Source organism: Argopecten irradians, chromosome 6 (assembly GCF_041381155.1).
Source record: "Argopecten irradians isolate NY chromosome 6, Ai_NY, whole genome shotgun sequence".
NCBI lineage: Eukaryota > Metazoa > Mollusca > Bivalvia > Pectinida > Pectinidae > Argopecten > Argopecten irradians.
This window is the reverse complement of record NC_091139.1, coordinates 40954990-41232309: the sequence shown is the minus strand read 5'-3', so window position 1 is coordinate 41232309 and position 277320 is coordinate 40954990. Positions and strand designations below refer to the sequence as shown.

General features: G+C 36.9%; 7 protein-coding genes and 2 long non-coding RNA genes across 12 annotated transcripts; 7 read left to right on the top strand and 2 right to left on the bottom strand.

Moving 5' to 3' along the window:
- Window positions 1–13798: 13798 nt before the first annotated feature.
- LOC138325905 (G-protein coupled receptor 157-like) lies at window positions 13799–23800 on the top strand. The gene is made up of 5 exons (XM_069271913.1): window positions 13799–13914; window positions 17301–17828; window positions 21999–22210; window positions 22667–22846; window positions 22975–23800. Exons 2-5 carry the CDS (start codon window positions 17405–17407, stop codon window positions 23209–23211), a joined length of 1053 nt encoding a protein of 350 aa, XP_069128014.1. The 5' UTR covers window positions 13799–13914; window positions 17301–17404; the 3' UTR covers window positions 23212–23800.
- Window positions 23801–39034: 15234 nt separating this feature from the next.
- LOC138326519 (ATP-dependent DNA helicase PIF1-like) lies at window positions 39035–66568 on the bottom strand. The gene is made up of 11 exons (XM_069272617.1): window positions 66434–66568; window positions 65163–65895; window positions 64706–64795; window positions 46923–46989; window positions 46399–46513; window positions 45966–46072; window positions 45094–45233; window positions 44041–44147; window positions 42988–43075; window positions 42055–42200; window positions 39035–41546 (listed from the first exon to the last, which is right to left on the bottom strand). The coding sequence occupies exons 2-11, from the start codon at window positions 65884–65886 to the stop codon at window positions 41331–41333; spliced, it is 1800 nt and encodes a 599-aa protein (XP_069128718.1). The 5' UTR covers window positions 65887–65895; window positions 66434–66568; the 3' UTR covers window positions 39035–41330.
- LOC138325904 (tetratricopeptide repeat protein 33-like) lies at window positions 66544–79123 on the top strand. Its single transcript, XM_069271912.1, has 5 exons — window positions 66544–66608; window positions 73252–73472; window positions 74288–74369; window positions 75355–75486; window positions 76453–79123. The coding sequence occupies exons 1-5, from the start codon at window positions 66555–66557 to the stop codon at window positions 76789–76791; spliced, it is 828 nt and encodes a 275-aa protein (XP_069128013.1). The 5' UTR covers window positions 66544–66554; the 3' UTR covers window positions 76792–79123.
- Window positions 79124–80460: 1337 nt separating this feature from the next.
- Window positions 80461–114659, top strand: LOC138325902 (trimeric intracellular cation channel type 1B.1-like). Its single transcript, XM_069271911.1, has 5 exons — window positions 80461–80684; window positions 91619–91772; window positions 107662–107846; window positions 108463–108550; window positions 109458–114659. The coding sequence occupies exons 1-5, from the start codon at window positions 80555–80557 to the stop codon at window positions 109759–109761; spliced, it is 861 nt and encodes a 286-aa protein (XP_069128012.1). The 5' UTR covers window positions 80461–80554; the 3' UTR covers window positions 109762–114659.
- Window positions 114660–120760: 6101 nt separating this feature from the next.
- Window positions 120761–138523, top strand: LOC138326518 (protein O-linked-mannose beta-1,2-N-acetylglucosaminyltransferase 1-like). The gene is made up of 5 exons (XM_069272616.1): window positions 120761–120989; window positions 125053–125209; window positions 125641–125734; window positions 127842–127895; window positions 138321–138523. The coding sequence occupies exons 2-5, from the start codon at window positions 125084–125086 to the stop codon at window positions 138521–138523; spliced, it is 477 nt and encodes a 158-aa protein (XP_069128717.1). The 5' UTR covers window positions 120761–120989; window positions 125053–125083.
- Window positions 138524–142029: 3506 nt separating this feature from the next.
- On the top strand, window positions 142030–144037 carry LOC138325901 (uncharacterized). The gene is made up of 4 exons (XR_011208837.1): window positions 142030–142218; window positions 142707–142767; window positions 143014–143416; window positions 143479–144037. It is a non-coding gene; the product is annotated as an uncharacterized lncRNA (long non-coding RNA).
- Window positions 144038–144511: 474 nt separating this feature from the next.
- LOC138325900 (protein O-linked-mannose beta-1,2-N-acetylglucosaminyltransferase 1-like) lies at window positions 144512–174360 on the top strand. 4 transcript variants are annotated; one of them, XM_069271910.1, is made up of 20 exons: window positions 144512–144782; window positions 144908–145420; window positions 145540–145576; window positions 146307–146391; window positions 146758–148003; window positions 148564–148684; window positions 149169–149267; window positions 150192–150319; window positions 151442–151512; window positions 151870–151945; window positions 156786–156911; window positions 159250–159308; window positions 159871–159943; window positions 162111–162239; window positions 163481–163671; window positions 163962–164070; window positions 164349–164420; window positions 164882–164923; window positions 170689–170756; window positions 171883–174360. In XM_069271910.1, the coding sequence occupies exons 5-20, from the start codon at window positions 147857–147859 to the stop codon at window positions 171941–171943; spliced, it is 1572 nt and encodes a 523-aa protein (XP_069128011.1). In that variant the 5' UTR covers window positions 144512–144782; window positions 144908–145420; window positions 145540–145576; window positions 146307–146391; window positions 146758–147856; the 3' UTR covers window positions 171944–174360. The 4 variants fall into 4 exon arrangements, with proteins under 4 accessions (XP_069128011.1, XP_069128008.1, XP_069128010.1 ...); XM_069271907.1 differs by lacking the exon at window positions 145540–145576 and having other exon boundaries at window positions 146026–148003; XM_069271909.1 differs by lacking the exons at window positions 144512–144782; window positions 144908–145420; window positions 145540–145576 and adding an exon at window positions 146002–146208 and having other exon boundaries at window positions 146331–148003.
- A 52175-nt stretch (window positions 174361–226535) lies between these two features.
- Window positions 226536–229185, top strand: LOC138325899 (uncharacterized). The gene has a single exon (XM_069271906.1). It carries the CDS (start codon window positions 226636–226638, stop codon window positions 228403–228405), a length of 1770 nt encoding a protein of 589 aa, XP_069128007.1. The 5' UTR covers window positions 226536–226635; the 3' UTR covers window positions 228406–229185.
- Window positions 229186–253274: 24089 nt separating this feature from the next.
- Window positions 253275–255349, bottom strand: LOC138325898 (uncharacterized). Its single transcript, XR_011208836.1, has 3 exons — window positions 255225–255349; window positions 254711–254923; window positions 253275–254370 (listed from the first exon to the last, which is right to left on the bottom strand). It is a non-coding gene; the product is annotated as an uncharacterized lncRNA (long non-coding RNA).
- Between the last annotated feature and the right edge of the window lie 21971 nt (window positions 255350–277320).

Below are 277320 nucleotides of genomic sequence, written 5' to 3'. Positions count from 1 at the left end.
CTACACTTACTACATCATCTAGACAAGCCTACACTTACTACATCATCTAGACAAGCCTACACTTACTACATCATCTAGACAAGCCTACACTTACTACATCATCTAGACAAGCCTACACTTACTCTACATACACAATCATCTAGACAAGCCTACACTTACTACATCATCTAGACAAGCCTACACTTACTACATCATCTAGACAAGCCTACTACACATTCTAGACAAGCCTATACTTACTACATCATCTAGACAAGCCTACACTTACTACATCATCTAGACAAGCCTACACTTACTACATCATCTAGACAAGCCTACACTTACTACATCATCTAGACAAGCCTTACTTACTACATCATCTAGACAAGCCTACACTTACTACATCATCTAGACAAGCCTAACTTACTACATCATCTAGACAAGCCTATACTTACTACATCATCTAGACAAGCCTATACTTACTACATCATCTAGACAAGCCTATACTTACTACATCATCTAGACAAGCCTACACTTACTACATCATCTAGACAAGCCTATACTTACTACATCATCTAGACAAGCCTATTACTACATCATCTAGACAAGCCTATACTTACTACATCATCTAGACAAGCCTACACTTACTACATCATCTAGACAAGCCTATACTTACTACATCATCTAGACAAGCCTATACTTACTACATCATCTAGACAAGCCTACACTTACTACATCATCTAGACAAGCCTACACTTACTACATCATCTAGACAAGCCTACACTTACTACATCATCTAGACAAGCCTACACTTACTACATCATCTAGACAAGCCTATACTTACTACATCATCTAGACAAGCCTATACTTACTACATCATCTAGACAAGCCTTTACTTACTACATCATCTAGACAAGCCTATACTTACTACATCATCTAGACAAGCCTATACTTACTACATCATCTAGACAAGCCTACACTTACTACATCATCTAGACAAGCCTATTACTTACTACATCATCTAGACAAGCCTATACTTACTACATCATCTAGACAAGCCTACACTTACTACATCATCTAGACAAGCCTATACTTACTACATCATCTAGACAAGCCTACACTTACTACATCATCTAGACAAGCCTATACTTACTACATCATCTAGACAAGCCTACACTTACTACATCATCTAGACAAGCCTATACTTACTACATCATCTAGACAAGCCTAAACTTACTACATCATCTAGACAAGCCTATACTTACTACATCATCTAGACAAGCCTATACTTACTACATCATCTAGACAAGCCTACACTTACTACATCATCTAGACAAGCCTTTACTTACTACATCATCTAGACAAGCCTTTACTTACTACATCATCTAGACAAGCCTATACTTACTACATCATCTAGACAAGCCTACACTTACTACATCATCTAGACAAGCCTACACTTACTACATCATCTAGACAAGCCTACACTTACTACATCATCTAGACAAGCCTACACTTACTACATCATCTAGACAAGCCTACACTTACTACATCATCTAGACAAGCCTATACTTACTACATCATCTAGACAAGCCTATACTTACTACATCATCTAGACAAGCCTACACTTACTACATCATCTAGACAAGCCTACACTTACTACATCATCTAGACAAGCCTATACTTACTACATCATCTAGACAAGCCTACACTTACTACATCATCTAGACAAGCCTACACTTACTACATCATCTAGACAAGCCTATACTTACTACATCATCTAGACAAGCCTATACTTACTACATCATCTAGACAAGCCTACACTTACTACATCATCTAGACAAGCCTTTACTTACTACATCATCTAGACAAGCCTATACTTACTACATCATCTAGACAAGCCTACACTTACTACATCATCTAGACAAGCCTACACTTACTACATCATCTAGACAAGCCTACACTTACTACATCATCTAGACAAGCCTTTACTTACTACATCATCTAGACAAGCCTATACTTACTACATCATCTAGACAAGCCTATACTTACTACATCATCTAGACAAGCCTACACTTACTACATCATCTAGACAAGCCTATACTTACTACATCATCTAGACAAGCCTACACTTACTACATCATCTAGACAAGCCTACACTTACTACATCATCTAGACAAGCCTATACTTACTACATCATCTAGACAAGCCTACACTTACTACATCATCTAGACAAGCCTACACTTACTACATCATCTAGACAAGCCTATACTTACTACATCATCTAGACAAGCCTATACTTACTACATCATCTAGACAAGCCTATACTTACTACATCATCTAGACAAGCCTATACTTACTACATCATCTAGACAAGCCTATACTTACTACATCATCTAGACAAGCCTATACTTACTACATCATCTAGACAAGCCTACACTTACTACATCATCTAGACAAGCCTACACTTACTACATCATCTAGACAAGCCTATACTTACTACATCATCTAGACAAGCCTACACTTACTACATCATCTAGACAAGCCTACACTTACTACATCATCTAGACAAGCCTATACTTACTACATCATCTAGACAAGCCTAACTTACTACATCATCTAGACAAGCCTATACTTACTACATCATCTAGACAAGCCTACACTTACTACATCATCTAGACAAGCCTACTACTTACTACATCATCTAGACAAGCCTACACTTACTACATCATCTAGACAAGCCTACACTTACTACATCATCTAGACAAGCCTACACTTACTACATCATCTAGACAAGCCTACACTTACTACATCATCTAGACAAGCCTACACTTACTACATCATCTAGACAAGCCTACACTTACTACATCATCTAGACAAGCCTACACTTACTACATCATCTAGACAAGCCTACACTTACTACATCATCTAGACAAGCCTACACTTACTACATCATCTAGACAAGCCTCTTACTACTCAGACAAGCCTACACTTACTACATCATCTAGACAAGCCTACACTTACTACATCATCTAGACAAGCCTATACTTACTACATCATCTAGACAAGCCTACACTTACTACATCATCTAGACAAGCCTTTACTTACTACATCATCTAGACAAGCCTTTACTTACTACATCATCTAGACAAGCCTACACTTACTACATCATCTAGACAAGCCTATACTTACTACATCATCTAGACAAGCCTATACTTACTACATCATCTAGACAAGCCTACACACTTCATCTAACAAGCCTACACTTACACATCTAGACAAGCCTATTACTTACTACATCATCTAGACAAGCCTATACTTACTACATCATCTAGACAAGCCTATACTTACTACATCATCTAGACAAGCCTTTACTTACTACATCATCTAGACAAGCCTACACTTACTACATCATCTAGACAAGCCTATACTTACTACATCATCTAGACAAGCCTATACTTACTACATCATCTAGACAAGCCTACACTTACTACATCATCTAGACAAGCCTACACTTACTACATCATCTAGACAAGCCTACACTTACTACATCATCTAGACAAGCCTACACTTACTACATCATCTAGACAAGCCTATTACTTACTACATCATCTAGACAAGCCTACACTTACTACATCATCTAGACAAGCCTATACTTACTACATCATCTAGACAAGCCTATACTTACTACATCATCTAGACAAGCCTATACTTACTACATCATCTAGACAAGCCTATACTTACTACATCATCTAGACAAGCCTATACTTACTACATCATCTAGACAAGCCTATACTTACTACATCATCTAGACAAGCCTACACTTACTACATCATCTAGACAAGCCTATACTTACTACATCATCTAGACAAGCCTACACTTACTACATCATCTAGACAAGCCTATACTTACTACATCATCTAGACAAGCCTATACTTACTACATTCTATCATCTAGACAAGCCTACAAGCCTACACTTACTACATCATCTAGACAAGCCTTTACTTACTACATCATCTAGACAAGCCTTTACTTACTACATCATCTAGACAAGCCTATACTTACTACATCATCTAGACAAGCCTACACTTACTACATCATCTAGACAAGCCTATACTTACTACATCATCTAGACAAGCCTTACACTTACTACATCATCTAGACAAGCCTACACTTACTACATCATCTAGACAAGCCTTACTACTACATCATCTAGACAAGCCTACACTTACTACATCATCTAGACAAGCCTATACTTACTACATCATCTAGACAAACCTACACTTACTACATCATCTAGACAAGCCTTTACTTACTACATCATCTAGACAAGCCTACACTTACTACATCATCTAGACAAGGCCTATACTTACTACATCATCTAGACAAGCCTACTTACTACATCTCTAGACAAGCCTTACTTACTACATCATCTAGACAAGCCTATACTTACTACATCATCTAGACAAGCCTATACTTACTACATCATCTAGACAAGCCTACACTTACTACAACATCTAGACAAGCCTTTAACATCACAACTAGACAAGCCTATATTACTACATCATCTTAGACAAGCCTTTACACTTACTACATCATCTAGACAAGCCCAATCTTACAACATCATCTAGACAAGCCTATACTTACTACATCATCTAGAACAAGCCTATACCTTACCATCAAAGCCTTACTTACTACATCATCTAGACAAGCCTACACTTACACATCATCTAGACATACACTTACTACATCATCTAAGACAAGCCTAACAACACTACAAACATCATCTAGATCCACATCTAGACACACACCTAACACCTCATCTAGACAAGCCTCACACTTACTACATCATCTAGACAAGCCTATACATCCTACATACAACAAGCCTCCCAAAACATACAGACATCCACACACACAACACCTATATACCGCAGCCTCCCAAAACATACAGACATCCACACACACAACACCTATATACCGCAGCCTCCCAAAACATACAGACATCCACACACACAACACCTATATACCGCAGCCTCCCAAAACATACAGACATCCTGATCCACACACAACACCTATATACCGCAGCCTCCCAAAACAAACATACACATCCACACACAACAACACCTATATACCGCAGCTCCCCCCAAAACACATACAGACATCCACACACACAACACCTATATACCGCAGCCTCCCAAAACATACAGACATCCACACACACAACACCTATATACCGCAGCCTCCCAAAACATACATGCATTCTGATCCACACACACACACACACAACACCTATATACCGCAGCCTCCCAAAACATATCATCGACATCCACACACACAACACCTATATACCGCAGCCTCCCAAAACATACAGACATCCACACACACAACACCTATATACCGCAGCCTCCCAAAACATACAGACATCCACACACAACACCTATATACCGCAGCCTCCCAAAACATACAGACATCCACACACAACACCTATATACCGCAGCCTCCCAAAACATACAGACATCCACACACACAACACCTATATACCGCAGCCTCCCAAAACATACAGACATCCACACACACAACACCTATATACCACAGCCTCCCAAAACATACAGACATCCACACACACAACACCTATATACCGCAGCCTCCCAAAACATACAGACATCCACACACACAACACCTATATACCGCAGCCTCCCAAAACATACAGACATCCACACACACAACACCTATATACCGCAGCCTCCCAAAACATACAGACATCCACACACACAACACCTATATACCGCAGCCTCCCAAAACATACAGACATCCACACACACAACACCTATATACCGCAGCCTCCCAAAACATACAGACATCCATCACACACAACACACACAACACCTAATATACCGCAGCCTCCCAAAACATACAGACATCCACACACACAACACCTATATACCGCAGCCTCCCAAAACATACAGACATCAACACACACACAACACCTATATACCGCAGCCTCCCAAAACATACAGACATCCACACACACAACACCTATATACCGCAGCCTCCCAAAACATACAGACATCCACACACACAACACCTATATACCGCAGCCTCCCAAAACATACAGACATCCACACACACAACACCTATATACCGCAGCCTCCCAAAACATACAGACATCCACACACACAACACCTATATACCGCAGCCTCCCAAAACATACATCAGACATCCACACACACAACCACCTATATACCGCAGCCTCCCAAAACATACAGACATCCACACACACAACACCTATATACCGCAGCCTCCCAAAACATACAGACATCCACACACACAACACCTATATACCGCAGCCTCCCAAAACATACAGACATCCACACACACAACACCTATATACCGCAGCCTCCCAAAACATACAGACATCCTGATCACACACACAACACCTATATACCGCAGCCTCCCAAAACATACAGACATCCACACACACAACACCTATATACCGCAGCCCTCCCAAAACATACAGACATCCACACACACAACACATATATACCACAGCCTCCCAAAACATACAGACATCAACACACACAACACCTATATACCGCAGCCTCCCAAAACATACATGCATTCTGATCCACACACACAACACCTATATACCGCAGCCTCCAAAAACAAATCGACATCCACACACACAACACCTATATACCGCAGCCTCCCAAAACATACAGACATATATACACACACAACACCTATATACCGCAGCCTCCCAAATCATACAGACATCCACACACACAACACCTATATACCGCAGCCTCCCAAAACATACAGACATCCACACACACAACACCTATATACCGCAGCCTCCCAAAACATACAGACATCCACACACACAACACCTATATACCGCAGCCTCCCAAAACATACATGCATTCTGATCCACACACAACACCTATATACCGCAGCCTCCCAAAACATACAGACATCCACACACACAACACCTATATACCGCAGCCTCCCAAAACATACAGACATATATACACACACAACACCTAATATACCGCAGCCTCCCAAAACATACAGACATCCAACACACAACACCTATATACCGCAGCCTCCCAAAACATACAGACATCCACACACACACACCTATATACCGCAGCCTCCCAAAACATACAGACATCATACACACACACACAACACCTATATACCGCAGCCTCCCAAAACATACAGACATCCACACACACAACACCTATATACCGCAGCCTCCCAAAACATACAGACATCCACACACACAACACCTATATACCGCAGCCTCCCAAAACATACAGACATCCACACACACAACACCTATATACCGCAGCCTCCCAAAACATACAGACATCCACACACACAACACCTATATACCGCAGCCTCCCAAAACATACAGACATCCACACACACAACACCTATATACCGCAGCCTCCCAAAACATACAGACATCCACACACACTACATCCACACACAACACACCTACATACCGCAGCCTCCCAAAACATACAGACATCCACACACACAACACCTATATACCGCAGCCTCCCAAAACATACAGACATCCACACACACAACACATATATACCACAGCCTCCCAAAACATACAGACATCAACACACACAACACCTATATACCGCAGCCTCCCAAAACATACATCACAGACATCCACACACACAACACCTATATACCGCAGCCTCCCAAAACATACAGACACATCACACACACACACACCTCTATATACCGCAGCCTCCCAAAACATACAGACATATACCACACACACAACACCTATATACCGCAGCCTCCCAAAACATACAGACATCCACACACACAACACCTATATACCGCAGCCTCCCAAAACATACATGCATTCTGAATCCACACACAAACACCTATATACCGCAGCTCCCAAAACATACAGACATCCACACACACAAACACCTATATACCGCAGCCTCCCAAAACATACAGACATCCACACACACACAACACCTATATACCACAGCCTCCCAAAAACATACAGACATCCACACACACAACACCTATATACCGCAGCCTCCCAAAACATACAGACATCCACACACACAACACCTATATACCGCAGCCTCCCAAAACATACAGACATCCTGATCCACACACAAACACCTATATACCGCAGCCTCCCAAAACATACAGACATCCACACACACAACACCTATATACCGCAGCCTCCCAAAACATACAGACATCCACACACACAAACACTATATACCGCAGCCTCCCAAAACATACAGACATCCACACACAAAACAATATACCGCAGCCTCCCAAAACATACATACATCCACACACACAACACCTATATACCGCAGCCTCCCAAAACATACAGACATCCACACACACAACACCTATATACCGCAGCCTCCCAAAACATACAGACATCCACACACACAAACACCTATATACCGCAGCCTCCCAAAACATACAGACATCCACACACACAACACCTATATACCGCAGCCTCCCAAAACATACATGCATTCTGATCCACACACACAACACCTATATACCGCAGCCTCCAAAAACAAATCGACATCCACACACACAACACCTATATACCGCAGCCTCCCAAAACATACAGACATATATACACACACAACACCTATATACCGCAGCCTCCCAAATCATACAGACATCCACACACACAACACCTATATACCGCAGCCTCCCCAAAACATACAGACATCCACACACAACAACACTATATACCGCAGCCTCAAAACATACAGACATCACACACACAACACCTATATACCGCAGCCTCCCAAAACATACAGACATCCACACACACAACACCTATATACCGCAGCCTCCCAAAACATACAGACATCCACACACACACTATATACCTCCAACAGCCTCCCAAAACAATACAGCACATCCATCCACACACACAACACTATATACCGCAGCCTCCCAAAACATACAGACATATACACACACACAACACCTATATACCGCAGCCTCCCAAAACATACAGACATCCATCACACACAACACCTATATACCGCAGCCTCCCAAAACATACAGACATCCACACACACAACACCTATATACCGCAGCCTCCCAAAACATACAGACATCCACACACACAACACCTATATACCGCAGCCTCCCAAAAATACAGACATCCACACACACACAACACCTATATACCGCAGCCTCCCAAAACATACAGACATATATCCACACACACTCACCTATATACCGCAGCCTCCCAAAACATACGACATCCACACACACAACACCTATATACCGCAGCCTCCCAAAACATACAGACACACACAACACCTATATACCGCAGCCTCCCAAAACATACAGACATCCACACACACAACACCTATATACCGCAGCCTCCCAAAACATACAGACATCCACACACACAACACCTATATACCGCAGCCTCCCAAAACATACAGACATCCACACACACAACACCTATATACCGCAGCCTCCCAAAACATACAGACATCCACACACACAACACCTATATACCGCAGCCTCCCAAAACATACAGACATCCACACACACAACACCTATATACCGCAGCCTCCCAAAACATACAGACATCCACACACACAACACCTATATACCGCAGCCTCCAAAAACATACAGACATCCACACACAACAACACCTATATACCGCAGCCTCCCAAAACATACAGACATCCACACACACAACACCTATATACCGCAGCCTCCCAAAACATACATGCATTCTGATCCACACACACAACACCTATATACCGCAGCCTCCAAAAACAAATCGACATCCACACACACAACACCTATATACCGCAGCCTCCCAAAACATACAGACATCCACACACACAACACCTATATACCGCAGCCTCCCAAAACATACAGACATCCACACACACAACACCTATATACCGCAGCCTCCCAAAACATACAGACATCCACACACACAACACCTATATACCGCAGCCTCCCAAAACATACAGACATCCACACACACAACACCTATATACCGCAGCCTCCCAAAACATACAGACATCCACACACACAACACCTATATACCGCAGCCTCCCAAAACATACATGCATTCATCCACACACACAACACCTATATACCGCAGCCTCCCAAAACATACATGCATTCTGATCCACACACACAACACCTATATACCGCAGCCTCCAAAAACAAATCGACATCCACACACACAACACCTATATACCGCAGCCTCCCAAATCATACAGACATCCACACACACAACACATATATACCACAGCCTCCCAAAACATACAGACATCCTGATCCACACACAACACCTATATACCGCAGCCTCCCAAAACATACAGACATCCACACACACAACACCTATATACCGCAGCCTCCCAAAACATACAGACATCCACACACACAACACCTATATACCGCAGCCTCCCAAAACATACAGACATCCACACACACAACACCTATATACCGCAGCCTCCCAAAACATACAGACATCCACACACACAACACATATATACCACAGCCTCCCAAAACATACAGACATCAACACACACAACACCTATATACCGCAGCCTCCCAAAACATACATGCATTCTGATCCACACACACAACACCTATATACCGCAGCCTCCAAAAACAAATCGACATCCACACACACAACACCTATATACCGCAGCCTCCCAAAACATACAGACATCCACACACACAACACCTATATACCGCAGCCTCCCAAAACATACAGACATATATACACACACAACACCTATATACCGCAGCCTCCCAAAACATACAGACATCCACACACACAACACCTATATACCGCAGCCTCCCAAAACATACAGACATCCACACACACAACACCTATATACCGCAGCCTCCCAAAACATACAGACATCCACACACACAACACCTATATACCGCAGCCTCCCAAAACATACAGACATCCACACACACAACACCTATTACAAACCACAGCCTCCCAAAAACATACAGACATCCAAAACACACATACACATATATACCCAGCCTCCCAAAACATACAGACATCACACACACAACACCTATATACCGCAGCCTCCCAAAACATACAGACATCCACACACACAACACCTATATACCGCAGCCTCCCAAAAACAGAACATATATACCGCAGCTCCCAAACATACAGACATCCACACACACAACACATATATACCGCAGCCTCCCAAAACATACAGACATCCACACACACAACACCTATATACCGCAGCCTCCCAAAACATACATGACATTCTGATCCACACACACAACACCTATATACCGCAGCCTCCAAAAACAAAATACGACATCCACACACACAACAACACTATATACCGCAGCCTCCCAAAACATACAGACATATATACACCACACAACACCTATATACCGCAGCCTCCCAAAACATACAGACATATACACACACAACACCTATATACCGCAGCCTCCAAAAACATACAGACATCCATCCACACACAACACCTATATACCGCAGCCTCCCAAAACATACAGACATCCACACACACAACACCTATATATACCGCAGCCTCCAAAACATACAGACATATATCCACACACACACACCTATATACCGCAGCCTCAAAAACATACAGACATCCACACACACAACACCTATATACCGCAGCCTCCCAAAACATACAATCTGATCCACACACACAACACCTATATACCGCAGCCTCCCAAAACATACAGACATCCACACACACAACACCTATATACCGCAGCCTCCCAAAACATACAGCATTCATCCACACACACAACACCAGCCTCCAAATATACCATCAGCCTCCACCTAATACCAGCAACATACAGACATCCACACACACACACACACCTATATACCGCAGCCTCCCAAAACATACAGACATCCACACACACAACACCTATATACCGCAGCCTCCCAAAACATACAGACATCCACACACACAACACCTATATACCGCAGCCTCCCAAAACATACAGACATCCACACACACAACACCTATATACCGCAGCCTCCCAAAACATACAGACATCCACACACACAACACCTATATACCGCAGCCTCCAAAACATACAGACATCCACACACACACACACCTATATACCGCAGCCTCCCAAAACATACAGACATCCACACACACAACAACATATATAACCGCAGCCTCCCAAAACATACAGACATCCATCACACACACAACACTATATACCGCAGCCTCCCAAAACATACAGACATCCTGATCCACACACACAACACCTATATACCGCAGCCTCCCAAAACATACAGACATCACACACACAACACATATATACCGCAGCCTCCCAAAACATACAGACATCCATCCACACACACACAACACCTATATACCGCAGCCTCCCAAAAAACATACAGACATCCACACACACAACACCTATATACCACAGCCTCCCAAAACATACAGACATCCACACACACAACACCTATATACCGCAGCCTCCCAAAACATACATACATCCACACACAACACATATAACGCAGCACATACATCCACACACAACACCTATATACCGCAGCCTCCCAAAACATACAGACATCCACACACACAACACCTATATACCGCAGCCTCCCAAAACATACAGACATTCTGATCCACACACACAACACCTATATACCGCAGCCTCCCAAAACATACAGACATCCACACACACAACACCTATATACCGCAGCCTCCCAAAACATACAGACATCCAAACACAACATATATATACCGCAGCCTCCCAAAACATACAGACATCCACACACACACAACACAACACATATATACCACAGCCTCCCAAAACATACAGACATCCTGATCCACACACAACACCTACATACCGCAGCCTCCCAAAACATATCGACATCCACACACACAAACATATATACCGCAGCCTCCCAAAACATACAGACAACCACACACACAACATCTATATACCGCAGCCTCCCAAAACATACAGACAACCACACATACAACACCAATACATCCTGATCCACACACAACACCTATATACCGCAGCCTCCAAAAACATACAGACATCCACACACACAACACCTATATACCACAGCCTCCCAAAACATACAGACATCCACACACACAACACCTATATACCGCAGCCTCCCAAAACATACAGACAACCACACACACAACACCTATATACCGCAGCCTCCCAAAACATACAGACAACCACACACACAACACCTATATACCGCAGCCTCCCAAAACATACAGACAACCACACACACAACACCTATATACCGCAGCCTCCCAAAACATACAGACAACCACACACACAACACCTATATACCGCAGCCTCCCAAAACATACAGACAACCACACACACAACACCTATATACCGCAGCCTCCCAAAACATACCGACATCCACACACACAACACACTGCATACTTAACTTATAACACAAATAACAACCAATCAATACTCGGAACCTTAGTTGTTGATAGGATAAAAATCAACGCAGTTCAGTCTCCTCCACTGTACATGTACAGACCATAATTAAACGAGTGAAACAAAATTAGGTCAGTGATAATTACTGATAATTTCCACACGCATCATACACACTAATATTCAGTCAGCGTCCATTAGATGTCACCTAGAGTGACATAATCATTGAATATAGGTATGTTACCAGTTATATACAATTATACATACATATGTCATTACAGTCATAGTTTGTTTACAAGATAAAACTATAGGTAATCTCTGCACCAGGATTCAGAGTGATATATCTGAAGCCAAAGTTCGACTCACGACAATCCCCTTCTTTATCTGTCAGCGTTAACAATACTTTACAACATGGCGACTGATCAAACGACTCTGCTCTCTTACAGACCAACAGACGTGATGGATGGCATGGTGAGTTTTTTTTCTCATTTTACACGTGTAACATCAAAATACATGTTAACATAAATCTCTGAAACATATTTCCCAACTAAAGGTGAAAAAATAGCGTGTCGGTGCAAAGTATAAAATATCTCGTTGGAGCTAGATTTGGATAGTGTTTCTGTGCATTTATTAATACATTAAACAATTTGATTTAAAACATATTTTATTGCCAAATGTGCAATAGTATTGGGCACCAGTTGCACTACTTATTACATAAGAAGTGAATGCACATATTCGCATACTATGCGATTGAAATAAATGTTTATTTTGTCCACCCGTAGGTCAAGAACACCCGCGTGTCTAAACAGGAATAAACGTAGATACTGATAATATCTAATCAGTACGCTTTATTTTAACGGTGAAGTGATAATTGTCAAAAGATACGAATGTTACTGTACCAGGGCCCAGTTGTTCAAAAAGTGATTAGGCTAGTCAAAAACGACAATCTTCAAATTCAGACAAAATATTATCTGGTAAAACTTATTTTACAAAACGTTATAAGATTCGTAGGAATTCAATTCTATACATGTATAAGAGCTGATTTTAGAGAAGATGTAAATATTATGATAAATTTTGCAGCAAATGAGAAATGAATATAAAAAAAAATATCATCCTTTGAACAACCGGGCCCAGAGTGCTTTCTCGTTATTAATTAAGGTAGCTCCATACTCTTGGGAAACCCCATGACATTTTTTTCTATTAGGTCTTATTTTCTTGCATTTTTCATGCAGATTCAAATCTCTATAGCAAAATGGGTCTTCTCGAACTACTTTTTGAGATATCTGAGCTTTAAATTACCATCCGTACAGATTTGCTGGCCGAAAATAGAAAAATTCATTAAAATATGTTTTCTGTAATATTAGGATGAATTTAGTCTCAATCCTGTTCAATTGTCGTCCTTAATTTCAAACGATAGAAAAATATACAAAACCATTGTATTTTTACAAATGTTAACTAGTTTTCGTTTGTTCCGAGGACCGTCTCCATTCGTAATTATCATGTTTTTGCCATATTTTCGCCTATAAAAATCAATGAATAGGCAAAAAAGGAAATGAAAATCCATGTTAATTTCACAATAAATATTTGTATATGATATGCCGAAGGTTATAAGGGCGCAGTCTTTCGTGAAACCCAATCTTTTCAGAATCCAATCCTACACACTGACAGCTTCAGTTTGCGGCCGCCATTTTTTTTATACCTATGTGGAAGTGAATCATGGGTAATCACCATGGATATGATGCTTTGAAGTAAGCTCATTATAAAATCGAGCAGTTCAAACGCTCTCATGATCTGACAAACTTAATCTTCATCAGACAGAAGCTCAGGCTATCGCTCTTTATTTGTAAGCTTTCAAGTGATTTAGACTAATTTCCAATATAATCAGCTGACCAAAAACAGAATATCTGTTACAGAAATAAAATGTCTTCCTTCTCTAATTGAGGTTTCCTTCTCAAATGGGGTTTCAGGGACAAGGATAGAGTGTGAATATATGAATGAAAAATAAACAGAACATTAGGCTCCGTTATTTCCATATATTGCACTTTATTACATTGCATAATTCATGATTACTAAAACATCTGACTGCACCCTTTAGGTCCTTACCTTCAATCATATTACATTTTTCAAATATCATATAAAAACATGGGGTTCTCGATTAATTTTTCACAATTTTGTAAGCTTGAAGTTTGTAACTCACAACGTTAACCCTACCCCCATTTCATCCAGGACTGAGATGGGTCATATTTGACTAGTTTTTGAAAATCATGCCACAAAAAAAAAAAAACATCCCACATCAGTTCATATGATTTTGTGATATCGTAACTTATGTCTGTTTTATTTTTTATAATTTTCTCCAAATTTTGTGTTTAAAGGAAATCCGTAGGCGATTTTTAAGAATTCCGGAATTTCGGGTCCCCTCTTATCATTTAAAGCGACGAACGTTGCATCCGGTGTTTGATAGTATTCCCCAAACTCTCGTTGCCCTGTACGTTCAGGGCGGCGAGAGTCTGGTGAATGCGAGACTAGGGCCGTTTTCGAGTATGCGGTTTGACTGGTTGGACCTATTTGTTCGTTTTTATTTTGTTTTCTGTCGAGCCTTGACAAAGCCCTCACAGGCCTGTATCATCAACTGCAGGTCCGTCTGGATTTATACTTAAAATAATTACTTTTACAAACGGTTGAACCAGTTGTTCCGAATAAACGAAAACGGCCTAGGTATTTGAAAATCCATTCCCATTTACGACAGGACCACAAAAACCTCAGATATAGCATCTAATATTCACTTTTTTGCTTTTATTTGATTTAATTCATGATTTTAAATAATCAATATGATATTAAGACAATTTTTACCTATTGAAAAAAATTCCAAGTGGAATGTCGTAGCGTATCGGAAATCTAGACTGGATTGCCTGTCGTAGTTTTTCTACTCTCCGCTAGGCTTCGCTCCGAAAATATAGTATTTATGAGCGCAGCCTAGCGGAGAGAATTGGTACTAAGACAGGTAATCCAGTCTAATCGGAAACCATTCTGGAATTCAAAGCAACCTCGGCAGCTTCCGGTTTAGCGTCATCTGAACTGGCGCGTTTTTCAAAAGTATGGACCTACCTTAAGTTGTTATACAACCAATATATTGTGGAGATATGTGTAAAAATAGTTCAGTTAACAAAACTATAAGGAAAGAAACCTTTCTTTATATAAGGTCAAACAAAAAAATATATGTTTATGGTTACCCGACCTAACCTAGTTTTCTACGAAAAAACATTAAAAATCGCGTTTTCGATCTCAGACTCCGGTTCCAGCCATTATTTTAGAGTGAAAGACATTAAAAAAAAGAAATAACATTCCGACCTATCGACCCTATTTTTTTTGCCAAATGTAACCCTAAACAGACATATTATTTTTTAGCCTAAAGGATATTGAATAAAGAAAATTACTCGAAAACTGCGAATCAGTAACCACAGTTTAGAAATCGAAGCGGGTAGGGTAAGAGATTCCCCGTCCTCTGCGCTTAGGCAAATTTTGTAACGACATTAAGGATGAAACCCACTTCATTTTTTAGTATCTGTTACAGGATTTAAGCATCCTTATCAAAGTCCTTTGCCCCTGCGGATAGGTGTTGATTGCTACGCATGTTTGCGTGCGTAACGTCATACATGTATATTTCATAGAAAACGACGTGAGTTTTGCTCACAAATAATGACGTCACAATGTTTGCCTACCGACGAAGGGAGATAGCTCTATACATAATATGTAAAGAGGAAATTTGAAGCTTTGTATTTTTAAGTTTCTGTATTTTGTATGTGTATGTTATTATCAAATAGACAATGGAATATATATTGCTTCCCATTTTGTTTCAGGTGTCTGCCTAACACAGAATCTCTAAATAATTCATCGGATATCTCAGTTGAAGTGGGGAAACCGTCCATATCTACATCCGGGATTTACATACAAACTTTACATCATGATTGAAATCAACAACATCACAGCATACTTCACTCTAAATAATACGTATATTGCCGTGGGTCTGCTGACGTCATGCATGTCCCTGTGCGGCTGCGCATTAATTCTCGGAACCTATATTGGCTTTAAAAGTTTACGTGCCACAGGCAGACAAATCCTTGTTTATATAACTCTGTGTAATATTGGAGTTTGTGTTGGACATATAATAGGCGCCGCAACTATAATTGGATACGACGAAAAAACAGCATTTGTCTCTTATACTTCATGTGCTGTTTCAAGTGCATTCACCATCTGTTTCCGCATTGGAAGTTATCTTTGGACATGCGCATTGGGTCTCTTCCTGTGCATTAGCATGTCATGGAAACGCATGCTGTTTGGGAAAGCAATGATGGGACCATTTCACCTAGTTTGTTGGAGTATACCAAGTATGATTACCTAACAAAATAAAGGTTACCTTCCCAGAGTCGACCAAATGTCACTCCTCCTCCTCCCCTGCAGATGCCGCTAGATGGTCAGTAGTTCCTGAATGCAAAATTAGCAGTTGACCTATATCAATAATCTTCAATGTAGACCAAGCATCTCTTGCATGCGCAGTTCCTTACTTGTGTGACTCCACAGACTGTACGGCGTCATAGTTCAATATAACACGGCTATAACCACAGGTTTACGACGCGCGCAAAAAAAAATAAAAAAAAAATACTAAAAATACTGAAAGGTTGTTTACTTAGCCCTGTATCCCATTTCCAGAAAATGGGGTAATTAATTTTAAAATGCTCTGAACACCACAAAAATCAGCCGATCTGAATATTTTTTTAGCTTACACCGAAGACAATTCATAACTGGTCACTATGGTATATGATATGATGGGATTATGGGCGAATTTTATTTCATATCGAAAGTTGAATTACGAGGATTCGTGTAAAAATCGTTAGTCGGAAAAGTACACGCTACATCCCCAGGTCACGATTCCCTAATAAGCACAGACCGAATAAAATCGCCATCTATTCAACGAATGCATCCCTGAAGTGCAGATCCTCAATATAAACTCACTTACTTATAAAATTGCACTTAAGTATCCCTTAGCGATCCCCACGCTCCATTTATTGTCATGCAAAACAGATGATCACCGATCTCGGCCATTTTTGTCTGTCGTCTCCGATTTGATACAAGCTCTCTGATTGACTACTGGGAGTGAGTGGACCAATCAGATAGCTTATAACAAATCGGAGACGACAGAGACAACACCATTTTCTGTCTAAAAGTCTTTTGAGCTACAATATCGCAGCTAACTCCGTATACACGCATTTTAGACATGTTATAGGAACCTTGATTTGGAATGAAAATAACTATATGTATATAAACACGAATTGGTTGCAAGCCTGTTCGTCATAAATGTGTTTTACTGTAGTCGCCATGCTGCTGTGAGAAGTCGTTATGAGTAATAGATTACTTTCTATAGCCGCACGATAGACTCGGACACATCCCAAACCTCAATAAACCCCTTCTCTTTTAATAACCACAATAACCCTGCATGCCTTCACATCACCTCAACAACCATCATAACCCATCATACATCCACATCATATCAACACACATCATAACCCTTCATACCTTCACATCTCCTCATAACCCTGTATACCTTCACATCTCCTCAACAACCACAATAACCCTGTATACCTTCACATCACCTCAACAACCACAATAACCCTGTATACCTTCACATCACCTCAACAACCACAATAACCCTGTATACCTTCACATCACCTCAACAACCACCATAACCCTGCATACCTTCACATCTCAACAACCACATAACCCTTATACCTTCACATCACCTCAAAACCACAATAACCCTGTATACCTTCACATCACCCAACAACCACAATAACCCTGTATACCTCACATCAACAACCACAATAACCCTGTATACCTTCACATCCCCACCTCAACAACCACAATAACCTGTATACCTTCACATCACCTCAACAACCACAATAACCCTGTATACCTTCACATCACCTCAACAACCACAATAACCCTGTATACCTTCACATCACTCAACAACCACATAACCCTGATACCTTCACATCACCTCAACAACCACAATAACCCATCATACCTTCACATCACCTCAACAACCACAATAACCCTGCATACCTTCACATCACCTCAACAACCACCATAACCCATCATACATCCACATCATATCAACACACATCATAACCCTGCATACCTTCACATCACCTCAAAAACCACAATAACCCTGTATACCTTCACATCACCTCAACAACCACCATAACCCTGCATACCTTCACATCACCTCAACAACAACAATAACCCATCACATCACCTCAACAACCACAATAACCCTGTATACCTTCACATCACCTCAACAACCACAATAACCCTGTATACCTTCACATCACCTCAACAACCACAATAACCCTGTATACCTTCACATCACCTCAACAACCACAATAACCCTGTATACCTTCACATCACCTCAACAACCACCATAACCCATCATACATCCACATCATATCAACACACATCATAACCCTGCATACCTTCACATCACCTCAAAAACCACAATAACCCTGTATACCTTCATCATCACCACTAACAACAACCTCACACCACCATAACCCTCATACATCCACATCATATCAACACACATCTCATACCTTCACATCACCTCAAAACAAATAACCCTGTATACCTTCACATCACCTACAACAACCACATAACCCTGTATACCTTCACATCACTCAACACCACATACCCAACTCACATCATCAACACACATAACCTGATACCTTCACATCACCTCAACAACCACAATAACCCTGTATACCTTCACATCACCTCAACAACCACATAACCCTCATACTTCACATCACTCAACAATAACCCTCATACTCAATCATCAACACATCATAACCCTGCATACCTTCACATCACCTCACAACCACAATAACCTGTATACCTTCACATCACCTCAACAACCACAATAACCCTGTATACCTTCACATCACCTCACAACACAATAACCCTGTATACCTTCACATCACCTCAACAACCACAATAACCCTGTATACCTTCACATCACTCAACAACCACAATAACCCTGTATACCTTCACATCACCTCAACAACCACAATAACCCTGTATACCTTCACATCACCTCAACAACCATAATAACCCTGTATACCTTCACATCACCTCAACAACCACAATAACCCTGTATACCTTCACATCATCTCAACAACCACAATAACCCTGTATACCTTCACATCAACTCAACAACCACAATAACCCTATATACCTTCACATCACCTCAACAACCACAATAACCCTGCATACCTTCACATCATCTCAACATCCACAATAACCCTTCATACCTTCACATCACCTCAACAACCACAATAACCCTGTGTACCTTCACATCACCCCTTCACATCACCTCAATAAACCAAATTACCTCGAAATACGTAGCCACTTCGATGTTAGCGCAAATAGCACACACTCCTAATCCCTAAAAATTAACTCGCATATCTTCAAACAAAAATAACAAATGTTCACAACTTCGAACTACCATATTTAACCTGCACGCACAACAAACCTGCACGCTTTCACGTAACAGCAAGCATAATGAGAATTGCTGACATTTCACCCATGAAGAAACAAAGACAAATATAGCGCTTGCAAGGTCAGTAAACGTAACATTGAGACACAACTTCAACAGCTAAGGGTATTCAGCCCGATACTTTCGACGAAACCTTTGGCGGGTCTTGGGTTGAAATTGAATTTCCCGCACTGTGCCACCTGCTGGATCATCTTCCATTTACGTAAGAGGTAACCGATTGAATAGTTCGTATGATGAAACTATTGTTTGAGAAAATATCGACGGCCTTTGAAAAAAATGTTGTGATAAGCATCTTTGTGGGATATTTGTTTATCGGTTCGGAACACCAGTTTCTGTGTTTCGTTCTCAATTGTGTCTAATTTTGTCACGACATCAAAGTCTATCTTTGCATAATTTGCCTACCTTTGTGAAACAGAAACCAAACACGCTTTTACGTTACATATCTGTTTGATGAGCAACATATCAAAGAACTTAATTTACCTGGTCTAAAACATTATATAACCCTTCTTGACTTATCTGGAAGCTGCTGTTGACAGAAATGGCATGTCTAAATGGTTACTGCCATCACTTCGGATCATTAAGTCTTGGCGTGTGATCCGCCAAGGGTTTAGGAAGAGTATCGTACTGAAAACCATGGTATTGGCTAGTGAGGTCGATTACGCCGATCACCAACAAGTTAAAATCTGTCAAGTTCTTTTGATTATCTACATCCACGATGAAATAAAGCCGTGAGAGCACTGACAATGTGTTTTATAGTAGCAATGCCATTGAACTTGACCCGACCACCTTCACTTGCAATACGAACTATAGTTCTTTGAGTTTGTACTCTCATCATCATGCCTGGACTTGCCAAGGAAGTAACATAGGCTATGGTAATGTAACAATGTTGGCAGTTAAAGTGAGACTAGATCGTACTTTATATAAATATTCTGTTTAATTTGAATTGCAGTTGGTATAACCATAGCGGTATTGGTATCGGACGTAGTGGGATTCGATTCACAACCTCTGACCAACCAGAACCGTCCTCCTTGGTGCTGGATCGACCGCCAAGCACCAAAGTATGTCACGTGGGCGTTTATTACGGGACCGGGATGGCAGATGGGCGCCATAGTGGTGTGTGCCTGCTGTTATACCGTTCTACAGTGGCATTCTATATTCAAGGTATTTAGTCAGTGGTCACTGAGATATGAACTTTCAGTCACAAAACTGATCACCGAAGGTAGCAGACATTGGTAAGATATGTTAAGTAACCTCAGAAGACACTGAATTCACTCTCATGGACCACGAAGGTAACAGACATTGGTAAGATATGTTAAGTAACCTCAGTAGACACTGAATTCACCTCATGGACCACATTTATGTACACAATATAAAAGCTATATCAGGTTTCAAGAATTAAAAGAATAGTTGTTGTGTTTGATCTTTTTCTGATGCAACAAGGCAAAAAGAAGGGATGAAGGAACAAAAATATTTTCACACCATACTTTTTAGAAAATCAGTCGAAATATAACTTCTATTACTGACAAGTCTTTGCTATACCAAAACTTTTAAAATCCATTAAAGAAATCAAATACTCCCATTGTTGATGGTTTGTTGATGGCCTTGTTTTGGTCACAGAAGCCGCCTCTTGCTGAGGATGTCGGAGAATCCACAGAGAACTTGTACAGTTTACTCACGTCAAACAACTCTCGCCTTCGTCAAATCCTCGTCATTTTCATTCTTCTCCAAGTATGGGGCACATGGAGCTTTCTGGTGTCACTACACAGTCCCAGCCCTATCTGGCTTGTCATTCTACAGGTAACAACACCTTTATACACTTCTGGTGTTTTCACATGGTCCTACGAGACATACAAATTAAGCACTGACTAAATATATATTGTCTCCCGGAATGCTTCATCGACACTAATGCGTTTGTTCTTTTCCAGGAAATCGGCAATCATAGCCAGGGACTAGCTAATGCAATAATCTTCTGTCTATATACCACGGGCGTCAGGACGAAACTGGCGCCAAAATTCCGGGCTTGTTGTTGTTGCTGCTGCAGACGTTGCCCATTCACCTGTAAGAAGGGGGCTATGAGAATCCCCGTAGAGATGTCAGCCTTGGGTCCCCAGGGACCAGAGGGGGAGGGACTGATGAGGAGCACAGCAGATGATGAAATATAATAACGGTTTTGTAATAAATTCAGTGGAAAACGAAAATGAAAACACGAGGAGTAATAGAATCGAAATATCATAACAAAATTACTCGCTGTACAATTGGAGGATGAGATAAATCTGTTGATTTTTAAATATGCATTGCACACAATGTACATTGAAATTGGTAGTTACAATTCTGTGTTCTTGTTAAATATACTAACTTAAGCAATATCGTGTTTAATATCTGACATGTTTTGATAAAGTTTGTTATGTGAGTAGATTCAGTATAATTCACCATTATCGTCTGCCATGGTCAATGAAACCGTTGGCCCTTCCCTTGTTAGAAATACAAATTTTACATACCAACATGTCCCAACTTTTAAGCATTGGTGCTGTTTTAACTTTGTTATCATGAACAATGAACTGAGGAAAAGAATGACATATGGCACCGTTGTTTGTTTGCTGTTTTTGAACACAAATCTATACCAATATGGCAGAGATTATCATTTGCATTATTGCTGATAGTTCATTGGGATATATTAATAAATATAGAAGCATCGATAGGAAAATGAAATAAAATATTTTGTCGTTTTTGCATGCGAAATTTACTACCCAACGACCTGACTTTGTTTGTTATCGAGACAAGATGACAACACCATTTTATCATCAAAACAAAGTACGGAAATTAGATAACTACAATAAGACGTCAATGTTTAATGTTTACTTCTGAAGTTCAAAAGTAGTCAGTCAAGTTATCTTGTACATCATGGACTACATATCGTTGTAACAATTACGAACAAAGTTTTAGTGTAATCAAAATATATAACATAACTTGATAAAGGTAATACATGTACATGGGAATAGAAGGACGGTTAATTAATAAGTCTTATAATACAAGGGAATATGAGAGTGGCTAATAAGTCTTATATTGTACAATATGGAGATCTAGATTGTTAAATAAATAATAACATTTAGACAAAAAGTACACCAAAGTTTATGTTTTACACATCAAAATAATTATGCGTAAGTAAAATTGAACAAGTTACACAACAGTGAAATATTCTAAAGTAAAGTGCATGAGCTTTCCCGCGCAAAAACATTCGAACCATCCATATTCAATGTACCTAACAAATCCATCAATGAATCAGAATTTATTTTCCTAGTCTCTAAGTTCACAGTAACCTGTTTACCAGGAGGTGGCGGAACAATGGAGTTAGCTCCCCTTCCCTGCACCAGTAATACCACCTCTTCGTCTGTTCCACTTCGCAGAACTTGTTGGCATCTCGCCAACTTTGCAGTTTTACCATCATGCAGATATTGTGATAGTCCATTCCTATTTTGATTAATGATATCTTCGTTTTTCTTCTCCATCTCGTCACAGACCTTTAGGAGTTGTCCTACCATTTTGTCAACATCTCTCTTCAAAGCTCTGGTCTGACGTTTGATATCCATACGTGTTGTTTCAAATCGTCTGCCATTTTCATCGATCTGTGTATCGATGTTATGAAACTCGCCTTTGAGTTTTAAAAAGTCGGTTGATGAGAGATTTTTCAAGCGTTGTGTGATTTTGAGTTTCTGTTCCGGAATATACTCCGACAAGCTTTTCGTGTCGTGCCCATTATGTTCTTCATCCACACATTTCCTACAGAGTAGAGCATTTTCACATTCGATACAGACGTACACAAACACCATCCTGTGATGAATTGCACAACTGTTCACTGCAGTTTGTCCTGAAGTCATCATGCTACTGGTCGTCGACAAGTGAAAGTAATATTCTATAAGCTATAGCTAGATATTCACTTTATATATGCCTGGGAAGTCGGGAATACCCAAATTACGGCAGTTTCCTATACATTGGATTTTCCTTTTCACCACGACCAGAAATACATCCGGATTTTACTGGATTACCAATATCGATGGGCGTGTCCTATTATGTAAATGAGGTTCGATGATTGGCTAGAATTGGTAATAATAATTTTCTCTTCACGAGCCGTGTTGAAAATGTCGGAACACACCATCAAATATATTGCCTAACAGAGACATTTTGTTAGAATAATGTGAATCAATATAGATCTATAGAGCACAGTAAAGTCGTCTTGTAATGAAAGTTTCCAGTTCGTTGTGTATGTGCGTCTTTCCGTGACATTGTTTACAGACGTATGGATGTTTGTGTATAAGTTATATGTTTATATCCATTCGTAAGGTCTGATTATTTATAAGTAACAGTGTATTTTACTTGATTTTTGTTAACCTTGAATATTGTGTATCTAGATCTCCAAGTGATACAATCGATGACTATAGCCGGTCTGGTACTACGTACAACACAAGGTAAAAGTCGGATTGGACGCATTTGACACATCCATGGAAATTTGACTCGTGGTTTAAAAAAACAAGTATCGTCTCAGATTATTCTGAATGTATCATTAACCCCATTATATCAGCTACAATGTAGAAAGAAGTAACTATACAGTAGTTAACATATTTATTATTTGTCAACATTAAACAACATAAATAGTGATTAAATAAACAATGGGTAATTAGGCTTATTATCTTATTAACGGCAATGCAAATAGACGAAGAAAAATAATAGTAATTCTTGGCCTGCAAGTAAAGAGTTTCTACTGCTCTTATAGAATAGTATAATAATAATAGACTTTATTTTCATTCGATTGTACATTGAGTCAAAGACTCTTCTCACATGTGGTCGAACATATAAAATGTACAGTGTTTACAGTATAGTTAATAAACAAACAGTCATAATATCACCTACTAGAGAAATAAAAAAATGCCATAAATGTACACATAAAAGTCATGGAAACATACTCTCATGTTGCAATTAAATTCACAGGAGACCAGTTCAATGAAAATGGATGTTGTCATACTTTTTTTTGTATTTGGTGGATGGACTGATGAATATACCCAACAGTCTGGCTCCCTGTGATTAAATTATTATAATAAGTCGTATTGGGCTGTCTAAACGATAGCAGGCGTCTTCTGGTCATCCACTGTTGGGAAATCAAATCAATTAGTTTACCACAACGATGGATCTCCCCTACCATCAACCGGTGATGTAGCGGACACAAAATAATCAGTTGTGAGGTAAAGAGTTTTGTGTGATCTTATTATTAGGCATATGTGCCTTTCTAAATAATCGCGTGCGTAGTTTCTAAATGATCACGTCCGTAGTTTCTAAATGATCATGTGCGTAGTTTCTAAATGATCACGTGCGTAGTTTCGCGATCGAATGTTAGGGAACCAAAGTTCACATGAAAACTCCATCAGAAATATATAATATAATTAATATGACATTGCTCAATACCATCAACAGGTATAAACCTAAAACTGACATCTGAGGTCGCATGCGCCTTTCTAATCGATATATATTTCCTTGCCATCCACGGTAAGGGAACCAAATTGTTGTTTTAAAGAATGGTGATAGCTGGTCCTGGAATTGAAGTTCACATTGGTCAGTGTGCCACGAGTAGGCGGGAGGATAGAGTTAGCTCCCCTACCCTCAGCCAGTGATATAACCTCCGTCTGTTCCATTGGTCATTATTCTTTGACATCTAACCAACTTATCCCTATTGTCTTCTCCGACATATTATGATAGTTCCGTCCTGTAAGTACTCAGAATCCCCACATTTTTCATCTCCATATCATCATTGACTTTGTGACATTTCGATGCCGCATTGTCCACCGCTGTCTTTAACGCCTTTCCCTGCCGTTTGATACTGCAGCGTAACAAATCAAATTGTGTTTTGTTTTCATCCAGTTGTGTATCGAGGTCTTGTAACTTTCTTGTGAGCTTTGTAAAGTCAGTTTTAGAGAGATTGTCCATGCAATGTTCTATTTTCTTTTTCTGTTTTGGAATATACTGCAACAGGAGTTTAACTTTGTGTCCAGTATGTCCGTGGGCAACACATATCGGGCAAATTAACTTCTTTTCACATTCGGTACAAACATAGACGAATTCTGATCCGGGTTCAAATTTGCATCCAGATGCCATCTCCTTCGGTCTTTAAAACGTCATCAAGATTATACTTGCTGTTCTAGTGTACGTTCCGTTTAAAAGCCGGGAATTCCAGTATGGCGTGTTTCAAGCCGTTCGTTTAAATGATTCATGTATATCTTACTCACCCATGCGTCGACTCATAAACACTCTAACAGCTTTAGTTATTGATACAGGTGTTTACAAGGTAGCCCACTTGTTTTACTTCTACACTGCTGTCTTATGCAGGTGAAATTTTAGTGTCTTATTGATTGAACACAAATTGATGGAATCTTCCATTTTAAACTGAGACATCGTTACTTAATTACTTTACCCTAAACAAGTATTAATTTGATTGAAATACAGATCAACATTAGCCCTACATTAGTATATAATACGTAGTGTATAATTGTGATCTGTATTTTAAACAGGCTGAGTAAGTATTGATGTTTGGAAGCGTAGTGTTTGTATATCGATGTACGGGTGAGTAAACAGAGAATTATTATTCACGGCTCCGCGGATACATTACAGCTGGGTCTGATGTCATTTATATTTAAAATGGAAAAGCTTGGAACTACGCCATACTGGAAATTTCCAGCTATAAGGGGACTTAAAACAGAAAGTACCAGTGTAAACCAAGCATTCGCTTTTATCGTTTTAGAAGACCGAAGGAGATGGCGTCTGGATGTCAATTTCATTCCGGGTTGGAATTCGTCTTTATCTGTACCCAATGTGAAAATACCTTAATTTGTTTGAAATGCATTGCCAACAAACACAATGGACATCCAGTGAAACTTCTGTCGGATTATATTCCAGAACAGAAAAAGGAACTACAGCGATGTGTGGATATTCTGCGTGAAACTGACTTTACAAAGTTGACTGGAACACTACAGAACTTCGATACACAAATTCGTGAAAACAGCAGACGCTTTGAGACGTTACGCGAGAGCATCAAACGACAGGGGATAACGTTGAAGGCAGCCATAGACAAAGCCGCCATGAATTTTCACAAAGTTAATGACAACATGGAGATGAAAAATGTGGGAATTCTCAGTACTTATAGGACTGAACTTTCAAAATATGGCAGTGAAGACAAGAGGGATAAGTTGGCTAGATGTCAAAGAATAGTAACCAATGGAACAGACGAGGAGGTTATGTTACTGGCTGAGGGTAGGGGAGCTAACTCCATCGAACCACCGACTCCTGGGAAACTGACCAAGGTGATTTTCAAGCCCACGACATATCATGGTTCTTTAAAATGGCAATTCGGTTCGCTAAAAGTGGATGGAAAGATACATGACATAGTTTAGAAAGGCACATATGCCCGTTATAAGATGATACAACACTCACAACTGACTATGTACATGTATTTTGTTTCCGTGTTTTTATTCCGTCGACTCGTTGTACAATGACTAAGTGTTTCCGCAACAGTAGATGGTCAGAAGAACACCAAAAACTCTTTACTCTCTTCATCTATTTGCATTGTCGCTAATTTGATATTAATAATCAGCTTAATTAATCATTGTTTATTGAAGTAACTATGTACACGTGTCACAATATATGGTGTTTAATACTTAAAACAAATAAGTTAAACATTTTAGATTGTGTTCTTTTTACATTATAACTGGTAATGACGATTAATTCACTACAATGTGCGTCATAAGTGGAGTTGGTTTATTTCAACTAGAATCATATTATTTGGTTAAGAATCCTGGTGATTTATATAATATCTATATTCAATATCATTGTCTTAAAAAATCGATCAAAAATTAAAGACATGACCAGGTTGCTAATCTGATTATCAAATTATATGGCTAAAATCATAAAAGAATATGGTCAGATTATTTCAAAGGAAAGATATATTTTCACATTTATTGGAGTTATACTCAGTAAACCAAAAAACGAAATGAATAAGCAATGCTATATAAACATGTCGCTAATCTGCGATACAAAGAGTAGAATTAAGGAAATCACTTTGGGCCAATTTACGGCCACCCAGTAATAGGTAAAATATTTTGCATAAAGATACCTCGGGGTCAGCTGCATATTGTATGTTATTCCGAACATCCGATATTTTCTGGGCTCATGGTAATTTCAGACGTCAAATATAACAAGATGAAAATTGATGTTTTCATTGTTTAAGTCCCAAATAAGAATAATTGCAGTTTTTGCCTGCTAATGATAGGGTTGTGAATGTCACTTCAGGAAACAAATGAAATATTCAAAATGTAGGTCAGACTGACCTAGTGAAGTATTTTCTGGTGGGTCTATCGAAACATAAAGTTGAGTAGGGTATCGATATTTGTTTCACGGACCGCTTATCGACACCCTTCGATAGAACCACCAGAAAAATACTTTAATCCTTATATTTACAGTATTAACTATTATTTTCATAGCTCAATACTTGTCCCATTTAGTGTTTATGACATTGATAAGATTAAAATTGAATTATATCGTTTGGCTCCGACAGGCATCTGGAACAGCCACTCGAAATGACGGAAATTCCCCTTTGTCTTGTTATGTCCCGTATTTCTCTTTACTTTGGGGTAGATCGATTATATTTAAAGTGACTAGCTAAGATGTCTGAAATACACTTTTTGTTGGCAAACTGTAAAGATCTGAGGGGAAAAAGTAATACGAACAGATGTTTGTTCTTACCTTTGATCGACAAATTGTACAGTGCTCAACATTACCTGATTACAGGACATTCGTTTTACTAAGGAACAAGAACACATTATTAGAAACAAGTGGGACTTTCAATGTTTTTAACTCTTCCAAATCGAATACACGAGAGGTTGTATTATTCTTATTGAAAATAATTTTGAATTCAGAGTGTTTAAAGAAAAGAAAGACAATTCAGGCAACTTTTTGGTTTTATATGTTGAAATAGAAACTTTCAGAATTGCTATTTTTTAGATTAATATCTATGGTCCAAACAAGGATAGTCCTGAATTTTATGATATTTTAATTGAAACAATGGAAGAATTTGAAAATAAACACCTTCAATAATTTAGCTATGTGAAGAAGAAAAATAAAAATATGTATCATATAATAACAATTACAACTGCAGTTTGTTTAAACAATAAGAATTGAAAATTGATAAGGTATAGACAGACAATCAGGTGCTTTAGATTACATTATCCAAAAGTTATAGTCTTCAAAAGTTACTGCTAACGAGAAAACTGGTGTGCAATTTTCCTACGTTGAAACTGTGGTAAATACATGTATATAAATATTCATCAACTACCGGTATTTAATAGTAACTTTCTTTTAACCGTTGCCTGAATTATATATTATCAACAATATCATAAAGTTTTTACATTGGTACTACATGTACAATCCAATGCAGTCATTTTGAACAGATAGCCAGCGATAAAAATCAGGTTTTAAATATTTTACCATTAAATCGGAATATATTCTAACAAAACAAAATAGACGTCATCCTTAACTTTATAACTTTATCACAAAAAGTATTTAACATTTGGGGTCTAGGAATACCGTTGTATACCAGTTTCAACGTTTAACGAATGAGCATTTAATCTGTACTTACCGTAGATATCATTCATTTAATCTGTACTTACCGTAGATATCATTCATTTAATCTGTACTTACCGTAGATATCATTCATTTTATTTTGAAAGTTTATATCTTACTGAGAGTCCTGTTTAATGAAGTTATCAATGAAACACTCTACAGGAATTATAAAATAGTTTTCATTTCTTCGATAAAAGTATATCGAAGAACATCGTTTATATAATAACAAAACTATTTTTTAATTTGGAACATTCTGTGTATACCATCAATATATGCAAATTAGTTGTCTGATACGTATGAATATTCGCAAAATTGACAAAACCAATGTTTTCTTTAAGAAAATAATAATATCACACAGTCAACCGATTGTTTTGGATCAGGCCAGCTATATATATGTTACTCCTACCCCCTAAGTTTTAATGCAGATATCTCGTGTTTTTTGGTTTTTTTTTACAATTTTTGGCAGATTCAACTCTTTGCAGAAGTTTTGATGACTAATTTTCTAAAATTTTGCAGTTAAAAAAAGGTTTCGGTTCTAGAACCATCTTTAAAATAGGGGGTCAGAGTGCTTGATTTTTGTCCCGATACAAAATATGTTATTTTGCAGTATTTCATGCTAAAAAACTAATAGGTTTTAATTCAAACTTGGAATGCTCATCATTTTCGTCACAAGTTCACAGTGAACCTAAAAAAGATTTACAGCAAAAATTAACTTGATATAGATCTAGTTTAACATGTCGCACCGGAGAGCTAAGCAAAAATATTGAAAGTAAAAAGGGTGGATTTTCACCTCTCTACTAAGTGTACGAAGCATTTGAAGTTTTTGACATATTTTCTATATTGCAACTTGCTACAAATTGAGAAAATTAGTTTTTGAAAATCACAAAGTTTTTGCAATCAATGATAAAACGAGACTTCAACGAGACTGAACCTCACCAGAGCAGATCCATAAACAATACATACAAAAGCATATACCATATACAAAGACATAATGTGTAAGATGTATGTACATGTCTGGCATACCGAAATAAATTAATGAAGATGTACCTTTCATTTTAAATACATAATACATAAATTATTCAAGATATTTCTTAAACATTATTTAGCGACTTTTTTTTCTTTTCTTTTTAAATATTATGCGATTGCAATTTGATTCTTGCTATATATTATCGAAATTTCATACTGAAATTGTCTAAGACAAAAATAATCCTTTGCAGAATATATTTTTATTTTCTTGTGTAAAACTACATCCATGGTAATTTAAAGTATTGACATTTTAAATGTTAGAGAGGTCAAAAACTAATTCAACTTCGATTTTGTTAGTCCAGTCGTCATTCATAGATAATTGTTCCTCCGCACACGAGTTCCTTCGATTTTAGCCAGTAATTCATAAATACACAAAAATAATCACCACATTTGTAAAAATCAATGTTTTCAGCCTCTTTGAAGACTCACATCACTCCTTCAAAGTGTCTTCAAAGAGGCTGAAAACATTCCAGAGAAGATCCTTAAAAGAAAAATATTGATTTTTACAAATGCGGTGATTATTTTTGTGAAAAGGATATTTCGTTCACTCCCAGCGAGCTTAACATCAATATTCACCATTACATATAAAGAAGACAACCATGTTTATTTACACCACGAAGATTAATCTATGGCTACTAGAACTGGTCCACTAATAGCAAGCCAATTTTAACATTGACTGAAGGAGCTAGGTATATCGCGTATTTAATAGCATTGTATAAAATCTTTATAGAAGATATATTATCTATATGACAAGCAGTACCCACGGGTCACAAAAACCTAGGGTCTAGTATACCTATTCTTCATATCCACTTAGAAAGTCTTACAATATTATTTGAGATATCTCATATCGTATTCGTATATATATGCATACGATATGGCTCCTTGAATAAATGTCATGTTGGCTTGCCATGAAAACCTGTAATGAATTTTCATGAGAGGTTGCCTTGGTATGATTGATATCCATTTCAATGATCCGGATCATTCCCATGTCGGAGGATTCGGACCAAAATATATCATTTGATAAGCTGTCATTTAAACTCGTTAAATTTAAAATGAACTTTACAGTGTCACTTTCAGTTTGCGTAGGATTGTAATTAAAAAGTATGAAAAACTTTTTACTTCAGAAAAGTTATGATTACATCTATAAAAAAAACTTCACCATTTAAGTCTAATTATATCAACATTTTCTTTTTGTTTGACTGCTGACCTTATTTGGATAATATTTTCAATATTTCTTTGCTTTAGAAGGTACCTGTCAAAAGTGACTATTGTCTAATTACAGACAAGGCAACAACAAATGGTCCTTGGTCAAATACCTAAACTTACTGCGTCCCTATACAATCTCACCATTCATACTATCATTGTGATGTATGTAATGGAAACAAAAATCTTATGTTTTCGACTGTACAACATTGCACGTGGCTCTAATACCTGTGTTACAACCCTTACTAAGGGAAGCGTGTTTGGCCTCGTCCATCGTTAGATCAACTTGTTTGTTTGATTATATTAACGTCCTATAAATAGCCAGGGTCATGTAAACTATCACTGTAATTCATTTTTTTCTCTGTTTGCACTTTGTTCCAACTAAATAACCCCGATGTTTTAAAAATAGCGGTAATTGTAAGCTAATGAGAGATAATATGAAATTTTCCATATCATAGTATGAATTATATCGAAACTGGTTGATTTTCGATTGAACTTAAAATTTCACTTTTGGTTACATCAAACAAAGAACTGTGCCCGCTTTTCAATCACATTTAATTATATCAACATTACCTTTTGTTTGACTGCTTTCCTTATTTGGGTAATATTTTCAATGTCTCTGTGCTTTATGATCCCTGGTAACGTAAAATTCCTCGTATGAGACTTTTAGCTCGGCGACGTTCAGTTTGCAAAACGTTTCTGATTGATCGACCAATCAGGGAACAGTATCGGCATGAGTGTAACACTTTAAACCATTTAAGTTACTTAAAAATAAAAATCCTTTATATTTTTGTGTTCTATTTAAATGTAACTTAGAATCAAGCATTTCAAAAAATACTTTAAACAATAATACTTTCATCCTTACAATTCGATAGCAAATCGGTCGCCATATGTTCCTCATCTGCTCCACATGTCTTTATGCCTAGTAATGCTCCCAAAGAAACGTTTAGTTTATGTTCATTTTAACCAGTGCTACACAGGAAAAATAATTGTCAGGTCAAATTCACTGAAGAGAGGTAGAACTGAAGCTCGCCTCTAACTTACCCGAAACTGTAATTATCAAATTACATATGCTAAATTACTATTACTATTTTCTTGCTCGTCCATTCTTTTCTCGCAAGCTCTTCAACGCATATTACACTTACCTGTACGGTCCTTAAGCCGAGGTCGATCTGGGCACTTTCGACGTCCTGTCCTTAAACTTGAAAGGACCGCAGTTCGCTTCTCGTCCATCCCTTGCCCCAGAGAAAACGTCGATCCTATTGGGCAAGGCACATAGATTGCTTCTCGTCCAACCCTTGCCCCACAGGAGTTGATCCTACCGGACAACATCCACAGCTCGCTTCTCGTCCACCCCTTGCCCCACAGGAATCGATCCTACCGGACAACATCCACAGATCGCTTTTCGTCCCTTCCTTGCACCGTTGAGTCAATCCTACTGGGCAAGGTCCACAGACCGCTTGTCGCCCATCCCTTTTCCCACAGGAGTCAATTATAATGGGCAAGGTCAGCTTGATCGCCGTCCATCCCTTGTCCCATAGGAGTCAATCATACCGGGCAAGGTCACAGATCGCTTCTCGTTCATTCCTTGCCCAACAGGAGTCAATGTTTTCGGACAAGATCCACCGACCGCTTGTCCCATATGCAATCCTACATGGAAAGGTCCACAGTCGCTTCTCGTTCATTCCTTGCCCAATATAGGAGTCAATCCTACCGGGCAAGGTCCACAGCTTGCTTGCCGTCCATCCCTTGCCCCACAGGAGTCAATCAAACCGGGCAAGGTCCACAGCTCGCTTGCCGTCCATCCCTTGCCCCACAGGAGTCAATCAAACCGGGCAAGGTCCACAGCTTGCTTGCCGTCAATCCCTTTCCCCATAGGTGTCGATCCTAACGGGCAAGGTCCACAGATCGCTTATTGTTCATCCCTTGCCCCACAAGAGTCAATGCTACTGGACAAGGTCCACAGATCACTTGTCGCACATCCCTTGGACCACGGGAGTCAGTCTTACTGGGCAAGGTTCAAAGATCACTTGTCGCACATCCCTTGGCCCACGGGAGTCAGTCCTACTGGGCAAGGTCCCAAGATCGCTTCTCGTCCATCCCTCTTCCCAATGGAGTCGATCCTACTTGTCAACGTCCACAGATCGTTTCTCATCCATCCCTTGCCCCACCAGAGTTGATCCTACCGGGCAAGGTCCACAGATCGTTTCTCATCCATCCCTTGCCCCACCAGAGTTGATCCTACCGGGCAAGGTCCACAGATCGTTTCTCATCCATCCCTTGCCCCACCAGAGTTGATCCTACCGGGCAAGGTCCACAGATCGTTTCTCATCCATCCCTTGCCCCACCAGAGTTGATCCTACCGGGCAAGGTCCACAGATCGTTTCTCGTCCATCCCTTGCCCCACCGGAGTTGATCCTACCGGGCAAGGTCCACAACTTGCTTGTTGTTCATCCCTTGCTCCACATGAGTCAATAATACCGGGCAAGGTCCACAGCTTGCTTGTCGGCCATCCCTTGCTCCACATGAGTCAATCAAACCCGGCAAGGTCCATAGCTTGCTTGTCGTCCATTCCTTTCTCAACAGGAGTCAATCAAACCGGGCAAGGTCCACAGCTTGCTTGTCGTCCATCCCTTGTCCCACATGAGTCAATCAAACCGGGCAAGGTCCACAGCTTGCTTGCCGTCCATCTTTTGTCCCACAGGAGTCAATCAAACCGGGCAAGGTCCACAGCTTGCTTGTCGTCCATCCCTTGTCCCACAGGAGTCAATCAAACCGGGCAAGGTCCACAGCTTGCTTGCCGTCCATCCCTTGTCCCACAGGAGTCAATCAAAGCGGGCAAGGTCCACAGCTTGCTCGCCGTCCATCCCTTGTCCCACAGGAGTCAATCAAACCGGGCAAGGTCCACAGCTTGCTTGTCGTCGATCCCTTGTCCCACAGGAGTCAATCAAACCGGGCAAGGTCCACAGCTTGCTTGTCGTCGATCCCTTGTCCCACAGGAGTCAATCAAACCGGGCAAGGTCCACAGCTTGCTTGTCGTCGATCCCTTGTCCCACAGGAGTCAATCAAACCGGACAAGGTCCATAGCTTGCTTGTCGTCCATCCCTTGTCCCACAGGAGTCAATCAAACCGGACAAGGTCCATAGCTTGCTTGATGTCCATTCCTTTCACAACAGGAGTCAATCAAACCGGACAAGGTCCACAGCTTGCTTGTCGTCCATCCCTTGTCCCACAGGAGTCAATCAAACCGGGCAAGGTCCACAGCTTGCTTGCCGTCCATCCCTTGTCCCACAGGAGTCAATCAAACCGGGCAAGGTCCACAGCTTGCTCACCGTCCATCCCTTGTCCCACAGGAGTCAATTAAACCAGGCAATGTTCATAGCTTGCTTGTCGTCCATTCCTTTCTCAACAGGAGTCAATAAAACTGGGCAAGGTCCACAGCTTGCTTGTCGTCCATTCCTTGTCCCACAGGAGTCAATTAAACCGGGCAAGGTTCATAGCTTGCTTGCCGTCCATCCCTTGTCCCACAGGAGTCAATTAAACCGGGCAATGTTCATAGCTTGCTTGTCGTCCATTCCTTTCTCAACAGGAGTCAATAAAACCGGGCAAGGTCCACAGCTTGCTTGTCGTCCATTCCTTGTCCCACAGGAGTCAATTAAACCGGGCAAGGTTCATAGCTTGCTTGTCGTCCATTCCTTTCTCAACAGGAGTCAATAAAACCGGGCAAGGTCCACAGCTTGCTTGTCGTCCATCCCTTGTCCCACAGGAGTCAATCAAACCGGGCAAGGTCCACAGCTTGCTTGTCGTCCATTCCTTGTCCCACAGGAGTCAATTAAACCGGGCAAGGTCCACAGCTTGCTTGTCGTCCATTCCTTGTCCCACAGGAGTCAATTAAACCGGGCAAGGTTCATAGCTTGCTTGTCGTCCATTCCTTTCTCAACAGGAGTCAATAAAACCGGGCAAGGTCCACAGCTTGCTTGTCGTCCATCCCTTGTCCCACAGGAGTCAATCAAACCGGGCAAGGTCCACAGCTTGCTTGTCGTCCATTCCTTGCACAACAGGAGTGGTGTTCTCTCTTTGGATGATCAGAGGCGTAACGTCAAAGTCTCGTTTTCGTTACACCTCTGTGTCCCGTGGGGAAACCAGGATGGTATGATTATTTATGGCTATTATGATAAAATCTTGCTTTAAAATTTACTCCGTGATGTTAAACGAGTTTGTGTGACACACATGTATTTAGTGACAAAGCCAAGTTTCTAATCTGCGATCCGAGTTTTAGGATCAAAATTCAACATGTCATACTCAATTTTAGTTACCTAAATCATCACATGATTTGTTTGGTGATGATTCCTATTTGAAGAATAGAGTATCTAGCACTACTACTAAGAAAATGATATAAGACTTTAAAAACATGTTAAGGACCGATTACAATAAAATAACTTACTTACTTGTTTCACGGAGATTTGATAACGCGGTTAAGAGTCATATGGACCATTTTGGTTTATACGGTTTAACTTGTTGGATCTACAGTATAGTCTTTTGTTTTTGAAATAATAACAGACATTTTAGACAGACAAATATTGTTTTCAGACAAGCCTTAACAAAGCCCTTATAGCCTGTAGGCCCGTTAGGGTTTATACTTCAAATAATTACTAGTACATGTAGATATACAAACGGTCCAACCGTATTATTAAACGACAGACAAGCCTTAAAAAGCCCTCAAAGCCTGTAGGCCCGTTAGGGTTTATACTTCAATTAATTACTAGTAGTTTTACTAATAGTCCAACCGTATTATAAACTTAAAACGACCAAGGTTTCCTGCTCGTATGTTACACACTTATTTACTTATTTTTTCAGCAAAATCAATTTTTACGATTTCCTTTTCCCGCCAAAAACTACAAATTAAATGGTTGGTTTCTAGTTTTTATCTAAAATTCAAATATTTTTATTAGATTTAAAACATCAAAATTTTTAGTACACAAACTCACCCCTGCACATCTTATAAGTTGATTTACAGTTTTTATATAAAATTTAAATATTTTTGTTAGATTTTAAACATCAAAAACATTTTTTTTTGTTCACAAACTTACCCCTGCACCTCCGTATTGTGGACATTTTTGCCCAGTGATCTGATCATCAAAAATCCTTGAGCATTCTGAATGGTATCAAAATAGGACGCCGGAATTTCAACTTTTTCTGTCTGTCAAAACTTCTCGACAGCCACTCAACGAAACAGCCCAGAGAGGAGAGGTAAACATTTACTGTCTCTGGCTTCGTGGTTTGTGATTGGAGAGGGTAGGAAGGCATTGATGGCAGTCAGTATGGAGAGAGGAACATTTCGTCTTTTACACTCCAGCCTGTCGCCTGGTCATTGATTCTTTCACTGGAAACAAGGAAACCCATGATGTCTTCTAAACCACTATCACAAGTGCACTAAACTGTGAGCGGATGGAGCGTGGTGTTTGATATACTCTCTGGATACTTCTGTGAGACTACAGTATTACAAGGAGACAAAATTTATCTATACTGTAGTCTTTCCAAAAATATTCATTGACATCTCCCAAACACACTACTCGTCACGTTATATTTTGCGAAGGCTTGTTCCTGGCCGGACCATATGAAACCAAAATCATCAACGGTCAACCTGACTGGTCACCCCAGTTGCCATGTTAGCATCGTCTTCCTTGTGGACGTGATGGCTGAGTGGATACAGCTCCTGACTGGACACACCAACTAACTAGGTATACGTTCCTGGATGATGATGAAGCGAAGTTGGATGACACATATATAAGTATAAGTACATGTATACATTGGTCTATTACAAAGTAAATTGCAGATTTGTTGGGTATCATGGTACAGTATCATGATGGTACAGTATCATGGTACAGTATCATGGTACAAAAATCTATGCAGATTGGTTATTTTCGTTGTTGTATTCCACATGGTAATGTATGTTTCGTTGTTGTATTCCACATGGTAATGTATGATGTTACAATTTTGATTGATATTGTTGTTCTCATCACAATATTTCAACTACATGTATAAGTACATATATAATTGTACCGACAAAACAACCATTAACATAGAGTCAATTGAAAGTATAATTTTATTTCTTAAAACTTTAAAAACAAAAAATACTGGCCAGTTGCAAAATAAAAACTTTCTTAGAATTCAACTAAAATTCCATCTGAAGAAAAAAGATTATTTGCTAATATGGTTTTGATTTCAATACATTTTGCTGAACATCTTTGGGACAACTGAACTATCATTACATCATAAAACAATAATTTTGGGACAACTTTCAACTATTTATCATTATAAAACAATTTCATCAAGAAGAGAACAATTTTTTTTCGTAAACCAAGAAAATGAACCTGTAGACTTTCTTACTAAGAGAGGACAAGAAATGAATGAGGAACTTACACTATTTGTATGACGCACCATTTTGACATACAGTATTACTATAAAAACAAGCATACCTCCTAAAGTTTGTAGAGGCAATGGACTTACATAGATACAATAATTTAACAAGTCACAAGATCACCCAAGGCTTATAATATGACAAGAAATAGAGACATTATCTTGTGACAATAAATAATACCAGGTATTCAAATGTAATTTTGAAATTTCACTTCTGTGATATTTAGAAGTGTTCCCCTTCAGAACCATTTTTAGGCATCCTGGATGCTAAATACAGCAGATAATGTTAGTGTAGCACACATATGTACCCCATCTTCCCACAGACACACACAATCAAACACACGCACACACACACTCACTCACTCACTCACTCACTCACTCACTAAAATCTTCATCTCAAGAGAATAAATTAACTTTCATAATTACATGCCAGACAATTTTAAATACATAGTTGCATATAATTTTTGCATGATGATATTTTTGGGAGTTCACAGAATTTTGTTGGATTCATGAAATTTAATCCACTAAATAATCAGTGACTGTAAAATTTTTAAAATGACTTTAAGCCTGATAACAAAATTGGTAAAAAAATTTTTTTTTTTTAAATTTTGATGAGAAGTTGTGAAATGGACTCGTGAAAATAACGCATGTACATTTTTCTTTCTTTTGTAAATATAAAAACAAACAATTGGACTGAGTATTACTGTGAGACAGAGGCCAGTAAGTCGAATATGTAATGTAAATACAACAGTTGGTAACATTTACAATACAGACGTAATCAATCATTGTTTATCACAGTTCACGATACTACGGAAGTAATAAGAAAAACAAAAACATTTAAATAAACATGATGTAAAGATGTAAAAATTAATTGTGTCATACCTAATATGGTAGCTGCCTCATTGAAACAAAAACATGATGATATTATGGACTTTGGTTATGGAATCATGATTTGGAGATACAACTCTATAACAGGGATCAGTTTCATCTGAATTTAGCTTTATAAGGAATTCCTTAAAGTGAACAGTAGGGCAAGGATGACTAAAGTCGGTAAAAATGGTGTGAATGTATCCAGTATAATTTTTTATGGAATAGAAAAATAAACTTTCTCGTCAGAATCTGTCTGCGTTAGTAGAAATTAATTTAAAGTATAGGAATCCTAAAATGTCCTCCCGGCTGACTATGTCTGTGGTTACATTTCCACGCAGCCTCGCTTTCAATGCTTTCAACTTTTCTTTATTTCGATGGTCAGAACTGGGAAACGTAAGCAGAACTTGACCGTCGTATTAATACGTGAGAACTTTTGGAAGGCCAATGAACGCATTTAGACTGGTTTTCTTTGCCCGACTATTCACTTTAACTTAAAATTCTCCATTGGATACAAAGTCATACAGAAGTTATGGATAGCTCCTTATCTTAAGATTTCCCATAATTTTGTATCAAATGCTTTTTTGTGGAGGATCTTAAGTTAAAGAATAATGATGAATTTGGGTCCAGGTATGATTTTCTCCATATTTTAGAGTCATGTAACAAATGGATATCTATATAATATGTCGATGTAATGATTGACGGCAATGTGACAACGTCCTTATCTTAAGCTGAAATCTCAAGTACACAATAGTTCAGTATTCAACATTTACTACATATCTATTACGGCAGTTTCCCCTCCAGTTATGACTTTGAGGGTTGTATGATGTCCAATGCCTTCAAAGTGTCCTATACTAAACGTAGGGTCCAATCAATGAACAAAATACAGGTATAATTTGCAACAGTTTACAACCGCACATTTTGAATATCAGCAACTATACAGTATGATATGACATGATGAATTTGACTGACAGCAAGGTTATCATGTGATCATCATCAGAACAGGTATTGCACTTTTTGATATGTTACATTAGAGTTATCTGCCCTTACTGGCAGGCCATACAGATCACATTACTAGGAAAAACACAGACTAGTGTGATGACAAACATCAGGAGTACTCGTCCATGCTGGTCTGTAACATCCGTCTCGTTAGGTCTAGTTTGTGGTAGAACTTCAGAACATCGGGGTTAGCACGTACACATGCTCGGTCAAAGTCAAGTACTCTCAATCCTTCTAAACTCTTGGCACGGGACAATGCTACATAGGCCTGGCCTGATTCAAACACTTTGGAGACTGTGATCTCTACACAATCTAACGTCATTCCCTGTGAAATAAATGATGGAAAAACTTGTATATTGTATAACATAAAATGTTCCTTATGTAGAAATTTATGGATTTCTTTGTTTCTGTGAACTGACAAATGTAAAAACATCAAACTTTGTTTTTACATTATTGTCACTATTCAGAATCCAAGTGAAGTGTACTGAAGAAGTAATATAACAATCTTCTCAAACAAAACAACATAACAAGTTACTGACTCAGCTTATCAATGTTAAAATGAGACAGCAAAAATTTGATGTTGCTGAGGTCTAATGCAGAAATTAGGTCAAAGGGACCTAATCTTTGTATATGAGGCTACCTCACCTAGGTACATGAACCCATGGCCCAGGTATATAATCTTTTGGCAAAAAGTCAGATATATAGAGGAAGGGTGGTCAGATACAAAACCACAGTCATCTCTGATTGTGAAAGGCATTTAATATTTCATATATTGTGCAATGATTTTAAGAACAATGATTATCATAGTTTCTAAAACTATTTTTGAGACTCACCTGACTTTTGTGTATGGAGATAGCCCAGGCCAGCTTTAGTGGAATCTGTTTCCTGGTGAGGTACACCGCCCCAGCGGCCTTAAATGTCCACCGCGCTGGTTTGATAACCTCCTCCAGTCCAGACAGAAACTTCACAATGGGGAGACCTAGAAAATATTATGTACAAATTTTACCTTAAACCGAGAACACCAATCTAATCAGGAAAGTGACCCCTTTACCTATCCCGTTAGGTTGTCAACAGGATATATAGAGAAGTGTTATTTGGATACCTGATAATACTAGATGATGTAGCTTGTTTCACAAATCTGGGAAACACACATCCAGTTTAACCTTATTTTGGTCTGTAATGCTCATTGATAATTAAAGGAAATACATTGTAGTTAGAAATAATGGTACATGAAACAAGATACCATTACACACCCTCTTCAATATGTATTTTTTTTAAAGAACAAAATAAGTTTTTAATAAAGTGTTGTTCAAGTGATTAAAGTACCTGTCAGTCCACCATTAGCTCAACTCTCAACACAAAACCATGTGTTATACTGGCCATACAATCAAAATACATTGTATACTATAGTTACCTTCACTGGTCATACAATCAAAATACATTGTATACTACAGTTACCTTCACTGGTCATACAATCAAAATACATTGTATACTATAGTTACCTTCACTGGTCATACAATCAAAATACATTGTATACTATAGTTACCTTCACTGGTCATACAATCAAAATACATTGTATACTATAGTTACCTTCACTGGTCATACAATCAAAATACATTGTATACTATAGTTACCTTCACTGGTCATACAATCAAAATACATTGTATACTATAGTTACCTTCACTGGTCATACAATCAAAATACCTTGTATACTATAGTTACCTTCACTGGTCATACAATCAAAATACCTTGTATACTATAGTTACCTTCACTTCCCTTTTCAAATCCAGTGATCAATCCTCTGGCCCCATTGACTAAGCCTCGATGTACCTCTAAGTTCTTAGCTAGCATTACCTGTGTAAAATAAAATTGTGGTGTCTTTACATGGCAATATAGGTCATACAAACAAATACAGGAGCCTCATCATCACCAGTCTAAAATTACCAGCTGTAGTACTATTAATTAGGAGCTTCATCATCACCAATCTAAAATTACCAGCTGTAGTACTATTAATTAGGAGCCTCATCATCACCAATCTAAAATTACCAGCTGTAGTACTATTAATTAGGAGTCTCATCATCACCAATCTAAAATTACCAGCTGTAGTACTATTAATTAGGAGCCTCATCATCACCAATCTAAAATTACCAGCTGTAGTACTATTAATTAGGAGCCTCATCATCACCAATCTAAAATTACCAGCTGTAGTACTATTAATTAGGAGCCTCATCATCACCAATCTAAAATTACCAGCTGTAGTACTATTAATTAGGAGCTTCATCATCACCAATCTAAAATTACCAGCTGTAGTACTATTAATTAGGAGCCTCATCATCACCAATCTAAAATTACCAGCTGTAGTACTATTAATTAGGAGCCTCATCATCACCAATCTAAAATTACCAGCTGTAGTACTATTAATTAGGAGCCTCATCATCACCAATCTAAAATTACCAGCTGTAGTACTATTAATTAGGAGTCTCATCATCACCAATCTAAAATTACTAGCTGTAGTAATATTTAGAGATCCACTTTCAAAGTCATTGGAATTCTAATAAATTGACAGTACCAGACCCACTTACATTGAATTCAAGGTTATAACATAGTAATTTTCATTCCTGTCAAAGTCATTGTAAGATGTTTGTAGCATGTGTGTAACAAACTATGCTTATAATAAAGTGATTTCAATAGTCCCCAGTGGTTCATTATAACTGGGCTTTAGTATATTTTTTCTCAGAGAGTGGAAAAACATTTAATGGTCTAAAATTCTTTTTTTCTACTAAAGATAAATCAATTCCAGCTGAAGTAGCTTGTTATACCTGTGTGCCTACTCTGAGCTCCAGTTTGTGTGGTACAGGACAGAGGCCATCAATCTGTTTGGAATATGATGTGTCATTATCTGTTGACAGGAATATCTTGGGTGTGGCTGAAAAACAAAAATTATGGGTATCTGACTGTATAACCAATGAAAGGTCTTACCACAATGAAAGGTCTTACCACAATGAAAGGTCTTACCACAATGAAAGGTCTTACCACAATGAAAGGTCTTACCACAATGAAAGGTCTTACCACAATGAAAGGTCTTACCACAATGAAAGGTCTTACCACAATGAAAGGTCTTACCACAATGTTGTCTTGATCACCAATTACCATCAGTGTCTTATCAGATAGGAAACCAATTTTTGATGATTGATCATATGAGGTAGCGTATTAGACCCTATAAGCGCCCCCCTCCTCCTTTTTGAGGCCTCAATATCAATTGCCTGGGCATATATAAAGACCAAAACTACACAAAACTGTATAGGTTTCCAATCATTTTTTCTTATTAAGTACCTTTTCATTTTTTTAACTGGACGGTTATTGGGTCGAATATGGTATCAACATCGATGATAATTTTTAACAATAGTGCCAGTTACATTCTACTTTCATTTTCACTTAGAGAGTACAGGAGTTTATGTCATTATTACTATTCAGCTATAACCTTACTTTTGTAAAGAGTTTTATTAATGCTTCCCTTATTGGATATGTTTTCTCCCTTGATGTGTTAGTTGCTGATGCTATAGTCATTGTATTAGAGACTGGTCAGTTGGACATATAAGTATTAGGGTTTGCTCCAAAGTTGAAATTTTATTATCGGTAGTTATATCAATTAAATGTCATGTCATTGTTAAAAAAATAGAATCAGTAGTTTATAACCAATTATATCCAATCATCAATGTTGAAATCTTAACCAATTCCCAACATTTAATTGAAAACCCCAACAAATTAACTGCCATTCATGTAATTTCACGATTTAATGCAGCTTTTGAGTTAATCTGCCCGAACACAGCTTTGAAAAAGTACCAAATGAATATTTATAATTAAAACTTTACCATTAAGTTTGCTCATCTGATACTTATTGATCTCGTCCACATCCTCTTTATGGGTACATAGTCTTGTTGCCAGGATACCATTTTTCTGAATATTGTGTTTGGATGTGGCTCGAAGTGTTGTTTCAACAAAGTCAGGACATCTGTTTAAAAGAAAAGATAGACTTCAATCTGTAACAGTTCGGAGTTGGTGATTGAGCTTTATATTTTCCATTTACTTTTAATATCTAAATGTTATAGCTACATATTCCAGGCATGAGACACCAAAGATGAAATAGCTGGATTTAAAAAGTAACAAAATAAAACCCCCATGATGCTCAGAGGGCCTGTATTAATTACTCACCTTGTTTAATTCAGTAATCGAGAATTAAGTATTCTGAGAAAAAAATAAATGAACATGGCGATGGTGGTTTAGAAAGTGAGCTACACAATGTTTAAATGGAGTTTTTACATAGTACGGGACATGACACCTCCAAAGGAGATTGTTGGTGAACACAGTTATGGGTAATGTGTACCACTACAAACGTAGATTTTGTGATTTTGGTTTGGTTATTGAGGTACCCTTTAGAGTTGAGACAACATTTAGAGTGAACAGGGAAATGTCTACCTAGACAATTTTTCGTAAAATTTCTTGATTCATCAGGCCATAACTTGGTTAATACTTGACCAATTTTGTTCATCAAGCACTTATTGGAAAATAAATCATTTCTCTTTAAGGCAAGATATGCGTCATTGGTGTATAGAGCCTGTTTCTTGAAAAAAATCATGGATTCTAAAAAATGGTCTGTTTTTCTCTACCGTTGAGTATAAATTATATGATGTACTACAAGAAATGTATATTAGATATCTTTTACACAGACAAATATGAGACTTACCTCCCGAGTCTGACATTCTGTAGGATACTAATGAAGTGATTGTCTGATTGTCGTTTCACCTCCGTCAACTCCATGTTTAGCTGGACACACTTTGACCAAGATTTCGCCTGTAAGATGTTAGCAGTATAAACAATCAAGATTTCTTTTTAAAATGATACTAAATTCATGTACTACAATCCACAAAGGAACAAGTTGGATTTTGAATAAGAACAACTTTAATATAAAGTTCTCTTTTGATGGTAAACATCATTATCCAGTTGAAACTCATTATCGGTTTTTAGCTGCCAAACTTGACACTAAACATTGAAGCTAACTTATTACACATGACAGGCTGTGATAACTTGAGTTTAACCACAATCTGGCTTACATGATATAGAAATTGGACTAGTTAATTCTGCCTGATTTTGAGTTTAGGTAAATCTGTACATAATACCTGGAAACAAAACTTCCTTCTGTCCGTCCCCTTGGTAACTGGTGGCAATTGTAGGAAATCTCCACATAGAATCAACTGTATTCCTCCAAAGGGGAGATCATTCTGCTTCACCACTCTGTCAAACAAAAGATGTACATGTACATGCTTAAAGAAAAAATGTACAATAGCCTAAACATCAGACATATTGATAAAAAATTGTTTTTCAGACAAAATGTAGAAATAGAAAGCCATTATTGCCTAGTATCAATGATGGTAATTTAGAAATGAGTAGACTTTTTAAAAGCTTTACAGATCTAGAGGGAATTATGATTGGGACAGTGTTAAGATATGACAATACATTAACAAATTCTTTGAAATGCTTAAGGGCTTTAGTGGTATAAAATAACTGAAAACAAATGTATGGTGGCATATTCAGTGTGTTCCCGCTACGCCTACATTCTATAACAATAGGTAAAAAGATCAAAGAAAGTGTAATTATAGTCTGTTTCATACAAGTTTCTGATACATGTACTTCGTCTACTTACCTGGAGTTTACCATGCGTGCATGTCGAATAATAGTAGTCAGTAGTTTAATAGAAATTATAGTAATAATTATAGTAGTTTACTAAATAATTCATCAATATTACATGTACATTATAGAATAGTCCTCGTGATGAAATATCATATTATAAAACATTTATTATGATTAATACATTAATGAAAAAAAAATGTTGAAAATTTCCTGCAAAAGTGTGTTGTAAAATGCACATTCTTACGGCATCACAATCTTCTTCATGAAAATATGTGATTTGTTATATCATATTCTCAAGAATTAAACCTGCAGTATGTACACCATTGAATGAAATATCACCTATAACACTCTCTAAGTCACATCATATACCATACCAGTTTGTATATGATGATTTGGAAAGAAGTTAAACTTACAAAAATATGCATGTAAGTAGGAAATATCATGTTGTATGCGTTCGATGTCAAGGTTTGTCATACCTATTTTTGCTGATTACATGATAGATGGTATTTTGCTAATTCCCTTATATTAGTCGCTGCCATAGGTTTCACATCATTTTTATTTTCTTATCTTTTTTTTTTTTTTTTTTACAAAATTAATGTTAGTTCTCCTTGTGAATGTATTTGCCGTCTATTTTATCAGAAAGTAGACATTTCATAAAAATCCGTATATTTTGTCATGGGTTGTATTACGTATGAACTTAATTAAGGACTACATGTATGGTTTTTGCCCTTTTTGTTTCACGAATACGTCATATTTCAAATTCCTAATTAAGGTTGAAATTCAAACATCGAGTACAAATTCCTTGATGCAATTAGATATAACGGTTGTATAGCATTGCGGCTGCAGTTTTTATGGTAACCATGCATCCTAATATGATATATATACATGTAAGTTACTTAAAAACAGAAACTGGAAATTTTGTCAATTATTTGATATGCTAAATATAGAAAACATAGTGCGCATCATTAAACAAAACTTATATTTATCTTATAAAGATGTAACTTAAGTGCCTGTATTTTTCAGTAAAATATTACATGTATGTACATGTGCATGTATTTAAAGCGAATAGTCGGGCAAGTGACTGTAAAATCGGTAAAAATGGTATTAATATATCCGGTATAATTTCTTATGAATTAGAAAAATAAAAACTTTCCGTCAAAATCGCTGTACATGGGAAGAAAATAATAATATCTATGGGAATCCTAAAAGTCCTCCCGACCGGCTATGAGTGCAGTTCAACCTTAACGCATGCGCAACACCCACCACTCTCCGTAGTAAACAAAACATGGCTACCGTAGTTTTGAACCAAAATGTTTCCGCAAAAACAACCAACTGACTCACCTAAAATGCGAAAGGAAAGGCAATGGATCAGCAACAATCCCAACAACTGACTCGGTAAACATTACAACGCATGGACAGTGTTAATACAACTTGTTATAGTGAAGAGAACAGTTCAAACGAGCACGCGGCTCCGGACCGCTACTGTACGTACCTAGGCCTACTACCCGGTACTCCCTGCTCAGCTGATAGTGAGTGAGTCTTCGTATTTTGATCATTATGTAAATAGTCCCTAGCAGTATTTTTTCATAAATGAGTGGTCACATATGGTCACATGTTTCATACCTGTTCCCCAATCGCGTAAAACGTAACCCTGGGGTAAAAAGCGGTTCTTTAGTGGGGCCTCTTTAGGGGTAATGAATGCCCTGTATATTTATAAAATGTACCGTTGTAATGCATGTACAGTTAGAATGTAACCGCTAGTGCATTATCAAGCTAAGATTTGTTTCAATTAATCTATAATATTATGCTACCGGTCAATTCATACAGTTCTGATGTATATATTTATAGATTTTTAATTTGTAAATTTTTGTTCTGTACATGTTCTGGTAGTGTTATACACATACATTGTATATAGGATTTACATTGTAGGTTAATTGGTAAAATTGTATTGTATATGTTCTGATATACACATATACATATGTACATGTAGGTTTTAGCTTGTTCTTTAGATATATTTGGAGGACACATACAGTATTATTTCTGGTCATAATAATAAATAGTGTTTGTACATGTGTATATGACAAACTTTACAGAGTTGAAATGTACTGCAGCCATGTATCATTTATAATTATTCTAAATTTTTGTTGGAACTATAGATAATGAATTTTGTATATTTTTTGAAACAATATTTGATTCTATCAAATGCATCAGTGAAACATTCACAACTTATAAAATGTTTTCTCTAAAATAAAAAAAAACCTGTAGAATGAACCTACATTTATTCATTTATATATATTTGAAATTGATCATTTCAATTTTTGTCACATTCAACAGATATAAAAAATTGTTGGTTCTTTTTTTCAGGCACCATGCATGCATAGTGACATGAATACATAAAGTTCATCCCTTGGACCTGTATACAAGTGTATGTATACATATACATACAATTAGCATCATATGAAGACTGAAGAATGTTGATTTGAGTGCTCTTGAAAGTAAACCTTTCCAATATTGACCTAGAATATCATGAACAGAACATTTAAACAGTATTAATTTATTAAATGTTCCTTTCAACTGTAATCATTAAATAAAATTATGATGCAATACTTTTTCATTGTTTAACTTTGTAGAAATATTTGTTTATATTAGTCCTCTAGATCCAGTGATTATAATTCTTGCATCCATATGCCTGCCCATTTGTTTGTCAGGGCTTGTGAGATAGCTTTTCAATTTACTTTTAAAATATAAGGATTTTTTTTTTACATATAGCAATATAGATACCATTGTCTTAGGATTTCTAAATTCTACTTTACAAGAGAGTAGACTCAACATATAAATAAAACCATAAAACTAGCAAGTTATCTGAAATGTTAAAAATCTTTTTGTCTGAACCAAATTTCACATTTATTGTCTATGTGTAACTTGTACATAGACCATTTATGTATTAATACTGTAGTAACGGTGATTACAAACACATAGTACTACATACTAAGTACTATGTACATCTGTCTTTGATTTGAGTTCTAAACAAAAAAGTGGTACCTATTGGGAAGTTGTGACTTGGGCAAAGGGTGAAATACAGAAGAAATAGCTACACATGGAAAAAAGAAAGATATACAGTACCATATGGATTCAAGTTGCTCCAAAAATCAATGAGACTAAATAACCAAAAAAAAAAGCCATGTAAACCCCAAATATGCAATGGCCAGATCAATGATAAAGCACCCTTCCACTTCCAGTTATCTGTAGCTATTCTATATTTCAACCCCCCACTCAAGTTACAACTTCCCAACCTCATGATTCTTCTGTCTTTTAGCCCCCCACCCCCCAACACACACATACCTGATTGATTGTCATGTTATTTCAGGTTCCTATTCAGGTATTATTCCTAAAAACCAAAAAGGGTATACACACTGTGTACTCTCAAAGGAGGGGAACCACTTCATTCAAAAATGGAATTTACAATTTCATCTTAATTTTGAAATTTTCAATTTAATTATTAATTACTGGACTATTAAAACAGTATAGAACCCCTCGGCTACAGACAAAGTACTGTGGTACACATTTCTCTTAATTAATTACTTTTCTTCAACTCAATCATCTTTTTCTCCAGAGCACAAAAAAGAACAGGAAACAACAGAAAAGGAAAGTAACATACATGTAGGCCTATATGTTTTCTGGAAATATATATGATGTGTTAATTCTCACAGCATAGGCCTACATGAATGTAAAGAATTAAATATTATCAATGTTTGAGAGAATTTCCTAGTTGTAATTCTATAGCAGCTACATGGAATGTACGTTTACATATATACATTGTACGATACATATACATCATAAAAGTTTTTTTCCTTCCAGCTGGACATTCATGTCATCTCTCTCCAGAACTCAAATATTGTTTACAAAAAAAACAACAACCAGAGACATAGATAATTTAATTAAATCTCTGCAAAAAACTACACGAATAATTGAACACATATATTGTACTTGTAAAATATCTATGTATGAGCTAATTTATTTTCACATCTTTGACAGCTACATGCATGGACGTTCTATGGAACGTTTTCGTGTGGTTTTAAATGGGAAATTATGTTACGATTATTTGTATTTAACCTTCATGATTCGGTTGATGTAAAATACGACGAATGCGATGCTGCAATAATTGCCCCTTGCCGGGGCCCCATCTCTGCATCGGCAAAATATTTGTGTCGATTTCCATGTACAAGATGCTTTTATCGAAAAATGATTACAAAGCATTGTCATTAATGTAAGAATAATTCATTTGCATCAAATGTATCATCTCAAAACAACAATTTGCATACCGCATTAGAGGTTTATCACACGAAACGAAACCGACACGACTGAGAAACACATGTCCATGTTGACATTTCCACGCAGCCTCGTTTTCAAAGAGTATGGCGAATTTATATTTAGAACTGTGCTAAATTTACACGGGACTTCCCCAAAATTTCAATGGTCAAAACTGGACACCGTAAGCAGAACTTGACCACCATTATGGTATACAATGACTTTTGGAAGGCCAAAGAACGCATTTAGACTGGTTTCCTTTGCCCGACTATTCACTTTAAAGCGAATAGTCGGGCAAGTGACTGTAAAATCGGTAAAAATGGTATTAATATATCCGGTATAATTTCTTATGAATTAGAAAAATAAAACTTTCCGTCAAAATCGCTGTACATGCAAAGAAAATAATAATATGTATGGGAATCCTAAAAGTCCTCCCGACCGGCTATGAGTGCAGTTCAACCTTAACGCATGCGCAACACCCACCACTCTCCGTAGTAAACAAAACATGGCTACCGTAGTTTTGAACCAAAATGTTTCCGCAAAAACAACCAACTGACTCACCTAAAATGCGAAAGGAAAGGCAATGGATCAGCAACAATCCCAACAACTGACTCGGTAAACATTACAACGCATGGACAGTGTTAATACAACTTGTTATAGTGAAGAGAACAGTTCAAACGAGCACGCGGCTCCGGACCGCTACTGTACGTACCTAGGCCTACTACCCGGTACTCCCTGCTCAGCTGATAGTGAGTGAGTCTTCGTATTTTGATCATTATGTAAATAGTCCCTAGCAGTATTTTTTCATAAATGAGTGGTCACATATGGTCACATGTTTCATACCTGTTCCCCAATCGCGTAAAACGTAACCCTGGGGTAAAAAGCGGTTCTTTAGTGGGGCCTCTTTAGGGGTAATGAATGCCCTGTATATTTATAAAATGTACCGTTGTAATGCATGTACAGTTAGAATGTAACCGCTAGTGCATTATCAAGCTAAGATTTGTTTCAATTAATCTATAATATTATGCTACCGGTCAATTCATACAGTTCTGATGTATATATTTATAGATTTTTAATTTGTAAATTTTTGTTCTGTACATGTTCTGGTAGTGTTATACACATACATTGTATATAGGATTTACATTGTAGGTTAATTGGTAAAATTGTATTGTATATGTTCTGATATACACATATACATATGTACATGTAGGTTTTAGCTTGTTCTTTAGATATATTTGGAGGACACATACAGTATTATTTCTGGTCATAATAATAAATAGTGTTTGTACATGTGTATATGACAAACTTTACAGAGTTGAAATGTACTGCAGCCATGTATCATTTATAATTATTCTAAATTTTTGTTGGAACTATAGATAATGAATTTTGTATATTTTTTGAAACAATATTTGATTCTATCAAATGCATCAGTGAAACATTCACAACTTATAAAATGTTTTCTCTAAAATAAAAAAAAAAACCTGTAGAATGAACCTACATTTATTCATTTATATATATTTGAAATTGATCATTTCAATTTTTGTCACATTCAACAGATATAAAAAATTGTTGGTTCTTTTTTTTCAGGCACCATGCATGCATAGTGACATGAATACATAAAGTTCATCCCTTGGACCTGTATACAAGTGTATGTATACATATACATACAATTAGCATCATATGAAGACTGAAGAATGTTGATTTGAGTGCTCTTGAAAGTAAACCTTTCCAATATTGACCTAGAAGATCATGAACAGAACATTTAAACAGTATTAATTTATTAAATGTTCCTTTCAACTGTAATCATTAAATAAAATTATGATGCAATACTTTTTCATTGTTTAACTTTGTAGAAATATTTGTTTATATTAGTCCTCTAGATCCAGTGATTATAATTCTTGCATCCATATGCCTGCCCATTTGTTTGTCAGGGCTTGTGAGATAGCTTTTCAATTACTTTTAAAATATAAGGATTTTTTTTTACATATAGCAATATAGATACCATTGTCTTAGGATTTCTAAATTCTACTTTACAAGAGAGTAGACTCAACATATAAATAAAACCATAAAACTAGCATGTTATCTGAAATGTTAAAAATCTTTTTGTCTGAACCAAATTTCACATTTATTGTCTATGTGTAACTTGTACATAGACCATTTATGTATTAATACTGTAGTAACGGTGATTACAAACACATAGACTAAAATGTAGTATGTAGTACTATGTACATCTGTCTTTGATTTGAGTTCTAAACAAAAAAGTGGTACCTATTGGGAAGTTGTGACTTGGGCAAAGGGTGAAATACAGAAGAAATAGCTACACATGGAAAAAAGAAAGATATACAGTACCATATGGATTCAAGTTGCTCCAAAATCAATGAGACTAAATAACCAAAAAAAAAAGCCATGTAAACCCCAAATATGCAATGGCCAGATCAATGATAAAGCACCCTTCCACTTCCAGTTATCTGTAGCTATTCTATATTTCAACCCCCCACTCAAGTTACAACTTCCCAACCTCATGATTCTTCTGTCTTTTAGCCCCCCACCCCCCAACACACACATACCTGATTGATTGTCATGTTATTTCAGGTTCCTATTCAGGTATTATTCCTAAAAACCAAAAAGGGTATACACACTGTGTACTCTCAAAGGAGGGGAACCACTTCATTCAAAAATGGAATTTACAATTTCATCTTAATTTTGAAATTTTCAATTTAATTATTAATTACTGGACTATTAAAACAGTATAGAACCCCTCGGCTACAGACAAAGTACTGTGGTACACATTTCTCTTAATTAATTACTTTTCTTCAACTCAATCATCTTTTTCTCCAGAGCACAAAAAAGAACAGGAAACAACAGAAAAGGAAAGTAACATACATGTAGGCCTATATGTTTTCTGGAAATATATATGATGTGTTAATTCTCACAGCATAGGCCTACATGAATGTAAAGAATTAAATATTATCAATGTTTGAGAGAATTTCCTAGTTGTAATTCTATAGCAGCTACATGGAATGTACGTTTACATATATACATTGTACGATACATATACATCATAAAAGTTTTTTTCCTTCCAGCTGGACATTCATGTCATCTCTCTCCAGAACTCAAATATTGTTTACAAAAAAAAAACAACCAGAGACATAGATAATTTAATTAAATCTCTGCAAAAAACTACACGAATAATTGAACACATATATTGTACTTGTAAAATATCTATGTATGAGCTAATTTATTTTCACATCTTTGACAGCTACATGCATGGACGTTCTATGGAACGTTTTCGTGTGGTTTTAAATGGGAAATTATGTTACGATTATTTGTATTTAACCTTCATGATTCGGTTGATGTAAAATACGACGAATGCGATGCTGCAATAATTGCCCCTTGCCGGGGCCCCATCTCTGCATCGGCAAAATATTTGTGTCGATTTCCATGTACAAGATGCTTTTATCGAAAAATGATTACAAAGCATTGTCATTAATGTAAGAATAATTCATTTGCATCAAATGTATCATCTCAAAACAACAATTTGCATACCGCATTAGAGGTTTATCACACGAAACGAAACCGACACGACTGAGAAACACATGTCCATGTTGACATTTCCACGCAGCCTCGTTTTCAAAGAGTTTGGCGAATTTATATTTAGAACTGTGGCTAAATTTACACGGGGCTTCCCCAAAATTTCAATGGTCAAAACTGGACACCGTAAGCAGAACTTGACCACCATTATGGTATACAATGACTTTTGGAAGGCCAAAGAACGCATTTAGACTGGTTTCCTTTGCCCGACTATTCACTTTAAAGCGAATAGTCGGGCAAGTGACTGTAAAATCGGTAAAAATGGTATTAATATATCCGGTATAATTTCTTATGAATTAGAAAAATAAAACTTTCCGTCAAAATCGCTGTACATGGGAAGAAAAAATAATAATATCTATGGGAATCCTAAAAGTCCTCCCCGACCGGCTATGAGTTGCAGTTCAACCTTAACGCATGCGCAACACCCACCACTCTCCGTAGTAAACAAAACATGGCTACCGTAGTTTTGAACCAAAATGTTTTCCGCAAAAACAACCAACTGACTCACCTAAAATGCGAAAGGAAAGGCAATGGATCAGCAACAATCCCAACAACTGACTCGGTAAACATTACAACGCATGGACAGTGTTAATACAACTTGTTATAGTGAAGAGAACAGTTCAAACGAGCACGCGGCTCCGGACCGCTACTGTACGTACCTAGGCCTACTACCCGGTACTCCCTGCTCTAGCTGATAGTGAGTGAGTCTTCGTATTTTGATCATTATGTAAATAGTCCCTAGCAGTATTTTTTCATAAATGAGTGGTCACATATGGTCACATGTTTCATACCTGTTCCCCAATCGCGTAAAACGTAACCCTGGGGTAAAAAGCGGTTCTTTAGTGGGGCCTCTTAGGGGTAATGAATGCCCTGTATATTTATAAAATGTACCGTTGTAATGCATGTACAGTTAGAATGTAACCGCTAGTGCATTATCAAGCTAAGATTTGTTTCAATTAATCTATAATATTATGCTACCGGTCAATTCATACAGTTCTGATGTATATATTTATAGATTTTTAATTTGTAAATTTTTGTTCTGTACATGTTCTGGTAGTGTTATACACATACATTGTATATAGGATTTACATTGTAGGTTAATTGGTAAAATTGTATTGTATATGTTCTGATATACACATATACATATGTACATGTAGGTTTTAGCTTGTTCTTTAGCTATATTTGGAGGACACATAACAGTAATATTTCTGGTCATAATAATGAAATTCGTGTCTTGTAACATGTGTTTATGACAACTGTTATCAGGAGTTGATAATGTACAGCCGCCATGTCATCATTTATAATTATTCTACATTTTTGTTGGAAATAACTATAGATAAATGAATTTTTGTATATTTTTTTGGAAACAATATGTGAATCTCTCTCAAAAGCGATCAGTGAAACATTCACAAACTTATAAAATTGTTTAATCAAAAATAAATAAAAAAACTGTAGAATGAACCTACATTTATTCATATTATATATATTTGAAAATTGATCGATTTCAATTGTTGTCACTTCAACAGATATCAAAAACATGTGTTCGGTTCTTTATTTCCAGGCAACATGCATGGCATAGTGGACATGAATTAGCATAAAGTTCCATCTCTTGGACCTGTATACAAGTGTATGTATACATATACATACAATTAGCGTCATATGACAGACTGAAGAATGTTGATTTGAGTGCTCTTGAAAGTAAACCTTTCCAATATTGACCTAGAAGATCATGAACAGAACATTTAAACAGTATTAATTTATTAAATGTTCCTTTCAACTGTAATCATTAAATAAAATTATGATGCAATACTTTTTCATTGTTTAACTTTGTAGAAATATTTGTTTATATTAGTCCTCTAGATCCAGTGATTATAATTCTTGCATCCATATGCCTGCCCATTTGTTTGTCAGGGCTTGTGAGATAGCTTTTCAATTACTTTTAAAATATAAGGATTTTTTTTTACATATAGCAATATAGATACCATTGTCTTAGGATTTCTAAATTCTACTTTACAAGAGAGTAGACTCAACATATAAATAAAACCATAAAACTAGCAAGTTATCTGAAATGTTAAAAATCTTTTTGTCTGAACCAAATTTCACATTTCATTGACGCTATGTGTAAACTGTACATAGACCATTTATGTAACTTAATACTGTAGTAACGGTGATTACAAACACATAGACTAAAATGTAGTATGTAGTACTATGTACATCTGTCTTTGATTTGAGTTCTAAACAAAAAAAGTGGTACCTATTTGGAAGTTGTGACTTGGGGCAAAAGGGTGAAATACAGAAGAAATAGTACACATGGAAAAAAAGAAAGATTATTACAGTACCATATGGATTCAAAGTTGCTCCAAATACAATGAGACTAAATAACAAAAAAATAAAGCCATGTAAACCCCAAATATGCAATGGCCAGATCAATGATAAAGCACCCTTCCCCTTCCAGTTAATCTGTAGCTATTCCTATAACCTATACCTGTCATATGGAACATATCATGTGGGGATTAACAGACGTCCCGAACCTATACCTGTCATATGGAACATATCATGTGGGGATTAACAGACGTCCCGAACCTATACCTGTCATATGGAACATATCATGTGGGATTAACAGACGTCCCGAACCTATACCTGTCATATGGAACATATCATGTGGGGATTAACAGACGTCCCGAACCTATACCTGTCATATGGAACATATCATGTGGGGATTAACAGACGTCCCGAACCTATACCTGTCATATGGAACATATCATGTGGGGATTAACAGACGTCCCGAACCTATACCTGTCATATGGAACATATCATGTGGGGATTAACAGACGTCCCGAACCTATACCTGTCATATGGAACATATCATGTGGGGATTAACAGACGTCCCGAACCTATACCTGTCATATGGAACATATCATGTGGGGATTAACAGACGTCCCGAACCTATACCTGTCATATGGAACATATCATGTGGGGATTAACAGACGTCCCGAACCTATACCTGTCATATGGAACATATCATGTGGGGATTAACAGACGTCCCGAACCTATACCTGTCATATGGAACATATCATGTGGGGATTAACAGATCGTCCCGAACCTATACCTGTCATATGGAACATATCATGTGGGGATTAACAGACGTCCGAACCTATACCTGTCATATGGAACATATCACGTGGGGATTAACAGACGTCCCGAACCTATACCTGTCATATGGAACATATCATGTGGGGATTAACAGACGTCCCGAACCTATACCTGTCATATGGAACATATCATGTGGGGATTAACAGATCGTCCTGAACCTATACCTGTCATATGGAACATATCATGTGGGGATTAACAGATGTCCCGAACCTATACCTGTCACATGGAACATATCACGTGGGGATTAACAGTCGTCAGGAACCTATACCTGTCACATGGAACATATCACGTGGGGATTAACAGTCGTCTGGAACCTATACCTGTCATATGGAACATATCATGTGGGGATTAAAAGACATCCCGAACCTAAACCTGTCATATGGAACATATCATGTTGGGATTAACAGTCGTCCAGAACCTATACTTGTCATGTGGAACATATCATGTGGGGATTAACAGACATCCAGAACCTATACCTGTCATATGGAACATATCATGTGGGGATTAACAGTCGTCCAGAACCTATACCTGTCATGTGGAACATATCACATGGGGATTAACAGTCGTCCAGAACCTATACCTGTCATGTGGAACATATCATGTGGGGATTAACAGTCGTCCAGAACCTATACCTGTCATGTGGAACATATCACATGGGGATTAACAGACATCCCGAACCTATACCTGTCATATGGAACATATCATGTGGGGATTAACAGTCGTCCAGAACCTATACTTGTCATGTGGAACATATCATGTGGGGATTAACAGTCGTCCAGAACCTATACCTGTCATGTGGAACATATCACTGGGGATTAACAGACATCCCGAACCTATACCTGTCATATGGAACATATCATGTGGGGATTAACAGTCGTCCAGAACCTATACCTGTCATGTGGAACATATCACATGGGGATTAACAGACATCCCGAACCTATACCTGTCATATGGAACATATCATGTGGGGATTAACAGACGTCCCGAACCTATACCTGTCATATGAAACATATCACATGGGGATTAACAGTCGTCCAGAACCTATACCTGTCATATGGAACATATCATGTGGGGATTAACAGACGTCCCGAACCTATACCTGTCATATGGAACATATCACATGGGGATTAACAGTCGTCCAGAACCTATACCTGTCATGTGGAACATATCACATGGGGATTAACAGACGTCCCGAACCTATACCTGTCATGTGGAACAGAACATATCATGTGGGAATTAACAGACGTCCCGAACCTATACCTGTCATATGGAACATATCACATGGGGATTTACAGACGTCCAGAACCTATACCTGTCATGTGGAACATATCATGTGGGGATTAACAGACGTCCCGAACCTATACCTGTCATATGGAACATATCATGTGGGGATTAACAGACGTCCCGAACCTATACCTGTCATATGGAACATATCATGTGGGGATTAACAAACGTCCCGAACCTATACCTGTCATATGGAACATATCATGTGGGGATTAACAGACGTCCCGAACCTATACCTGTCATATGGAACATATCATGTGGGGATTAACAGACGTCCCGAACCTATACCTGTCATATGGAACATATCATGTGGGGATTAACAGACGTCCCGAACCTATACCTGTCATATGGAACATATCATGTGGGGATTAACAGTCGTCCCCGAACCTATACCTGTCATATGGAACATATCATGTGGGGATTAACAGACGTCCCGAACCTATACCTGTCATATGGAACATATCATGTGGGGATTAACAGACGTCCCGAACCTATACCTGTCATATGGAACATATCATGTGGGGATTAACAGACGTCCCGAACCTATACCTGTCACATGGAACATATCATGTGGGGATTAACAGACGTCCCGAACCTATACCTGTCATATGGAACATATCATGTGGGGATTAACAGACGTCCCGAACCTATACCTGTCATATGGAACATATCATGTGGGGATTAACAGACGTCCCGAACCTATACCTGTCATATGGAACATATCATGTGGGGATTAACAGACGTCCTGAACCTATACCTGTCATATGGAACATATCACGTGGGGATTAACAGACGTCCTGAACCTATACCTGTCATATGGAACATATCATGTGGGGATTAACAGACGTCCCGAACCTATACCTGTCATATGGAACATATCATGTGGGGATTAACAGACGTCCAGAACCTATACCTGTCATATGGAACATATCATGTGGGGATTAACAGATGTCCCGAACCTATACCTGTCATATGGAACATATCATGTGGGGATTAACAGACGTCCCGAACCTATACCTGTCATATGGAACATATCATGTGGGGATTAACAGACGTCCAGAACCTATACCTGTCATATGGAACATATCATGTGGGGATTAACAGACGTCCCGAACCTATACCTGTCATATGGAACATATCATGTGGGGATTAACAGACGTCCCGAACCTATACCTGTCATATGGAACATATCATGTGGGGATTAACAGACGTCCCGAACCTATACCTGTCATATGGAACATATCATGTGGGGATTAACAGACGTCCCGAACCTATACCTGTCATATGGAACATATCATGTGGGGATTAACAGACGTCCCGAACCTATACCTGTCATATGGAACATATCATGTGGGGATTAACAGACGTCCCGAACCTATACCTGTCATATGGAACATATCATGTGGGGATTAACAGACGTCCCGAACCTATACCTGTCATATGGAACATATCATGTGGGGATTAACAGATGTCCCACACCTATACCTGTCATATGGAACATATCATGTGGGGATTAACAGATGTCCCGAACCTATACCTGTCAAGTGGAACATAACATGTGGGGATTAACAGACGTCCCGAACCTATACCTGTCAAGTGGAACATATCATGTGGGGATTAACAGACGTCCCGAACCTATACCTGTCATATGGAACATATCATGTGGGGATTAACAGACGTCCCGAACCTATACCTGTCATATGGAACATATCATGTGGGGATTAACAGATGTCCCGAACCTATACCTGTCATATGGAACATATCATGTGGGGATTAACAGATGTCCAGAACCTATACCTGTCATATGGAACATATCATGTGGGGATTAACAGACGTCCCGAACCTATACCTGTCATATGGAACATATCATGTGGGGATTAACAGACATCCCGAACCTATACCTGTCATATGGAACATATCATGTGGGGATTAACAGACGTCCCACACCTATACCTGTCATATGGAACATATCATGTGGGGATTAACAGACGTCCCGAACCTATACCTGTCATATGGAACATATCATGTGGGGATTAACAGACGTCCCGAACCTATACCTGTCATATGGAACATATCATGTGGGGATTAACAGACGTCCCGAACCTATACCTGTCATATGGAACATATCATGTGGGGATTAACAGACGTCCCGAACCTATACCTGTCATATGGAACATATCATGTGGGGATTAACAGACGTCCCGAACCTATACCTGTCATATGGAACATATCATGTGGGGATTAACAGACGTCCCGAACCTATACCTGTCATATGGAACATATCATGTGGGGATTAACAGACGTCCCGAACCTATACCTGTCATATGGAACATATCATGTGGGGATTAACAGACGTCCCGAACCTATACCTGTCATATGGAACATATCATGTGGGGATTAACAGACGTCCCGAACCTATACCTGTCATATGGAACATATCATGTGGGGATTAACAGACGTCCCGAACCTATACCTGTCATATGGAACATATCATGTGGGGATTAACAGACGTCCCGAACCTATACCTGTCATATGGAACATATCATGTGGGGATTAACAGACGTCCAGAACCTATACCTGTCATATGGAACATATCATGTGGGGATTAACAGACGTCCCGAACCTATACCTGTCATATGGAACATATCATGTGGGGATTAACAGACTCCCAGAACCTATACCTGTCATATGGAACATATCATGTGGGGATTAACAGACGTCCCGAACCTATACCTGTCATATGGAACATATCATGTGGGGATTAACAGACGTCCAGAACCTATACCTGTCATATGGAACATATCATGTGGGGATTAACAGACTCCCGAACCTATACCTGTCATATGGAACATATCATTGGGGATTAACAGACGTCCCGAACCTATACCTGTCATATGGAACATATCATGTGGGGATTAACAGACGTCCCGAACCTATACCTGTCATATGGAACATATCATGTGGGGATTAACAGACGTCCAGAACCTATACCTGTCATATGGAACATATCATGTGGGGATTAACAGACGTCCAGAACCTATACCTGTCATATGGAACATATCATGTGGGGATTAACAGACGTCCAGAACCTATACCTGTCATATGGAACATATCATGTGGGGATTAACAGACGTCCAGAACCTATACCTGTCATATGGAACATATCATGTGGGGATTAACAGACGTCCCGAACCTATACCTGTCATATGGAACATATCATGTGGGGATTAACAGACGTCCCGAACCTATACCTGTCATATGGAACATATCATGTGGGGATTAACAGACGTCCCGAACCTATACCTGTCATATGGAACATATCATGTGGGGATTAACAGACGTCCAAACCTATACCTGTCATATGGAACATATCATGTGGGGATTAACAGACGTCCAGAACCTATACCTGTCATATGGAACATATCATGTGGGGATTAACAGACGTCCAGAACCTATACCTGTCATATGGAACATATCATGTGGGGATTAACAGACGTCCAGAACCTATACCTGTCATATGGAACATATCATGTGGGGATTAACAGACGTCCAGAACCTATACCTGTCATATGGAACATATCATGTGGGGATTAACTGATGTCCAGAACCTTTACCTGTCATATGGAACAGATCATGTGGGGATTAACAGTTGTCCAGAACCTTTACCTGTCATATGGAACATATCATTTGGGGATTAACAGACGTCCGGAACCTATACCTGTCATATGGAACATATCACGTGGGGATTAACAGACGTCCAGAACCTATACCTGTCATATGGAACATATCATGTGGGGATTAACAGATGTCCCGAACCTATACCTGTCATATGAAACATATCATGTGGGGATTAAAAGACATCCCGAACCTATACCTGTCATATGGAACATATCATGTGGGGATTAACAGACGTCCTGAACCTATACCTGTCATATGAAACATATCGTGTGGGGATTAAAAGACATCCCGAACCTATACCTGTCATATGGAACATATCATGTGGGGATTAACAGACGTCCGAACCTATACCTGTCAATGACATATGGGGAAACATATCATGTGTGGGATTAAAAGACATCCCGAACCTATACCTGTCATATGGAACATATCATGTGGGGATTAACAGACGTCCAGAACCTATACCTGTCATATGGAACATATCATGTGGGGATTAACTGATGTCCAGAACCTTTACCTGTCATATGGAACATATCATGTGGGGATTAAAAGACATCCAGAACCTATACCTGTCATATGGAACATATCGTGTGGGGATTAACAGATTTCCAGAACCTATACCTGTCACATGGAACATATTACGTGGGGATTAACAGTCGTCCAGAACCTATACCTGTCATATGGAACATAACATGTGGGGATTAACAGACGTCCGGAACCTATACCTGTCATATGGAACATATCATGTGGGGATTAACATATGTCCAGAACCTATACCTGTCATAGGACATATCATATCGAACATATCACATGGGGATTAACAGACATCCAGAACCTATACCTGTCATATGAAACATAACATGTGGGGATTAACAGACGTCCCGAACCTATACCTGTCATATGGAACATATCACGTGGGGATTAACAGACATCCAGAACCTATACCTGTCATATGGAACGTATCATGTGGGGATTAACAGATGTCCAGAACTTTTACCTGTCACATTGAACATATCATGTGGGGATTAACAGACGTCCAGAACCTATACCTGTCATATGGAACATATCATGTGGGGATTAACAGACGTCCTGAACCTATACCTGTCATATGGAACATATCATGTGGGGATTAACAAACGTCCCGAACCTATACCTGTCATATGGAACATATCATGTGGGGATTAACAGACGTCCAAAACCTATACCTGTCATATGGAACATATCATGTGGGGATTAACAGATGTCCAGAACCTATACCTGTCATATGGAACGTATCATGTGGGGATTTACAGTCGTCCAGAACCTTTACCTGTCATATGGAAAGTATCATGTGGCGATTAACAGATGTCAAGACCCTATACCTGTCATATGGAACATATCATGTGGGGATTAACAGACGTCCAGAAGCTATACCTGTCATATGGAACATATCACGTGGGGATTAACTGATGTCCAGAACCTTTACCTGTCATATGGAACAGATCAATAGGGACTAACAGATATTGTTATGGCTATAAACTACCTTTATATATCTGTAACCACTGCATTGAAGGCAGTTGATAACTTTACAATGTCAACGGGTTTAACATCAGTTACATGTATATATACATCAATACATGTATATCCTAAAGGTAATTATTTACTAATTAATAATCCATGATATGTCAAAGAAATGGTATTGTAATTATCTTTTTGTCATAATATCATATGCAGTTAACAAATACAGAGTTAAATTATCGGTATACCACTGTCATTTAAACAAAGCAATTTTCATTTTCTTACCAGCGAAGGAATGCAGAGTTATCCCCCCTATGTGGCAGGCAGCCACTCCGGTACTGGCGGTTGCATATGTATGCTGGGGAGGCAGGGCACCTGTTAATGAGATTAAATCAGTTCTAAATTAATCATTTGGGTTTTTGTCTGTAGCAAAAATAAATTCAATCTAGATACAAATGTTCAGAATATTAAAAGAACAGTGTTATTATTTTCATTTAACAAGACTTTTTTTGCAAAATGTATCCCAATTAAGCAGATAAGGTTTTGATTTGATTTCAATTCTCTAATTAAATGCTGAACGCAATGTAGAAAAAACAATAAGATTAAGATCAATCACATTTTACTGATAATCCTTCATAGTACAAAACAATAAGATTAATTAATATTTAATACAATGATTGTTTTTACTGACTATCTTTCGTAGTAAAAACAATAAGACTTAATACATTATTGATTTTTTTACCGATAATCCTTCGTAATAAAAATGATTTGCCAGTGCCAGCACTTCCTGTGAAGAAAACATTCTTCCTGCTGATGATCGCATCAAGTACCGAGGTCTGTCCCTTGTTCAGCTTGACCGGATTCAGCACAGGTTTAAATGGACTACAAGTGGTGGTTACAGTAGCAGACATTAATTTACGAGCCATTTTGACGCCTTGAGGTGGAACATTTTCTTTTTCATCATTTTCTCTTTTTCGTTTTCCTTTTCCTTTTGGTGTGAAAATATCCAAGTTATTTTCAGTCTTCTTTGCCCTCATTTCATGGACAGTCTGAAGATCCTTCAACGTAAGAGGACTTATGTCCTCAAAAGATCTCGGCAGATCAGATAACAAACGCTTCCTATCATGGACAGGTTTCTTTTGTTTCTGACATTCAAGTTTAGTGTGCATGGTTTTGAGAAACATGATGAGTTTATCTGGTGGACAATTTGATAATAAAAATTGAATCTTCTTGTCTGGAATTTTAATGGTTGCCTTTCCATCTTTGACAAACTTTTTGTGAATTGTTAATTCTTTCAATGCATACTTCACATCTCTTTTAGCAAAGTCTAGTTTAAGCACAACATCTCTGAATTCATTCCGTCCGAGTGTGAGTGTCATGTTTTTATGCTGTGTGCGTTTCTGTACATCACCAGCTGGTCCGATATTCTCCATCCATACTGTACACTGGAGTGTGTTCAGCTCCATCCTATTACACTGAAGAATAAAATGTCTCAAATCACCACATTATAAACTATTTTTATACATTAATTTATAGAAATATTTTAATATTTATCAGTTTATATCTGAAAAAAACCTAACTGTAATGTCTTGATTCATTGACATTTTTATAGTCTTATTCTGAAACATATTGTAAGGTGTAGGTTTTGTCAAGTATAAGACCATGGCCACCATCTTAGATCTGAAATGAGTTACGCTTAGCAGATCACATGCAGTTATGAACACTTTTATGAGTATTACTCTGACAATGTTAGAGGTAAGCAAGATAAGAATATTTGTATTGAATAATGACTCATCGTATTATGTTGAAATATGATTCCATTATTGAAAGAAAAATGCGATTGTTTACAAAATATTTGGTCTGCTACCGAGAAGAAATCTGCCTCTAGCAGCTAATCTAACGGCACCATGTGTTTACAAATAAGTCTACACGAATAAATCATACTTTAAATATTAGCATGCAATCAGTGTATGGTCAAATATAAATAATCCAGGTAAAGCAAATAGGGGGTACCTGTCGATCAGCTGATGCGACGTCTTGTCAACTTTGAAATTTAGTACCAGATCGATAACGAGGCTCGACTCTTCACCATCCAACGAAAATCGTCCTTACTTTCATTAACCAATGGAAATAGATGTTACATTATTTAGAACTGTCATGGCCGCCGATAGCTGAAAAAAATCCAAAGGTAGGTTTGGAAATATTGAAATTCTGTTAAAAATAATTAATAGTTCGGATTAAAGACTAATGGGAGTCAGATAAATATAAAGCAGTAGCTTATTAGTTTTATATTGCATGAATGACACCTTACATGCTTTCAAAGACGGATAATCGCCTTCTTTTATGTTATCTCAGGCCAAACAACGATAATTTTGTGAAGGCTATTAGCTGATGATAAAGTCCCTTAGTTTATTCTATATGAGGTTTTGGTTTAAAATTAAATTCGAAAAGTAATAAATAATATACAATTGTTGTTTCATTGACATTCATACCAAATCCAAGATGGCAGTCACAGGGACCTGGCACGACTTTTTTTAAACTAACAGTATACATGTATATATATTATAGTATCAAGGGTATGAACTCGGCGGTCGAGAAAAAAGGACCTATTTTTTTTAAAACCATGATTATTTTAATAAATGGGTTCTATACAACATTGACTGATATCTTACCCTAAAGAAAAATAATTTATCTTTCCATTGAGTGCTTGATGAACAAAATTGGCCAAGTATTGACGAAGTTATGGCTTGATGAATCGGGAAATTTACGAAAAATATGCTAGGTAGACATTTCCCTGTCCGGTCGAAATGTCGTCTCGGCTCTAATGGGTACCTCAAAAACCAAGCCAAAATCACAAAATCTACGCTTGTGGCGCTAAACACTACCCATAACTGTGTTCATCCACAATCTCCTTTGGAGGTGTCATGGCCCGTACTCTGCTGAAACTCCATTTAAACATCGTGTAGCTCACGTACTTTAACCGTCACCGCCATGTTCATTTTTCTCTCGGAACGCTTCTCGACTTTACATATCGTGACTACATTATGCAAATTATGTTATGTTGTGCTTGTCGGTAAACTCGAGAAGCGTTCCGAAGAACAAATGAACATGGCGGTGACGGTTAAAGTAAGTGAGCTACACGATGTTTAAATGGAGTTTCAACAAAGTACGGGCCATGACACCTCCAAAGGAGATTATGGATGAACACAGTTATGGGTAGTGTTTAGCGCCACAAGCGTAGATTTTGTGATTTTGGCTTGGTTTTTGAGGTACCCATTAGAGCCGAGACGACATTTCGACCGGACAGGGAAATGTCTACCTAGCATATTTTTCGTAAATTTCCCGATTCATCAAGCCATAACATCGTCAATACTTGGCCAATTTTGTTCATCAAGCACTCAATGGAAAGATAAATTATTTCTCTTTAAAATAAGTTATCCGTCAATGTTGTATAGAACCCATTTATTAAAATAATCACGGTTTGAAAAAAATAGGTCCGTTTTTCTCGACCACCGAGTTCATACCCTTGATACTATAATATATGTATGTATACCATTGGTTAAAAAAATTTCGTGCCAGGTCCCTGTGGTCACAGCCGCCATCTTGAAAACACATTTGAACTTCTTATCAAGTTCTACACGTGTGACTAAGCTGAAACTTGCATGTGTAACGACTTGTTTCGCTACGACCGCAGTCATTAGCGTAGAGTAAGAATGATACAATTAATTTGTTTTGCTCTGGGTTCGACTGCCGCGTTAGCTTGCAGATTCCTATGTCTCGCTACAATATTCAAAGGTACTAGTGAGTATGGACAATGGACGACATCAAATTCATTTAACAGTTTATTAATATTTAACATGTGTAAAGGTGACAACAAGAAAATACCCGCGTGGCTCAGTGGGAAGTACTGTGAAATGGACAGTTTTGCTGCTAATATTCTCATGTTTTCGCTATCAGAATTAACTCCTACCCATCAATGAAAGACCAAGCACGTGGCGCTACACACCGGGCCGATTATCGATAGTTTAACCTCCAATTTCACAAACACCGTTCTCCAGCGAAGATTCTCAAAATATCTCCTTAACGGTTAACCCCGAAATTCAACACAGGAGGCTCCCACTCTTTTCCAGCCTATCAACGGCTCTCAACACAAGTAAGAATGATACAATTAATTTGTTTTGCTCTGGGTTCGACTGCCGCGTTAGCTTGCAGATTCCTATGTCTCGCTACAATATTCAAAGGTACTTGTGAGTATGGACAATGGACGACATCAAATTCATTTAACAGTTTATTAATATTTAACATGTGTAAAGGTGACAACAAGAAAATACCCGAGTGGCTCAGTGGGAAGTACTGTGAAATGGACAGTTTTGCTGCTAATATTCTCACGTTTTCGCTATCAGAATTAACTCCTACCCATCAATGAAAGACCGAGCACGTGGCACTACACACCGGGCCGATTATCGATAGTTTAACCTCCAATTTCACAAACACCGTTCTCCAGCGAAGATTCTCAAAATATCTCCTTAACGGTTAACCCCGAAATTCAACACAGGAGGCTCCCACTCTTTTCCAGCCTATCAACGGCTCTCAACACAAGAGTGAAGACTTTTACTTACTATCGAAACCCGTCTAAAAGCGAGACATGCCAAATCCAACATTGCACAATTTCACAAGTATTTCAAACTCAAAAATATAGCAAAAATATCGACGGACAGCAAAAAATACACACACAGTAATGTTAATGCATTTCCATACTATACGATAACAGCAAATTAGGGAAAGGATGGGCGACAAATATATAAAAATTACATAGGTTTCAAAAACACAACGCTCACCTCTCAAGGCCCGGTAGAAAACTGAAAGCCTCGGCACAGTCCCGAGATCTCGTGCACAGCGAATTCCCGCCAAAGTCCCGGTTAATATAATTTCCTGAAAATATAGCAACGAAGCGCACCACAGCTTCGTTACACATGTAATGATCTTGACATGGTCCCAACCAAGTGTTGTTATTTTTCGGGTCGGTCCGAAATCCAACATGGTCACCACAGCATCCATCTTGAAAACACATTTTGAACTTTTTCTGAAGTTCTACAAGTGGGATTCAGCTGAAACTTGCATGAAATGATCCTGACATGGTCCCAACCAAGTGTTGTTATTTTTTGGGTCGATCTGAAATCCAAGATGGCCACCACAGCCGCCATATTGAAAAAAACATTTTGAACATCTTCACAAGTTCTGCCGGGGTGATTTGGCTGAAACTTGCCTGAAATGATACTGACATGATCCTGACAAAGAATTTTTATTTTTGGATCTATCTGCAATCCAAGATAGCTGCCAGAGCCGCCATCTTGAAACACATTTTGAACTTCTTCTGAAGTTCTACCGGGCTGGTTTGGCTGAAACTTGCTTAAAATGATCCTGACAGGGTCCTGACAAATACTTGGAACAGCCATGGGTGGCTCCCACATATGCTAATCTTGTTATGAGATTTCTAGAACATAAACTTAACAACTTACTAGAAACACAGAACCATGAATTCAGCATTTACAGACAGAACAACTGGAAAAGATACCTAGATACTTCTTTATCAGCTGGACAAGGTCAAAAGAAAACCTTTTAACATTTCACGATACAATGAATAACCTCAACCAATGTATCAAATTCACCATGGAATACAGCGAGATGGAACTAGCATTTCTCGATGTACTAGTACAAACACAATGAATAAGGATAACAACGGGCGTATACTTTAAAACTATGGATACCCATCAATACCTAGATTTCTACTTCTGTCATCCATCGCATACGAAACAAAATATCACGTTCTGTCATGCCAGACAAATTTGTGCGATAGTAGTAGAAAGTGAAAAACAGGAAAAGAGACTGAATGAGCACTACTTATTTCTATTGAAACAACACTATCCACAGAAGCTGATTCATAAAGGCATAGACTGGGTCAAGGAGATTCCAATAGAAGAACGAAGACATGTGAAAGACGAAACCATAAATAAGAATACTATTCCGTTTGTCTTTACACATAATCCTAACCATACCAACATAGTTCAAGCAGCACAGGATCTTACCCCGATTTTATACGGAAGTCACTCGTTAAACCAGAGGAAATACTGCAGAGTAAGAGACAGTTACACTGAAAAACGGAAAATCATCAAGGCGAATAATAACCTAAACTGCAAGAGTACAAATCTTATATATTGTATAACTTGTCCAATTTGGAAAGAAAATTATATCGGCCAAATGGGAAATTCTCTTGAAGAACGGGTTCGTGTCCATAAACAACAGATACAAAAAAAATTCCGCTTAGTGAACATTTAGATGTATGCGTGAACGGAACTTTTAGAATATTCCCTTTTCACAAGATGCCGGGTCCCAGCAATATAAAACGCAAAAGCAAGGAAGACATGTTTATAAAACTTTTTGAACTCGCATTAAACCATAAATAAGTGTATGACGCTATAATATAAACAATATATTTAACATCATCTTATTACGTCCCTTGCTATATTATCTCCTCTCTTACTATTATGACGTCAAGTTACAGTAACTATGATATGAGGTCATAATACAATAAGCAGCTAGGACGCCTGGAAGATACCCAGGAGGGCTGAAAACATTGGCGGCAAAATAATTTTGTTGTGAAGGTTTTTTTCTTGATAAAATATATAATAATTGTGCAAAGAACATTTTTATGAGCATTCAAGAAGTTTGTCTAATGGTTGTGTGTCTAAGTGTCACACTCCTCGTTGCGGGACTTGTAAGTACATTGTAGAAGGAAGTGAAATAACATTAAAAACTGGTTTTACTTTCAAAGTAAAAAATAATATGAAATGTAGATCTAGTAACGTAATATATGTAATGATTTGTGGTAAACGGGTACAGAGTTATGTACAAGAATGATAGTGCACAGATCTAGCAGCAAATACGGACTGATCATTTACGATTTTTACCTGTAAGTAAACATATACATGAATGTTCTAAAGGAGAGTTCAAAATTTTCCCTTTATATCAGATGAATGATGCGGATGTTGTCATACGCAAGGCTAAGGAATCTGAATTAATCAGACTAACCAAACCTAGTTTGAACAGTGCTCATTCAAACTATTGCTGAACTACTTTTATTGTATGTACATGATAGTTGGATGTTGACTTCATGGTACTTTTTTTCGGAAGTATTATGATATGTGTAGACGTAGCTCAATCGGTTAATGGCACTGTCTTTTGCTTAGCACAATTTTTTTGGCGTGTTCGAATCCTGCTGAGCACAGGAAATATTTTTTATATTTTCATGTTTTGTCTTTTATATAATCCGACATTGTATTCTTTGTATTTTTCCTTATTGATTGCTTATATCTTGTCTCTTAGCAAATGACATCATGAACTATGACGTCATAATACGTCTTCAATAAACAGTCTGAAGAGCTCTCTTAAATGGGGCGCTCACTAGTCAGTTGTTATTGTTTTTATTTCTTATATATATATATAAACCAATGGAAACTTATATACCCCAATATCTAATTACAGTCAAACCTGTCTATAACGACCACTGAAGGAGAGACAGAAAAACAGTCACTATAGACAGGCAGTCGTTATATACAGGCGGTCGTTAGAGCAGGTTTGACTGTATGTCATTAACCTTAAAGTGATTACATACAGTACACTTTTAGAACACAATATTTACCTGTTCTTGCGATAGTCTTTTGTCCGTCGTTGTGCAACGTCCGTCATGTGACATCCGTTAACATGTCCTTGTGAACATTATAACTTGAGTAAATATAAACTGAGCTTAATGAAACTTTTTTTGTAGACTAACATTGGAAAGATCTCTGACAAGTTGGAAAATCAGGTTTATTCAATAGTAATTTAGGGAGTTATTGCCCTTTGCAATAATAACTATTATTGGACCTTTTGAACACGATAATTTTAGTAAATATGAACCAAGCTTAATAAAAATATGTTTGTAGACTAAGATTGGAAAGATCTCAGAGGATTTCGAAAATCAGCGTGACTGAGTGATGCGACTTTAATATACGAAGTTATTGCCCATTACACAAATAATTATTATTGGATATTGTGAACATGATATCTTGAGTAAATACGCACTCAGCTTCATGAAATTTTGCATTTAGACTAAGATTGAAAAGATTTCGTAGGAGTTCGAAAATCTGCCTGATTTGATTGTAAGTTACGGAGTTATTGCCCTTTACAATAATAATAATTGAACCTTGTGAACACAATAATTTAAGTAAATATGAACCAAGCTTAATGAAATTTTGTATTTAAACTAACATTGGACATATCTTGCACAAGTTCGAAAATGAGCTTGATTCAACAGTTATATATGGAGTTATTGCCCTTTGCACTAATAATTATGATTGGACCTTGTGAATACAATAATTTGAGTAAATATGTACCCAGCTTAATTTATACCTTGTATGTAGACTAACATTGGCAAGATATCGGATGAGTTCGAAAATCAGCTTGATTCGACTATTACTTAATTACGGAGTTATTGATTGCCCATTGCGATAATAATTATTGAACCTTGTGAACAAGATAATGTGATTGAATATGCACCAATCTTAATGAAACTTAGTATGTAGACCTATTAAATCTATGTTCCTATTTTATGAATAAAGACATCAGTTGGCTAGTAAATGACAATTTTTAACAAATAACAGGTGACCGTTAAGGCCAAAGGGCTTCTTGTTTATAATTGATTTCTTAAACGTTTCCCTAACAGGAAATGAGAGAATATGTTTCTTAGAGCCTCCAGATTTATCCTTTGGTTGTGATGTTTTGTATAATTCCAGAAGATGACTGCATTTGGATGGAAGCGGAAGGCTGGAGAAAAGGTTACTAAGGAAGCTTCATTAGCCTTTGAAAGTAATTCAAAAGAAGAAGAAAATCCTGAAAATCTTGATGTAGATTGGTTAACATTAGTTCCCCCAAGGAAAATCATTTGCTTGGAAGATGCCATTGCAAAGAGCAATAGGTTGAAACAAGAAGGAACAGTCCTTGCAGATTCTGAGAGGTACAATTTTCCTTCCACCATAACAACACTAAATGTCACCATTTCATGTACTGCCATTTAGAAAGACCTGATATGATGCAGTTACCATTGAAAGCTCTTGATCAACTTTTTTTATCATTTACATTTTATTGATTTTCATCAAAACATGACATTACAAACATAAAAGACAATACACAATTTATCATTTCATAGTTGCATGATTTAGTGTTACCACTTAAGGTGCACACTGACTCACTAAAGATATGATGTAGATGACAAGACAATCTTTACTATGGAAGCTTGAAACATCTGTGGTATTAAAAAGCATGTAATTATAAAAGGTGTATTATTCTAAATTATGAATGCATGGTATGTTGTCATTTATCACTCTACCACCTTTTGATGAAGATACCACATTACAAGATTAAGCCAATCAAAAAACTATAAGCAAAAAAGCAATTTTGACACCAAAAATGTACAGATAAATATTGTTTAATTTTGAAACCCGAACTCAAGGTGCACGAGGGTATGTATATATATGTTCATATATTTATATGGAGGCTGCTCTTGATCAACTTGGTGAAGAAAAGTTGGATGTATGTATTGTATGTATCTTACACACCCATTGATTTTAATTATGTTTTTTGTTCTTTGCTAAATCATTTGCCCAAATGCCTGTTTACATGTGAGCATATGATCTTGAGTAATTAGTTTCTAGTAACATGCTGCTATGAAGGGCAACATCAGTTTGATACAACTTGTTATTGTATTTTGACTGCTTTTTAGCATACCTGGTATAGTTAAAGTAAACTAACTTTTATTAATATCTAATCTAGATACTGGGAAGCTATAAGAAAATGGGATGAAGCCATAAAACTGACTCCAACAGATGAAACACTGTATGAAATGAAATCACAGGTAATGTTTTAGGTACATGACTGTTATGAGGTACATTGTATGTGTTCAGGTGAATTGCCTGGTATCCCTACATGTCTGACTGTGAAGTTCATTCACATGATTAAGTTATTTTTTCTTAAAGATGCTCCACTGCTGACAAATGGTATTTTTTCACTATCTCAAACAGGAGCAGACGGTTAAGCATTTTTCTTCGGTTACAAAAGTTACTTACTTTACACCATTACCACCATTGAAAAGTTTGAGCTTCTAACTTTACTTAAAGTTTAAAATATAAAACATGATTAATTGCATCCCAAAAAAAATTCGCTAGCACTATATCCTACATGTAATGAAGTACTGATTGCGCATGGTTAGAAAATATTGAGGACCTTTGCCCCCCCATTACGTTTCATCTTCCTACGCCACTGACTAACTTACCAGTAAAATCATTGGCTAGAAAATTTTTTATATATTATGTTATAAATAAATAATTTTGATTTTCCAAACAGATTCACAACACTTAGTTTTTCCTCTTACTGTGACTCTATAGGCTTCCATTCCTTTTACAGCAATGTAAAGATGTATATTTCAGTAACATTTTCTTCAGTTTGGTTTGGTTAGCTTAACATCCTATTAACAGCCAGGGTCATTTAAGGATGTACCAGGTTTGTGAGGAAAGCCGAGTACTTGGAGAGAAAATACCGACCAATGGTCAGTACCTGGCAACTACTCCACATGGGATACAAACTCGCGACCCAGAGGTGGAGTGCTTGTGGTAATATGTCAGGTCACCTTGCCGAATTGGTCATTGCGGCCCCCATTTCAGACTGGAGAGTATGGTTTATGTAAACATTTTCACTGCTTGTGTAACAATATCTTTATATAAAAGATGTATACATTGTCTATACATGAAACATTTGGTGACAAACTGTGTATAAAAAGCTTTTGGTGTGCTTGCTTTGTACTTTCTCTCAAATTACTTAAGATAATTTTCTGATGTTTCAAGGTGTTGCTGATTCTGTGTGAGGTATACCCTGCAGTAAATATGGGGGAGAGGGCTGTAGATCTGAAGCCCATGTGGTGGGTGGCACACCAGACCCTAGGCCGAGCACGACTAGGTTTAGGAGAAGTCAAAATGGTAAGGTCCCACACCTGATTGTTATGTAAAAGTTCCTATCCCTGTAGTGAGTAAGATCACTGTTGTCAATATAGAAAGGAAGAGATGATACATCACTTAAAATTTCAAGATGACAAATTTTGTTAAAGTAAAAACAAAAGTTTCTTGAATGAAGAAGATAAAGTGATCTCAGTCGTAGATTTCTGAATGGTTAAAATCACTTGTATATTTTTCTTGTCTTAAAGGGCCATTTCTGGTGTTAAGAACGGTATTAGGGGGAGAGGAGCAATAAAACCTAATGAGAAATTTGTATTTTTCTCAAACAGTGAAAATTACAGTGCATAATATTTACCTTAAAACTTCATTATCATTATGGCTAACCCCAAAGAACCAATAAAAAACAAAACCTAAAACAAATAATGAAAAAAACAGTAAGAACAAAAAAGAAATATTTTTTATGTTTTATTACTGACAGACATAACACATGTAAGCAGCTTTTTAGTAAGCATCTTATGTTTATAACTTTAACACTACACAAATTACATCATTGTAATGGCCCTTCAACTAAACAATGAAATTCATGACAAGTAGAATTTTTGTGACATACATGATCCTCATAACTTAGTACTATAATTGTGTCAGACTTTCTCATTGGCGTTAGTACTATAATTGTGTCAGACTTTCTCATTGGCGTTAGTACTATAATTGTGTCAGATTTTCTCATTGGCGTTAGTACTATAATTGTGTCAGACTTTCTCATTGGCGTTAGTACTATAATTGTGTCAGACTTTCTCATTGGCGTTAGTACTATAATTGTGTCAGATTTTCTCATTGGCGTTAGTACTATAATTGTGTCAGATTTTCTCATTGGCGTTAGTACTATAATTGTGTCAGATTTTATCATTGGCGTTAGTACTATAATTGTGTCAGATTTTATCATTGGCGTTAGTACTATAATTGTGTCAGACTTTATCATATTTTTTTCAGGCGTTAAAAAGTTTTTCACGGGCCGTTCATCTAAATCCAGCCAACCATGAACTCTGGAAGGAGGATCTCTTGTGGGCAGCTGACTTATGGAAGAAACATACAGACTCAGTAAAATCTCTAGAGGTTGAGAAAAAGCAACAAGAATCTAGTGTGGTTATCAAAGAATTCTCGGAGGATGAGGAAATTGAAAATGAGGAAAATGCACCCAATGACACACCTGTGACTACACGTAAAATATTCACCCATACAGGGACCTCTAAACTGAAAACTTCAAATGAACAGTCTAATGTAAGATCTGATGTATCCATGAAAAATTATATTCATATGAGAAATACTTAAATATCTACAGTATCAAGTAAAAAAGCGTCTAATTTATTAAGGTATCTGGTCCACAAGACGACAGTGAGTGCATACCACATAATGTGTGTGTTGTCTAATATTGTATGGCAATAGATGACCTTGATTTCTGAATGGAATGAAATCAAAATTGTACAAAATGGTGAAGAAAAGCCCAACAAGACCTTAGGAAATCTAAAAGTGGTCATTTTGAACATTTATCAACAATGTTCTACTTTTAGTAGTTGGCATTAGATATCACTTATGTTTGACTTTTTACATCCATCAGTGAGTTGGGTCTGTTCAGAGGCACCTGAGGAAAGAAGTAAACAAAAGAAGTCAATATGCAATGTCTGACTTGAAATGTCTCCCTCCGGTGTTTATTTCAAACTTGTACTAATCTAACTGATCTAATTGTTGTTGGTCTGACTTTGCCAAGTCAGAGGTGTGGGACTGACTTGCCTGGGTCTGAGGCGAGGGCTGACTTGCCAGGGGCAGAGGTGTGGGGCTGATTTTCCTGGGTCAGAGATGTTGGACCGACTTGCCTGGGTCAGAGGTGTGGGACTGACTTTCCTAGGTCTGAGGTGTGGGACTTACTTGCCTGGGTCAAAGGTGTGGGGCTGACTTCCCTGTGTCAGAGGTGTGGGGCTGACTTCCCTGGGTCAGGGGTGTGGGACTGACCTGCCTGGGTTAGAATTGAGGGCTGACTTGCCTGGGTCAGATGTGTGGGGCTGACTTCCCTGGGTCAGAGTGTGGGACTGACTTCTCTTGGTCAGATGTGTAGGGCTGACTTCCCTGGGTCAGAGGTGTAGGGCTGACTTCCCTGGGTTAGAGATGTGGGACTGACTTCCTGGGTCAGAGGTATGGGACTGACTGTTCTGGGTCAGAGGTGTGTGACTGACTTCCCTGGGTCAGATATGTGGGACTGACTTTTCTGGGTCAGAGGTGTGGGACTGACTTCACTGGGTTAGAGGTGTGGGACTGACTTCCCTGGGTCATAGGTGTCAGGCTGACTTGGCTAGGTCAGAGGTGTGGGACTGACTTCCTTGAGTCAGAGATGTGGGACTGCCTTCCCTGGGTCAGAGGTGTGGGACTGACTTTTCTGGGTCAGAGGTGTGGGACTGCCTTCCCTGGGTCAGAGGTGTGGGGCTGACTTCCCTGGGTCAGAGGTGTCAGGCTGACTTGGCTAGGTCAGAGGTGTGGGACTGACTTCCTTGAGTCAGAGATGTGGGACTGCCTTCCCTGGGTCAGAGGTGTGGGACTGATTTTTCTGGGTCAGAGGTGTGGGACTGACTTCCCTGGGTTAAAGGTGTGGGACTGACTTTTCTGGGTCAGAGGTGTGGGAATGACTTCACTGGGTTAGAGGTGTGGGACTGACTTCCCTGGGTTAGAGGTGCAGGGTAACAAAATCTGAATTTGCTATCATGATACATTTGTATGAATGACTTCTTTAAAGGCATGAATTTCTCTCACAATACACTAATGTCATCCTCTTGATGATGTGAATTGGACTGGCCTTCCAGGGGACAGCCTAAGACAATAATTTGTGGGAAATTTGGTCATATTGGTTTGTCAAATATATACTACTTTTTAAATGACTTTGCTTTTAATCAGAATACTGATGAATAACAACTTACACATGTATTTCATGTGTATCCAGACTGCTGTTATAATTATACATCCAATATGATAATACAAGTTCTCCAAATGTACATGTACAACATTATAAGACTCTTTCATATGTGGATATGAAGGATAGGGATATTCTACCCGAGGGTCACAAAATGTAGTAAAACCCGAGGCTTGCGGAGGGTTTTGCAACATTTTGTGATCCCGAGGGTAGAATATCCCTATCCTTCATATCCACTTATGAAAGAGTATTTTTCTTTCATACCACGACGTTTTACTGCAATTTTACAACTATATATAATATCCCGCCATTTTGAAATAAATTCGAAGAAATCCACGACTGGAAGTCAATTTCCATACATGAAAATTACGTGATATTTTCAACACAAATTCTGTTGCTTGCATCTTTTATAGTAAAACCAGTCAATTTTGTGAAAAAAATGTTAAAATTTTACCGAGGAAATAGAGATTTTGTTGACGCCGTGACGTCACGAGGCTTTATTACATGGGTAGCCATGCAATACAGCTTCAGGTGACATGAGTGTATTGCCCTAGACCAGCCAGTATTACACGTGTATAGGTATGAAAGAATATGAGTTATACAATATAAGATACATATGGTACATTTTACTGGTATATACACAATATGTACATCTGTATTGTGTCCCTTGTTAAAGAGAATTAAATAATAAATTCTATGAAAGTATCAACTTTGTCCATTTGTCTACATGGATCACAAATGATCAGCAGTAAGAATTTAGTCTCGAGTGCTTAGTCAGTGCTATGCAAATTAAGAACACTTTCAGTGCTTTACGAAGAAAAGCCATCAAGTAAATATTAATAGGAACTCAAAGATAATGGATAGAAGTACAGTTGAGCTCATAGATATCCTGGAAGATCCTGTTTTGAAGTTAACTTTTTAAAAAAAATATATTCAAGTAAACAAAATTATTCAAACACAATCCTGTCGTTTTTGATTTAACAAAAAGGTTTGACTTTTATAGATTCATAGGGAAATTCTTGAAAGAGCATGGAAATGGAAGGATAATAATTCAATGCTCTGAAGAAAGTGGGGAACGTACATTCTCTTCTTCATTGATTGTCACATCCTCGGAAACCACTCCACTATTTTATGCTCCATTAAACCGACCACAACCCAGTTTAGGCTAATCACATGGGTGACTAGTGATGTAATTATCATAATGATCCTGATTCAAAAGAAAATCTGAGACAAATATGTAAGCATTGAACGTCTTTCAGTTGGCATTCATAGCCAATATGAATGCAAACTGGACAGAGACAAATTCCATGAAGCGCGCTATAGCATTTCATGTTGAATTTGCCTCTGTTCAGTTGGCATTCAGTCATCTGCCAACTGCGTTTGGTAAGGTTATATAGTGGGACTGCAGTGAAAATGTAAATATAAATGTCACAATCGCAAATTAGGTATATTCTGCATCAAGCGACAAATTATATATGTTTTTCATACACATTTAGATTAAGAAATGTATACATATGATAGAATTAACATACTTAGAACTTTATTTAGAAAATAAAAAGGCATGTTGAAAGAATCTGAAGTAAAGTAAAATACAGAGAGGAATTAAGTAAGAAAAAAATCATAGGCCTACATTAGATATTAATTCAAGATTTTATATCTAAAAAAAAATATGATAAATATATAGATATAACAAATAATTGCTTAGATTGAATTTTTTTATGAATATTCATGATAGTATCAATATACAAAATATAAAATTTTACTACAATTGAACATTAAAGCAGTACACACTGGTCATTTCTAATACACTTGTTTATTGGTTATATTTGTCAGTACATGTATAATAATGTATATCTAACTTAACAAGGGGCAATCAAAATATCTGTAACTCATGCTTTTCATGAATATTTTTCAATTTCCCATATAAATTCCTTTAAAATATGGGTCCAACAGTGAGGAATACAGAGCAAAGAGCTAGCAATGAAGGGTCTATTGATGAAACTGGATCTACAATATATTGTGAATTGTCTCCCCTTGTTGTGGAATCGACTCGTGTAGGTGGCCACATTGTCGCACCGGCATCAGCAAGCATCCTTTCTCCGGCCCAAGAAGGGATAATAACTAAGTTGAACAAACATGGATCCACAAACGTTTTTAGACATTGCCACCAAGGTCACAAAACTAAAGATGTATCCGTTTTTCGATATAGCACATTACACGTTAATGTGCATGGCGGTGAGAGAGGATATTCCACAAACCAGTTCAGGTAAGGAGAGTCACTTCAGCTTGAACTTATCTGCCAGCTTAGTTCATTTGAAACATTTGCTTTATAAATATTTAATCATTCGATTTTTCAGTGTAATATAGAATTATCATAGAGTAATTTACTGGTAAAATATAATCGAACTAACGCGATATCTAAAAATAGATCGGTCAGCATGCCTAAGTAAAGTCATGATGATGCCAGCGCTGAGTTGTTGTTTTCTGATTGGTGTTGAGTTTATCGTTATACCAGTGCTGTAAGACCATATTGTCCTAATAGAAAACGGAAATAAATGATATAATTTCACTTTGGATGTGAAATATATCCGATTTTCAAGTGACCGATATTGATAGAACTCTAAGTTTATCGTAAATACTTCAAAGTGAAAGCGTTAATTTTGTTTGCCTGCCAATTTATGGTCTATCTGTTCTACCCTATAAACCAAACCCAGATGTTGGTTCCTATCAAATTATCTATATAGAACTTGCTCTATTCCTGATGGATGATTCCATTAGTACAGTTATGTGGGGTTATGGAAATAAATAGATTCATGAACAGCAAGTGCATAGAAAAATGTTATTACATAATTATATAAGTAATAAAGTATACCACTGACATTTTAATTAGACTAGTTTAATTAATGTCTTATCTAGAGTATATTTTAGCCATTATTAATTCATATATCATGTCAATAGATTGTTAGTTTTCAAATGATAGTGCGATCATGAGATATGATCACCAAACCAGATATTTAAAAGTTGAAAACAAGCTATAATATCTTACTAAAAATTGATTTATAAATAATTAAGTATAGTAAAGAAATATTATACATTTATTTAACATTAGATGAATTAATTACTGTATTTTTGAAAAATAAAACTAGAAAAATAGAAAATGATTGACCTCCAGTATTTTCAAAGTCGCAGAGGTTAGGGAAAAAGACCTTACCATCAACATTGATTAATAATACAAAGATTGTGTCTCTTTATTCATTAATTCCTCCTTTTATTCAATTTCACATTTTTCTTGACATTTCTTTTTGTCCAGCTTCTGAAAATCATTTAGGTACAAAATGATCTTGCAAGTGAGTGATAAAAATTAGTGACAGGGAATCCTGGGAATCCGGATCAAGATTGTATACAAATGTCATCAGCTGCAACTTAAGAGTAAAGCAGTATCATTAATATCGGTACTGTGTAAAAATATCACCTGCCTCCTACCTCCTCAAGGACTTTGTATACATGTACTATACACCGACTTTTGTTTATATAAATACAATCTGGTGTAGTGATGGCTTTACATTGTCAGGCAGTATCTAAGAAACCAAACATTTGTCTACTGTATAGCTAGTAAACCCACCACCAGGGCCAGTTGTCTGGTGTACATGTGTAACATTGTGATGAGCTAGGCCCTACAAGTGTAGTGGAATGTGGTACCAAAACCATCTGTTGTCTATATGTACACAGTAGTCAGCAAGTCCTTCCCCTGCATATTCTCCATGATAAATACCCAAATAAACAGGTAATTACTTAAGTAATAACTTGTTTCCAACATTAATTTGAAGTTAACATACTTGACCCAATAAGCATTAATAACCAAAGCGCTCATCCACATTTACATTTAACGATCAATTCAAACCATTTGTCAATATTTCTTGTTATTTTTCAAATTATGTAGTATTTATTCAAAATTTAATTAAATTGAACATTTATTCCAAAAGGTTTTCAAATGACCAAGATAGTTATTACATGTAGTTGTCCATCTTTGATATTCTAGGGGTAACTATCATTGTCGTTATATCCACCAGGACTTTTCCGAATTTGCATATTACAGAGTTATCTGCACTTGCGGGTAGGCATTGATTGTGACGTCATGTGTTTAAGAGTGTAACCTCATTTGTTTCGGAGAAAACAACGTGAATTGCACTCACAAAATAATGACGTAACAATTGATACCTACCCGCAAGGGAGCTAACTCTGTATTATGCAAAGACCGAATATCTTTTAGCAAAACTGAAGGCTCTGTGTGCGATAACAGATCAAAAGAATTGAATAACAACTATATTGTGTAACTTTGAATTTGGGCGACACTTCAAAAGAAGTGTTTGTACAGGCCTGTGATTGGCCAGGTTTTTCTTCTGAACTTCCTTCACTTTCCCTTAAAGTTGTATGGTCTATCACTTTCGCTCTTTTCGTCATAGTAAAAACTGTTTAAGTGTTATACGTATTTTCTCCGTTTGTCTGAGTTTTAAACTTTCAAATTTTACCAATTTTTATAAAGTTGCAGCACTGGAAGTATTATTAATTATAAAAGTAAAAAATATTTTTAACGTGTACACGTGAAAAATAGGCTCGATAGAGACCGAATCATTCCAAACTCAATATTTGATACACACAATATTGAATTACGGCTAAGTGTAAATTAGATGTTTCAAATACTCGCTCTGTGGACATATACCGGCACGATTTGCTCATATTAGCCAGAAGGAAAATGTAAACAAACACATGTGCGCTTACGCTACTTACCTGGATCACCACGTGCAGGACCTGTGGACGTCAGTCACGTGATATGATTCCGAATTCCGAAAAAACCCGAAGGTACTGAACATGGCGATGATTGAAGGCGTTTTATTCAAAACCAGGAATATATTATCCCTAGATTTCAGCTCTCTTATAGACTGACATATGTTTTTTTGGGAGCTAAATCATCAAGATACATGTCCATGTTCAAATATCAAATGTTAAAACGATATATATATATGTTGTTTTTAGTGAAAATTACAAGAAATACAACTTCAAAGGCCCATTACCTTTCTGGACAAAACATAAAGGTTTCTTTAAAACATTGATAACATCAGAAAATATATACCGCTGGCCTAAGATGAGGAAACAACACCAAACATACGCAAGATTTCCTCTGTACTATATGATAACAGTGGAGAGTCATTTCGCTCTTTTGCAGTCTGGCGCCGTGCACATGATAGTCAATTACCGCGTAGTATTTAGGACGACGGCGGGAGACATAGATGACTCGGGTTATGAAAATTATCATTTTATGTATTTTAATCAAATTGTTCAGAAGGTGATGATACTTGAAGTATTAACGGTAAGTTCATGACTTTTGCAACTATACAAAATTATTAATCTCGTTTTACGTTTTCATTTTGAAAATTAAATTTAAAGCCTTTTCAGCAAGGTAGTGGGCCTGTTATATAGTGAACACACAACAATAGTAAACATTCATTAATCAGTCTAGATCTACATCTACATTTTTCATGAGTCCTTGTCATCTATAAGGCTCAAACTATTGATAGGTCCCACAGCGTTAAACTGACCCATTTCCTGGGTCCTTTCAAAAATTGTATGTGTACTGTACTGTGATGCAGCATGCAGGTTTAGCACAGCAATGTAATACATTGGACATTAATCCCTACTGGAATATTGACAACCCCATACTGATCGGCCTACATGTATATGTATAATGACTCCTTGATGTTCAACACTCTGCTAGCTATTAGATTTCACAGGGTGGTAGTACTAGTGACAGTCAGATTTATACAAACAATAATATCTCAGATCTGTTAGGTATCAATCAACATTCTTTTGGCATTTGATGTAGTTCAGTTAGCCATTGGATTCAACACACTTCACTGTGTTTGGAATGGAATCTGAGAGGAGATCAATATTATAACATTGTGTGTGTATGTAGGGATGTAATCCAGTAAAAAACAGTAAAAGACGCACATTTAACATCAGGTATAAGTAAAAGAAACCAGATCATCTTAATTGAAGACCTCGCATTGTTTGAACTATAATATGGCCTATGTAAAATTTCAATCCCAAAGCCTCTTTTCCATTAATTTAGGATGGTCCTGTGGCTTTGAATTTGGGAAAGTTTGCAACAAATGGGGAATCGATCAAATGTACAGTGTAATTATGTAATTAAACCATAATAAATAGGATTATCATCTCCAGTGAAGCTTATTTTTCTTTCTGAAGAAAATAAATAAAGTAAAAACTCATATTAAGTTTGCACCGGTGTAATTTTCACAGGTAAGTTTTTTTATCCCTGTAACGTTGTATGGCTCATTGTGTTCTTAGTCAATGTCACTGGATATCATATTATTATCCCAGCTGTAACATTGCATGGCTCGTTGTGTTCTTAGGCAATGTCACTGGATATCATATTCTTATCCCAGCTGTAACATTGTACGGCTCATTGTGTTCTTAGGCAATGTCACTGGATATCATATTCTTATCCCAGCTGTAACATTGTATGGCACATTGTGTTCTTAGGCAATGTCACTGGATATCATATTCTTATCCCAGCTGTAACATTGTATGGCACATTGTGTTCTTAGGCAATGTCACTGGATATCATATTCTTATCCCAGCTGTAACATTGTATGGCACATTGTGTTCTTAGGCAATGTCACTGGATATCATATTCTTATCCCAGCTGTAACATTGTATGGCACATTGTGTTCTTAGGCAATGTCACTGGATATCATATTCTTATCCCAGCTGTAACATTGTATGGCTCATTGTGTTCTTAGGCAATGTCACTGGATATCATATTCTTATCCCAGCTGTAACATTGTATGGCTCATTGTGTTCTTAGGCAATGTCACTGGATATCATATTCTTATCCCAGCTGTAACATTGTACGGGCTCATTGTGTTCTTAGGCAATGTCACTGGATATCATATTCTTATCCCAGCTGTAACATTGTATGGCTCATTGTGTTCTTAGGCAATGTCACTGGATATCATATTCTTATCCCAGCTGTAACATTGTATGGCTCATTGTGTTCTTAGGCAATGTCACGGATATCATATTCTTATCCCAGCTGTAACATTGTATGGCTCATTGTGTTCTTAGGCAATGTCACTGGATATCATATTCTTATCCCAGCTGTAACATTGTATGGCTCATTGTGTTCTTAGGCAATGTCACTGGATATCATATTCTTATCCCAGCTGTAACATTGTATGGCTCATTGTGTTCTTAGGCAATGTCACTGGATATCATATTCTTATCCCAGCTGTAACATTGTATGGCTCATTGTGTTCTTAGGCAATGTCACTGGATATCATATTCTTATCCCAGCTGTACATTGTATGGCTCATTGTGTTCTTAGGCAATGTCACTGGATATCATATTCTTATCCCAGCTGTAACATTGTATGGCTCATTGTGTTCTTAGGCAATGTCACTGGATATCATATTCTTATCCCAGCTGTAACATTGTATGGCTCATTGTGTTCTTAGGCAATGTCACTGGATATCATATTCTTATCCCAGCTGTAACATTGTATGGCTCATTGTGTTCTTAGGCAATGTCACTGGATATCATATTCTTATCCCAGCTGTAACATTGTATGGCTCATTGTGTTCTTAGGCAATGTCACTGGATATCATATTCTTATCCCAGCTGTAACATTGTACGGCTCATTGTGTTCTTAGGCAATGTCACTGGATATCATATTCTTATCCCTGTAATGTTGTATGGCTCATTGTGTTCTTAGTCAATGTCACTGGATATCATATTCTTATCCCAGCTGTAACATTGTACGGCTCATTGTGTTCGTAGGCAATGTCACTGGATATCATATTATTATCCCAGCTGTAACATTGTATGGCTCATTGTGTTCTTAGGCAATGTTACTGGATATCATATTCTTATCCCAGCTGTAACATTGTATGGCTCCTTGTGTTCTTAGGCAATGTCACTGGATATCATATTCTTATCCCTGTAATGTTGTATGGCTCATTGTGTTCTTAGTCAATGTCACTGGATATCATATTCTTATCCCAGCTGTAACATTGCATGGCTCGTTGTGTTCTTAGGCAATGTCACTGGATATCATATTCTTATCCCAGCTGTAACATTGTACGGCTCATTGTGTTCTTAGGCAATGTCACTGGATATCATATTCTTATCCCAGCTGTAACATTGCATGGCTCGTTGTGTTCTTAGGCAATGTCACTGGATATCATATTCTTATCCCAGCTGTAACATTGCATGGCTCGTTGTGTTCTTAGGCAATGTTACTGGATATCATATTCTTATCTCAGCTGTAACTCTGTATGGCTCATTGTGTTCTTAGGCAATGTCACTGGATATCATATTCTTATCCCAGCTGTAACTCTGTATGGCTCATTGTGTTCTTAGGCAATGTCACTGGATATCATATTCTTATCCCAGCTGTAACATTGTATGGCTCATTGTGTTCTTAGGCAATGTCACTGGATATCATATTCTTATCCCAGCTGTAACATTGTATGGCTCATTGTGTTCTTAGGCAATGTCACTGGATATCATATTCTTATCCCAGCTGTAACATTGTATGGCTCATTGTGTTCTTAGGCAATGTCACTGGATATCATATTCTTATCCCAGCTGTAACATTGTATGGCTCATTGTGTTCTTAGGCAATGTCACTGGATATCATATTCTTATCCCAGCTGTAACATTGTATGGCTCATTGTGTTCTTAGGCAATGTCACTGGATATCATATTCTTATCCCAGCTGTAACTTTGTATGGCTCATTGTGTTCTTAGGCAATGTCACTGGATATCATATTCTTATCCCAGCTGTAACATTGTATGGCTCATTGTGTTCTTAGGCAATGTCACTGGATATCATATTCTTATCCCAGCTGTAACATTGTATGGCTCATTGTGTTCTTAGGCAATGTCACTGGATATCATATTCTTATCCCAGCTGTAACATTGTATGGCTCATTGTGTTCTTAGGCAATGTCACTGGATATCATATTCTTATCCCAGCTGTAACATTGTATGGCTCATTGTGTTCTTAGGCAATGTCACTGGATATCATATTCTTATCCCAGCTGTAACTTTGTATGGCTCATTGTGTTCTTAGGCAATGTCACTGGATATCATATTCTTATCCCAGCTGTAACATAGTATGGCTCATTGTGTTCTTAGTCAATGTCACTGGATATCATATTCTTATCCCAGCTGTAACATAGTAAGGCTCATTGTGTTCTTAGTCAATGTCACTGGATATCATATTCTTATCCCAGCTGTAACATTGTATGGCTCATTGTGTTCTTAGGCAATGTCACTGGATATCATATTCTTATCCCAGCTGTAACATTGTATGGCTCATTGTGTTCTTAGGCAATGTCACTGGATATCATATTCTTATCGTATCCCAGCTGTAACATTGTATGGCTCATTGTGTTCTTAGGCAATGTCACTGGATATCATATTCTTATCCCAGCTGTAACATTGTATGGCTCATTATGTTCTTAGGCAATGTCACTGGATATCATATTCTTATCCCAGCTGTAACTTTGTATGGCTCATTGTGTTCTTAGGCAATGTCACTGGGTATCATATAATATGATGTATTCATATTCTTATCCCTGTAGTGTAACATATTTGTATGGCTCATTGTGTTCTTTGGGACCCCTCTAACATTGTATACTGTATAGTATGTGTTATTAGGTCACCTGAGAAGAAGTCTCAAGTGACCTATTCTAATCGCTTTTTGTCTGTCATCGTGGGTCGTCCGTCGTGCGTCGTATGGCGATAAACAATTTACTTTTTCGACTTCTTCTCCAAAACTACTGAACCAAATTTGTTGAAATTTTGCAGAAACCTTCCATAGCCAAAGGTCAACCAAAATTGTGAATTATATGGTCCCAGCCCCCCAGGGCCCTGAGGGGTGGGGCCAAAAGGGGTCAAATAGGCTAAAACTTCAAAAATCTTCTGAAATTCCAGAAATGGTAGAATCAAATACTCTTCATAGATTGAAAGGGAGGTCCTTTACAAAAATTGTGAATTATATGACCCTGGGGTCTTACGTTCCCCCCAAGGGAGGGGGTCAAGTTTGCTATAGTTTATATAGGTAAAGACATGTTTGAGCATTATTTGGTCATTTGTAATAGGAAATAAGTCAAATGTCATCAGAATTATCAGTATGAGATGGCCATTGAATCCTATTAACAATTTTTCCATGACTGACCCCTAGGGGCCTGAGGGGTGGGGCCAAAAGGGGTCAAATAGGCTTAAACTTCAAAAATCTTCTTCTGAAATTCCAGAAATGGTAGAATCAAATACTCTTAATAGATTAAAAGGTCTTGAGGTCCTTTACAAAAATTGTGAATTATATGACCCTGGGGTCTCACGTTCCCGCCTGGGGAGGGGGTCAAGTTTACTATAGTTTATATAGGGAAAGACATTTTTGAGCATTATTTGGTCATTTGATATAGGAAGTAAGTCAAATGTTGTCAGAATTATCAGTATGAGATGGCCATTGAATCCTTTTAACAATTTTTCCACGACTGACCCCCAGGGGCCTGAGGGGTGGGGCCAAAAAGGGTCAAATAGGCTAAAACTTCAAAAATCTTCTTCTGAAATTTCAGAAATGGTAGAATCAAATACTCTTCATAGATTAAACTGTCTTGAGGTCCTTTACAAAAATTGTGAATTATATGACCCTGGGGTCTCACGTTCCCCCCTGGGGAGGGGGTCAAGTTTACTATAGTTTTATAGGGAAAAGACATTTTTGAGCATTATTTGGTCATTTGTAATAGGAAATAAGTCAAATGTTGTCAGAATTATCAGTATGAGAAGGCCATTGAATCCTATTAACAATTTTTCCACGACTGACCCCCAGGGGCCTGAGGGGTGGGGCCAAAAGGGGTCAAATAGGCTAAAACTTCAAAAATCTTCTTCTGATATTCCAGAAATGGCAGAATCAAATACTCTTCATAGATTAAACGGTCTTGAGGTCCTTTACGAAATTGTGAATTATATGACTCTGGTGTCTCACGTTTTCCCCTGGGAAGGGGGGTCAAATTTACTATAGTTTATATAGGGAAAAGACATTTTTGAGCATTATTTGGTCATGTGTAATAGGAAATGAGTCAAACTTTGTTAGAATTATTAGCCTGAGATAGTATTTTAACATCATATCCACATTGGTCCTGGCCGACCCCCAGGGGCCAGAGGGTGAGGTCAAAATTGGTCAAAATGGCTAAAATTTCAAAAGTCTCCTTCTGAATTTACAAATTTGATGGAACCAAATACTCTTCATAGATTAATATTTGAAGGTCTTTTGAAGGCCCTTTACAAAAATTGTGAATTTCATGGCCCTGGCATCTCAGACTTTCCCCTGATTAGAGGTCAAATCAGCAAATAAATCTATTTAAATTCAAGGGTCTGATGGGCCAATATATGTTTTTTTAGGTCATCTGACCCGAAGGGTCAGGATGACCTATAGTCATCATGTTTCGTCCGTCGTCGTGTGCCGTGCGCCGTGCGTTAACATTTCACATTTTGAACTTCTTCTCAAGTTCTACCACTGCGATTTAGCTGAAACTTGCATGAAATTATCCTGACATGGTCCCGACAAAGTGTTGTTATTTTTCGGGTTGATCCGAAATCCAAGATGGCCGCCACAGCCGCCATCTTGAAAACACATTTTGAACTTCTTCTCAAGTTCTACCGGTGCGATTTGGCTGAAACTTGCATGAAATGATCCTGACATGGTCCTGACAAAGTGTTGTTATTTTTCGGGTTGATCCGAAATCCAAGATGGCCGCCACAGCCGCCATCTTGAAAACACATTTTGAACTTCTTCTCAAGTTCTACCTGTGCGATTTGGCTGAAACTTGCATGAAATGATCCTGACATGGTCTCGACAAAGTGTTGTTATTTTTCGGGTCGATCCGAAATCCAAGATGGCCGCTACAGCCGCCATCTTGAAAACACATTTTGAACTTCTTCTCAAGTTCTACCGGTGCGATTTGGCTGAAACTTGCATGAAATGATCCTGACATGGTCCTGATAAATTGTTGTTATTTTTCGGATCGATCCGAAATCCAAGATGGCCGCCACAGCCGCCATCTTGAAAACACATTTTGAACTTCTTCTCAAGTTCTACCGGTGCGATTTGGCTGAAACTTGCATGAAATTATCCTTACATGGTCCTGACAAAGTGTTGTTATTTTTCGGGTTGATCCGAAATCCAAGATGGCTGCCACAGCCGCCATCTTGAAAACACATTTTGAACTTCTTCTCAAGTTCTACCAGTGCGATTTAGCTGAAACTTGCATAAAATTATCCTGACATGGTCCCGACAAAGTGCTGTTATTTTTCGGGTTGATCCGAAATCCAAGATGGCCGCTACAGCCGCCATCTTGAAAACACATTTTGAACTTCTTCTCAAGTTCTACCGGTGCGATTTGGCTGAAACTTGCATGAAATGATCCTTACATGGTCCTGACAAAGTGTTGTTATTTTTCGGGTTGATCCGAAATCAAAGATGGCCGCCACAGCCGCCATCTTGAAAACACATTTTGAACTTCTTCTCAAGTTCTACCGGTGCGATTTGGCTGAAACTTGCATGAAATGATCCTGACATGGTCCCGACAAAGTGTTGTTATTTTTCGGGTCGATCCGAAATCCAAGATGGCTGCCACAGCCGCCATCTTGAAAACACATTTTGAACTTCTTCTCAAGTTCTACCGGTGCGATTTGGCTGAAACTTGCATGAAATGATCCTGACATGGTCCCGACAAAGTATTGTTACATCTCTGGTTGATCACAAATCGAAGATGGCTACCATGACACTATATCTAATTAATTTCCTATATGTTAAGGCCCTTGGGCCTCTTGTTTGAAATAAAATTTGTTGAAAGAAATTGAAAATGATCCTGACATGGTCCTGACAAAGTGACACCATATATAATTAATTTTACTATTGCCAAGGTAGTCAGATGACCGTTAAGGCCCTTTGGGCCTCTTGTTTGTGTCTTTGTTTCATTCTGTATCCGAACTCAGGTGACCGCTAAGGCCCATGGGCCTCTTGTTTGGAATTCCTCTGACATTGTATACCGGTACTACAAATATATGTGTTATTTTGAACCCCTCTGACATTGTCCTTGTTTTCTGTTCCAGGGTCACCATTTTCCAGAAAGCACCCATTATCATGTTGGTTGTCCAGTATGCTTCTGTGTTTTGGAGGCAGTATAATAGCCAATATGTTACTAGGGGAGAGTATGTTATCACCATTTAAAGATCACCGGAGCATCCTCACAGCAACCGCAGTCTGGTAAGTCACACACACACTGAACTTCTAAATCAGGAAATCTATTGCTGTATACTGCAGAATTAGAACAACCAATTACATTGTAAATAGAATTTGAGAGCTGAATGTCCAGTGTTTGTTTATGCAGAGTTATGGCCCTTTATCTATGGAAATGGAACAGAGGTGGTCAATTGATTAAGATGTCCTGACCAATTGCCACAAGCCCTATGCCTCCACCTCTGGGTTGGGAGTTCATATCCTTAAAGACTCAATTCTATAGCAGTCTAGTAATGGTGGGACTTGGATTCTACACAATGAAACTTTTTTTTTGCTGTACATGCAGATTTAAAACCATTATTAATTAAACTGTAGAGTTGTGGCCCATGTTCTGATATACTTGTTTACCATACAGTGTCAGTGATGAACCTGGTGCATCTGAGTATGCAGGCAGTGGCCTTATAGAGCCTAGTAACTTAGTTATGTTATGGGAAGTTATGTGTAGTTAACTCATTTCATCAAAAAAGGGCTTTGGCATATAGGAAGTTGGGAACAAAGGCATGATATAGATAAAGAAGTACTTTTATCTTTCCCCCCAATTAGATAAAAGCACAAGTTTGTATGTTATTTTCATTTGGCTATAGATGCAGTTATGTCTGACTATATTATATTGGTACCTTGTTGTTTTAAATGAAACTAATATTGGGGCTGCAGTGGCTGAGTTGTTAATGTGTTTCAACATGTTACAACATTCACTAGCATTCCACCTCTGGGTCACAAGTTTGAATCCCGTGTAGAGTGTACTTGCACTCCACCTCTGGGTCACAAGTTTGAATCCGATGTAGAGTGTACTAGCACTCTACCTCTGGGTCACAAGTTTGAATCCCATGTAGAGTGTACTAGCACTCCACCTCTGGGTCACAAGTTTGAATCCCTTGTAGCTAGGGTGCACTAGCACTCCACCTCTGGGTCACAAGTTTGAATCCCATGTAGGGTGTACTAGCACTCCACCTCTGGGTCACAAGTTTGAATCCCATGTAGGGTGCACTAGCACTCCACCTCTGGGTCACAAGTTTGAATCCCATGTAGGGTGTACTTGCACTCCACCTCTGGGTCACAAGTTTGAATCCCATGTAGGGTGCACTAGCACTCCACCTCTGGGTCACAAGTTTGAATCCCATGTAGGGTGCACTAGCACTCCACCTCTGGGTCACAAGTTTGAATCCCATGTAGGGTGCACTAGCACTCCACCTCTGGGTCACAAGTTTGAATCCCATGTAGAGTGTACTAGCACTCCACCTCTGGGTCACAAGTTTGAATCCCTTGTAGCTAGGGTGCACTAGCACTCCACCTCTGGGTCACAAGTTTGAATCCCATGTAGGGTGTACTAGCACTCCACCTCTGGGTCACAAGTTTGAATCCCATGTAGGGTGCACTAGCACTCCACCTCTGGGTCACAAGTTTGAATCCCATGTAGGGTGCACTAGCACTCCACCTCTGGGTCACAAGTTTGAATCCCATGTAGGGTGGAGCGCTAGTGCACTCTACATGGGATCACAAGGGTCACAAGTTTGAATTCCATGGAGGATAGTTGCCAATAAGTACTGAATGTAGGTCGGTTACTTTTCTACAAGATCTCCAGTTTTCGTCACCTCTTTAACCTTCATGCTTAATTCACTCTAAATGTAAACACAAGATGAGAATAAATATTGTAAATACCAATATACCTCTTCTAAAGTATTAGTTTCTCATTATGGTATTGAGTGAGTCCTCATCATCAACCTCCAGAGATTAGTTATTATTTCATCTGATTTTGATCAATTAAAAAAAAATTGAGCCTTAAATCTGTGTTAGGCTTGGTTGTACCCATAGAAATCTTCATAAAATATACATCAAACATCGAATGAATTTAGTTTGACATTAGCTAGCTTTGAATATACAGGGTTCATCTGTAATAATGTTTTGTTTTGGCATACAGTTCCAACCTGCTACATATGGTACAGGTTATCAAACAGCTGGTTCACCAAAATTAACCAGAGAAGTTCACTATTGTAAGACAAATATCTACTGGTCATGGTATTGATTTAGGAATAGTATTGCATTCATTTGGCAGGGTTAAGATGTTAAATAGGAACTGGTAGGTCAAATTAAGCATAGGATCCATTCATTAGTTGGCTGTCAACTCGTTCTATCTTCACTTACTGAACACTTGACAACCAGGGGTGTTGCATGGCTTCCATCATAATGAAATAACCAAGTTATTTGTTGTACCCTGTTTCTTAATTAATATAAGATCTATATATGCTCAGCTGTTGTACTAGGGCCAGACTTAAAATAATGTTGGTTTGCCCTTTTCCGACCTTGAATTTTCAGAATGGGTCGGTAGGTAGGAAAATTATTTTATTTTGCAAAACTCAAACTTATATAGCTTATTCATACATATAGTATATTACTTTAATGTATATACATATGCACCCTCTGATCTTTAATCACCCTATTTATCACTGGATGTCACAACAATTGAAAATGTCCATTGTCCGGGTGTAGAACAATCAAATCACATGCAATTGTTATGACGACATAAACAGCTGTGACTCACACTACACATGATGTGTCAATACAAGTACAAGACGTATAAGAAAAATAATCAAACATGGGCGTTTTGTCTGGGCAGGGTAAGCATTGAATGTCTATACCCTCGGGAAAGAGTCTTTAAATATTTTCTGAACCATCGTACATCAACCGAATTTCAAAAAAAAATCCATACGTCCGATGGTGGACTTCTATCTTTGACCCTTGACCCCAATATTCTGACATTCGGCCATGTTACATCCGACTACCAAAACGTTTGAAGATCCATGGAATGATTCAACTTTTGATAGTAATTAGTATTTACGACACACCAAAATTTGAATTGATACATAATCTCTTTGCATACACTGCGAGGGGATATAAACAAAAGCTACAATGAAAACAAAAAACAAATGTCTGCAGAGATCAGCTTTTATTTGAATGACATGCAAATTAAATACATTCTGCAGGCTTGGTAATTTAAAACCATTAAACACAGAATGCCACTCAACTCACCTGTTCTGGGCTCATTTTTAGGCTTAGCAGCTTTTGTTCTGACGTCAAATGCATTAGTGGCACTGGTACTTGTAGTTGTACTGACATTTAGCGATTCATCATGGAATTTAGTAACTTCGAATGTCACGTATTTAAGGGATTTGTCAAAGTTTAACGCAACGGAAATGGGTTCCTCGATGTGTGGACGAAATGTCTCAGCTGATGTTTTCGATGACAAACACGTGTCTACGGTATCGCTTTTCCCCGGTGGGGACGGACATCGAGATGGATCCAAGTTGAAAATCTCGTCCAACACGTCACCCCATGTGTCATCCTCGTAGAATTCTAGGATCCTATTGCGTAGGATTGAACTTGTTGTATCAGAAGTTTTATTATGATCGATAAATTTCACCGTACAACACAGTGTTACCAGATTTTCATCTGAACTTTTAGATTTTTACTTTGCGGTCTCTGACATCTTGCCGCGCCGTGTGTGGATTCAAATCATTTAGGCGCTTCGAATACTCAATGAAACTGTCCGTATAATGAAAGCGTATCAAAGACCCAGTATTGGAAAATTACCGCGATTGTCAAAATTGATCACGAGGCGAAACAAAAATTTATACCGCGATTCATCAAAGGTTTTCATGCGGCACTGGAAATTACACGACAATAAAAAAAAAATTCACTAGAATATTTCAATAAAATTTTTTGAGTCGGGCCGATTATAATGGGTCGGTCGGAGGAGGGCAAACAAACAATATTTTAATTTAGGTCTAGAGTTATAAATGGAAACAAAAATAACAAAATCCATTGTGTGACCATTACAATTTTGCAGCTTTGATGTATCCCAGAATAAAACAGAATAAAATACCGCTATTTCTCAGGAAGTACTAAAGCGATCTGTCTCAAATTTCATGTGGAGGTTCCCCTAGGGGTCTAGATGTGCATATTGCATTTTGGGACCGATCAGTGAACAAGATGGCCGACAGGCCAGCATCTTGGATTTTGATAGTTGAAGTTTGTTACCACTATTTCGCAGAAAGTATTGAAGAGATCTGTCTCATATTGTATATGTAGGTTCCCCTAGGGCCCTAGTTGTACATATTTAAGATAGCTGATATTAGGACTGATCGGTGAACAAGATGGCCGACAGGCCGCCATCTTGGATTTTGAGAATTGAAGGTTGTTACAGCTATTTTTCAGAAAGTACCAAAGGGATCTGTCTCAAATTTTATGTGCACATTTCCCAAGGGGTAGTTGTGCATATTGCTTTTTCGGACTAATCAGTGAACAAGATTGCCGACAAGCCTACCTATTGGATTTTGATATTTGAAGTTTGTTGCCACTATTTAAAGAAAGTACTAAAGCAACCTGTCTGAAATTGTATATGTAGGTTCCGCTAGGGCCCTAGTTGTGTATATGATATTTTAAGACTGATCGTTGAACAAGATGGTTGACAGGTAGCCATCTTGGATTTTGAAAATTGAAGTTTGTTACTGCTATATATCTCAGAAAGTACTGAAAATATCTTTGTCAAATTTCATATATAGTATGAAATAAAGTTTGAAAAGCAGAGAAAAGATCCCTCTTTCCATTGTCAGACATAGATCATTCTTTGGTGGGCGCCAAGATCCCTTTGGGATCTCTTGTTTGTTTTGTGAATCGGTAAGAAAGTTTTAAATGTGAAACATTTTTTGGGGTGTTGGGAAAGTTTCCTCTGAGTTTCATTTTGATTAATTCATTATTTACCTAGTACAGTGTATACACCTCAGCAACATTTTAATTTTAATTTTGTTGCTTACTCGATTGCTTTTTATACTATAATGTAAATTTCTCTCAGTGGCACAGGGGTATGTAAACTTATAACTGATAATTAGTATTAATTAATTGAAACTATTTATTGAATCGTATTTGATGGATCATTTCGTACATTTAAATTCTGTGAGCATGAACTAAAGTGATACATATATGTTCAGGTATAATTATCAGACCAAGCATGTTGTATGTATCACCACATACCTGTAGAGAGAGGTATGGCTCTGGTGTTGTAAATGTGGATTTATATTGTTTTGTTTTCACTGGGAAAAGGTCAACAAGATAATATATTATCAATGTATACAATTAGCTCATCTTATGTGTGTATAGTCTGATAATGCTTTCTGAAGATAGGCACCATTTTTAGCCTACCATCATCAGATGGTGGGTTATTAAAATCGCCCTGCGTCCGTGGTCCGTGGTCCGTCGTCCGCCGTCCGTCGTCCGTCGTCTGTCAGTAAACAATGCTTGTTTTCACTATTTCTTAAAAACTACTGCAGGGATTTTTTTCAAACTTCACATGGAGGGTCCCCTTGGTCCATATTTGTGCCATACAGATTTTGAGGCTGATCGGAAAAACAAGATGGCCGCCAGGCAGCCATCTTTGATTTTGGCAGTTGAAGTTTGTTATCGATATTTCTTGAGAACTACTGAAGGGATTTTGTTCAAACTTCACATGGAGGGTACCCTTGGTCCCTAGTTGTGCCATACAGATTTTGAGGCTGATCAGGCAGCCATCTTTGATTTTGGCAGTTGAAGTTTGTTATCAATATTTCTTGAGAACTACTGAAGGGATTTCGTTCAAACTTCACCTGGAGGGTACCCTTGGTCCTTAGTTGTGCCATACAGATTTTGAGACTGATCGGAAAAACAAGATGGCCGCCTGGCGGCCATCTTGGATTTTGATAGTTAAGGTCGGTTAACAATTCTTGTTACCGCTATTTCTCAGAAAGTGCTAAAGGAATCTTTTTCAAATTTCATATGTAGATTCCTCTAGGACCCTAGTTGTGCATATTGCATTTTGGGACTGATAAGTCGACAAGATGGCCGACAGGCGGCCATCTTGGATTTTGGTAGTTATAGTTTGTTACCGCTATTTCTCAAAATGTACTGAATGGATCTTTCTCAAATTTTATATGTAGGCTCCCCTAGGACCCTAGTTGTGCATATTGCAATTTGGGACTGATCGATCATCAAGATGGCCGACAGACGGCCATCTTGGATTTTGATAGTTAAAGTTTGTTACCACTATTTCTCAGAAAGTACTGAAGGGATCTTTCTCAAATTTCATATGTAGGTTCCCCTAGGACCCTAGTTGTGCATATTGCATTTTGGGACCGATTGGTCAACAAGATGGCCGACAGGCGACCATCTTGGATTTTGGTAGTTAAAGTTTGTTACTGCTATTTCTCAGAAAGTACTGAAGGGATTCTTCTCAAATTCTATATGTATGTCCCCCTAGGGCCCTAGTTGTGCCTATTGCATTTTGTAACTGATAGGTCAACAAGATGGCGGCACGGCCGCCATCTTGGATTTCATTATTGAAATTTGTTACCACTATTTCTTAGAAAGTACTATAGCGATCTGTCTCAAATTTTATAGGTAGTGTGTTTTAAAACATTTGAAAAGCAGGGAAAAGATCCCTCTTTCCATTGTCAGACATAGATCATTCTTTGGTGGGCGCCAAGATCCCTCTGGGATCTCTTGTATTTTATTTCTTTTGCAAATTGATTTTTGCTGAAGTTTGTGCAATACTTTTTGAAGATACTACATCTCTGATGAATGATATTTTTTCTTTATCAAAAACACAAGCAGATCAATAAAGTACCTTTTTTCAGTTACAAAAGTTTCTTACTTTACACCATTACCACTATTGAAAAGTTTGAGCTTCCTATTTTATTTCAAAATAAAAATATTCAAAATAATTAACTGTATCACAAAAAAAAGTCCATGACACTATGTCATGTATGAAATGATTGCACATCCACCAAAAAGCAAAACAAATTATTTTATATTATTTTTGTGTTAAATAGACATTCATTTGTACGTGAGTAAACCCCAGTTATTGTTCAGATAATGGGTATTTGTTTATGTTCTGTCGGCGGTGGAACATCTTTAAATGTACCTTAAGTAGACTAAGTTTCTCTACCTTTTTGTGTCATTATAAAGTAGAATATGGTAGGTCTATTGAAATATTACTCACTTCTATTCACCTTACCTGTCAGAAGGTCTATAATGTCTGTTCAGTATGATAAGCTACAGATGTCTATCACATGTCTTCTTACCTTTATAAAACTCCAGGTGATATAAATTTGGTAGACAGATCTTACTGACCTCTGTCCATCAAAGTGTCAATAACTTCTTGACAAATGCAAGTGTATACAACATAAGGTACACAAAGGCTTGGTCAGTATCTGTGAAGCCTAAATGTACAATGTAATTTATTGTGATTTCTGTCTGTTGCTACCTACATCTGCCCTTCGTCTGATTGTTCTTATTAATGTCTGTGTCAATATACATCAAACACATCCTTAATCAAGTTAGTGTGAAATGTACTCAGCTAAAGGTCAAGGTCATTAATATAACAGGACATTCCATGGTCATTCATTATATAATTATGTAGGATGTAAGTGTGAAGGTCACTTTGTACAGGACACAAGGGCTTGAGTTTGATCATCAGAAAATAGCTAGGATGTATGAAAAATTTGTGAATTAATTCTCTAAGGTCAAGGTCATTTATACAATAAATAGTGAACAATGCTGAAGCTTTTTCGTGCATATGATTTGTGTTATGTGGAAATGAATGAGATTTAACACTGTAACCTTTGACCTTCGTGTACTGTTTAACTGAGTCAGGAAACTAGTTGTTTTACATGAAGTCAAGGTTCAAATACATTACCAGAGTGTGTGTGGCCCATCTGTACCATAGCAACAGTCAACACATCACGATGACATAAGACTCACTGTACACTTTGGTGTAATATATGTGACGAAAGCTGCTGGGTGATGTGAAGATGCAGTAAAATGCTGAACATGTATATATATTAGGGACCCCATAAAGTGGTGCACAAGAGCTTATACTGTGTAGTTGGTGTTTGTTGCACTAACACATGTAGTCCGAGGACAGTGTGTACATGTTTATAGTGTAATGAATGACTGACACCTTACTGGCATGGCAGCTGTCTTAAGTTGTACTGGCTAGACTCCTGCACAGGAGATATATACAGGGATTCTAGTACTGCTAGAAAAACCTACAGCTGTAGGTAGATATGCCAGACAAACCTACAGCTGTAGGTAGATATGGCCAGACAAACCTACAGCTGTAGGTAGATATATATGGCCAGATAAACCTACAGCTGTAGGTAGATATGGCCAGACAAACCTACAGCTGTAGGTAGATATGGAACAAACCTACATTTAGGTAGATATATATGACCAGATAAACCTACAGCTGTAGTTAGATATGGCCAGACAAACCTACAGCTGTAGGTAGATATGGTCAGACAAACCTACAGTTTAGGTAGATATATATGGCCAGATAAACCTACAGCTGTAGTTAGATATGGCCAGACAAACCTACAGCTGTAGGTAGATATGGTCAGACAAACCTACAGCTGTAGTAACAGACACCTACAGCTTTAGGTAGATATGCCAACAAACCTACAGCTGTAGGTAGATATGACCAGATAAAACTACAGTTGTAGGTAGATATGACCAGACAAACCTACAGCTTTAGGTAGATATGACCAGACAAACCTACAGCTTTAGGTAGATAGATATGGTCCAGACAAACCTACAGCTGTAGGTAGATATGACCAGACAAACCTACAGCTGTAGGTAGATATGGTCAGACAAACCTACAGCTGTAGGTAGATATGGTCAGACAAACCTACAGCTGTAGGTAGATATGGCCAGACAAACCTACAGCTGTAGGTAGATATGGCCAGACAAACCTACAGCTGTAGGTAGATATGGCCAGACAAACCTACAGCTGTAGGTAGATATGGCCAGATAAACCTACAGCTGTAGGTAGATATGACCAGACAAACCTACAGCTTTAGGTAGATATGACCAGATAAAACTGCAGCTGTAGGTAGATATGACGAGATAAAACTACAGCTGTAGGTAGATATGACCAGATAAAACACACAGCTAGCAGACAACCTGTAGGTAGATATGACCAGACAAACCTACAGCTTTAGGTAGATATGACCAGACAAACCTACAGCTGTAGGTAGATATGACCAGACAAACCTACAGCTGTAGGTAGATATGACCAGACAAACCTACAGCTGTAGGTAGATATGACCAGACAAACCTACAGCTGTAGGTAGATATGATCAGACAAACCTACATCTGTAGGTAGATATGACCAGGACAAACCTACATCTGTAGGTAGATATGACCAGACAAACCTACAGCTGTAGGTAGATATGTCAGACAAACCTACAGCTGTAGGTAGATATGACCAGACAAACCTACAGCTGTAGGTAGATATGACCAGACAAACCTACAGCTGTAGGTAGATATGGGTAGATATGACCAGACAAACCTACAGCTGTAGGTAGATATGGCAGACAAACCTACAGCTTTAGGTAGATATGACCAGACAAACCTACAGCTGTAGGTAGATATGACCAGATAAAACTACAGCTGTAGGTAGATATGACCAGACAAACCTACAGCTTTAGGTAGATATGACCAGACAAACCTACAGCTGTAGGTAGATATGACCAGACAAACCTACAGCTGTAGGTAGATATGACCAGACAAACCTACAGCTGTAGGTAGATATGACCAGACAAACCTACAGCTGTAGGTAGATATGATCAGACAAAACCTACAGCTGTAGGTAGATATGATCAGACAAACCTACATCTGTAGGTAGATATGACCAGAAAAAACCTACATCTGTAGGTAGATATGACCAGACAAACCTACAGCTGTAGGTAGATATGGTCAGACAAACCTACAGCTGTAGGTAGATATGATCAGACAAACCTACATCTGTAGGTAGATATGACCAGACAAACCTACATCTGTAGGTAGATATGACCAGACAAACCTACAGCTGTAGGTAGATATGATCAGACAAACCTACATCTGTAGGTAGATATGACCAGACAAACCTACAGCTGTAGGTAGATATGACCAGACAAACCTACAGCTGTAGGTAGATATGGTCAGACAAACCTACAGCTGTAGGATAGATATGGCCAGATAAACCTACAGCTGTAGTACCTACAGCTGTAGGTAGATATGACCAGACAAACCTACAGCTGTAGGTAGATATGGCCAGACAAACCTACAGCTGTAGGTAGATATGGCCAGACAAACCTACAGCTGTAGGTAGATATGGCCAGACAAACCTACAGCTGTAGGTAGATATGGCCAGACAAACCTACAGCTGTAGGTAGATATGACCAGACAAACCTACAGCTGTAGGTAGATATGGTCAGACAAACCTACAGCTGTAGGTAGATATGACTACATCTGTAGGTAGATATGACCAGACAAACCTACAGCTGTAGGTAGATATGACCAGACAAACCTACAGCTGTAGGTAGGTAGATATGATCAGACAAACCTACAGCTGTAGGTAGATATGATCAGACAAACCTACAGCTGTAGGTAGATATGGTCAGACAAACCTACAGCTGTAGGTAGATATGACCAGACAAACCTACAGCTGTAGGTAGATATGACCAGACAAACCTACAGCTGTAGGTAGATATGACAGACAAACCTACAGCTGTAGGTAGATATGACCAGACAAACCTACAGCTGTAGGTAGATATGACCAGACAAACCTACAGCTGTAGGTAGATATGACCAGACAAACCTACAGCTGTAGGTAGATATGACCAGACAAACCTACAGCTGTAGGTAGATATGACCAGACAAACCTACATCTGTAGGTAGATATGACCAGACAAACCTACAGCTGTAGGTAGATATGACGAGACAAACCTACAGCTTTAGGTAGATATGACCAGACAAACCTACAACTGTAGGTAGATATGACCAGACAAACCTACAGCTGTAGGTAGATATGACCAGACAAACCTACAGCTGTAGGTAGATATGACCAGACAAACCTACATCTGTAGGTAGATATGACCAGACAAACCTACAGCTGTAGGTAGATATGACCAGACAAACCTACAGCTGTAGGTAGATATGGTCAGACAAACCTACAGCTTTAGGTAGATATGGCCAGACAAACCTACAGCTGTAGGTAGATATGGTCAGACAAACCTACAGCTGTAGGTAGATATGACCAGACAAACCTACAGCTGTAGGTAGATATGACCAGACAAACCTACAGCTGTAGGTAGATATGACCAGACAAACCTACAGCTGTAGGTAGATATTGGTCCAGACAAACCTACAGCTGTAGGTAGATATGACCAGACAAACCTACAGCTGTAGGTAGATATGACCAGACAAACCTACATCTGTAGGTAGATATGACCAGACAAACCTACAGCTGTAGGTAGATATGACCAGACAAACCTACAGCTGTAGGTAGATATGACCAGACAAACCTACAGCTGTAGGTAGATATGGTCAGACAAACCTACAGCTGTAGGTAGATATGACCAGACAAACCTACAGCTGTAGGTAGATATGACCAGACAAACCTACAGCTGTAGGTAGATATGGTCAGACAAACCTACAGCTGTAGGTAGATATGACCAGACAAACCTACATCTGTAGGTAGATATGACCAGACAAACCTACATCTGTAGGTAGATATGACAGACAAACCTACAGCTGTAGGTAGATATGTCAGACAAACCTACAGCTGTAGGTAGATATGACCAGACAAACCTAAAGCTGTAGGTAGATATGACCAGACAAACCTACATCTGTAGGTAGATATGACCAGACAAACCTACAGCTGTAGGTAGATATGACCAGACAAACCTACAGCTGTAGGTAGATATGCAACAATACGACCAGACAAACCTACAGCTGTAGGTAGATATGACCAGACAAACCTACAGCTGTAGGTAGATATGACCAGACAAACCTACAGCTGTAGGTAGATATGACCAGACTACAGCTGTAGGTAGATATGGCCAGACAAACCTACAGCTGTAGGTAGATATGGTCAGACAAACCTACAGCTGTAGGTAGATATGATCAGACAAACCTACAGCTGTAGGTAGATATGACCAGACAAACCTACAGCTGTAGGTAGATATGACCAGACAAACCTACAACTGTAGGTAGATATGACCAGACAAACCTACAGCTGTAGGTAGATATGACCAGACAAACCTACAGCTGTAGGTAGATATGACCAGACAAACCTACAGCTGTAGGTAGATATGACCAGACAAACCTACAGCTGTAGGTAGATATGATCAGACAAACCTACAGCTGTAGGTAGATATGATCAGACAAACCTACATCTGTAGGTAGATATGACCAGACAAACCTACAGCTGTAGGTAGATATGACCAGACAAACCTACATCTGTAGGTAGATATGACCAGACAAACCTACAGCTGTAGGTAGATATGACCAGACAAACCTACAGCTGTAGGTAGATATGGTCAGACAAACCTACAGCTTTAGGTAGATATGACCAGACTAACCTACAGATCTTGGTAGATTGCAGGGGATCTATTTGCATATGACCGACATATGGTAGATCTGTTGGTGCTTTTAATATGACATTGACAAGATAATGCCACAAAATTAGGTGACAGCTGTTAGGTAGATATATATAGACATGACCTACAGATTTGTAGGTAGATTGGTCAGACAAACCTACAGCTGTAGGTAGATATGATCAGACAAACCTACATCTGTAGGTAGATATGACCAGACAAACCTACATCTGTAGGTAGATATGACCAGACAAACCTACAGCTGTAGGTAGATATGACCAGACAAACCTACAGCTGTAGGTAGATATGACCAGACAAACCTACAGCTGTAGGTAGATATGACCAGACAAACCTACATCTGTAGGTAGATATGACCAGACAAACCTACAACTGTAGGTAGATATGACCAGACAAACCTACATCTGTAGGTAGATATGGCCAGACAAACCTACAGCTGTAGGTAGATATGGCCAGACAAACCTACAGCTGTAGTAGTAGATATGGCCAGACAAACCTACAGCTGTAGGTAGATATGGCCAGACAAACCTACAGCTGTAGGTAGATATGGCCAGACAAACCTACAGCTGTAGGTAGATATGGCCAGACAAACCTACAGCTTTAGGTAGATATGGCCAGACAAAACCTACAGCTTTAGGTAGATATGACCAGATAAAACTACAGCTTTAGGTAGATATGACCAGATAAAAACTACAGTTGTAGGTAGATATGACCAGACAAACCTACAGCTTTAGGTAGATATGACCAGATAAAACTACAGCTGTAGTTAGATATGGCTAGACAAACCTACAGCTGTAGGTAGATATGGTCAGACAAACCTACAGCTGTAGGTAGATATGGTCAGACAAACCTACAGTTGTAGGTAGATAAAGTCAGACAAACCTACAGCTGTAGGTAGATATGGTCAGACAAACCTACAACTGTAGGTAGATATGACCAGACAAACCTACAGCTGTAGGTAGATATGACCAGACAAACCTACAGCTGTAGGTAGATATGACAGACAAACCTACAAGGTAGATATGACCTAACCTACTGTAGGTAGATATGACCAGACAAACCTACATCTGTAGGTAGATTGACCAGACAAACCTACAGCTGTAGGTAGATATGATCCAGACAAACCTACAGCTGTAGGTAGATATGATCAGACAAACCTACATCTGTAGGTAGATATGACCAGACAAACCTACATCTGTAGGTAGATATGACCAGACAAACCTACAGTTGTAGGTAGATATGACCAGACAAACCTACAGCTTTAGGTAGATATGACCAGATAAAACTACAGCTGTAGTTAGATATGGCTAGACAAACCTACAGCTGTAGGTAGATATGGTCAGACAAACCTACAGCTGTAGGTAGATATGGTCAGACAAACCTACAGTTGTAGGTAGATATGACCAGACAAACCTACAGCTGTAGGTAGATATGGTCAGACAAACCTACAACTGTAGGTAGATATGACCATATGGCCAGACAAACCTACAGCTGTAGGTAGATATGGTCAGACAAACCTACATCTGTAGGTAGATATGATCAGACAAACCTACATCTGTAGGTAGATATGACCAGACAAACCTACAGCTGTAGGTAGATATGATCAGACAAACCTACAGCTGTAGGTAGATATGATCAGACAAACCTACATCTGTAGGTAGATATGACCAGACAAACCTACATCTGTAGGTAGATATGACCAGACAAACCTACATCTGTAGGTAGATATGACCAGACAAACCTACAGCTGTAGGTAGATATGGTCAGACAAACCTACAGCTGTAGGTAGATATGGTCAGACAAACCTACAGCTTTAGGTAGATATTAGTGGTGCTAATAGAGATCTTGGTGTTTAAGGGATATGACCATGACAAACCTACAGCTGTAGGTAGATATGACAGACAAACCTACATGAATAGGTGACCTAGATATATATATAGACATACTCAATTTGTAAAATGTCAGACAAACCTACAGCTGTAGGTAGATATGATACAGCTGTAGGTAGATATATCAGACAAACCTACATCTGTAGGTAGATATGACCAGACAAACCTACATCTGTAGGTAGATATGACCAGACAAACCTACAGCTGTAGGTAGATATGATCAGACAAACCTACATCTGTAGGTAGATATGACCAGACAAACCTACAGCTTTAGGTAGATATGACCAGACAAACCTACAGCTGTAGGTAGATATGACCAGACAAACCTACAGCTGTAGGTAGATATGGTCAGACAAACCTACAGCTGTAGGTAGATATGGTCAGATATATATGGCCAGACAAACCTACAGCTGTAGGTAGATATGGCCAGACAAACCTACAGCTGTAGGTAGATATGGCCAGACAAACCTACAGCTGTAGGTAGATATGGCCAGACAAACCTACATCTGTAGGTAGATATGCAGACAAACCTACAGCTGTAGGTAGATATGGCCAGACAAACCTACAGCTGTAGGTAGATATGGTCAGACAAACCTACAGCTGTAGGTAGATATGACCAGACAAACCTACAGCTGTAGGTAGATATGGTCAGACAAACCTACAGCTGTAGGTAGATATGACCAGACAAACCTACAGCTGTAGGTAGATATGCAGACAAACCTACAGCTGTAGGTAGATATGGTCAGACAAACCTACAGCTTGTAGGTAGATATGGTCAGACAAACCTACAGCTGTAGGTAGATATGAGTAATTCAGACAAACCTACAGCTGTAGGTAGATATGGTCAGACAAACCTACAACTGTAGGTAGATATGACCAGACAAACCTACAGCTGTAGGTAGATATGGTCAGACAAACCTACAGTTGTAGGTAGATATGGTCAGACAAACCTACAGCTGTAGGTAGATATGGTCAGACAAACCTACAGTTGTAGGTAGATATGACCAGACAAACCTACAGCTGTAGGTAGATATGGTCAGACAAACCTACAGCTGTAGGTAGATATGATCAGACAAACCTACATCTGTAGGTAGATATGACCAGACAAACCTACAGCTGTAGGTAGATATGGTCAGACAAACCTACAGTTGTAGGTAGATATGGTCAGACAAACCTACAGCTTTAGGTAGATATTAGTGGTGCTAATAGAGATCTTGGTGTTTTAAGGGGGATCTTATTTGCATTGAAATATGGTAGATCTGTTGGTGCTTTTAATGACATTGACAAGATAATGCCACAATGAATTAGGTGACCCTATATATATATATATATACATGTACTCAGATTTGAAATTCATTTGCAATATTTGCAGTATCAAAATTGACTAGTCAATGTGCATTGTATGGGAGAAAAATGAAATGATGATACAATACCTATTGTTACACACTACATTTGAAATTGAATTTTTCCTGTTTACTGATGAGGATTTTCTTATAATTTCAGGTACCTAATCTTCTATTCTCCATTTGACATTGTCTATAAGATTGGGAAGTTCCTCCCCTGTAAGTTAGTAGTGGCAGCATTGAAGGAATGTCAACGAGCACACAAAGTCTACCACGCTGTCATCCATACTGCCAAGCTCTATCCCAATGCCTACTTTATAATCATACTCATTGGAACTGTCAAAGGTAAGCTCTACCCCAATGCCTACTTTATAATCATACTCATTGGAACTGTCAAAGGTAAGCTCTACCCCAATGCCTTCTTTATAATCATACTCATTGGAACTGTCAAAGGTAAGCTCTACCCGAACAGCTACATTATAATCATTGTCATCGGAACTGTCAAAGATGCAAGTCATTTTCCAAGAAATTTGTCAAATATTGGTAGAATCTGATAGATATAATCAGGTTATGGGCTGGATGTACCATAAATGGGATCATTCTCCGATTAAACGGGTTCCCCTCTGTATAATTGGAATGGGCTTGTATCAAAAAGTGGATATTGTGTTATAAAAAGAGCCATCAACTCCTCAAGAAGAAAGTGGCCCCTGTATGTAACCAAGTGAAAATATATGGATCTATGATTCAATCATACGTATAAGTGATTTAAATGAAATTACTACATGGAGATGGCTAATATAGGCTTTGCCTGATGCCAAATCCATTAGCATCTTATTTGCAATAACATTTGTTGAAATTCAATTCAAATTACTACATTTATGTAGATATATATATAGCAATCACTGTTTTCTGCATATATTGCATATGTATACAGTACAATAATCCTTGTGTTCTTTACCAGGTGCTGGAAGTGGGTTTATGAAGAACTTTGAACGGCTGGTGCGAGGTTTGTGGATCCCCGGCACCAATGAGCTATTACAACCATCTTTGTAAGTATTCCTGGAATTTCTGTTATATTTGGTATATTTATGAGAGCCCTGCAGTGGCCAAGTTGCTAAGAAGTCAAGACATATTATCAGAAGTCCTCCACCCAGTCTGGTACCGACTGCTGATTGGTGGTTTTTCTCTGAGTACATTGACTTTCTTCCACCAAAAAAAAAAATGCTACATCCTTAAATGACCCTGGCTGTTAATAGGATGTTAAACTAATAAAACCAAAGCAATTGTAGAATTGGGAGAGCACTCACTGTATCTGTGTCTATCAGTCTTTCTTCTTCTGTCCATTATTCATCATTTGGTTTCCATAGATTTTCCAAAACCAGTAGGTCTATGATTTTGAAATTGCCCATGGAAGTAGCTGATAGTATGCATATGTGTAATAAGTTTTGAATTTTTCCTGGAGAATTTATGGCTTATTTCAGCTATATTGGTATATGGTTTTGGGGACACTGAATAGCATGGATACGATGAATCTGGTAAAGATGGCTGATGTGAGCCCAGGTCTCACAGGGGTTCAAAATTTTAAAATTATCTGATTTCAACAAAAATTGCTATTTAGCAATGTTGTGGGTCACCAAGCCTGAATATCGTGCAAGGTAATGGTTTTGAAGCTATTCAGGAACCAAAAATTTTGTATACTTAGTATGTTAAAAGGTTCTTGTCAAGTGGATGCCTTCAATCTCATTTTCAAAACTATTCGAAAAGGGCCGGATATGACTTAGTCTCTTGTATTTCTTTAGGACTTCACTTGATTACATATGTACATGGCTGTTAATAAGTTCCATGTTTGAATTCCTTGCTCTACAGTAGATGTTTTATAAAATATTAGTGTAAAAATTGACAAATCATGACCAGCATGCTTTAATTACTAATACTGTCCTATGGTACATATTACAGCGTCACCAAAGCTTGTATCGTGGCATCGTCTGTTTTCTTGCTTGAGCGGCTCAACTACATCACGGCACCTCATCCTCTGATCTACTTCGGCATAGTCATCTTCTTTGTGTACTTCAAGCTCTCCGCCCTACTCCTGGGCATCCACGATCCGTTCGCACCATTCGAGAACCTCTTTTGTGCCATCTTTATGGGAGGTATGTGGGACGCGATGAGGAGGGCCGTCACATCCGAGAAGAAGGAGGAAGATAAGGAGAACAAGAATGATATCCCGATCAAGAGTAAAGAGGACAAGAAAAAGGATTAAGCTCTGTAAATAATCAATATAAGTGTATCAATAACTGATTACTGATTGGGCCTGCAAAAGGGACGTAGTCAATGGTAACGGGGGGAACATAAAGGAGACATGGTGCATTTTGTCAAATGCAAAAAACCTGTCTTTCGGGAACAGGCATTAAATTGTCGTATATTTCTTATCTGTGAAATTTTTATCAAAATCCTTGCATTTATTTTCCACAAGGATGATCACAGATTGAGAAGAAACACAGCATTATCCTGACTAGAGTCCCCTCACAGGTGCTCCCTTTTGTAACAAAGGAATTTCCTAAAATATGTCATTTTTGGTAAAGGATTCATTATATCATTCTTGTTATATTGGAGCTGTCCGGACTCGGAGAAAGAATTTATACCAACTGAAAATTGCCATACACTAGTAATCATCTTTTTCTGTAAGAATTTGAAAATTTTCATGTTGTGACAACTTTAGTATCTGCATAGAAATCTACTGTTGACATATTTTATGTAATATTAATTTCTCATATTACTGATTTTTGAGCACATTAACTTATGAAAACATGTAGATCTGATGAACATCATTTTATACCACAGAATTGTTTTTTAAATAATAGAAACGCTTGTATCTTTTTGCTTGATAATCAAAAGTGGACTATTGTTAATCATCTACCGGTATATTGTACCTGTACTTGGTAGTTTAAGTAGCTGTCATTCTTCACACTAGGGTGTAATTATTGATCAATTAGTCAATAAAATATATTTTTATATGATTGATTCACCAAAGATTTCTTTGATCATAACCCCAGCTGCTATACTTGATAATACCTATTGTATATTTATAATGCCTTAAGGAAGTTATTCCTGCAGACAGTCTGTTCCTTCATTTAATGAGATCTGAATCAGTTACCAGTGATTTGTGCATACAAGATTTGAGGCTGTTTGTTTTACTTACTGTGCGGATGGCCACAATAGAGTAGTGCTTTGACACACCCACACTTTTCTATGGGAATTGTAGTAAGTGTCTTTGTGGTAAACGTTCCATCACAGAAATGAGGCTGAACAAAACATATATGCTTGCTGTACTAGCTGAAAAATCTGTCCTAACTTCATCTTGTATGAAAAAATGATGTATTAGCTTGCAAAAACTATGTTTCAAAATGCTTAATACAATCATTGCTGTTGACTTCTCTAAGATTTGTATCATGAAAGAAGCCATTTGACAAATTATATTAAATATTATATAAATAAGTTTTTTGAGTTAATATTTTATACTCCCTGGTATTTAAGAAATAGGCAGAAAACATTCCCAACCATCCCGTAGCTCACCCCAAACCTGTGTAGATGGAAGTCTGGTGTAGTAACGTATGCTGTGAGTCTGGTCATTGTCAATACTGTAGCTTTTAGGTTTTTAAAATCATTGTTATCCTACTATCCATTATCAATTAGCAAGGTGTAGATATAAACCACAGCTTTTTTGTAATGTTTATACTTGAGAATAGCAACATAAAGTGGTAGATGCACATGTAGTTAGTAGTATATGCCATAAACATTTCAATTGGCTTTATGTGAGAATGAAAAATACAAATCAACAGCCATCCATTTAGCATTTGTATTTGCTTTATATCTCTGGAAGTAAAATAGAAACTAGTCTCTATATTGTCAGTGAGGGTGTTGTTGAATCTAGTACAGAACTGCTTTGTCCTACTTTGCCAGGTTTAGAGTTGTCTCCCTTACAGGAAGGTATTGATAGTGACATCAATATTTTATGAGAGAAATTCATATCATTTTTGACATTGGGCTCGCAAATACACAACATAACAATGAATACCTACTTGCAAGGACAGATAATTCTTCAATATGCAAAGTCGCAATTGACTTGACAATATGTGCAGATTGTATATTAATGAGACTTATATTAAACATGTTGCTATGGTGTCTACAATCTGTAGTGTATATGTGGTTTGAAACAAATAATGTAAACTGAAAGTGCTCTATGTAAAATGGTATAAATACCCTTTTTTATACTATGCTACCTTCACGCCCCATCCAATTGTTCTTTGATGTATAATCTCTTTCTGCAATACAATTATTATACATTATTATGAATTACAGTGTATTCTATTGGTATTGTAATGATTTACTACTGGCAGTAACTTACAATTCAACTTTTCAGGTCACAGATCTTTTATATTAAATAAACATTACAAAAACCTGTTCCATTCAATAAACATTTGGAGCCTATTAAAATAAAATCAGATAATTTTTACTTTCAATATTGATATCAAGTAAATTTGACTTGCATATTTTGCATTTGTTCCTGTATTATCTATCATAGTTTGTGTGAAACATAGACTTTTCAGATTGAGCCATAGAGACTATCATATAAAAGACTTTCTGTTCTTTTTTCATACGCAAATGTTATCAGCTAGAAAAAAGATTTTTCTTATTTTGCAGTGAAAATTAGACATAAATGGTAACCATTTGTTTAACCGTATGTAGTATTTTCTTCCCATTCGGTTTCCTCCCTTGTTTGATTTTCAATAAGTTCAAATTTGTATGTATTTATAAAATTGCTTGTCTAATGTATACTTTAAGATATGTTTATTTCACAGAATCTAGTCATTAGTGATTTTAATTTCTGGTATTTACCAACTGTTTTGTTTGCATGAAGATATAAATATTCATCATTGTATCCTGTGTATATGTGGAGTGTGTGAATGATACACGATAAACAAAACATAAATGTATCAGGTGTATTGTTATAATGAAAGTGATCAATGTAAAAAAATCAGTTGTACTGTGATGGTCAACATGCTGCAGTCATCTGTACTGTGATGGTCAACATGCTTCAGTCAGCTATACTGTGATTGTCAACATGCTGCAGTCAGCTATAGTGATGGTCAACATGCTGCAGTCAGCTGCTCTGTGATGGTCAACATGCTGCAGTCATCTGTACTGTGATGGTCAACATGCTTCAGTCAGCTATACTGTGATTGTCAACATGCTGCAGTCAGCTATAGTGATGGTCAACATGCTGCAGTCAGCTGCTCTGTGATGGTCAACATGCTGCAGTCAGCTGTACTGTGATGGTCAACATGCTGCAGTCAGCTGCTCTGTGATGGTCAACATGCTGCAGTCAGCTGCACTGTGATTGTCAACATGCTTCAGTCAGCTGTACTGTGATGGTCAACATGCTGCAGTCAGCTGCTCTGTGATGGTCAACATGCTGCAGGCAGCTGCACTGTGATTGTCAACATGCTTCAGTCAGCTGCACTGTGATTGTCAACATGCTTCAGTCAGCTGTACTGTGATGGTCAACATGCTGCAGTCAGCTGCTCTGTGATGGTCAACATGCTGCAGTCAGCTATAGTGATGGTCAACATGCTGCAGTCAGCTGTACTGTGATGGTCAACATGCTGCAGTCAGCTGTACTGTGATGGTCAACATGCTGCAGTCAGCTGTACTGTGATGGTCAACATGCTGCAGTCAGCTGTACTGTGATGGTCAAAATGCTGCAGTCAGCTGTACTGTGATGGTCAACATGCTGCAGTCAGCTGCTCTGTGATGGTCAACATGCTGCAGTCAGCTGTACTGTGATGGTCAACATGCTGCAGTCAGCTGCACTGTGATTGTCAACACGCTGCAGTCAGCTGCACTGTGATGGTCAACATGCTGCAGTCAGCTGTACTGTGATGGTCAACATGCTGCAGTCATCTGTACTGTGATGGTCAACATGCTGCAGTCAGCTGTATTGTGATGGTCAACATGCTGCAGTCAGCTGTACTGTAATGGTCAACATGCTGCAGTCAGCTATACTGTAATGGTCAACATGCTGCAGTCAGCTGTATTGTGATGGTCAACATGCTGCAGTCAGCTGTACTGTGATGTTCAACATGCTGCAGTCAGCTGCTCTGTGATGGTCAACATGCTGCAGTCAGCTGTACTGTGATGGTCAACATGCTGCAGTCAGCTGTATTGTGATGGTCAACATGCTGCAGTCAGCTGTACTGTAATGGTCAACATGCTGCAGTCAGCTGTACTGTAATGGTCAGCTATAGTCTTTTTGTTTTTGTTTATCAGCATTTTAAAATAATTTCTACAATATTAAGTGTGTTACAAACAATCTTCTAGCAGATTTCAGGATTGTATATTTTGTTGTGCCGGTGCCTTTCGTATGTCACTGAGAAGTGATGGCCATAAATAGACGTTTAATGTACTGACTGAGAATACCTATTGTAAACTTCTAATGACCTTATGTATGGGTAACATTATCAGGGATGCTGTTGATAACCCTATGTACAGGGTGACATGATCAAGACTGATTATGATAACCCTATGTACAGGGTGATGTGATCAAGTCTGATTATGATAACCTTATGTACAGGGTGACGTGATCAAGTCTGATTATGATAACCCTATGTACAGGGTGACATGATCAAGACTGATTATGATAACCCTATGCACAGAGTGACATGATCAAGTCTGATTATGATAACCCTATATACAGGCTGACATGATCAAGACTGATTATGATAACCCTATGTACAGGTTGGCATGATCAAGACTGATTATGATAACCCTGTATATATATATACTGGGTCATATTGCTCTGGCTGATACCCTTCATAATTGAGTTTATGTACATGTGTATATATAATGAATGATTATTTTTTTTTTAAATTTAGATATAAATGTAGTGAAGGTCAGCACCGAATTGTTTTTAGTATGGTGTAGCCCTGTGTATTGTTTAGGTTGTAATTGTTGTATATTTGTCACCTGGCTGATGTGTGTACTGAAACTAGACAGGAGAAAGAGGTGTGTCTATTTTCCCCTTACAATAAAGTTAATTCTGGAGAGTTTGTTCCTGTAAATCATGAAATTCCTCTCAATAAACAGGAGATAAAAAACCGATGATTGACTTGTGTTCTATATCACCTAAAGCTTTCAGATAGTAATATATTACCTCTACGATGAAGTGCTGACAAAAGGTGAATAAACCAGACTCGTAGAAGGTCGAGGTGATGGAGGGGAGATAACTGTGGTTCTGACTAGTACAGTACCCTGTCAAATTAATATACTGTACCAATTTTATTTTTTGGGGTAATTTAAATGCATGAATTTTAATGATCAGAAGCAATTTATATAAAATTATAATTAAGTCAAAACTCCATTAGTTCCAGTCTGTGGTACAAACCCAGTGTCAAAGTAAGTTCAGTTGGAAATAATTTAGTTTACAGTACACTCGAGAAACTCATAGACTGATTGGGTTTGTAGATTAATTTATATCTTTAAAACTATAATTATCTTGTTAAAGGAGTGTATAAAATTGATTTGTATTTAGTATCAAATATGGTCTCTGTCACTCAGCTGTATGCCGGAGCATGCTCAATTGGTAGAACAGCTAGTTGATTATTGTGCCAGATATATACTGACATATTGCTTGATTCTTCCTTTAGACTAGGTACTTGATAGAACTTGGCAGAAAGGGGTTCATATTCAGAACAAAGGTTATTTAAGTTTATGTTAGATTTAGGTAGCAGAAGAAAGATGGAGAACACAGTTTATATCAGGTTAAAATTTAAAGACAATTGTCCGCCATGGATTCCGAACTCACAACCTACCAGGGTGGAATGTCTACGATGTGAATATCTTAACCGCTTACTAAGCTTCTGTTCCCCTTTTTTAGCTCACCTGGTCCAAAGGACCGAGGTGAGCTTATGGGATACCGCAGAATCCGGTGTCCGGCGTCATGCGTCCGGCGTCCGGCGTCCAGCGTCCGGCGTCCGTCAACAATCGACTTCTTCTCCATAACCGCTGGTCGGATTTCAATAAAATTTGACTGGTAGCATCCTTATGGGCTACTAACTGAAAATTGTACAAATGATGGGGCTGACCCCCCGGGGGCCTGAGGGGCGGGGCCAAAAGGGGTCAATTTGGCTATTTCCATATAAACGACTTCTTCTCTGCAACTAAGCATGGGATAGCACCCATAATGCAATGATAGGGTGGGGATTCAAAATTGTACAAATGATGGGGCTGACCCACCGGGGGCCTGAGGGGCGGGGTCAAATGGGGTCAATTTGGCTATTTCCATATAAACGACTTCTTCTCTGAAACCAAGCATGGGATAGCACTCATAATGCAATTGTAGTATCGTTATAGGGTGGGGATTCAAAATTGTACAAATAATGGGGCTGACCCCCCCGGGGGCCTGAGGGGCGGGGTCAAAAGGGGCCAATTTGGCTATTTCCATATAAACGACTTCTTGTCTGAAACCAAGCATGGGATAGCACTCATAATGCAATTGTAGTATCGTTATAGGGTGGGGATTCAAAATTGTACAAATAATGGGGCTGACCCCCCCGGGGGCCTGAGGGGCGGGGTCAAAAGGGGTCAATTTGGCTATTTCCATATAAACGACTTCTTCTCTGCAACTAAGCATGGTATAGCACCCATAATGCAATGGTAGCATCCTTGTAGGCTGGGGATTCAAAATTGTACAAATAATGGGGCTGACCCCCGGGGCCTTAAACAGCAATAGATGCGAGGTCAAAAAGGTCAATTAGGCTACTATTTTCATATAAATTACTTTGTCTCTGAATCTTTGTATTGGATAGCATATTTGTATGGTATCAATAGCATCATTGTATGGTAATGTGATTCAAAATTAAACTTTGGGAGTCAATTTTGCTTATTTTTCTAATTGTCAGATTCTTGTGATAATTACTAACAAACAAGAGGCCCAGAGGGCCTGTATCGCTCACCTGGTTTGTAATGCCAAGTAATATTCTGAATACAGGTTCATTGTTTTTTCTGAAGGAATTATAATATTAACCTCTAAATCCCCTATTGGGCCCCACCCCTCCTGCCCCCAGGGGGTCAGAGCCAAAATTTACACAAGTTCTGTTTCCCCTTCCCCCAAGGATGTTTACCCCTTCCCCCAAGGATGTTTATGGCTAAATTTGGTCACAATCCAAGCAAAATTCTAGGACAAGTAGCGATTTAAAGGATTTACCTCTAATTTCCCTATTGGGCCCCACCCGTCCTGCCCTGGGGGGGCCAGAGCCAAAATTTACACAAGTTCTGTTCCCCTTCCCCCAGGGATGTTTGTGGCCAAATTGTGTTACATTCCATGCAGAACTCTATGACTAGTAGTGATCTATAGGATTTACCTCTATTTCCCCTATTGGGCCCCACCCGTCCTGCCCCCTGGGGGCCAGAGCCAAACTTTACACAAGTTCTGTTTCCCCTTCCCCCAAGGATGTTTATGGCTAAATTTGGTCACAATCCAAGCAAAACTCTATGACTAGTAGCGATTTAAAGGATTTGCCTCTATTTCCTCTATTGGGCCCAACCCCTCCAGCCCCCGGGGGGCCAGAGCCAAAATTTATATAAGTTCTGTTCCTCTTCCCCAAAGGATGTTTGTGGCCAAATTTGGTTTCATTCCATTCAGAACTCTATGACTAGTAGGGATTTAAAGGATTTACCTCTATTTCCCCTATTGGGCCCCCCCTCCTGCCCCCGAGGGACCAGAGCCAAAATTTATACAAGTTCTGTTCCCCTTCCCCCAAGGATGTTTGTGACCAAATTTGGTTACATTCCATGCAGAACTCTAGGACAAGTAGCGATTTATAGGATTTACCTCTAATTCCCCTATGGGGCCTCGCCCCTCCTGCCCCCGGGGGGTCAGAGCCAAAATTTATACAAGTTCTGTTCCCCTTCCCCCAAGGATGTTTGTGGCCAAATTTGGTTACATTCCATTCAGAACTCTATGACTAGTAGGGATTTAAAGGATTTACCTCTATTTCCCCTATTGGGCCCCCCCCCCTGCCCCCGAGGGACCAGAGCCAAAATTTTTACAAGTTCTGTTCCCCTTCCCCCAAGGATGTTTGTGACCAAATTTGGTTACATTCCATGCAGAACTCTAGGACAAGTAGCGATTTATAGGATTTACCTCTAATTCCCCTATGGGGCCTCGCCCCTCCTGCCCCCAGGGGGTCAGAGCCAAAATTTATACAAGTTCTGTTCCCCCTCCCCTAAGGATGTTTGTGGCCAAATTTGGTTACAATCCATGCAGAACTCTAGGACAAGTAGCGATTTATAGGATTTACCTCTATTTCCCATATTGGGCCCCGCCCCTCCTGCCCCCGGGGGGTCAGAGCCAAAATTTATACAAGTTCTGTTCCCCCTCCCCCAAGGATGTTTGTGGCCAAATTTGGTTACAATCCATGCAGAACTCTATGACTAGTAGCGATTTAAAGGAAATGTTGACGGACAGACAGACGGACGGACGGACGGACGGACGACGGACGACGGACGCCGCGCCATGACATAAGCTCACTGGCCCTTCGGGCCAGGTGAGCTAAAAACCAGGTGAGCGATACAGGCCCTCTGGGCCTCTTGTTTAGATATATATTGCAAAACCAGAACTGTTCTTCCAGTATTTAAAGTACATGCGACACCAGAGGAAATACAATGTTATACATTGTTAATATCGTGTTTTTAGCCCACCATCATCAGATGGTGGGCTATTCAAATCGCCTTTCGTCCGTGGTCCGTCCGTCCTTCCGTCCGTCCGTCCGTCCGTCCTTCCGTCCGTCTGTTAACAATTCTTGTTACCGCTATTTCTCTAAAAGTACTGAAGGGATCTTTCTCAAATTTCATATGTAGGTTCCCCTAGGACCCTAGTTGTGCATATTGTATTTTGGGACTGATCGGTCAACAAGATGGCCGCCAGGCAGCCATCTTGGATTTTGATAGTTAAAGTTTGTTACCGCTATTTCTCAGAAAGTACTGAAGGGATCTTTCTCAAATTTCATATGTAGGTTCCCCTAGGACCCTTGTTGTGCATATTGCATTTTGGGACTGATCGGTCAACAAGATGGCCGACCAGCCGCCATCTTGGATTTTGATAGTTAAAGTTTGTTACGGCTAATTCTCAGAAAGTACTGAAGGGATCTTTCTCAAATTTCATATGTAGGTTCCCCTAGGACCCTAGTTGTGCATATTGCATTTTGGGACTGATCGGTCAACAAGATGGCCGACCAGCCGCCATCTTGGATTTTGATAGTTAAAGTTTGTTACGGCTAATTCTCAGAAAGTACTGAAGGGATCTTTCTCAAATTTCATATGTAGGTTCCCCTAGGACCCTAGTAGTGCATATTGCATTTTGGGACTGATCGGTCAACAAGATGGCCGCCAGGTAGCCATCTTGGATTTTGATAGTTAAAGTTTGTTACCGCTATTTCTCAGAAAGCACTGAAGGGATCTTTCTCAAATTTCATATGTAGGTTCCCCTAGGACCCCAGTTGTGCATATTGCATTTTGGGACTGATCGGTCAACAAGATGGCCGCCAGGTAGCCATCTTGGATTTTGATAGTTAAAGTTTGTTACCGCTATTTCTCAGAAAGCACTGAAGGGATCTTTCTCAAATTTCATATGTAGGTTCCCCTAGGACCCCAGTTGTGCATATTGCATTTTGGGACTGATCGGTCAACAAGATGGCCGCCAGGTAGCCATCTTGGATTTTGATAGTTAAAGTTTGTTACCGCTATTTCTCAGAAAGCACTGAAGGGATCTTTCTCAAATTTCATATGTAGGTTCCCCTAGGACCCCAGTTGTGCATATTGCATTTTGAGACTGATCGGTCAACAAGATGGCCGCCAGGTAGCCATCTTGGATTTTGATAGATAAAGTTTGTTACCGCTATTTCTCAGAAAGTACTGAAGGGATCTTTCTCAAATTTCATATGTAGGTTCCCCTAGGACCCTTGTTGTGCATATTGCATTTTGGGACTGATCGGTCAACAAGATGGCCGACCAGCCGCCATCTTGGATTTTGATAGATAAAGTTTGTTACCGCTAATTCTCAGAAAGTACTGAAGGGATTGTTCTCAAATTTCATATGTAGGTTCCCCTAGGACCCTAGTAGTGCATATTGCATTTTGGGACTGATCGGTCAACAAGATGGCCGACCAGCCGCCATCTTGGATTTTGATAGTTAAAGTTTGTTACCGCTATTTCTCAGAAAGCACTGAAGGGATCTTTCTCAAATTTCATATGTAGGTTCCCCTAGGACCCCAGTTGTGCATATTGCATTTTGGGACTGATCGGTCAACAAGATGGCCGACCGGTGGCCATCTTGGATTTTGATAGATAAAGTTTGTTACCGCTATTTCTCAGAAAGTATTGAAGGGATTGTTCTCAAATTTCATATGTAGGTTCCCCTAGGACCCTAGTTCTGCCTATTGCATTTTGCGACCACCATCTTGGATTTTGATAGTTTAAAGTTTGAAAAGCAGAAAAAAGAAGTGTAAGTTTGAAAAGCAGAGAAAAGATCCCTCTTTCATTTGTCAGACATAGATCAATCTTTGGTGGGCGCCAAGATCCCTCTGGGATCTCTTGTATTCAAATGTGTATAATTAATTTTTCTTTGTTTTCATACCAAATCTGGCTTTCTGATTGGCCAATATTTTTTTTGCATACCACTATGAAAAAAAAAATCCAAGAATGGCGCGAAACCCCGACGTTATCGTGACGTCACAATAGAGACATTGACGTTGCGTTTTGATTCGGAAAAAAGAATCCCTTGAAAAACCACTATAATGTTACATTTAAACATACGTCATTTTATCAAATAGAGTATAAAATTAATTATAAGTATTGATGTCACTATTTTTTAACTTCATCGGGTTATGAAATAAATTTTGTTTGCAAATTTTCGTGAGAATCCGCTACGCGGATTCACACAGTTTGCAAACAAAATTTCTTTCATACCCCGATGAAGTTAAAAAATAGTAACATCAATGCTTAAACTGACTTACATGACTGTACGGATATACACAGACCTACTCTAGATTGTAGATTAATCATAACTCACATATAATTTGTATTTAATCACTAAAATTCTAATTACAATATCTAATAATTTTTTTAGAACAAAATACAGATATCTGAAATAAAAATAGTGATGGGATCATACAGATATATGAAATAAATAGGTAAAACCCCAAACGACTGACCATGATCTGTTTAGGTACAATGTACATGTGTGCCCAGGGCCAACAACCACTTGCATCAGCAGTCAGCTCAGTGTGGAAGTAATTCCGCGATTACCTCCCTTTAGTTAAAGACGAGAGTGGCGCACCTGCTCGATTTCGTCGAGTGATGATCGCTGATCGAACTGCAGATGTTTACACGTTAAATCAGAATTACAGCGACTCCAGTGAAGATTGATGGCAGGTAAGTGTTAAATGTTGTTTCTGTTAGACACGTATTATACTTCCTCATCTTTTCACCATCTAAACCGTTGATGACGAAGAACGCCGGTATTTGGAACCACAACCTAACAGACTAACAAATTGTAAACATTGTCATGCATAGGCGTAACACGTTTGTATTTTCATCGATTAGACTATGTATCGCGATGTAGAGTAGGCTACTCCTCTAGTTCCCGCTACCCAATTATGGTTGAACCGAGATGGGAATACCAAAATAACTTTTAAAGTATTTTTCTGTACTAACTACTCATGACATGATTAGCTGTTGCCTATTAATTCAGACTATTGTACTGTCTCTGTGCCCATTGCTATTCCTGTACTGTATATCTACAAGATGTACATTATTCCACCATTCGATCATCATATTGGACCTGTAGGAATGTCGTACCTGTAGATCTATAGGCCTATATATAGAAACGGAAACTTATAGCCCTACAGCTACCTATAAGTAGGCCATGACTACATATAGGTAATGTATTTTGGTAGAGAATGATGAATTGTGGTATACACTAATAAAAAATTATCAAAATGACATTCAAACAAATCTATAATTAGTATACTTGGCTACAGTTTTACATTTTGTTGAAGTAATTATAATATTAGAGGCCATGTTTATAGCAGTCATATTTCTATTGCAATCAGGTCAAGCATGATTGAGCTCATGCATGATTGATCTCATGGTCACTGGTGATAAAGCTACACAAATTCTGCTACAGTCTCCCCTCTTCTTTCTTTAAGTCTTCAAACCCTGGAAGACATATCACATCCCCTTAAAATAGTGACTTCCTCACAGAAGTCTGTTCGTTAAAATATTTCTCTCCTACTATACACCACTGTGGGCATTTAATATTGATTGCTAATACTATAATAGTAGAGTAAAAATATTTTAACAACAAGCTGGCTGGGGTTTGAACCCAAAACCTCCAAACACTCTAGCCAGATCAATGCTTCACATTATGTCGAAGCTTATAATGCTCTAGTTAGCATAGCAAATTTATTTTGTACACGCAATTTATAGAAGGATAAAAAAAGAATCATCATGTGTCATTAATAATGCAACAAGATCAATCTGCATGAAGATAATATCTCTGTAACCATGGTCTGATATATTAGCTGTGCATATATATACATGTACCTTGTGGCTAGAAAAAAACTTTAGCTCAATCAGTTGAGCAACATGCAGGCATCCTCGATAATCCAGGGGTTCCTATCACTTACGATCTCTACACTTCTGGATTATAGTATCTCAGTAAAATTGGAGGCAACAGAACGTAATTTAGTCGTTTGATATACATCAAAAGAGCTGTTACGTACAATGGTACACTGTGGTTGGCTGTGTCGCCTTGATGTTGTGTGTCGCTCTCTCTGTAGTCTTCAAAGGAAATCAGGCCTGTGATTGGTTCAAAATTTTACTATGAGATAGTCCAGGGTGTAGAGATTGTAAGTGATTTGAACCCCTGGAGTATCGAAGATGAGCAACAGGCTAACAAGCCAGATTGAGGTCCAGAGTTTAATGCCTAGTGGAATATCAATTATGAATATATTTATACTTTTTCCCTTGTTACATCAGCATCCACATACCGTATTCGACCCAATAAGAGCCCATGTCCCTATAAGCGCCCCTCCCCATATTTGAGGTCTCAATTTCAATTGCCCAGGAATAAATAAAGACCAAAACTGTGCAAAACTGTATCAATTTCCAATAATTTAGTCTTATTAGCACCTTTTCATTTTTCGCCTCTCGAAGACAGGCCCCCAGAAGAAAATATAACTGGAAATCCCGTTGGGGCTCCACCGGGATATTTTCCCGTGATCCCGGTCCGGCATGATCCCGGTCATATCCAAGTCAATCTCGCTTGGGATTTGGGACAAAATCCTGGGCTGTTTTCGTTTATTCGGAACAACCTGTTTGACCGTTGGTTAAAGTCATTATTTCAAGTATAAAACCTGACAGACCTGCAGTTTTTATACAGGCCTATGAAGGCTTTGTCAAAGCTCGTCTGAAAACAATATAAAATCACCAGGTCCGTCTTTAATTAATAAACGAACAAATAGGTCCAACCAGTCAAACCGTATAATTGAAAACGGCCTCGGTGAGATCCTGGGGTAATCAAGTGAATCCTATCTTTTGCAATATTGATCATACAGGTAAATAATATTGCTTTGTCAATGAACAAAAAAAATTCATCTTTGTATGCAGTTTTATTTCAAACAAAAAATTCATACTTTTCATCAATTAAAACTTGAGATGTGTTACAACAGCTAGACAATTTAATTAACAAAAAGATTCTTATTAAGTCATGCTACACACAAACAAAATACAATTGTATTATTAGAATTCAGTTAAATCTTATAAATCAGTTTGGCGTCGGCATCTGCTTCAGCGTTAGGAATCCCAGGTTAAGGTTTTGGTGTAAGTGTTGAAAAACTGTTATATGTAGCAACTGACATGGATTTCTTGATTAATCTAGGATTGTAAGTGTTGTGGTGGGTATGAACTATCATTTTAAGGAAGAAAATGCTGGATTTTGAAAATTTCAAGAGGCCCAATGGGTCAAAATTATCTAGTTAAGGTTTTGGTGTATTTTATGTGGAAAAATTGTTATCCATAACACCTGATATTGATTTTTACATTAATATAGGTTTGTAAGTCTTGCTTTTGGTATGGACAAATATTTTAAGGATGAGAAATTAGAGTTTTGATAATTTCAAGATGGCTTACTGCCAATTCGTATTTTACTTTAGAAATGACATCTGTAATTTCTGCCTTGGTTTATATAGGTGCTTAGGATATAGTGTAGGAATTCAGAATGATATCCAGTGACACTTGTTAAGGCCATGAACCCCCCTCCCATCCCCCAAAAAACTCAAGGACAAATTCGATCTTTCCTGAAGGATGATGTCCCTAGTAACGACTAGCAAGTAGCTGCTATATTTCTTGTATAGAGAGAACTTGTCTTTAACTGAATCAGTTGAGCGGTATAGTCTTTAATTAATAATCCAGTGGTGTCGTGTATGATTCCTTGGTGAGGTCATTAATGATTTATATTTATCAATACCATGCTCTGTTGCACCTAGCTTTTCAGAGAAACTCCTATTATATATATAAATAATGTACATGTACATCATCAGAATTTAGTCGTTATTTTAAAATGTAAATGCCAATAACAATATCACCAAACTAGACATACCATATTCGCTGTAATTATATATAATAATGCCAAGGGATCTGAACTATTATAACAAAGGGGGTGCTAATTTAAATAAGGAACCAAAAGGTAAGTCGAAATGAAGAATCTCTTAAAAAGTAAGCCAATTATAAAAATAAGTTATTTTAAATCTTTCCACATACTTGTGACACATTTATCTGACAGCATATATGCCTTCTTTCCTTTGAGACACATTATTATGTTGCGATTCACATGTGAAAGACTCGCAAGTTCATGTAATATATATAGGATACAATACTTATAAATGTTATAAGCATCACAGTTGTAAAACATTTAGTCCATGGGATAGGGGGAGGGGGCATTTACATAACTTCCTCTCCTTCTTCAGAAGAGGGGAGGGACACTTATAGGGAAAAGATGTTATACCAACGATATTATGTCAATGCAATTTACAGGTTAGAAGATAGAACTTCCTTATTGGGTATGTGAGATCCAGGCAGATCTGGGTTGTTGGTTCGAACACAACAGTAGGATTTCTTACCAAAAGCTTACTACACCATCATATATTTCAGATCAAAATTTAGCCAAGACAACTTGTTGGCTAGAACCTTTAGTTTATATTTAATGAATAATGATCAAACTTGTAGTTGGATGTCTTATGATATGAGAGAATGGCAGTTTTCATCTAGTTGAAGATTATGTCATGGTGGTAAAAAAAAGCAGGATCGAGTTGGAGAAAAATGGAGAGCTCAAGATTTGTAGTAAATTTTTCAGTCCATTTTGAAGTTTATAGTGAAATTATTAAAAGAAGATATGGTTGATGGCAATAACGCTGATGACATTTACAATTTATAGATTGATGAAGTCATAGTCCTCAAAGTGTTGGATGGATACTTGGGTGCCTAATCCAAACGCCAGGCCGTACATACCCAAGAAATACCGCCATGGCCGTCAGCCAGGCAGCAACAAGCGAGGCTTCTCCACCAGGAAGTGTGTCGTCAAGACATTTCAGGTTTGTAGTTTAATGGTATTATACTGATCAGTGGAACAAAATACCTTTCACTAAACTCTTCCCTGTATATATATCTGTCCACATTTCATCTTTGAGTTTCAAGACGTCATTTGTTAGTTTAGTAGTAGATCTAGATTGGATTGACTATGACCAAATGTGTATGCATGCTGAAGTTAGGGTTTGAAATCCAACACCAGTTAAATAAGTATTAAATTATTCTTCAAAAAATATCTAATCTATCTTCTCTGAAATCCACAGATTTGAAATACAAATGAAATATAAAATCACACTGCTGTTTCCAGTATTATTCCGACTGCTGAAGTTGCAATTGGTTTGAAGCTAGGACTATAACACGTGCACCCTATTGTCTTTTTTACTGCCAGGGTACTTATAGGGTTTTATATTTAGTAAATGATGATTTTGTATTTCAGGGTGGACTGGTGGTGGTGCTACTTTTTACTGTGGTCATCAACATCATGTTTATTGTGGAGACGAGCAAGAAACTAAAGGACCCGCAGTTTAGAGGTGAGGTTAAAGGTCAAACTTAGATAAAGGTTAAGGTCATCAATATCATGTTTATTGTGGAGACGAGCAAGAAACTAAAGGACCCGCAGTTTAGAGGTGAGGTTAAAGGTCAAACTTAGATAAAGGTTAAGGTCATCAATATCATGTTTATTGTAGAGACAAGCAAGAAACTAAAGGATCCACAGTTTAGAGGTGAGGTTAAAGGTCAAACTTAGATAAAGGTTAAGGTCATCAATATCATGTTTGTTGTGGAGACGAGCAAGAAACTAAAGGACCCGCAGTTTAGAGGTGAGGTTAAAGGTCAAACTTAGATAAAGGTTAAGGTCATCAATATCATGTTTATTGTAGAGACAAGCAAGAAACTAAAGGATCCACAGTTTAGAGGTGAGGTTAAAGGTCAAACTTAGATAAAGGTTAAGGTCATCAATATCATGTTTATTGTGGAGACGAGCAAGAAACTAAAGGATCCACAGTTTAGAGGTGAGGTTAAAGGTCAAACTTAGATAAAGGTTAAGGTCATCAATATCATGTTTATTGTGGAGACGAGCAAGAAACTAAAGGATCCACAGTTTAGAGGTGAGGTTAAAGGTCAAACTTAGATAAAGGTTAAGGTCATCAATATCATGTTTATTGTGGAGACGAGCAAGAAACTAAAGGATCCACAGTTTAGAGGTGAGGTTAAAGGTCAAACTTAGATAAAGGTTAAGGTCATCAATATCATGTTTATTGTGGAGACGAGCAAGAAACTAAAGGATCCACAGTTTAGAGGTGAGGTTAAAGGTCAAACTTAGATAAAGGTTAAGGTCATCAATATCATGTTTATTGTGGAGACGAGCAAGAAACTAAAGGATCCACAGTTCAGAGGTGAGGTTAAAGGTCAAACTTGGGTTGCCAATAACATGATATAAATTTGTATGTGAAACTTGAAAATATCTTAGTAATTCAAATTGAGTAGTACATATTCCATGTAGTGCTGACTGCTGGTTGGTGGTTTTCTATGGGTACTCCGACTTTTTCCACCAATAAACTGGGAACAATCTTACATAAATGACCCTGGCTGTAGGATGTTACACCAGCCAATCTCGAATTCTCAGTCTCCTTCTCAATCCCTTCTGACCCTGATTATTCCTATTCTTAAAATTGTGCCTATCTGTTCTGTCTTTACATGTGCATCTGTAGGTGTCCTCTAAAACTTGATTTCCCACATGCCTCTTGTTACTCCAGCTGGCTATGAGATATGATGTGAAATTATTCAGAAATTTGTCAGTATGACCTTCTTTTTGACCATAGATCTGCATGAAAGAAAAAAACTTGACCAAGCTCTGAATACCTATCATGTTGCTGGATAGCTTCACTGAATTTTCAATCTGATTAAAATACAGATTCTTATTTTCACTAAGTTTGGTAGGGGTCATGTACATATGTACATATGTAAATATGCCCCCTGTACATACTTCTGTTCAAATGCAATTTCTCCAACTAGCTACATCAACTGAAATTATTTAATCCCAGCATGCATATCCATGTATGTTGTACTCTATGGGGGAAATGACTAAATACATTAAAATGATTTTGGTAGCTCTTGAAAACTATTTTGTCTCAAAGAAGTTCGGAGGTAGTTATTTGATTGGCCATTTCTAAAGGTCATTGGGACATGACTCCATATTGGATGTTGTCAGATTCTCTATAAAAGGTAGTGAGAATAAGGATTTGGATAATAATGAGATTGCTGAATTATTAATTTGTCTATAACATTAAATTCCATACATGTCATTGGATTCTACTGATCACCAGTCCAGGTAAAAGTATTGAATAGAAACCAATATAGCTCCTGTTTAACATACAAAGAATTTTTTATATCAACTCACATATACATATGATTTCTGTGGTGTATTGTCCTTCAGTTAAATTTTATTTGACTTAGTGTAATCAATGTGAAGGAAAGAAATCAATAAAATATGAACGGTAAATTCCGGGTAAAACTGGATCCTTACTAACTTATGTCTGTAGGATATGAGTTACTTCAAATAGTAAATATGTGGCTAGGTACTGTTCCTAACCATGTCGACAAAATAGATTGTAGCTTTATTAATATCAATAATTACAGCATGGCTATCAGAACGGTATACTGTGGGAAATCACACAGATGGCAAGAAAACAGGTATTAAATGAGTGTTAACATACCATTATATAAATGTGTTAGTTTGGAGGGCTTGCTTTTTAACCTTAGATTTAGCTTTCAGAAAGATTTACAGTCAAACCTATCTAAAGATACCTTCAAAGTGATCAACAAAAATGGTCTTTATATGCAAATTGCCCATTTTGAACTCTGAAAAAGTGTTCTTATAATGCAGGTGGTCTTTTTACACTATGGCATGTTTAACTGTACATGGTTGATCTAACAAATTGCCTGTGTTTTTGTGTGAAGTTGATAATAATTAAAGTGATAAGATAAGTCTAATAATCAAACTATACAAATTTCATAGTTTTAGTCTACATTTAATTAACATTGGAGTGAAATTAAGACTTAACAAGAGCTGTTGGAGAACAGCAAAGCTTGCCTATTCAGAAGAAGTTGATGTTCAAGTATTTACTATTTAAACATGGAAATATGACAAATTAACAGACTCAAAAAAAAACCTAAAGGGCCCCAAATTGGTTGTATTATCACGTTCAGCATCCATACACATTAGGAAAATAAAATCATAAACATTTATGATGAATTAAGCTTAAACAATTGACGAAACAGAAACTTGCTCATAAACTTTAACGTGAAATTGGACACCAATGCTGACGCCGACGCTGACGCCGGGGTGACAACATTAGCTCCCCCTATTCTTCGAATAGGCGAGCTAAAAAGGGGAGGGGTGCTTATAGGGATGGGTGTACTTAATGGGTCAAATATGGTATAGAACCTACTGATAATTTAAAATAACATAATCATGTAACTGTACATTCTTCTGGAAAAGTTGTGGCTTATCGAATCACTAGTATGGTGATTCAGGTTTTGGTACAAGTGTTGATTGAAATGCTGTTTTCGGTAACAGCTGATGTTGATTTCTGACATTTTTTTTTTCATTTGATTGATCCCTGGAGTAATATTCAAATTTTGGCAATTTCACTAAAATTTGAAATATTTTCAAATGGAAATGGAGCCCGTTATCGTCCCCCAAACCTCAAAAACCATCAGAAAAAGCCTTGTGGGATTTGCATAATCATAGGGAGGAGAAAACATAATTTTGAGAATTTCTACACAGGTGTATAGAGGTTGTCATGGTTGTTTGGCAGGTGTAGAGGTCACTGGTGTCAAGGCTCTCTCCTTGTTATATAGGAGGCTGTGAGGCTGTTGGTGTAGATTGATGTCGTTGGGTGACCAAGGGGAGGGAATCCTCGGTTACTGGCCATGGCGGGAGATGTATGGATATGCTTTGGGCTAATCATGATATTTTCACATTAATCAGATGTGTAGGTATTTTTCACACAAATCTGATACTAAATTTACTTACATACCTGAAATTCAGGGTTAACTGTTATATGAAATTTTTGTGTGCCCCTTTTTTTACCTGAATCTGTTAACTCAAAGGTTAGTATCAAAATGTATCTTTATATCAATACCTTAGCATACTCATCAGGACCTATGGTGATATAGACCTAAATGTTAGTTCAGACAGGAAGCATAGAAGGTACAGGTAAAAAATGTATCATTCTTACAAGTGTGGCAATAGCTAAAGGCAGGCACCTTTCGTTGATGTATATATACCTGATAATAAACACCTCACTGTGAGCTATGTTATAGAAACAGGATAAAAACAAACAAAACATTATCTGTTTGGGCAAAAAAAATCAGGATTTGTTTGTTACGTCTATATATAACAACATCAACTGCTTCAAAAACATTACAAAATAACAAGGCCTCACTTAAAGATAATGGAAAGTTTCGGCAGCGTAAATAATAGACTGCAAGAAAATTAAAGCTTACCATTTTACCACTGTTTTGAAGATTTATGCACAAAAGCTATATATATATAATTACCATTTTACCACTTTTGAAGATTTATGCACAAAGCTTCCCATTTTACAACTTCTGAAGATTTAGGCACAAAGCTTCCCATTTTATCACTGTTTTGAAGATTTAGGCACAAAAAATTACCCTTTTATTACTGTTTTGAAGATTTAGGCACAATTTGAATTGGGGAAACACTGTATGTTGAGTTTTGAAGATGACTTTTCTTATTCCCTCCTAGGTGTAACATTCTAACACCATATACCTTTTACAGTATAAGCATTGGACTCTTAATTATAAGTATTCAGAAGTCCTGGATTCTAATCACAAGTATTCAGAAGTCCTGGATTCTAATCACAAGTATTCAGAAGTCCTGGATTCTAATCACAAGTATTCAGAAGTCCTGGATTCTAATCACAAGTATTCAGAAGTCCTGGATTCTAATCACAAGTATTCAGAAGTCCTGGATTCTAATCACAAGTATTCAGAAGTCCTGGATTCTAATCACAATATGAGCGCTGTTTTGTTTATGTCATACACTAAGTAAATTGTACTGTTTTAATAATGAAATGCACATCATTATAAATTTGTGTGAACAAAACAGATGATATGCTTCATTTCAATTTGTTAGCATTTATTGGAAAGTTATTTCAAATTTTAAAAATAATTGTTTAAGTTTAATTATTCAATACTTGGGTCATTTAATGTGAATAATCAATCATAGGTTATTTCATTTAATTAGAATGGAGACCATTATCTAGTAATAGACAGAGTCAGATAGGCAGTAAACCAACTAAGTGATTACTTAAGTTGTATAAAAAGTCCTATGTTAATTGTCAATGTTAGAGATGCTGCAATGTAATCATTTCTATACTCTATACCTAGGGGAGATAAGAATGGAAACCAGAGTTAATTCATTATTTTCCACAGATGCTTGGGTAAAATTACTGAATGGGTCCGCTGTGAGGAGACTTAGCTGATAACATTCTGATTTATCAATACAAACATGAGCAAACTATGGCCACGTGGCAGTAAAAAGGCTAGCTATCACATTTAATCTTAAACAAATCATTGGTAACAGGTTGTAAGCTATTGTCAAGGTACAATCTGTCAAAGGGTAGATTTTCTGGACTTTGCATTCAGACTTAAGGCTATAAATCTATCATACATGCATGTATATACAGTGTATGTGTGTATGAATTTGAATATCTGACATTCTGCAGTCAGCCTCCTTTGTTTTTGGAGATGCATTTTACCCTGAAATAAGATTGGAAGTTTGACAAGCCTAAAGGATATATAGAGGGACAGCTGTGTGACCTCACAGATTGATTGGTCTGGCCGGCAGTGAGGATAAAATTACATAATGAGAACTCAACAACTGATCTTACATGTGCTTCATGTAAACTGATACCACACTGGCCTTGTTCTACACCTGGCCTAACTCATGTTCTGATGCAGATGTGAAAGAAGGAGACATGTAAAGTGAGTGTTCATGCAGACAGGATTTACTAATAAAAACTGTATATATTTACACTTATAACAATAACAACACCATAATGACTCAAATAATAAACAAGTTGGGGGTAACAGAGGAAACACCTATAGCAGCTTCTACAGGCTAAAAATAGAACAGGGATCTCACTGATCAGGGGGCTATCCTACTGAAAAAACTTGAGGAACAATAATTATAACACGTGGTGATAGCAGTGTGTGTCAGTCATTCTTGGGATATTTATGCCTTTTTATAGAGGCCTCTGTCTGTTGAAAAACTTATAAAACAAATTTTTGTGATGTGTTGGATGTATACTTATAGGGAAAACTTCATGATTCTGAGATAAATATACCTAATTCTGGTATACACCATCTCAGATGTGTTAGATGACCCTATGGCAACATTTTACAGCTCTCACATCGTATGACAACTGGAGAGAATATGTGATTGATAACATCCAACCGAGAGTTCGTGCTAGCGAGCGAGATATCCATCAAATAACAAAAATTCGTATTGGAAGATAGAGCGTATTGTATGAGGTCAGAATTAAAAGTTTATGAATTCTATACCAAATTAGAGCAGCGCTGTGTCTTGTAATTTAGCACAAGCTCTAAACTGTAGTAATTACAAAACAATTTACCATACAGGAAATGTGTTCATTATCAACAGCTTCAGCACAATAGAAATCCTTGAATCGTAAACAGTGATCTTTGTCTATGATATAACCTACAATGTTGTGATGTATAGATACAACTACAGGTGATAGAAGGGAGACATTAACTGATGTATACCAGACGTTCTATGTGTTACCTACAGCTGTTGTATAAGGTGTTATGTATGGAACTAGTGATGGTTTGTCTGGGCAGTCTAGGAGTGGAGAGTGTACAACAGTACTGCCTTGACAGGTGTGGTATACAGGCCCATGTACGGTTAGGTGTGGTATACAGGCCTCATGTACGTATACAGGTGTGGTATACAGGCCTCATGTATGTATACAGGTGTGATATATACCCTACAGGTGTGATATGTACCCTACAGGTGTGATATATACTGATATGTACCCTACAGGTGTGATATATACCCTACAGGTGTGGTATATACCCTATATGTGTTATGAATACCCTACAGGTGTGATGTATACCCTACAGATGTGATGTATAACTACAGGTGTGATATATACCCTACAGGTGTGATATATACCCTACAGGTTGGTATATACAGGTGTGGTATATACCCTATAGGTGTGATATATACCCTACAGGTGTGATTTATTACCCTACAGATGTGATGTATACCATACCCTACAGGTGTGATTGTATACCCTAACAGGTGTGATATATACCCTACAGGTGTGATGTATATACCCTACAGGTGTGAATTATATGATACCCTACAGGTGTGATATATACCCTACAGGTGTGATATATACCCTACAGGTGTATATATATACCCTACAGGTGGATGTATACCCTACAGGTGTGGTATATACCTACCCTACAGGTGTGATATATACCCTACAGGTGTGATATATACCCTACAGGTGTGATTACCCTCAGGTGTGTGATATATACCCTACAGGTGTGATATATACCCTACAGGTGTGATATATACCCTACAGGTGTGATATATACCCTACAGGTGTGATATATACCCTACAGGTGTGATATATACCCTACAGGTGTGATATATACCCTACAGGTGTGATATATACCCTACAGGTGTGATATATACCCTACAGGTGTGATATATACCCTACAGGTGTGATATATACCCTACAGGTGTGGTATATACCCTACAGGTGTGATATGTTATACCCTACAGATGTGATATATACCCTACAGATGTGATGTATACCCTACAGGTGTGATATATACCCTACAGGTGTGATATATACCCTACAGGTGTGTGATTATACCCTAGGTGTGGTATATACCCTACAGGTGTGATATATACCCTACAGGTGTGATATATACCCTACAGATGTGATATATACCCTACAGGTGTGATATATACCCTACAGGTGTGATATATACCCTACAGGTGTGGTATATACCCTTCAGGTGTGATATATACCCTACAGGTGTGATATATACCCTACAGGTGTGGTATATACCCTACAGGTGTGATGTGATATATACCCTACAGATGTGATATATACCCTACAGATGTGTGTATATACCCTACAGGTGTGGTATATAACCCTACAGGTGTGATATATACCCTACAGGTGTGATATATACCCTACAGGTGTGGTATATACCCTACAGGTGTGATATATACCCTACACGATGTATGTATACCCTACAGGTGTGATGTATACCCTACAGGTGTGGTATATACCCTACAGGTGTGGTATATACCCTACAGGTGTGGTATATACCCTACAGGTGTGTGTATATATACCCTACAGGTGTGATATATACCCTACAGGTGTGGTATATATACCCTACAGGTGTGTATATACCCTACAGATGTGTATATACCCTACAGGTGTGGTATATACCTACAGGTGTGGTATATACCCTACAGGTGTGGTATATACCCTACAGGTGTGGTATATACCCTACAGTGTGATGTATACCTACAGGTGTAATATATACCCTACAGGTGTGATATATACCCTACATGTGTGATATATACCCTACAGGGTGTGATATATACCTACAGGTGTGGTATATATACCCTACAGGTGTGGTATATATCCCTACAGGTGTGATATATAACCTACAGGTGTGATATATACCCTACAGTGTGTGAAATACCGCCCAACAGGTGTGATGTATATACCTACAGGTGTGGTATATATACCCTACAGGTGTGGTATATACCCTACAGGTGTGTATGTATACCCTACAGGTGTGATATATACCATACAGGTGTGGTATATACCCTACAGGTGTGATGTATACACCTACAGGTGTGATATATACCCTACAGGTGTGGTATATATACCCTATAGGTGTGATATATAACCTACAGGTGTGATGTATACCCTACAGGTGTGATATATACCCTACAGGTGTGATATATACCCTACAGGTGTGGTATATACCCTATAGGTGTGATATATACCCTACAGGTGTGTAGTATATACCCTACAGGTGTGGTATATACCCTACAGGTGTGATATATACCCTACAGGTGTGGTATATACCCTACAGGTGTGGTATATACCCTACAGGTGTGGTATATATTACCCTACAGGTGTGATATATACCCTACAGGTGTGATATATACCCTACAGGTGTGGTATATACCCTACAGGTGTGGTATATACCCTACAGGTGTGGTGTATATACCCTACAGGTGTTGTATATACCCTACAGGTGTGTGATATATACCCTACAGGTGTGATATATACCCTACAGGTGTGGTATATACCCTACAGGTGTGATATATACCCTACAGGTGTGGTATATACCCACTACAGGTACAGTGTGGTATATACCCTACAGGTGTGGTATATACCCTACAGAGTGTGATGTATACCCTACAGGTGTGTATATACCCTACAGGTGTGATGATATACCCTACAGGTGTGTTGTGGTATATACCCTACAGGTGTGATATATACCCTACAGGTGTGGTATATACCCTACAGGTGTGGTATATACCCTACAGGTGTGATGTATACCCTACAGGTGTGATATATACCCTACAGGTGTGATATATACCCTAAGGTGTGATATATACCCTACAGGTGTGATATACTAAGGTGTGATATATACCCTACAGGTGTGATATATACCCTACAGGTGTGATATATACCCTACAGGTGTGATATATACCCTACAGGTGTGATGTATACCCTACAGGTGTGATATATACCCTACAGGTGTGATATATACCCTACAGGTGTGTGGTATATACCCTACAGGTGTGATGTATATACCCTACAGGTGTGATATATACCCTACAGGTGTGATATATACCTACAGGTGTGATATATACCCTACAGGTGTGTGATGTATACCCTACAGATGTGATATATACCCTACAGGTGTGATATATACCCTACAGGTGTGTATATATCCCTACAGGTGTGATATATACCCTACAGGTGTGATATATACCCTACAGGTGTGATATATACCCTACAGGTGTGGTAATATACCCTACAGGTGTGATATATACCCTACAGGTGTGATATATACCCTACAGGTGTGGTATATACCCTACAGGTGTGGTATATACCCTACAGGTGTGATATATAAGCTACAGGTGTGATATATACCCTACAGGTGTGGTATATACCCTACAGGTGTGGTATATACCCTACAGATGTGGTATATACCCTACAGAGGTGTGATGTATACCCTACAGGTGTGATATATACCCCTACAGATGTGATATATACCCTACAGGTGTATACCCTACAGATGTGTATATACCCTACAGGTGTGATATATACCCTACAGGTGTGATATATACCCTACAGGTGTGATATATACCCTACAGGTGTGGTATATACCTACAGGTGTGATATATACCCTACAGGTGTGATATATACCCTACAGGTGTGATATATACCCTACAGGTGTGATATATACCCTACAGGTGTGATATATACCCTACAGGTGTGATATATACCCTACAGGTGTGATGTATATACACCTTTAGGTGTGATATATACCCTACAGGTGTGATATATACCCTACAGGTGTGGTATATACCCTACAGGTGTGATATATACCCTACAGGTGTGATATATACCCTACAGGTGTGATATATACCCTACAGGTGTGATATATACCCTACAGGTGTGATATATACCCTACAGGTGTGATATATACCCTACAGGTGTGGTATATACCCTACAGGTGTGTGATGTATACCCTACAGGTGTGGTATTATACCCTACAGGTGTGATATATACCCTACAGGTGTGATATATACCCTACAGGTGTGATATATACCCTACAGGTGTGGTATATACCCTACAGATGTGATATATACCCTACAGGTGTGATATATACCCTACAGGTGTGGTATATACCCTACAGGTGTGATGTATACCCTACAGATGTGATGTATACCCTACAGGTGTGATGTATACCCTACAGGTGTGATATATACCCTACAGGTGTGATATATACCCTACAGGTGTGATATATACCCTACAGGTGTGATATATACCCTACAGGTGTGATATATACCCTACAGGTGTGATATATACCCTACAGGTGTGAGTATATACCCTACAGGTGTGAATATATACCCTACAGGTGTGATATATACCCTACAGGTGTGATATATACCCTACAGGTGTGGTATATACCCTACAGGTGTGATATATACCCTACAGGTGTGGTATATACCCTACAGGTGTGATATATACCCTACAGATGTGATGTATACCCTACAGGTGTGATATATACCCTACAGGTGTGATATATACCCTACAGGTGTGGTATATACCCTACAGGTGTGGTATATACCCTACAGGTGTGATATATACCCTACAGGTGTGGTATATACCCTACAGGTGTGATATATACCCTACAGGTGTGGTATATACCCTACAGGTGTGGTATATACCCTACAGGTGTGATATATACCCTACAGGTGTGATATATACCCTACAGGTGTGATATATACCCTACAGATGTGATGTATACCCTACAGATGTGATGTATACCCTACAGATGTGATGTATACCCTACAGATGTGATGTATAACCTACAGGTGTGATATATACCCTACAGGTGTGATATATACCCTACAGGTGTGGTATATACCCTTTAGGTGTGATATATACCCTACAGAAGTGATATATACCCTACAGGTGTGGTATATACCCTACAGATGTAATATAATACCCTACAGGTGTAGTATATACCCTACAGGTGTAATATATACCCTACAGGTGTGATATATAAGCTATAGGTGTGATATATACCCTACAGGTGTGGTATATACCCTACAGGTGTGGTATATGCCCTACAGGTGTGGTATATACCGCACAAGAGGTGTGATGTATACCTTACAGGTGTGGTATATACCCTACAGATGTGATGTATACCCTACAGGTGTGGTAGATACCCTACAGATGTGATGTATACCCTACAGGTGTGGTAGATACCCTACAGATGTGATATATACCCTACAGGTGTGATATGTACCCTACAGGTGTGGTATATACCCTACAGGTGTGATGTATACCCTACAGATTTGATGTATACCCTACAGGTGTGATGTATAAGCTACAGGTGTGATATAAACCCTATTGGTGTGATATATACCCTACAGGTGTGGTATATACCCTTTAGGTGTGATATATACCCTACAGGTGTGATATATACCCTACAGATGTGATGTATACCCTACAGATGTGATGTATACCCTACAGATGTGATGTATAACCTACAGGTGTGATATATACCCTACAGGTGTGATATATACCCTACAGGTGTGGTATATACCCTACAGGTGTGATATATACCCTACAGGTGTGATATATACCCTACAGGTGTGATGTATACCCTACAGATGTAATGTATACCCTACAGGTGTGATGTATACCCTACAGGTGTAGTATATACCCTACAGGTGTGGTATATACCCTACAGGTGTGATATATACCCTACAGGTGTGGTATATACCCTACAGATGTGATGTATACCCTACAGGTGTGGTATATACCCTACAGGTGTGATGTATACCCTACAGGTGTGGTGTATACCCTACAGGTGTGGTATATACCCTACAGGTGTGATATATACCCTACAGGTGTGGTATATACCCTACAGGTGTGGTATATACCCTACAGGTGTGATATATACCCTACAGGTGTGGTATATAAGTTATTATCATCAACAAAAATGGCGGTTTGTGCATCTTCTCTCCAGATTGCAATATCAAAATAAAATCTGATTCAGGTAATAAATAATTCATAAGATTATTTCTTAGTAAGTTTAAAAGATTGCGCTAATCTTAGCATGTTTAGATTAAATAAATTAAAACAAAACAATTGGACATTTTGTCCAGCATGTAAGGCAAGACTAATAACTACTTCTGATACAGAATCCAGAAAGAATACAAAGTACGGAAGGAGTTTACAGTTAAGTAATATGTTGATTATCTATTTCCAGATCAGATCAGCAGTAGTGATGACTATGATGAGATTGGTGCTGGGAGGAAGAAGGAGAAGGTCGTGGAGATGTCTATGTCAACCAGTCTCAATGTCGAGGTCATGTCCAGTAAAACGGCGGCCTTCATTTCAGTGGATGGTACAACGGTCAGTATCAGTTATGTGGTGTTAGTACAACGGTCAGTATCAGTTATGTGGTGTTAGTACAACGGTCAGTATCAGTTATGTGGTGTTAGTACAACGGTCAGTATCAGTTATGTAGTGTTAGTACAATGGTCAGTATCAGTTATGTGGTGTTAGTACAATGGTCAGTATCAGTTATGTAGTGTTAGTACAATGGTCAGTATCAGTTATGTGGTGTTAGTACAATGGTCAGTATCAGTTATGTAGTGTTAGTACAATGGTCAGTATCAGTTATGTGGTGTTAGTACAATGGTCAGTATCAGTTATGTGGTGTTAGTACAATGGTCAGTATCAGTTATGTGGTGTTAGTACAACGGTCAGTATCAGTTATGTGGTGTTAGTACAACGGTCAGTATCAGTTATGTGGTGTTAGTACAATGGTCAGTATCAGTTATGTGGTGTTAGTACAACGGTCAGTATCAGTTATGTAGTGTTAGTACAATGGTCAGTATCAGTTATGTAGTGTTAGTACAATGGTCAGTATCAGTTATGTGGTGTTAGTACAATGGTCAGTATCAGTTATGTAGTGTTAGTACAATGGTCAGTATCAGTTATGTGTTAGTGTTAGTACAGTTATGTGTCAGTATCAGTTATGTGTAGTAAGTACAATGGTACAGTTCATGTAGTGTTAGTACAATGGTCAGTATCAGTTATGTAGTGTAAGTACAACAGTCAGTATCAGTAATGTGGTGTTAGTACAATGGTCAGTATCAGTTATGTAGTGTTAGTACAATGGTCAGTATCAGTTACGTGGTGGTCAGTATCAGTTACAATGGTCAGTGGTCTATCAGTTATGTAGTGTTAGTACAATGGTCAGTATCAGTTATGTGGTGTTAGTACAATGGTCAGTATCAGTTATGTGGTGTTATAGTTTACAATGTATCAGTCAGTATCAGTTATGTGGTGTTAGTACAATGGTCAGTATCAGTTATGTAGTGTTAGTACAACGGTCAGTATCAGTTATGTAGTGTTAGTACAACGGTCAGTATTAGTAGTGTTGTACAATGGTCAGTATCAGTTATGTGGTGTTAGTACAATGGTCAGTATCAGTTATGTAGTGTTAGTACAATGGTCAGTATCAGTTATGTGGTGTTAGTACAACGGTCAGTATCAGTTATGTAGTGTTAGTACAAATGGTCAGTATCAGTTATGTGTGTTAGTACAACGGTCAGTATCAGTTATGTAGTGTTAGTACAATCGGTGGTCAGTATCAGTTATGTGGTGTTAGTACAATGGTCAGTATCAGTTATGTGGTGTTAGTACAATGGTCAGTATCAGTTATGTGGTGTTAGTACAATGGTCAGTATCAGTTATGTGGTGTTAGTACAATGGTCAGTATCAGTTATGTGGTGTTAGTACAATGGTCAGTATCAGTTATGTTATGTGTTAGTACAATGGTCAGTATCAGTTATGTGGTGTTAGTACAATGGTCAGTATCAGTAATCAGGCTATCAGTACAAGGTACAGGAGGAGCTTCCTCGTATCCTCCAATGTCTGTAGGTATAATCAATCAGGCTACAGTAGGTACAGGAGGAGCTTCCTCATACTCCAATGTCTGTAGGTATAATCAATCAGGCTACAGTAGGTACAGGAGGAGCTTCCTCATACTCCAATGTCTGTAGGTATAATCAATCAGGCTACAGTAGGTACAGGAGGAGCTTCCTCATCCTCCAATGTCTGTAGGTATAATCAATCAGGCTACAGTAGGTACAGGAGGAGCTTCCTCATACTCCAATGTCTGTAGGTATAATCAATCAGGCTACAGTAGGTACAGGAGGAGCTTCCTCATACTCCAATGTCTGTAGGTATAATCAATCAGGCTACAGTAGGTACAGGAGGAGCTTCCTCTATCAATGTCTGTAGGTATAATCAATCAGGCTACAGTAGGTACAGGAGGAGCTTCCTCATACTCCAATGTCTGTAGGTATAATCAATCAGGCTACAGTAGGTACAGGAGGAGCTTCCTCATACTCCAATGTCTGTAGGTATAATCAATCAGGCTACAGTAGGTACAGGAGGAGCTTCCTCATACTCCAATGTCTGTAGGTATAATCAATCAGGCTACAGTAGGTACAGGAGGAGCTTCCTCATACTCCAATGTCTGTAGGTATAATCAATCAGGCTACAGTAGGTACAGGAGGAGCTTCCTCGTACTCCAATGTCTGTAGGTATAATCAATCAGGCTACAGTAGGTACAGGAGGAGCTTCCTCTACCCTCCAAGTCTGTAGGTATAATCAATCAGGCTACAGTAGGTACAGGAGGAGCTTCCTCATACTCCAATGTCTGTAGGTATAATCAATCAGGCTACAGTAGGTACAGGAGGAGCTTCCTCATACTCCAATGTCTGTAGGTATAATCAATCAGGCTACAGTAGGTACAGGAGGAGCTTCCTCATACCTCCAATGTCTGTAGGTATAATCAATCAGGCTACAGTAGGTACAGGAGGAGCTTCCTCGTACTCCAATGTCTGTAGGTATAATCAATCAGGCTACAGTAGGTACAGGAGGAGCTTCCTCATACTCCAATGTCTGTAGGTATAATCAATCAGGCTACAGTAGGTACAGGAGGAGCTTCCTCATACTCCAATGTCTGTAGGTATAATCAATCAGGCCACAGTAGGTACAGGAGGAGCTTCCTCATACTCCAATGTCTGTAGGTATAATCAATCAGGCTACAGTAGGTACAGGAGGAGCTTCCTCATACTCCAATGTCTGTAGGTATAATCAATCAGGCTACAGTAGGTACAGGAGGAGCTTCCTCGTACTCCAATGTCTGTAGGTATAATCAATCAGGCTACAGTAGGTACAGGAGGAGCTTCCTCATACTCCAATGTCTGTAGGTATAATCAATCAGGCTACAGTAGGTACAGGAGGAGCTTCCTCATACTCCAATGTCTGTAGGTATAATCAATCAGGCTACAGTAGGTACAGGAGGAGCTTCCTCTACTCCAATGTCTGTAGTATAATCAATCAGGCTACAGTAGGTACAGGAGGAGCTTCCTCATACTCCAATGTCTGTAGGTATAATCAATCAGGCTACAGTAGGTACAGGAGGAGCTTCCTCGTACTCCAATGTCTGTAGGTATAATCAATCAGGCTACAGTAGGTACAGGAGGAGCTTCCTCATACTCCAATGTCTGTAGGTATAATCAATCAGGCTACAGTAGGTACAGGAGGAGCTTCCTCATACTCCAATGTCTGTAGGTATAATCAATCAGGCTACAGTAGGTACAGGAGGAGCTTCCTCGTACTCCAATGTCTGTAGGTATAATCAATCAGGCTACAGTAGGTACAGGAGGAGCTTCCTCATACTCCAATGTCTGTAGGTATAATCAATCAGGCTACAGTAGGTACAGGAGGAGCTTCCTCATACTCCAATGTCTGTAGGTATAATCAATCAGGCTACAGTAGGTACAGGAGGAGCTTCCTCATACTCCAATGTCTGTAGGTATAATCAATCAGGCTACAGTAGGTACAGGAGGAGCTTCCTCATACTCCAATGTCTGTAGGTATAATCAATCAGGCTACAGTAGGTACAGGAGGAGCTTCCTCATACTCCAATGTCTGTAGGTATAATCAATCAGGCTACAGTAGGTACAGGAGGAGCTTCCTCATACTCCAATGTCTGTAGGTATAATCAATCAGGCTACAGTAGGTACAGGAGGAGCTTCCTCATCCTCCAATGTCTGTAGGTATAATCAATCAGGCTACAGTAGGTACAGGAGGAGCTTCCTCATACTCCAATGTCTGTAGGTATAATCAATCAGGCTACAGTAGGTACAGGAGGAGCTTCCTCATACTCCAATGTCTGTAGGTATAATCAATCAGGCTACAGTAGGTACAGGAGGAGCTTCCTCATACTCCAATGTCTGTAGGTATAATCAATCAGGCTACAGTAGGTACAGGAGGAGCTTCCTCATACTCCAATGTCTGTAGGTATAATCAATCAGGCTACAGTAGGTACAGGAGGAGCTTCCTCATACTCCAATGTCTGTAGGTATAATCAATCAGGCTACAGTAGGTACAGGAGGAGCTTCCTCATACTCCAATGTCTGTAGGTATAATCAATCAGGCTACAGTAGGTACAGGAGGAGCTTCCTCATACTCCAATGTCTGTAGGTATAATCAATCAGGCTACAGTAGGTACAGGAGGAGCTTCCTCATACTCCAATGTCTGTAGGTATAATCAATCAGGCTACAGTAGGTACAGGAGGAGCTTCCTCATCCTCCAATGTCTGTAGGTATAATCAATCAGGCTACAGTAGGTACAGGAGGAGCTTCCTCATCTACTCCAATGTCTGTAGGTATAATCAATCAGGCTACAGTAGGTACAGGAGGAGCTTCCTCATACTCCAATGTCTGTAGGTATAATCAATCAGGCTACAGTAGGTACAGGAGGAGCTTCCTCATACTCCAATGTCTGTAGGTATAATCAATCAGGCTACAGTAGGTACAGGAGGAGCTTCCTCATACTCCAATGTCTGTAGGTATAATCAATCAGGCTACAGTAGGTACAGGAGGAGCTTCCTCGTACTCCAATGTCTGTAGGTATAATCAATCAGGCTACAGTAGGTACAGGAGGAGCTTCCTCATACTCCAATGTCTGTAGGTATAATCAATCAGGCTACAGTAGGTACAGGAGGAGCTTCCTCATACTCCAATGTCTGTAGGTATAATCAATCAGGCTACAGTAGGTACAGGAGGAGCTTCCTCATACTCCAATGTCTGTAGGTATAATCAATCAGGCTACAGTAGGTACAGGAGGAGCTTCCTCGTACTCCAATGTCTGTAGGTATAATCAATCAGGCTACAGTAGGTACAGGAGGAGCTTCCTCATACTCCAATGTCTGTAGGTATAATCAATCAGGCTACAGTAGGTACAGGAGGAGCTTCCTCGTACTCCAATGTCTGTAGGTATAATCAAGTCAGGCTACAGTAGGTACAGGAGGAGCTTCCTCGTACTCCAATGTCTGTAGGTATAATCAATCAGGCTACAGTAGGTACAGGAGGAGCTTCCTCGTACTCCAATGTCTGTAGGTATAATCAATCAGGCTACAGTAGGTACAGGAGGAGCTTCCTCGTACTCCAATGTCTGTAGGTATAATCAATCAGGCTACAGTAGGTACAGGAGGAGCTTCCTCATACTCCAATGTCTGTAGGTATAATCAATCAGGCTACAGTAGGTACAGGAGGAGCTTCCTCATACTCCAATGTCTGTAGGTATAATCAATCAGGCTACAGTAGGTACAGGAGGAGCTTCCTCATACTCCAATGTCTGTAGGTATAATCAATCAGGCTACAGTAGGTACAGGAGGAGCTTCCTCATACTCCAATGTCTGTAGGTATAATCAATCAGGCTACAGTAGGTACAGGAGGAGCTTCCTCATACTCCAATGTCTGTAGGTATAATCAATCAGGCTACAGTAGGTACAGGAGGAGCTTCCTCATACTCCAATGTCTGTAGGTATAATCAATCAGGCTACAGTAGGTACAGGAGGAGCTTCCTCATACTCCAATGTCTGTAGGTATAATCAATCAGGCTACAGTAGGTACAGGAGGAGCTTCCTCATACTCCAATGTCTGTAGGTATAATCAATCAGGCTACAGTAGGTACAGGAGGAGCTTCCTCATACTCCAATGTCTGTAGGTATAATCAATCAGGCTACAGTAGGTACAGGAGGAGCTTCCTCATACTCCAATGTCTGTAGGTATAATCAATCAGGCTACAGTAGGTACAGGAGGAGCTTCCTCATACTCCAATGTCTGTAGGTATAATCAATCAGGCTACAGTAGGTACAGGAGGAGCTTCCTCATACTCCAATGTCTGTAGGTATAATCAATCAGGCTACAGTAGGTACAGGAGGAGCTTCCTCATACTCCAATGTCTGTAGGTATAATCAATCAGGCTACAGTGGTAAGAGGCTTCTCCAGTAGTTAGGTACAGGAGGAGCTTCCTCATACTCCAATGTCTGTAGGTATAATCAATCAGGCTACAGTAGGTACAGGAGGAGCTTCCTCATACTCCAATGTCTGTAGGTATAATCAATCAGGCTACAGTAGGTACAGGAGGAGCTTCCTCATACTCCAATGTCTGTAGGTATAATCAATCAGGCTACAGTAGGTACAGGAGGAGCTTCCTCATCCTCCAATGTCTGTAGGTATAATCAATCAGGCTACAGTAGGTACAGGAGGAGCTTCCTCATACTCCAATGTCTGTAGGTATAATCAATCAGGCTACAGTAGGTACAGGAGGAGCTTCCTCATCCTCCAATGTCTGTAGGTATAATCAATCATCAGGCTACAGTAGGTACAGGAGGAGCTTCCTCGTACTCCAATGTCTGTAGGTATAATCAATCAGGCTACAGTAGGTACAGGAGGAGCTTCCTCATACTCCAATGTCTGTAGGTATAATCAATCAGGCTACAGTAGGTACAGGAGGAGCTTCCTCGTACTCCAATGTCTGTAGGTATAATCAATCAGGCTACAGTAGGTACAGGAGGAGCTTCCTCGTACTCCAATGTCTGTATGTATAATCAATCAGGCCACAGTAGGTACAGAGAGGAGCTTCCTCATACTCCAATGTCTGTAGGTATAATCAATCAGGCTACAGTAGGTACAGGAGGAGCTTCCTCATACTCCAATGTCTGTAGGTATAATCAATCAGGCTATTGTAGGTACAGGAGGAGCTTCCTCATACTCCAATGTCTGTAGGTATAATCAATCAGGCTACAGTAGGTACAGGAGGAGCTTCCTCATACTCCAATGTCTGTAGGTATAATCAATCAGGCTACAGTAGGTACAGGAGGAGCTTCCTCATACTCCAATGTCTGTAGGTATAATCAATCAGGCTACAGTAGGTACAGGAGGAGCTTCCTCATCCTCCAATGTCTGTAGGTATAATCAATCAGGCTACAGTAGGTACAGGAGAGCTTCCTCATCTCCAATGTCTGTAGGTATAATCAATCAGGCTACAGTGGTACAGGAGGAGCTTCCTCATACTCCAATGTCTGTAGGTATAATCAATCAGGCCATGGTAGGTACAGGAGGAGCTTCCTCATCCTCCAATGTCTGTAGGTATAATCAATCAGGCTCAGTGGTACAGGAGGAGCTTCCTCATACTCCAATGTCTGTAGGTATAATCAATCAGGCCATGGTAGGTACAGGATGAGCTTCCTCATTCCAATGTCTGTAGGTATAATCAATCAGGCTACAGTAGGTACAGGAGGAGCTTCCTCATACTCCAATGTCTGTAGGTATAATCAATCAGGCTACAGTAGGTACAGGAGGAGCTTCCTCATACTCCAATGTCTGTAGGTATAATCAATCAGGCTACAGTGTAGGTACAGGAGGAGCTTCCTCATACTCCAATGTCTGTAGGTATAATCAATCAGGCTACAGTAGGTACAGGAGGAGCTTCCTCATACTCCAATGTCTGTAGGTATAATCAATCAGGCTACAGTAGGTACAGGAGGAGCTTCCTCATACTCCAATGTCTGTAGGTATAATCAATCAGGCTACAGTAGGTACAGGAGGAGCTTCCTCGTACTCCAATGTCTGTAGGTATAATCAATCAGGCTACAGTAGGTACAGGAGGAGCTTCCTCGTACTCCAATGTCTGTAGGTATAATCAATCAGGCTACAGTAGGTACAGGAGGAGCTTCCTCGTACTCCAATGTCTGTAGGTATAATCAATCAGGCTACAGTAGGTACAGGAGGAGCTTCCTCATACTCCAATGTCTGTAGGTATAATCAATCAGGCTACAGTAGGTACAGGAGGAGCTTCCTCATACTCCAATGTCTGTAGGTATAATCAATCAGGCTACAGTAGGTACAGGAGGAGCTTCCTCATCCTCCAATGTCTGTAGGTATAATCAATCAGGCTACAGTAGGTACAGGAGGAGCTTCCTCATACTCCAATGTCTGTAGGTATAATCAATCAGGCTACAGTGGGTACAGGAGGAGCTTCCTCATACTCCAATGTCTGTAGGTATAATCAATCAGGCCATGGTAGGTACAGGATGAGCTTCCTCATCCTCCAATGTCTGTAGGTATAATCAATCAGGCTACAGTAGGTACAGGAGGAGCTTCCTCATACTCCAATGTCTGTAGGTATAATCAATCAGGCTACAGTAGGTACAGGAGGAGCTTCCTCATACTCCAATGTCTGTAGGTATAATCAATCAGGCTACAGTAGGTACAGGAGGAGCTTCCTCATACCCCAATGTCTGTAGGTATAATCAATCAGGCTACAGTAGGTACAGGAGGAGCTTCCTCATCCTCCAATGTCTGTAGGTATAATCAATCAGGCTACAGTAGGTACAGGAGGAGCTTCCTCGTACTCCAATGTCTGTAGGTATAATCAATCAGGCTACAGTAGGTACAGGAGGAGCTTCCTCATACTCTTAAACATTTAATCAAAGCAGTTTTAGAAATAAGAAGTTGTGTAATTTGCTAATGCTATTAACCAAACAAAAAGGGGGTGGTAGGCGAGTGGTTAAGATGTCCTGATATATTTCTATAAGCACTCCACCTCTGGGCCGCGAGTTTTAGTCCTATATGGGGAGATGGTTTTTAGGCTATTCTTAAATCACCTTTTGTCCATCGTTCATAGTGTGTTCGTAAACAATTTACATTTTCGACTCCTTCTCCAAAACTGCTGAAGCAAATTCAATCAAAATAGTGAATTATATGGCCCCAACTTCCCAACCCCCCAGGGAGTTGTGGGATGGGCCAAAAGGGGTAAAAGTGACTAAAATTTCAAAAATCTTTTTTTTCCACAGTTGTTGTAGAATCAAATGCTCTTCATAGATTGAAAGGTCTCAAGGCCCTCTACAAAAATTGTGAATTTCATGGCCCTGGGGTCTCAGATTTTCCCCTAGGGAGGGGGTCAAATTTACTACAGTTTATAAAGGAAAAAAAACCAGTGATGAACATTATTTGCTCAATTTTCATAGGAAATGAGTCAACTTTGGTTAGAATTATTAGCCTTAGATAGCAGATTACGTAACATCATATAAATATAGGTCCTAGCTGACCCCAGGGGCCAGAGGGGCGGGGTCAAAATAGCTAAAATTTCAAAAATCTTCTTCTGAATTGAAAGATATGATGGAACCAAATACTCTTCATAAATTAAAAGGCCTCAAGTCCCTCTACAATATTTGTGGCCATGGGGTTGCAGATTTTTCCCTGGGGAGGGGGCCTCTTGTGTCCAGGTACTCTGGTTTTCCTCTCACCAAACAAACCAAACCTTACTATACAGAAATTATTTTACCAGAGCACTTATTGTGAACTTTATGTACATGTATTATTAAAAGAAAAATATAGAATACCTTTGTAAAATTGCTTTTAACTATTATGTTAAGGCCATGGTTTTTTCCCAAATTACAGGGAAGCGTGATGTCAAGAACGTTCTTTGATACATATAGCGCTAACGAGGATGTTGCCATGATGAATTACCTGGACAGTATCCGAGTCGGACGAATCCTGATATTTACAATCAAGGTACATAATCTATTAAGTCAAATGATCTTTTAAGGCCTGTCATTTATGTAAGTATCTCAAAAGTTTGAAATTCCTATTACAGTAGCATTACTTACTGTGAATCCTGACTTAACTGATACCATGAATGCTATAAAGTTTGATGCTGGGTTAGCACCGTCTCTGTTCTTGTAATGTTTGTAATTAGGATTCTGTAGGGAGATGACTTCATCTCAGTTTGAAAACTTTTGCCAAATCCCATTGTGATATATTACAATAAAATATTTTCAAATAAAATAATATCTGTCTGCAATAATGCTAGAACATGATAACCATGGTCAAATGTCACATGATGGTTTGAATCAAATGATTGAAGTGGTTGACAACATCAGATTTCACTCAGATGTAAATGTTAAGCAGAGTCTAGAAGTCTACAGCTTTTTACTGCCTAGTTTTTGGTATCCAAATATTCTGCATTCTACCACATTTTCAACTTTGAAAAAAGATGTCTATACAATTGATATCATCACATGTAGGATGAGGTTTCTCTGTTACTGTTTAATGTCTGCATTTGTGTCCTGTAGGATGAGGGTTCTCTGTCCTTGAAGGCTCCTGCTCGTCAGTATCTGGCCGACATGGGCAGTGAGAAGATAGAATTCCTCGGATACAGAGACACCTGGTGCTTTGTCACCGTGAAGGGAAAAGGTAACTTAGAGACATTTTACACCTGTAAATTCTGATCTGTATCTTTGTTAGTGACCGGTTTACATTCTACAGGAGTCTGAACGGAAAAGATAAGATCACTCTAAAACATCTAAAGCATTGTCTTGGGTTGGAGGTAGTTTCACATCTGTAAATTCTTACCTATAACTTTGAATTTTGTAAGGATCTGATGTCTGTGATCACAATTTTAACATTCAGAATTTTTTTTTCTATTTACATGTGTGTATAGTTTGTATTGGCATATTTCTAGTTTTGTTTTAAGTCAGTAAGTATTAAAACAATTAAATGGTCATTTCATATACAATGATTCATATTCATATGATTAGATATTTCAACCAAGAGAATTTTTGGGTTGTATGATTTAATAACATCTTTGTTATTGCTCAGAAAAAATGTTTGGATAAAGCAAGATACGATATTTCCATTGTGTGTTTGGAAGGTTTTAGCAGATTGGTTTGTGTTACAGGGAAAGTGATAAGTGAGTCTCATGCAAAGTCACCAGATATATCTACATGGGCAGAAAAAATCTCGCTTCAGACCAAGATTCCTCTCGTGGCAGTGAAGGGTATGTTAAAATAGCATACATTTCTGATAAAAAACAACATTTACAGCAGAAAAGCTACAAATTGTCAGTAAATCAATATTATGATGGCTACCAGTGAAGGGTATGTGAAAAAAGCACAAATTTCTGATAAAAAACAACATTTACAGCAGAAAAGCTGCAAATGGTCAGTAAATCAATATTATGATGGCTACCAGTGAAGGGTATGTGAAAATAGCACACATTTCTGATAAAAAACAACATTTACAGCAGAAAAGCAACAAATTGTCAGTAAATCAATATTATGATTGCTGCCAGTGAAGGGTATGTGAAAATAACACACATTTCTGATAAAAAACAACATTTACAGCAGAAAAGCAACAAATTGTCAGTAAATCAATATTATGATTGCTGCCAGTGAAGGGTATGTGAAAATAGCATCCTTCTGTTTACAGAGAGTGAATGTCCGTAATAAGAACCCTTCTGTTTACAGAAAGTGAATGTCCGTAATAAGAACCCTTCTGTTTACAGAGAGTGAATGTCCGTAATAAGAACCCTTCTGTTTACAGAGATTGGATGTCCGTAAAAGAACCCTTCTGTTTACAGAGAGTGAATGTCCGTAATAAGAACCCTTCTGTTTACAGAGAGTGAATGTCCGTAATAAGAACCCTTCTGTTTACAGAGAGTGAATGTCCGTAATAAGAACCCTTCTGTTTACAGAGAGTGAATGTCCGTAATAAGAACCCTTCTGTTTACAGAAAGTGAATGTCCGTAATAAGAACCCTTCTGTTTACAGAAAGTGAATGTCTGTAATAAGAATCCTTCTGTTTACAGAGAGTGAATGTCCGTAATAAGAACCCTTCTGTTTACAGAGAGTGAATGTCCGTAATAAGAACCCTTCTGTTTACAGAAAGTGAATGTCCTTAATAAGAATCCTTCTGTTTACAGAAAGTGAATGTCCTTGGCCAGACACTCCAGAAAACAAGAGACGACAGACGTTCTGTAACAAGTTTGAGGGATATGGACCTACATGTAGCTGTACAGATCCACACTCCATCACATTCTCACCTAACCCAGTCAGTATAACTATTAAATGACTCACATTTATACATCTGTAACAAGTTTGAGGGATATGGACCTACATGTAGCTGTACAGATCCACAATCCATCACTTTCTCACCTAACCCAGTCAGTATAACTATTAAATGACTCACATTTATACATCTGTAACAAGTTTGAGGGATATGGACCTACATGTAGCTGTACAGATCCACAATCCATCACATTCTCACCTAACCCAGTCAGTATAACTATTAAATGACTCACATTTATACATCTGTAACAAGTTTGAGGGATATGGACCTACATGTAGCTGTACAGATCCACAATCCATCACATTCTCACCTAACCCAGTCAGTATAACTATTAAATGACTCACATTTATACATCTGTAACAAGTTTGAGGGATATGGACCTACATGTAGCTGTACAGATCCACAATCCATCACATTCTCACCTAACCCAGTCAGTATAACTATTAAATGACTCACATTTATACATTTTCTCAAGTGTTTTTAGCAATTTATTAATCTACACAATATGCATGTATTAAAAATATTAAAGTCATGAAATTGGAATTGATATTGCCTCTGCTCAGTTACATGCTTCAAGTAGCACCTACATGTAGCTGTACAGATCCACAATCCATCACTTTCTCACCTAACCCAGTCAGTATAACTATTAAATGACTCACATTTATACATCTGTAACAAGTTTGAGGGATATGGACCTACATGTAGCTGTACAGATCCACAATCCATCACATTCTCACCTAACCCAGTCAGTATAACTATTAAATGACTCACATTTATACATCTGTAACAAGTTTGAGGGATATGGACCTACATGTAGCTGTACAGATCCACAATCCATCACTTTCTCACCTAACCCAGTCAGTATAACTATTAAATGACTCACATTTATACATCTGTAACAAGTTTGAGGGATATGGACCTACATGTAGCTGTACAGATCCACAATCCATCACATTCTCACCTAACCCAGTCAGTATAACTATTAAATGACTCACATTTATACATCTTAAAGCTCTTAAGGTTTCTGAGACTGTTACTGAGATGAATTGTTATGTTATATTCCCCAGAGAAGGCATTATAATGTTTTATTTTCATTATTTTTAGTTGGAGAACAACAATATAGCTGATGTACCTGTGGTAGTGATAGCCAGTAATCGCCCCTATTATCTATACAGGTGAGTGATTTATATTGTGTAAATAAGACTTTGAATTTCTAATGACTATTACAGAGTTATCTGCCCTTGTGGATAGTTACTAATTATTGTGTCATGTATCATGAGTGTCACGTCACATTTTTCAGATAAATTTCAGATAAAAATGAGTACACCGTATCACACTGGATACCTAACCTCAAGGGAGATAACTCTGTTATATGCAAAGACGGAATAGCTACTCCAAAATTTAAAATGGTGAAAACATAGTGATCAAATAAGACAGGCAACTTTTGTTGTTCAATATATAACTCAAGTCACAATTTTTATTTTATGCAATAAAAATATTTGAGGATATTTGAATGTTTTCTCCTTTCATAGAATGTTGCGTACTCTCCTGTCTACTCCCGGAGCCGACCCTAAAATGGTGACGGTGTTTATAGACGGGTATTACGAGGTAACTATTTATAGCTTAGTGGATAGGGACAGATCTCTTAAGGTTGGTTCAGAATGGCAAAAATACAGACACAACACATTACCACCTTTAAAGGTTATCACAAAAAATATCAAATCAAAACAAACCTGGATCATAATTAATTTGTCATATAGATCCTTGTTAACTAGTATGTTATATATATATCATTATCTATGTTGGGATGTCAGTCAGTCACCATGGTAATCGTGACCGTCCAGTTCTCGCCACGTGGAGGCCTCCCATACAGAGAACCGTGCCAGGGCTCACACATTTACATGAATATTTTATATTGTAAGAAAATTTACAATAAAATTTATTTAAACAGCATTTTTTAGAATATAACAAATATTTCATTGGATTGTATAAGCTCATGGTTTAAGATGTATACTGACACAAGTTTATGTATAAAATACAATCTGGTAAAATATAAAGATACCTCTGTAAAATTTTGAAAATTTTCGGTAACACGTTTCATAAGGGACATTCATTACTAAGTCTAACCCACTGCTAAACTATATTATTCAACAGGTATTATAACATGATGCAGGTTTATTAGAAAAACGTGTCCAAACAACAAATATTTCAGAATAATCTATAAATCAATTCTAAGTTGTTTTACAAAAGTTTGGGCAAGAGGAAGGGAAGTAACTCTTTTCATCAAAATATACCATTTTTTGTTCCAGTCAGTCAATATGATGAAATTATGAATTAAAGAAATCACATGTAGAAAAATTACTTATATAATCCAATGATATTATTTTTTTTTGTATAAAAGCAAAAGAAACTCTAAATATATACATTAATGTACAATGTACATGTATTAGTAAATATTTTGACTGAAAATCATTGTGTGAGCCCCGTCATGATGATGATAATGATGAAGGTGGTGATGATGATAATGATGAAGGTGGTGATGATGATAATGATGAAGATAGTGATGATGATAATGATGAAGGTAGTGATGATTATAATGATGAAGGTAGTGATGATTATAATGATGAAGGTGATGATGATGATAATGATGAAGATGGTGATGATAATAATGAAGGTTGTGATGATGATAATGATGAAGTTGATGATGATGATAATGATGGAAGGTGGTGGTGATGATGATAATGATGAAGGTGGTGATGATGATGATAATGATGAAGGTGGTGTTGATGATAATGATGAAGGTGATGATGATGATAATGATGAAGGTGGTGATGATGATATTGATGAAGGTGATGATAATGATGAAGGTGGTGATGATGATAATGATGAAGGTGATGATGATGATGATGAAGGTGGTGATGATGATAATGATGAAGGTGGTGATGATGATAATGATGAAGGTGGTGATGATAATAATGATGAAGGTGGTGATGATTATAATGATGAAGGTAGTGATGATTATAATGATGAAGGTGGTGATGATGATAATGATGAAGGTGGTGTTGATGATAATGATGAAGGTGGTGATGATGATAATGATGAAGGTGGTGATGATGATAATGATGAAGATGGTGATGATAATAATGAAGGTTGTGATGATGATAATGATGAAGGTGATGATGATGATAATGATGAAGGTGATGATGATGATAATGATGAAGGTGATGATGATGATAATGATGAAGGTGGTGATGATGATAATGATGAAGGTAATGATGATTATAATGATGAAGGTGGTGATGATGATAATGATGAAGGTGGTGATGATGATAATGATGAAGGTGGTGATGATAATAATGATGGAAGGTGGTGGTGATGATATTGATGAAGGTGATGATAATGATGAAGGTGGTGATGATGATAATGATGAAGGTGATGATAATGATGAAGGTGGTGATGATTATAATGATGAAGGTGATGATGATGATGAAGGTGATGATGATGATGATAATGATGAAGGTGGTGATGATGATATTGATGAAGGTGATGATGATGATAATGATGAAGGTGGTGTTGATGATAATGATGAAGGTGATGATGATGATAATGATGAAGGTGGTGTTGATGATAATGATGAAGGTGATGATGATGATGAAGGTGGTGATGATGATAATGATGAAGGTGGTGATGATGATAATGATGAAGGTGGTGATGATGATAATGATGAAGGTGGTGATGATGATAATGATGAAGGTAATGATGATGATAATGATGAAGGTGGTGATGATGATAATGATGAAGGTGATGATGATGATAATGATGAAGGTGTTGATGATGATAATGATGAAGGTGATGATGATGATAATGATGAAGGTGATGATGATGATAATGATGAAGGTGATGATGATGATAATGATGAAGGTGATGATGATGATAATGATGAAGGTGGTGTGATGATAATGATGAACGTGATGATGATGATAATGATGAAGGTGATGATGATGATAATGATGAAGGTGGTGATGATGATAATGATGAAGGTGTGATGATGATAATGATGAAGGTAATGATGATGATAATGATGAAGGTGGTGTGATGATAATGATGAAGGTGATGATGATGATAATGATGAAGGTGATGATGATGATAATGATGAAGGTGGTGATGATGATAATGATGAAGGTGATGATGATGATAATGATGAAGGTGGTGATGATGATAATGATGAAGGTGATGATGATGATAATGATGAAGGTTGTGATGATGATAATGATGAAGGTGGTGATGATGATAATGATGAAGGTGATGATGATGATAATGATGAAGGTGGTGATGATGATAATGATGAAGGTGGTGATGATGATAATGATGAAGGTGGTGTTGATGATAATGATGAAAGTGGTGATGATGATAATGATGAAGGTGGTGTTGATGATAATGATGAAGGTATGATGATGATAATGATGAAGGTAATGATGATGATAATGATGAAGGTGATGATGATGATAATGATGAAGGTGATGATGATGATAATGATGAAGGTGGTGATGATGATAATGATGAAGGTGATGATGATAATGATGAAGGTTGTGATGATGATAATGATGAAGGTAATGATGATGATAATGATGAAGGTGGTGTTGATGATAATGATGAAGGTGATGATGATGATAATGATGAAGGTGATGATGATGATAATGATGAAGGTGATGATGATGATAATGATGAAGGTGGTGTTGATGATAATGATGAAGGTGATGATGATGATAATGATGAAGGTGTTGATGATGATAATGATGAAGGTAATGATGATGATAATGATGAAGGTGATGATGATGATAATGATGAAGGTGATGATGATGATAATGATGAAGGTGGTGATGATGATAATGATGAAGGTAATGATGATGATAATGATGAAGGTGATGATGATGATAATGATGAAGGTGATGATGATGATAATGATGAAGGTGGTGTTGATGATAATGATGAAGGTGATGATGATGATAATGATGAAGGTGGTGTTGATGATAATGATGAAGGTGATGATGATGATAATGATGAAGGTGATGATGATGATAATGATGAAGGTGATGATGATGATAATGATGAAGGTGATGATGATGATAATGATGAAGGTGGTGATGATGATAATGATGAAGGTGATGATGATGATAATGATGAAGGTTGTGATGATGATAATGATGAAGGTGATGATGATGATAATGATGAAGGTGGTGATGATGATAATGATGAAGTTGATGATGATGATAATGATGAAGGTGATGATGATGATAATGATGAAGGTGATGATGATGATAATGATGAAGGTGGTGTTGATGATAATGATGAAGGTGTGATGAATGATGATAATGATGATGATAGATGAGGTGATGATGATGATAATGATGAAGGTGATGATGATGATAATGATGAAGGTGGTGATGATGATAATGATGAAGGTGATGATGATGATAATGATGAAGAAGGTGGTGTTGATGATAATGATGAAGGTGATGATGATGATAATGATGAAGGTGTTGATGATGATAATGATGAAGGTAATGATGATGATAATGATGAAGGTGATGATGATGATAATGATGAAGGTGGTGATGATGATAATGATGAAGGTGATGATGATAATGATGAAGGTTGTGATGATGATAATGATGAAGGTGGTGATGATGATAATGATGAAGGTGATGATGATGATAATGATGAAGGTGGTGTTGATGATAATGATGAAGGTGATGATGATGATAATGATGAAGGTGGTGATGATGATAATGATGAAGATGGTGATGATAATAATGAAGGTTGTGATGATGATAATGATGAAGGTGATGATGATGATAATGATGAAGGTGATGATGATGATAATGATGAAGGTGTTGATGATGATAATGATGAAGGTGATGATGATGATAATGATGAAGGTGGTGATGATGATAATGATGAAGGTGGTGTTGATGATAATGATGAAGGTAATGATGATGATAATGATGAAGGTGGTGATGATGATAATGATGAAGGTGATGATGATGATAATGATGAAGGTGGTGATGATGATAATGATAGGAATAATGACATGAAATAAAAAGAAACAAAACTTCCACATTGTAAGCAATAACAAAAAGTATCATTGAGTATGAAAAACATATTATAAAAGAGTTTCAGAGCTTATATATCATTAAACACCTATAACTAGCTGAAACACATGTTAGTCTAGCTACTTCTACAAATCACATGCAAAGATTGGTGATGATGTTACGGATCAGTAAAATCTGTAATACCAATGGTACATACGGCAATTAAAGCTTATGGGTTAAAGAAGGAAAAATGTTATACATGTATATGAATAAATTGAGAAGCATAGAATTTTCATCCGATGAGATTAACCAACTCCATACACTCTCTCTGAACCTACACTTTTATCTATAAACAGGAGCCGCTCGCTGTTACAACATTGCTTGGCCTGAAAGGGATACAACATACACCCCTAGGGGCCAAGGCGGCTCGTATATCTCAGCATTATAAAGCTAGTCTTACTGCTATCTTTAACCTCTATATGGTAAGTACACAGGGGCCAGGCGGCTTGTATATCTCAGCATTATAAAGCTAGTCTTACTGCTATCTTTAACCTCTATATGGTAAGTACACAGGGGCCAAGGCGGCTCGTATTTCACAGCATTATAAAGCTAGTCTTACTGCTATCTTTAACCTCTATATGGTAAGTACACAGGGGCCAAGGCGGCTCGTATTTCACAGCATTATAAAGCTAGTCTTACTGCTATCTTTAACCTCTATATGGTAAGTACACAGGGGCCAAGGCGGCTCGTATTTCACAGCATTATAAAGCTAGTCTTACTGCTATCTTTAACCTCTATATGGTAAGTACACAGGGGCCAAGGCGGCTCGTATTTCACAGCATTATAAAGCTAGTCTTACTGCTATCTTTAACCTCTATATGGTAAGTACACAGGGGCCAAGGCGGCTCGTATTTCACAGCATTATAAAGCTAGTCTTACTGCTATCTTTAACCTCTATATGGTAAGTACACAGGGGCCAAGGCGGCTCGTATTTCACAGCATTATAAAGCTAGTCTTACTGCTATCTTTAACCTCTATATGGTAAGTACACAGGGGCCAGTACGGCTTGTATATCTCAGCATTATAAAGCTAGTCTTACTGCTATCTTTAACCTCTATATGGTAAGTACACAGGGGCCAAGGCGGCTTGTATTTCACAGCATTATAAAGCTAGTCTTACTGCTATCTTTAACCTCTATATGGTAAGTACACAGGGGCCAGGCGGCTTGTATATCACAGCATTATAAAGCTAGTCTTACTGCTATCTTTAACCTCTATATGGTAAGTACACAGGGGCCAGGCGGCTTGTATATCACAGCATTATAAAGCTAGTCTTACTGCTATCTTTAACCTGTATATGGTAAGTACACAGGGGCCAAGGCGGCTTGTATATCTCAGCATTATAAAGCTAGTCTTACTGCTATCTTTAACCTCTATATGGTAAGTACACAGGGGCCAGGCGGCTTGTATATCTCAGCATTATAAAGCTAGTCTTACTGCTATCTTTAACCTCTATATGGTAAGTACACAGGGGCCAAGGCGGCTCGTATATCTCAGCATTATAAAGCTAGTCTTACTGCTATCTTTAACCTCTATATGGTAAGTACACAGGGGCCAAGGCGGCTCGTATATCTCAGCATTATAAAGCTAGTCTTACTGCTATCTTTAACCTCTATATGGTAAGTACACAGGGGCCAAGGCGGCTCGTATATCTCAGCATTATAAAGCTAGTCTTACTGCTATCTTTAACCTCTATATGGTAAGTACACAGGGGCCAGGCGGCTTGTATATCTCAGCATTATAAAGCCAGTCTTACTGCTATCTTTAACCTCTATATGGTAAGTACACAGGGGCCAAGGCGGCTCGTATATCTCAGCATTATAAAGCTAGTCTTACTGCTATCTTTAACCTCTATATGGTAAGTACACAGGGGCCAAGGCGGCTCGTATATCTCAGCATTATAAAGCTAGTCTTACTGCTATCTTTAACCTCTATATGGTAAGTACACAGGGGCCAAGGCGGCTCGTATTTCACAGCATTATAAAGCTAGTCTTACTGCTATCTTTAACCTCTATATGGTAAGTACACAGGGGCCAAGGCGGCTCGTATATCTCAGCATTATAAAGCTAGTCTTACTGCTATCTTTAACCTCTATATGGTAAGTACACAGGGGCCAGGCGGCTTGTATATCACAGCATTATAAAGCTAGTCTTACTGCTATCTTTAACCTGTATATGGTAAGTACACAGGGGCCAAGGCGGCTTGTATATCTCAGCATTATAAAGCTAGTCTTACTGCTATCTTTAACCTCTATATGGTAAGTACACAGGGGCCAGGCGGCTTGTATATCTCAGCATTATAAAGGTAGTCTTACTGCTATCTTTAACCTCTATATGGTAAGTACACAGGGGCCAGGCGGCTTGTATATCACAGCATTATAAAGCTAGTCTTACTGCTATCGTTAACCTCTATATGGTAAGTACACAGGGGCCAAGGCGGCTCGTATATCTCAGCATTATAAAGGTAGTCTTACTGCTATCTTTAACCTCTATATGGTAAGTACACAGGGGCCAGGCGGCTTGTATATCACAGCATTATAAAGCTAGTCTTACTGCTATCTTTAACCTGTATATGGTAAGTACACAGGAGCCAGTACATCTGGTACTTATTTTAGGATATCACAATTAGGATATCATACCATGTTGAAGGTAGAGCAGAAATGAGGTGAATTATAGTGGGATAAGCAATGCAAAGTGAAAGTACATCAAGATTATGACAGGGTTTTACTTAACATGTAACAAAGCTATATTTCTATTTTCAGGACTCAAAATATGCAATAGTTATTGAAGAAGACTTGGATGTGAGTCCTGATTTCTTCAAGTAAGTGGTTTTGTACCAAAATGAAAAAGAACCTAATTCATTAGTAAGGCAAAACAAAATGTCTGTTCAGGGTTTCATTAGCAAAAAAATAAGGTATCTCAGTCGGGTAGAAAAGTGGGAAAAAAAATTAGGGTCCGAGGTAAAAAATTAGGGTCGGTTGGGTAACCCTAAAGAGACATCCTTTTTTTTTTTGGCCTAATGTAATATAGAGTTTTAGTGCTAACACTAATGATACAACCTGTGTTTACCATAAGGTATACTAATATTTCAGAAATTTTGATTTTTTTTTTTTAAACCATCTTGAGGTATATTAAATGGGCTGATATGACAATACATGTATTATGTAATGCATTGAATGGAAGAGAATAAAAAGTTTTCAAAACAGAAAAATATTCTGAAGAAGTGAAAAAAAACCCTAGCATTTCACCATTAAAGATTATATACCTGGTAATTACTATGGCAGACAAAAATGTTCTGATCGTAGTAAAGAAACAGGTACTTGTCTAATTGTAACACAATATATGAAATGTGAAAAGTACATAAGACATATTCTATGTTACAGCTTCTTCAGCCAGACAAAGTTTTTACTGGAGGAAGACCCCTCAGTCTACTGTATATCAGCCTGGAATGACCAGGTAAGTAGCTACATGTATATTATCAATATTAAATAAAACAGCTGTAGGGAAGACGACTAACTGATGGTTCTGGAATATCTTGGTTCAGACATATTCAACAGCATTCAGAAATTAGCATTACTTGTATGTTACAGCTAATGGCAGTTTAATTCAGCAGCACACAAGTTTGAAAGTGAAAGTAGCTTTAGATTTCTTATTATCCTACCAACACATAGATGTATAAAAGAGTAAATCTACTTTGCTTGAATTTTTCCTTTACATTGCAGTTTGATTCAGAATAAAAATTTGATATTTACTCACCATTCATTCATTATTGACACATAAGTACTGGGAGGCGTTCACATCCTGTGAAAAATTGTTGTTTCTGGAAATATTCCTTTAAATTCAAGTATATTTTCAGGCAAACAAAATAGGAATGTTTTAGGATACTTTCAAGCCCGTTGTCTAATAGAAACATGTATATGTATCATAATCACAACAAATGCACAGAAAACTTGATCCATGTCTGTAGAAATTTTCTTCCTATCTACCATCATTTTGGTGAATAGTAGTCTAGGTCCATTAAGTGCTTGATTGAATGAATAGTCATTCTGTGAATATTAGTCCATGTCCATTAAGTGCTTGATTGAATGAATACATTCGGTGAATAGTAGTCTAGGTCCATTAAGTGCTTGATTGGATGAACTGGCTTAGTATGATGATATGATCTTTGAAGTATTTTTACTGGAATCAGCTTGTCAGTTTGTCTGTCCGTTCATCACATGCTTCTATAACAGTTACCATGGGAACATTATGAAGGAACATGTGGTTGTCATGGTTTGAAATTAGGGGTAACAGATGTATAGCTAGCCATTGGCTTACACTTCTAGATAGTGACAATTTCTGAAATGTTATTCCACATCTTCCTAGTTATGTTATGTAATGATCAGATGTCTATTTAACATTACTGTGCTGTGATTAGTAGGAAATAGATCCACAGTATTCTCACACAAACTGTTACTTTCCAAACATCATGGTAGAGCAACACAGTAATTCATGTCGGGAAATATCTGATCATGGTTAATCTATTTGTTGTTTTGAGCCGATTTTGAATGTTGGTCAGTTGCTGGAATTAAGGAACAGATTCTACCAATTTCTGATAACATCTACAAGAAATTAACAATAAAACACACAGATATAACATAGCTATTCACAGGTTTTAATCAATCTTTATCAACTGTAAATGTATATAAATGGTAAATAGAAACTGCTTTCACTTTCAAAATGTGCACTGCCTTGAAAGATATCATAAGGTAAAATTTAGAAGTAAAACTTCCTGGTAAATGTAGGAATTTATTAAGATTTTTGAGATTCCAGTCCTTCACAATTAATTTGTATTTTCAGGGATACAGCCATTCCTGTATTATAATCAATGTATTTATAGGGATACAGCCATTCCTGTTTTATAATCTTATGTATTTATAGGGATACAGCCATTCCTGTATTATAATCTTATGTATTTGTAGGGATACAGCCATTCCTGTATTATAATCTGAATGTATTTTAGGGATACAGCAACTCCTGTATTATAATCTTATGTATTTATAGGGATACAGCCATTCCTGTATTATAATCTATATGTATTTGTATGGATACAGCCATTCCTGTATTATATTCTGTATGTATTGATGAGGATACAGCCATTCCTGTATTATAATCTGTATGTATTTGTATGGATACAGCCATTCCTGTATTATATTCTGTATGTATTGATGAGGATACAGCCATTCCTGTATTATATTCTGTATGTATTTGTATGGATACAGCCATTCCTGTATTATATTCTGTATGTATTGATGAGGATACAGCCATTCTTGTATTATATTCTGTATGTATTTGTATGGATACAGCCATTCCTGTATTATATTCTGTATGTATTGATGAGGATACAGCCATTCCTGTATTATAATCTTAAGTATTTGTAGGGATACAGCCATTCCTGTATTATAATCTTAAGTATTTGTAGGGATACAGCCATTCCTGTATTATAATCTATGTATTTATAGGGATACAGCCATTCCTGTATTATAATCTTAAGTATTTGTAGGGATACAGCCATTCCTGTATTATAATCTTAAGTATTTGTAGGGATACAGCCATTCCTGTATTATAATCTATGTATTTATAGGGATACAGCCATTCCTGTAAGGACCCGTCCCTGCTGTATCGTGTGGAGACTATGCCAGGACTTGGATGGTTGCTGAAACGAAAACTTTACAAAGGGGAACTAGAATCTCAATGGCCGACCCCTGAAAAGGTCAGTATATAAGGTATCAGGCTAATTGCAAGAGCTGATTATCTGAGTCTTTAACAGAGGAATATGTCTGGTCAATATTGAAGTAAGATGTAATATATAGTATAATTAATGAAAAAGAGTCACATTAAAACCAAAATAAAGAAATCTCCATTCACAATATACAATATGTAGAAAATAAACTGTAAAATAACTGGTTTTCTGGTCACGTAACCTGATATTGACACATTAACCTAATATTGACACATAAACCTGATATTGACACATAATCCTGATATTGACACATAAACCTGATATTGACACATAAACCTGATATTGACACATAAACCTGATATTGACTCATTAACCTGATATTGACACATAAACCTGATATTGACACATAAACCTGATATTGACACATTAACCTAATATTGACACATAAACCTGATATTGACACATAAACCTGATATTGACTCATTAACCTGATATTGACTCATTAACCTGATATTGACACATTAACCTGATATTGACACATAAACCTGATATTGACTCATTAACCTGATATTGACTCATTAACCTGATATTGACACATAAACCTTATATTGACTAATTAACCTGATATTGACTCATTAACCTGATATTGACACATTAACCTGATATTGACACATAAACCTGATATTGACTCATTAACCTGATATTGACACATTAACCTGATATTGACACATAAACCTGATATTGACTCATTAACCTGATATTGACACATAATCCTGATATTGACACATAAACCTGATATTGACACATAAACCTAATATTGACACATAAACCTGATATTGACACATAAACCTGATATTGACACATAAACCTGATATTGACACATAAACCTGATATTGACACATAAACCTAATATTGACTCATTAACCTGATATTGACACATTAACCTGATATTGACACATAAACCTGATATTGACTCATTAACCTGATATTGACTCATTAACCTGATATTGACTCATTAACCTGATATTGACTCATTAACCTGATATTGACACATAAACCTGATATTGACACATTAACCTAATATTGACACATAAACCTGATATTGACACATAAACCTGATATTGACACATAAACCTGATATTGACTCATTAACCTGATATTGACACATAAACCTGATATTGACTCATTAACCTGATATTGACTCATACACCTGATATTGACACATAAACCTGATATTGACACATAAACCTGATATTGACTTATGTTTCCAGTTGTGGGACTGGGATATGTGGCTTAGAACCAACCATATCAGGAAGAATCGCGAATGTATCATTCCCGACATTTCTCGGACCTACCACTTTGGCTCCAGGGGACTCAACATGAATCCATACTTCCAGGATGTTTACTTCAAAAATCATTCACTATTAAAGACTCCTAATGTCAAGTTAAAAGATTTGGACAAGTAAGTAGCATATAGCTCACTATGACCTTACCTATATCAATATCCAGAAATTCCTTATAAACATACAAGGTAGTAATAAGCTTTCTGAAGAAACAGTGTAAAGAAAAGATAATGAACACTTATAAATCAATTTATTTGTTAACAGCATGAAACCTAATTTAAAAAGTAATAATATACCGCTAAGAATGTTCATTTTCTTAGTAATTCTGCAAAAGTACATTGTTATGGAAAAGTAAAAATGAAAAAATATTTATTCATGAGGAAGAATCAACTTATTGTTTTTGTTCCAGAATGAAAAGAGATGAATACGAAGATTTAATAACAGACTTAATCAAATCTGCCAAGACATTAGATCATTCCAAAGATCCTTGTTCAGAGGAATTTGTACCAAAAGTTTCTGTAAGTAACAAATGTTTATTTACTAGAAACCTTCATTTATGATTGGCCAGTTAGCCATGATAGATGATTGGTCAGTTGAAATACAATACAATATTTTGATCGGTTAGCTAAGAGTGTAAATATCAAATGATGCAGTTTGCCATCAAAAGATATTGATAGTTTTAACATTATTGTTCCCTTTCCATTAAATGTACTTTGTGGAGTTATTCTTTGATTTGAGGACAGTTGATATGGGTATATATATCTTAGATGAACGTATATCTTCATTCCTTTTCTAGGATGGTAAATTTGTGATGTATATAAGTATGAACACAACAACAGACTTTGTCACATGGAAACAACTAGCAAAGGTAAATAATTCTTTTATCCCTTACCTATCTATGTGATACATCATAGAATGGCTATACATGAAACAAGTAATATTCCTGTGCCCTATTTTTTTCTGTTTACATTTTCAACATATATTATATTTCATGTATACATTATTCACATGATCTTGGTTTCAGCGGAATTTTAAAACATTGTCTGGATTTAAATTATTGTTTTATAATAAATAGATTTAAAAAAATGTTCTCAATTAATTTCATGGATGTTACATGTAATCCTGGTCAATGCTAGTCGCAATATACCTCTCTGATGTGTGTCAGACTAGTAATCCAGATTTCCCAAGTTTGATCTCTAGCAGAGGCAATACAAAAACTAATACATTCTGTTACATAAATAAATGATAATTGATTTAGAGTGAGAACTTATTTGATTTATGTTTGTTATCATAAACTATAAGATAACAATTCAACTTGTATTTCTTCAGTGCTACCATTTATGGGACCTTGATGTGCGGGGCTTTCACAAGGTAAGTTACAGAGTTAACCCCAGATAATATTAGTATACATTTACTTTAGATAAAGTCAGTTGTATTAATTACTATAGAAAAGGTCGGTAGCACAATTTATCTTAAGATAAGTTCAGTAGCAAAATTTACCAAAGATAAATTCAGTAGGGCAATATCCCTAATATAATGTCAATAACACAATATCCCTAATATAATGTCAATAACACAATATCCCTAATATAATGTCAGTAACACAATATCCCTAATATAATGTCAGTAACACAATATCCCTAATATAATGTCAGTAACACAATATCCCTAATATAATGTCAGTAACACAATATCCCTAATATAATGTCAGTAACACAATATCCCTAATATAATGTCAGTAACACAATATCCATAATATAATGTCAGTAACACAATATCCATATCATATAATGTCAGTAACACAATATCCATAATATAATGTCAGTAACACAATATCCATATATATAATGTCAGTAACACAATACCCTAATATAAATGTCAGTAACACACAATATCCCTAATATAATGTCAGTAACACAATATCCCTAATATAAATGTCAGTAACACAATATCCCTAATATAATGTCAGTAACACAATATCCCTAATATAATGTCAGTAACACAATATCCCTAATATAATGTCAGTAACACAATATCCCTAATATAATGTCAGTAACACAATATCCCTAATATAATGTCAGTAACACAATATCCCTAATATAATGTCAGTAACACAATATCCCTAATATAATGTCAGTAACACAATATCCCTAATATAATGTCAGTAACACAATATCCCTAATATAATGTCAGTAACACAATATCCCTAATATAATGTCAGTAACACAATATCCCTAATATAATGTCAGTAACACAATATCCCTAATATGTGATGTCAGTAACACAATATCCCTAATATAAATGTCAGTAACACAATATCCCTAATGTGATGTCAATAACACAATATCCCTAATATAATGTCAATAACACAATATCCCTAATGTGATGTCAGTAACACAATATCCCTAATGTGATGTCAGTAACACAATATCCATAATATAATGTCAGTAACACAATATCCTAATTATGTCAGTAACATATCCTAATATTTCAGTACATCCCTAATATGATGTCAGTAAACACAATATCCCTAATATGATGTCAGTAACACAATATCCCTAATATAATGTCAGTAACACAATATCCCTAATATGATGTCAGTAACACAATATCCCTAATATAATTGTCAGTAACACAATATCCCTAATGTGATGTCAATAACACAATATCCATAATATAATGTCAGTAACACAATATCCCTAATGTGATGTCAATAACACAATATCCCTAATTGATGTCAATAACACAATATCCCTAATGTGATGTCAGTAACACAATATCCCTAATGTGATGTCAGTAACACAATATCCCTAATGTGATGTCAGTAACACAATATCCCTAATGTGATGTCAGTAACACAATATCCCTAATATAATGTCAGTAACACAATATCCCTAATATAATGTCAGTAACACAATATCCATAATATAATGTCAGTAACACAATATCCCTAATATAATGTCAGTAACACAATATCCCTAATATAATGTCAGTAACACAATATCCCTAATATAATGTCAGTAACACAATATCCCTAATATAATGTCAGTAACACAATATCCCTAATATAATGTCAGTAACACAATATCCCTAATATAATGTCAGTAACACAATATCCCTAATATAATGTCAGTAACACAATATCCCTAATATAATGTCAGTAACACAATATCCCTAATATAATGTCAGTAACACAATATCCCTAATATGATGTCAATAACACAATATCCCTAATATAATGTCAGTAACACAATATCCCTAATATAATGTCAGTAACACAATATCCCTAATATAATGTCAGTAACACACCATAATATCCATGATATAATGTCAGTACAAATATCCCTAATATAATGTCAGTAACACAATATCCCTAATATAATGTCAGTAACACAATATCCCTAATATAATGTCAGTAACACAATATCCCTAATATAATGTCAGTAACACAATATCCCTAATATAATGTCAGTAACACAATATCCCTAATATAATGTCAGTAACACAATATCCCTAATATAATGTCAGTAACACAATATTCCATAATATAATGTCAGTAACACAATATCCCTAATATAATGTCAGTAACACAATATCCCTAATATAATGTCAGTAACACAATATCCCTAATATAATGTCAGTAACACAATATCCCTAATGTGATGTCAGTAACACAATATCCCTAATATATGTCAGTAACACAATATCCCTAATATAATGTCAGTAACACAATATCCCTAATATAATGTCAGTAACACAATATCCCTAATATAATGTCAGTAACACAATATCAAATATAATGTCATAACACAATATCCCTAAATATAATGTCAGTAACACAATATCCCTAATATAATGTCAGTAACACAATATCCCTAATATAATGTCAGTAACACAATATCCATAATATAATGTCAGTAACACAATATCCATAATATAATGTCAGTAACACAATATCCATAATATAATGTCAGTAACACAATATCCATAATATAATGTCAGTAACACAATATCCCTAATATAATGTCAGTAACACAATATCCCTAATATAATGTCAGTAACAAAATATCCCTAATATAATGTCAGTAACACAATATCCCTAATATAATGTCAGTAACACAATATCCCTAATATAATGTCAGTAACACAATATCCATAATATAATGTCAGTAACACAATATCCCTAATATAATGTCAGTAACACAATATCCATAATATAATGTCAGTAACACAATATTCCATAATATAATGTCAGTAACACAATATCCATAATATAATGTCAGTAACACAATATCCATAATATAATGTCAGTAACACAATATCCCTAATATAATGTCAGTAACACAATATCCCTAATATAATGTCAGTAACACAATATCCCTAATATAATGTCAGTAACACAATATCCCTAATATAATGTCAGTAACACAATATCCCTAATATAATGTCAGTAACACAATATCCCTAATATAATGTCAGTAACACAATATCCCTAATATAATGTCAGTAACACAATATCCCTAATATAATGTCAGTAACACAATATCCCTAATATAATGTCAGTAACACAATATCCCTAATATAATGTCAGTAACACAATATCCCTAATATAATGTCAGTAACACAATATCCCTAATATAATGTCAGTAACACAATATCCCTAATATAATGTCAGTAACACAATATCCCTAATATAATGTCAGTAACACAATATCCCTAATATAATGTCAGTAACACAATATCCCTAATATAATGTCAGTAACACAATATCCCTAATATGATGTCAGTAACACAATATCCCTAATATGATGTCAATAACACAATATCCCTAATGTGATGTCAGTAACACAATATCCCTAATGTGATGTCAGTAACACAATATCCATAATATAATGTCAGTAACACAATATCCATAATATAATGTCAGTAACACAATATCCCTAATATGATGTCAGTAACACAATATCCCTAATATGATGTCAGTAACACAATATCCCTAATATGATGTCAGTAACACAATATCCCTAATATAATGTCAGTAACACAATATCCATAATATAATGTCAGTAACACAATATCCCTAATGTGATGTCAATAACACAATATCCATAATATAATGTCAGTAACACAATATCCCTAATGTGATGTCAATAACACAATATCCCTAATATGATGTCAATAACACAATATCCCTAATGTGATGTCAGTAACACAATATCCCTAATGTGATGTCAGTAACACAATATCCCTAATGTGATGTCAGTAACACAATATCCCTAATGTGATGTCAGTAACACAATATCCCTAATATAATGTCAATAACACAATATCCCTAATATTATGTCAGTAACACAATATCCCTAATATAATGTCAGTAACACAATATCCCTAATATAATGTCAGTAACACAATATCCCTAATATAATGTCAGTAACACAATATCCCTAATATAATGTCAGTAACACAATATCCCTAATATAATGTCAGTAACACAATATCCCTAATATAATGTCAGTAACACAATATCCCTAATATAATGTCAGTAACACAATATCCCTAATGTGATGTCAATAACACAATATCCCTAATATAATGTCAGTAACACAATATCCCTAATATAATGTCAGTAACACAATATCCCTAATATAATGTCAGTAACACAATATCCATAATATAATGTCAGTTACACAATATCCATTATATAATGTCAATAACACAATATCCATAATATAATGTCAGTAACACAATATCCCTAATATAATGTCAGTAACACAATATCCCTAAAAAATGTCAGTAACACAATATCCATAATATAATGTCAGTAACACAATATTCATAATATAATGTCAGTAACACAATATCCCTAATATAATGTCAGTAACACAATATCCATAATATAATGTCAGTAACACAATATCCCTAATATAATGTCAGTAACACAATATCCCTAATATAATGTCAGTAACACAATATCCCTAATATAATGTCAGTAACACAATATCCCTAATGTGATGTCAGTAACACAATATCCCTAATGTGATGTCAGTAACACAATATCCCTAATGTGATGTCAGTAACACAATATCCCTAATATAATGTCAGTAACACAATATCCCTAATATAATGTCAGTAACACAATATTCATAATATAATGTCAGTAACACAATATCCCTAATATAATGTCAGTAACACAATATCCATAATATGATGTCAGTAACACAATATCCATAATATAATGTCAGTAACACAATATCCATAATATAATGTCAGTAACACAATATCCATAATATAATGTCAGTAACACAATATCCCTAATGTAATGTCAGTAACACAATATCCCTAATATAATGTCAATAACACAATATCCATAATATAATGTCAGTAACACAATATCCATAATATAATGTCAATAGCACAATATCCCTAATATAATGTCAGTAACACAATATCCATAATGTAATGTCAATAGCACAATATCCCTAATATAATGTCAGTAACACAATATCCCTAATGTGATGTCAGTAACACAATATCCCTAATGTAATGTCAGTAACACAATATCCCTAATGTGATGTCAGTAACACAATATCCCTAATATAATGTCAGTAACACAATATCCCTAATATAATGTCAGTAACACAATATCCATAATATAATGTCAGTAACACTATATACTAATATAATGTCAGTAACACAATATCCATAATATGATGTCAGTAACACAATATCCATAATATAATGTCAGTAACACAATATCCATAATATAATGTCAGTAACACAATATCCATAATATAATGTCAGTAACACAATATCCCTAATGTAATGTCAGTAACACAATATCCCTAATATAATGTCAGTAACACAATATCCATAATATAATGTCAGTAACACAATATCCATAATATAATGTCAATAGCACAATATCCCTAATATAATGTCAGTAACACAATATCCCTAATGTGATGTCAGTAACACAATTTCCATAATATAATGTCAATAGCACAATTTCCATAATATAATGTCAATAGCACAATTTCCATAATATAATGTCAATAGCACAATTTCCATAAGATACTCAATCATAACAGTGATATACTAAATCTATACACCTGATGGAGATCTGATTGGTGTTACAGAGCATGTGGAGACTCTTCATCAAAGGAAGTCATGTGGTGGTTGTCGGCGTTCCAGCATCAGCTTACTCGTGAGTATTCTAAGTAAACTGGATTCATTTTAAACAGAGAAATGCTAAAGGGATAATTCTGTCAAAACAATCCAGTTCTAATAGAAATTTGATTACTGTGATATGCCAGAAAAGCCCATGGTGGTGAAATGTTTAAACTGGCTCACTGTCCACCATAACACGTTGTGGTCGGACATCTTGTATACCAAACCCTGGCTGTTGCGCGTTAAGTAATGCAATTTTTGTCTAGAACTAGTCAAATTGCTCTTTCAGTAGTGTGTTTACCTTATTAGGTAAATCATCTTGCCTAAAAAATCATTTCATCAACTCCTCAGTGGTTATGTATTTCATTTGTTTAACGTATGTGACATTGGCTTGGGTCAGAAGCACAATTCTGATTCTGTATAACGTACATATTATACCTTCTTAATCGTTTTGCTTTGCGGGTATGTAACAGAATTGGCCTGACTGAATTCTCCCATTAATGAATGGTCAGTTTATTAAAGAGGGAATATTATCAGATGATATGCATAGATGATTATCATTGGACGAAAAATATTCATAGAGGAATATCATTGGATGATTAACACATGTAAAGGAATATCTGATTCATAAGAATATGTATTGATGAATATCATTGGATAATAAATATAATGAAATGAATATCATTGGGTAATAAATATAAGGAGATGAATATCATTGGATAATAAATATAAGGAGATGAATGTCATGGGATAATAAATATAAGGAGATGAATGTCTGGTGATTTACATCAGTAGAGAAACATTAATAGGTCAATGGTTTCAGCCTGAAGAAAAACGTCATCTACACTAGTTGATCAATGAACTTGGTTGCAGCCAATTTGCTTATGGTGTTTTGAAATTTGACTTACTTTAATCCTACCATGTAACACGATAATATCTGGATCTTATGGTTCAGTTTACAAATGTCAATTATTTCTTTGTGTGTATAGGTAAGGCCTGTGTTAGAACAGACGGACAATTTGTCAAGTTTTCAGGGTGATCAGCCACATAATCATAACACAGAGAGAACAAGTACATGTAGTTATAAAATGTTGGAAAAGAACTACTGCAAGACAAAGTCTGGCTAACTGTTGACTAATGCTTTACCATATGTTTCCTTTCAGTCACCTGAAGCCAGCCGATATCAAACCTCTCTACATTCCAGAACCACCGAAGAAAACATAACAACAACACTCAATATAAAAAACATTTACACTTGTCTTCTGGGAAGACCGAGGGTAGTTATCTGGAGAAGAGACGAGGATGGTGCCATGTCTAGCTATTCCATCAACAGTGCAATTATCATTTTATCCAAATGCCAGTCATATTAGGGAAATATAAATATTTTAGGTATCTTTGCCAGTGTTTACATAAAACTGACTTTAGCCAAGTGCAGCCTTTGAGTCAAAGTGACCTAGTGGTTAGTGTGACTTACATTTTACCACTCTCCACTTAAGCAGGGTTAGGCTTCACACACTGGGAAACTGATGCTGTTTACTTGCCAAAGACAATAACATAATACTGCTGTCATTGTCTGACACAGGAAGTGGTGTTCCTACGATCTTGTAATTGTTACACTGTTTTTGTTGTGATGTGAAGGATAAAGGATGTATTTAAACACAGTTTTGTATGAGACAGTGTGTATGTATACATTTGTATGTTGGTTTTGTTCGACTGATTCAGGAGTAAACCTGACTGGTATTAGGGGTAGTGAATCATGTGGGTATTTCATTTACAAGATTCAGACTTTATGTAAATGTTAACTCGCCCTGTTTCCTAAAATAGTTGTTTCAAGATGTTAACTTGCACTTTTTCCTAAAATCGTTGTTCGTAAAGTACTTTAAATGAAGTGAAATGTTGAAGTATACCTTATATGTAATAACCCTAATCTGGCATGGCTGGATCATTTCTTCTGGCACTATTATTACATCAATTACTGTATTTATTAATTTTGAAAAATCTCAAATTAAAATTGATTTACAATATTTAGAAATGAAATTATAAGATGTAGAGTTTTGATATGGTTCACAATAAATACTAGGAAAAACCTTTAATTAAAGGATTTTTTTAAAAATTCTTTATCTAGTCATTCTAAATAATCATTAAATGATTTTTTTTTCTGTCTGAGGATTAACATGCCCTCAGATACTGTGCAATATCATGTTAATGTTAATTATCGATCAAAATTTCAAAAGATATTATAGTTACTGTATAATTGATGTTTGATAATCCTAGTGTAAATGATAGTGTATGTTTAATATATTTGTAATAGGCTAATAAAATTAAGGTCTCACTGACATTCTCGATTTAAAATAATATTGTATCATATCGTACAGGTCATAACATAGAACAAAGGAGAGACATAATATACATGTATATCATGTATAGGGGAACTAACTTTGAAATATGATCGGATTTAATAAACTTGATAAAGGTGTTTATAATTTGGATGTTTCTTGTCGACATAACAGAACTCTGTTTAAGCTTTAAAAGAAACTAAAATTCATGCTTTAAATTTTATTTAGAATATTTATTTCTGTGCCCAAAGATTTGTAAGAATGATCATGAAGCAGTTTGTTATAAAGACAAGGAACATTATGATCTGAATGCATCATCACCATCAATATTTCATATTTAATTTAGAATTAGTATTGTCTAGATATGAGTCAGGCTTGTAAGCCATAACTATAGTCCTGGTTGTGATAAGCAGACATTGACTCTGACTTGTCCTTCACCCTCTATGGGGTTTTGGACACATCTAGAATCATTGACTTTGTTAGTGCTAATTTTACAAACAGCGGGAAAACACTAGAATTCATCACACATCACTTTGTCATTACCATATCCTGGTAATCAATCTTTAGTAGACAATAAAAAGACAAAAAAATTCTGTCGAAAAACAGTACAGGTGAGACAGATGATCAGTGTAATTCTGGTGTGAGAAATAAGTAAAGATTGATTTTTATGGACAATCTAATATCGCTACACTCTACTCATACAACAGGTCTGTATTTCAGCCTTTACAATTAATGACTTTTTGTGGGTTAAAAGGAGGAATTATTAATCTGAGAATGGTGATATTCACCAAGACCAGAAGCTAGAAAGATCATTGTCATGTTTTCATTTATTTGTAGTTTTTAGTATTTATGTTATCCAGTTATGTATTATTAAAATGATATCTAAGTCATTAATTGTATTGTAAATCATTAATATTGTATAGTATTGCTATATTTATATTCAATATAGCAGGTACTTGTTACATTGTTGAAGTGTCGTATGCTGACTGTTATAGACCGAACAATTAAAACGACCAATCACAAAGAAACATGTACTAAGTACAATCGTGGATCATATATAGTGTTATATTCTTTCCAGATTAATGATACTGGATTTACCCAGATATTTATATCTACCTCGAGAGTTAAAGTTTTCTATTAAAAGACACTTCAATGCATCATCCTGCTTGATCTTGTGAATAATGGACTTTTAATATAGTGAACTAATTCTTTAATTTTCTGTATATCCATACTCCTCAAATTTTGCGTAATTATTGACACTCTTAAAATTGTTTATTCTTTTTTTTCTTTCAAAGTTACTTTTAATTTTTAGTCTCACTGGTCCGAAGGACCAAGGTGAGCTTATGTCATACACGTGGCGGTCGGGTCCGTCGTCCGTTAGTCCGTCCGTCGTCCGTCGTCCGTTCGTCCGTGGATCCGTCCGTCCGTCTCCGTCAACAACTCGGGACTTCTTCTCATAACCGTGGTTCGGATTTCAACAAAATTTGACTGGGTAGCATCCTTATGGGCTACTAACTGAAAATTGTACAATGATGGGCTGACCCCCAGGGGCCTGAGGGGCGCGGGCCAAAGGGGTTCAATTTGGCTATTTCCTTATAAACGAAATTCTTCTCTGAAACCAAGCATGGGATAGCACCCATAATGCAATGTTAGCATCCTTATAGGGTGGGGATTTCAAAATTGTACAAATGATGGGGCTGACCCCCAGGGGCCTGAGGGGCGGGGCCAAAAGGGGTCAATTTGGCTATTTCCATATAAACGACTTCTTCTCTGAAACCAAGCAATTGGATTGATGTTATATTTCATGATAAGGTGAAGTAAATCTCCAACAAGACCAAAGTGGATTGTTTACCCTAATATCAAAGAGATTTACCTTGGCAAGGGGCATAACTCCAGCAGCCTTAAGTGTTTTTGTCAACCCTTCAGATCTCGCAACTATACACTGCTATATTTTTGTCTTATTTAAGTTTCCACGCGACATTCCAAACTCCACAGACATCATATAAATTAAATTTTGCTAGGAAAGTACACATGACCACTTGTATCTATGTTGTACATGTAATTTGTGGCTTTCTAGTGAATGCAGATTAAGCTAAAGAGGCAAAAAAGCCCAAAATTGGTTATATGCAGACAAAATATGAAAAACATATATACTATATTTGTATATAGAAAATCCTAATTTCTCTTAAGTATGGGTAGGTGTCTCCAGTTAGTTCTATCACAATCAAAATTCTGTCACTACAGGCATAATTAAGATAAAAAAACAGAAACTAACTTTTTTTACCAAATTCTGGCGTATATACATGTATTGTGTTTTAAAGATTTGTAATGTAAATAATGTCTTAATAATTATACAAAATGTATAAGAATTGTTTGTCTGTTACCTAAGACCACTAAAATATTAAGTTTTATAAATATATGCAATCTAGCTTAGTTGACAATGTGTATGATAGAGGAAGGAAGTTAGGGAATTTTTCATCATTACAGTTAATTAGCTTAGTGATGCTTTCACAAAATACTTCTTATGCATTTCATATTTTTATTGATACACATTCATGGTGTGAAACTTCATGTTGTGATATATTATGGATTTAATATGAAAGTGTTACAATCGATAATGACCATTTTATATATGAGAAGTGAATGATATATTTCATTTGATATTTTTATGGTTATTTTATTGAATAAAAATACTTATGCATTTTTTCTCTGAGACTCTTTTTTTCTTTGCGTCTTAAACAAATTATTGGAGCTCAAGAGCTAAAGCCGGAAGAGTCAGTAGTTAAATATATGAATGTACATTATTTTGGGAATAAGGGCATAATAATGTTTGTTTTTAACCTGAATTGGCTATCTGGTACCCAGAAGGTAAACAAGTAATCTGATAGGATAAAGCAGGCCATATTCAAAGTGATATGAGTAATAGGATTACAACACCCCTTTTTAAACAGCGAACTTTTTAATCCCTTCTCTAAGCTCTGAATACACCGGTGATTTTTGATAATATTTTGAAATTTATTCTGTCCGTAGGATAAGGGTCTTTTGTCACTGTGTGTCAAGGTTATAGATAGAGGGTGACTATACCGGAAGTGTGGCCCGATGGCCCCCCTATGATCCATACAGTACACCGTCTGTTCAATAGAGTTATTATTAGATAGATCAGCTTCACTAGGCGAACCTCATGTAAACAGTTAATAGAGAGAACACCAACAGGCATCATAATATTACCCAGGACTTCTAAAGGATCGCTGTACAAACATCTAACCCAAAGAGGAATGTCTTATTTGATTGCTTCCACAGAGATCGCGTACTAAAAGGTAGAAATGTTAGAAGGCATAACAAGAATACGTGCACTGATTTTCTTGCTCAATAATTTCAGTGACCTGTACCTTTTGTATTTGAAAACCTTACATTTCTTCTATATCGAATTAAGTATATTTTAGAGAGTTTTTAGCTCACCTGGTCCGAAGGACCGAGGTATTGGATACCGCAGCGTCCGGCGTCCGTCAACAATCTACTTCTTCTCCATAACCGCTGGTCGGATTTCAACAAAATTTGACTGGTAGCATCCTTATGGGCTACTAACTGAAAATTGTACAAATGATGGGGCTGATCTTCCGGGGGCCTGAGGGGCGGGGCCAAAAGGGGTCAATTTGGCTATTTCCATATAAACGACTTCTTCTCTGAAATCAAGCATGGGATAGCACCCATAATGCAATGGTAGTATCGTTATAGGGTGGGGATTCAAAATTGTACAAATGATGGGGCTGATCCTCCGGGGGCATGAGGGGCGGGGCCAAAAGGGGTCAATTTGGCTATTTCCATATAAACGACTTCTTCTCTGAAACTAAGCATGGTATAGCACCCATAATGCAATGGTAGCATCCTTATAGGGTGGGGATTCAAAATTGTGCAAATGATAGGGCTGACCCCCCCGGGGGCTTGAGGGGCGGGGTCAAAAGGGGTCAATTTGGCTTTTTCCATATAAATGACTTCTTCTCTGCAACTAAGCGTGGTATAGCACCCATAATGCAATGGTAGCATCCTTATAGGGTGGGGATTCCAAATTGTGCAAATGATGGGGCTGACCCATCCCCCCCCCCCGGGGGGGCCTGAGGAGCAGGGTCAAAAGGGTCCAATTTGGCTATTTCCATATAAACGACTTCTTCTCTGAAACCAAGCATGGGATAGCACCCATAATGCAATGGTAGCATCCTTATAGTGTTGGGATTCAAAATTGTGCAAATGATAGGGCTGACCCTCCGGGGGCCTGAGGGGTGGGGTCAAAAGGGGTCAATTTGGATATTTCCATATAAATGACTTCTTTTTCTGCAACTAAGCATCAGGTATAGCACCCATAATGCAGTGGTAGCATCCTTATAGGGTGGGGATTCAAAATTGTGCAAATGATAGGGCTGACCCTCCGGGGGCCTGAGGGGTGGGGTCAAAAGGGGTCAATTTGGATATTTCCATATAAATGACTTCTTTTTCTGCAACTAAGCATCAGGTATAGCACCCATAATGCAGTGGTAGCATCCTTATAGGGTGGGGATTCCAAATTGTGCAAATGATAGGGCTGACCCCCGGGGGCCTGAGGGGCGGGGTCAAAAGTGGTCAATTTCCATATAAATGACTTTTTCTCTGCAACTTAACATGGGATTACGCTCATAATGCAATGGTAGCATCCTTATAGGGTTGGGATTTGAAATTGTACAAATGATAGGGCTGACCCCCGGGGCCTTAGACGGCAATAGATGCGAGGTCAAAAAGGTCAATTAGGCTACTACTTTCATATAAATTACTTTGTCTCTGAACCTATGTATTGGATAGCATATTTGTATGGTATCAATAGCATCATTGTATGGTTGTGATTCAAAATTAAACTTTGGGAGTCAATTTTGCTTATTTTTCTATTGTCAGAGTCTTGTGATAATTACTAACAAAAATCCAGGTGAGCGATACAGGCCCTCTGGGCCTCTTGTTCTTATTTGTGAAAATATTTACATAATATAGGGAAAACACAGCAAAATTTCAATGGGGAAATTCGGTCATAAATGTATCTTAAATCACTGTCATCAGTTGTTCCTATTAAACTCGAATATTTGATTTAATTGATTTGATTTGTTATACATTTTATCTTTATTATACATTTGTAAGTATCGTCCTATTAACAGCCAGGCTCCTCCCGTATGTACATGTATGTAGATTTTGCTTTTAACAATCATTTCTGTACTCTGTTGATACTGGTTTTGATAGATAGATCATGTTTGATTTTGACGAGTAACACGACCACCACATAATGACATCATTTTAAGAGTGTTAACGGGAACCAAGCCTTGTAGTATCGACTGTTCAGGTTTGGAGGGGTGAGATGTAGTAAAAGTAAACATTCTTTTATTTCAATATGTTTTCAATTTTATGGCGACAAACAATACACATTTTCTTTTTACATAACTTTCCTCTAATATATGATACGCTATGGAGAGGGCTATATAATGGGTTTTGACTGCTGCGTAATAGTCATGCTAAATCTTTTGGAATTAATAAAACATATATGATACGCAATAAGCATCGTTTAATGGTTGAAATGACGATAATGTTGCATTCACTACGAGGAGGTATTATAGTAGTATAGAATAGGATCTAGGAACCACATTAGGAAACGTGATTTCATAGGGGAAATAACAGACGACACCTTGCACAGAATTTCGGGATAGCAGACGTAATCCATGTACTGTACTACTACTCGAATGTAGGATGTAGAAATGAGGCCGTGTGATCAGATTGCAGCTTCTGGTGACATTTGAATTACAAGTTTGTCCCTTTTATGTTAAAAATTAAGGCTGAATCTATGAAAGGTGTTAAAGGATTGAATTTGATATAGGATTTAAGTAACTTCCTTCTCTGAAAGATTTATTTGAATCCAGAAAGAACTTTCTGACGTGGAAGTTACGCACTTTGATCCCGCATGATCAAGATTAATAGAGAACTCGACTGGTGAATGTATCCACTCAGATCCATTACACCTCGTAAATAAACATTTACAGACACGGCACGAATTGGAATAAACCCGACCAGGTGCATTTTGTGATCTGAGCTGCAGAAATAGAAGATGCTTTGATGTAGAATTCACAGAAAAATAAATTACGGAGGTCAAATATATATTAGTCCCGACGTCGACTGTACAATATGTTGGAGGAGAAATAGTGTTAGTGTTGGTAAGAGAGACATACGACTTTTACTTAATCCGAATGACAACTATCATAGTCAAGTAAATCGCAATCAATTGGAAATCAGATGCTGACAACTGACCCACGAGGCATTATAAAAACAGTTCATAAAATCTAACCACATCTATGGGACTGTCTCACGGGTAGACCTGTATCGATTGTGTCGTCATTATTTTACAAGAACGCACCCGTTTCTCTGAAAATGTGATGTTACGTTCACAACCTATCATATAAAAATAAATGGCTTGCAAAAGGGTAAATAAATACAGAATTTCCAAATGATAAGTCGACCGTTGGACTTCCCTTAGTGTTATCGAACTGCGCATTTCGTATCTCTACTTTCAATTCCCGATCAACAAATATTATCTGCCTGTTTTTTTGTTGTTGGTTTTTTTTGCAGTATGATATATGCAATAATGATAGTCTCCAGCAGCGTGTCACACTTGGCGAACCCCTCCATGTTACCCCACCCCCGAAAAAACGACAAAGCGGTACTGTAAATATTTAGGGCTTAAACTTATTTGATCAATGATGAAGCAAATGTCGACTGATAACGTAAGTCATGACAGGTTCAATTAGTACAGCTACGTCACCCTCTACCCCTAATGGAAAAGATTTAAAATATCCCGTATATCCAAAGAAATGGTCCAATAACATTACAATTAGCGGAAGTAAAATTTATCAATGGACTCTTGTGTTGATATTACTTCATGACTAGCTATAATATTTTACCTAGAATTAGAGATGCATTGTACATTGATGTTATTAACATCACACTAAAAGTTATTTTTGTCGACACGCGAGCTGTTGTTCCTAGGGTATACCCCCGTGATAATGCTAATACACTCCCTATACCTGATAAAAGGGACTTATCCTACTTATTGTTATAGTGAACTTCTCTGTCGTAACCCGGAAAAATGTCAACAGGTGTGTACTTCAGGTCTTACCTGGGTATATATCACAGGTATTGTTTACGATTTGTTTACAGGTGAGATGTCAACAAAGACAGTCCGGCAGGTACATACCTGTCAGGGTTACCTTGTTACAGGGTGTGTGCATTGGCTGATGGAGGAACAATAGATTATACACAGCAGCCATTGTTCTGTAAAGGGGGTAGATCTACCCCGATATACGGCTGGGTTTCCAAGTACAGCAGAACACAAACGTCGTCACATTCTCAGACCAGTAAGTTTGTGATTGACAGGAAAATTAGATCTTTTGACGTAAAAAATGATATTCATTTTTGTTTGCATTAACCTCTTTGTCTTTTGATAGAAAACAATTATAATATATTAATACACAAAAGGAACATTATACGGCATATCGGTTACAAAGGATCGCTGTTTCGTGGCAAACCCATAAATGTCATTTTTTTTGTTGCTGAGCAACTGGACACAAACAATTACAAGTTTGGACAAATAGTTCATTTTGTTTGGAGATGAAGGACGCAGTTTACAGTAGAGTTGTTTCAAGACCACGTCAATCTCTGCTCAATCAAATTAGTCGAAATTTATTGTATTTCATTTAAGGAACTATGATTTTAAAGAGAGCTATACATGAGATATGGCAGACATCTTAAAGTTATATGTACCATTATTTTCATACTCATCAACCAAGAAGAGCTTTTATAAAATATGTTATTCACCAACAAAACTTACCAATATTTTGAGAATTACAATACACTGTACTTACAATGCATTTAGGTTTTAATTTTAAAAGCAAAAATAAGACATGAAAATGATTTTTGGCAGTACCGCTGTACAATGCAATGAAATCAGATCATACGGTCAGACCATGGAGCTAAATTGTAATCTACAATTTCATCTCACATTTTTACAGTACACTATTAATTGTAAAGAGATTTCTACCGGCCATATAAGCAAACATAACGCATAAAGAGGGGAATTTTACTTTGGCAAAAATTATATGTTGCAGCTAATGCTTATAAGGCATCATACATGTTTGTTTGTCCATTTGAATGATTTTTACAGCTTAATCCATCAAACTAAACGGTTTTCAATTGATTACTGAAGAAAAATACATGTCGAAGTTTCGCCCATTAACTTGAAATGAGAAGATGGATTGAAGCGATTGGCTGGTACAATATGGTTTTGCTATTATTCTAAGAAATTTGAAATTCTATGGAAATTGTCGAGAAGATTACATTTTAAGATATATGTATGCTATCTCAGCTACCCAAACCTAAGACGAGCCAATTCCCAACCAAGTCTACCGAATCGAAGATTACCGGATCACGTTGACCCACCTAACTATAGAACCAAACCCGAATCAATAAGTAAGAACAGAATTTACCAGTAAAACTACTAGAAGAAGCAGTCACACCAATATCGCTCACATAAAAATGAGGGCTCGCCTGATAAATCTTTTTTTTTTCAATTTATGATTTATATCATATAATGCTCATGGCAAAAGAAGCAGTCACACCAATATCGCTCCCATAAAAATGAGGGCTCGCCTGATAAATCTTTATTTCAATGTATGATTTATATCATATAATGCTCATGGCAAAAGAAGCAGTCACACCAATATCGCTCCCATAAAAATGAGGGCTCGCCTGATAAATCTTTATTTCAATGTATGGTTTGTATCATATAATGCTCATGGCAAAAGAAGCAGTCACACCAATATCGCTCCCATAAAAATGAGGGCTCGCCTGATAAATCTTTATTTCAATGTATGATTTATATCATATAATGCTCATGGCAAAAGAAGCAGTCACACCAATATCGCTCCCATAAAAATGAGGGCTCGCCTGATAAATCTTTATTTCAATGTATGGTTTGTATCATATAATGCTCATGATAAAAGAAGCAGTCACACCAATATCGCTCCCATAAAAATGAGGGCTCGCCTGATAAATCTTTCAATGTATGATTTATATCCTAAAAAGATCATACAATCGGATATAAAAGATGAAACTATGTGTAATTTTTCAGTTTTCAGTTCTCGCTATGACTCATCCCAAGTTGTCGTGTTTTGTCCTCAACTAACCACTATGTTTAGATTGCCCATTGGTACCCTAACACAAAGACTAGATGATTTAAACAGTATAGGCTTACATAATTAGAGCTGTTTACACCGTCCATCGCCAGATCACTTTGCTAATTATAGCATTGCTTTTGTGTATTTGTGTAAATAAGCTCGGCTTATCGATGGTATGGCCAAACAATGGAGACTGCTACATCACACCTTGTCTGTTCAACAGCTAAGAATCACTGTGAAATGAAGCGTTCCAAAACATAAAAACATGACGGACGAATTCATGAAATGATGTAATTCTAACAAACGAACAGAAATATCTATAAATGACAAACTACTTGTTTGAAAGAGCACACAGACCTTTGTTTGAAAGAGCACACAGACCTTCACAGGACGGTCATGGTGACACTCAATACAGCTGGGAAAATGTTGGGTATACAGCTCACCTTTCCATGCATTAACAGATAGTACTACTTCTATAAGTGTGAATTTATGATCGAAAGTCACCCCTGTCCCAACAAATCAAAGAAATGGGAATCCAAATATAAATACAAATAAAGATATGCTATTGTATGGGGGAAATATTATTCAGCCATCGGGCAAACGGCCATGGACTTTAATATTTAAAAACATGTTAATAGTGCAAGTTCACTGAAATGCCATATCCCAAACGCATTGATACTTTCCCAATGGCATTTTATTGAAAAAGGCAGAGTATTAAAATTACGATTCAACTAAGCAAGGCCTGACGAAAGACTGATGTGAGAGGTAGGTATATACTTAACATACAGCGAAGTGAAAGGAAATAGTGCTTGGGTGCTTAGGGAAACTTCGGCGTGTTGTTTTTCATTTTATAGTGCTATCTTACTGAAGCATGCTGCCGAAGACATTATGCTGACAAAGGACAAACCAATCGTCTCATTTCATCTGTTCTGTACATTAAGCAGGAGCAAAACTACCATTCCTAAACTAATTCCGGGGAGGTGACGAGAAAGTACTAGAGTCGAGTCGTATGTTTCTAGGAATAGATTAGCACGATGAAATCAACGAACTATCCATATAAATGCTATTAGCTAAAATACCAGTAATTTTTTGACCATGTTTGGACTCTTAAAACAATGCCGTTTAACTCTGTGGGCTAAGCAAACTACTACGGCAAATCTAACATAAAACCTCGTAATTAAGGAAACTGATGATATCGAGTGGCTAGGAGAGGCATTTAAAATATACAGACCATGGCTAGTATGTTTTGTTTGTTTGTTTGATTAATTAACGTCCTATTAACAGCTATGGTCATGTAAGGACGGCCTCCCATGTATGCGGTGTGTTGCATGTATGTTGTACGAGGTGCGTGTTTTGGGAGACTGCGGTATATTCATCTTTTGTCGTTTTTATAGTGCTATATCACTGAAGCATGCCGCCGAAGACACCAAGCAACACACCCCACCCGGTCACATTATACTGACAACGGGCGAACCAGTCGTCCCACTCCCTGTATGCTGAGCGCTAAGCAGGAGCAGAAACTACCACTTTTATAGACTTTGGTGTGTCTCGGCCAGGGGACAGAACCTAGAGCCTTCATCACAGGGGCGAACGCTCAACTCAAGGCCAAAAGTGAGGCGGTGCCAAGGGAGGCATTAGGAAGGATAAAGTCAGTTAGGAAGAAGAGAAAAGATAAGATCCTAAATTACAAAATTAGATGGAATGATATGGATTAACCTGAATAGATATTTTATACTATGGAAATATATAATATAAACATGTATAAAGTGTAATATGTACACCAATGGTTATAGATGATGTGCAACTCAAAGTGAAGAAGACCATGCGTTTTACAAGGAATTACATCAAAACAAGGCAACTACACATAATGAAGGAAGCAGGACAGTGACTGGAACCTATTGATGGTTTGTCGTGTTTAAAGTCTTTTGGTGAATGGTTAGTGATAAATATATCATATTTGAAATCAAATTAGTTGGCTTCCCGATGTTTAGGTGTATTGCTGGCGAGGTCGCGGACTCCTAGACACCAATAAGATTGGTGAAAAAATGACACTATCATATTTCACTCGTGATATCTTAACCATGGACGTGGACAGTAAAGCCTACCTTCTTTGTGGAAATTGTATTGTAACACAATACTAAAATTATGTGACTGAAAACTACAACCTAGTCAACCTCTCACTACAAACTCCTCTAGATCTAGAACAGGTTCATTATCTGTAATCTTCATACAGAAGTTCATGCATGTTCTGAAACTTACAATAGAAGATTCAACACTTTACGTTCTAGCAAGGACTCTAGCAGTAGATTTGACCTTTCGTTCTCACACGGAGACCATCTTTGGGTACAAAGATTGTTAGAATTCGGTTAAGCATTGACATACAAAGCAAATCGGTGAAATTACGCGCTTTTCTTCGTGTTTAATCATCCTTATTAGGCTGTCACTACCTTTTCACTTACTGGGTTTTTTAAGTCGCGCAAAATAAATGTTTAATTAAGTTTGCCTGATGTGAAACAGGTACATGTATGACACAGGTAAGCGAGGACTTATACAGTATTTATATGTCTAGAAGTATCCCATTAAACTTAAGCATTAAATTCCATGTGTGCAATACCACAGCTGTCTTATTAAGTTGTCAAGAAATCGATTTCATGTCAGCAAGTGACAGGCATCATCAGGATCTGTTAAGCTGCGTTACGGCTGACCTCTTTTGAAATTCACACAAATTGCTGAATGTAATTATCTACAAATAAATTTACACCAAATCAAATCATTTAGATCATTTCTTTTTATTAATATCTTCTGAAGATCAAAAACCTTTTAGTCCTATCACACATCATTAAAATGAATTAGTCATTATCTCAAATTACCTAATAGGTGTACCAGAGAAACGACCAAATATACTCATATTTACGTTTATAATTTGATTCGTATGAACATATTACGTTGCTATTTTTATAAATAAAAAGATATGTAATATACATCAGCTTGGTGCTGACGATTTAATAACACACGATATACGCAGCCCCCTTAGACTAACGTAGAAAGAAAATGAGACCATGCGTTCTATACGAGTAAGCGTCTTCTCTTAAACACGAGTAAATTGCAGTTTCCCAAAACACGCACTACATACACGCAACACATCGCATACATGGCAGGCCGTCCTTACATGATCCTGTCTGTCAATAGGACGTTAAGTTTATAAAACAAACAAGCAAGCAAACAAACAAAACATTTAAAAAAGAACAAATATATCAAATTACATTTTCACAAATTCTCAAAGATCTTGTCAATAAAAAAAACCAAACATCAATTCAGTAAATATCAGTTATACGACCTTTAACCAGTATATGACCTAGATTTGATAGATGAGAATGAATGTCAGGTGGTGTCTATGAATCTCAGACGCTTACTCTTCCGGAGCTCTTTGTATGACTGCGTAATACCCTTTTTTATCTCCATACAAGCTTTAAATATCTTTTTCCGATTAAATTTAATTTTCAGTATGGAATTACGAATTAAATATTATGTTTAGGTCAGTATAAACTGTTTTGATATTTTATCAGAAATATGACATTTTTCGAATACGGTTATTACTACTCCAATAACTCATCCCATAGATATCCCACGATATTGGACACTCGTAACGTGTTATTATGTCATGGTGACAGACGGTCTTTCCTTCAAGCCACCGACACTGTTACCAAGTGTATATAACCTTTGTCGGTGTGTACCTGTTTTATTCACTATTTTAGATTAAAATGCACTGCAGTTTACACCTGAGGTACGACGTACGTCAATCTAAGTGACGATACACATTTATAAACACAGGTTTCGGTGAGGGTCGTAGTCTCTTAATTTGTTCCATTAAAAGGATGTGCAGTCGGTCTCAATACGTGCGTCACGAACCAAGGTATATTTCATATTTATGCAGAAGCTGTCTACCATAGACCAACCTACTAGAAAACATTAAAGCCAGGTGCCTTTATGTAATTTCTGTGTGAAGGTTCAGTCATTTGTTGTATAGATAATAGTCTGAACGCCCATCTCTATCGCGAGACAGGTCATAGTCGACATTTTCCCTGCAGGTAGAGCATTGCGATCTTATCTGCTTTCGCGTTGCATTGGTAAAAGGCGACTAAATTTGAAATCTTATAGTTTTTCTATTGTTGTCTTTCATAACACTAGCGTTCACCACAGAGATGTGCCCTGGTCAAGACACTCTGTATTCTATAAAAGTGGTAGTGTTTTGCAGGAATAAAAAGGGACGGCTGTGTCTGTTATTGCTAGCGTTGCAGCTATGATGAAACCGGATGACGGGCTTTATATGATGTTGTTGGCATTATTGAGATAGCACTATAAACGGAGAAGAACTTTCTACGTATGACATGGAGACAGACCAGAACACGAACATACCACAGCCTCCAAAACATCCCCACTCACCACAGCCTCCTAAAACATCCCCACTCACCACAGCCTCCCAAAACATCCCCACTCACCATAGCCTCCTAAAACATCCCCATTCACCACAGCCTCCTAAAACATCCCCACTCACCATAGCCTCCCAAAACATCCCCACTAACCACAGCCTCCCAAAATATCCCCACTCACCACAGCCTTCCAAAATATCCCCACTCACCACAGCCTCCCAAAACATCCCCACTCACCACAGCCTTCCAAAATATCCCCACTCACCACAGCCTCCCAAAAAATCCCCACTCACCACACACAAAACATCCCCACGCCCCACCCCCCAAAAAAAAAACATCCCCACTCACCACAGCCTCCTAAAACATCCCCACTAACCACAGCCTCCCAAAACATCCCACTCACCACATATAAAACATCCCCACTCACCACAGCCTCCCAAAATATCCCCACTCATCACAGCCTCCCGAAACAACCCACTCACCACAGCCTCCCAAAACATCCCCACTCACCACAGCCTTCCAAAATATCCCCACTCACCACAGCCTCCCGAAACAACCCACACACCACAGCCTCCCAAAACATCCCCACTCACCACAGCCTCCCAAAACATCCCCACTCACAACAGCCTTCCAAAACATTTCCACTCACCACAGCCTCCCAAAACATCCCACTTACCACACACAAAATATTCCATACACGGGACGCCTCTTAAAAATTGTTTGTTTGATAAATTAACGTCCTATTAACAGCTATAGTCATGTAAGGACGGCCTCCCATGTATGCGGTGTCTTGCGTGTATGTTGTGCGAGATTGTGCGTGTTTTGGGAGACTGCGGTATATTCATGTTTGTCTCCTTGTATAGTGGAACTATTGCCCTTTTTATAGTGCTACATTGTATATCACTGAAGCATGCCCCGAAGACACCAAGCAACACATCCCACCCGGTCACATTGTACTGACACTCCCCGAATGGTATTGACTGTTTATATGATGTTAAGAAAAATCAACCTATTAATTTATTCAAGCTTTTTGTTGGCCCTGCAGGTAGGGCGTTAGAATTTTACTTGCTGCCCCTATAGCATGATCGTAAAAGGCGACTAAATTTAGAATCTTACATTTTCTTTCTTCCTAGATTTCTTTATTTTCCTAACGTCTCCCTTGACACCACCTCACTTTTGGCCTTTAGTTGAGCGCTCGCCCCTGTGAGGAAGGCTCTGGGTTCTGTCCCCTGGCCGAGACACACCAAAGTCTATAAAAGTGGTAGTTTCTGCTCCTGCTCAGCGCTCAGCTTAACAGGAGTGGGCCGACTGGTTCGCCCGTTGTCAGTATAATGTGACCGGGTGGGGTGTGTTGCTTGGTGTCTGCGTGCTTTAGTGATATAGCACTATAAAAAGGGCAACAGTTCCACTATACAAGAAGACATAACAGGAATATACCGCAATCTCCCAAAACACGCACCTCGCACGACATACACGCAAGCACTGCATACATGGGTGGCCGTCCTTGCATGACCATAGTTGTTAATAGGACGTTAATTATTCAAACAAACAAACAAATCAAGCTTTTTGTTACATTTTAAGTGATAATTGGTAGCTTACTTCCACACACGATCCACCAGGCATATATTTTAAATTTCTTAAAACATTTACTGACTAAGTTTTATGTCACCACACATTTTGACAATTTGCAATAAATCCATCTGTACGTTTATAACGCATCTTGACATATATTGTAATCAGTTGTCTTTGTTTCTGTCGGCGTTTACTGTCGCCATGGTTTTAATAGTAACTGTCAAAAAGTAATTCAGTGTAACACATAAATCAAAAGTTTGAGCGTCCTCAGACAATGTAATAGATAACTATTTTAAATCTGTAGCTCAACGTAATCGATGTCCAAATATAGTACTTTCTATTTAAATAGTGTAAAGCTTTCAATTGACCTTAAAGTTCTCCATTTCCGGCGGATGCATTTGTTTCGCACGCCTGACTTGTTTTCCTGCCTCATTGACTTATTCGTTAAAATCCTGTTAAAGTTCTGTACTTCTAATTCGGCTGACGCATGTATCCTGCAAAGAGTTTCATTGAAACCACGCCACAGCATTTTCACATCAGTCATGATCATTGATAAATCCTTTACAAATATCAGGACAGAAAGCCACCAATAAGCAACAACATCCAATTGACAAATAACATGCAGAGATGAATTCAGGCTAATATCCGGGTTACATTTTAGCGTTGTTTCTATTTAATCTTACGTTTTCTATTATTTCTATAACATATTAAATTCTGATTTTGTATTAGTTCTCTTGTCATTGTACAAAACACAATTATAACGCCAGTGATAAGTTTGCCTGTCTTCAATGTAGAGCGTGTAGAAACGTTGAAGCACAAGATGACAGCCTTTAAAAAGTTCTTCGTATACTAAGTCTGTGTATCACTATACACATGCGAATTGTATGCCCTTTCGACGGATGTGTGGATTTTTTCTGCACGCATGATTAGTTTTAATGGTTCATCAATTTAGTTCTCCCAAATCACGAAGTCCCATTCCGTACCTCATGGTTTTGCTGACATGTAAAATTTTACACAGTCATATACCGAAATAGACACCTATCCGTACTAATCCAACTACAATTGGATATGTTCTAGACGACTTGTAACCTCAACCATGTAAGCCTATATGACCACCGAAAGACGGAATGACAACAATGTACAATGTTTTACTTCAGTGACATATCCCTTTCCTTTATTGGAGAGTAAATCATCGACAAATGAACAAGGTGCTAACGCTTTGGGAATGCATAGTCTCATGTTCTTGGTTCCTTAATTGCTAACAAGATTTCTTTAACATGTCTGCATTTCGTTTGGTGTCTTTGGTGACCTGATTCGGTCACCCCTTTAAAATACCAGTAATCCCACTATTACAAAGACGTATGGCACGAATATATCGCAGCCTCTGAAAACATACAGCTATAAACACGCGTAACTCATTATAGATTGGGCCATCCTAAAATGACTAGCTGTGACATTATAATATGACGTTACCGACCAACCGACCTTTCTTCCTGTCAAAGCCTCTTTCCTACTTATTAGATGTACGACATATACATTTACTGCAGTACCGATATTGTTTTCAAAACCAGGAGAAGAGACACGTATAGAATGATACACAAAGAGAACATAAGCATAATTTATGTAAAAATTGCTAATTATTTAGCCCTTTTCGAGAATCTATAGTATTATTCTAAATAAAATATTTGATCGTGTTTTATTCTTAACAAAATCTCCACACAACTGACAAGATAATTGTTAAGCGTATCTTTATAATTCATATATCTAAGTCATTATGTTTTATAGGCATCTTAGTAAGATTAAACCGAAAAAAATCATGAAGCTATAGATTAAAGAAGAACTTAAGCGATCAAAACAGAACGTAATTTATTCGGTCATTCCAAGATACATTTACAAAATGAGAAGCCTTGTCTATTGCGTGCAGATGTACTACCCATTTAACTATCTTAACCGTATAAGGAAATAATTATAGACATTGTCTTATATTTTAATCGCTTTAACAAAAGACGTAATTTTGATTGCATTAGTCACACGAGTTTTGGCACCAGCCCCATGTGTCCGCGGCCAGATTATGCGCCCACCTGCTTTGTGTGTCCGCGGCCAGATTGTTCTCCTACTACTAATGTATCCGCGGCCAGAGTTCCTGGTATTCCCGGATGTCGGTTTAATAGTGTGGGAGGATAGTAGTGTGTAGGCCGTGTCTATAAGATGATTTGGAGACATTTTTGTTCCATCTGATATAGTCGTTTTTGTGTGCGACAACAACAAAAGTCTTTGTTAATGTGGACAGTTACACAGAGATCGGTGACAAATACAGTTTCTATCATTTTTAAGAACAACTTCCTTGTAAATTAATCCTTTGAGGATTACGAGTTATCATTTTCTAACGTCAATGCACATTTTTAATGAACTATTTATGTTCAACCTTGTACAAAAACAACATGTCTTTGGGTAGTTTAAACCGCATAATCGGTGAAACCTGCAAACAACCCAGCTCGCTATTGACAAACTATTAAAGTTCTTTGCGGTCTTAAAACTAGACTCAAAAATCGTTTTTTCCCCAACAAAACATATCACAAATCACACGGCTTTAGCTTGGCACAAGTTTACCGACTTAATCATTGTTCTAAATTATATCACGTGACTACATTTTCTCACGCCAATTCTTGGCATTCATTCATTGGTTTATACCATGGCTAACACGTCTATCCAGTTTTTCCAATACTCATCTGGTCAGTTTATGTGGTCAAGCGTGAGAATTAACCGCCTGAGTCAGTGATTATTACAGGATTTTGATATTACGTGTGTTAATCTAATACTGATTTAAGGTTTAATGCCGTGTAATAGGCTTGTATTGACACAGATTATCCGAAATTAATTACCTACAATATAAAGTCGTCCCGATCAGGTTTTAAATCTTCTATAACTGTAAATGCATGGTCCGTGAATCATTTGGGCACCATTTAGGTATCCTCCGGATTTTTGAAATTGCTCACTGGTTCACTAATGAAGATAACACCGCTTTTCGTGATATGAAAAAAAGGCCACCCCGAAAGCTACAAAGCTCTCATCTATAGATGATATGGATGGTACTATAGTTTATTTACAGAATAGTGTAAAATCAGAAAAGCATAGATACAGTAAAATAATAGCATGCATCGATATCGCCCTTTGAAGTCGAAGAAAGTGAAATATTAACGTGTTAGAGGGATATCAATTGATGCATTTGATTTCCATTGATCGGTGTATACAATTTTAAGGAGGTAATCTGTTCATTATTATTGTTGATTTTTGTCTTGTTTCCATTATATTAATGAAGAACGCGGTTGTATCAATTAATCTTCCATTTCATAACACAATAAAAACGATATGCAAAACAGATAAATTTCTTTGTGTGTATTTTACTTTTATGACAAATGTTAGCTTGAGTGGTCATGCTAAAATAATATATATATATATATATATTCGCCTTTAATTCGAATTTCACAAAGCTCTTTATATACGACCATCGGGTGACCTTTAAGTAATAACACTCTTCGAGGATATAAAATGTTTAATTAACTGATCAAATGTATTGCATTTCATTAAAGCAAGTATCAAAATCAACTTTAACTAGAAATTGTCACCGGGACAATTTGACGGGCTTTTCACCTAAAAGCTACTTCGTTCAAGGTCATTTATAAAACACTTGGTAGCGCTTAGTTTCAACGTACCAAAAGTCCAATACCAGGTCTTAGGCCTTTCAGAACTTTACAATAAGTCATTTGAAGATTTTAGGATTGTTAGCCCGAGTGCCCTTTGATATAGGTAAAGGTCAATCACATTAACAAACTTGGTAGACATTTATGTCAGCATGCTGCATGCTTAATATTAGGTCTCTAGGCCTTCTAGAAATTGAGAAGATTTTTTAATGATTTTGTCGAAAAATTGCATTTTTGAACTTTGTCCCTTATTTCCAACCGGAAGTTGACGTTTTACAGAAAAGTTGTGACAAAATGAATTGTTTCATTTTTTATTCTACATAACATATCCAAAAATGAAAGTAATTGGCAGTGTGGTTAACGAGCTACGGCTGTCTCAATAAACTGAATTTTCACAGGATTATTTTCATAACTCTACAATCGCACGCACTCTGTGACCTTGGATGAAGGTCAAGCTCGTTTATTTTTTCAAACCCGATAGTCAACTACCTAAGTTTACTTCATGCAAAACATGAAGCCTCTATACTTTGTAGAACTTGAGAAGAAGAGTTTTTCGTGATTTTCACCGAAAATGGCAATTTTGCATTATGAGTCAATAAACAACCGGAAGTTGACATTTTAGAGAAAAATGTACAATTACAAAGTTTCTCAGTATGCTATTCTACACATCATATAAAAAACTGAAAGAAATTGGCTTAGCGGTTAACGAGTAATGGCTGTCTAGGTTAAACCGGAAGTGACATCATTGCGGCCATATTTGAATTTGAATCAACACACCATATTAACAAGAATTGGTCACGGTAATAGGTGGAAGATCTTGTGTGAGTTTGGACTTGATCGGACTGGTGAAATCAGAGGAGATGTTTAAAATATAATTGTCGAAATTTGCAAAAAAATCTTAGTTAAATATTAATTACGTCATAAAAGATTATTTAGTGGACCAATTTTTAATTTGAAGACATCAAAACCTTCAAAATGACAAACTGCATTGATTTGATGCAAAAGGTTTGGAAAAAAATGAATAATAAAAAAATTCTAAAAATAGTCACTTTTTTGTAAACTTTGACCTTTAGCGAGCTTTTTAACGAGACATATTTTGTGGAAACATGTAATGAGTAAAAGTTAGATATGTTCATACCCTACAATAAAATACCTTAAGATTTAAAATACCTTTCATACTTTTTGAGTTATAGCAGTTTTTGTGTTTTTAGGTTTTACGTCATGGCGGCCATTTTGGAATATTTGACCTACTTTAGTTTGTTCATGGATCACCTTCAGATACATGGTTTAAACATACTGAAATCATTTTTATCCTATGTCTTACCGTTTGACCGATAGAGCGTTCACAAAAACAGGAAGAAGAATAATAATAACTAGAAATTGTCACCGGGACAATTTGACGGGCTTTTCACCTAAAAGCTACTCCGTTCAAGATCATTCATAACACACCAACAAACTTGACAGCCATTTATTTCAGCATCCTGCAGGCCCAATATAAGATATCTAGGCCTTTCAGAATTTCAGGAGAAGTCATTTGGATATTTAAGATTGTTTGGCACTGGTGACCTTGAATATAGGTCAAGGTTAATCATATTGTAGGCATTTACGTCAGCATGATTCATGCCTAATATTAGATGTCTAGGCCTTCTAGAATTTCAAAAGAGGATTTGTAAATGATTTTGTCAAAAAATTGCACTTTTGAACTTTGACCCTTATTTCCAAACGAAAGTTCCCGTATAACAGAAGTGTGGTATGTAAGTTAATTGTTTCTCTTTCAATTCTACATAACATATCCAAAAATGAAAGAAATTGGCTGCGTGGTTAACGAGCTACGGCTGTCTCAATAAGCTGAATTTTCACTGGATCCTTTTTCATAGCTCTAAAATCACAATCACTCTGTGACCTGGGATGAAAGTCAAGGTCGTTTATTTTTTCAAACATGATAGTCAACTACCAAAGCATACTTCATGCTCAATATCAAGCCTTTATACCATGTAGAACTTGACAAGAAGTTGTTTTCGTGATTTTCACCGAAAACGGCGAATTTGCATTATGAGTCAATGATCAACCGGAAGTTGACATTTTAAAGAAAAATGTACAATTACAAAGTTTCTCAGTATGCTATTCTACATAAGATATAAAAAAATGAAAGGAATTGGCTCAGTGGTTAACGAGTTATGGCTGTCTAGGTTAAACCGGAAGTGACGTCATTGCGGCCATATTTGAATTTGAATCAACACCATATTAACAAGAATTGGTCACGGTGATAAGTGGAATATCTTGTGTGAGTTTGGGCTTGATCGGACTGGTGGAATCAGAGGAGATGTTTAAAATATAATTGTCGAAATTTGCAAAAAAATCTTAGTTAAATATTAATTACGTCATAAAAAATTAATTAGTGGACCAATTTTAAGTTTGAAGACATCAAAATCTTCAAAATGGCATACTGCATCGATTTAATGCAAAAATTTTGGAAAAAAAATGAATAATAAAAAAATTCTAAAAATAGTCACTTTTTTGTAAACTTTGACCTCTAGCGAGCTTTTTAACGAGACATATTTTGTGGAAACATGTCATGGATAAAAGTTAGATATGTTCATTCCCTACAATAAAATACCTTCAGATTTGAAATAGCTTTCATACTTTTTGAGTTATAGCAGTTTTTGTGTTTTTAGGTTTTACGTCATGGCGGCCATTTTGGATTTTTTGACCTACTTAATTTTGTTCATGGATCACCTTCAGATGTTTGGTTTAAACATACTGAAATCATTTTTATCCTATGTCTTACCGTTTGACCGATAGAGCGTTCACAAAAACAGGAAGAAGAATAATAATAATAAGAATAATAATAACTAGAAATTGTCACCGGGACAATTTGACGGGCTTTTCACCTAAAAGCTACTTCGTTCAAGGTCATTTATAAAACACATGGTAGCGCTTAGTTTCAACGTTACCAAAAGTCCAATACCAGGCCTTAGGCCTTTCAGAACTTTACAATAAGTCATTTGAAGATTTTAGGATTGTTAGCCCGAGTGCCCTTTGATATAGGTCAAGGTCAATCACATTAACAAACTTGGTAGGCATTTATGTCAGCATGCTTCATGCTTAATATTTGGTCTCTAGGCCTTCTAGAAATTGAGAAGAAGATTTTTTAATGATTTTGTCGAAAAATTGCATTTTTGAACTTTGTCCCTTATTTCCAACCGGAAGTTGACGTTTTACAGAAAAGTTGTAGCAAAATGAATTGTTTCATTTTTAATTCTACATAACATATCCAAAAATGAAAGTAATTGGCTTTGTGGTTAACGAGCTACGGCTGTCTCAATGAGCTGAATTTTCACAGGATTATTTTCATAGCTCTACAATCACACGCACTCTGTGACCTTGGATGAAGGTCAGGCTCGTTTATTTTTTCAAACCTGATAGTCACCTACCTAAGCATAATTCATGCACAATATCAAGCCTCTATACCATGTAGAACTTGACAAGAAGTTGTTTTTGTGATTTTCACTGAAAACGGCGAATTTGCATTATGAGTCAATGAACAACCGGAAGTTGACATTTTAGAGAAAAATGTACAATTACAAAGTTTCTCAGTATGCAATTCTACATCACATATAACAAAATGAAAGAAATTGGCTCAGTGGTTAACGAGTTATGGCTGTCTTCGTTAAACCGGAAGTGACGTCATCGCGGCCATATCTGAATTTGAATCAACCCCATATTAACAAGAACTGGTCACGGTGATAAGTGGAAAATCTTGTGTGAGTTTGGGCTTGATCGGACTGGTTGAATCAGAGAAGTTGTTTAAAATATAATTGTCGAAATTTGCAAAAAATTCTTAGTTAAATATTAAATACGTCATAAAAAATTAATTAGTGAATCAATTTTAAGTTTGAAGACATTAAAATCTTCAAAATGGCATACTGCATCGATGTAATGTAAAAAAATGACGAAAATTGAATAATAAAAAAATTCTAAAAATAGTCACTTTTTTGTAAACTTTGACCTCTAGCGAGCTTTTTAACGAGACATTTTTTGTGGAAACATGTCATGAGTAAAAGTTAGATATGTTCATTCCCTACAATAAAATACCTTCAGATTTACAATAGCTTTCATATTTTTTGAGTTAGAGCAGTTTTTGTGTTTTTAGGTTTTACGTCATGGCGGCCATTTTGGATTTTTTGACCTACTTCATTTTGTTCATGGATCACCTTTAAATGTTTGATTTAAACATACTGTAATCATTTTTATCCTATGTCTTACCGTTTGACCGATACAGCGTTCACAAAAACAGGAAGAAGAATAATAATAATAATAAAAGAACTAGAAATTGTCACCGGGACAATTTGACGGGCTTTTCACCTAAAAGCTACTTCGTTCAAGGTCATTTATAAAACACTTGGTAGCGCTTAGTTTCAACGTACCAAAAGTCCAATACCAGGTCTTACATGTAGGCCTTTCAGAACTTTACAATAAGTCATTTGAAGATTTTAGGATTGTTAGCCCGTGTGCCCTTTGATATAGGTCAAGGTCAATCACATTAACAAACTTGGTAGGCATTTATGTCAGCATGCTTCATGCTTAATATTAGGTCTCTAGGTCCTTCTAGAAATTGAGAAGAAGATTTTTTTAATGATTTTGTCGAAAAATTGCATTTTTGAACTTTGTCCCTTATTTCCAACCGGAAGTTGACGTTTTACAGAAAAGTTGTAACAAAATGAATTGTTTCATTTTTTATTCTACATAACATATCCAAAAATGAAAGTAATTGGCTTTGTGGTTAACGAGCTACGGCTGTCTCAATGAGCTGACATTTTCACGGGATTATTTTCATAACTCTACAATCACACGCACTCTGTGACCTTGGATGAAGGTCAAGCTCGTTTATTTTTTCAAACCCGATAGTCAACTACCTAAGCTTACTTCATGCAAATCATGAAGCCTCTATACTATGTAGAACTTGACAAGAAGATTTTTTTCGTGATTTTCACCGAAAATGGCGAATTTCCATTATGAGTCAATGATCAACCGGAAGTTGACATTTTAGAGAAAAATGTACAATTACAAAGTTTCTCAGTATGCTATTCTACATAACATACAAAAACATGAAAGGAATTGGCTCAGTGGTTAACGAGTTATGGATGTCTAGGTTAAACCGGAAGTGACGTCATTGCGGCCATATTTGAATTTGAATCAACACCATATTAACAAGAATTGGTCACGGTGACAAGTGGAAGATTTGTAGTGCGTTTGGGCTTGATCGCACTGGTGGAATCAGAGGAGATGTTTAAAATATAATTGTCGAAATTTGAAAAAAAAAATCTTAGTTAAATATTAATTACGTCATAAAAAATTATTTAGTGGACTAATTTTTAATTTGAAGACATCAAAGCCTTCAGAATGAGATACTGCATCGATGCAATGGAAAAAATTTGGAAAAAATTGAATAATAAAAAAATTCTAAAAATAGTCACTTTTTTGTAAACTTTGACCTCTAGCGAGCTTTTTAACAAGACATATTTTGTGGAAACATGTCATGGGTAAAAGTTAGATATGTTCATTCCCTACAATAAAATACCTTCAGATTTGCAATAGCTTTCATATTTTTTGAGTTATAGCAGTTTTTGTGGTTTTTAGGTTTTACGTCATGGCGGCCATTTTGGAATTTTTGACCTACTTAATTTTGTTCATGGAACACCTTCAGATGTTTGGTTAAAACATACTGAAATCATTTTTAACCTGTGTGTTACCGTTTGACCGAGAGAGCGTTCACAAAAACAGGAAGAAGAATAATAAGAATAATAATAATAATAAGAAGAACTAGAAATTGTCACCGGGACAATTTGACGGGCTTTTCACCTAAAAGCTACTTCGTTCAAGGTCATTTATAAAACACTTGGTAGCGCTTAGTTTCAACGTACCAAAAGTCCAATACCAGGTCTTAGGCCTTTCAGAACTTTACAATAAGTCATTTGAAGATTTTAGGATTGTTAGCCCGAGTGCCCTTTGATATAGGTCAAGGTCAATCACATTAACAAACTTGGTAGGCATTTATGTCAGCATGCTTCATGCTTAATATTAGGTCTCTAGGCCTTCTAGAAATTGAGAAGAAGATTTTTTTAATGATTTTGTCGAAAAATTGCATTTTTGAACTTTGTCCCTTATTTCCAACCGGAAGTTGACGTTTTACAGAAAAGTTGTAACAAAATGAATTGTTTCATTTTTATTCTACATAACATATCCAAAAATGAAAGTAATTGGCTTTGTGGTTAACGAGCTACGGCTGTCTCAATGAGCTGAATTTTCACAGGATTATTTTCATAACTCTACAATCACACGCACTCTGTGACCTTGGATGACGGTCAAGCTCGTTTATTTTTTCAAACCCGATAGTCAACTACCTAAGCTTACTTCATGCAAATCATGAAGCCTCTATACTATGTAGAACTTGACAAGAAGATTTTTTCGTGATTTTCACCGAAAATGGCGAATTTCCATTATGAGTCAATGATCAACCGGAAGTTGACATTTTAGAGAAAAATGTACAATTACAAAGTTTCTCAGTATGCTATTCTACATAACATACAAAAACATGAAAGAGAATTGGCTCAGTGGTTAACGAGTTATGGCTGTCTAGGTTAAACCGGAAGTGACGTCATTGCGGCCATATTTGAATTTGAATCAACACCATATTAACAAGAATTGGTCACGGTGATAAGTTAAAGATCTTGTGTGAGTTTGGGCTTGATCGCACTGGTGGAATCAGAGGAGATGTTTAAAATATAATTGTCGAAATTTGAAAAAAAAATCTTAGTTAAATATTAATTACGTCATAAAAAATTATTTAGTGGACCAATTTTAAGTTTGAAGACATCAAAAATCTTCAGAATGACATACTGCATCGATTTAATGCAAAAAAATTGGAAAAAATTGAATAATAAAAAAAAATCTAAAAATAGTCACATTTTGGTAAACTTTGACCTCTAGCGAGCTTTTTAACGAGACATATTTTGTGGAAACATGTCATGGGTAAAAGTTAGATATGTTCATTCCCTACAATAAAATACCTTCAGATTTGCAATAGCTTTCATATTTTTTGAGTTATAGCAGTTTTTGTGTTTTTAGGTTTTACGTCATGGCGGCCATTTTGGATTTTTTGACCTACTTAATTTTGTTCATGGAACACCTTCAGATGTTTGGTTTAAACATACTGAAATCATTTTTATCCTATGTCTTACCGTTTGACCGTAGAGAGCGTTCACAAAAACAGGAAGAAGAATAATAATAATAATAAGACTAGAAATTGTCACCGGGACAATTTGACGGGCTTTTCACCTAAAAGCTACTTCGTTCAAGGTCATTTATAAAAACACTTGGTAGCGCTTAGTTTCAACGTACCAAAAGTCCAATACCAGGTCTTAGGCCTTTCAGAACTTTACAATAAGTCATTTGAAGATTTTAGGATTGTTAGCCCGAGTGCCCTTTGATATAGGTCAAGGTCAATCACATTAACAAACTTGGTAGGCATTTATGTCAGCATGCTTCATGCTTAATATTTAGGTCTCTAGGCCTTCTAGAAATTGAGAAGAAGATTTTTTAATGATTTTGTCGAAAAATTGCATTTTTGAACTTTGTCCCTTATTTCCAACCGGAAGTTGACGTTTTACAGAAAAGTTGTTAATTGTTTCATTTTTATTCTACATAACATATCCAAAAATGAAAGTAATTGGCTTTGTGGTTAACGAGCTACGGCTGTCTCAATGAGCTGAATTTTCACAGGATTATTTTCATAACTCTACAATCACACGCACTCTGTGACCTTGGATGAAGGTCAAGCTCGTTTATTTTTTCAAACCCGATAGTCAACTACCTAAGCTTACTTCATGCAAATCATGAAGCCTCTATACTATGTAGAACTTGACAAGAAGATTTTTTTCGTGATTTTCACCGAAAATGGCGAATTTCACTATGAGTCAATAAACAACCGGAAGTTGACATTTTAGAGAAAAATGTACAATTACAAAGTTTCTCAGTATGCTATTCTACATCACATATAAAAAAATGAAAGAAATTGGCTCAGTGGTTAACGAGTTATGGCTGTCTAGGTTAAACCGGAAGTGACGTCATTGCGGCCATATTTGAATTTGAATCAACACCATATTAACAAGAATTTGTCACGGTGATAAGTGGAAGATCTTGTGTGAGTTTGGGCTTGATCGGACTGGTGAAATCAGAGGAGATGTTTAAAATATAATTGTCGAAATTTGCAAAAAATTCTTAGTTAAATATTAATTACGTCATAAAAAATTAATTAGTGGACAATTTTAATTTGAAGACATCAAAATCTTCAGAATGACATACTGCATCGATGTAATGCAAAGAGTTTTGAAAAAATTGAATAATAAAAAAATTGTAAAAATAGTCACTTTTTTGTAAACTTTGACCTCTAGCGACCTTTTTAACGAGACATATTTTGTGGAAACATGTCATGGGTAAAAAGTTAGATATGTTTATTTCCTACAATAAAATACCTTCAGATTTGAAATAGCTTTCATACTTTTTGAGTTATAGCAGTTTTTATGTTTTTAGGTTTTCCGTCATGGCGGCCATTTTGGATTTTTTGACCTACTTAATTTTGTTCATGGAACACCTTCAGATACATTGTTTTTATTATACTGAAATAATTTTTATCCTATGTCTTACCATTTGACCGATAGAGCGTTCACAAAAACAGGAAGAAGAATAATAATAAGAATAAGAAACTTAACGAAAACAATAGGTCTTTTCACAAATAGTGAAAAGCCCTAAATAATAATAATAAGAATAAGAAACTTAACGAAAACAATAGGTCTTTTCACAAATAGTGAAAAGCCCTAAATAAGAAACTTAACAAAAACAATAGGTCTTTTCACCAAAAAGTGAAAAGCCCTAATAACTAGAAATTGTCACCGGGACAATTTGACGGGCTTTTCACCTAAAAGCTACTTCGTTCATGGTCATTTATAAAACACTCGGTAACGCTTAGTTTCAACGTACCAAAAGTCCAATACCAGGTCTTAGGCCTTTCAGAACTTTACAATAAGTCATTTGAAGACTTTAGGATTGTTAGCCTGAGTGCCCTTTGATATAGGTCAAGGTCAATCACATTAACAAACTTGGTAGGCATTTATGTCAGCATGCTTCATGCTTAATATTAGGTCTCTAGGCCTTCTAGAAATTGAGAAGATTTTTTTAATGATTTTGTCGAAAAATTGCATTTTTGAACTTTGTCCCTTATTTCCAACCGGAAGTTGACGTTTAACAGAAAAATGATACAAAACTAATTGTTTCATTTTTGATTCTACATAACATATCCAAAAATGAAAGTAATTGGCTGTGTGGTTAACGAGCTACGGCTGTCTCAATGAGCTGAATTTTCACAGGATTATTTTCATAACTCTACAATCACACGCACTCTGTGACCTTGGATGACGGTCAAGCTCGTTTATTTTTTCAAACCCGATAGTCAACTACCTAAGCTTACTTCATGCAAATCATGAAGCCTCTATACTATGTAGAACTTGACAAGAAGATTTTTTTCGTGATTTTCACCGAAAATGGCGAATTTCCATTATGAGTCAATGATCATTCGGAAGTTGACATTTTAGAGAAAAATGTACAATTACAAAGTTTCTCAGTATGCTATTCTACATAACATACAAAAAACATGAAAGGAATTGGCTCAGTGGTTAACGAGTTATGGATGTCTAGGTTAAACCGGAAGTGCCGTCATTGCGGCCATATTTGAATTTGAATCAACACCATATTAACAAGAATTGGTCACGGTGACAAGTGGAAGATTTGTAGTGCGTTTGGGCTTGATTGCACTGGTGGAATCAGAGGAGATGTTTAAAATATAATTGTCGAAATTTGAAAAAAAAAATCTTAGTTAAATATTAATTACGTCATAAAAAAATTATTTAGTGGACTAATTTTTAATTTGAAGACATCAAAGCCTTCATAATGAGATACTGCATCGATGCAATGGAAAAAATTTGGAAAAAAATTGAATAATAAAAAAAATTCTAAAAATAGTCACTTTTTTGTAAACTTTGACCTCTAGCGAGCTTTTTAACAAGACATATTTTGTGGAAACATGTCATGGGTAAAAGTTAGATATGTTCATTCCCTACAATAAAATACCTTCAGATTTGCAATAGCTTTCATATTTTTTGAGTTAAAGCAGTTTTTGTGGTTTTTAGGTTTTACGTCATGGCGGCCATTTTGGAATTTTTGACCTACTTAATTTTGTTCATGGAACACCTTCAGATGTTTGGTTAAAACATACTGAAATCATTTTTAACCTGTGTGTTACCGTTTGACCGAGAGAGCGTTCACAAAAACAGGAAGAAGAATAATAAGAATAATAATAATAACTAGAAATTGTCACCGGGACAATTTGACGGGCTTTTCACCTAAAAGCTACTTCGTTCAAGGTCATTTATAAAACACATGGTAGCGCTTAGTTTCAACGTACCAAAAGTCCAATACCAGGTCATAGGCCTTTCAGAACTTTACAATAAGTCATTTGAAGATTTTAGGATTGTTAGCCCGAGTGCCCTTTGATATAGGTCAAGGTCAATCACATTAACAAACTTGGTAGGCATTTATGTCAGCATGCTTCATGCTTAATATTTGGTCTCTAGGCCTTCTAGAAATTGAGAAGAAGATTTTTTAATGATTTTGTCGAAAAATTGCATTTTTGAACTTTGTCCCTTATTTCCAACCGGAAGTTGACGTTTTACAGAAAAGTTGTAGCAAAATGAATTGTTTCATTTTTAATTCTACATAACATATCCAAAAATGAAAGTAATTGGCTTTGTGGTTAACGAGCTACGGCTGTCTCAATGAGCTGAATTTTCACAGGATTATTTTCATAGCTCTACAATCACACGCACTCTGTGACCTTGGATGAAGGTCAGGCTCGTTTATTTTTTCAAACCTGATAGTCACCTACCTAAGCATAATTCATGCACAATATCAAGCCTCTATACCATGTAGAACTTGACAAGAAGTTGTTTTTGTGATTTTCACTGAAAACGGCGAATTTGCATTATGAGTCAATGATCAACCGGAAGTTGACACTTTAGAGAAAAATGTACAATTACAAAGTTTCTCAGTATGCAATTCTACATCACATATAACAAAATGAAAGAAATTGGCTCAGTGGTTAACGAGTTATGGCTGTCTTCGTTAAACCGGAAGTGACGTCATCGCGGCCATATCTGAATTTGAATCAACCCCATATTAACAAGAACTGGTCACGGTGATAAGTGGAAAATCTTGTGTGAGTTTGGGCTTGATCGGACTGGTTGAATCAGAGAAGTTGTTTAAAATATAATTGTCGAAATTTGCAAAAAAATTCTTAGTTAAATATTAAATACGTCATAAAAAATTAATTAGTGAATCAATTTTAAGTTTGAAGACATTAAAATCTTCAAAATGGCATACTGCATCGATGTAATGTAAAAAAATGACGAAAATTGAATAATAAAAAAATTCTAAAAATAGTCACTTTTTTGTAAACTTTGACCTCTAGCGAGCTTTTTAACGAGACATTTTTTGTGGAAACATGTCATGAGTAAAAGTTAGATATGTTCATTCCCTAAAATAAAATACCTTCAGATTTACAATAGCTTTCATATTTTTTGAGTTAGAGCAGTTTTTGTGTTTTTAGGTTTTACGTCATGGCGGCCATTTTGGATTTTTTGACCTACTTAATTTTGTTCATGGAACACCTTCAGATACATGGTTTAAACATACTGAAATCATTTTTATCCTATGTCTTACCGTTTGACCGATAGAGCGTTCACAAAAACAGGAAGAAGAATAATAATAATAAGAATAATAATAAGAATAAGAAACTTAACGAAAACAATAGGTCTTTTCACCAAAAAGTGAAAAGCCCTAATAAGAAACTTAACGAAAACAATAGGTCTTTTCACAAATAGTGAAAAGCCCTAATAAGAAACTTAACGAAAACAATAGGTCTTTTCACCAAAAAGTGAAAAGCCCTAATAATAATAAGAACTAGATTTGATCGCGATCAAAACACGGGATTTCCACCTATGTAATGATATAAGTAATGTTAGCGAACAGACGATTGCTTTAACAAACGGACAATCTCACTCAATATTAATCAGAAAGCGTTTCTTACGAAAGTAGTCTGGTCCAACCGAAAAACAGATTTAGGGGGAATCCCCCTTTGGGCAGAAGATTTCATAGAGAGGTGAATATATAGGAGCCTGCTGATTGGATATATGTGTGGGTCGGAACAATACATGTAGATGTAAATTTTGTAAAGAATTTTGATAACTTCAATTAACCTGAATAGTAGCAAACGTTAACACGGTCCTCTATGGGAATTTATTTGGTTTTGTGATCTCAAAACGGCCGGATAGTTTCTCAAAATAGCACCGGTTGTGTTTGAACATCCGGTGTCACAGGTGACGGCTCTGCCACACACATAAAAGGCTTTTAAACCTGTCAGTTATTGTGTTTGTGCATTACTTTTATTGTTTGTTTGTTCAAATGTACGTCCTATTAACAGCTAGGGTCACGTAAGGACGGCCTCCCATGTATGCGGTGTAGTTACACATGTACGTGTATTTACGCAAACACGTGTACATTGTTCATATATACGTGTATATGTAGTGTGATAGAACGGGTTTCTATCATTGTTGCATTTATTTCTACAGTATGTATATTTGTTATTGCACTCTTCTAAGTCTTCACTTCAGTGATCTGTTTATGTATCTTGGACCCAAATTCAGGGGAACACCGTGAGAACAGGTCTTATCTAGGGTGTGTTTGCTGTTTAGCAGTCACATTCATCAACCTAGTTGTCCTCATGATCACCCCGATGATGACCGCTGGCCGGAGTACACGTGTGGTACACGTGGGAGGTTTTTATCAGTCAGTTGAGCCTTGTCTGTTTTAAGCGGAAGATATATTTAGTGTGTAGGTGGGTTGTTGTAGCAACGGTTTCACCTAAATATGGTGCTCTGTCCGGACATTGACCAATCAGTGGTCACTTTGGGGTACTGGGTTGATGAGTTGTTATAAAAGGGGCTGATGGGTCTTTACTAAGAGTGTATCTATAGCTAACGTAGGGTTTGTGTATAATTAGGGGTTGTCAGGGGCTTACATGTAGGGCTTAGGCATCCTAAGGTATCCTAGTTTACACCGTTGGTTTTATATACCTCTAGAGTTAAGAACACTTGTAGGTGGTTAGTTGGCTCCGTAGGGTGTTAGGCTTTGTTTAGGGAACGTGGTAATCACACAGGACTTAGCTAATTAGGCCTAAAGTTTGGCTATAGTTAATCTTGGATACATTGTAACTGCTTCGGCACTTATATATCTCTTATTGTTATCTGTCTTAACGGGCACTATTGTGAATCTTCTATGTAATAATTAATCTACTTGTCTTTTATATAATAAATAGTTATTTGTACCTGTATTTACCTAGTTGAGTTATTGGATTAGTGTCAGTGCTTCCGCTACATCCTAGAGATCGAACCTGTTGAGATACAGGCCTGTAACCTGTGGAGGAAACGGGATCCGGAGAGGATTTGTGACGACTGTGGACTCTGTTGTATACTAAAAATACTATACGATCACGATTTGGGACTTATACATATAACGGGAGCTACAGTCGGATCGCCCCTCCGGGTCTCTTGTGGAAAACCCTCCCTATATTGAAAACTAAATGTAAAAATACCTTCGAAACGGCCCGTGTGTAACGAAGATTGAGCCCAGGACAGAATTTTAACCCGGCCGCTGATTGGCTGGCTTATTATGAATTTCAAAATTAAAAATGTTTTCTGACAGGTAATTATTCCTTGATAACCGTGATATGAATTTGGAAATTCCGATTGAGATTTAGGTTCAAAATATCAATTTTGATAATGAATAGGTAAACACATTAGAATTTCAGGTTTTTTAAAAGTGCAAAAATTCTCCTTATCTTATGAAGATCTTGGACCAATGCGGAATAACACGTACGATTAGAGTTTTAGTATTAGATACCGATTATCTCCCTTTGGCCACATGCCACATCATGTAATCACACCTCAAAATCGCTGAAAGTTCTATACCTCCGCCATTTTGAATCATATGACATTGAAATTGGTCATTTTATGTGTCTGAAAGCATGATCTTTTCACATCCAATTCAAAACATTTCACCTTTGAATTTTCATGAATTACGCTAAAATTTACGTTAAAAAATGGACGAAACGCCATATTCGGAGGTCTATATTTCCGCCATATTCAAATTCATGACTTTGAAATTAAAAACCTGTACAGACAATAGGCTAAAGCTTACATTTACAAAAATTCAACACTCTACATGAGATGATAAAGGCCCTACGAGCTCACAAATAACGGAAAAAAATAAGAAAATGAAACAAATCGCCATATTTGGAGAGCTATCTTTCCGCCATTTTTCTATATAACCCCTTAAAAATAAATAACTTTTGAAGACAAAAGTTCATACAACATAGGTATGAAAAATCAACAATGTATATACAGGTTTAAAGGCGCTGAAACGTCTCGGGCAAGGACAAATATAAACTAAAATTTCGATTTTCGATGTCCTATATCTCCGCCATTTTGAATCTTATGACCTTGAACTTGGTCATTTTATGTGTCTGAAAGTATGATCTTTCACATCCAATTCAAAACATTTCACCTTTGAATTTTCATGAATTACGCTAAAATTTACGTTAAAAAATGAACGAAACGCCATATTCGGAGGTCTATATTTCCGCCATTTTCAAATTCATGTCTTTGAAATTAAAAACCTGTACAGACAATAGGCTAAAGCTTACATTTACAAAAATTCAACACTCTACATGAGATGATAAAGGCCCTACGAGCTCACAAATAACGGAAAAAAATAAGAAAATGAAACAAATTGCCATATTTGGAGAGCTATCTTTCCGCCATTTTTCTATATAACCCCTTAAAAATAAATAACTTTTGAAGACAAAAGTTCATACAACATAGGTATGAAAAATCAACAATGTATATACAGGTTTAAAGGCGCTGAAACGTCTCGGGCAAGGACAAATATAAACTAAAATTTCGATTTTCGATGTCCTATATCTCCGCCATTTTGAATCTTATGACCTTGAACTTGGTCATTTTATGTGTCTGAAAGTATGATCTTTCACATACAATTCAAAACATTTCACCTTTGAATTTTCATGAATTACGCTAAAATTTACGTTAAAAAATGAACGAAACGCCATATTCGGAGGTCTATATTTCCGCCATTTTCAAATTCATGTCTTTGAAATTAAAAACCTGTACAGACAATAGGCTAAAGCTTACATTTACAAAAATTCAACACTCTACATGAGATGATAAAGGCCCTACGAGCTCACAAATAACGGAAAAAAATAAGAAAATGAAACAAATTGCCATATTTGGAGAGCTATATTTCCGCCATTTTTCTATATAATCCCTTTAAAACCCATAACTGTTGAAGACAAAAGTTCATACAACAGCGGTATGAAAAATCAACACCGTACATACAGGTACTAAGGCGCTGAAACGTCTCGGGCAGGGGCAAATATAAACTAAAATTTCGATTTTTGATGTCCTATATCTCCGCCATTTTGGATCATATGACCTTGAATTTGGTCATTTTATGTGCCTGAGAATATGCCCTTTCATATGCGCCCTTCGAAACATTTCTATGCTAAAGTTCATTTTTGACCTTTGTTTGACCTCATTTGACCCCCTAGTGAACTCGTGACCTTGACATAATTTCTGATAACATGTAATGAGAAAAAAACGTGAATTATCGTGATCTACATGGAGAATGAAACGTACATGTTGTGTAGCGTACGGTTATGAAATTATGAGCGTTTAAAGTTCGTTCGAAAAAAGCAGTTTTTTACGTCTGTGACCTTGACCTTGAACGTTATCCTCCAAAATCGGGAGTACATTTTAAGAACTCATGTACGTACATAACGTCTCCAAATTTCAGCGCTCTACACCTCTTATTTATTACGAAGATGTCGTTTAAAGATTTAAAGCTTTTTGAACCCTGTGACCTTGAATGAATGTCAAGGTCAATAAAACAGCATAAGTTCTGTAGACATTCGTCCATGCTATGTCTATACAAAAAATCAAGCATGTGTGTTAAGTATTAAAGGCGCTGAAACCTTAAATATTTTTGGCGGGAAAACGCCAAAATAGCCTTTTTTCAAAGGCCTAAATCTCCGCCATTTTGGATCACATGACCTTAAAACTTGTCATTATATATTTCTGAGGGCATGCCCTTTCATATCCAACTTTCAAAACTTTTCTGTGACAAATTTCGTTTTTGACCTTTGTTTGACCCCGTAGCGAACTCTTGACCTTGACATAATCTCTGATAACATGGCATGGGAAAAGCACGCGCAATGTCAAGATCTATCTGAATAACAAAACGTGAACGATGTACACCGTACAGTAATGAAGTTATGAGCGCTTAAACTTCGTTCCAAAAAAATTGTTTTTTACGTCTATGACCTTGACCTTGAACATTTTTGTAAAAAATCGAACGTACATTTCAAGATCTTATGTACATTCATAACGTGTCCAAAGTTGAGCGTCGTACCTTATTTCGTTCCTGAGATATCCTGCGAACAAGATTTGTGGAAATAAGAATAAAAAAGAAAAATAAAGAATAATAATAATAAGAAGAAAAAACAGAACAATAACAATAGGGATTTCCATCCTCAATGGAAATCCCTAATAAGAAACTTAACGAAAACAATAGGTCTTTTCACAAATAGTGAAAAGCCCTAATAATAATAAGAATAAGAAACTTAACAAAAACAATAGGTCTTTTCACCAAAAAGTGAAAAGCCCTAATTATCATACAATTATGTACTTTTGTGTTGGTGAAAATGGTGTGATATGAACCTGATATGAAGTGATATTGACTAAGGTTTAGTTTCAACTGATTTCAGGCATGTGTTTGGCATAACTTGACTTAGCCATGCAATAGTTTATATCATACACGTTTGATTTCAAAATTTCTTCCAGTAAGTATCTGGTCTTTTTTTCTAGTGATTTTTCCCCAATTTGAAATAATTGGGCTTTTGTTTGTTTGTTTCCTTTTTGTTTTGTTTGATTTCGGGATTTGTTTTTGTCATAACGGAAGTAACTTTGAATGGGAAACAAAGAAACGCAATCTATAACAATGGATTTGGTAAAACAATAACTAGACTGAAAGGCACATTCATATAACACAATTTAACACTGATGCAAGTGGACGTTATAAAACAATAGTTGGTTTATTGACCTTGACGGTCATCGTTAGTGCTTTGTAAGTTTTATTGTCCATTTCAGTCTTAGTATCATGTCCTATTTGGATATAACTGCAATGCTTTATTCCCCTTACGAAGTAATGTAGAACTCCAGCTTCACCCAATCATATAAGATACATGTATCCTTTAACTGAAATACAAACCGAAAACGTTTGTTTTTTTTGGGTTTTTTTAACTCTTACATAGCTTACCAAATATAATTTGCTGACGAAACATCATACTTATTTCTGTATATATCAAAACAAAATATGCTTTACAACCAAACTCGTATTAGATATATTTGTATTATTGTCATTTTAATACTCTACATTGGTTAATAGCCCACTCAGCGGTATTAGGACATTATGTGGAGTATTACCCACGTTGTAGTGTATTCACGCCGACCCAAATAGTACTCCCACGGCATGTTTAACATACCAAATTCACAATACTGATTGGTAATGATCACTGATTGATTCACAGATCGAAGGCCGTAACATGTTGATCTTCATATACCTGTATAGTCTGTTATAATCGTCACATGTACTATTGAAATACATACGCGAAATACCTTAATGAGTATTTAGTCACTGACGTTACACAAGGACATAGTGGCCAGAAATCTATCCTTGTACAAATAGAGTCCCGATCACAATTGTTTTTGTTTCCCGGTAGTATGCGAATAACGTATTTTCCATACGATCAGGGTTTTCCAGTGGAGCTGCTTTTAACTTTTGCGATCATCGGAAAGTAATGTCGCCTCATTGTTACGGTACCGCCACCACGTACCGGGGACCTGAAATCGATTCAGGGCCGGAATAATCAGTAAATAAGGGCGAATGACACCGTCAACAAATGTCAGTTTTTCTAACAATATGAAAATGTTTTTAGTCTCGGAAAAAACTGTTTGCTTGTCAGGACGACACACATAAGGGTGCGTCTTTTAAACTTTATAACAATAAGTTAGACTTATCATCGTTCTACTTTTGCCCAGACTGGTAACTTTTTCTTATTCTGTATTTGCCTACCTGGTCGAGTATTGCGCCGACCAGTTTTCTAATCAACGAAAAGTCTTGACAAGAAACACTTGTATATGTATGTTTGTCTCGTTATAAGGCATTGAGCTTGAACTATTGTCGTGGTGAGTATGTTGTTTTAGCCAAAGAAAACATCGTTTGCAACAAAACCAAAATAGTAAATATACGTTTCAAATGTCTGACACCATAATAGTACGGTCTCATGTAGTCCGATGTCTGACACCATAATCGTACGGTCTCATGTAGTCCTCTGTCCTCAAAAACGTTCTACGACGTCTTCATACGCAAATACTGACTAAAACGATTACATGCATGACATCATCGAAAACTTCGAATGGTTGAATTGACCTTTGGTGACACTTACTGTCTCCCTATTTCAGTACCATTCACACACCAAACCTGTCTATTATGTCTCCCTATTACAGTACCATTCACACACCAAACCTGTCTATTATGTCTCCCTATTACAGTACCATTCACACACCAAACCTGTCTATTATGTCTCCCTATTACAGTACCATTCACACACCAAACCTGTCTATTATGTAACTATAACAATACACAGACGTTTATTGATAAGCTGTGACTCCTCTGTTACCTAAGTAAGTAGGTACATGTAACTATCCACGTCACACTGTCACATTATCAAGTGGCGATATAAGCTTCAATTTAATACAAATTTATTTGACACATCCGTGTATAGTTACCTCAGTTACTCGATCCTAACTCGCTGACCCATAGGATGTGCGGGCATTGTACCCTGGAGGGGACAGTTTACAATGACACTTTAGCAATAACGCCCAGATTTTATGTTTGGTCTCTCTAATTTTGTAAGAATCGAAACTGGGTCAAAGTTCACTAGCCTTAACGCTGATACCCTCCCTAAACACTTCGGAAGTTTACAATTAAAAAGAAAAGGGATTACTAAATAATAAACAGGTTTAAAAGGTAAGCATTGTCTCCATATAAAAACGTTAGGCTGCATCAAGAGCCTTAATCCTAGCTTAGAGTCACGGAAACAGATTCTAGATATTAACAGACTGATTATTATTAAAAGATCTGAGAGTAGAAACTAAAAACGTTAAAAGTAAAATGACATGAGCTGTGTGTTCTGCTGTAACACCAACACCAAAATTAGTACAGGAGTTACAATTTAGAGGCACAAATGTATTACGATCAGTTATACTTAACAACTTATCATACTATTTTCTTGAGATTTTTTGTGTGTTTATTTTTCTTCCTTATTAAGCTATATATACGCGATTACCTACATTTGCTTATTTTAACAACACTTCCTGCATTAGATACGTAATGCTGAAACAACGTGCCGCTTGTTGCAAGGTAATTTCTACCGACCGGGTACCTCCTGCTCAGCAACAATACCCTCAATATTACAAACTTAACGTCTTAGGGAAACATTGATTTCACAACAAAGTCTTCCCGAAATAGTGTCGCAGTCAATAATTTTGACAACTTCCATCATATTTTATTACGATATACAATAATTGAAATTTTGAATTGAATTTGAATTTTTAATTTGAAATTGTTTACCTATCTCCCTGATCTTAGATGTAGCCAAAACACGACGAAATGTTGTGGTTACCTATATAGGTCTATCAGTGAAACAGTAGTCCGCTTGTAGCCGACAAGTTCTCCTGACTTCTGTAACTGTATATCTGTAGATAACATGTGTAACCTGAGATATAATGATATACAGAAGGAACAAAGGACAGCAGCGATACTGTATATACCTTGACACAAAATTCTCTTTGTCAATCGCATCTGTACAAAGTTTCTAGTTTCAAAATCAAACACTACCATCATGTGTTCCGTGGTAGGTGGAAAAACTAGATCGTAGGTTTAACATGATAAAATCTACTACAGTGAGTAGGAAAGTAACTTATGTAAAAGTACATCATATTAGAACCGAGTCATATCAGGATTGGTCCAGAAAAAAAGTAAATATGTATGTTATATTTTTCTGGTAATCTCTTCGTCGTTATTCGTTTAGTATCTTGGGTGGATTTCTGTAGGTTGATATCGTATACGCTGTTTGTATAATTATCTTAATGCTATTTTATTATTTACAGCATGTGAGTTAATTTTGTATTATTACTTTGCAAGTAGATTGTACAATAAAACCATACATCCCTACAAGGTATTATCGCCTCTATCGAGGTCTCTAGGTACTTCATACACTATGCAATACGAACCAATTGTCTAGTAAATCATTGATTAGTTGGGGAAATGGGAATCAGTGTGTCCTAAGCATGTATGTTAGATCCCACTGGTTTGTAAGCAAAAAACTAATATTAGAATCAGGCAGTGATAAAATCATTTCAGTTAGGATTATTTAATCCTTGTGGTGACATAAGCAATATATTCTCCGTGAAATGGTAAATGTCACTAAAAGTATTCGAGTTTTATGCAGGTAAAATTATAGGTTATTCCTGTTTGACAGGCTGGTCAAGGAAGGTGGTTACGATATATTAGTCTGAAGTGCCTAGTCTAGTTATTGATAGATTTGGAAGTCAGAAATATCACGTAGACCCTTACTTAGCTTACAATAGCTGAGACTGCAATGTAACCCAGGCAGTCTTCCCCTGTACAGTTTCTGTTGTTGATAACAGTTGTCGATTGAGGGGTTGTTACGCTATTATTTCAATATTCGAAAGTATCATAATATGTAATGTTGCATAAAAATTAAACATTTATTTTAATACATTATATTCATCAATATGGGATTGACTCATTCCCTATAAATGAGGGTCAGGATGTGTCAAAAATGTGTTAAAAATAATGACATCAGGATAAAACTAGATTGGATTGTCTCTCATTAACAGAATCATTCTGTGATAAACTAGCGATTCTATCACTAGCACATATTAGAAACCTCCACTGTAGCTAGCCGATCACAAACCCAAGTTGAGTTAGAAGGGAAGTAAAGACTCGAAAAGAGGTAGGAACCTTATACATATCAGATAAGTTCAGTTTCTTTTGAGTATAGAGTGAAAAAATCACCAACAATGGGAAATAGAGTCAGAATTAGATAGTTGTGTGGTTATATGTATCACTGGGTGGATCGTGCCTCTATCACTACACTATTGTCAAACGAAACAATGAGATGAGTTTTCTATTGACAAATGTATTTTCTATATACTTCTAACATGCAATAGATCCTATTGTATCAGTACTATCTATAAAAAGATCAGAGTATACATGTAGGTAATATCAATTATTTGTAAACGTTCAGTTGCACTATTCATTAAAATGATTTTGATTAGACATGATGCAGGCAACATACAACGTTTACCTATAGACTGGCTAGCTAAGATCCAGGCAACATACAACGTTTACCTATAGACTGGTTAGGCTGGATTCAGGCAACATAGCTAGGGAAATATTATTGCATTGCTAAGAAATTAAGTGTCGGGGTTTTACCACCAACACAAAGAACTCCACGAAAGATTTACGACACAAGTTACGATTCGTTTGGTTTCTACTCTGTTAACTACTTTACATTTATAAAAAGAATATCAGTAATATATTTTGTCTCTATAGGCGACATTAATGTTATATTTGGTCCGTTACACGGGGACCACGTTGGGATGCTATGTAACATAAACGGGGTCATTACACCTTTCATTGGCGATGTTAACAAGTGGAAAGTCTACGTGTCATTACAGAAGATTACCCTACTCCATCATAGAGCGCAGGTACACAAATCAGCAACATATATATACAACTCACCAATACACCGAGCGGTACCGCCATCTTAATTACAGTGCGGTACAGTGCGGTACTACAGTTGTGTGGGTCGTATACCTGTCCCACAAACCGCTTTTACGGACATGAAACATCAGCGCCGCCGATTGAATTATTATTGTATATTAAGAGAAACAGTTCATCATCATCTGACATTCATTGTCTTCGTCTACATAGGTAAAACATAATTATTTAATATACATATATACCTGTACAGTATATTAATATGCCTTGGTACCAATGTCACTGCTATCAACTCCGATGCACCGGTCCCGAACCTTCGTTGATAAAGATATAGAACCAGTTGCCTATTTATGTAGATACCTGTAGTTACATTTATAACGATGGTTTTAAACAACCAACAACTGTTCTCTCTAAAGTATAATGATGTGATACTATGGCTGTGTAAGTTCGTCGTCCTAAAAAGAATGGTATACGAGAAAGTCGTTAGTTTTGGGTTGAACCAATATTGCATTTGGCTTGTGCAAACGACTATCTAAAGGATTTTAGTAATCAACTACAAGACACGAGCGATTTTGCACTAACGTCGCAGAAACAGCGGAAACTTGTAAACCACATGGATAACAAAACATAACATTATTTCGGATAATACAAATGGGGAAATTCAATATAGAAAGAAGTGTCGTGCACGAAAAGGAAAGTTATACATGATGTTTATTGAGACAAGTCCGTTTTATGGTTTTACCCCCGAAGTTATTGCAATATAATGTCTCTTTTGTTTTCATAATGACATTTTGATGCTGGGTTATATCAGGGGAATAGTTACAAGTAAACAAAATTAAGGAAGGTGTCTTATGATTTCAGTAAAGTAGCAATGGACGTTTCTCTCGGCAACATTGGAGTTAAGAGAAACCGTGATTACATCAAATTAGAACATGGCGTCTCTCATGGCAAGGACACAGTAAAAAGGCATAATGGCTATATCAAAATAGATAGGTGTGTCCTTCATGACAAGAAGGTTAAATGCAACTGTATTTTCATGACAAAAAGAAGGTTAAATGCAACTATTGTAATTAAAGTAAAAAAGGGATATGACCTTCATAGTAAGAAGACGGTTAAATGAAACTGTGGCTACATCGAAGAAGGGAGATCGTCTTTCCTGGCAAGAAGAAGGTTCAACAACTCTCCAAAGTGTGCGATGCAAAAAAAGTTTGTTGGAAAAAACCAATCAATTTCTAATTGAGTTATATTGCAAAGACAATAACCCGCCTTTTAGCAAGAAACAACTTTAATTATATTGTTTGATCTTTGGTCGGACTACAGCTGCTGCAGAAAACAGTACAATAGTTTGTCTGAACAGGAAGTGGGTTAGATAGGTACGCAGGAATACCTGTATCAGGAGCACGTGTCCCTATGTCCTAGTCGGTACGTGTACCTACTAATTACAAATATAAGTATATGTATCGGGTTGTACAGATAGCTAACTCGTGTGTCTGAGGTATTAAATACCGGCCAGGACACTCGGGGGCGTGGCCGATATCATCGGGAGGGTGATCAAACCGAGATATTGTATCTCCCATAGATATTTGTACATGGGGGATACGTCATTGTCCGTAACGTGGTCTGCAATACTATATCAGGTCACGTGATATATCTGTTTCGACCCCACATACATATCATCAAACAATGACAAAAGGTTTTATGTACTGGTCCAAAGTATTGTGTGATAAGGAAATACTAATAAACTATAAAAGTCTTCATCTGGTTGGTTAGTGTAATCAAACTCGGCGACATTTAACTATAAAGTTTATTATCATCAGATGTTATCAGTATGGATTCCAATACACGATATCTCGGATTAAACATTATTGTAACCTGATGCGCTATTGGAGTTTACCTACCAAACATATAGTGTAGTATCAAAGTTAATAGGTTGTATCGGGACACGGGCTGTTAAGATGATTTAGCAAGATTTCAATAATCGGGCTTGGTTTTTTCCTGCCTGTAATGACTGCCATGGAATATTTGAATTTGAAATAGTTTTGATATCAGAAACCAAGTAAAGAGATAGGGTATATAAGTACCGTATTATCATAACGCTATAAATTGTCATTGGAAGTTTCAAACAACAAACATTTACAGCGCAAAGGAAATTAGCATAGATTTAATACACATTTTTAAATCACATTGAATATGATTACCAGTGATGGTTATACTGAATACGCCTATTGTATTCGTCCCTTATTTCACTGTTTAACTTGTCTGGTAAATCTATCTACTATTATATTTTTATCTGTTTATTTTGTTTTAGTTTCAGTAAGGCACAGGAAAACAAAAACGAAAAAAAAAAAAACAACAACGAAAAAGACCTAGATATAGGCTGATTAGCGAACTGCCACTAAACCTGATCGAACCCATTGCCTTCACACAGTCTAACAAGTACAGATATCCTCAGTCTACTGTAAAACAAGTACTTTCCTGCCCTAACAAGATTTACTGAACAATCTAAGTGTAACAGACTTAAATGCCTTTTGTTATTATTTGGAAATGTCGAACTGATCTGTTTTTGAGGTTCTCTGTCAGTGTAAGTGATGTTTAAGGAGTCTGTTATGTTTTTGAGGTTCTCGGTCAATGTAAGAAATGTTTAAGAAGTCTGTTATGTTTTTGAATGACAGTCATCAAAGTTCCACAACATCAGACAATGTGTATTGTATATAATTCCCGCCCACCAGCCCACACCTTTGTAATACACAGGTACGCTGACCTACAACAATACATACGGCAGTACAAGTATAAGGAGGTGATAGGCTATTGTACTACACTGACCACTCGTAAAACGCATTTATATCCCTCTCACTCAAACAAGTGGACTGTTATTGTTAACACTTACTGATGATTTCTTAATTTCTCAAAATATTGAGAAAAAAACTTATTGTCCATTATGAAATATGTATTATACAGAGTAAAAAGGATACAACCAAAAACATTCAAACAAGTATGTGTTGTGATGAAGGCAACTAAAACAATAAGTCAGTAAATGTCTAATATCGGGAAAATGTGTTTCCATCTTCTGGCTATTGTGACCTTTTTAAGTTGAAATTTTGATAATGCTCAAAACCGAAACTCACTGAAGTGTGACTTGTATAAGACATGGTCTGTAAGTTACATGCTAGAGTAAACAACTGTATATCGGTAATAAACAATAAGTAATAAACTGTTTTGATCGGGTCTACTGAAAGGCTAGTCGTCATCCGCCTACCTAAGTTGTATAACAAAGATAAAGAAACAAGCGATATTATCCTGAATGTTTTGTGTTATGTTCGGAAATACACAAGCCAGCAATGAAGTCAGCCTTTTTTTAAAACCACACTCCGGATTAACTTTATTAAAATTAATTATAACATACCCTCTGGGGCAACTTAAAGTTCAATCAAATGGCGTGAATTTATAGTGGAAATCACAAAAGAAGATTAATAAATAAAACTTTAAAAGTGCCGTTAAAAAGAAAAGTCAACCCCTGATAAACCTTCAATAAGGTATAGACTGCCAGGTTAACATTAAAGTATGATGACTAATGATTGGAAAGGTGACAAATGCATTAAGTTTACCTGGGGTTAAAGTGTAAATGTTACGCAGTAAAACGAAGCATTTCGTTTACAAACAGACCTGATTCCATCTCGTTTCCCCCGTGTTATGATGAGGTGTTACGCAGTAAAACGAAGCATTTCGTTTACAAACAGACCTGATTCCATCTCGTTTCCCCCGTGTTATGATGAGGTGAACAGAGTGCCTCCAGCTACACTCTAATGCTTCCATCACACTTACTCACTAAATGTGGTCCATTAGTAGTGAGATGGTTTATAAAATCTAGGTAGGGTTAAATAAGTCGACCTGTAAATGGATCCCACATTTGCCAGAGACTTGTTTCGACAGATTTCTCTGTAAAAATGAGATAAGTGCTATATTTCAAAATTCTCACAAAGTCAAGAAAGTTTTCCATACCAAATAGTAACTATTCTGTAAAATCTAACCATATGTTACATATTATAGTAATAATTGGCACAAGCGATATTGTTCCTTGTTAAACACTTCCAAACAAGCTAATGATTTGGATAATGTAAAAGATGATAAGTGTCAAATGTCGTTCATTGAAATAAACTGATATTGAGGACTCCGTACAGCTGTTAAGCCTATCTACTCGTCACTAATGTTAGGGGCAAAAGCGGATTTTAATGAGATGAAGAATACTTACATGATAGCAAAACCCAAGAGTGATTGAACAGTTCAGGTAAAGGTCAAACAAAATGAAATACGTATCTGTATGGGAATTTTATAAGTACGAAGACGTTCGAAAGAGTTAGCGTTATCATCTGCATTGACAACACCCAATACAAATCTAGGTCGAGACATTGACAACACCCAATACAAATCTAGGTCGAGACATTGACAACACCCAATACAAATCTATGTTGAGACATTGACAACACCCAATACAAATCTAGGTCGAGACATTGACAACACCCAATACAAATCTAGGTCGAGACATTGACAACACCCAATACAAATCTAGGTCGAGACATTGACAACACCCAATACAAATCTAGGTTCGAGACATTGACAACACCCAATACAAATCTAGGTCGAGACATTGACAACACCCAATACAAATCTATGTTGAGACATTGACAACACCCAATACAAATCTAGGTCGAGACATTGACAACACCCAATACAAATCTAGGTCGAGACATTGACAACACCCAATACAAATCTATGTCGAGACATTGACAACACCCAATACAGATCTATGTTGAGACATAGACAACACCCAATACAAATCTAGGTCGAGACATTGACAACACCCAATACAAATCTAGGTCGAGACATTGACAACACCCAATACAAATCTAGGTTGAGACATTGACAACACCCAATACAAATCTATGTTGAGACATTGACAACACCCAATACAAATCTAGGTCGAGACATTGACAACACCCAATACAAATCTAGGTCGAGACATTGACAACACCCAATACAAATCTATGTTGAGACATTGACAACACCCAATACAAATCTATGTCGAGACATTGACAAAACCCAATACAGATCTATGTTGAGACATAGACAACACCCAATACAAATCTAGGTCGAGACATTGACAACACCAAATACAAATCTATGTTGAGACATAGACAACACCCAATACAAATCTAGGTCGAGACATTGACAACACCCAATACAGATCTAGGTCGAGACATTGATAACACCCAATACAAATCTAGGTCGAGACATTGACAACACCCAATTCAAATCTAGGTCGAGACATTGACAACACCCAATACAAATATGTTGAGACATTGACAACACCCAATACAAATCTAGGTCGAGACATTGACAACACCCAATACAAATCTAGGTCGAGACATTGACAACACCCAATACAAATCTAGGTCGAGACATTGACAACACCCAATACAAATCTAGGTCGAGACATTGACAACACCCAATACAAATCTAGGTCGAGACATTGACAACACCCAATACAAATCTATGTTGAGGACATTGACAACACCCAATACAAATCTATGTCGAGACATTGACAAAACCCAATACTGATCTATGTTGAGACATAGACAACACCCAATACAAATCTAGGTCGAGACATTGACAACACCAAATACAAATCTATGTTGAGACATAGACAACACCCAATACAAATCTAGGTCGAGACATTGACAACACCCAATACAGATCTAGGTCGAGACATTGATAACACCCAATACAAATCTAGGTCGAGACATTGACAACACCCAATTCAAATCTAGGTCGAGACATTGACAACACCCAATACAAATATAGGTCGAGACATTGACAACACCCAATACAAATCTAGGTCGAGACATTGACAACACCCAATACAAATCTAGGTCGAGACATTGACAACACCCAATACAAATCTAGGTCGAGACATTGACAACACCCAATACAAATCTAGGTCGAGACATTGACAACACCCAATACAAATCTAGGTCGAGACATTGACAACACCCAATATAAATCTAGGTCGAGACATTGACAACACCCAATACAAATCTATGTTGAGACATTGACAACACCCAATACAAATCTAGGTCGAGACATTGACAACCCCAATACAAATTTATGTCGAGACATTGACAACAACCAATACAAATCTAGGTCGAGACATTGACAACACCCAATATAAATCTAGGTCGAGACATTGACAACACCAATACAGATCTATGTCGAGGCATTGGCAACACCCAATACAAATCTAGGTCGAGACATTGACAACACCAAATACAAATCTAGGTCGAGACATTGACAACACCCAATACAGATCTATGTTGAGACATTGACAACACCCAATACAAATCTAGGTCGAGACATTGACAACACCAAATACAAATCTAGGTCGAGACATTGACAACACCCAATACAAATCTATGCTGAGACATTGACAGCACCAAATACAAATCTATGTCGAGACATTGACAACACCAAACACAAATCTATGTTGAGACATTGACAACACCCAATACAAATCTATGTTGAGACATTGACAACACCCAATACAGATCTAGATCGAGACATTGACAACACCCAATACAAATCTAAGTCGAGACATTGACAACACCCAATACAAATCTATGTCGAGACATTGACAACACCCAATACAAATCTAGGTCGAGACATTGACAACACCCAATACAAATCTAGGTCGAGACATTGACAACACCCAATATAAATCTAGGTCGAGACATTGACAACACCCAATACAAATCTAGGTCGAGACATTGACAACACCCAATATAAATCTAGGTCGAGACATTGACAACACCCAATGCAAATCTAGGTCGAGACATTGACAACACCCAATACAGATCTAGGTCGAGACATTGACAACACCCAATACAAATCTAGGTCGAGACATTGACAACACCCAATACAAATCTAGGTCGAGACATTGACAACACCCAATACAAATCTAGGTCGAGACATTGACAACACCCAATACAAATCTAGGTCGAGACATTGACAACACCCAATACAAATCTATGTTGAGACACTGACAACACCCAATACAAATCTAGGTCGAGACATTGACAACACCAAATACAGATCTAGGTCGAGAAATTGACAACACCCAATACAAATCTAGGTCGAGACATTGACAACATCCAATAAAAATCTAGGTCGAGACATTGACAACACCCAATACAAATCTAGGTCGAGACATTGACAACACCCAGTACAAATCTAGGTCGAGACATTGACAACCCCTAGTACAAATCTAGGTCGAGACAAGCTATCTTTGTATAGTTTCATCTCACTGAATCGCACTGCACGTATAGATCGTGGCTATATAACTGCTTTCTGGTTTAGAATGACACACCCGACAGGAATGATAATTAATAAGAAAATGTTTTGTTGATCCATGACAAAATAATTTGTCATTTTTTTGCCAATTTGAAATGTCAGCTTTATATTGCAATGTCAACAACATATGCCGTGTGCAGACATATCCACGCTATGATCACTAAAATTTCAAAATAAAATGATGTTGTTTCCTGTAAGGTTAAACGTGTAAATAAAAACAGATTCGCACTTAACGGTTGTCTTTATGATCTAATACACAGGCTACAAGGGTGTTTATTTAGTTAAAAACACCCACACAAACATTTAGGACGAGGTGAGAACAGAATATACAACCATCTAATTACGGATAGGTCCATCGGATGGTTGATTTATAAAGCCATTCATATAGCGATGAGTGTGCAATAGCGTTCAAGTGTTTATTACAACACTGTTCACGAACCATTAACAGATGTTAACAACAAAACGTTGGCCAAAATTTTGGTGACATCACAACGAATTTGTGATGGTTATACCAAAAAGAGGTTCGAACAAAAACAACGACGACAACGACGAAGAAAGGAATTTTAGCAACAGCATGATCTACATAAATGATTCTCAAAATATTTAGCATCACATCAACTTAACATTAGAACAGTGTTTAAAAGATATATTGGATATGCAGTTAATGTTATTCTATTCTGAGATGAACAAGTACTGTCGTCAGAAGCCACAAAGGAATTAACTAAGAACGGAGCCCGGAGGACAGATACCATTTATTGAATACTGTTTTGCGACTCCGCGATAAAACGTATTACATTTTTTTCTAAATATATTTACATTGCTTTGTTTGTTTTTAGTTTGGTTCAATTTGTTATATTATGTTTAAGGCTGAGTAATTGTAAATATAGATTATTATGTAGATATGAATCACAATTTCCACAAGTGACGAGCTAATTATGACCTCAAAAAGATAGAAAACCTGAACTGGTAGTAAACATCAACCTGTAAGGTAAACAAAGACGCAAAAAAGCAACAATTCGTTTTAGAGACAAAGAAATTCCATGAAATACAAAAGAACGTAACACAATATTTAACAGTTGCTTGGAGAACGTGACATCCTGTTGTAAGACAGATCAGCTCTATGTATAGACCCCGTACATGTTCTAACCGAGAGTAGGTCATTCTTTGTTAAAAGTGGGGGTCATCGCCCGTCAGTTTGTAGGAAATGTCTGATTATCGTATTGTGCTAATGTTCATGTTCTAATTAATTGTAATTAGATTACAATAGAAACCTTACGAAACAAAATGTCTTCCTATAGTCGTTAAATTCCCCTAAACATGGCGCAGCCCGACTTCGTGGCGTCTCGGAGATGATGTTCCGCATCAGTCGTATGTATCTGTACATTTTACAGTATGATCCATGTCGTAATGTTTGTATAGCTATGTGCATACCAATTATTTTCTAGATTGCATCACTAAACAACACGACAGATGTCTTGTTAAATATTTATAAGTAACCACACATGTTAACGTTATATTACGGATGTTGCGGTGGGGATACATGTACATGTTGCCCTGTACAGATCATAGTGGATAGCAGGGCCACAAGTGTTAACGATCATTATCAATACTTTATAGGGAAGTAGTTAACTTATCATTCCCGATCAGCAAGGGACTTTCCTTAACATAACAAATTTATAATGTCCAGACAAACAGGGCCCCCGGACTGACCACTTCGGACAATATGGTACGTAATGTTACGTATAACCCAATACAAGGTGACCACAACTGGTGATCTCTCTACCCATCTGTTACCTCAGACAACAATTGACCGTGCGAGGTCAATTAATGATTAGTTTGTATATACACCAAACAATACCTAATCAAATAGACTTCTTAACTTCGGTAGTTGGTTCTGTATTCATATTCCCTTTCCGTCAATAAATCAATCTTTAAAAACTAGAATATCACATCGCAAAATCCTTCATATCTCAATATATTGAAAACAAAACGTTTGCGGTACTCTTGACAGACCAACACACTATACCACTAACAAACCGTAGAAGCCTTGCAAATTATAAACTACTGACAAATCCAACTGTGTCGAAAATTTACTCTATAATGATTTAATTCCACAAACAGTCAATGGTAAACTGTAGAAGTTGGATATATGCGGATTATTTAGGGTGGAAAAGTTCAATGATGGCCCAAATGTTTTAAGACTGTAATGATTCAGTGTCTTATGGAATCTTGCAGTTTCCACATCATTAAATTCTTGGTGACCCGAGACAATCTGTAGAGATCTCAATTTGCGGAGCATTGAGACCTGTTTGATTATTTATTGGGCCCTCGGCAGTAATATGACTTTAAGAGTCGTTCGTGCGACTATTTTGTTTATTTTGCCATGTGTGAACTTTCCCTGAGTATACTAGCTACTGTACCATATGCATTCACACTGCATCCATATTGCACATCCTATTTTTGTTCTTTTCAGAATACAATTATATTTAAATAAATATAATTCAGAACATAATTGCTATGCTTTTTATGATTTGCATTCTATGATCGATTTATAGTAGTTTCTCTTTGCCAAAGGTCGGGTTAAAGATTTTCCGCGAGTCAAGTGTGATGTGCTCGAACATGTCACCGTAAGTTCTGTTTGCACTTACTGGACGTTACTTATATAATATTGACACCAACCGTGTGGTGTTGAACAAGTTATATGTACATTGTATACGAGTCCATTATGGCTGTGGCCATATTGTTACACCATTGTGTTATTATGTCATGTAGATTGCCGGTAACACTCGGTAATTTGTCAGGTAAGGCCGGTCCCTTTGATGTTACCTGGAGAAATTACGAACACAGATAAAGCTATATCATTGGTCAAAATAGCGTTCATAAACACTCGTCCTGTCCTCCAATACACCACAATCTCGATATCGAACTAGGACGAATCGACAACTTCCATATACGGTACTATAATGGCGGGAAATGCCATATGGAATTACAAAATCAATTCTACGATATTTATACCTGAACAACGCTTTAATCACTAACAACACTGAGTTCACTTTTGTCAATGCCACAAAGATTTGCAGGTTGTTTCAGGCCATAACTCGTCGAGGGCTTCTGTGTTACCATATTTCATGCGCTTGTATCATACATACGTTACTTAGAATAATAGTGTATTCTTTGAGAGATAATGTTGTGACATATCATAAGCCTCTGACACTGTCTTGTACATTTGTAAGAGGGACATCGCCCGGAGAAACCATGTAAGAACAGGATGTATAATAAGTTAGATGTGGTTTTAATTCGTCACGAGCAGCTTGTACTACGACGACACGTACCACTTCAGGCTAACCAAAAACAACACACAAAAATGTCAATGACAATGTTTCCAACAAAACTGTTAAATATATAGATATTTTCGTTTTACGATTGACCCCCTCCCCGGGCTGGTGAAACGTTACGTCCGGGTAAACTTCTGATGGATCTATATTAAGGTGTTAGGTCAGACTGTCACTAAGTTTAACAACCAAATCTTTACCCTCCGGCATTCTGAACTCAGAGCGTGCGACTTTCTCAAGTTTTTTTTCTCTCTTTGCAGTGCATAAACATCTGGAATACATGTACACTTCACACTTTACTGATAACCTGAAGTGTTTCTGAGACAATATAGCAATGTATTCGTCTTCATGACAACAGAACACCCGTCATGGCAATATGAACTTTATCCTATGATAATGTCAAGGCCATCATAATTAACTGTTGATTTGACAGCTTTGTCTAGATAATGTACCGGAATTTTCAAATATGAGAGTCTTTATGAAAGTTTGTTTGATTGTTGTAACTAAAACGAATTTAGCTTTGACAATGCCTTGGTGTCATTGACAATGTCAAGGTCGTCATAAAAATGCATTGCTTGACGAGAAATTCTACGACAATCGAACAACATCAATGTTATCTCGACATATAAACAGGTGGTTTTGGTAAGAAGCGTCTCAGTGACAGTCTGTTAGCTGCTCTAAAAATATAAAGCTAGAGCAATGTGAAGGTCACCACGAGGATACGACTTTACAGAAAAAATGTTGACTTTGGTTGCTGTAACAAATGTCTTCATTCTCACATTTAAACCTAGTATACTGGGTTTGTGATATTTATGTCTTCAACATAAATGACAACATGAGAGCTTGTCCAAAACACAGGTTAAAATTAATAAAATAAACATGATTATATGATGTATGGGAAGAAGGCCTATTTGGTCACTAAAGCAAACACACCGCATCTGAAAATTGGTTAGACGTTATTGAGCCCAGATGCACGTACAAATCATCGACCATTTCTTCTCAGTGTTTCTCTGTATTATACCTGCCCGATATGAATATTAAAACCCTTTTCGTGAGAAACTAATTAATGTCATTTCTCCTTTTACTAATTAATTAACCACAAATGGTTACGGCAATTCATGCAGATGTTCTGCATTGCGCCGCAGTACTGCCCTGCTAATGAGGTATTCCGTATGCATATAACCTGATTCCATCGATAATGTATACGTTCTGACGGGGTTTCCCAATAATTACCCTAGTAACACACTAAATAACGCTTAAAGTGTACTTAGTAACGTAACATACGGCTATAATTAGTCTTTTTAATAATTACTCACATCTACAATTATATAATTAGTCGATGCATCCTGCAATTCACAAATTTGTTATAAGGGACAAAGTCAGAAATTCTGTTTAGCGTTTATATTTGCTTTCGAATTGAAAAATCGAAAATATACTTTTTACAACGTTTTATGGCTTATTATTCATATCCATAATCAGGGATAAAAGTACTGCGTGGTTTAAAACTGTTATTGTAGTGTGCGGCCTAATTTGTCCAATTACCTGACTCAATGTGAAGAATAATATACACCCCACACGTTTGTTAAACATTTACAGAGGCGTACAATAGCGTAATGAGTCACATAGGTAAGTTTACACATCATGGTTGACTGAACCCAATGTCGTCTGCCTATAAAAGCCTTAAAGCCAAAGTCCCGTTCTTATTTCTATTGCTACACCTTGTCTGAGCGAAACCCGTCCGACAGGTATGCAAATATTCTCGGCAGTACTGGGCACGTAAACACTGACTGACAGCGCCATGAATACAGGTAAACCCAAGTCGTCTAAGTATAGACACGGAAACACGTACGAGGTGGATCGGTCGATACTCCATAGTACGCTGGAGATGGCTACAGCGACAGACATGGCGGGGTTCCCGTCCCCTGTTTGGGACACCGCCCAGGTTCACCTAAAGGATGTACTTATGCAGTGTGATGTTCCGGTGGTAGCCAAAATTACAAAAGGACAATTCCATAATTTGGGAGTATCTAAAATCCCCTTGAGGAAACTACACCAGGACGTCGTAGTTCATTCTATAAAGACAGGCGTGAAAGTGCTAGCACACAGTCTTAGTCGTTTCGAGGCTCGTGACGGCAGAGTGAGTAAGGTGGTTCCCCTGGACCAACGTCTCAGCATCCCTTTGTCCTATAATGGATGGTTTGAACTGTTGTCCGAGGACGGGCGGTCAGCTAGGCCCATTGAGGGTGTGTACAGACTGGCTAGGGAGTTTCCAAGTAAGTGTTTAGTTAGACAAAATATCAAAGGTTATATGACTAATGAAGATGGCAAATTAACTTTTGACAAATCTAAAGTGATTCCCGCTGGAGAACAGCTAACACTTGCAGGAACTGTGAATGGCCCCGGGGATAGGACCAAATATCTCCGGTGTACGGACTCAAAGGATGTTGTTCTTTATCTAAGTTTTGACCAGCAAGGTACGTTCACCCCCATTGCCAGTCCTGGGGATGTGTCGGGCGTGTTCATGTTCAAAGACATCGTTAAAATGTTCCGTCTTCCATTGACAGTGAAACTGGTCATGGGTGTTTGGCCAAAAGTGGACACGTCAAAGTTCACGGGGTACATGAGGCTAAACTGGACCTACACTGACGAAACAGCATTCCTATGTCCATTAGACAAACACAATATTCGGATTACACCCGTACCTACCGAAGTATCCCTAAAACTGACCCCTGTCCAGAACATGCCGGAGATTAAGGAGTGTCAGCCATTTAAGGACATGATGACAAAGTGTAACAAAATGATCGCTAACTACAATAACACAATACACCTGATTGTGGCTGTTCCTGATGCCGTCAAACGTCGGAAATCCCAAGACGTCGCCAACTCTCTTACACAACAAAACAACACCATCAACAGAAAGAACAACGCCAAATCACAAATTAAACGCTCCAAAAGTCGCGAGGATGTTCTAATGGACGAAATGGACGATTTGTACCAGTATATCAGAGATGGGAGGTCTCCTCCCCAACAAAAATACGGTTACGATTCGGACGAGGAAAGTTATTTCGAGGAGCCAGCATATGAACCGTTGGACGATTTCCGTGCTCGGTTAGCAATGCTGGAGAGGGGACAGTCGGGGCACAAAAACAGTAAGTACTATCGTCCCACTTCCGGTTTATATATTGGTGACGAAAATTCGCCCGTCCATAATCGCGCTGGTCAGCATAGACATTCCGTAGGGCCTGTGATGATGTCCCAGTCACAAAGTACAGGACAGCTGCCCTCGGCCCAGAAAGTCAACCCTCCTCCCCTCCCCCCTCGTCGGTACCAGCGGACGGAATCCTCCCCGATGATCCGTATACAGTGTAACCAACAAACTCAAGACTCGTCCAGTGGTTCAAGTCGCGGGGATTTACACAAAATTGTTAGTGATCCCAAGTTAAACAGAAAAAACAGTCGGGACTCCTCGGGAGGGAGCCAGTCAAAGGTAGCTATGGACGATCGGAGTACAAGTTCTAAGACTGGTTCTTCAGGCAAACGGCAGTCCATGCAAACATTCTATCTATAACATATATTGGTCAGGTATCGGACGGCTTTGTCAGCTATACATCTACAGAGATGTCCAACCAAGGGCAGATAAGCAATCCTTCCATCAGTCACCGAATAATGTGAATTCCGTAGCCCATCAAGGGCAGATAACCGATGTTTACCCCACTTCAAAATATTGACGCCCGCCAAGGGCAGATAACCGGTGTTTACTCCACTTCAAAATATTGACGCCCGCCAAGGGCAGATAACCGGTGTTTCCATCAGCTACAAAATACCGACTAGGGGCAGAAACCGGTGTTCCACTCTACGACGTTGTATTAACCACCAAGAACTAATAACCGATGACCCGTCAACTACAGAACTGTGTTCTTATTAAAGGGGAAATAACCGGTGATTTCATCAGCAGCATATAACTGGTGTCCAGTAAATTGTCGGGGATGTACGAAGTTACCATTTTGAATTTGTGATATACTCATATGTACGAAATAATACGAGTTACACAAGCCAGAAAGGTATGAATGATTCTAGTGATATATACTGAAAATGTACGAAATTAGGGGAGTATGATATAGAAAATGTGTGATTTTGAGGGAGTGTAGTACCGGAAGTGTTCGAAATTAGGGAAGTGTGGAACCTGAAGTACGCGAGTGGTGTGTGTACCTGATGCGAGATTGTGTTAGGGATTAATCGTGTATGCATTTAAAGAAAACTGAGATTAATATTGAATGATTGTTGTCGTATTTATAATCATTGTTATTAATGGCAGTCGCTGTGATTAATTAAATAAGATTAAGAAACATTCTTTTTTGTCTTTCATTCCTCGAACTCCTTGATCCACACGTTTTAGTGTGAATCGGGATGTAAAGTATACACAAAACCTTTATGGTAAAATCGGGATGTAAAGTATACACAAAACCTTTAAGGTAAAATCGGGATGTAAAGTATACACACAACCTTTAAGGTGTGAATCGGGATGTAAAGTATACACAAAACCTTTATGGTAAAATCGGGATGTAAAGTATACACAAAACCTTTAAGGTAAAATCGGGATGTAAAGTATACACACAACCTTTAAGGTAAAAATATATCCCAACCTCCGTTCAATGTTGGGATTTATAGACCGTATCACTATAGTTAAGGACACAATGTATTTACTTGGTTTATGGTATTGCCGCAGTAAACCTCTGTATAAAGGACACTAGAAACTAAAGAAAGTGGTCGTTATAGACAGGTGTCCGTTATACAAAGGTCATGTATACAATAGAATACACGGAGTTAGTGTGATGAACCCGTTCTCAGAAGACGAGTCATGTCAATAACAGAGGATTCCTTTCATCATAAGTATGTTTTTAAGACCCAATTTAACATTCAGGGTTATTTCGAGACGTGCAAGGTTTACAAGATGGATGAAAGTCAGAGTACACGGAGAAAAACATCCACCAATGGTTAGTATCGGACAACTGCCAAATGTGGCTTTTAACATCTCTTTTCCGATATGGCATGCCAGTGTATGTGTCTGGACACTGTCAGGGTCAATTGAAGTAAAACAAATGCCATCAAATTAATTTAGAGATCATGTGGTTATCCTGTCTGATAATAATATTTCGGTTTATTCATATCGTATATGAACTCAGCTCAACATATTGGTAACAAACTCCCTTATTTTAATCGAGACATACACACCACAGGTAAATAATATTTCAATAAAATTCGAATTTATTATGAACGTGGTTGATGGTTTGATAAACTGTCACGTCGATCGTGTCAGATTTGAATTATTTATATTTCAAAGCTTAAATCATTCACATGTGATTTCACCAGCGTCAATTCCAGCGAATCGATGAAATAACAGCGAGTTTTAGCCGAGTCATCTCGGCCTAGAATACTTTAGATAATTATCAGTAATAACAGCCGAATACTTGGGGTGTTTATGATGTGTATTGATCTACAGGATTGTTAACGACAAAAACAGCCCAATGGTGACGTACACTTGTGATCTAACTTTGTTTACGTCTAACAGGAAATGTTGACGATAAAATGGTCAATTATTTAATAAGTTCACTGTCAAACATAACAAACATTTGGGTTACGTTTTCCCGATTAGTTCCAATAAACAAATCCGAACTAGAGAGGTCCAATACTAGGGAGGCCAACATCGAGAGAGAAATACATGTAATAGAATATTGGAAATGCATGAAAGATTTTTGACACCATGCACATGTTATTCATGCAAATTAGGACAGCGTTATTTTGTTAATGAGACGTTTTAATTACAATTTGATATAGTGGGTTGACAACCAAATCGAGCAAACTAATATCATATGTGCAGCACGATAAATGAAATCTTACCTCTGTTTTTAATTAAAGAATGGCATGACGTACTTGGATCTATAAAAAGTATATTCGCATATACTTAACAAATCAAATTATTATTATAATGAATCAAAAGTGATTCGTAATGAGACGATTGGATAGTCGGTGTTATGGAGTTTAGGTGATCGGCCGGGGCCCGGCACCCAAAAACTTTCTCAAACTATTTTTTACTCAAGCCTATGGAAAATCATATACTTGAGTAAAAAATCTGTCTGAGAATAGCTTTATGGTGCCGGGCCCTGGTAGTGGTGGTAGCCAGCCGGCCGATCCTCAGCAATGCCCGATCATATGTGCACGGATTTTGGGCACTTTCCTCCCACTAATGATTTGTAAAAGTTACAAATTATTGTTTCGCAATTGATATAAACAAAATTATGGGATTTATATTTTTTATATATGGATAACCAACAAACAAGCGGCCTATTTGATCAAATTCTATCGTATTAATTATTAATTGACTTATTTCTGATTTTACCTGTACATCTATCGTATTATGATTACTACATTCCCGGGTAGATAAACAGCGATATTAAATATTCCGTTCTATTTGTAATCACAACCTCACTACGTTTTTCGCGATGTGAACAAAATCAACTATTAATTTCAGATTATCGAGAATATTGAAGGGGAGATTAAGATTAAGTACAAATGTAGATCTAATAAATGACAGACTTTAATGTGCTCCCCTTGTACATGTTACAACATGTGGTGGTATACAATATAGATCAATACCCCTCATAATCCGTTAAAATTGGATCCGTGTTGTTTAAATGCACAACAGAAACAGCATGGCGTCTAGTTCACACAATGCCCCGTCATTTTCTGACCAGTGGACCGGGGGTCGAGTCAATAGTCGGATTAAGGAGGTGATGGGATTTTCAAGGCCTTACCTAGGTTTACCGTCAGACGGGGTACAATAGTATGGAGGTCCGTCTCATATTCCGACAGGATTAATTTCATGGTTTTATGTCATTTTATTCGTTGCCGTATGAATCTATATTGAAGATTTACATCAATTCACAGCTATATATATACAGTGTGTTCGTTGAGTTAACTTTTTCTATTAGTCTGTTTTATACAGAAAATCCATGCTTATCATATACTCATATACATTTGTCCTCATCTAAAACGAATTCATGATTAACCTACATATATTGTATATGGATTTCGGCATATCTTTTATATATAATAGTGTTGTGCATAGATCTGTGTTGAAATGATACCCTTTCAATATCTCAGGAATCGTAAATCACCAGAGTTAACCGTACAATCAGGGCTACGCTATTTACGCTCTGGACACTCTTTACATAACACACGTGAAAGTGCAAACGTCAGATCCATGATGGATCACGTCAGCGTGGTAAAACTAAATGAAATTGTCCAATTTCCAAAGTCGCATAACATGTGTGTTCATGTCTTTAAACAATTTCTGTTCAAAACCAAGGGGAATGTCAGGTTTGTTTATAAGTTCTGTTATAACTTCACCTGTTCCTAAGTTCATAACCGTCAAACATTACATTGTACGCATCAAAGTTCTAAGTAACCAAGGGACCTAATACTACGATGTTCATCTTAAAAGTATTAAAAGATATTTGACTGGAATGTCGGACTATCTAGTTTTTTTTAAACGAATGACCTTGACCTAATTTCAAGATCACATATACTTGTGTGTTAAAATATTTCTATCAATCCGGTGGTCTAAAGTCACGGTATTTTAGTCCAGTGCTACCAAGATGGGCTTTACGAGACGTTCTAGTGTATATATTCAATGGGTTATATTGGTTTCCCAACGATAAAATTCCTAAATAAATCTCCAAATGCCGATTTATGTTTTTTTTATTTTATAACTTAGATGTCCCTAAGGACAGAAACATTAGCTGGATTGTACAATATTCCTTGTTTTATGTGTAGCAAAGTGACAATATAGTAGTGTATCATATCTGTTCGTGTAGTACATTGTGTACCCATAGGACAAAGTGGTTAATGTGTCTAATATTATATCAGTGGTCGATGGTTTCTCCAGTACTCCGACTTTCTGTAGCAACCAATTGCTGGACTTAAAATGCAACCATTCAAAACTGCAGTAAATTAAAACTCATGTACTGAACCATTCACAAACGGTATAAAGTCTATTTGGCCCTATTCTATCAACACCCCTACTATACAACACTAAACAAAGTAACATTTTATGTACACTTTCCACAGGAAATTGACCATCGCCCCAGATAATTAGCTGACCACCTAACTATATTGACCATCATACCAATAACGTTGTCTAAACATGACCGAGTGTTATCAATGGGAGGATCTGAGCTATATAAATATCGGCTGGACACTGTCCTGGGACGGAGTGGACATGATCAGATATAGCGAATGATGGATAGAAGTGGACAATGGGTCAGACTGACCATACGTACTCGATATCGGACAGAACTAAAACACAACAATGTGACACTGGTCAGTGGGTTAGGAGTGACCAGTCCAAAGTCACCATTTACAGTACTTAATGTAAACTCAACAGTGAAATCGCACCTCTAGGTTATTTCCATTTCTGATCAAAATTATGATTTAGACACCATTGTCAGCATATATTAGTCCCTGTAGGACATTAAAGTTATCGTGTCAACTCTGGATGGTCAAACAAACGACAGTTTCTAAATACATATCAACAAGTCGAAAAAAATGAAACAATAGTTACAGTACTTGAACTGATCGGCAATGTCATGAATATCGCTTGACACGTTTTATCAGACGGAAACGTCACATCCGAAAGCTTCCCCGTGTATACAAGGTATTGACATATAATTAACGAAATCCGTTCAATAATTTGATATGCCAAGAAATTATTCCGTATCAGCCCTTCTTGGAAGGTGTCGATTGTGACGTGATTATTTTGTGAGCTAAACGTCATATTTTCTGTGATATCGACGTTAGTTTCACTCATGAAATATTGACGTCACATTAGATTCCTACCTGCAAGGGCAGATAACTCTGTAATATGCAAAGACGGAGTAGTCTTTATATGAGGGACATGTCCTAATGATTAACGAGTTTGATTATTTGCGAATATCATAAAACATAGCCACTTATTTAATATCTTATATTCCGCTATATAGGTATACACATTAAACCTTTTACAAAGCTTGTTTGGTTTCCGATTATTTGTATAATATACAAACATAGACATCAGAAAATGGCTAACAATAAAAATGTGACCAGTGACTTTCAAAATAACCAGACCGTGACGCTCGCTGTGCTCAGACATGACGTAACAACCTTCAGACGACATTTCATTGTTGACAATCAAGTGGTGTTAAACTTGTATAGCAGAGAATACACCATTAAGGTACTATTATGTATTGAAAAGTGATAGTGAAATGTCAAGGGTGTCAACCCAATTATACCTACCCATTATACGTTAATAGACTCGCCAAGAACTTTAGCACGACGATTCTATATGGTTGTTTAGGGTGATTGGGTAGTGGGCAATGAGCTGATTAACGTCAATATTTGTCGCCAATACTAACGATACGTAACATGAGGTTAAACATGGAATAATTAGCCTCAGCGTGGAAGATTTCAGACATGGAAAATAAAAGAATGAGGTGTAATAGTTGCTATGGCAATTGTTATTGTTATATGACTGTGAGTTTTGTCGTTTTCTGATTGGTCTAGACCGCCCAGACAGGTCATGACAAAATGCAATGACAACCTGAGACCGATGAACACCTGTTCAGAGGTTGACATTGCAAATCCGGTAACCCGTCTATAAATAGAAACAGGGAATTCCCTGTCTCTTCCACATTTTTGACCTATCAAAATAGAGCATTGCCGATCATCGGGCAATAGGCAAATCCAACATGGCAGACAACAGTGAGGTAGGATTAGGAAAGATGCTTTTACACATTTTAAATGTAGCTATATGTTCGAAAGTTATATTGTGAAGAAGTACAGCAGAAGTACTAAAAGTACCTACTGAGGATACGTGGATGAAGATTTTCTTGATTTTTTTTATAAATTAGTCATTGCGCTGTCCTTGCTTCAAAATTGTTCCAAGTAGCAAAACTTGTATCATTGTATTGTTTCATATAACAAAACAAATATTGGCTTTTTGTAGGTTAATACGAGGAATTGTTAAATTTTTGAAAGGTGATATTTCCCTCGGCCTTCGGCCTTTCGGTCTCGGGGAATATCACCTTTCTCAGGTATAACAATTCCTCGTATTAACCTACAAAAAGTCAATATTTGTATAATGGTTGTGGAAAAGATGCCTAGATTATTAATACCATACCGTTATAACCCAAATATCAGAGTATTATTTAAATAAACGATAACTGTAAATAAATGATGAGAACACATCATGATATTTTATTTCATCTCTACTAAATAAACATATCTTCAGGTTAATTAATCATGATAATTAAATTTAATTCAGCAAAATTCCATAATTGATAAGAGATTGATGAGAAATACTTTTCAGGCATAAAAAGGCATTTTACAAATAATGACGTCATTTTATGTAATAAGATGATAAACAGCCACGGCGTTTGTTGGCGATCAGAAACGGTTTTAGATCAACTCAAAAATTGGAGGCTAACAATCTGATATTAGCTCCGCGACAAATTACTATCAAATAATGTTATGTTTAATCCATCGACATAAACACATTATTTCGCCCTGCCTTAACATTATCGAATTCTTTATCCACCAGGATGTTTAAAATCCTGTCACCACAAAAAGCCATTAGTTGCTGGTTAATAATCGTATTGGTCCTTACCGACTAATGACTAAACTATAGTTACACACAATTACGTAAGGTTATCCAGAAACACAGACAGAACACACACATCACAAAATCTACACTGTACAATGCACACCAGTACAATACATTTGATTCTTAAATAATTAATACCATTTTCGTATTTAATCTAACTGAGCAGCCGCTTATCAATAGCATAAGAGAAAAGTAAACATCTTTAGTGAGTTTTAGAATTGTGAAAACAGTTGTATGTGACCCTAACATATTTAGTGAGTTTTAGAATGTCAAAATAGTTGTATGGATGTCCCTAACATCTTAAGTGAGTTTGAGAATGTTAAAACACTTGTATGATGCCCCAATCATCTTGAGTGAGTTTTATAATGCAAAAACAATTGTATGATTCCCCAAACATCTTCGGTGAGTTTTAGATTGTCAAACATGTGTATCTAGAATACCAAAACAGTTGTATGATGTCAACAACATCTTTAGTGAGTTTTAGAATGCCAAAAAGTTATATGATGTGCTCAACATCTTTAGTGAGTTTTAGAATGTCAAAATAGTTTTATGGTGACCCTAAAATCTTTAGTGAGTTTTAAAATGCCAAAACAGTTGTATCTAGAATTTCAGAACAGTTGTATATAGAATGTCAAAACAGTTTTATGATATCTCCAACATCTTTTGTGTGTTTTAGAATGTCAAAACAGTTGTATGTAGTCCCTAACATGTTAAGTGAGTTTTAAAATGCCAAAACTGTTGTATCTAGAATGTCAAAACAGTTGTATCTAGAATGTCAAAACAGTTGCATCTAGAATGTCATAACAGTTGTATCTAGAATGTCAAAGCAGTTATATCTAGAATGTCAAAACAGTTGTATGATGTCTCCAACATCTTTTGTGAGTTTTAGAATGTCAAATCAGTTGTATGTAGTCCCTGACATGTTAAGTGAGTTTTAGAATGTCCAAACAGTTGTATCTAGTATGTCAAAACCGTTGTATCCAGAATGTCAAAACAGTTGCATCTAGAATGTCAAAACAGTTGTATCTAGAATGTCAAAACAATTGTATCTAGAACGCCAAAACAGTTTTATCTAGATTGTCAAAACAGTTGCATCTAGAATGTTAAAACAGTTGCATCTAGGATGTCAAAACAGTTGTATCTAGAATGTCAAAATAGTTGTATCTAGAATGTCAAAACAAATGTATCTAGAATGCCAAAACAGTTGTATCTAGAATGTCAAAATAATTGTATCTAGAATGTCAAAACAGTTGTATCTTGAATGTCAAAACAATTGTATCTAGAATGTCAAAACAACTGTATCTAGATTGTCAAAACAGTTGTATCTAGAATGTCAAAACAGTTGTATCTAGAATGTCAAAACAGTTGTATCTAGAATGTCAAAACAGTTGTGTCTAGATTGTCAAAACAGTTGTATCTAGAATGTCAAATCATTTGTATCTAGAACACCAAAACAGTTATATCTTGAATGTCAAAACGGTTGTTTCTAGATTGTCAAACAGTTGTTTCTAGATTGTCAAAACAGTTGTATCTAGAATGTCAAAACAGTTGTATCTAGAATGTCAAAACAGTTGTATCTTGAATGTCAAAACAGTTGTATCTAGAATGTCAAAACAGTTGCATCTAGAATGTCAAAACAGTTGTATCTAGAATGTCAAAACAGCTATATCTAGAATGTCAAAACCGTTGTATGATGTCTCCAACATCTTTAGTGAGTTTTAGAATGTCAAAAAAGTTGTATGTAGTCCCTGACATGTTAAGTGAGTTTTAGAATGCCCAAACAGTTGAATCTAGTATGTCAAAACCGTTGTATCCAGAATGTCAAAACAGTCGCATCTAGAATGTCAAAACAGTTGTATCTAGAATGTCAAAACAATTGTATCTAGAACGCCAAAACAGTTTTATCTAGAATGTTAAAACAGTTGCATCTAGAATGTTAAAACAGTTGCATCTAGGATGTCAAAAACAAGTGTATCTAGATTGTCAAAACAGTTGTATCTAGAATGTCAAAATAATTGTATCTAGAATGTCAAAATAATTGTATCTAGAATGTCAAAACAGTTGTATCTTGAATGTCAAAACAATTGTATCTAGATTGTCAAAACAATTGTATCTAGATTGTCAAAACAGTTGTATCTAGAACGTCAAAACAGTTGTATCTAGAATGTCAAAACAGTTGTATCTAGAATGTCAAAACAGTTGTATCTAGATTGTCAAAACAGTTGTATCTAGAATGTCAAATCATTTGTATCTAGAACACCAAAACAGTTATATCTTGAATGTCAAAACGGTTGTTTCTCGATTGTCAAACAGTTGTTTCTAGATTGTCAAAACAGTTGTATCTAGAATGTCAAAACAGTTGTATCTAGAATGTCAAAACAGTTACATCTAGAATGTCAAAACAGTTGTATCTAGAATGTCAAAACAGTTGCATCTAGAATGTCAAAACAGTTGTATCTAGAATGTCAAAACAGCTATATCTAGAATGTCAAAACCGTTGTATGATGTCTCCAACATCTTTAGTGAGTTTTAGAATGTCAAAAAAGTTGTATGTAGTCCCTGACATGTTAAGTGAGTTTTAGAATGCCCAAACAGTTGAATCTAGTATGTCAAAACCGTTGTATCCAGAATGTCAAAACAGTCGCATCTAGAATGTCAAAACAGTTGTATCTAGAATGTCAAAACAATTGTATCTAGAACGCCAAAACAGTTTTATCTAGAATGTTAAAACAGTTGCATCTAGAATGTTAAAACAGTTGCATCTAGGATGTCAAAACAATTGTATCTAGAACGCCAAAACAGTTGTATCTAGAATGTCAAAATAATTGTATCTAGAATGTCAAAACAAATGTATCTAGAATGTCAAAATAGTTGTATCTAGAATGTCAAAACAGTTGCATCTAGGATGTCAAAACAGTTGTATCTTAATCTAGAATGTCAAAATAGTTGTATCTAGAATGTCCAAACAAATGTATCTAGAATGCCAAAACTGTTGTATCTAGAATGTCAAAACAGTTGTATCTAGAATGTCAAAACAGTTGTATCTAGAATGTCAAAACAGTTGTATCTAGAATGTCAAAACAATTGTATCTAGAATGTCAAAACAGTTGTATCTTGAATGTCAAAACAATTGTATCTAGATTGTCAAAACAGTTGTATCTAGATTGTCAAAACAGTTATATCTAGAATGTCAAAACAGTTGTATGATGTCTCCAACATCTTTTGTGAGTTTTAGAATGTCCAAACAGTTGTATCTAGTATGTCAAAACCGTTGTATCCAGAATGTCAAAACAGTTGCATCTAGAATGTCAAAATAGTTGTATCTAGAATGTCAAATCAGTTGTATCTAGAATGTCAAAACAGTTTTATCTAGATTGTCAAAACAGTTGCATCTAGAATGTTAAAACAGTTGCATCTAGGATGTCAAAACAGTTGTATCTAGAATGTCAAAACAGTTGTATCTAGAACACCATAACAGTTATATCTTGAATGTCAAAACAGTTGTTTCTAGATTATCAAAACAGTTGTTTCTAGATTATCAAAACAATTGTATCTAGATTGTCAAAACAGTTGTATCTAGATTGTCAAAACAGTTGTATCTAGAATGTCAAAACAGTTGTATCTAGAATGTCAAAACAGTTGTATCAAGAACGTCAAAACAGTTGTATCTAGAACACCATAACAGTTATATCTTGAATGTCAAAACAGTTGTTTCTAGATTGTCAAAACAGTTGTTTCTAGATTGTCAAAACAGTTGTATCTAAAATGCCAAAACAGTTGTATCTAGAATACCAAAACAGATACATCTAGAATGCCAAAACAGTTGTATCTAGAACACCAAAACAGTTACATCTAGAATGCCAAAACAGTTGTATCTAGAACACCAAAACAGTTGTATCTTGAATGTCAAAACAGTTTTATATAGAATGTCAAAACAGTTGTATGATGTCCTAACACCTTTAGTGAAATGGAACGCTTCCTCTCTCGGGACGAAAATGAAGGAAGTGAGACATGATAATTCGGAATGTTTAACACTTGGTTCTTGCACTGGATAGGTAAAGATTTATCAAATAAAGTAGTTATCGATGCCTATGGTGCCTGGTTGGTTGTACTGGTGACAGATTCGGGGGTATGATTGGAAATCGGAGGTGACTGGACGTATTCAATATAGACATATTTATATCTAAATGGATGACGTAAAGCTAGTAAACTTGTAACATGGTGAAAAACAGTTTCACCAACAACCGCCCTCTTTAAGCTGCATTGACAATGGCATAGTTTAACAAAGTAGATATATTAGTTTTGATGATTCCTTCTTCTGCACTATAATGCAGCTTATGCTTATTCTGTATCTGCAATCATTCGATAGCCTTTAATAAAACGTAGTGTTGAAGCCGCTGAGTTGGGCTATGCTAACGAACCAGGAAGTCTCACTTAATACCTGTTTACACGATTGTGTAATATTTAAAACTAAACTTTCTAATCAGTATCAGCTTACTTTGGATTTTCCATGGGGAACAGGACCCTTTTAGAGAACGAGGATAATCAAAAATGGTGTTTTTAATATCACGTCATCGATTTGTATATCATTATTACGCACATCCGTATGAAACATAATTTAAGTCCTGCTTAACAAAAAATACATTGTATATGTTAATTGCTGTGCATTGTACTATGCATCAAGTATCATTGATACGAAGTTTTAGCTTGGTTCAGCATAAAAGGTCTTTAATATGGAAACATTATAAGACTCGCGTTTAAAACAATAACATTTAATTTATTTTGATAAAATTGTTCAGAATGTGATGATAAGTGTAGTATTAACGGTAAGCATATAACTTTTGTGACTCTACAAAATTATCATTCTCGTTTTAAATTCCAACTTTCAAAATAAAAATCCGTTTCGGAAAGGTAGTTGGTCTTTAAAGAAAAGTCAGGTAACTTCGGCAATAGATTTATTTCAATTGTCATTCAACATTGGTTGGTAAGTTGGCTGCAGGCGTCTGTGAATGTTTTTGTCCTGTTAATAGTGCTATCTCAGTGAAGTATGGCACCAGACACCAAACAATATACCCATTCTAGCGGTGATGTGACAAATATGTATCTAAACGAGTGATAGTTATTATATTCGAAGTAATGCATCTTTTGTAAAATGTGACTAGGTACAACATTACAACTATACCAAATAATTTCTAAAATAATCTCTACCTAAAAACAACACGCTTAAAATAATAATAGCGAAAAACCAAACAACAACAAACCGTATACGAGTGATAATATGATCCGTGCGGCTATAACTTTGATTCATTATAAATCAAGCTTAAAGTATAAAAACTAGTTTACCAGCGTCGACTTCATATTAATTTTATCGGATTTCATGTTAGGGTTACCATACCAGGAAGTGACTGGTTATGGTTTGTCGCACGATTTTTGTAAGTTAGAACTGCTTCCCTCCACATATAAACATGGACAACTTTGAGAATTGAAATTATTGTACATAAAAATACATATAATCTAAAACGATATGCTTGTTTAATGTCTTTTTATAATGAATATAATGAAACGGAGACGTTAAAAATATTACACATTAATATCGACTGCAAGAAAAATGAATACTTTGCATTATTTCTTAATTGTTGCACATTGAGCTAATCCACATGTATTACAGTTTACATATGATTGACGTTTCACTTTGGTTTTATTTCAGACTTTTTAGCATTCATGATTAAAGGACGCATGGGGTTTTAGTGAGACCAAAGTTCCCGTAGAAGAAATTTCGTTACCTTCACTAAGCATCAGAGAACAGGGTGTAGCTTAACAGAAATCTTAAATGGATGGCTTGTATTAACATGGTAGGGACCTTCTAAAGACATATGGTGATATGTATTACTAAGGAGTGTCATAATACAAAGTCATGCAGTATAACAAAACAACTATTCAAAATTACAGAAGTAAGTATATAACAATGTTATCCTCACTACAGAAATAGTCAAAGAACCAACCATGTGACGGGTGATATCAGTGTCTCCTAGTCTAATATGAAGGGATCTTCAGGAGATGTATGGTACGAAGGGAAGTAACTCTATTTTCGAAGGTAGTAAGACACCACACCAACGATTGGAAAAGTCCCGTGAAGCATCCGCCTAGCCAAAACTTTGGAATCAATAAGCTATCTACCTGAGAAGGTCTTAGTTTCATGTTTAAACATGTCATCAAGATTTACAGTTTACATCTCTATGTAACACTAGGATATGGATTCAGATCAGAAACTCATCTTGTTATGGAAGAGAATGACATAGTCGAAGATGGTTTAGCTTGGTGACGATTTTAAAGTCTACTTTAGAGACCGCAGAACCAAATGATTTCGCTATATACGATATATTAACGTTTGCCGCTGTCAAGGTTAAATGGAGTTTTCAAGTCTGGTCACCTGTCACTAATTTTGAAGAATGGCATCTCGCATACCTGTGAATAAAAAGAAATAAAGATCTACCATCTTGCTAAACTTTTATGTGGGGGGTGCCATCTTATGTTGAATTCCGCACCAAAAATTGACCAAAATATTCATGAAATTCTAATATTGATTACCTCCCCCTGTCAGACACACACTTGACAGAATTTTAAAATTTCTTTATATATTTTACATCTACATGTATTGCCCAACCCACACATTAAACATTTGAAACTGATGCACCCTGGATACCCAATCAGCAGGCTCCGAAACATTCACCTCTCTATGAAATCTTGTGCCCAAAAGGGGATTTGCCGTGCCCAAAAGGGGATTTGCCCAAAAGGGGATTTCCAGGAATCTATTTTTGGTTTGATTCTGCGGTCCCTTTACGTGCATTACCGACAATTAGGACCAGAAGTGTGGAATTTTAGAAATATACTGATACGTCCAATAATTTGTCCTCAACCACGGTTGAGTTTCAAGCTTTAGCGTACAATAACTAAATCGTCAAATAAATTATTTCCTTTACGATAGTTATTTTTAGGTAGGGGCCAAATAAAGTGGACACAGTTCCGACGTATTCTGGGTAAAATCCATTGTATAAATATATTGGCAAAAATGTTATTGATATAATATATTTTTAATTAGAAGTACAGTGCTTGAACAAACATTTAAAACAAAACATGTATAACCCGCCATCATAATTTGACGCCATCAGTACTTACTATAGTGTAGCATTCAAACATAGTTCTAGCGTTGTCAGACAGAAAACTCTGGTATCATTATGCAACTTACAGCAAATGTGAACAATGGCATAATTCAATATAGAAGTTTGTTAGAGCACAACTTAAATAATGAGTAGATAATTGGATAAAATTGGCACATAATGCACGAAATGTGTGGGTACAAGAATAGCTAGCACAATAAAATCAAAGTACATATTTATAAATGTGCGGATAATTGTTGGATCAAAAGGAAACGTAAATAATCTTGTGAAGAAGACTCTGGTGGTCAATTGATAAAAATCAATCTAGATCAAAATATAAATCTAGGTCACAGCGACAACCACTATATAAAATCTAGGTCACAGTGACCCGCCATACCTATCTAGGTCAAATCCAGTCACAATCTACAGATAGCAAAAGGAAACAAAGATGCAACTCTAGCAAAATAATAAACTACTCAGAATTATATTAAGTATGTATTCGAGAGATGGAACGCTTCCTCATTTGGGGAAAAATGAAGAAATAAAGAAGCAAAGCAGTAATAGAATCTTTGAGGTTACAATTCAGAATGTTTAGGACTTAACGCTAACACATTGTTGTGTGTTGAATGAATCTCCTCCTATGTGAGGACATTTAATGTTATATAATATACTATGATTAATTTTTAATGAAATTTGAATTTGAACCTAACACAACCCCAAAAAGTTAAGTAGAGATTCAAATAACACAATTATCGATGTCTGATTGGTTGACTTGGTTATAGATTCTTGGGTAAAATCTAAAACCGGAGATGACAAGACATATTTAATTTCCATGGAATCTTATCGAGGATTCGAACGGGTGATGCTTCGTTTGTAAACTTCTAACATGGTGAAGTTTGTTAACAATCAAAGATGGTCAACTTCAGAACTTCAGTGAACAGTTTCAACTACCGCCCTTTTCAAGCTGCATTGAAAAGGGCATAATTTAACAAAGTAAATATATTTCTTTTGATGATTTGTTCTTCTGCATTAAAAAACAGCCCTATTCTGATTTTATCTGCAATTATTTGACATTAATGTCATTAGAGTGGGTACTATCTCTATATCAATCGTCATGCTAACGAACCAGGAAGTCTCACCTAATACCTGTTTACACGATTGTGTAATATTTAAAACTAAACTTTCTTATCAGTATCAGCTTACTTTGGATTTTCCTAGGTGAACAGGACCCTTTTTGAGAACGAGGATAATCAAAAATGATGTTTTTAATATCAAGTCATCGATTTACATATTAATGGCACGTACATTCGTATGAAACATTATATAAGTCCTACTTAACAAAAGAATACATTGTACATGGTTATTGCTGTGTATTTTGTTACACATCACACGAGTTGCATTACATTTATACTTTGTTGTAGTTTGGATTTGCATTAATCTTGTTTATTAGAGGTCTCTACTGTAGTCGAGGACTATCTAAATAGTAAAGTTCTGATACCTTCACTAAACAGGACCACGATAGTAAGCTACATGTTATTTTTGTACGGTTAGGATTTAACGAAATGTCAGTTTACTCCGGCAGTTTGTTGATAATAAAGGCGTTATTCTGATATTTTTCATGGAATTTCAGCAGAGGTGGTTAGTTGGCCGCATGCAATGGGTTTCATTTTTGGATGTTTGTATGTTTTGGAAGGCTGCGGTATATCCGTGTTGGCTCCTTACAATATAGTGAGGCTCCTACTCCGTTTATAGTGCTATGTGATGCCAAACATCAAACAACATTCACCACCCGGTCATATTATACGAGCAACGGATAAACCAGTCGAAAAAAAGCTCACAAATTAATTTCAGAGGAATTTCAACAAAGGTACAGGAATAGAAACAAGTGTTCATGAAGACGAAGTGTTCTCTACATGGTGACATAATTGAAAAATCTTGACTCAATCAGCTACGGCAACACATATCAATATAAGAAAGATATACAAAAATACAACTTCATCACATATCCTTAAAAACAATCATAACCTTATACAACTAGTTGTTAAAATAGTGGAAAACACAATATTTACAAGTGGTAATGTGATTCATGCTAAATTAAACTTAAATATTACATCTATTTATTCTGCGCCTATTTCACATTAATGCTATCAGATTTCATACTGACAAACCAGGAAGTTTCTTTATGTGTGGTCGCATGATTTTGTAAGTTAAAACAAATCCCTCCACATATGCACAGTGTCGGCTTTGAGAATTGAAATACATTTTCCAAATATAATTTAAAATGGTATGTTTGTGTGATTTTGCTTTATCTAAAACATTTTGATAAAGAGACTTTGTAAACATAGTCTGCAAACATAGTCGAGCTGCTTGACAGAATACATTGCGTAATGTGTCAATTGTTGCACATTGTGCCCAATCCACTGGTTACATATTTTTTAATCGGTCTTGGGTTTATATCAGACTCTATCCAAAGCATTCGTGAATAAAGAACACATGAGATTTTAGCGAGACCAAAAAAAACTGTTACCTTCACGAGTCTTAAGTGGGAACCTGTTACCTTCACGAGTCTTAAGTGGGAACCTGTTACCTTAACGAGTCTTAAGTGGGAACCTGTTACCTTTACGAGTCTTAAGTGGGAACCTGTTACCTTAACGAGTCTTAAGTGGGAACCTGTTACCTTCACGAGTCTTAAGTGGGAACCTGTTACCTTCACGAGTCTTAAGTGGGAACCTGTTACCTTCACGAGTCTTAAGTGGGAACCTGTTACCTTCACGAGTCTTAAGTGGGAACCTGTTACCTTCACGAGTCTTAAGTGGGAACCTGTTACCTTCACGAGTCTTAAGTGGGAACCTGTTACCTTAACGAGTCTTAAGTGGGAACCTGTTACCTTTACGAGTCTTAAGTGGGAACCTGTTACCTTCACGAGTCTTAAGTGGGAACCTGTTACCTTAACGAGTCTTAAGTGGGAACCTGTTACCTTAACGAGTCTTAAGTGGGAACCTGTTACCTTAACGAGTCTTAAGTGGGAACCTGTTACCTTTACGAGTCTTAAGTGGGACCTGTTACCTTACGAGTCTTAAGTGGGAACCTTTACGAGTCTTAAGTGGGACCTGTTACCTTACGTCTAGTGGACCTGTTACCTTCACGAGTCTTAGGGACTGTTACCTTAAGTCTTAGTGGGAACCTGTTACCTTCACGAGTCTAAGTGGGAACCTGTTACTTAGAGTCTTAAGTGGGAACCTGTTACCTTACGAGTCTTAAGTGGGAACCTGTTACCTTCACGAGTCTTAAGTGGGAACCTGTTACCTTCACGAGTCTTAAGTGGGAACCTGTTACCTTAACGAGTCTTAAGTGGGAACCTGTTACCTTTACGAGTCTTAAGTGGGAACCTGTTACCTTAACGAGTCTTAAGTGGGAACCTGTTACCTTTACGAGTCTTAAGTGGGAACCTGTTACCTTAACGAGTCTTAAGTGGGAACCTGTTACCTTTACGAGTCTTAAGTGGGAACCTGTTACCTTTACGAGTCTTAAGTGGGAACCTGTTACCTTACGAGTCTTAAGTGGGAACCTGTTACCTTTACGAGTCTTAAGTGGGAACCTGTTACCTTTACGAGTCTTAAGTGGGAACCTGTTACCTTTACGAGTCTTAAGTGGGAACGTGTTACTTTAACGAGTCTTAAGTGGGAACCTGTTACCTTAACGAGTCTTAAGTGGGAACCTGTTACCTTAACGAGTCTTAAGTGGGAACCTGTTACCTTAACGAGTCTTAAGTGGGAACCTGTTACCTTTACGAGTCTTAAGTGGGAACCTGTTACCTTCACGAGTCTTAAGTGGGAACCTGTTACCTTCACGAGTCTTAAGTGGGAACCTGTTACCTTCACGAGTCTTAAGTGGGTTTCTTGTATTAGAATGGTAGTGACCTTATAACAACGTGGTGTTATAAATTACAAAGCAGCGTCAGAATACAAAGCGATCCAGTGTAAAAAAACAATTATTCTAAGTAAAGAGGAAGTAAGTCTATCAGATATTTATTTTATCCTCACTCGAGAAATAGTCAAAGAACCAACCATGTGACTGAAGATATCAGGAATCTTCTGGATGTGTATGATACCAAGGGAAGTAACTCTATTTTCGAAGGTAGCAAGACTCTGGCTAGAATCCGCCAAGCCAACAAATCATTGCGATGAATAAACCAGGGGCGAAGAAACCGGGGGGGGGGGGGGGGGGGGGGGGGGGGGGGGGGGGGGGGGTGGGGGGGGGGGGGGGGGGGGGGGGGGGGGGGGGGGTAGGGGGGGGGCAACTGCCACCCCGTTCCCCAGGACGGGAGGGCAAACATGTCTTTTTGCCCCCCCATTTTCGCCGACTGAAATTTTCTAAAAGATGCTTATTTGAAAGAAAAAAGGGTCCTCCTGCACATTTTTCGTACTTCATTCCAGAAAATTTTCCGCTGCGCGGCGCATTTCCTAAAACGTTCAAGCACATGATGCCAAACCTTAAAGATGCTCCACCGCCGACAGAGTATAAATGATATTCATCATTTGAATAATAATTGGTGTTTAATCGTGTATATATATGCCTAATTAACACACACAAAAAATAAAATGATTTGTTTCGCCATTGATGCATGCGCAATCAGTACTTCATTTCATATAGAATATAGTGACATGGAATTTTTTCGGGATGCAATTAATTATTTTTCATATTTTTAACTTGAAGTAAAATAAGAAGCTCAAACTTTTCAATGGTGATAAATGTGTAAAGTAAGTAACTTTTGTTACTGAAGAAAAATACTAAATCGTCTACTCCTGTTTTTGATAGTGGAAAATTATCATTTGTCAGCGGTGGAGCATCTTTAAATAGTAAAAATTCAATGCACACAAACTAGACTAAAAATGTCCATCAAGGGATTCTATGTACTATTTAAAAAAATGTCTCTAAAAGATCAATTTATTTATATGTCTTAGCGAGACAATAAATTCATTTGTTTATGTTACACAACAATGTGCCGATGGTGTGAAGCCGGTATATTCAGATCGAGTAGGGTTGCATAATGTTATGACGACAAAATTATCATTTCTAAATGCAGGTAGCTTTAAATCGAAAAATTACCATGTTAAGAACGCTTTATAATCATTAAAATACATCGTAAAACTCATCTCAGCCATTCTAAATCGTAATTTTTTTTCCCGGGGGAGACCCCCGGACCCCCCTAACACCAAATTCTCGCGCCTTTGGGCGCTCACAAATTCATCAAAATGCATCGTAAATAAAACCTCATCTAAGCCATTCTAAATCGTAATTTTTTTTCCGGGGGAGACCCCCGGACCCCCTCCCCCCCCCCCCCCAAAAAAAAAAAAAAAAATCCACCAAAATCTCGCGCTTTCGGGCGCTCGCAAAATCATCAAAATACATTGTAAAACTCATCTTAGCCATTCTAAATTACAATAAATTACAATATTTTTCCCGGGGGTCACCCTCAGACCCCTAAAACACCAAAATCTTTGTTAATTATTCGTTAATTTCCTTTTAGCGACCCCACTGTCTATAAATGTGTACAAGGATTATTTAATGATATATGAAAAATGTACATAAAGCATATATGGTTGGGAGTTAATCTCCTCCTGAAGGTGCGACGGCGGGGGAGGTGGGTTACAAAATATTGAGGACCTTTGCCCCCCCCCCCCCCCCCCCCCCCCCCCCATTACGTTTCATCTTCCTACGCCACTGTAAACTATATACAGGAGAAGATCGTAGTTTCATGTTTAAACATATATTCACGATTTACAGTTTACAACTGTATGTAACATGACCATATGGATTCAGATCTGAAACACATCATGCTATGGAAGAGAATGAGATAGCCGAAGCTGCTTCTTCAAATTGATATAGCTTGGTGACGAAATTCAAAATTGAAAAATACTATGGAACAACTTTAAACAAACTAAATCATTAATTCGGGAGAGGAACAAGTATTACAGGAAGCTATTTTAGCGTTTTAAGCCAAACATGCATTCATTGCCGAGTATCCACGAAGAAGTAAACAACTACAACGTACGTCCACTATGTTACATTTTGTTAAGGAACATTAGAAATACTACAGAAATTGCTATGCTTATAAACATGTACATTACATCTATCCCGTTGTTTGCAAACGCTCTAGTAAAACTGTTGAGTACAAACAATGTACTATACAATGTATATCACAAAATGACATTTAAAAAAAATAAAGTCTTATGATGTTTTAGACAGCATAAACGGATGTCCTACAATGTAAACATCGATATAGCTAATGAATTTATCCCCACTTTTGTTCAAATTGTCACATTTTGGACAAAAATGTATGTTTAAATGTTTAGTTTGCCAAATCCGACCGGCAGCATGGATACATTAGATTTATTCGAAGTTTTAATATCTTCATCCTTATAACACAGATCCGACTTTCCCAAATAAAGACTTATATAAAAATAGAATACGTAGATTGTCTGACTAAAAAATGCTATGTGTCTGTACGTTCCCGGTAAATCTGACCAACAGCACGGAGATTCAAAATTTGTTATGATTTATTCGATGTTTTTACAATGATCATTCAGACGTGGGTTTTACTTTCCAAAATATAAACGTACAATGGACGTCATTCTGCCGACTTTAAACGCATTAATCGTGTACGTAAAATACAAAAGAGTGAAATAGATAATACCCCTTCGTATTGTCTCCATTTGACGAATCTAAGAGAATATTTTGTAAAATATTGAAATATGTTAAGTATGATGTTAACTCTTTTTAAATAGACGAAGAGAACTTTTGAAATATTTTTCTATTCTTTCATAAACGCTTTCTTGCTCAACAAAAGTGACTCTGGCTGTTACCAGGACTTTAATTAATCAAACAAACGAAGCGTTACAAAACGGCAAGTGATAAGCTATCAGAGGATACAAGACAAACATACCACAGTCTCCCAAAACACACACAAACACACGCGTAGTAGGTACAGGAGAAATACTTCACCGATTAACAACTGTCTTGAGGACCAAACACTAATCACTGATAAATATTTGTATCGGCATCACAAATAAGTTCAATGCTTACTTCTAATACAACGTTTACTTTGTAAAATATATACATATATATATAGTCAAATTGTAGGATTCTAGCACGGAGTGCCTGGTATCTGGAGTGAGTCGGGGATGACGTGACAAATCTTGTATTTCAATGGAGTCATAATGATAATTCGAAAAAGTGATGCATCGTTTGTAAACTCTGACAAAGTGATTCAACTTTACAACTTCAACCAATTATTGTTAAAACGATTACGATTGCAGCCCAAAAGACTAATACTCAAATAATGGAAAAACCCACAAAACAAACGCACAACATTACGATGTGATTCATGCGGTGATAAATGCGAATGATTATAAATTTTACTTGAGTATTAAAGCTATTTTAAATGGGCCTATTTCATCTTAATGTTATCAGATTTCTCGTTACCGTACCAGGAAGTCTATGGGGATGGTCACATAATTTTGAAACTGAATCCGTCGTATATAAATAGGTTTTGAGATTTAATCAAAAATACAAATTTTATCTAAAATAACAGTTCTGAATACTGTGTGTTTGAAAACTGGTGTTAGCGCCATGACAATTAAGCACAACTAGGCTAAAGACGCAATAGTTGTGGATGTTGTATGGATTTAACAACATAAACATCAAACAAATCTTTAATTAAATGACTACCAACACAAGTCTAATACTTTTACTTATATAATGCTCAAACACAGTAATACTACCGTCACAAAATAACTGCAGTCTTCTCTCTAATATTCCCTACCACTGAGTACATCATGCCAGGAAGTCTATCTGTGAAACAGCTATCTGTGAAACAGTGGGAATCTGCGTATTAAAACGGATCAGAATAATCAGACGAATAAATACAAAGGGAAATACATTTATATATTGGAAGTAAATCAAAACTACTATCTACACCAAATGAATGTGATTTAGATTCAAGAAATTAGAGCAGGAAACGACAAAATAACTAGATCAATATAACCTGCGGTAGTAGTATTCTCATCAAATTAGACAATACGTACGACAAACTCCATCTCACGAAGCACAATATACATGTATACATACCAAGAGAGATAACTCTATTATCTTATCCACAACTCGATGAGACGAAAAACCTTTAATTTTAATGAAATGATCAATGCGGATACCAGGCTTTTATTTTTTGTAGACAGCCAGAACAGGATATTCACACTAACGGTAGTGAATAATTCAGAACAGTAAAAAACGCTCAAAAGGCGATTCATCAAAATTAGTCTGTGGTCAGATTGTACTAGTGCGGTCACATTGCTAGAATGTAGGGGGGTGACCTCGATTCGATATTTTGTGATCTTAGCACGTCAAAGAATGTAATTTACCCTTTTGAAACAAAGAGTAAATCTTTTCATTAAGTTAATCCTCGAAAATAAGGACTTATTTTCCTTAAAAAACCCTTTTAATCCATTGAAATAAATTCAGCATATGATAAAAGGGTGGATACTTGTTACATGAAAAATATACTGTCCCTAACTGCATGATGATGAAATATGTGTACATGTATAAGAAGTCACCTCTGACGGTGTGACGGTGTATAGCTGTACCATGATCTTCATTATTATCTGGGAACTACTATAGATTAATGAATGATGTATCCATAGGATCAATAATTGATTCTACTAGATATATAACTCAAAGAAATTTAAAGAATTTATGAATACAATAAATGGTTGGTGAAGTAACGTAAATCAAAGACTCTTTTTTACTGACAATGTGGTTAGTTTAAACTCTTTTTTACTGACAATGTGGTTAGTTTAAACTCTTTTTTACTGACAATGTGGTTAGTTTCTGATATGTTAAAGTAGAGATTGAATGTAAATAGGTTAAGTATTGTTTTTACAATGCGATAAAACATGCTTTCTGTGTCTATTAAGTAAGTATTACATGTACTATGCAGTCGCTATAAATACATTTAGGTATATACACGACGGAGAAATGGGCGACATCACTATTCATGCATCTGACGTCATAAATATGCACAAGGAAGTGTCACCAAACGTCGTATGCTACGATTATTGCTGGTGTAATTAATAAATCAAACTTGAGAAATTCATGCGCATCTAGATTCCAAGGAATTCTTTTAAACTTACATAAAAATTAGCCGTGTCATTTAAGTATTTGCTAATGGAAAAGTACAGGTTATAATCAAACCAGAGACAATTTTACCATTGCACAAATTGTCGCATAGGTATATATTTAATCAGATACAGATATGCTAATTAGAAGACAATTCTTCCCAGTCCTAAACCGATTTACCTTCGCTGTCATCCGATACTATACACAATGTTTAATGACAGGAATAACCGATTTACCTTTGCTGTCATCCGATACTATACACAACATTTAATGACAAGAATAAACGATTTACCTTCGCTGTCATCCGATACTATACACAACATTTAATGACAAGAATAAACGATTTACCTTCGCTGTCATCCGATACTATACACAACATTTAATGAAAAGAATAAACGATTTACCTTCGCTGTCATCCGATACTATAGACAACATTTAATGACAAGAATACGGGTTTCATGATGGGGATGATTCTCCCAGAGGTTTCCACGTAGATTGTCAGCCTATTATTTCTATGTAAAATTACACAAGACTAAAAATTGTAAAAATTTCATCTCTGACCATCATCGTCTGTTGATACTGTTCCATTGTAGCCACTTCTTATCTTAAAAACCATACGCTCTGATGTCGTTAATGTTTACGCTCTTCTTCTCTACGGTATACATGCTTTTAGTAAAACATACAGCGTGCGCTAAAGTTTGGTCAGTAACAGAAACTGCTGATGGAGACATGACTAATTTAATGTGTACGATAGTTCACAACATACCACAGTGTAAAAGAATAATTATTTAACTTTAGATTAACTTGAGTACGTGTTTATGTAAATCTAACACAGAAACCAGTGTAAGCATCACAAAACAGTTTATGAAGAGAGTACATTATACTAGGTTATTTGGTAAGGCGCCAACGAAAATATATATCAAAGTGGATAATTTTTATTAAATCTACCACACACAATCTCGTAAAATCACAAACTAATTACGGATTATTTTTTTTCTTATCAATTATTACGCAGCAGTTGAAGGCGCCAATTCGAAACAGCCATACAAACGGCTACGTCATTTTTATCTTGAGATAGTTTCAAATACACTTTAAGGCAATGAAAACACTCTTTGCAAGGAATATGCTATTATGAGCATAGGCAAGAGTTATGACTAGTGAGTTGTAACACTAATTATATTATTGTATAAAGCACGTGAGATGATTTTTGGATATACAGATAAAATTGTAAAACTTAATGATGTCTGATGATGGTTGTTGGATTAGAGGTAACATCTTATTAACATCCCCTCCATTGAGCTTATCACGATAGGTTTGTTGTCGATACAAATTTTGTTCATCTAGTTTCATACATGTACGCAATATTGACATATTGACTGAGTGTTTAAATAAAAGACGAACTCATTTCACTTCCAAAAGCTGCTTTTAGCAGAATATTTTTGTCAAAATTATACAAAGAAATTAGTTACATTTTGTAAATGTCCCTTTCTCTCTTTCATTCTACATGTCCCCAAGCTCCATACAAAACTCTGATTTTAACACACCCATACACACACTTACAAAGAAAGAGAATTTATCTCTTCGGTGTTGGAATATATCAGCCATTTCTCATCCGATTTCAATTATATTTGCAAAAACTGTCTCGGGAGATCCTGTTCTGCAGTATTTAAAAAAACAATTAGTAGACTTGATCTTTTTTCTAATTTGACTTTTTTTAAAATGTACATGTATACCAAGTCTATATCGCATCGCATTATTTATGACGAAAGTTTGTCAGTTCTCCTAACCGTTGGTTAAACCATGGTTATGATATATCCACTATACGTCCGTCCTTATAGTATCACAAAGCCTAGTAGTCTCGCAACAAGCTGTAAAATGTACACGGCAGTTTATGTGCAGGTATGGCTATTTTAATAACCCTTCACATTATACAATTGGAAAGCACTATGGTTTATATTAAAAGGAACTATCAAGTCAAGAACGTGCTCCATTTACATGTATACCACAACTTAGAAATGACTCAATGAAACATAGATGCACAATTAACGAGATATATCACCAATTAGTTAAGCGTGAGGTGAAACCCCGTTATGTCGGTTCACCATATGAAAGTCTTTAAGCTTTATGTAAAGACGAGATCAGGGTAGACTGAATTGGTTATTTATATAAACCAATACGAAAATATAAAACGTCAGTCCGAAGAAACTACGAGTATTTTATGTGGATCTATAATCTCAATAAGCTGTATAGTGTAAAAATTCCTATTCATGTTGAAATGCAAAATGAATTATGGCATTGGTATTGTATGAAGCACCCAAGTCCCACTTTTTGACCTGATGTTGAGCATCATATTGTCTCGTATATCATTTGCATTTGCTTGTGTACGCTCGAGTCCACAGGTGGTTGATTACCATATACACAAAACCGAGAGATTTTTTGTCGTCTAGCCATCTTCCCAAACATGTAATATGTTTTCCCCTTCCGTATAGCGGACGTGATACTCTCTCTGTAATAAAACAACTATACACTGTCAGAATTTGTAAACTAGAAATCTGCGTTGGCTACAATTGAAATACAAAAGGAAAAAATCAAATCCATATTCCCGCTTGAAAAATTAACTAATTGCATTTCTTAAAATGACAACGAAAATTGTATTAGCGCGAAAACTCCGATTTGAAGTGCTTTAAATTGATTAAGCTAATTCAAAATTTAAAATTAGCATTTTTCTCATAAGGTAGGTACAGCAACATGATTTAAACATATAAGATAGTATTCACACATCATCACACCAATAAGTCATTATTTCGGTACCGGTTGTTAGATGGTTTGGACCGGCAGTAACTCACCTTGCCAGCAGCCCGCTGACGGGTAAGATGTGGCGTCTTTGTGTGATGTAAACGCCGACGTAGAATAGTTTCTCTAACGTCATGTTTTCTGGGGTCAAAGGTTGAAAGGTTTCAGGTTATAAATGAAATGTGTTGTGTGTCAATCGTGAGACTTTCTCGGCCCTGTATATAATGATTAAGCATCAGCGTTCTTCGTATCATTTTAAGCAGCTCCTGCAATAACACAGTTTTTCCTAGAATCTCGCATATCACATAACATATACATGAAATAGTATCCTACAAATGTAGTATACCAGTATCTCCCATATAAACAAAACACTTTTTTGAAATACTCTAATTTTGAATGATAGTGAAGTTATCAAACGGTAATAAGTTATTTACAAATAACAGTTCCATATACTACACTATAACACATAAAGAAACCCTGAACTCCTCGCCTTGTAGTGTAAACGTTTAGCAATAAAGATACAGAAATGTGCCCTGAAATAAACCAAAGTAATAAACAGACACCTACCTCAAGTCTTCGTATCTTCCTCCTTACCGGTCACCGGACGGTGTGGCAATGGTGAACGTTTGCCGGCTTGAGTCTATTTATACCATCGCCCGACGTACGACCTACGATTGGCTAACGTATTCACATCGTTACTATACATAGCGCTGACGTAGCGGTATTTTCCCAACCCATTGCGTCAGCCAAACGTACAGTAAATTTCCTCGGTCGTTGTCACAACACAATATCTATTTATAGATCACGGGCCGGAGTGGATAATTTATGATGAAATCAGCATTTAGATAAATAGTTTTAGATGGACTCTGTCTCTATTGTCCTTCAAAGCACACATAAATATAATCTATGTTATTGATAATGAAATACGATTATGATATATTGCTAGATATTGCTTTAGACAGAAATTAAAATCTAATTGATTAAGATATAAAGTAATAATACATTTTGTCTAAAACTAAATTGATTAAGAAATAAGTGAACAAAACATTTTGCCTAAAACTAAATCTTTAATTTTTATACAGAGTTCGGGTCGTCTTTCGTTTTATACATTTTATAATTGTTTGTTAGTTGAGTACATTACCATTGGCAGCTGTATAATTAATATATGGTAATAAAAACCCAAACGAAACTTTTTAATTTTCAAAATATAACTGTCAAATGAGTTTGATAATTTTATAAAATACCAAATGTGTTAGCTTTTAGCATTAATACTTTTAATTACGACTCCCTTGCCATTAAATTACATAAATTGGCCTTTCAAACGTTGACCAAAGATTGCTTTATGTCTGACAATTGAAAGAGGGATCTTCTCCGCTCTCAAAATCTTATCCAAGATGGCATCCGGTCGGTCATCTTATCAATCGATACAATAAACAAGCATCTTTATTTTACGTCGAATGTATATTACTTACAACAAAAGCTATCAGTAGCTTGTATTTCGACAAACAAAAATGAAGAAACATAAGAACTAGGATATAACGAGTAAAAAGGGAAAACAAAACGTACACAAATCATGCATGGTTATAATAAGACACTTATTTCAGTTAAGATATGATTTTATATTTATGACACAATACGATAATGATAAATAAACTATAAAAGTTTATCACAGACAATTATGATATTTACAAAGGATTCATTATAGCTAAGAGATAAAATGTAGACCAGAGAGCAAGTGATTGGGAATCCCCTTCCTACAAGCTCTCTGGGTACAAATTATATAGGATTAAAAATATCCATATTATATCATTATCAAAGACAATTAAATATTTAAAAATACATGTAGCCTAATAGATAAGAAAGACAAAATATTGTTAAGAGGGCAGGTGGTTGGGAATCCCCTACCTAGCAAGTCTTCTAGGTACAAAATTATAGTCTATGTATATAGCTGTTGGGATACATCGTATTTACTAAGAATTATTCACAGAAACAATAAAAACTCAGACATTACAAAGTAGTATCACAGATAGCAAAGACATAATACTAGTGAATAAAGTGAATTGTCGGGCAAAGAAAATCAGTCTAAATGCGTGCATTGGCCTTCCAAAAGTTCTCACATATTAATACGATGGCCAAGTTCTGCTTGCGTTTCCCAGTTCTGACCATTAAAGTAAATGAATGTTGAAAGCATTGAAAGCGAGGATGCGTGGAAATGTAACCACGGACAAAGTCAGCCGGGAGGACGTTTTAGGATTCCTATACTTTAAATTAATTTCTTCGTACGCAGACAGATTTTGGCGAGAGATTTTATTTTTCTTTTTCATAAGAAATTATACTGAATACATTCACACCATTTTTACCGACTATAGCCATCTTTGCCCGACTGTTTAATATGTTGGGCTTCATAATGGAATGATTTGAGACCATACCTTGTGGTATTCACGTGTGGTAACGTAGCCTGATTATGTTTCCTAGTATTATAATTGTTATGTTTTAGATCAATGAGATCATTAAGGTAGCATGGAGATTCTCTGTGGATTAATCTGTATGCTTCCTTTGCTATGCATTTTTTCCTATTAATATGTAATAAGCTTGGTTTTATTTGGTTTAAAATAAGTTGAACAGGGGAGGTGTAGTAATCAGTAACACATCTAAAACTTCTCTTGAATTTTTTCCAGTTTCTTTGTACTTCTCAAATTACAGAAATGCCATTGATGGGACAGTAGTTAAAATTTGACATAATAAAACTGTTAAAATAGTTTGTCAAAAATATCATTTATAAAATATTGAATAGTAGGGAACCAAGAATTGATCCTCGAGATTTTCCACGAACTAAACTTAGACCCTAGTTTAATCTACTGCTGACGATCCTCAATGTATCCATGAAGGAGTTCCACTGAACTCGCGTACAATCCTTATGCTTTGAGTTTAGATATAAGCAGATTGTGCTTGATGTAGTCGAAAGCCTTTGATAGGTCCATGAGGATGGCACCAATAGCTTTATTTTTTATCAAGGGATAGTTTCCAATCCTCTATCAGACGTAGAAGAGTGGATTGGCACCCATAACCTTATCTGAAAGCTGATAAAAAGGGATTAAAATGACTATTCCAAAAATGATTGCTTTGCTGGTTGTTTTACGACCCGCTTGCTTTTTGTGACATAGGCTGCCTTGGATGTCGAGGAAGTTAGGCTATGCCGTCGACCTTGATCATTGCCACGACGACCACCATTCCCATCTTGAGGTGCGACCGTTAATTCGTCTGAAATGGTCTTTGTCGTGTTTCCAGACCTCTTCAATTGTATTGGTATTTACATCATCAATCTCGTCAGTATCAACGTGTTTTAAGGATTTCAACTGTATCTTGTGTACAAATGAAAAATGCCTATAACCCAACGAATTCAGATGATCATATCCCCACCAACTGTCTGTATATATTGTGGAACTTGCGATAACATGTTGAATAATGCTTTCCAATGTGTCGGACGTGCGGTCTGCTACCGGACATATATCTAATTTGTTGGAAGCCCACTCAACCGAACCAACTATCCAAACTCTGACACCACTCTGCCTGTTCTCACCGTTGTATTTGCATTTTTACCCAATAACGACTCAACATCAATAGTTTCCTGACGTTAATATGTTCGTGCTCCCTATGAATGTATTCTTTGAACAGTTCTCTAATGAATGAAGCTCCATCTACAGCAGTTTTCTTATAATTTCTTCCAGCCATAGATGCCGATTTGAAAAGAGTGTGGCCATCAAGAAAGTATCTAACAAATTCAATAATGTCCTGGTATCCAACTTTGAAGATTCAATGAAAGAAAATTTCGTGAGAAAATTTGACAATTATTTGACTTACATCTCCGGCTCACTCCGCCGATTTTAGTCGGACGCTGGCTGGTGTAGCAGTCAGAGCCACCAGTGGGACGCTAGCAGACCATTCCGCCTACACCATTCCAAATCGAAGTCATTCCTTATAAAAAATTGTGCGAAGAAATTCCATGCATTAGCGAAATCTGCAAACTGGATGGAGTGAATGTCCTCTAATTTCTTCTAAAAATTCCCATAATAAGATGACTGCGAACTAACGTAAAAAACCTTTAAATTATCCAGTTCAATTTCGGCATGTTGTTTCAATATTTGGGTTCATTCCGTCTAAAATTGTTTAGGACAACAAATTCGAAAAATTTCAAAAAAGCAAATCAATATTGCATAGGACAATAAACGCATTGATTCTTGAATTCTTCAATTTTGGAAATGCTATACGTAAATGGGTTGATATTTTTCAAAATGGTTCTAATTCTGAAGATAATCAGTAAGGAAAGGAGTAGATATGATAGGACCAGTATTTGGCCTTAATTTTTCAGGCCGAAAAATATCAACTCTGATCCACATCAATTTTCACAACAATTAATACTCTCATACTTGCCATTCATCAAAACATAATTTTTTATAACCATGTACACGATGTGCTCCAACTATGACGTCATCAAATTGATGATTTTCCTCTTTTCGCCAAATTTTGCTAGAAATTCATCATTTTTAGGTTAGAAAAGGCTTGAAATGGATTTGGCCGCCACCTTGGAGCAACTTTATATTTTGCATGGATATGCGTAAATACACGATACACAACGTGTGAAAATCTCTTTCTGCTCCACGAAGGCGGCCACATAAATTTTTAGAGAAAACCACTCAAAAAGTATGATTTTTCAAGGAGGTTTGAGAAAAATGGCCGGAAACTGCAAGTTGATGACGTCATCGTGAACATAATTGGCATATGCGGGATATTTTCGGGATGTAATGTGTTAGCAAATGTATTCAACTGTTATATGGCAAAATATGTTGTTCTTTACTGGAGAATTAATTTTTGGGCCATATTCGAGTCTTAAAGTACCTTCTCCTTTGTCTTCATTTTTGCTTATAAATCGAGGTTGTCGTCAAGGAGATCCTGTCTCCCCTTATTTATTTATAATTTGTGCAGAAGTGTTAGGAATTAGAATTAGAAATAATGTAACTATTAAGGGTGTTAATATTGAAAACATCCCTATATTGCTAATCCAGTATGCCGACGACACTTCAATTATTCTAGATTAGTCAAAACAATCATTGAATGAATGAAGAAAAAATATGCAGATTTACTATGCTTGAAAATAAACAAAAATTAGATTGAAGTAATTTGGATAGGGAGTCAAAGATATAATGAGAAACAATTTTGTTTCGAGTGGAACTTGAATTGGGGAAAAACAACATTTACAATATTGGGTATTGATTTCAACGTAGATCTGAATAGAATAGTTAAAATGAATTATGACAAAAAATTAGTCAAAATTAAATCACTTTTGGATAATTGGAATAAGAGAATACTTACACTTATTGGTAAAGTACAAGTTGTCAAATCACTACTTATTTCGCAACTTAATCATCTATTCATTGGATTACCAAACCCAGAAATTTCATTTTTAAAAGAACTTAACTCAGAAATATATCATTTTCTCTGGAAGAGTAAAGTGGACAAAATTAAAGATATATTGTTATAAAAGAATATAGTGATGGAGGTCTTAAAATGATAGATATATTGTCTTTTATCAAATCTCTTAAGTTAACATGGAAAAGAAGATTTTATACAAGGTCAAGTAAATGGCAAATGATTTTAGGTAAAAATATTGATATAGGCAAGCTGGCTAATTGTGGAGAAGGATATGTTAAAGAATGTGAATCTAAATTTAACAATCAATTTTGGAAAGCTGTTTTTCATTCTTGGAACTGCTTTATTGTGAAAAAAAACAAAATTAAATGATTCTCGTGAAATATTGAAAACACCAATTTGGTACAAGCGGCCCATGGGCCTTAACGGTCACCTGAGTTAGAATATATAATGAAACAAATAATGAAACAAATTAAAGACATATAAACACTATATGCTGGGCCTTGAAGTTGGTCAGTGATTTATAAATTTGACTTTTTAGACTATGAAGAATATTTGCTTCCATCAAACCTGTGAACTTAGAAGTATTTTTTGAAATTTCAATCATTTTGACCCTGTTTGGTCCTGCCCCTCTGGTCCCCCAGGGGGTCATCGAGGACTGATATGGATGTTAAAATGCTATATCTTAGGCTAATAATTCTAATCAAGTTTGACTACTTTCCTATGAAAATTGGGCAAATAATGTTCACAAATATGTTTTTCCTATATTAACTAAAGTAAACTTGACCCCTCCCCAGGGGATAACGTGAGACCCCAATGTCATATAATTCACAATTTTTATAAAACACCTTAAGACCTTTCCATCTATAATAATTTGATTCTACTATTTCCAGAATTTTAGAAGATTTTTTTAAAGATTTAGCCTATTTGACCATTTTTTAGCCCCGCACCTCTGCCCCAGGGGGTCGACAAGGACCAATATGAATATGATATTAAAATGCTATCTCAAGCTAATAATTCTTACCTAGTTGGACTCATCTCAAATGAAAATTGAGCAAAAAATGCTCATTAATGTGTTTTTCCTATATAAACTATAGTAAACTTGACCCCCTCCCCAAGGGGAAACGTGAGACCCCAGGGTCATATAATTTACAAATTTTATAAAACACACTTTAAGACCTTTTCATCTGTAAAGTGTATTTGATTCTACCATTTCCAGAATTTTAGAAGAATATTTTTGAAGTTTTAGCCTATTAGACCTTTTTTTGGCCCCCACCCCTCTGCCCCCAGGGGGTCGGCCTGGACCAATATGGATATGATGTTAAAATGCTATCTCATGCTCTTGATTCTAACCAAGTTTGACTCTTTTCCTATTACAAATGACCAAATAATGCTCATAAATGTGTTTTCCCAATATAAACTACATTAAACTTAATCTCCTCCCCAGGGGGGAAACTAGAGACCCTAGGGTCATATAATTCACAATTTTTTTAAAGGACCTTAAGACCTTTCTACGAAAAGTATTTGATTCTACCATTTCCAGAATTTCAGAAGAAGATTTTTGAAGTTTAAGCCTTGGTGACACCTTTTGACCCCGCCCCTAAGGCCCCTGGGGGTCAGTCATAGAAAATTTAATAGGATTAAATGGCCATCTCATACTGATAATTTTGACAACATTTGACTCATTTCCTTTTACAAATGACCAAATAATACTCATAAATGTGTTTTCCAAATATAAACTATAATAAACTTAACCTCCTTCCCCAGGGGGAAACTAGTGACCACAGGGTCATATAATTCAAAATTTTTGTAAAGGACCTTAAGACCTTTCTATCTATGAAGAGTATTTGATTCTACCACATCTGTGAGTAGAGAAGAAGATTTTTGAAATTTTACTCCATTTCACCCCTTTTGGCCCCTTCCACAGTTCCCTGGGTGGTGGGGACCATATAATTCACAATTTTGATTGGCCTTATGCCTTAAAAGGTTTGTGCAAAATTTCATTGAAATTGCTTCAGCAGTTTTGGAGAAGAAGTCGAAAATGTAAATTGTTAACGGACATACGACGTACGACGACGGACAAAAGGCGATTAGAATAGGTCATTTGACCTAAAAACTGGTATCAGAAAGAGGTTATTTTTCTTAATGACCATTAGAAATATCCATACTCATTAAGTATTTACAATTTTCAAGAATTTACTGATCAATTTAATGTTAATACTAACTTTATAAGCTATCAGGGAATTATCAACTCATGTAGAGAATACCTAACACACAAACAATTTGACAATGTCAATTTGTCATATCCAATTATACCAAATAATTTAGAAATTTTTATTAAAATAGAAAAAAGATCTAAAGAATTATACCACATACTTTGTCAAAATAACACTATGTCCGCAGGCAAAAGAAAATGGAATTATTTATTTGAAATTAATGATGACCTGGAAAAAAATATACTCTACTCCTTTCCGAGTCCAAGTTCAAAACTGCAATGGCTGCAATACAGGGTTAACCAACAACCCTTACAACAAACTCATATTTATTTAAAATTGGTTTATCTGTAAAGCCACACTGCTTTTTTTTTTGTAAGACAGAGATAGAATAATAACACATTTATATTGGGAATGCAGCGAAGAACAACTATTTTTAACCACTTTGATTTTTTACTTGACGCATTCCTAATTCCTTTGACTTCAATAAAGAAACTATCCTCTTCGGTGTAACAAACAATAAAAACATGTATAATATATTTGATAATCTGATTTTTCTAATCATGAAACAGTAGATTTATAGATTCAGGTATCTTCAGCAAAACCTGTCATTAAAGATGCTCCACCGCTGACAAATGGTATTTTTTCACTATCATAAACAGGAGCAGACGATTAAGTATTTTTCTTCAGTTACAAAAGTTACTTACTTTATACCATTACCACAGTTAAAAAGTTTGAGCTTCTAATTTTAATTCAAATTAAAAATATGAAAAATAATTAATTGCATCCCGAAAAAATTCCGTAGCACTATATCCTATATGGAATGAACTACTGATTGCGCATGCACCAAAGGCGAAATAAAATATTTTATATTATTTTTTGTTTTAATTAGGCATATATATACACGATTAAACACCATTTTTGTTCAAATGAAGAATATCATTTATGCTCTGTCGGCGGTGGAGCATCTTTAAAATCTATAATAAAAGTAATGCTAAAGGTAATAAATACATAGAAAAAAATAACCGTGATTGGAAAAAATGGATTAAACTTATAGAAACTTCACTAAATCCCTCACAGTATGAGATAAAATATACTTTAACACACTTATTTTACTACTTTTAAAAAAATTAACATAACTGCAACCTCCATCTATAAAATCCATAACATAATATACTCTCTCTCTTTCTCTTGTATATATATCATGTTGAATGTTTGTTTTCGGATGGGTCTGTGGATGTGTGGATGTATAGAGTTGTGTATGTCAAATGGAAAAAAAAGAGAGAAAAATTAGAGAAAAATTAACATAACTGCAACCTCCATCTATAAAATCCATAATATAATATACTCTCTCTCTCTTTCTCTTGTATATGTATCATGTTGAATGTTTGTTTTCGGATGGGTCTGTGGATGTGTGGATGTATAGAGTTGTGTATGTCAAATGGAAAAAAAGAGAGAACAATTAGAGAAAAATTAACATAACTGCAACCTCCATCTATAAAATCCATAATATAATATACTCTCTCTCTCTCTCTTGTATATATATCATGTTGAATGTTTGTTTTCGGATGGGTCTGTGGATGTGTGGATGTATAGAGTTGTGTTTGTCAAATGGAAAAAAAAGAGAACAATTAGAGAAAAATTAACATAACTGCAACCTCCATCTATAAAATCCATAATATAATATACTCTCTCTATCTCTTTCTCTTGTATATATATCATTTTGAATGTTTGTTTTCGGATGGGTCTGTGGATGTGTGGATGTATAGAGTTGTGTTTGTCAAATGGAAAAAAAGAACAATTAGAGAAAAATTAACATAACTGCAACCTCCATCTATAAAATCCATAATATAATATACTCTCTCTCTCTCTTGTATATATATCATGTTGAATGTTTGTTTTCGGATGGGTCTGTGGATGTGTGGATGTATAGAGTTGTGTATGTCAAATGGAAAAAAAGAGAGAACAATTAGAGAAAAATTAACATAACTGCAACCTCCATCTATAAAATCCATAATATAATATACTCTCTCTCTCTTTCTCTTGTATATATATCATTTTGAATGTTTGTTTTCGGATGGGTCTGTGGATGTGTGGATGTATAGAGTTGTGTTTGTCAAATGGAAAAAAAGAACAATTAGAGAAAAATTAACATAACTGCAACCTCCATCTATAAAATCCATAATATAATATACTCTCTCTCTCTCTTGTATATATATCATGTTGAATGTTTGTTTTCGGATGGGTATGTGGATGTGTGGATGTATAGAGTTGTGTATGTCAAATGGAAAAAAAAGAGAGAACAATTAGAGAAAAATTAACATAACTGCAACCTCCATCTATAAAATCCATAATATAATATACTCTCTCTCTCTTTCTCTTGTATATATATCATGTTGAATGTTTGTTTTCGGATGGGTCTGTGGATGTGTGGATGTATAGAGTTGTGTTTGTCAAATGGAAAAAAAGAGAGAACAATTAGAGAAAAATTAACATAACTGCAACCTCCATCTATAAAATCCATAATATAATATACTCTCTCTCTCTTTCTCTTGTATATATATCATGTTGAATGTTTGTTTTCGGATGGGTCTGTGGATGTGTGGATGTATAGAGTTGTGTTTGTCAAATGGAAAAAAGAGAGACTGACAATAATGTGGTTGATGGTGATGATTTGTTTGTTTGTTTGATTAATTAACGTCCTATTAACAGCTATGGTCATTGTGACTGCTTTCTCTGCAAAAGCTGCAATATTCCCATTTCGTATACTCTGTCTTCGAATAAATGACAAAATCAGGATTCCTAAACACTTTGGTATAGGAAAATAGTACATTAGTTAGGCTATGCACCTATTGTTTTATATGAATTTATACATTTTACTAAGTATAATGTGACCGGGTGAGGTGTGTTGCTTGGTATCTTGGTCTTGCAGATAGGGCGTTAGAATTGTACCTGCTGTCCCTATTGCATGATCGTAAAAGGCGACTAAATTTAGGATCTTATCTTTTCTCTTTTTCCTAACTGACTTTATTCTTCCTAACGTCTCTCTTTTACGCCGCCTCTCTTTTGGCCTTTTGTGAAGCGCTCGCCCCTGTGAGGTAGGTTCTGAAATCTGTCCCCTTGCCGAGACACACCAAAGCCTATAAAAAGTGGTATTTTCTGCTCCTGCTCAGCGCTTAGCATACTGGGAGTAGGACGACTGGTTCGCTCGGTGTCAGTATAATGTAACCGGGTGGGGTGTGTTGCTTTGTGTTTTCGGATGCATGCTTCAGTAATATAGCGCTATAAAAGGGCAACAGTTCCACTATACAAGAAGACACAACACGAGCATATCGCAGTTTCCAAAAGCACGCACCTCGCACTTCACACACGCTACACACTGCATACATGGGAGGCCGTCCTTACATGACATTGACTGTTAATAGGATGTTAATTTATTAAACAAACAAAAACAAACAAACACTGCTTTCTCTGCCAAACCTACATAATTCTCCTTTTTCATACCCTGTCTTCAAATAGATGACAGAATTGGCATGGGAAGATAGTACATCTGTTAGGCTATGCACCTGTTGTTTTATATGAATCTATACATTATACTAAGTATAATGTGACCGGGTGAGGTATGTTGCTTGGTATGTTGGCCTTGCAGGTAGGGCGTTCGAATTGTACCTGCTAGCATACTGGTTGATCGTTAAAAGCGACTAAATCTAGGATATTATCTTTTCCCTTTTTTTCTAACTAACTTTGTTCTTGGTAACGTCTCCCTTGACAACGCCTCACTTTCGGCTTTCTGTTGAGCTACATGCACTACATACATGTTATAAACCGTATGGATGTGCTACTGTCCATACACGATCCGTGCCGTTAATAGGAACTAATTAAACAAATGAAGCTTGATATCTTCGGCGGCGTGATATAGTACTATACTTGTTTGTTCGATTATTTTAACGTCCTATTAACAGCCAGGGTCATGTAAGGACGGTCTCACTTGTATGCAGTGTGTAGCGTGTGTGATGTGCGAGGTGCGTGCTTTGGGAAACTGCGGTATGTTGGTGTTGTGTCTTCTTGTGACTGTTGCCCTTTTTATGGTGCTATATCACTGAAGCATGCCGCCGAAGATACCAAGCAACACACCCTACCCGGTCACATCATACTGACAACGGGCGAACCAGTTGTTAGCTGAGTGCTAAGCAGGAGCAGAAACTACCTCTAATATAATCTTTGATGTGTCTCGGCCAGGTGACAGAATCCAGAGCCTACCTCACAGGCGCGAGCACTTCACAAAATGCCAAAAGAGAGGCGACGTAAAGGGAGACGTTAGGAAGAGTCAAGTCAGTTAGGAAAAAGTGAAAAAATAAGATCCTAAATTTAGTCGCCTTTTACGATCATACAATAGAGACAGCAGGTACAATGCGAACGTCCTACCTTAGAATTGTACCTGCGGTCCCTGCTAGCTAGGCTTACCAGGTTTTGAATATTGTAGATAATATTTCACTTATAAATATCGATCAACTAAGATAACAAGAGATCCAAGAGGGATCTTGGCGCCCACCAAACAATGAATTAAGTCTGACAATTGAAAGAGAGATCTTTTCTCTGCTTTTCAAACTTCAAAACTTTTCAAAATCTAAGATGGCAGCCAGTCTTGATGACTGATCGGTCCCAAAATGCATTATGCACAAGTTGCAGCACAACTATTGCCCTTGGGGAACCTACATGTAAAATTTGAAAAAAAAATCCCAGCCGTACGAGGTACAATCTGATTTAAATACAGATTGTAACAGCAACACGCACGAACTGGGTGTAGGTGACGTGCATTGACTGTGTCGCAATTTCGCAGCCCTAATCAAGGGGACGTAAATCGCACACATGACGTAAGCCAAGGGTCTTGGTGGTGTACTGAAGAGTTTATTTCGTTACCTAAACTCTACGTGAGACTGCAAAATACAAATAAACAGTCTTAACTTTCATGATAAAACAATGAATGCAGTGTCAAACATTGTAATGACTCGCCAGTAAACCGACCGAAAGTAACAAACAGAAATATTAGAAATTACCGAAAACTATATTTGTTCCATTATACATACCTCTTTGGGCATACATACACGCTATGCGCAATGTTCCGTTGGCAGATTTAAGCCTCCCAAGCAAACAGCGCAGGTCATCGCAAGTGACCGTCTACAGTTACACAGATCCTTATACCCACTCCGTTCAATAGAGGATCTAACAACATCTCATAAGCGGTCATGTTCGGATGACCTTTATATCACCTGTTCTCCAGATTAAATGCATTTCGACACCTTGCTACGTCAAATGTTAACGACATTTCGCCCCAGTTTACCTAAACGTAAACGTATGTTGGGCTCTTTGGGCGAGATGACTACATACACGAAAACAGTCCGACAGCTTTTTCAAATACTTTCGTCCCCAGTCAAGATTCTGTCAGTAGCAATTTGATTGGCCATTTCCAAAGGTCACCGGAACGTAACCCCTAATGGGATGTTGTCAGATCCTCTTATCAAACATAGTGATAATAAGGATAGGTATTTTAATCTAAGAGGTATAGCAGTAACAATCTTCAATTATCAAAATCTAATGTGGCGGCATGTCGATCATCTTGTTAACCGATCGCTACCAAAATGCGATACGCACATCTAGGGCCGTATGGGAACCTACAAATTAAATTTGAGACAGATCCCTTCTGTACTTTTTGAGAAATAGCGGTAACAATCTTTAACTACCAAGATCCAAGATGTCGGCCATCTTGTTAACCGAATAACTAGGGTCTTAGGAAAACCAACATATGAGATTGGAGACACATCCCTTCAGTGCTTTTAGAGAAATAGCGGTAACAAGAATTACAACTTAAAATTGAAGATGGTGGCTTCTCGGCTATCTTGTTAACCGATCAGTCTTAAATGCAATAACCCAGGGGGAACCTACATATGGAATTTGAAATAAATCTCTTAAGTACTTTCTGAGAAATAGCGGTAACATGAATTGTTAACGGACGGACCGATCACGGATGAAAGGCGATTTGAATAGCCCAGCATCTGATGATGATGGGCTAAAAAGTTACTTCAATAAGTAGCCAAAAAAACATAATAAATAGAGATTACATGGTGTACAATGTTTTCTTTATGAAGTGCGCGGTGCGTGTTTTTGGAGACTGTCGTATATTCGTGTTGTGTCTTTTTGTATAGTGGAAATCTTGCCCTTTTTATCGTGCTATATCACTGAAGCATGCCCCACCCAGTCACACTATACTGACAACAGGCAAACCAGTCGTCCTACATTGTCTCACTGAGCGCTAAGCAGGAGCAGATACTATTTTTATAGACTTTAGTGTATCTCGGTCAGGGGACAGAACCCATAGTCTACCTTACAGGAATATGTGTAATGACTGAATCGAATAAGTAATCAGGGATTCGAATAAGTAATGGGCCCTTAATGAGTGATTGAAAGGTCAGATAGATCATCGTGATGCATAATAATGCAAGTAGCTAGAAATTCAATATGCAATTTTGTCAATCTGATTAAAATACAGGTCCTTATAACCACTGTTAAATAGAGGATCTGACAACAATTTTCATTTCAATAAAATTTTATTTGAAATAAATTGAAATGGGATCAAACAACAGGCAGTGCCTATATAAGTTCTCTCCCTGGTAACAAAATGTATATATACAAATGACATGAAAGAGTATTTGAAAGCATTTGAAAGTATGTATTTCAGAAGTCATGACAGTATATGAGATATTATTAATGAGATTATAGATAGTAATTTTGTTTTTCAAAAAGTATAATAATAAAGAAATGAGAATGCAGCAGCCATGAGGAAATTACATTCACCCACCAGATACAGACCAGAAAGTCCATGTGGCTAATAAGCCGATGGTCATCCACCAATAGGATTCAGAAATTCTACCATGGCTGCTGCATTCATGTATATGATTTAAAAGATAAAATGTTGCAGAATATTGAGATAAAGTTTGGTCTAAATTTATACTTGTCATGACACATGCATTAATTTTAACAATTACCTAAACAGATATGTAGCTAAGATAAATGTATTAATCATGTATTTTATATAGTATAACAATTTATATAATAATACGTAAAATTTACAACTAATAAATGATAAATGATAAATGCCCATCGGAACAGATGCTATTATAGAAGTGTTTTTCAGAACACTAATTTTATTAATTAAGGTATGGTATCTACGATTAGTTAATCAATTCTTCAAAGTTATTGATGAATCATACAATTAGGAGTAGAAAAGGAAGAATCAATAAGTAAAAACAATTTTGATGGTGGTTATATGTTATGAAATCTATTAGTAGCCCTTACAAAATCTAGTGTACACTGAAGGATATTCAAGTTTATTTCATTATTACAATAATTACAGCCAGACAAAAGTATTTGAAGGTCAAAGTGGTTATGAGTAAAATTTATAAACTTATTTTGGAGAGTTCTGCGTTGTTTCATTGAATTTACTACAGGAGAAGAAGTAATGTTCAGTGGTTTCATATGCATTACCACACTCGCACAATGGTGATTCTGCTAAGTGAATATTATAAAGATCAAAGTTTAAGTTACTACAGCAGTTCCGTAATTGACATATCAGAATATTATCTTTCCTTTTGCCTGAATTTAAAAAAGTTTTGTACTTAGAATTATCTGTGGGTGTGATATCACTTATATTCTGGTTTAGTTTTTTTAATTGGTTGATAGAGGTGATATTGGTTAAATCAAATCTAAGTGCAAGTTCATTATATTCTTCTTTTTTTTGGAATAAAACTTTTAGCATAAATGGTAGATCTACTAAAAGGAATTGCAAACAATCTTTCATTTCTTAACAAATATGGGTTTCATTATTAAAGTATTGTTCAATCAATTCGTTTAAATAGGAGGGAGCAGTTCCTGATAAAATTTTATAAAGAAGGACAAGTCTGTGTTTTTTGCGCCTTGTGGCAAGTGTATCCCAGCCAAGTTCTGAGTAAAGTTTATAATGAGATGTTCCCTTACGCAGTCCAGTGATAATTCTGGCAGCCTCTAATTGAATAGATTCAAGAAGTTATGCTTCCTGTTGTGTACAATTGTCAAACAAGATATCACCATATTCTAATATTGGTCTAAAATATGAAACTTAATATAAGTTAGAGATTTTCGACTCAATTTATATTTAACAGTTTTTAAAAGGTTTATACGATTACAAGCTTTTTTGTAGATATAGTGAATATGGTGGTGCCATTTACCATCCTCAGAAAGAAACAAGCCTAGATCTTTGTGGTTTTTGACAATTTTGATAACTTCATTTTGGAATAAGACATCTGGACAAGTAATGTTTCTTTTGCGACTGAAAGTAAGAGATTCTGTTTTATCTGTGTTGAATTTAATATCCCATTTTTTAGATCATTTATCTATATTTTCAAAGTCCTCAGATAAACTATTTGCTGTATCTAAAGGAGAGATGTCCGTGACCTTAAAAAGAGAGGTATCATCTGCAAATAGTCTTTTATCATTTGTTATACAATTAGTTATATCTTTTATATAGATTAGAAAAAAGGAAAGGACCGTGAACTGAGCCCTGGTGGACACCCGCACTTACCTGACGATATGAAGAGGAGAAACCTTCAGTTATAACTCTGTGGTGACGATTATCTAAATAACTTTTAAACCAATTTAAGACATTACCTTTAACACCATACATTTCAAGCTTATAAAGTAATCCGGGGTGCCAAACCCGATCAAAGGCTTTGCTAATATCACAAAAAAAATTGATTAGTTTCTAGCCCTTCATCTAATTTTTTTTATAACTGTGTCATACATTGAGAGTAATTGATAAATAGTTGAGTCTCCTCGAATAAATCCTGATTGGAATTTTGATAACATTTCATGTTCAACAAGATGATTGTATAAATGTTTGAAAATAATCTTTTCTAATATTTTACCAAGAAAAGATGTAATCGAAATTGGTCGGTAATTTGATATGTCATTATCACTACCTTTGCCTTTGAAGATAGTATTTATATTAGAAGGTTTCCAAGACGACGGAACAAAGCCAGTTGATAATGTTTTGTTGAATAAAATAGTTAAGGGTGTAACAATTAATGATAAAAGAAGTTTCAGGACCTTAGGTATAATGCCATCAGAACCAGCAGGTTTATTTCCATTTATTATTGTTAACTGATCTCTGACTTCCTGAATTAAAATATTATCAAGTCTGTTAGGAGCATTAGAGACAGCAGCCAAGGGATCAATATTGTCAGAAGTTGATATTGATGTAAAATAGTCAACAAGACCTTTGGCTTTATCTATTGGATGAAACAAGAAAGAATTATTATAATTCAATAGTGGAATAATAGAGTGTTTATTATTGAACTTAAGTAGAGTTTTTGCAGTTTTCCACCATTTAAACGAAGAAGTATTTATATCATTTAAAGATTTTTCTAAATTTTCCAAATATACAGATTTTGCATTACGAATCAAAGCTATGGTTTCATTTCGAAGATTTCTAATTTTTTCCGATGAGCTGGATTATTAGTTTGAACAGCTTTTTTATGAACTCTATTTCTCTGTCTAATTTTTAGCCTAATCTCACCTGTCATCCATGGTTTGTCATTAGGTCTTACAGTTATTTTCTTTTGGGGTATACATTCATTCCTAACCCTATTTATAGTATCACTAAGTATGGAAACTATCTACCTTATGGTGTTCACCAATACCTACCCAATCTATAGTATTTATTATTTGATTCATATTGACAACATCCACTTCATTATAGAGATAAATGTTTTTAGCATATGCATGTTGTTTAAAAACAGAATGACAAAAACTGAAATTAATAACAGAATGATCACTGCATATCGGAGGTGTTATATGTGTATTTTTAACAATGGTATTGTTAATTGTAAAAACAATGTCAATTGAGGTAGAGGAATCAGGGGTTACTCTTATAAACTCATTTACTAAGATTGTCATATTATATTTGACGAGGAGTCTACTGAAAGAGGAATTAGGCTGTATGGTGAGCATATTTACATTAATATCACCAGTGATAATAATATCAACATTTGTTTGTTTCGAGTCATCAGTAACATGATCAAGCATAGTATCAAGTTTATTCCAGTAGTCAATATTACTATCTGGAGGTCTATATATACAACCTAAAATTACTTTACTGTTTCCAAATACAATTTCAGCCCACAATACTTCTTAATCATTTGTCTCAAAATCATCCCTTCTCTTTACAATGACATTTTCCTTATGATATATTAAAATGCCACCCCGGGTCGCAGGTGTCGGTCCTTTCTAAGAAGTTTTGAAGAAAAATATTCAATACATTAATCAGAATCAATTACTGTATCTTTCAAATGGTTTTCAGTTAAGCAAATGATATCTGCATTATTAAGTTCTGCTTCAATAACATCAAGCTTGTTACGTACTGATCGGATGTTGAGGCATGCTGTATCAAGACTGCGTAAAGGACCTGGATTTTTTTCCACATCCATACACGTGCTTATAATTAACAAGATGACAATAAGTGAGAAATGATCATTTGAGAAGAATATGGAATAGAAAATTGTGTGACCTATCTGACAACATCCAATAAGGGGTCATGTTCGGATGACCTTTATACAACGAGGTGGCATGTATGCAGTGATGTATGTGTTTTGAAGCATGCTGCCTAAGTCACCAAGCAACACACACAACCCGGTCACATCATACTGTATATGTAATCAGGGAATCGAATTAGTATTCAGGGAATTGGATTAGTAATGGGCCCTTAATGAGTTGTCTCCTATAGATTGTTTTTTTTTTCAATTTTACTGATGTCTGGTTTATTATATAGGTCCCAAACTGAGTAGGCATACTCTTGTGATGGTCTAACGAGGGACTTATACGCCTGTTCTTTAATAGAGGTAGAGCAAATCTTAAGGTTTCTAAGGAGAAAGCCCAGGGTGGAGTTGGCTTTTTCACAAATGTTGGATATATGTGATTCCCATTTCAGATTTGATGGAATTGTAATGCTTATGTATGTGGCTTTGGCTACATGATGTAATTCTTTCTGGTGTAGGATGTATTTGTGATGAATGGTCTGTTTGTTATTTGTTATGGATAAGATGTCACATTTGTCTGGGTGAAATGACATTTCCCAAGACTTCTCCCATTTGGCAAGTTTATTGAGGTCTTGTAGACATGTCACATCATGTGTTGATTTTATTGTCATGTATGCAATGGTGTCATCTGCAAAAAGGCGTACAGTGGAATTAAAGCCAATTGGGATGTCATTGATGTAAAATAAAAAGAGGGAAGGACCTAAGACTGAGCCTTGAGGGACTGCAGACTTGACATCTACGTAACCAGATCTTTCACCTACTATAATGGCCTGCTCTAACCTTGTCATTGATTCCATAGTACCTCAGCTTGTGACATAGGAGTGAATGACTCACCTTGTCAAAAGCCTTGGAGAAATCCATTATAAGTACATCAGTCTGTTTGCCTTGGTCTACATGTTTAGTAACATCATCAATGAATTCTATTAATTGGATTTCGCATGATAGTGACCTGTGGAAACCGTGCTGTAGTGGATACAGGATGTTGTAAGTATCTACATGGTTCATGATATTACTAACCACGATATGCTCCAACAGCTTACTACATATACAGGTAGGTGATATAGGTCTGTAGTTTTCAGGGTTGATCTTATTGCCTTTTTTATAAATTGGGGCGACATGCGCTAGCCTCCAGTCAGTAGGAACAAAGCCAAATAAAAAAGATTTCTGGTGCCAGATGTATGGAACGCCATAGCTGTCTCGTATGATTCAAATATACTATATGAATTTATGTTTTCTTTATATTATATGGTTTTATCATTATATGATTTGATCTTATCAATATATGGTATCATTTTATCTATATTTGATTTGATATGATCAATGTATCATTTGTTTTTACTATTGTTTTATTTTCATTTGTCATAGTATTATTTTCTTGTATCATTAATAAAATCGATTTCACCATTATTTGATTTGGTGACACATATATTTGTTTACATCTATCATTGTTTTATTTGGTGTTATCATTGTATTCTTTTCATTTATCGTTATATTATTTGATTTCATCTTTATTTTATTTTATTTCATCTTTATTTGATTTGATTTTATCATTGTATGATTCTACTTTACATTATTATCCCAAACATCATTATTTTATTCCATAGATACTTTATATGGTTATACTTTTCCATTATATGGTTATACTTTTCCATTGTATGGTTATACTTTTTCATGTAGGTTGTATGGTGATACTTTTCCATTATATGGTTATACTTTTCCATTGATGGTTATACTTTTCCATTGTATGGTTATACTTTTCCATTGTATGGTTATACTTTTCAATATGTTGTACTTTTCATTATATGGTTATACTTCAAATAAAGATGAATTCAAATAATAATATAACGATAAATGAAAATAAATACAATAATAACACCAAATAAAATAATGGTAGATGTAAATCAAATATATGTGTTACCAAATCAAATAGTGATAACATCGATTGATATACTGATAAAAGACAATAATACCATGACAAATGAAAATAAAATAGTGATAGAAGCAAATGATATATTGGTCAAATCAAATCAAATATAGATAAAATGATACCATATATTGATAAGATCAAATCATATAATGATAAAACCATACAATATAATGAGAACACAACAATTCATATAGTATATTTGAACCATATGAGACAGCTATGGCGTTCCATACAGATGCTTAAAGTTGTATGGTCTATCACTTTCGCTCTTTTTGTCATAGTGAAAACAGTTTAAATGTTATACACATTTTTCTCCGTCTGTCCGAGGTATAATTTTTCTACTTTTACCACTTTTTATAAAGTTGCAGCACTGGAAGTATTTTTTATTATAAAAGTAAAAAAATCTTTTTAACGTGTACACGTTTAAAATAGCTCGGAAGTATCCGAACTGTTCCGATATATTCCGACCTGTACTGGTATTGCTGATATTGAGCACGTGATACGGCTCGGGAGGTTCCGATTTATACGGGTATCGCCGATTTCGGTCACGTGATGCAACTCGGTTTTCCGATATTACCCGAAAGTTTGAAACATGGCTTTGACTGTGGCGGTTCTTTCAAACGTGTGATATTTCATGCGACATTTACCGCTATGTCAATAGTATATTGGTGTTTTCATGGATCTGAATCGTCATATATAAGCATTCATATTCACACATTGTATGTTTTATGATAGTTTGTGATGGTGAAAATTACAAGAAATACAACTTTAAGTATCCTTGGTTTAAGCTCGTCAGGGCAAGCGGCTTTACTGGGGTTTAGGTTATTTAGAAGTTTCATGATTCCTTCAGGTGTAATCAGGATTTCAGGCATGATGGTAAAATGGGGTGTAAGTGGAATATTACATTTGTTAGAAAATTCTTCCGCTGAAAATTTAGTTACAGGACTGAAAACCGATTGAAATTGAAGGTTAAGTGCTTTCGATTTAGCTGTAGGATCAGTTATTAATTTGCCTTCAGATTTCAGGGAGGATATGCCAATGTAATCTGTTTTTTGTTTGTTTTTTTATGTAAAACCAAAACCTTTTAGAAGCACTGTATGTGTTACAAAGATACCCTCTACATATTGCCAGTATTACTGTCGGAGCTTTCTCTGTATGTCATGTTTCAACTTTTAAGGCCACCTGAGACGAAGTCTCATGGTGACGTATTCTAATCGCCTTTTGTCCGTCGTCGTCCGCCGTCCGTCGTGCAACGATAAACAATTTACATTTTCGACTTCTTCTCCAAACCAATGAAGCAGTTGGCCTCGAGTTGAGCGTTAACCCCTGTGAGGAAGGCTCTTGGATATGTCCCCTGACCGAGATACACCAAAGTCTATAAAAGTGGTAATTTCTGCTCCTGCTTAGCGCTCAGCACACAGGGAGTGTGACGACTGGTTCGCCCGTTATCATTATAATATGACCGGGTGGGGTATGTTGCTTGGTGTCTTCGGCGGCATGCTTCAGTGATATAGCACCATAAAAAAGGGCAACAGTTCTACTATACATGAAGACACAACGCGAACATACCACAGTCTCCCAAAACACACACGTCGCACTTCATGCAGGCTACATTACACACTGCATACATGAGAGGCCGTCCTTACATGACCCTGGCTGTTAGTAGGACGTTAGAATAATCAATCAAACAAACAAACGCAAGTACAAGTACAATAGTGCTGTGGATATAATGAATGCTTAGTTACGGACATTTTGTACTGACTCTAGTGATCGTTTTTTCTGGCGACATATGGAATTAAAGACTGGAATATTCTCGTGTCTGAGCCAAGATGGCGTCAATCTTTCGAGAAAGGGGTATTGCAAGTTCATGCTCTCGGTGCATGGGACTGTACTGAAGGGAAGGTAATTGAGCGTTTCGCAGAATGCCAAATAAGGTAAGCGTGCCCTTATTAGCATATATTGTGTGGAACAGTACTTCCGCCTAGGTCTTGTATCGGTTACTCTGGTCTATTGAACATTAGGCTAGTTGTTCTGCGATTGTTTTGGTTTTTATTGTAATATTGACGTCAGTTTATCACAGTATGAGACTTATTAAAAGGTTAAGTGTATTAACAAGGACATTATTTAATTGTTCAAGGTTAAGTTATGTGCAGTTTGTTTACGTCACAAGTCGCCTATATATCCTGTTTGGGGTTCCGTAGTGATAAGAAGAAACAACACGTTTGCAACATTTAAGGAATATTTTATTAAACAAGTATAACTCACAATATACACTGCCCTCCAAAAATTCTGTTACAACTCTCTTAATTCTGTATAAAATCATTTTTGACAAAATTATTGGGGATAGAATTTTTTTTGTCATTTGTTTTAAATGACGTAAAGGGAGATAATGTTACTTTGGTGTTTTAACACAAATTTTTTTCCTAATAAAGTCCTAAAACAGGTTTTTATTAATAATTCAATTATTTCAT

Coding starts and splice junctions, on each gene's coding strand:
- LOC138325905 (XM_069271913.1), top strand. CDS start 17,405: ATGATTGAAATCAACAACATCACAGCATACTTCACTCTAAATAATACG. Junction 17,829..21,998: donor AGTTTGTTGGAGTATACCAA/GTATGATTACCT, acceptor TTTGAATTGCAG/TTGGTATAACCATAGCGGTA. Junction 22,211..22,666: donor AGTGGCATTCTATATTCAAG/GTATTTAGTCAG, acceptor TTTTGGTCACAG/AAGCCGCCTCTTGCTGAGGA.
- LOC138326519 (XM_069272617.1), bottom strand. CDS start 65,886: ATGGAGCTGAACACACTCCAGTGTACAGTATGGATGGAGAATATCGGA. Junction 64,796..65,162: donor TTTATTACGAAGGATTATCG/GTAAAAAAATCA, acceptor TCTCATTAACAG/GTGCCCTGCCTCCCCAGCAT. Junction 42,201..42,987: donor ATTTGAAAAGGGAAGTGAAG/GTAACTATAGTA, acceptor AATATTTTCTAG/GTCTCCCCATTGTGAAGTTT.
- LOC138325904 (XM_069271912.1), top strand. CDS start 66,555: ATGTTACATTATTTAGAACTGTCATGGCCGCCGATAGCTGAAAAAAAT. Junction 66,609..73,251: donor TAGCTGAAAAAAATCCAAAG/GTAGGTTTGGAA, acceptor GTATAATTCCAG/AAGATGACTGCATTTGGATG. Junction 75,487..76,452: donor GTTTAGGAGAAGTCAAAATG/GTAAGGTCCCAC, acceptor TATTTTTTTCAG/GCGTTAAAAAGTTTTTCACG.
- LOC138325902 (XM_069271911.1), top strand. CDS start 80,555: ATGGATCCACAAACGTTTTTAGACATTGCCACCAAGGTCACAAAACTA. Junction 91,773..107,661: donor CTCACAGCAACCGCAGTCTG/GTAAGTCACACA, acceptor TTATAATTTCAG/GTACCTAATCTTCTATTCTC. Junction 108,551..109,457: donor GAGCTATTACAACCATCTTT/GTAAGTATTCCT, acceptor TACATATTACAG/CGTCACCAAAGCTTGTATCG.
- LOC138326518 (XM_069272616.1), top strand. CDS start 125,084: ATGGATACTTGGGTGCCTAATCCAAACGCCAGGCCGTACATACCCAAG. Junction 125,735..127,841: donor AAAGGACCCGCAGTTTAGAG/GTGAGGTTAAAG, acceptor CAATAATTACAG/CATGGCTATCAGAACGGTAT. Junction 127,896..138,320: donor CACAGATGGCAAGAAAACAG/GTATTAAATGAG, acceptor ATCTATTTCCAG/ATCAGATCAGCAGTAGTGAT.
- LOC138325900 (XM_069271907.1), top strand. CDS start 147,857: ATGTTAAGGCCATGGTTTTTTCCCAAATTACAGGGAAGCGTGATGTCA. Junction 148,685..149,168: donor TGTCACCGTGAAGGGAAAAG/GTAACTTAGAGA, acceptor TTTGTGTTACAG/GGAAAGTGATAAGTGAGTCT. Junction 151,946..156,785: donor TTATAGACGGGTATTACGAG/GTAACTATTTAT, acceptor ATCTATAAACAG/GAGCCGCTCGCTGTTACAAC.
- LOC138325899 (XM_069271906.1), top strand. CDS start 226,636: ATGAATACAGGTAAACCCAAGTCGTCTAAGTATAGACACGGAAACACG.